Below are 288358 nucleotides of genomic sequence, written 5' to 3' on the forward strand. Positions count from 1 at the left end.
TGCTACCCCTAGGTGCATGCAATGTGCCCACACCTAGCAGCTAATTGCCAGCTGAGTATGTCTGTGCTGGATAAGTAAAATCAGATTTCTGCACTGCATATTTCCTGGCCATTACTAACACAGTCCTGCTAGACATATTTAGAGGTAATGTGTCTGGAGGATCTTGTAGACACATTGCAAGTGAGGAACAGTGGGTGCTTTTCCTCATAGAATTTTGTCATGGATTCTCTGACACCCAGAGGGAAACCACACTAACACACAAGCGGTGCACAGAATGGATACTGTGTGACTGCTAAGTATAAACACAAGACAAATATGCATTAAAAAAAAAAAAGTCTTAAAAGATGTGCATTTTCAGCACAGTAAATAACTAATGTGAACAGATTAAGTCCCAGTATGGCATACACTTGTAGTAGTTCTGCTTCATACCACTGAGTCAGTGAGCATGGTAAAATAGGAGTATTTCACACCAGTGAAAACCCAGAAGAAAACATGGGCAAAATGCATACATGCAACACACACACGCTCGCGCGAAATAAAGGATTAGAAAAGTGGATACAGAAAAGATTAATGGTCTATTGGCATCTGTTCTTTTGCAGCTTTTGTAAACCATGTTTTCTAACACATCATGATCCCAACAGATGCACCTGACCACTACTTCAGGTTATAGGTCTCCTTAGTACATAGCATCCTGAAAAAGCCTACAAGGGAAGATGCGAGGTTGTGAAACACTTGGCTGACAGTAATTCATTTTGGCCGACATCTAAGTGATGAAAACTCCACCTTTTCCCACTCACTGCATATAATTGCTTTTTGAGAGGTAAAAAGGGATCTTATCAATTTCTCAGATTGAATGTGGGTAAACAGCATGGACATACTCATCTATGTAATAGCTATCATCAGTAAGTTCCTTTCTTTCTCCTCACTTCCTCCTTCCCCCCTTTCCCTCTCCCTCTGCGTCTCTAAGAGGAACTGTTAGGAAATTGGAGATGCAGTATACTCAAATAAGAACACGTCACTTTAGAAACCCCCTTCTCTGGATGAACAAAAAAAAACCAAAAACACTTTCAGACAACTGAACACAAAAGTAAAATCCCTTCAATTTCCAAAGCTGGTAATCCATGAAACTATGCACCTGTGAGTGAATATATTTGCTTTTTCAGCTACTCACTCCACTATTACTACTGGAATTCAATAACTAAAATTTTAGCTATTATTTTTATATTCCCACAGCATATCTATGTTTGTTTTAATTTGGGAGGCAGACAAAGTTATGAAATAAAAGCACAGCAGTATCATTTTCATATTTCTAGTAGACTTCCTCCAACCTGATCAGAAAATCTTTTTGGAATGATTTTAAGACTTAATTAGTACTCATGAAGAGATCTTTTGTACAGCTTAGGAACGCAACTGCTGGTCAACATATTTCAATAATTCAGGAATTTTACAGGAGTACGCTTGGATGCATATATTATTATTTACATTTCTAAGTTAGATTACTTATTTTTGTTCACAGATCACAAAACACTTCAGAAGAAAATTACTTCCATCATTAACTGGAATTGGAGAACTAAGCTCCTCAGGATTATCAGTCACCACTGTCAGGCAAGGTTAGAGACAGAAAAAGTCATTTGCTCTTTTCTTGAGCAGGAGAGATGTTCTTGTGTGGGCAGCATAAAGAGAATGCCAGTAAGAATTGCTGATTTCAATTCCTTATGACAATTTATTTTTGTCTACGTCTTAAGGGTTGTATCTTTTGCTAGTAATGTGAAGTCAGGTAAAAATTGCATCACTGATATAACCTTGAAGTATATTATTCAGCTCTTTAGGTTTTAAGCATGAAAATGAGCCTAACAAGTAAAGCAGTTAACTACAGTGGTTTATAATGATGTCTATAAATTGACTTATTCTGTTCTCTCGATTATATTTATTGCATTTGCCAAATAATGGTATTCCACAAGCAGAATTTTACAGGTGAAGGGGCTCAGTCAACTACACCTAGTCTTGGTCCAGTTTGTTCCCAACAAGGCTCCATTACAATAGCAGATGTCCAAGTTCTGCTCAATTCCTCCTTAGCACAATCAGAAGTAAAGTCTAGCAAGGGTATTGATGCATGCTGTCCGTGTTGTACTTATAGAAAACATATTTGCCAACAAAATCTTTTGGCACTATTCACTTACTGATGTTTATAATTCTAGTATATGTTGAGCTTTACTGATACACAAGAATTTTACTGACAATCATGTAGTATTTCTGGCTTTCTTATGAATGCCTTTCACTTAATGATTACAAGTCTTTGTAGGAACAAGCCTTGGTAAAAAATCAGAAAATCTTTACTAGTGTTAAGATAAATATAGTCAATCTGAACTTCACGTAAATAGACATAGATAACTCCGAAAGTAATGCCTCCTATTTATTTTCATGGAAACTACAACAGACATAAAGAGCACAATAACAATATTTGATAGAGCATACTCTCAGACAAAAACGCTGTACTTCACAGTCACCACATACATTCCATAGCCAGCAATGAACAAGAGCCAGTATGCTGTGTTCATAAAAATCAGTGTGGCCATACAAACGACATCTGCCTTTGATGTCGAGAGCCAGCATAATAAAATATTTATTTTCAGAGCAGCCCTCGTGTATCAAAAGGCAAGGCAAGACAAGTATGATCTTTAAATTCTAGTCATGGGATGCTTTGTGACAGTATTATGCCAGCACCAGACTCTTTTGGAGATGTAAGACATCAGACAGTAGCTATGGCTTCCTTGCGATGTCTGAGCAGGGCCTTCCCAAGCCCACAAAAACTTGAAGACTCAAGGCTAAGAGCTCTGCCCAGGACCCAAAAGGAGCAACATCCCTGTGGGTGGGCAATGGACGGGACCTTATCCATAAGATCCCCTGTTCTTACTCTTCTTTTTTCTGATTTTCAGTTTTAGGCAGGTTTGGAAAAGTAAAGTATTGTAAATGGATGTTGATTATATAAATGTTTCAGGGAACACAAAGTGTTTGAATTAGCCAATACTAGGTTGACCTCAGTTCCCATCTTTAATACTGCACATATCTGGGAGCAGATGTTTGTCATGCTTCGCTTCTTTCTTTTTCTGAACAGCTTTAAGTATTTGTTGCACACTCAGCACTTTAATTTTTGGAGAAAAATCAGTCAGTAGCAGAAAAATCAATTATATTTTGTTTTGAGATTGACTTAGTTGCTATGTTACAAATTATACACGGGGTACATTTTGACAATTTGTGAAAGGGAAAACTGTTTTTCTTTTTGTCTCAAAGCTTGCTTCGTGAGGCCTTTCTGGTGATTAGACTCTAAGTGACAACTGCAAATTATCTAGGGGGATGAGTGGTGGGTGTCACTGTGCCACAGAACCTCTGCTCATGCTTAAAGATAAACAGAAGCAGGACAAGCAGTCTTTTTTCAAGGGCACGTCTTGAAGGAACTGACCACTGCAAAAGGTGATAATGCTTGTGCGTGGCAATGAAGACACCACTCCCTGCTGGTTTTTCTGTTGGGCCACGTATGTCACACTAATGGAGAAAAAAGAAGAAAAAAACCCAGAGAAATGGGGGAAAAGGGCCCTCACTAAGCTAAGGACTTTGGAGAACTCCCAAAGAAACGTTTGGAGGAGAATTCCCAGAGGAGAAAACCTCTTTGGAAGAACCGCCCCCCGGGGGCCTGCTTGCTGCAAAGCTTCCTGACTTCCTCCCATCCCCAACCAGACGAGTTCCTGAGAACAGACCTGCTATGAACCTCGCTGGACCCACGGTAGTGACTATCTCTCTCTTGCTTTCTATAAAGACTCCTTGCTTTTTATTTCCTATCTCTTTTCTATCGCCCATCACCCCTTCTCCATATCCATAAGCAACTAGGATTTGTAATAAACTGGTTGGGCTAATATTTGACCCATTTGCGTCTTAATCTCGCCATCAGGTGTACATATATTAAAAGAACCTCTTCTCCCTCCTATAAATTGGAGTGAGACATAATCACATGAAATAAGAACGAGCGCACCAGAACAATAATTATTATGTCCTTAATGCTCACGCTTTGCAAGCACTTATTGCAGTGGAGTCCTGAAAACAGAAGCTTTTGTTTGGTGACATGTACCCAATTAACTATTTTCTGAAAGCAGAAAGAAAAACAAATTTCATTTGCTCACATTTCTCAGATATTTAGGATCATTTTATGAGCCCCGAAACTTTGAAACAAGCTGCTGAAATCTAGCTTTGCACAGTTCACTAAGTGAAACAAAAGTTCAGAAAGTGTAAATGTTAATGGCAATAAAGATTTTAATCCAGTTGAAATAGGTATTTGTGCTCCTAGGTGAACAGTGACTGAATATCTTACACTTTCTCAGCTTCAGGACTCAGATGAATTTCCAAAGTTGGCTGTAAGACAACAATTCAAAAGACAAAGAGCATCTGAGAAGGTTCTGAATTGTGAGACAGATAATTTTAACAGCACTAGATCAAAGTACAGTGATTATGTTCTTTAACATGAATATGTTAAACCAGGCGTGATGATTTCAAACAGCTTTTAAAGCTAAGCTTTATTTTAAAATGCTTCTTAAGCAAAGTATTTCATAATTTTTAGACAGTTAAGTGTTCTCTCTCTAACTAGTCCTTAACTAGTTCACAAAATAAATGAAGATCTTATAGCTTGATTAGTAAGTAAGCATCACACCACAGCACTCAGCTTCTGCCCAGCAGGTAGTGCCTAGCCTAGTATATCCCACTGAAACCAAACACACTTCAGTGCAGTCCTCTAACAGCATCTTGGAAGGATGGCTCACTGTTCAATGGCTGGCCAAGTCTTCAGTCTTCCACCTGCCCTCATAAGTGTCTTGTAGGCTTTCTCACACTACAGCTGAAAAAAGCAGAAAAGCCCAGTACTTCTTTTAACAGCAAAATTATGTAAATTCATAGGATTTAGAACTGCTTATGTCAATAAATCTTTTGTTATTGCCTTTTCTCCCTAAATATACAAAAGGAACAAAATGTTTCCTGATATCCTCTCCTCATTAACTGTAGGTCGGATTAAATCTCTCTGAAGCTGCTTTGTGTACCCTTTGTGTCATGTACCTGGAAGTAACCCCTGAGATATTGAACAGGAAACCATAGCTGAAGCAGTCTCATACTCAGGAACAGCACACATCCCCATCAGAGGCAAGTGAGGGCTTCCCAGGAGCACTGAGTTCAGCTGAGTATTGCTTTGGACAGCAGCATGCCCATGTCTGCCAGCCTGAGAGCTCAGGTTGTGGAGCCAAAATCCATATACAGCTCAATGCAGGTCAAATAAAGCACATGAGTACCAAGGGCAGCATAAGGAGAGCGTGCAGCTTGGCCTCAATCAGCCTTTGGCAAACAGGGCAAGCTGCTGCCACAAAAAAAGGCAGGTTGTATCAAGCAGGGCCATTGCTGGTAAAAGTTTTCACTCACCTCTGCGGGGCTCAGTCTCTGTTCAACCCATTTCTCAGCTCTTCTCTCTTTACCTTTTGGCATTCAGTGGCAAGAACAAACTACTGCTCACTTATTTTCCTTCGTAAAACAAAAGGCAATTTTTTCCACTTGGGGGCTCAGGTTGGAACACAGACAGCTTCAGCTGCAGCCTTAATTGATCTAGGAGTTATCTTCCAGAGAAACATCTTTGCAAGAGAGCTTTTGCAAGTTCTAATTTAAAAGAGTTCTCGTGTTTTTCCTTTTTTTCTTTTCCATTTATTACTCCACTGCTAAAGGAAGCATGAAGTATTATAGTCTTGAAAGCAAACAGAATTGCATGAAAGATTATCATGCCAATTTCCTTTGCAAACTACATTAACTAGTTTTGTTTTGCAAGCTTATCAGGTCAAAGAGCTTAGAAATACAGTGAAAAGCTGCCTTGTGTCTTAACAATCCCTTTTCTCTCATTGACATCTTCTTTAAATGCAAGATCTCTCACAATAAATTAACAATGTCAGAATGTAAGTCCATTTTATTTAGGACAGTCCTTATGGCTTGCTGACAGTGAAGTCAAGGTATGATCTTCATCTGGCTTCAGTATACTCACGTGGTTTTAAACTTGCTTAATGGTAGCCTAAAATATTCTTGCTCAAAAGAAGGCAAGATAAACGCTGGTGATGTGCCCACAGCAGATTAAAATTAAATTAATCCTATGCTTTCCCACTGTGGCTTTTTATCCTTCCACCATTGATCTGGAAAGCTTGCAGAAAAGATAACCTCTGCTGCGAGTTTGTACATTGTCAGCACAGAAAAAAGGGTAAAGGTCTTTAATGGCAAACTTAGCATTGCAGCTTTGACATGAGTTGTGCCTGGGTGCCAAGTTCATTCATCATCTGGATGCCTGATGGAGCAGGGTGGCTTCTGACAGGAGTTCAGAGAATGCTCATTGCCTTAACCCTGCATGCAACACCCTGGCCCCATGAAGCCTTATTCTAGTATTCTCACTAGCGATCCTCTTAGCAAATAGCATTATAGAATCATAGCACTGAGGGAGGGGAAGGGACCCTTAAAGACCATCTAGTCCAACTACCCTGCAACAACCAGGGACACCTACAGTTCAATCGGTTCCCTCAGAGCATTATTCAGCCTGACCTTCAAACTCCAGAGACAGGGCAGCCACCACATCTCTGAACAGTCTGTTCCAGTGCTTCACCATACTTATTCTGAAAAACGTTCTCTTTATATCCAATTTAAATCTTCCCTCTTTTAGTTTGACATAAACATAAACATATGTATTGTTTTTCAACTTAGGTTATGGTCCTGAAAGTGCTGTTCTCTGGGTTCACAACATTGACTCACCTCTGCCTTTTGCTTCTCCGCAGCCTTTTTCACACATCCAGAAGGCCACCTCCATTGAACAAGGCAGTTGGCTGCTGCTTGGCAGCTCAGGTGCCTGGGCTGGCATCTATTTCCTGCTCCTGTACCTACCAACAACCAGCGCAGGAGCTGAGGACAGAAGGTACAATCAGTGACAGATTTATCTTTGATAACTGAGTACAGAATGAAGCGGTAAACGCCATTTAGTGATACACAAGGTATATATCTAACGATTGTCGCAGTTAAAATCAGGTCAATTCCTTCGAAAACGTCCAACAGAAAGCGCCCCGGGCTCATTGCAACAGGTGCCAACTGGACCGTGAGCCGCTGCTGAAATTTCGGGAAGCGACCGCCGCCTCGCCCGCACTCTAAGGCGGCGGGGTCGGACGCAGCTTCGGCGCGGGGCGGAGGCCGCCGAAACCCCTCCCCGCGGGGCAAGTCACCAGGGGGTGGGGAGATGGTGACATCCAGGAAGCCGCGCTCGGCAGCGGCAGACCGTGGGCAGCACCTGGCCGGAGTGGCAGTGGTACCAGCGTAGCCGTCCCCGCTATGGGCTCCCCGCAGCGCCCGCCGCTCGCCCATGTCTTCAGGGGCACTTTCGTGCACTCCCGCCTCGACGCGCCCATGGAGATCCTGCACAGCCGCCTGCTGGGGGTGGACGACGGCGGCACGGTGAGAGGCGCGGGGCCGCGGGGCAGTGCGGGCACCTGGCCGTCCGGGAGCGGTCAGCAAACGGGAACCGGTCCGATCGAGGCGCGGGGGCGGGGGGACCTCGGGGAAAGGAACGGAGTCTGGTGGGAGCCGGAGGGGACGGGGACGGAGCAGTGTGCCCGCGAGGAGCCCCAACCTGCTGCGGGGCGCCGTGTGTTCCCAGAGCACCTGGAGCGGGGCTGTGCTCGGCTGGTCTCCGTTTTCCTTCAGTCTTACAGGTGAGTTTGTCATTCTCTGTGTCAGAACAGTAAGAGTGGTTGTAGATAATTGCCGAGTCCCTCCTGTACAGAGAGGTCTTTTTCTTCTTGTCACAAGAAAAAAAACATGGAACGTGCCCGTAGAAAGTTAGGAGAACGCTACCGCTGGGCACGTTAATGGCACAAACCGCGTCTAAAACGAGTGAAACACTTACTGATAGCGCAGGGCCGGTCCCGGCAGGAAACTGTGCTGCTCTCAGCCGTGTCACTGGTGAGACTCACGTTGGCTAGGCAGAGCAGCAATTTCGCCTAGACTTAGCAGTGCCTCTAGCAACCCTAGGTATAAGGAAAAAAAGTCATTTTCTTTCTTTCTGATGACTGTAGAATTGCATCAGGCTTCGGTAACATTTGAAATATATTGAAAATACACAGCTCCTGCAGTTTTCCTTCACCATCCACAGAGGTCCATGAAGACCTCTTTCAAGACAGTTCCCCTGCAGCTATTCCAAATCTGGCACAGGGTATAACAAAGTCTCTGAGAAGCTGGATAGGAGGTGAATAAAAACGCAGAAAACTAAGTATTGGGCGATGTCAACTAAAACCAATAGAATTGAATGAATAAAGGTTTTGGTTTGTGTAAACTGGGTGCAGGAACCAGAAACTTGCTCTGTTAGTGCCAATTCTTGATAAAAGGTCACTATATTGTGTTCTTAGCAAATTAATGCTTTTAAAGGATTTTCTTGAAAAACACACATGGTATCAGTGTAGCAGGCTCTATCAATTTCTGCCTTACGAGAGTTGTTCTCCTTCTCTGAGATACTCAAGACCTGCCTGGACGTCTACCTGTGCAGCTTGCTGTAGGAGTCTGCTTTGTAGGGGGGTTGGAGTTGATGATTTCTGGAGTTCCTTTCCAACTCCCACAGTTCTGTTCTGTACAGTTCTGTGATTCTGAGTCTCCCCTTCTCTTGGTGAACAAGAATGCACTGAATGTGTTTGCCATGCATAAGTTGATGCATTCCCACACCGTTGTTTAAGAAAAAGTCTGGTGAAACGCTATTGTCCAAAAGGAAAACTTTCATCAGAATAGATTGATAAGGACTTTCATAGTCTTCTCTTTTTCAGAACTCGTAACATTTTACTATTCCAGGATCTGACACCGTGTGATTTGTTACCCTTCAGCCTGTTATCATAATTTTGCCACATGCAGAACTTCCACTGTAATCACTGAAGATGTGCTTTATGAGAAGGACATGGTGGTTCAAAGATTTTTACCTCTATTGTTAAGATATATACCAATACTATTTTGCTTCCAAAGAATTAAGTTTAACTAGGTTTAAATAAGCTTAACTTTTGCCTCATGTTGCTGATTCCATCATGCAAAAACTTTGCATGACCTCAGAAGAGGTGAACAGCTTTTGTGAACAGCCAGATGCTGTTCTCACAGCAGCAGGAGTGCATAACCAGTGCACGGAGTGCTGCCTGGTCCCCTGCTGCACTCAGGGACACTGCTGTAGAGCCACAGATGGGGTGTCGGCTCTCTTTGCTTTGCCTGCAGATGAAAAGGGAGTTTTAGCTGAGAAAGAATGCACACCCAATTTATCATAAGTTAACAAAATAAGCCTGTGTTTAGTTAAGTGGTTTGCAGAGCAGCACAATAGAAAGAGTAACATTCGTCAAGGTAAGGAAAATAAAGCAGACTGAGTTATCATTGAAATGTTGGTATGAATAACATAGCTGAGTAAAATATTGAGAAAGTAGAACAAGTATCAAGATGAAAGTTCTCTTTGAATGCCTAGAAGGAGCAAATGTTATGGAATAAGTGTGGAATAAGTGTTGCTATTGTCAAGTAATTATAATTTGGCTTACTGCATAACAAGTGTTGTGTGTTGGCTGCCGGGGGAGGAAGGTATCAAGTCAAAAACAGACGTGGAGTTCATTGCTTCATCCTTCTCAGCATTTTGGGCTGTTGAGTTTTTGAGTAGCAGGGTCTGATATGTGGTCCTGTCTCTTATCTACCCTTATATTTCAGTCTTGAGAACTAGATAAGCAATAGGCATCATGTCTGATGCTGAAGATGGTAGCCTCATTAAACAGTGCTGGCAGCAGCTCAGTGAGGCCAAGGATAGGTCAACAGGATAGTTGTAGGCAGGAAACAGCCATGTGTTAGTGCTAGCAGCTGACCACAAAGAGAGAGGTGAAGGATGTGGGAGGGAGATATGAAGGGACCAGTTGCCTGTTGCTTGTGTTCAACTCAGTGTCATAGCCAAAACAAATACAGATACTGCTGGATTAAAAAAAAAAAAAAAAAAAAAAAAAAGTTTCCTAGGGCAGTTTAACTCACTTTCCACTCTCTTGGTAGCAAACTTACACTGTGACACTTGGAGGCACTCATGGTTTACTATATCAGGGTTAATGCATAATTAACTGGGCCATCTATGTGCTGATTTTGTGTGGGGCTTTGAACATCTCCTGAAATTAAGAGAACGGGCTGAACTGGTTGCCAGGATGAGGACCACTCAGCTCATTATCTTCTGATCCTTTAGATACATCACATGGATGGCACATCACAATTGATTAGCAGCTGTTGGCAGCTGTTAGCAGCTGTTGATCTACCTGATCTACCTGATTTTTTTTTGTGATAATACCTTTCCAAATTGCTGGTAACTGTCCTTGTCTTCCTTATTCACAAAAAGAAATTTATAGTCTTACCAGTGCACTATTCTGAATCTCTAGTGATTTTGGCACAGAATTTCTTCTTGACTTTACAATGATAGGGTGTAGAACTAGTTAAAAGATTTGGTTCCCAGTGAATCATAGCAGCTGTATTGAATGTACAAGCAAATACTCAGGAGAATGTGCAAGTCTGGGATCTCAAAGACTTTAAGCAACTCACTGTTAGAAAGATGGCCAAAACAAAGGCCTCATAAAGCAGTGGAGAATGTCTCATGAAAAAACTGAGCAGTTCTATTGGGATGTTTGTTTGAAAAGAGTACAGATGTTCTGGTTATTCATCCGCAGGTGTATTTGGCAGTAATGGACTGACTGCTAGGATTAGTGCTGGTTTCACTTGTCCAGTCCCTTGAAATTTTTTTTTTTATTTCTTTCACAATTTGTATGTTTTATTTATTTGCACTTTAAGAGTATGTAATAGTCACTTTTCCATGGCAACACCCATTTCCAGCATTTGCCATTTCTTTTCTTTTCTTTTTTTTTTTTTGGTTTAGCAGCTCTAACATTAGTCATTCTGAATCCATTTTTACTTCGGCATCTGAGTGACATTTTCTTTATTGCTCATCGGAAATTTCGGTAGGTCTGTATTCTGATCCCTCAGCAGTTGAACTAGCTGAAGGGTCTGAACATCCTTCTTGAGAAGGAAAGAGACACTGCTTCTTGTGAACCTGTAAGGTCTATAGCCTTGCAATTATTTCTGGTGTGATATTTATTGATATGATATGATATTAATAGCTTCTTTTCTGACTAAAAGAGTAAAACGTGCTCTTTAGACAAGGTAAAAAAAAACACAAAAAACTTATATCTGTCCTAGATCAGTCTTGAGTTTCAAGAAAAAAGCTCTTACTTACACCATGGGACCTAGAAGACTGTGTGTTATTTTTAGGCAGAAATTGTGGTTTGGCAAGAATTTATAGGCTCTGAAAGCCCAGAATATACTGTCTTCGGTTGGAGGAGGCAGTGGGTCCTCTGCTCAGCCAGCGTCATGGAAACCTGGATCCTGCCTGGAGTTTGTTGCAACAATCTCAGTGCCTGGGCTCCTGATCCTTGTTTCTTGCAAAGTTGTTGAGCCTAGCGTTGTCAGAGGAGAGAACTGAAAAGCTGAGAATTCAGTCTGCAAGAATCATGTCTTAGATTAAAACGCCATGGAATCTGAAAATAGAACTAAAGTGTGCTAAATCTCTTAGTTGGCAGCAGAAATGCATCAGCAGTGGAGCTAATGTCCTCTGGGAACAAAATGGGAATGAGTAATCTGAGGGTTGTTTTTTGGTGTGTTTGTTTGTTTGTTTTAAGGAATAAAGACCTTAGGCATGTTTTTAATCTGTTCTGTAAAATTAAAAGATTATCTGATTTTTTTTCCCTCTAGCTTCCCATGCTCTTAAAAAATAAATAACATTGAAGGTATGAGCAGAAATTAGGAAATACTTAGCTCAGTGCTAGGCAGTCGTGGACAAGGTAATTAAATACTACTGGCATCATGGTAGGCTGTAATACATGGAATATTACATGGGAGTAATACAGATTGCAGGTATAGGTGCAGTTCATGTATTACTTCATTCTTATCTTAAACTTAGAAACAATTGGAGAGGATTATTCATTAGGCTGTTAGTAAGTAGCTAAAAATCATAGCTGGCAGGCAAATATTGCAACACAAACATCACTTTGTATTAAGTGTGTAAAATCCATTGTAAGATATGACTTCCTTTACCATAGTTTAAAGATAATGTGGGATTTCTAGTTATATGACTATTTTTGCCTTTCTTTCAGATTGTGTTTCTGGAGCAAGCAGATCAGCAGGAGCGACTGTCCAAGAAGTGGGGATTCAAAATGTCTGACATAAGAGAACTGACTCATCAGTATGTGTTTTCTTCAGATCAACTGCGCCAAATACATTTCACTCTCTGAGCATAGTGTGGGTTCATGTGAATAACTTTAGGCAAGGAACATGTTAAATCCTGTCTCAAGGGCAAAACTGCCTTTCAGTTCTGTTGAACTTTGTAGTTGAAGTCTGCATCCTGCATGAGACCTGGAGTGCGAGCCTCTGCTTGTGTATTTTTTGCATTCCCCAGTTGACTACAGCCATGACTGAATTCTGCTGGCAGATTCGTACAGCACAGACCAAAATGCCATATTTAGTTCTGATGCATGATCTTTTTGGCTCATACCGCAGTATCAGACGATGATCATCCTTCAACTGGTTGTCTTTTTTTTTCACATCCATTTTCTGAGCAGGGTGCTGTGCCTCGCTGGTCAGCTTGAAACTCTAAACTTAATAAATGTAGATAGCAGTGACATTTCAGATACAAAACTAAATTGCTTGAGCTTTGACACACTTCCTTATAAAAACTAATAAAATTAGAGGATTAAAACCTTGTAAAAAGAGATCTTCATGTTTCTCACTGTATTGCAGCATGAATTTTTTTGTTGTTGTTCATCCAATGAAGTTTCTCTCCTTCCTACTAAGTTTTGGATTGTAACCACAGTAGCATAGCTGTAAACAAGGCATGGCTTAGGGACTAGAACTGCAGGGCAGCTTTAGAATTCAGTTGTTTAAAAATCTGTATGCTTTGTTGGAACACTAATCATACAGAATATATGAGTCATCAGATGATTTCTTCACTTGAAGTAGCCTGGGGAAAATGGAAGGTGCTGGGAATATGGATCAGACTGAGAAAGATCTTTCAGCATTTCTAGCATACAGGGAAACAGAAAGAAGGAAAATTATGAAGAAATGAAATCACTGATCATTCAGTAGCCAGGGAGAAGGAGGGAAGGCTGGGAGAAATTTTATCCTCTATGGAGTTCCAGCACAAAGCAAATAATTATAGCAACCTCCTAATGATATTGCTATACTCATCCCTCTTATCGTGTGAGTATTGCATGGCAACAAACTTTTTACACTTTCATTGTAAAGACGCCTTTCCTGTCAAGATACTGAAGAGTGATTTTTTTCAGATACATCTGCATCTGTGTTTGTAGATACACTGTCTGTTCTTCAATTTAACCTTGACATTTCTTGGCTGAGTACATATATGGATTCATAGATACAGATACGTGTAGTGGAGGAAAACTGGGATGCATGCAGTTAACATTTTAGTAAATGAGTCTTTATATCCATACTAGGAAGCAAGAGTGAATCTTTTTTAAGTGGAGTAATGTTAGTTATCATGAAGCCAGTTAGCCTTTACTTCTTAGCATTCAGTCTGGATAAATATTAAACACAAATGGATTTGTCATGCTCTTATGCTAATATCTAACCCCAGATTGCTTTCTTGTCAGGTAGCTGTCTGTTATTCCGTATAAAAGTTAGTCAGCTACTTTGTATAGAAAAAGGAGCTTGGGTAAGGCTGTAGCAGGAGTGGATATGCTGATGCTGAAAGAGTAAGGTTAATTTCTACTTGTCTTGCTTTTGTGGCTTTTGATTAAACATGCTGCTTAAAGCAGAACTACTTACCTTGAAAAAACTGAACCTTTTTTTTACTATTAGAGTTTTCTTTTCTATCCACAGTGAATTCTTCATGCCGGGATTGGTTGATACCCATATTCATGCCCCTCAGTACTTATTTGCTGGTACAAGAGTAGACCTACCTCTTTTGCAGTGGTTGACTACTTATACATTCCCAACAGAGGCAAAATACAAAGACAGTGATTTTGCAGAAGAAGTGTACACCAGAGTTGTTGTAAGTACTGCAAATTGTTGTACGTATTGACCACATTCATATTTTAAAATACATGTAAGTGTCAGAAGGTCAACAGAGATAGGATAGCACTTTTTAATGTCATGAAAATGAGTTAAAACTGACAACACACACACTGTTCTGATTGCCAGCCAAGATTGTTTCCTACTACTTCCAGTCTTGTTCTGACAGTTCATTTAATCACGCGATGGATTAACAAACATCTTTTCTCATATCTGAGTATAGTGACCTATACTGATGAGTACTTTCAGTGTACTTTCAGAAATAGTCAGACATAGTAAAAGCAAAGAAACAAACAAAAATTCAGAGATTATCTTTTTTTATACATAAATCCTCTTTTTTATGAACATATGTTGTGCAAAATCTTGGTGAAGGAGGAGACAATTTTCTCTGACAGCAATACTGGGTGTTTTGGAACAACTGAGGAAGAAAGTTCTAGCTTAAATCACTGCAACAGGAATACCTTTCACTGCTGATGAAGTCTGTTGACAGTTTTGTGGCACAAAGAAATAGACTGTGTTTGAGCTGTGCTGGTTCTGAGCAGTAAAGAAGCTGTCAGGTCAAATTCCACTCACTGAACAATAAGCGGAGATGTCATATCGCAGAGTACTGATTCTCTGATATAACTGAAAAGTGTCCTTTAATGTGTAGGCTGAAATATCTTCACAAGATTAAATGACTTGACCAATATAAGCTGCCTTGCCTTTGTCTAATCCTATGAAACCGTGTTGTCAAAATGATAACAGAATGAATCTGAAATACACAAATCTCTAAAAAATGAGTTTGTATTGTCTTACCCTATTAAAAGCAGCTAAGAGAAGCTTGATCATAAAATCTAGAAGCAATCACAAATGCCTTCAGCTACATAAAATAGAGGTGATCTCACCTTCCAGCTGTGTATATCAACATAGTGTTACAGTCTGCATCAGTTCAGATGGAATGATGTCAGCATAGATCAAGTGCTCACTGTGTAGCATATTTAATAACCTTTTTTTTTCCATCTGGAAGAGAATTGCCAGTGAGTGCTCAAAGTTAGCTGAAGAGGTATTAGCACAATGGTTAGGCTTGTCTTTTTTGTATCAAGTAGGTAGGGCAATGTCAGAAAAGAGATTTTTGCCCAAATTCTGCAGAATACTTGCAGGTCTGCAGAGCGTCATGGCCAAGTGCGTCAGAAAGATATCCAGCTATATATATAGCTAATATTCTCAGAATTGTCTTTAGTGTTCCTTTGTTGCTGAAACAATCTCTTATGGAACCAATAGTTTTCTGTCCAAACTGGAGAGTATAAAAAGGCTTAAGGAATAAGGGTACTCTGAGAGCCATCTTCTCAGAGATTCTCCGCAGTCTTATCAAGTTGGAAGAACAGAATGAATATACTACTTTGCATGTAACTTTGACGTAATTGCCACAGGTTAGTAAAACACCCTCAGCTGTGGTCCTGGAAAAGACATATGAATGAGTGAAGTTCTATTATAAATCTGTGGCACGGCATTATTTTGAGTTTTTCATGCAGAGCTTAAAGCGGCAGGAGGAGGGCAGAATGCAGTGAAGGTGGAAAAGCATGAAGGTCAAAGACAGGGGAAAATAGGAAGAGAGGCTAAAAATAGTTGGTCTGTTTAGCTTATGAAGGCAGCAAATAAAGAGTAAGAAAAAAGTACATAAAAAGAAACTGGCCTCAATAAGATATACCAGAAGTTACACTGCCTGAGTGCTAAATTTAAAAATGTAATTTTTTTTACAATTTGTAATGTTGTGGAACTTCCTCATGAGTTGAGATCAAAAGTTAACAAGAGTTAAAGGTGACTAAACTAATGAATAGGTCTGAAAATTATCCCTGCTTGTTATAATGTAAAGATTGTGATATTTTTCTTACGGACTCTAATCATGCTTTGGGGATTAGGGTGATATTCAATTGCTAGAAATAGCCCTAAATCTGCAGGAATCAGATATGAGTCTTTGTACCTTTGGAGTTGTAATTAAAACATAGTGAAAATTTAAAAAAACAATATTCTGTTTATACTACTCTGAAAAGCACATGAACCAAGTGAAGTTTGGTGGATTATAGCTGGAACATCCTCTGATGCCTCAAATTTGGGAAAAGCCAATTATTCCTACTGATATTTTCAGGAAAAAAAAAAAAAAAAAGGTTTTAGTCTTTACTTGACAATGATTTTAGGAATCCACAAACACAGGACTTTGGATTTCAAAAGCCGAGAAAGTAACTAATTAACTATAGCATATTCTTAAAATATGCATTACATTGAGTGTGCCACCTTCTATCCTGTTAAAGAAAGAATTCTTAAATTACATTCTAGCCAGAATCCAATTTAATCCTTTATTGTGGATATGAAGTCAATATACCATGCATTAGTCCCCAAATCAAAAGAAGTTATAAATGACCTCATGACTTAACGTAACTTTAAATGAGTCTTCATCTGCTTTATGTCTTCCAAAAGCAATATGAGCAGGAATACCTTCTACTTTCAAATCGTATGATTACCCTAGAGTGCTGAGGGAGTTAGCAGATGTGATTGCCAAGCCACTGTCCATCATTTTTCGGCAGTCCTGGCTCCGGTGGATTGGAAACTGGCAAATGTGACGCCCATCTTCAAAAAGAGCCGGAAAGATAATCCTGGTAGCTACAGGCCTATCAGTCTCACCTCAGTGCCCGGGAAGGTTATGGAACAAATAATCTTGGGAACCACCACGGACCAACTAAGGGTCAACCAGGGGATCAGGCCCAGTCAGCATGGGTTTACGAATGGTAGATCCTGTCTGACAAACCTGATTTCATTCTATGACGAGGTGACCTGCTTAGTGGATGAGGGTCAGGCTGTCGATGTGGTCTACCTGGACTTCAGTAAAGCCTTTGACACTGTCCCCCCTAACATTCTCGTGGAGAAGCTGTCTGTCCATTTTCTGAATGGGTGTACGCTCCGCTGGGTGAAGCACTGGCTGGATGGCCAGGCCCAAAGGGTCGTGGTCAGTGGAGTTGGATCTAGTTGGCAGCTGGTCAGGAGCGGTGTCTCCCAAGGCTCAGTACTGGGGGTACGCTTCTGTTGAACATCTTCATTGATGATCTTGATAAGGGGATTGAGTGCACCCTCAGTAAGTTTGCAGACGACACCAAGCTGGGAGGGAGTGTTGATCTGCCAGAGGGGAGAAGGGCACTGCAGAAGGACCTGGATAGACTGGATCGATGTGCCAGGGTTAACAGCATGAGTTTCAATAGGGCCAAGTGTTGGGTCCTGCATTTTGGTCACAGCAACCCCAGGCAACCCTACAGACTTGGGGAAGAGTGGCTGGAAAGCTGCCTGATGGAAAGGGACCTTGGTGTTCTGATGGACAGTCGGCTGAACATGAGCCAGCAGTGTGTCCTGGTGGCCAAGAAGGCCAATGGCATCCTGCCTTGTATCAGGAATGGTGTGGTAAGCAGCACGAGGAAAGTCATCCTGCCCCTGTATTCAGCATTGGTGAGGCCTCACCTTGAGTACTGTGTTCAGTTTTGGGCACCTCAGTACAGAAAGGACATAGAGGTACTGGAGCAGGTCTAGAGAAGGACAACGAGGCTAGTGAAGGGCTTGGAAAATCAGCCTTATGAGGAGAGGCTGAGGGAGCTCGGGCTGTTTAGTCTGGGGAAGAGGCGGCTGAGGGGAGACCTTATTTCTCTCTTCCAGTACCTGAAATGTGCTTACAGTGAGAGCGGAGTAGGTCTCTTCTCACTGGTGACAGGTGACAAGACGAGGGGAAATGGCCTCAAGTTGTGCCAAGGTAAGTTTAGGTTGGACGTTAGGAAACACTTCTTTATAGAAAGGGTGGTTAAACACTGGAATAGGCTCCCCAGGGAGGTGGTTGAGTCACCGTCCCCGGACGTGTTTAAGAGCCGTTTGGATGTGGTGCTCGGAGATATGATTTAGCAGAGGGTTGTTAGAGTTAGGGTACTATGGTTAGGCTGCATAAACCTGTAAAGCTGGACTTGATGATCCTTCAGGTCCGTTCCAACCTGAGTAATTCTATTATTCTATGATAAATAATTAAATTCCTCTCTGAGCAGTTCTCAGCTTACCTGGAGTTTGTTACTTTGGGTTCAGGGTTAATGAGGGATTTGTGTAATTGACTATTTTTTCAAGTCACACAAGGTGCCAAAATAAAAACTACTACTTTCTTCCCAGAATCTTGCTTTGCTAACATTGGAAATTTTTTCCTTCACTTTAAGAAATGGAGAGCCTTTCCAAATGAGGAAATAGCATAGATAACTGGCTGTTTGTGTTACTACATACAGTTCAAGCTAGACATAAATCAGAATTCAATTTTCAGTTTGAATGAAGAAGGACTGGTTTCTATGGGTTTAGCAATTGTTGAAGGCCTACATCACTTTGGAAGAAGAGTTTTTGTATTTCTTAACATTCATACTCTAAAAAAGTGACTATGGAATTAAAAAGCTATATTTTACCTTCTCTTTTTTACTTGACTGTAATTTCTGTGGAATTTCACAATAACCAAATGTTCTTGCAGTTTGAAATCAGACTGGCAGTTCTGCATTTTGACAGCTAGACTATTTTTTTCCAAATTGTTGAAACTGATTTCTTTTTATAGAGACGAACTCTGAAGAATGGCACCACTACAGCTTGCTACTTTGCAACAATTTACACAGATACTTCTCTTCTTCTGGCTGACATCATAGGTAAGACCGCAGGAATGAGTTTGGAAGGATGTGCTGAATGCTAAAGGAAACAGAACTTGGCAGTTTCAAACTAGCAAGGGATATGTCCTTCAACAAAATTGATTTTTTTCATTTTTTTTCTGTCATCCTATGTCCCCAAATCCAGCCCAGTTACCTTTCACTTAATAATCTCTCTCCTACTCTTTGTTCCCTCTCTCTGCTTTTCATTCTGTTCATTCCTAAATCAGCAGCTGATTGAGCATGAGTAATGTATGCTGGAGTTTTTCTTCAGCTGCAGTCCTCTGCTGTTTCCAGCCTTTTTGCTGTTTGAGGATTAAAGAACTGAATGACAACAGGTGCAGTCAGTGTTTTAATTTTCTGATACGCGGAAGTTTCATTTAGAAATCAGCATTAAAAATCCCTATACACCCTTCATCTCTTCCCTCTTTCTGTTCACAGTCACAGATGGCTGCTGTTTCTGTGGAAGTTTTATGTCTGTTGCAGGATTTCTCAAAGGACATCTCCTGTAGGAAAGTGATTTAATCAGAATCTCACCAAATATTTCCCAGTCTTCCTGATTTTGTAGGAAACTTAGGAATTTGAAGCCAGTGCATTCTACAATTCAGACATTAAAGATAGGCAAAAGAAATCCAATTTAGAAATGTGTTTACAAGCTTACGCATTTTGGTTGTGTTACACCTGACTTCTCAATCCTGGTATTGATGAATACCAATAAAGAGGCTAGAAGTAGCTTCAGCTGCTAGTGGGAGGTGTGTTAGTACCCTCATTTCTTTTTTTTATGGAGAGAAGACTTGTTGAGCTCGTTGTGGCCTTTTCAGCTCAAAGTGCTCATCTGCTGGAGCAGGTGATCCATGAGTACCTTGATGCATGAGTGTCTTTGCTTCGCAGCAGTAATCTTCTCTTACTGCTGTGAGGAATTCTGGTTGTGATCCTCAATTATAACTCAAAGTTGGATATTAACATGAAAAGGGAGAGCTCCTACTTATCTCATTTTGTGTTTAAAGTTTACAAGTATAGACCCACCTTGAAGATAAGAAAATACCATGGATTCTCTTCATTTCAAATGAAATTCTCAGGGGTGGAATTTACTATTTTGATTTCAATGTGGATTTTGGTAGCAGTTTTTGTAGAGAAGCAGTAGTTTTGAATTTTATTTTCTTATGCATCTCGACAGATAAATTTGGGCAAAGAGCATTTGTTGGCAAGGTCTGTATGGATATGAATGACGCTGTACCACATTACAAAGAGACTACAGCTGATTCTGTCCAAGAGATGGAAAGGTAAGATGATTAAATGGATGGCACAGCCTTTAGAAATAAGACTTTTTAATGCATCTGAGAAGTGAGTATGGAGCTGATCGAGGATTTACAGATGTAGGAACTGATCTTCCTGCAGTATTGTTTTCTACAGTTCTGGTGATTCAATATTTACCCAGCTGCTGCACTGCACATGCAGTTTCTCTGTGACTCTTCCAAAGGGAGAAGCTGCAGCAGCATGGTTTGGAAAGGACATATCTATATTGTGGCTTGCCTTCTGCATCCTCTTCACAGCTCTGTGGGGAGAGGTTATGTGACCTGACAGGAGTGCTGTGTTAGGGAATTGGTTCCTTTGCCCCCGTTAACTTCTGATATATCTACTTCTTCCATTTAGAACAAAGTTTGATTCCTAAAGTGGTAGGAATCAGCTTTAGTATACCAAATTTTAGATATTCTGTGTTCCCCTTTTCTTATAGTGTGACACCATTGAAACCACCTTAACTTGCAGCTGAGTGAATGCAGGAGAATCAAGTCAAAACAGTATGCATGGTGGATTTACTGTAGCTCAGAGGGGAATACAGGACTGAAACATGGGTGCCTGCTGACTCAGGCTTCCCCTGCATTCTGTGTCTACCCTGTGAAAATGCTTAAATGTCTTTGCTGGACCTAGATTCACAACAGTGAAATATGTCTTTGCTTATGTTACTGTTTATGCATCCTTGTAAATGTTTCAAATACCATGCTGTAAGAGAAAATACCAAATATTATTTTAAATCTCTTATAGTGCTTCAGTAAAATTGCTAGCTTGTTTTTGCAAATCATGCTAGAACAGTGTTATTAAAAGTTAGAAACAGTAATAGGTTTCTAATGGTGTTTATATTTGAAGACATTTTAAAATTTATAATATTAGTCATGTTTGCTATTGTTTACCTAAATCTTTTTTTTTTTTTTTTTTTTTAATGCTGTGAGTATTGATGAGTGGGCCTGAGAGTGGCAGAACTAGTTGTGCCATTTTTAAAGCTTCAGAATGAGCAGTACAGCTCTCCTTTAAGTACATGTCTCATGTCTCTGCTCCATTCTCGTGTGGTGTTGTTAATAACTGATGTCCTTCAGCGTTGGGTGAGAGTGTGCCAAAGATACTCCACAGAGGTACTCTGGAGAAGAAGTCTGCCTGTTGGCATATGTCAGTACTCACCTAATCAGGCCTGAAACCAATACAAGTTTAGAAGGAGGAGAAAGCTTTTTCCTGAAGAGGGAGAAATGTGATCTATCACACTGTCAGAAAACTTTCAATTCTTTGCAGTTAACCTATGGAAATATTTGTGTTATATGCATGGAGGCAATGTGCAATTCCAAATGTTTCATTTCAATCTGCCCTTCTGCTTTGAAGAGTTTGAATAAAAAGTTGATGAAATGAAAGCTAGAATACTGCATGTGCCACTGGTAATGGTTTACTTCGAAGAGGAAGACTCATGTCCATACCCGTTTTACAGTAGATGTTTGAACTTCAGCTTATTTCTTTATAGAGTAGTGTGTATACCAACAAAGTATAAGTTACTTATGGCTAGGATTTTCATTTTCAAAATAATGCTGCTGGCATTTAATGGATGTGAAAAAGAATGAAAATAACCATCCTGAGGTGTTGAATGATGCTTGTATTGCAGTTTCTGATACAGGGAATATCTAGTTAACATATCAGTTGAATCAATAAGAAGAAGGACAGACAAACATCCGTTCACGTGGTGAAGTCTGGCGATAGTGTGAAAGTTCCTTTGCTCGTTACAGAAATTGAGCATAGGTCTCTCACTTCCAGCTGGTGATATGGCATCAGTATCAGTGTTGTGAATCTAGCCTCCTACATCATTTTCTTTTCTACCTGAAGAGAAATGTGATCCAACGTTTGTTGTGACTAAATCATTGGGGTTTTTAGACTAAAATCTGTGATGTAAAAATTCACAGAGACCCTGTCCAGTTTGAGGATTTTTTTCTCTTCAAAACCAGAGAAGATTTCATTTGCCTCATGTTGCTCCATGAACAGCCTTAACTATCCATATTGGCAGTTCGTAGCTTTCTGTAGATGTCCTTGAAGTAGCTTCTTTTATGTAATGAAGTAAATCTACAGTGTATTTTCTGATGTACAAGCATTTCCATAAAATCAAGGGTCCTGTAAGTGAATGAGGATATTTATAATTACTGTAAGCAGCATATGAAATATGTCAGTGTCTATTAAAAATGGTATTTAAAATCAGACCGTATTTAATTCTGGGATTGAAATTTGTGGGTAGATAAGATTTCTTTTTCTTCAAATTTGCAGCAATACAGATATGTTTTCAATGCATGTATTGTAATGTATTTTGTTTCCAGTGAGAACTCAAAGTAATTACCACTTGTCTAATATTATTGTGAATGAAGAAGATTTTGCATATTCTGGATCAAATTCCCAACTAGAATAATGTCTTGTGACTGTCCTAACTTGGTTGTGCTGCACCTTTTTATGTCATCTGAGATTCTGGTCCAAATGTTAATCTATGTCTGAAGTGTTCAAAAGAACACTTAAGTAAATATATTCTGTATTTTTTATAAATTATAATACAGATTACAGGTGATATTTATAACAGTTTTTTCTTTTTTTTCCAATCCTTTTTCAGGTTTGTTAGAGAACTACTGGAAAGGCAAGTAAGTATAGCTCTCCTTCCTATTCATTTCTGTATTCAGAAAATGTTGTGTGAAAACAGGAAATAGTTAATCTATTGACAAATTCTGCTGACTTCATGACAAATTAATAAATATGCAGCCATTTCTGTATAGCAGAGAAATCATCACTCTGCAAAGTGTTCTGCTAGTTGCGATGCTATGAAATTGACTTATAGCAAGCACAGATTCAGATTTGTGTGGTCAGAGCACAAAAAAGCAATGTTCTCTGAATGTTCTTTATTCACTTTAAAGTGTTAAGCATCTGCAAGAAAACAGTTTTCTGTTAAAGAAGGGTGAAAGTCAGTCCCCAAGGCACATAACTAGATGAGTAATAGAAGTTTTCGGTTACAGAAAGCAGTGTCTTTTCAGCATAGTTACTAATCCATTATTAATTTAGTATTTTGTGTCACCACATGTCTTCCAGCATGTGAATAGAAGATAGACGCAGGCTGATACTCCAGTATTACAAGCATGAATACTACTTTTTTATGAGTTTTTTTGGTTTTGATGGTTTAATTTGTTGTCATTTATATCTACACGTTTGAGGATAGATGTCTTAGGCTTAATGTCTAGATCATTTGTATTGATGAGTAGATTAATGTTCAGATGCCTTGAGCTTCTTGTGTTTGAGAGATGTTATAAGAAACTGCAAGCCAAGTTGCCACATGCTTTCCTCTGCTGGTTCCATGTACACAAGAAGGGGAGGTACTGACAGTTTCTGAAGGTAGAATTATAAAACTCTTTGTGAAAATTTTAATCCAGGAGAGCAAAGTAGTCCAGGTACCCACTATTTCCTACTGTACAGTGTATCTTGTGGTGCTACTAATCATCCTGTCTGTTCAGTATAGGGACTTTAGGGGCAGTTTGGTCCACTGCAAGGTGAGAGGAGAGGACCAAGCAAGAAAAGGCTTTAGCTTTACATAATTGCAGTTTTGCTTTACTACCTCTTTGGGGCTCACAAATGAAGGATGCAAAAACAGGTCTGGTTATTCATCTGGCTCATTTCTCATAATGAATACTGGACTGTGGACTGTGAGCAAATATGAAGAAACATCCAGTGATTCTGCTGAAGTCTGGTAAAATCACATGAGGAGAACATTCTAATAAGAAGAACTTCAATTCATTAAAACTGTTTTCAGAGAAACCTTGTTTCTCTTCCTGTGCTGAAGTTTCTGATAAAAATAAGAAAATGACTATAGTTTCATATTGGCAAGGATAAAGTAAGGAATGAGCAGCAGAGATTGTTTTAATTATGGTTGCTGATATGTATGTAGGATCACAATCATGTCTTTTTAATATTTTCAGTATCCAAGGGTACTGCCCATAGTAACTCCCCGCTTTGGCCCTTCCTGCACAGAAGATTTGCTGCGTGCGCTTGGTGATTTAGCACAAACTCATGATCTCCATGTGCAGGTAAGTCGTCAACTCTGCTTACAGTATAAACATTGTGGGTAGAAACCATAAAGACCAGTCAGTTTTAAAAGTTTCCACAAGACAGTTGAATTACATCCTTAACTTAAAGTCCATCTTTTAAATTCTTCTTAAATTAAAACTGTAATAGTACTGTACAAGAGTACTACGACCTTCACAACAAGTTAGAACCTCATAGCTTGAAGGATGCTTGAAGGACCCATCCCTCACAATGTATTAACTGGCAGACTGACACAAAGTATTGTGAATTAAAGCAACCCTTGTGTTGGTAAAGGTCACTGACTCTTGCCCAAGGTTGCAATGTCTGCTTCTCTGCCATCTACTGTTTCTATACAGGGCAGATGTATAGGAGAGAACTGCTGATCTTTCTGTCTCAATTACTCATCTTTTTTACCTTAAGTTGTTAATGTTCTAGGATATCCTTTGTTAGCCTGATCCCAAGATCCACTCCGTGGTACACTGCTATTCTTCTTTTACTTCATTGTCATAACTATCATTTTATTTACTACTTTAACATCTGCCAAACACTTGATGGTTTGCTATGTTACCGCACTACTGGGATGGATTATTCAGGCATATGTTCTCAAATAAGTTTTAAAGGAACAAATGGAACTTGCGTCTCTTCAATGAAAATAGAAACCCAAGGGCTATATCTAGCAATAGGCTTTACAAAGATTATTTTCTATCATAATGCGCTTAGCAGCAGCAGGTTTCTCAGAAATTTGAAATGTCAGGCTTAATGCTATTTAAAGAACTCACTGTTATTTATTTTCTTATTGCAGAGTCACATAAGTGAAACTGAAGAAGAACTCAAAGTTGTGGAGAACATGTTTCCTGCCTATCAGAGTTACACTGATTTGTATGATAAAAACAAGCTGCTTACCAGCAAGGTAGCTGCATATAAGCTTCCACAACATAGATTAGACTTATCCACGTACAATATATATGCAGGTTAATTGTGGTTACCTGGAAGGTTTATATTGTTCTGTCAAGATCAGTGGCATCTGGGAGAAAGTAAGCTGTTTCTGTTTTCTGGGTTGCACAAGTGTTAATGAAGTTACTGAAATCTTAAATTAGGGGAGAGAAGCATCGATGTATATTTATGCAAATTTCATGACTGTGAAGAGGAAAGGGACCTGGGAGTGTTGGTTGATGCTCGGCTGAACATGAGCTGACAGTGTGCCCAGGTGGCCAAGAGGGCCAACGGTATCCTGGCCTGCATTAGAAATAGTGTGGCCAGCAGGAGCAGGGAGATGATCATTCCCCTGTACTCACCACTGGTGAGGCCACACCTTGAGTATTGTGTTCAGTTTTGGGCCTCTCACTGCAAGAAAGACATTGAGGCTCTGGAACATGTGTAAAGAAGGGCAGTGAAACTGGTGAGGGGTGTGGAGCACGGGCTTTATGAGGAGTGACTGAAGGAGCTGGGATTATTTAGTCTGGACAAGAAGAGGCTCAGAGGAGACCTCATTGCACTCTACAACTTCCTGAAGGGAGGTTGTGATGAGGAGGGGTTTGGCCTCTTTTCCCAGGCAACAAACACGCCCCGAGGAAATGGCCACAAGTTGTACCAGAGGAGGTTTAGATTAGACATGAGGAAAAACTTTTTCTCTCAGAGTGGTCAGGCACTGGAATGGCTGCCTAGGGAGGTGGTGGAGTTGCCGTCCTTGGCAGTGTTCAAGAAGCATCTGGATGAGGAGCTACGAGATATGGTTTAGTAGCTTGTGGTAGCAATGGTAATGGGAGGACAGTTGGACTAGATGATCTTGTAGGTCCTTTCCAACCTTGTGTTTCTATGATTCTATGCTCCCTGAGCCTGTTTTCAAGGATCTTAAGAGGACTGACAGCAGTAGGATTGGAAGAAGACTAGGCAGTACTGATACTATAGGACTGGTAATTCTTTGGCAGTACTCCATTTTACTCATATTTAAAATTTAAAATTTTCAAAGGTACAAAGGAAAGCTGGAAACTTGATAGGGATTAATTATTGAACTTCCCTTTTCTGTCTTTGAAAATTTCCACAAGTAAATTAGGTATTTACTGTCTTTTTTATCTGAGAAATCAATACAAGCTACTTAAATACTAAACCAGTATTAATTTTGTTCTGTTGCAATGCACTGTCCACGGTTTTTTTTTTTTTTTTTTTTTGCATCAGTGTAGTAGAGCCAATACTTGTGCCAGAAAAAAGCCAGTCTAAATTCTGTCAAATGTTTATATCTACAGCACTGACAGTGCTTATTGAAATTTGGGGTTACCAGTGCTTTTTGATGCTAGGCTCCTTGTTCTTTGAGGAAGCATCCTATTAAATACAAGCATAAAAAACAGCACTCACCTCTCCCCAGACATCAGTACTAAGATAGCAAATTATTATTATTATTTTACTTATCTTTTTCAGGACTGTGGCTCAAATATTTTGTAGAATCATAGCATCATTTAGTTTAAAAAAGACCTTCAGGGTCATTAAGTCCAGCCGTCAACCTGATCTACCAATTCCCATCACTGAAGTGTTTTTGCGTTATTGTCATGTCCACATGTCTCTTAAACACTAGGGATGGGGCCTCACAACTTCCCTGAGCAGCTTGTTCTAGTGCTTGACCATGCCCTCTGTGAAGAAATTCTTCTAAATGTTCAATCAAAACCTCCCCTGCTGCAACGTGTGGCTGTTTCCTCGCATCCTGTCATTTGTTACCAGGGGAAAGAGACCAGCAGCCTCTTCAGCCGCTTCACTGCAGCCTCCTTTCAGATAGTCACAGAGGATGATGAGGTCTCCCTCCCACTCCTTTTCTCCAGACTATATATATATGTATATTTAAATAATCTCAATTAAAACAAAATGACAGCATTTTGACATAGCTACCAAATCTTTGTCCTTAAGTTAAGATGTGACTGTTCTCCCTGCTAGCTGAGTTTCATTTGAGTTTAATGAGTAAAGAAGGAAAAGATACAGTGCCATCAGGAGATGCTCAGTGAAAATAGCCCCAGTGCACTTGTCATTTGTATCATTAGATTGGAAGGCCCAACAGCTCTTGCCATATCTTATTCTTTTCTTTGAGTGGGTATTTGGCATTTGAGGTAATCTGAAGTAGGCTGATCAAATAATTGTTTTATGTCCTGTTAAATGATACTATCTCATATTTCTCTGTTCTATGTATACAAAATATACTTATTTCTAAAATCAGAGGGCAAGAAAACAAACGTAGACACATAGCAAATGAGCTAGTTTGATTAAAAGAATATTTCAGATATAGTCTACTTCATTCGAAACTTTGAGACAATGGGACACGCGTTAAGAGTTCAACATACACACTCTTCCACTTCTGTCATTTGCAATTCTGGTCTCAATACTTCATCTCTGTGGTAGCTATGAATACAAATAATAAAGTTGCAACAGTGTTATGCTGAGTATGGTGTTCTTGTTTTTGTTTCATGCAGCTATGTGTGACAATCACAGCTACCACAAAAGACCGTGGCGTCTTATTTTTTTGTATAAGTAAATGAATAAAAGCTGAGGAAGCAATATGTCAATCCTACTAGTGAAAGTTCCTCCCCTCTTGAATTCGAGAGCTTCATACAAAATGTGCATTTATTTCCCTTGCTGGTAACAGATGGCCTATTAGCTACTGAAAGCAGTGCAGCAAAAACTTGCAGGCACTGAAGTAAGTGCTTTTTTGAGTAAAATTGGTGATTCTCTTTCTCTTTAGACAGTGATGGCTCATGCCTGTCATCTTTCTGAAGAAGAGCTGGGACTTTTTAATCTTCGTGGAGCTGCAGTTGCACATTGCCCCAGTTCTAACTTTTCGTAAGTTAATAAAAGAAGATAATGGGACATTGGGATAGAGCTGTTTTTCACATAGTACCCTCAATCAACAGTAAGAAGTTTACTCTGGACTGACTTGTGATCTTTGAGTATAATCACATACATATGAATATTTCTTGTTTAAAACTTTTTATTAATGGCAGATTCAGGCCAGCTCTCCTCTCTCTAAAAAATATTTACATATTTTTGCAAAATGGGAAGGGGCTGCATAGTCTTAGTTATTTTAACAGAAATTAGATAGTATATGACTGAATAGTATATGACTGGGGAATGGTACTAATTGTTAAAATGTCATTTTGCTTTTAATATAATCATTATTATCTTGTTTGCCATGATTTACTGGCACTTGTGAAATGACCTCCCATCTTCTTGGAGTATATTTTACACCATATTTGGACTTTCCACACAGATGTGCTGTGAGCTCGTTTTCAGCAGATAACACTAAAACTATTTTATTAGGAAACTAAAACTTTCTGTTAGGAAAATTTGCTTTTACTTTTAGTGTCATCCAGATTTATGAATGTAAATGCTCTATCCCCATATAGAAGACTTGATCTGTAATGTGTGCTCTGAGAACCCTTTTCATGAAATTGACCTAAATCTTACCCCTTCCTAAATTGCAGAAACCAACTTTCCACTGTATGTATCTCACAGAAAACATTTCTTGTTCCAACCTAGGTTGCACAGTGGCATCTTAAATGTAAAAAATGTTTTGAAGCACAATGTGAAGGTTGGCCTTGGCACAGGTTGGTAGTTTGCTTTAAGAAGGATCTCTTGTAGAAATCATTGTAAAACACAAAAACAGAATCACAGAATGGCCCAGGTTAGAAGGGACCTCAAAGATCATGAATCTCCAACTCCTGCCACATGCAGGGCCACTAACCTCCACATTTAATACCAGACCAGGCTGCCCAGGGCCACATCCAATCTGGACTTGGACACTTCCAGGGACATCAACAACCTTTCTGGGCAGTCTGTTGCAGCACCTCACCACTCTCTCTGTAATGAACTTCCCCCTGACATCCAACCTAGACTTCCCTCCCTCAACTTAAAACCATTTTCCCTTGTCCTGCTAAAACACACAAAAACATAAAAACATACCCTCATATTTATATTGAAAGCCAACCTCCAACTTGTAAACCTACTTTTTTATCACTATCTGGAGGTGGTTAAAAAAAAAAAAAAAGAGAGAGAGAAGTTTTGTTCCCTTCACAAGAGTGAGCAATGCCTGAGTAACAGCTTTTCTGATTTTGGTTTCTGTTCTGCAGCGTGCATTATTTACCTGACCTTGTATGTAAGAGCACGTGTTAGGAATCACACAGTTAAAGACAGTGCATAGCATCACACTTTTTGCATGTAACATCTCCTACATTTTGTAACACTTAAGTAAAGCTCACAATTATTTACCAAAGTTATTCCTAGAGCTTGTTTCTAAGTTTCTAATCCTTTCTAGATGTTGCTGGTGGATATTCAGCTTCTATGCTTGATGCTATCAGAAAAACAGTGATAGCATCTAACACCCTTAAAATTAATAAAGTGAGTGAAGCAGGACTAACTCTTAAAGAAGCTTTTCGACTGGCAACTCTAGGAGGAAGCCAAGGTAAGAATAAATTTCTTTATAATATACATAGAAAACCACCCCTGTTTTTGATACGATGTCTCTGTGTATAAAAGATGGCTGAAACTCACAAATTTCCTAATTCCAGAGTGAAGTTCAAAACTATATTTGCCTTGAGATATTCTTCTGTCTCATAACAATACCACAATTGTGATAGTAACGTGTTTCTGTAACTATTGACAGTTTAATAAAAGCATCTTAATGATTTTCAGTGGCAGTATATTTTCTTTGAAAGCCCTTAACTTTGCTCATAACTTTGTCATACCAATTAGAAAGACTGATGAATGGCTTCCACTCCTATTTACTCTCATGCTTTTTTTGTCTGGGTTCTTCAGATTACAAGAAAAATTGTTTTATGTATTGGTTTTGAACTGTTCTATCACCTGCAAGGGTAGAGTATAAATTATTCATACAACCTTCCAGTAGCATGGATAAGTACAATTTGGGGAAACTTAAACGAGATTTTTTTCTTGCCATAATTTGATTACTGAAAGTCTAAATGCTTGTCACCCTCTTGTGTTTATTCAAAAAATTGCATTCTCCTCACAAACTTAAAGAGAATACGTCACTGTAGTGGAAACTACAGAATATTTCACCATTTTGAGGAGTTCAAACATTTTTAATGCATTGTGAAGCTCTTGCATGCACTACTTATAACTGAATTTCCTCTCTCAGACAGGAGCTATCTGAAAACAAGCAAATTCTTTGCAGATATTACCTTTTTGATAACTTGGTTTAACTCCTGAATATTGGAAATGCAGATTGAATATGCAGATGACTTAACATCTTCAGGCTATCCTGAATTATTTCCAAGAAGCCTCAAATGTCTATATTTAGGTATTCTGTACCCCCTTTCACTTTGGGTGAAACTGTAGATTTTCAGTGCTTGTGCACCCAAGAAGCAGAGGCTGCAGTGATGCTGGGATTAACAAAGTTGGATAACAGAACATAAGACAAGCCTGACAGCTGGGCATGGGACCAGCATATCTGGATGCGATATTTCTTTCACCATATTGTTCTTAGTTACTAATTACCCCTAGTCATCCTCTCAACACAACTTGTTTTTATCTACCATTGTAATACGTCTGTACAACCTGCCAAAGATACTTAAGCTGTTTTATAAAGATAAACAATTAGATCTTAGGCTTCTTTAGCAAGTGAATGTTATTATGTATATCATTATTTCTCTTACTTCCTCTCACAGCCTCTTTTAGAACTTTGGTATTTTTGCATAGTTAGTAATTATTATTCCGCTTTTAACAGCTAGTGGTCTATATGTAGGATCTGCAATGACACAAAATCAGAGGAGAATATTCAAAAAACAAAAATTAAAAGAAAGGTTTCAATTGTTTCCCAGATCTCTTTTACAGATACAAGTTCACCAAAATACATGTGATTTTTAAGGAAAACTTGCTTAAAAATATTGCTGACCTACTTATTTACTTACTTCCATGTTTTTCCACATATTCATCTAAATTCTTATATTCTTTTTTTAATCAAAAACACCTGAGGTAAGTTCTCAGATGCTTCCATGTAATAGAAAGAAACTTGCACTGAGGATCTGTGTATAAGCTTGCTTTCCCTTTCAGCTCTAGGACTGGATGATGTGATTGGGAACTTTGAGGTCGGCAAAGAATTTGATGCACTGCTGATCAACACTAAGGCCTCAGACAGCCCTTTCGACTTGTTCTCTGCTGATACTTTCGAGGTAATCTGATCACGATTAATGATCCAGAAAATAACTGTAAATAATGTGGCAAAGGTCTGTGATACAGCCAGTATGAAAGTCTCTTTGTGGCTGTTCCAGTAACAAGAATTGTGCAAACTGCCCTGCTGCTGTCTGTAGCTCAGCCCAAGAGGTGCAGAGGTGTTTTTAGAAGGTTGCTGTCCTCAGTGGCAGGCATAGGTATGTCAGTATGAGAGGAAATGCATGTGGCATGTTAATGCACAGATTATTAGAGCTGTCTGATCATTAGAGCTCACTATTTGCAGTGCCAAAGCACTGCCATCAAGAAAAAGCAGCTTAGTTAACGTTTTGAATTCACACTCAAGAATGGCAATCTGTTCCCAGATAAAGGCTGAAATACCATGGCTTCACTAGGACTGTATAATTAAGGAAGAGCTAAAGATAGCTAATTTGAGTTCAAAGCACAGTTTTTAAGCAACATATGAAAGCCTTTTGTGTTATGCAATGGGGACACTTTCTCAAACAAATTTTTGTACAATTAAAAAAAATTCAGTGAACAGCAGAAACTTGAATTTACTGAGGAGGCCAGAACGCTATCACTGTCTCTGTTTACTTAGAAACGTGTGCATAACTGGATGAGGTAATTTTTTTTCTTACCTTGTTTCAGCTACAAGAATTCAGATTAAATTCTGTAATTTGAAATCTTGTTCCTAATTCAAATAGTTCTAGAATGAGTGTTTTTTAATATCAGCCTAAACCTTTTTAGCTAAGTTATCAGTTCCTAGGACTATAAAAATACTTAGAATTTTGCCATATTTTTCAATAAATAAATGCATCGGAGAGCTCTAAAATATTGTTTTATTTATATTTTTGTTCATATTGTCAGACTTGTACAGTGTTTTCTTCTTGACACATATGGCTTCTTTAATGAAAATTATTTATGAGAAAACATGTAGACTAAGTTTAACTTTTAATTTCATTAGCATATTTAGGAAAACTATTGTTATCAGTTGTTTCCAGTTGCAAATAATTTTGATCTGAGACTTTAAATATGGTTTGCTGAATGTTTTTCTCCTGTTTCTCACAGGACTATCTCCAGAAGTTCCTCTATCTAGGTATGTTCAAAATACTCCTGTGTTACTTGCATGTGTCTCTGATCTTCTGACACAATGTGGAGGTTGCTTTACATTCATTTATAACAGCTTAGTAAAAATTAAATAGTATAATTTTTATTCTCTCTGACATGGTAAAGTATGCAATTTGGCATGAGCAGATACACAAGCTTAGCTGCCAGACTTGTAGTCACAGTTATTTTTATCTGTGGCATGAGTTAAATTGTGATTCACAGTAAAGTAGCATTGCTTTTCTTTATGCATTGCCAGTTGAGAACAAATGATCACTTGTTCTTGTAGTATGTGACTGGTACTGCCACCTGATACCTGTGTTAGTTGAGACAATCTGCAACAACTGTCTCTGTATAGATGTGTAATTGCAGATTTTGTGTCTACTAAATTGCAGTAGAAAGGCCTGAACAGTAGACTTTGAATCAAAGGTTACCTCTGGATGAATCTCATAACACAGTGTTATATTACATCCTTGTCTGATCATTAGCAAGATGTTTATGATGTTTATGCTTTAAACTTAAGAACAGATAAAGGCATTTCTTTAACTTGTCTGTGATCTTTGTGCTGACCTTGTCCACTGGCAAAACATAAACAAATACAAAATACACGACAAAACTGCAGCAGCTGGATGCTGTATTTATGTCTTAAAAGAAACAATGGTAGTCCACTAATCTTTAGGTGTTTATGGTGAAATATCGTTAGGGAAATATGCTTTCTCAGTTTTAAGAAATGAATTTAGGTAACTGAAAATTATATATTCCAAAACTTATCCTGGGGATTGCAGCATTTTAATTAATTAAATCAGTGCAGAGATTTATGTGCAAATATCTCTTCTGTTATTTCAGGTGATGACCGGAATATTTCTGAAGTGTACGTGGCTGGGAAGCAAGTGGTTCCTTTTTCAAGTTCAGTATAAATCCATTTCCCTTCTGCAAAATGTTCTGCTGATTACTCTGTATCTGATTTGGAAAACATTTGTTTAAAACAGTGCCTGATCATTTGGAATGACACCTCACTTCTGTTTTAAATCTTGCAAATTTGAAAAATTCTGTTAGGCCTTTCAGGAATTATGTGACCAACATTGTCACAGTTCTAAGAGGAAACAAACTTCTAAATTTGCTTGCAAAGATAACATGTGCATTGACAAAGAATTTGGTAAGTTTTTTACTTAAATAAACGATTGGTGTTTCTTTCAGTAATACCAGAGAAAATATTAAGAAGAGTAAGGAAGTTCTTACTGTTGTATGTTATTTTAGTTGAAAAAAAAAATGGCCAGTAAATCATTTTTGCAAATAATGAATGTCACAGAAGAATGTAATTTCCTTTATATTATCACTAAGTATGGAAAAAAATAGTGGCATTTGGGGGCATTTAATGATGTTTTTCATTTTTGTTTTTGTGGTTAATTTTAAAATACCCATTTATTTTAAAACATAATAAGTATCTATCTATACATAATGAAGAGTTCTAATTATCATTAGGCTCAGATTTGTCGCTAGTAGTCAGATACAATAGAACTGGTGGAAGGAGCAAGTAAAAAATACACAACTGGTCGAAGAGCTGCGAGTGCAGAAAGACTGTACAATTCTGTGACGCTGTAAGCTGAAGTAGCATTTCCTAAATGTTGCTCTAGCATCTGGAAGCAGTCAGTCCAATCTTTCACCACTTCTCTATTCACTTGACTGAATGAAACTTGTAATAACCCAAAAGCAGGTACAGAGATGCCTGAGTGGGCTTCTCTGTGGCAGAAAATGAATGGGTTCTTCAGGATTAGAGGGAGTGCTTTCTCTGGTTCAGCCTCTTGTAGAACCTTACCAAATTCATTTCTTCCAAACTGTTTAGATTGTGGGTGATAACAATTTCCCTTCTCCTTTCTGTAGCAGAAATGGGCATCTTTAAAGCAAAACCCGCCAGAAACAGGCTGTCTCTGGCTGTTACCGCCTTTCACTTGAGGTGTAATTCCTTACTGGAAAAAGCTATTCAGCTTTAATGTGCTCTTTTTCTTTCAACACTGGAACAGTAACTACAGCCCTGTACAATGCTAGGTAAAAAATGTGTCCTTTTAATTTTGGTAGTCTGCGTTCTTAAAAAGTCTATTTTCCTACTTGTTATTACAGCCTTTTTTTTAATGCAAGATTAGTTTGAGAATGGGGATACTTCTTGTTTCTTTATTATGGTTGTTGTTTTTTTTTGTTTGTTTTGTTTGTTTTGCAGTACAAAGGATAAAAGCTTTAATTTTAGTGTTAGTGGATACAATATTGCACTACCTGCTATACATATTTGTTGAGTATGGCCGGCTTCAAACACCTTTGATTTTGCTGAGCTTTATTTCACACCTTTATCTGGCTTCTAATTATATAAAGGCACAGCCCTTCCCTGTGCTCTTAAAACAAGAGAGGTATCTGCATGAACATCTAAATTTCTGTCTGTATAAGGGAATGTTTGGTCTGATATCCTTAACAACTTGCTCTGACTTGAAGCTTTGTCGGAGCTTACGCGTTGTTCAGATTATGACTACATGAGACAGTATAGTGGAACCATAACTAGATTAGGCACTTAAAGTACCTGGAATCTTTTTCAGTGTTTTGTGTTATTTGTTTTTTTTTTGTTGTTGTTGTTGTTTGGTTGTTTGTTTTATTCTGTCATGGAGTAGCCCTACTGCACAGCATGGTATTTTGGCTTGCATATGCCACCCTAAAGCAGCTGCACTGCTTGCTCATTTAGAGCTAGCTCAGGTAACCTCACACGGCATCACTCTGTGCCATATGTGTGCCGAGTTACACTCTTTGTTTCCATTATGTTCAATCATTGCTAAGGCTTTTGGATTAGAGATTTAAGGATTGAGATTTCATATTCCATCAGGATGTCACAAAAGTTTTGTTTTTCACATGTCCCTATAACCTACATAGTAGCACACTTTCTTTGCAAATACAGCCTGCAGTTCTTTAACTCAGATTCCTGATTCAGGGAACATTTTTCCTCGTGAATTTTGACATGAATTTAATTAATTGACCAAAATTTGCAATCCAAAACCAAAGATCTATGAGAGACATGTTTTAATCCTCCAGTTACTGTCTGAAACTACTCCTAAGGAGTTGCATGGTTTGCAGCTTTGGCTTTCCTGCAGGAATGTATTCTGGGACAGAGAAAGATGATGCAGACTGATGTATGTTCATGCTATAGTACTTTACTTCCAGAGCTATGAATTATATCAACTTTTATTTTAGGGATAGTCTAAGCTGTGCCTGACTTTATTGCTATTTTGTGGTAGTGTTAAGAATGTGATTCAGTGTTTGTTTCAAAGACTTGAAGAGAGGGAGAGGATGAATATTTGCAAACTGGGAGTACAGAAAGAAGCTTTAAAGTCTCACCAAACACTGCTGGTGGCCCAATTACAAAGGGACTCTCTAGAATATCTGCTGGGAATAACTTTTGCATTTGAATATTGGCATGTCTTGAGAGTTTGGCTCTTGCTAAATTCCTGCACGAGGCAGGAATCTGGTAGCCAGACCCCACACTTAAAGAATTGATGTTCCAGAATTGCAGCTCGGGGAGGTGCTCTGCCCACAAGTAGTAGTGCCACGGGCTTTCTGCAGCTCCATACATTGCTGGTGACAAATCTGAATTTGGTTAGAGGGACCAGTGGAAGAACTGATACAGCCATGTAACAAACAAACTGGTAGCATCTAAATAGAATTGAATGTAAAAATTCTGTAATACCAGAAAAAAGTTCCTTTGAGGTAGACCTAGAACTTTCCATGGAAGGTAGCTTAGGAAGGAGTCTGGTTTTAGAAGATACAGAGGATGTAGTAGTCAGACTTCTCTGAAGCAATTTTGGGGAAGTATCCTGCTGTGAAGTATTTATTAGCCCCAAGGATTCTTTGACTATTTGAAGATTGTAGAGATGCTTGGTGCAGTAGGAGAATATTGGTAGGTGGCAGCAGTTACTGTTGAGACTTATAGCTCTGCACCAATGCCTGCATATAGTCTGATTCCTTGTACTCTGCTGCATACATGGTCTGCAGCAGGTCAGATCATTGGTTCAGATTCTTACAGTCTCTGTTAGAGACTGTATTTGGTGTCTGTGACTGCACCTCCAGCGTAGTTTCCACCAAAGAAGAGAAACTTCCTTATATACCAAAACCACACTGGAAGCAGAAGCAATGTTCAATTAATGGTATGTAAACATCATTAGTGTCTCAAAAAAAAAAAAAAGAAAAAAAGACTTAAACTATTCCCCCTCCATGCTCACTGGCATAGAAGACAAATCAGAGCAACTTCTTTCAAAATAAAATAAAATAAAATAATTAAAAAAATAAAAATAAAAATAAGGAACCACACTGGGGACAAGACTAAGTAGAAGAAAACATCAGGATAATTTTCAGTCAGCATAAATTGATGTTGTGCTACTGACATAAGATAGAGCCTCTGGAAAAATGTACACACAACTGTTTCCAGATGTCAGACCCCATTAGTTCTCTTGATTGTGGATGGGATCTGTATTTTTGATGTGTCTTTGTGTTCAGTGTCAGCACACTATTCAGACAGAAAAAAAAAATAAGGGTAATTTGTGAAAAGCTTGCTTGTTGGGGCAATATGCTTAATGTGTTCTATGTTCAGATGAGCAATTACTAACTATAAATGGAGTGTATTTGAATTACTTTTATATGTTGATCTCATTGTGTCACTTTAGGTTTTGATTATTAATGAAATGCGAGTAACTATCGCTTATGCATTATGCAGTGTTATTTGAATTATTCATGTGTGGCAAGTGGAGTTCTGCACTTTAAAATGTTGGCTTGACCTAGTGTTTGTATTTATTCTGTGTTTTTATGCAATCAGAAAGCTTTATGGGGAAAAAAGTATATTTGTTCTTTGTACTGAGCATTTTCATTATTGTAAGTGGAATTTATTTCAAAAAGAAATGTTAAAATGACCCTGTTTATAAGTCTGTACCTGATTATACATTCATGAATGAAACAACTATAATGGTTTTATAAAATCAGACATGAACAGTAATGTTATGCTTAAAAAAATATTTACAGAGAAATAATTTTTATTCTAATTATGATTATGCAGTGCAGATTAGCAAAAATTAATCAGTCTTGCTATATATCTGCAAGTCTACTGAGCAAAAACTATAACTCTTCCTGATTATACATTTAAGAAGAGTTGCATGCTTTGAAAAACAAAATGCCTAAATTCTTTCTGAGAATATCTGTTTTAATATGAAATTATATTAGCAGTTGTTCTCAGAGGAATCTTTAAAATTTTTTTCCAGAATTACCATATACAATCTGTAACAGATAATAAGTTGGGTAGCTTTTAAAATAATACTAGATTGATATAAATAAGTAGTCTGGCATTACGAGCAGTCCTATGTTTAGCATTGAGCAACTTATCTCTAAGGAGAATGTGCACAAGTGGAAGGAATTCAGGAAAACTCAAGGCACATGGGAAATTTGAGAAATGACTGCAAAAAAATATAACTTGAAAAGGCAGCAGAATGCAAAATAATGCAAAATAGAAAGAAGCTAGATCAGAGAAGGTTGTGCAGACACAATGACATGTTAATGAAGTTTTAGGTGGGAAATGCTAAGGAAAGAAGAAAATTTTTCAGGCACAGTTCTGTTAAATCACAGAGTTGATTTATTTAAAAAGTCATCAAGGCCCAGGAACAGATCAAATTTCCAAAGGGAGCCAGTTATTTATATGCTAAAATATTAAGAGCCCAAATTACCATGGCTAATTGTAATGCTGTTCCTCTCTACTTCAAGATTCAAATTAAAGCTACTCGCAACAACTCCAGAAGAAACCTAATACAATATTGTGTTTTATCTTCATGTTTCCTATGAAACATGAAGGCATTTGGCATTCAGCAAGTCAGTTACTAAAGTAGTCTGACCTTAGGGGGAGCACCAGTACTGCCTCATGCAACATCCCCTGTCACATGCCTCATGGTGCAATGATGATAAGAGTTCAGCAGCATAGGAATACAAGCCTCTGGTATGACTAGAGTCCCTGCAAGTAAGCTGATTCAGTTTTCTGGCTGTTTTGAACATCAGAACACACAGAGAGTGCAGCACATTTTAAATTGCACAATCAGCTTGGAGTGTTAGTTCACTACCTAACAGTGATCTCACATGCACTAGGAACTTTGTCCTATAGTTTATTTTTGAGCCCAGTTAATATGTGTAAAACAACTCCTGCTTATTTCAGCAGAGAAGCCAGCAAATGACATCTGCTGGGCTCTCTTTACAAAATAAAAATGGGTATCAGCAACAATCTGTTGTGTAAGGTTAATTAAACAGTTACTTTTCCTGAAAAGTCTGAGAAGTGTTTTTGGAGGATATTTTCCAGGAAATTTCAATAAAAAAACTTTTTTTCTTGGAAAGTGTCCTAAGCTGGAGTGATGTGTTTCAACCCCTGTGACTTCTGTTGTGACAGTGATCTGTACAGAAGTGAATGCAGCAGTTATGCTTAGAGTCATCCTTTTTCCCTGCTCAAGACTTAGACTTGTTTATTTGATTTGTGATTTCTCACAGACTTCAATTTAATTGGAAAATAGCTAGGATGAATGAGTGCAGTTGGGCTTGAAAGGCAATCTCATAGCCACTCACCTAATACTTAACTTAAAAGATCTGTCCCATAAGAAAAGTATTATTTATTACACTTACGCAGTTTGTGGGCTCAGTGTTTTGGCTTAATGATTTGAGTCAGCTGGTAACAAACACAGCCAAGATCAGAATGTAAACTATGAGCAGCTGACATAAACAGAAATATATTTTACCTTGGTCTGCACTTGAGCCACTGTAAGCCTTGCTTAGCCACAAGCCACTAGGCGCCTTCGAATACAAAACTGAGCCTTCAGTAAAAGGGACCAATGTTTCTGTTAACTAAGCTTTTCATTTCTGTGTCTGGCTGATCTCTGGCTTTGGAGCTGGGCTGTGTCCATTAAAAGCTTTTGCTGATGGAGGTTTTAAAAAGTGGTTACATGTTCTCCTTAGCTGTTGAAGATAGCAGCACAGAGACTGTCAACCATTGTTCAATATGACTGTCACTGTTCAATGACTGTCAATATGAGCCTTCTTTCCTCAGAGGAGAGATGACATCTCAGCAAAGTAAGCTTTTCTGATTCTGGTCCTTGGTTTTGTCAGCTTGTGACCTGTTTGTAGGTTCTAGTTGGTTCTTTTGTGAAAAATGCCTATTTGGAGTTATGCTGTTGAATTCCTCCTACCTGTTGTGCTCACGCGTAATTTCAAGAGCAGTGTATTTGGAAAAATGGTATACGTTATTTCCTTTGTTCTGCTTGTTTTTGATCGTGCTAAATGGGAATTTATGTACTGTTGAAACAAAATAAAGTGGCCTTGTGTTTACACCAGCCTTCATCTGTTTCTGTGTTTGACTTTGGAGGACAGAAAGAGAAGGTGAAAAGGTAAAAATTTACAATGAAGACAGTAATACATGGCACAGTGTAAAAGAAGCACAGAATGTGCCTGCTTCCTGGCAAACTCAGAAACACTCATTGTAGAGGTTTGTAAACACGTTTCGTATATATGACATAATTTTAAGGGACTTTTTTCAGACTCAGAACTCTTCGAGCATTTATTGTAGTTTTATTACCAGATTTTCTGGTTTGATAAATCAAAGCAAGTGCTTCTGCAACATTTTTATTCTTTTGTGTACAAGCAAACTATACTGGAATACTTTCTTCTTGTGCTTAGCAGCAAGCACAAGGTCACATCTCCTTTCATGTGTTTTTCCTCACTCTCCTATTTCTCAAGCCATAAAAATGTCTACAATAGAATAGTGTGTCTGAAACGTACCAGGAGCATATTTCCTTAAAACAAAAATTCCCATAGGAAAACTACTAATTACACACTGAGGAATTGTATGCTACAGTTTTGAAAATTATGTGCAAGTTATTATCATCAAAATGCAACATAATGTGCAAAAGAAATGAAGTTGTTTTCTATTTTCTTCAACCAACTTACCAGCACAAGTCATGCAAACTGTAGAGGAAAGGCAAAATGAAACTGTTTTGTAAATTAATGTTCTTAATAGAAGAGCCCATTTAGGCTTTCAGCGTAGGAATTCTGGTTCTTAACATTTCAGTTTGGACAATAGCAGTTTTTGTTAGAATACTCTGTTATGATTTTAGCTGACACATCTATTTAAAGCAGTGTAAACTTCAGATGTGAGCACAGCACATGTAAACCTGCTTGAAAATGTGAGAGGTTTTGGGTATGTTGACAGTAAATCTTAGGCTGTAATTACCTGTTTCACTGTAGTGATTGTGATGCAGACACAGTGTGTATTTGTGAACACAATTTGCAAGCTTAAAGAAATGGTCATTGAATAGTCATGAACACATTACTAGTGTAATTTTCATGCCTGCTCCCGTGGCTATCCTGGTTTGGGATCTGGTAATAAATCATTTATAACTGAGCTCAGTAGGTTTATAGTTCATGAGCTAAGAGAATAGTTAAAATGCAAAAAGAAGGTTGCTTTCCATATGCTAATATTCTGCAATTGGCTGTCATCCTTCCAAACTAATCAGCTTGTGACTGTATTCTTTCATTGGTTCTGATTAAAACTGTTCATTAGGAATTAGCCTAAAAATATGTCCAGAAATGCCATGAAATGCAGATTAGAATTGAGAAATGCTTCTTCCCAATTTTGTTTTCAAGGTACAATTGTAAAATAGCTATCTTGCTTCTGAGAACTTGGAAGTACTACTACAATGTTCTAATCTCAGGCCAGAGTTAAATCACAACTTCCCACCACTGTATGGCTCTGTTACTTCTTAAAGAACATCAATTCACAGAATCACAGAATTGTAGGGGTTGGAAGGGACCTCTAGAGATCATCGAGACCAACCCCCCTGCCAAAGCAGGTTCCCTACACCAGGTCGCACAGGTAGGCGTCCAGGTGAGACTTGAATATCTCCAGAGGAGGAGACTCCACAACCTCCCTGGGCAGCCTGTTCCAGTGCTCCGTCACCCTCACCGTGAAGAAGTTCTTACGCACATTCGTGCGAAACTTCCTATGCTGCAGCTTATGTCCGTTTCCCCTCGTCCTGTCTCCACGTACCACTGAAAACAGACTGGCCTCACCACTATGGCCGCCACACCTCAGATATTTATAAACCTGGATCAGGTCCCCTCTCAGTCATCTTTTCTCAAGGCTAAAGAGACCCAGTTCACTTAGCCTTTCTTCATAGGGGAGATGCTCCAGGCCCTTCACCATCTTTCTGGCCCTCCGCTGGACACTTTCCAAGAGATCCCTGTCTTTTTTGTACTGGGGAGCCCAGAACTGGACACAGTACTCCAGATGAGGCCTTACCAGGACAGAGTAGACTCTCTCGACCTGCTGGACACGCTCTTCTTAATGCACCCCAGAATGCCATTGGCCTTTTTGGCCACGAGGGCACACTGCTGGCTCATGGCCAACCTGTCGTCCACCAGGACGCCCAGGTCCCTCTCTGCAGAGCTCCTCTCCAGCAGCTCATCCCCCAGCCTGTATTGGTGCATGCAATTATTCCTCCATAGGTGTAAGACCCTACACTTGCTTTTGTTGAACCTCATCCAGTTTCTTACTGCCCAGCTCTCCAGCCTGTCCAGGTCTCGCTGAATGGCAGCACAGCCTTCAGGCATGTCAGCCAATCCTCCCAACTTCGTATCATCAGCAAATTTGCTGAGGGTGGCCACTATCCCCTCATCAAGGTCATTGATGAAGATGTTGAACAAGACCGGACCCAGCACAGACCCCTGGGGGACACTATTGGTTACAGGTCTCCAGCCAGACTCTGCACCACCAATGACGACCCTCTGCGCTCTGCCAGCCAGCCAGTTCTCAACCCACCTCACTGTCCACTCGTCTATCCCACACTTCCTCAGCTTTGTTATAAGGATGTCATGGGAGACAGTATCAAATGCCTTTCTAAAATCAAGGTAGATTACATCTACCGCTCTTCCCCCATCCACCCAGCATGTGACAGCATCATAGAAGGCCACCAAGTTGGTCGAGCACGACCTCCCCTTGGTGAACCCATGCTGACTACTCCTGATAATCTCCTTTTCTCCCAGTTGTCTGGAGATGGTATCCATCACAAGCTGTTCCATCACCTTTCCAGGGACGGAGGTGAGGCTGCCAGGCCTATAATTACCCGGATCTTCCTTCTTGCCCTTTTTGAAGACCGGAGTGACATTGGCTATCCTCCAGTCTTCAGGGACCTCCACTGTTATCCAAGACCTCTCCAAAATGATGGAGAGCGGTTCGGCAATGACCTCCGCCAGCTCCCTCAGCACACGTGGATGCACCCCATCAGGTCCCATGGACTTGTGGACCTTAGTACTGCCTAGGCGCTCACGCACGTCCTCTTTCCTGACTAAAGGGAAGTCTCCCATTCCCCAGACCCTCTCCCTAACCTCCAGGGTGTGGGATTCCTGCGGGAGAGCCTTTTCACTGAAGGCGGAAGTAAAGAAGGCATTCAGTATCTCTGCCTTCTCAGCATCCACCGTTATGAGAACCCCCCCCTCACTTAGTAAGGGGCATTCTCTCTAGTTTTCCTTTTGCTGTTAACATACTTGAAGAAGCCTTTTTTATTATCCTTTATCACTTTAGCTAGATTCAATTCCAGACGGGCTTTAGCCTTCCTCGTTGCATCCCTGCAGGCCCTGACTACATTCCTATATTCTTCCCAAGTGGTCAGACCCTTTTTCCACATTTCATGGACCTTCTTCTTTCCTTTGAGCTTGCGCATGAGCTCCTTGCTCATCCACAAAGGTCTCCTGCCACCTTTTCCCGATTTCTTGCTCACAGGGACGCACTGATCCTGAGCTTGGAAGAAGAGCTGTTTAAATGCTGACCAGCTCTCAGAGGCCCCCTTACCTTCTAACACCTGAACCCACGGGATAGCTCCAAGTAGGTCCTGGAAGAGATCGAAGTTGGCTCTCCTAAAGTCCAGGGTAGCAATCCTACTTATTGCTTTGCTTCTTCCACTAATTCCAGCTAGCTGTGGGCAGTATTAACACTTATTATTTATGGTTCTGGATAAAGTGTTTCCTAAACTCCTATTTTTAAGGAGAAGAGATCAAAGTAACTCGGAACAAAGGAGGATTATAAGGACAGAACTTTGCCAAGTTTTGACTATTAGACATGCTGTTTACTACACATTCCACTTAGTAATATTGTTCTTCTGATCAGCATATGTGAACACATGCATTCAAGTTTTGGCTAAATACACTTCAACTTTATGCTGTACAATACCTTTAGATAAATGCCTATGTAAAAATGTAATGAGTTGCTTAGGTCCTCAAGTTTATCACTTATTAAAAAAACACAGGTATTTGCATGAACAAGCCTGTGATGTACTGTGACATTATTCATGACTTTTCCTGTTGTTCACAAAAAGATTAATACAGAATGATTCTCTAAACAGGTCCACCTGTTTACATGTGGAACTGTCTTTCAAAGTCAGTGGGTGCACCTACACTAGCATTTTAGTTCAGAGAAGGAGTGAGCATTCAGAGTCTTTGAGCCATCTATATTTCTGCATTTAAACTAAATAGAAAATGTATCTGGAAAAAGAGAAACATCACCCCCATTTTTTAAAAAAGTAGAAAGGAAGATCTAGGAAACTATGGACTGTTGGGGCAATCATGAAGCAGATCATCCTGGAAGACATGTTAAGGCACGTATAAGATGAGGAGGTGATCTGAAACAACCATCATGGCTTCACCAAGGGCAGATCATGCCTGACTAATTTGGTGGTGATCTTCTGTGCTGGAGGTGCACAAGGTCTGCTTCAGGCTTTGTCTCTCCCTGGCTAGTGAATCCCATTTTCTCCTATAGTTAAACAATTTCTGTACTACTTCCTCCCATGTAATAATAGGGGATCCTTCCCATCTCCATGGCTAGGCTGTCCTCATATGATCTTGTAATTGCACTGGGAAAGATTTTAAAGTACTGAGTAATTCCCTTGTACAAAGATGCATCATCTACTACGTGTTGCATGGGAGAGGGCTACTGAGGAAACACCAGACAATCACACATTAATTGGAGGCATGGAATTTTATGCTTACTCTCTAAAATATAACCAGCAGAAGGTGTTTTAATTGTGAATGGACCTCCTCTTTCCACCAGGTCAAGGCCACCTGCTCAATATGCTGTTCTTTGAATCAGAAATCAGGGCTGTCTATTATCGTTAGTGGTTAGGAAACCTTCAATTCCATATACTCTCTAGCTTTGTCTTTTCTCATCAGGATACAATATCCTCTGCTAAGAAATACTCTCCATACAAACTCAGTTTCTGAAGAATAAGGGAAGAGGTTCATCACTTTTAATCGGGAGCTGTAGGGAGCCTCTCCCTTATCATGTTGGTCACATAGGCATCTCTTGCAATATGGGAACTTCCCCAGATTTGCACAGGAGGTTAGGGCAGCTCATTCTCAAACATACTCCACATCCTTTTCAGAAGCACTTGTGGATCCCTGTTTTTATCACAGACTAAGGACAAAATTTCTGTTCATTCTTCACTAAGCAAGGCCCAGTGGTTGAGACATTGAAATAGTTTTGGACATTTTTCACTTTACAGAACTTTACAGTGTCCCTCAGGGATCTGTCTTGGGACTAGTGCTTTTCAATGTCTGTATCAATGATATGAACAGTGAGAGTAAGAACATTCTCAGCAAGTTTGAAGATGACACTAAGCTTCTTGGAGCATTTGGTAAGACAGGAAGAAGGGATGCCATCCAAAGTTACCTGAACAGGCTTGAGAAGTGAGGCCACATAAACATAATGAGGTTCAACAAGGCTAAGTGCAAGGCGCTCCAGTTGAGCTGGGGCAATCCCAGATGTGTACGGACTCAGAAAAGAACACACTGAGAGCAGCCCTGCAGAGAATGAGTTGGGGGTCATTTAAAGTTGGACATAAGCCAAAAGTGTGTATTTACAGCCTGGAAGACCAACTGTAAATGAAAAGAGGGAGCAGAGAGAGGGAGGTGATTGTTCCCTTCTGCTCTGCCCTTTTAAGGCCCCATCTGGAGTACTGTATTCAGACCTGGGGCCCTCAACACAGGTAGGATGTGGAGTTGTTGCAGGTCCAGAGGAACCCTCCACAAAGAGGGCTGGAGTGCCTCTCCTATAATCAAAGGCTGAGGGAGCTGAGCTTGTGCAGCCTGAAGAAGAGAAGGCTCCAGAGAGATCTCATTGTAGACTTCCAGTATTTGAAGGGAGACTATAAGCAAGATGGAGACCATCTTTTTACATAAGCAGTTAGTGATAGGAGAAGAGGTAATGATTTGACACTAAAAGAGGATAGATTAAGATTAGATATTACAAAGAAAATTTTCACTCTAAGGGCTGATAAGCACTGGAGGAGGTTGCCCAGAAAGGCTGTGGATGCCTCATCCCTGGGGTTGGATGAGGCCTTGGGCAGTCCAGTCTAGTGGTTGGCAACCCTGCCCATGGCAGAGGGTAGAACTGGGTGATTTTCCAAGTCCCTTCCAACCCAAGTCATTCTATGATGCTATGTTAGAATTGCACCTATTATACTCAACAGACATTGAATACACGGGGCTGAACCAAAGCTAGTCAATAGTAAAATGCTCAAAATGCATAGTGCAGAAGTCAGCTCCCCAGCAATATCTGCTCTACAGTACAGAGCTGCTGAAATAGCATAGTATTTCTTGCTAGTGTCAACATAGCTAATATTGACTTGAAGCAGACTGCAAAATACATTTATGTTGCAAAATTTTAAAATAGCATAAATGCTCAGGTATAAAGCTCATCTCTTGAAACAATTCTGTTGTTAATTTATTGATATGTATCAATTTATGTTATTTTGTACCTTAAAGATATGTTTGTTCTTCCCTCACATTATTCTAACCAGAATGTTCTTCACGATCTTAACAAGTGAGAAAATACTGGTAGAACATTATGAAAGACTGGAGTAAAATCATAACATAAATGGAAAGAAAAGGAATAGTAATGAGAATATATTTCCCATCATCATAGACTAAATATCTGAGCCCAGAATATATCATCATCCCATAAAAAGAAGCCAGTGTTGTTTCCTAGTCTTTAGCACAGCACAGTTGTGCAAGACTCACAGACTCTTCACCTCATATGCTAATTACACCAGATGTCCCAGTAAATCTGAAATTAACTAATGCAAAAAATGTTTAAAAAGATGATTTGTTCTCCTAAAAAGACATCTCCTATGGCTGTGCCTGCTCTTACTTCAGGATTAGTTCATATAGGAGATAGTGTTTTGCTTTCACATTCAGATTCATGCAACTATCACACTGGTGATGAAGTTACATAGCAGAAATCACACAGTTTGAGATTATTAAATTTACCTTAACAGACATTTAGTTTGAATAGTCTTTTTTTTTTTTTTCTTTTTTTTTTTCTTTTTTTTTCTCATTGGCTGCTTTTCTGTCTCTTTCCAAACACTAGTAGTGCAATTACAGAAATGTACAGGCTTGGTCTTTCCAATGAGCCTGCTGACTGTGTACAACCCTCTTGCCCCTCCAGTCCTGTCAGGTGGACCTTTGGCACTCCCATCACCACATTCCTATGTCATTGCCTATAACTTTTTACCATTCAATACACTAAGATTATGAAAGCAAACTTACATTTTCATGGCTTTTCTTTGAAAGGGTGGAGAACCAGGAATAACTTTTTTTTTTTTTTTTTTTTAAATTTAGCTTAGACAGATTGGCTTCTCTTACACATTTTCCTCTAGTGATGTTAGCAATTCTTGATTATATGGGGAAAACAAGCAGAGAAGTGGGAGCACTTCCTCTCAGGAAAATTTCCTGTTTAAGTCATAATCTAAGACAGAGTAGAAAGTTTAGACAGTACTGACTTTTCGTGTTTCATTACTACAAAATGTTTAAGATGTAGCTTGTAAGGGCACACATATCATGAGTATTTCATATGTTAAATGTATGTTAACGGAGATTTTTAGAGAGCAAAAAAAATATAAACTTTTCCATTAGCTCTCATACAAGATCTATAGTTTTGTAAGGTCAGCACTAAGTCCTTCTTCAGTGTCATGTGAGGTTTCAGATCGTTTTCCCACATGAGCCAGGTACAGAGCTGCTGAATAAGTCTGAGTTTTGCGCTTGAGTAAAAACTAGCAAACGGATGAAAATTTAATTTCATTATTTCAGGTTTGCTCTGACATTTTGGGTGTTGTTTTTTTTTTTTTTTCCCCGCCCCCCTCCGGGTGTTTTTTTTTTTTTTTTTTTTTTTTTTTTTTTTTTTTTTTTTTGTGCAGAGTAAACAGCGAGAAGTCCCTCCCTTTCAGAGCGCAAGAAGGAAAGCGACGGTGGAGGCGACCTGAGCGAGATGCGCAGCAGACGACGCTGACCGGCAGAGGGCGAGGCAGCTCTGCGCCGGCAGCAGCGGGGTGCGGGAGGAGAGCAGGCGGGAGGTGGGGCGAGGGAAGAAGGGGAAAGGGAAGGGGGATGCGTGGTGCAGTGCCGTGTGTTGTGGCCAAGCTGCCCCTCAGGACACTGCGCAGCAGAGTCAGGTGCAGGTTTGCTTGGCACTGGTGCTCATCGTGATTTCTTGTGTCTTTCATTCAAATAGATGATGTAATTTAGGTACCTGGAATTGGTTTGGCAATCCAAATGAAAGGAAACGAGATGTTACTTTATGGTGGTGGTCAGAGGGTCAAGCAGAAAGGAGCGGGAGAAGGGGTGGTAAAGCCCTTCTGCCTTTCTGCCCCATCCTTTCCTCATTGGCACGCATCACAGGCACAGAATCAAGAAGTCTCATTCTGTATTATTTTTGCGTTGAAAGACTCCTTAATCACAGCCTGTGAATGCAGGGAAGTTCTTTGCAGAGTCACAGCTGAGATAACTCACTCCCAAATTAGTCTCTGTCAGAAGAATTAATGCTGTGTATTTCTAAGAGGAAATACTCTGACTTGAGCTACTAATACTGTGGAAATATGATGAGGTAAAAATCTCCTTTGAAGTGTTCTGTGGATTAACGACTGCTCTAAAAGAAGTCAAGCAGTGGCTGGTGGCACCAGATAATAAATCACAAACGAGTGGTGCCCACCAACAGGCAGGAGCTGTGCATGCAGTGCCGTGGCCGTGGGGCCTGGGGAAGCCCATGTCCTCTCCCACTTCACCTCTGGGTGCAGTGCCATTAGGAGCTGGTCGTATCCTTCCACCTCTGGCTTAGGGAGCATGGTGGAGACCTTCTGCCACTGGAGTGACAGCAGCATGTCCCTTGCTATATATGGACATCTACCTCTGTGGTAGGGAAGCATAAAAACCAAAACCTAATCCAGTAAAAGCATGAGTTTTCCACCAGGGAAAGTCAGCTGTTGTATCTGGTGAGATTGTGTTCTTCAAGGAGGGATTTTTTTGATACTAATATTCTGCACTTAGATCTCAAAGAAGAAAGATGAAGTCCAACAGGAAGGAAGAATGGATTACAATGGAATTTATTCTAAATATGCTTTTAGAAGCATTATTAATCCCTGTTTAACTAAAGAGCATCTGCTGTTAAAGCTGGCAGGGGCAGTCTTTGTTTCTGCCCACGATAATAAACAGCAATGGGAGATGCATGCATCCAGGCACAGCTGAGGGAAAAAGATCATGGATCCAGTAAAAACTAAAACTTTGCAAAATTCAGGAGTAAGAAAAGAAATGACACTGCCTCATTGTCGTGTCTCCTCATTAGGCTGATGGGTTATTTCAGGCACAGGGGCTGTAAAGGCAGTGTGCAAACTGTGGGGTGTGGAGCAGCCTGGCCCTTCAGGGTAATGGACTGGTGAAGGGGATTTGCAGAGGGAGAGGATACCAAGGAAAGGCATAGATAGAATTGCTCATCTCTCCCTCACCACACAGTGCCCATCTCTGGCTGCTGCAAGTACAAATAGTGTAAGTGGGAAGTGATGCTGCCACACAGCCAATATCAACTGCACTTTTCTTTGAAGAGGGAGACAACTGATTGCCCTGCTTGTGATATGTTGCTTAGAGCTGGTTGTAGGCTTCAAATATGAAGCATTTGCTGGTGGAAAAATGCCTTTTGATGGAAGTGCTTTTTTCCAGCATTTCCTCCTCCCCGTTCTAGAAAGACAGGGAACTACTGGAAAGAGTTCAGCAGAGGTCTACAAAAATGGAGCATTTTCCTTATGAGGAAAGGCCAAGAGACCTGGGACTGTTTAGCCCACCCACTCTATCACATGACACCTACCCAGTGTTTCACAGCATCACTTACAGTTGGCCCTGGTGGTGCCTGGAATGTGGCAGCCCTCGGCATGCACCAGAGCTCCTGCCAAAGCCCACCCCACACTGCTGCTGCTGCTGAGCTCTACTTGTGGTGATGTATCAACACAGCAAGTGAGGAAAAGACAGAACAAGCTGTTAATGTACTCTATCCCAGTTTGATTCAAAATATGTTTTATGCAATGTATTCAGTTCCCATAATTGGCACATGAATAGTCACTTCTGGGTATCCTATAAATCCAGTTTATGTGCCAGCAGTGGGAGGTTACTACATGCATGGTTGTGTAGTGGCCTCTGCTGACAAAAATCATAGAATCATCATAGAATCATTAGATTGGAAAAGACCTCTAAGATATCTAGACCAACCATCAACCCATCCCCGTGCCTACTGTGTCCTCTGGTGCCACTTCTTGAACACTTCCAGGGACGGTGACTCCACCACTTCCCTGGGCAGCCTGTTCCAATGCTTGACCACTCTTTCTGAGAAGAAGTATTTCATAATATACAATACAAATCTCTGCTAGCACAACTTAAGGCCACTAACTCTCATCCTGAGTGCTCTGAGTGCTTCTCAGAGCGCTCTGCTCTGCATAGTGCCAGTGGCAGGCCTGGGATCCTCAGGCCTGCTCTCTCCCCCTTCAGGCCCGCTCTCTCCCCACTCAGAATCACTCTGCATCCCCATACTCTCCCACTCCTGCTTGAGATTTCCATCTCTCCCAACACCACACCCCAGACATCGCTCCCCAGTGACACAATGTGAACTGAGCCTTCCTGGTAGCCCCTCCTGCTTCTGGCCAGGAACTCAAAGAATTTTAAAGACAACATTGCAGCAGGAAAGTTTGATTTAGCTTCTCAGTTGGTTTAATTCCTTCCTGAAACCATTTCTATTTTCATTTTCTGTCATATCCAGTGACTGTGAGTCACACCAATTGATTATATGCTGAGTGACAAAGTCATTTCTTCTCTTTATCTTAAATCAGCTGCCTATAGATGACCCTGAGTGCTTCCCTGGTACCTGGATTGCATTCTGTAGTGAATAATTGTTACCTTTACCTTGAGCATCACTGTTCTTGAAATTCGTTTCAAGAAAAATTAGGAATGTTTGATACTTTTTATCATTTTGTCTTGGATTTATCAAAACAGTATTTTCATTTATTAGTTTTACACTTTGGTTTGACAGAGAAAGCTTGAGCTGGACTGTGAACATGAAATGGACTGGAACGGTTTCACAGAATGGATGCAGTAATGGGCAGTTCTGCCTGCCCCAAACAGGACACAACATTCATAGACCTGAGAACAGCAGAACGTTTTGTACATATTGTGAAAGGGCCAAACAGCCTCTGGTTTGCCTGCTACCATGGAGATATTGGCTGTCAGCCAGCCATGGCTTGTAGACAGCCTAATTAGACATCACTGAAGGACGGCATCAGATGCAGAGCTGGCCAGACTTTAGAAAAAATAGTATGCAGCTAATGTCCTTATCCTTGTACAAGAAAAGATTAACAGAATCAGCTGTCCATAGTTTCATCCTCCACATGTGATGTCTGGGGAAAAAGCTGCTATGTGCATGGCAGATAAGGAGAAGGGAGAGGCAAGATGATGATGTTTTCTCCTTCATCTCCACTGGCCTTTATGTATGTAAAATCAAATTCTCAAAAGAGATCCTTTCCAATAGAACAGGAATACAGGAAGAGCATGGTTATTTTATCCTGCAGGTGAAAACCTAAGACAAAAAGATGACATAGTTGGCAGTGGTGTCATCATACGCACATCCTTCAGATTTGTTTTGCTTGTAGACACTATGCAGGTTCTGTTTCTGGGTCAAGTTTCAAACCTTGCATCAAACCACAATAAGTTTTGAGTTTTGACCTCAGCAAACTCACAGTTAGAGCATCCTGATTACAAGTAGAAACACGTAGTGCAGAGTATTCCTCTAGATCATTATTCAGAATCGCTGTAATTGCTTGTACAGGCATTCAGAACAATAACATTTTGTTTTCTAAATTGCCTTCCCAAGTACAGTTAAACATTTGTATACCGGAGTAAGGAATGTGGAATGAATGGATGAACAGCATGATGTAGTATATAAGGATAAGAGTTTGTAATATTTTCTAAATCTAAGACTACCCTGCAACCCTGACTTTCTCATGCACACAAAGATCATGAAAATTTCAATTGATCTTGTGGAAAAAGATTGCAGAACCCAAATCCAATAATTTATTTGCAACGTTATGACAGTTTTTAAATAAGACTTACTCTTCATTTTATACTGGAAGGCAAGAAAATGAGAATCATCCCATTGCTTCTCCTCACTTCATCACAGGTGAGATGTGCTGGATGGGGCAGCAGCTCCCCTGGGAGAGGAGATAGTGATGTGCACCTCAAGGTCTCACCTGCCACCTCTGTCTCTCTTTGTAACAGCTGCCATTGTCTGCTATCACAAGTCTAAAAAACCTGCACGGATAGGCAGTGAAACTCCGCATTTCTTGCTCCCAAAACAAGGTTCGTGCTGTGTTGCATGGGTTAAACATTTCTGCAAGCATATGTTCACCAACTACTTTCAGACTCAGCAGCATGAGAAGATGTTTATAAAGAGGACTCCCATTCAGCAAAGAAAACCGCACTCTGCTTTCTAATATCTTAGTGGCTGCGTGGATATTTCTGATATTTCTTCAGGCTTCTGAAGTGCTGATTGTATAGCGATACCAGTGGTAAATGCACTGAGTTGGCTTCTGTGTTTGCTGAGATCATGACTCACTGAGTCCACTGTGTCTCTACATATGCTTAACTTTAAAATATGGGGGCTGAGCTAATGGATTTCAAAAAGGTTTTTGATAAGCAGATTCCTCCACTGCCCACACATGCACAGGCATCTCAATGGCATAAACAGCTCCTGCATTCACCTTTGCATTCCTCCATGCCCATTTACTTCACAAGGGATTGTCACCTTTAGGGAATCGTGGTCTTTTCAATATTACAGTAGCAACTGAATGTGGCACCAGAGACTTGCTTGCTGAACTTTGAGATTTTTATTAACAGTATATCCTGTCATCATAAAGATAGAACAAATGCTATTATTAATTGCTGTTGCATATCAGATCACCTAAACATGACATATAAATCCTGGCTGCAAACTTCTATAAAATCATAAAACAGACAATAAAAAGAAATTACCTCCCCTATTCTGCCAAGAAATCCCTTCCTCCTTAGCACTTTTGTTTATTTTCTTGCTGTCCCCCTTGCATTTTGCTTCAACCTCTCACAATTCACTAAATTTGAGGTTCTACAAGGAATAATTGTACAATACAGAAGTTCTGTCTTCATTGTTTTGAAAAGCAGAAAACTACCTTGGAAATCAAACAAAGAGATGTTAGCTCACTGGAATGAGCCTTATGGCAGTGTGTGCAGCTTTGTGGAGACCTTATTGGCACATTTTTGCACAGTTAGGAGTGAGGTTACATCCCCTGGGTATTTTCAGTCTTCCCTGGCACTTGTGGTGAGCAGGGGGTGTGAAAGGGCTGGAGATGTACAGGCAGAGATGATGCCCTCCTGCTCCCATACTGGCCGAGCCAACTTCCAGCTTTTGGTTATTTATCGGAGTGTGGCAGGGCTGGCTGAGGCAGCGCAATGGGAATAAAGGCTCAGCCCCTTCACAGAGCACCTGGCAGCTGCCGTTCTCACACACTGCCAGATCTCTGCCTGGCCTCAGTGCAGCAGAAGGCACGGAGCGCAGACCTTGGTGCTCTGCCAGGAGTGCAGCTCTCGCTGCGGCTGGAGAGGCCCTCTGGATGGGACAGGGGTATGGGCAGGGAGCACAGCCTGAGACATGGGGCTCCTGCAGCCAGTCCTTGTTCTGCAGAAACTGGGGATGTGCTATGACCGACTGTAGGCAATCATCTTCAGATGTATCTATGGGGAGGCCATGGCACAACCAAGGCTTTGGTTAGCCACAGGTTATTTTAAGCTGAATCAGACTCCTGAGATCTTTTTCACTGTGTTTGTGGGTTGCAAAGGGTTTTTTCCTTGTAGTAGAAAAAAAAAACCAACAAACTTTATACACTATGCTTGTGGCTGTAACTCTGTGTACATGAAAGGTTTTTAAAAGGCAAAAATGTGCATTTGATCTCTGAAAAACATAGAGCTTTGATTCTCTACTCTTAGCACTCAGATGAGATGGAAAAGCAAGGAGGGGCAAGGGCGCTCAGACGCAGCTCTCATCCAGAACAGAGCCACACACAGAAAAGGGCTGCTTGATTAGCAGGCATTAAAATGTGAGCACTAATTTTGGGAAAACGTGGGGAATTTCACATTGTCCTTTTGCCCTTGCTGCACCTAGAAAAATGTTATTTGGTTAAAAATACAAAGTGACAGCTGAAATGATGATCATATAATCATAGAATCATAGAATGGCTTAGGTTGGAGGGGACCTTAAAGATCATCCTTGCTCCAACCCCCTGCCATGGACAGGGTTGCCACTCCCACATAAATCATGGGATGGGACATCAACAGCTTCCCTGGGCAAGCTGTGTTCCAGTTCCTTACCCTCTAGATGAGTTTCTTCCTACCATTTAAACTAAATCTCCCATCTTTTAGTTTAAAGTTATTCCTCCTTGTCCTACAACTTTCAAACCTCATAAAAAGTCAGTTTCTCTTCTGCCTAGAAGCTCCACTCAATTACTGGAAGGCTGCAATGAGTTCTCCCCAGAGCCTTTTCTTCTGCCTTCTCTTCTCCAAGCTGAACAAGCCCGGCTCCCTCAGCCTTTGCTAGTAGGAGGGGTGCTTCCTTCCTCTGATCATCTCTGTGACTCTTCTCTGGACCTGCTATCCTTTTTTTTTTGCATCTTTCCTGTGCGGGGGCCCCAGGCCTGGACACAGTATTCCAGATGGGGCCTTAAAAAGGCAGAGTAGAGGGGGACAATCACCTTCCTCTCTCTGTTGGCCACCCCTCTTCTGATTACAGTTGGCCATCCAGGCTGCAAGCACAGTGTTGGCTCATCATCAGGATGAATGAATTCATCCTGTTCTTCTCTGCAGGGCTGCTCTCGGTGTGTTCTACTCCCAGTCTGTACACATATCTGGGACTGCCTCAACCCAAGTGCAACACCTTGTACTTGGCCTTGTTGAACCTCGTTAGGTTCATGTGGGCCCACTTTTCAAGCTTGTCTTTGGCCTCTTCTCCCAGGCACAAACAGGACTTGAGGAAATGACTACAAGTTGTACCAGAGCAGATTTAGATTTCACATAAGGAAAAACTTTTTCTCTCAGAGAGTGATCAGGCACTGGAATGGCCTGCCCAGGGAGGTGGTGGAGTCACCATCCCTGGCTGTGTTCAAGAGGCATCTGGATGAGGAACAAGATATGGTTTAGTAGCTTGTGGTAGCAATGGTAGTGGCAGGACAGTTGGACTAAATGATCTTTCTAGGTCCTTTCCAACCTTGTGATTCTATGATTCTGTGATTCCAGGTCCCTTTGGATGGGATCCTTTCCTTCTATTGTACCAACTGCACCACTCAGGTTGGTGTCATCTGCAAACTTGCTGAGAGTACACTCAATCTCTCTGTCTATGTAATAGATAAAAATGTTGAAGAGTACTAGTCCCAAGACATGTTCTTGGAGAGCACGACTTATGACCAGACTCCACCTGATTGTGGAGCCACGACCCTCTGACTGTGATAGTCCTACCTATTCTTTAAACGCTGGATAGTCAGCCTTCAAATCCATTTCTCCAATTTAGAGATAAAGGTGTGGTGTTAGGGCCATGTCAAAGGCCTTGCAGAAGTCCAGGTAAATTACATCAGTTGCCTTCCCCTTGTCTGCTGATGCTGTCACTCCATTATAGAAGACCACCAGCTTGATCAGGCATGATCTGCCCTTGGTGAAGCCGTGATGGCTGTCTTGGATCATATGTACTGTAATATGTCTCCCAGGAGTATATGCTTTACAATCTTCCCAGGCACAAATGTAAGGCTGGTCAGTCTGTAGTTTCCCTAACCCTAATGGGTCTTCCTTTCCCCTTTTTGAAAATTAAGTGATGTTTCCCTTTCTCCAATCACAGGGAACTTAACCTGATAGCCATGACTTTTCAAATATGATGAAGAGTGGCTTGGCAGTGACATCAGTCATTTTCTTCAGGATGCTGGGATACACATTGGTTAGCTCCACAGACTCATAAGCATTCAGCCTCATGAGGCATTCTCAGACTTACTCCAGTCTTTCAGAGGGAGGGATTGTGCTCCCCTGATACCCATCTAAAGGTTCAGGCACATGAGAGATGTGGGAAGCACAAGTGCAGGTAAGTTGCTGAGTGCCTCAGCCTTCTCCATCTTTGTTGAAGCCAGTTCTCCTGTCTCATTTATCAGAGGGAGTACACTCTCATTTGCCTGTCTCTTCTGACTGATGTACCTAAAGAATCTGTTCTTGTTATTTTTAACATCCCTCACCAAGTTTAGTTCCATCCATATCTTGGTTTTTCCGATCCCATCTCTCCATGTCTAGACAACATTCCTATTCCTATTCCCAGGCCACCCATCCCTGCTTCTGCTGCTTGTAGTTTTCCTTCTCTTCCCTCAGCAAGTCCTTGCTCAGCCATGCCCATTTCCTGCATTTTCTGCTTGATTTCTTATGTGGAGGGGTGGAGAGCTCTTGTGCTTGCAGAAAAGTGTCCTTAAAGTACTGAAGCTCTGCTTAGTTTCTTGGTCTCTTAGGACAGCTTCTGAAGGGATCCCATCCAATAATTCCTTAAACAGATGGAACTTCGTTCTCATGAGGTTCGGGGATCTGACTGCACTTTGCCAGGCTTATATTCCTTGAGATCACAAAACTCAACCATGGAATGGTCACTACAATCCAGAGTGCCTCCAGTCTTAACCTCTTTAGTGTTCTTCTCTGGGTTGGTGAGCTCTGGGTCTAGTGACGTTTCACTCTGGTTGGTGTTAGTGAAACACGTCCTATAAAAAAATATAGTTAGCAGAAAAAAGTAGAAGTTACCCTGACTGCTTAGGCCTTGCAGTCAACAGTGATATTCTTGTGTCAGCTTTTTTAAAAAGTAGCCTTCTATTTCCAACCCCAAACAGCACACTACTTATACTTGAAGCTGGGCTGTCGTATATTTGCTTTCTTTCGCCAGTACCTATCATCTCCGTGAAGACACATTCTTGGTATGATCATCAACCTCTGCTGTTTAAAAACCATCCCACTCAGCGGCTTCACAAATCATATGCACTGCTTTTTGGACATTGCAAGCAAGTTGGCTCTGGTAGGCGCTGCTCAAGTGCTGTGGGAAGATGGGAGTGGCGGCAGAGGGGAACACGTGCCAGCAAGCTTATGTGCTGCTGAACACGCCAAGGCACAGGACAGGGGGGATTCTGGCCTTCACAGAAGTGCCCTGCAGATATCTTGGTGAGGAGAGGGAGGGAGGCTGGGGCTGTGGATGAGTCTGGCTGCTGGGGCAGCACATAGTGACAGGGCTTGGAGGGAATCAGGATGAGGTGCTGCATCCAGGCTTACCCTGGAACTGTACCTCAGCCCTGCACTCCTGCAAGCGTCATCCAGTGACATGCTGTGGGAATCAAGGAAGGGGCTATATAAGTGCTAGTGTTGCTATTCACCAGTGTAACCTTTGCTCTCCAGCAGTTATTTGTATAGGAAAGTTAAATACCTCTGCTTACTGAGGGCTGGTGACTGTGCTGATCTGTGATTCACCCCCACCAGATGACAAATCGTTAAACACAACAGCCTCTGCTTACATTAAATGCTGAGTAAATTAACACGGACCTTGAGGCTGTTTCCTCACATCACATAATTTCCAAACTCAAGTATCTTTCTGAGGAGTTAGTGAACTGTTCCCACTGCTGATCACTTATTTATTGTCCAGTACTTACATATAAGAGACTGAAAAACTATCACCAGGAATCCCACCTTAAATCAAAGTAAACTCATTTCTGCAGCCTGCATGTTAAGAACTAGTCTCTCCTAGCAAACCCTGAAGTCATGTTGGCAAACAGCAACCTTCTCATCACTGCTATATACTAGAAGCTACCAGCCAATTCATCTTGGCATTGAAATGGAAACTGCAGTTCCACTGCAGCTTGTTGTGGTGGCCTCAGCTATTGTCTGTCCCTTCCTCCTCCTCACACTAAATCCACTTTTCTTCTCTAAGAGCTGTACTGGTGATGTCCACCTAGAAAATGATCCAAGTCCTGGGTCTTACAGGGTCAGTTAGAAGATGGGTCTCTTGTTGAAAAGCGCAATCTATACAGATGTTGTCCATCAAACAAATCCATCACAGCAATCACAGGAACTAACTCAGTCTCCTTCAGACAGTGAAGCTTATAATTAAACTGAAAGGGATCAAGATTTTTCCAGGGCCATAAACCTACTTTCTCTTTATGTGAATTCCATGGTACTTAAAATACAACTCAGGAAAATCTACTTTAGTATAATCCTGTTTAAACTTAGTCTGACCCGGTGTCCCAGAAGCATTACCAAAATCAAATGATATGGTGCACAAACAACTTCACAGGCTCCTTTGGGAACCTCTGTTGTATTCCTCACATGTCCAAATTCCTGTTGATCTACTAAAGTAAACTTCAAATCTACTGTAAAAATGCTGTCTATTCAAGGAAAATGATTTTCCTTGTTACTCAGAAAAGTATCAAGTGTATTCAGAAGAGTCAGTTCTAGAAAGTGGAGGCAGGATGGTTAAATTTAGCAGTTTTTTAATCAGTGTAAATATAACTGCTCACTGTGGTAAAGAACAGATAAACAGGAACAATGAACAGTGAATTAATTTGCTTCTCATTTTCTCAGGTCTGTATTCCAATCTCAGTGACACTGCAAGTGAAGATTCACAGTAGGTCTTCATCCTGTCTCTCTATACTATAAAATCAGCAATGAGGCAAAAACATTGGCATAGCATGTCTCCAAAGATGAAATGTCTGACCTGTAGCAAGCATCTTTCCACCTGTGTTTTTGCCATGCAGTGGGTAGGCTTTAGCTGCTAATACCACTTTTGCAAAAGAGGTAACTCACTTTCACCAGGAAACTCATGAATGCCATCACTAGAATGCTCAGAGGAAATAAATTGTACAGGCCATTGTCAATTAAATCTGAAATCAACCATTAAAGAGGAGTCCAAATACCTAAATACATCTGGCTGGCATTTTTATGGCTTTCAGAGTCTGGATGTACCTTAGATAAAAGGCTTGAGAATCATTAGGGTTACAGGGGAATAATGAAGCTGAAAGAAAAGGTCTGCTCTGAGAAGGGTCTCGTCCTGAATCATGACTTCAGTTTATCCTATGGTTTATGTTCTGTCTACTTATATTGACTTCATTATTGTACCATCAGAAAGAATCTGAAAGTACCTGAACCATGAATAGCACGTTGAAAGTGCAAGAGTAAGAACTTTCTCTACAGGAATATAACTGTGAAATGCTCTCAGCTGTGTACCAGCATCCAACACCAGTACTAGCTGTTTAGCATCAAAGATATCCTGACTAGAGCCTGTGGATTCTGCAGGAGGTGCACAGAATAGCCAGGCTATGGAAATGTTTTCTTTTGCCATTGGCTACAGGTAACCTCAATGTGAAACGTTTGCAGAGGGGAGGAGATTGACCCCACAGAATCCTTCTAGGTGCCTGTAGAATCAGTTAAATACAAGACTTAACCTGGCTTCGGTCAGGATTAGTTACATAAGATATTCTATTCTGCATGCTTGCACTTAGATGCAAGAGTTGATATAATCATCATAATTACTTTTGATTTTCTTTCTAAGCTAAATAAACATCAGATTGTGATAACAGGTGTTCTTCCCACTTGGGAATATATACACTGCAAACTGATTTTAAAGACAAGAAGGAAAAAAAAAAAAAAAAAGCTATGGCTTTGAGTTTAATAAAGATACAGTTATCTTATTTAGGAGGCTTAAACCAAAATACCATCAATATGGGGAATGTAACTTTAAACAGTACTACGCACTGAAATGTCTCTTGTAGAGGAAATGCTAAGTCACTGCCTGGAACAGCGATTGAGCATCTGGTGGTAAGGAAAGACCAACCCAGGGGAGCTCAGGTGTTACATCTTTGAGATGTAACAGCAGGACCTTGTGGAACACACTACCACAGCCGCAATGCCAACTAGACAGATGTTCAATAAACTGAAGATTACCAACTCTCTTCCAGCTACCAAAGGCTTTATGAATTTGTATGTTTCTCTTTATTCCCTAACAAAAAAACATTCCAATCAACTGGTACACAAGTTGGTGATGTCAGGAGATTCTTCCAAGAACGGCATGCTTACGCGTAAGTTAGAAGCATGTCAGACTAACAGCCATATGTGAAAGGAGAACTAATTTCATGTGAAGTGATGGTATTACACTATTCATACAAATTGTTGTTTTAAACCAAAAGAGCAAGCGATAGCAGCTTGGTGGATGGCTTGTGTTTAAACATCATAGAAGACACTCTTTTCCTCAAAGTATTTTAATCCCACTGCATTAAAACTAAACAACAGTGCAGTAGGAATCAGCTATTTAAGAATATATAAACTAGTCTCCATGGTTATAGATAGAGAGATGAGAACAATCTGCAAGTCTGTGCTTATATGCATACTTCTTTAGCCAGCTTGGTTTGAGGTTTATGGTCTCAAGTTGTGCCAGAGGAGATTCAGGTTAGAAAAATTTATTGTCTGGAAGAGTGGTTTTGGAGGGAAATATTGGTGATAGCTGGATAGCTGGACTATATGAACTTGGAGGTCTTTTTCAATGTTGGTGATTCTATACCAATATTTGTTTAGAAGCATTTTAATTTAGGTGCAAACAAACCAGTTAGTTAGCAGTACATATTCTTTTAAAACAACTTGCTCCACCTTTGGGTATTTAGTGTGCCTCAACAGAATTAGGACTCCTAAGTAACTGTAAATCACAGAATCATAGGGGTTGGAACTGACCTCTGGAGATCAAATAGTCCAACCCCACCTGCTGAAGCTGGTTTCCTACAATAGGTTGCACAGGAAAGCATAGAGGCAGATTTGAATTTCTTCGAAGAGGGAGACTCCACCACCTCTCTGGGCAGCTTGTTCCAGGTCTCTGTCACCCTGACAGTGAAGTTTTTCCTCATGTTTGCATGGAATTCCTGTATTCCAGTTAGTGCCTGTTGCTCCTTGTTCTGTTGCTGGGCTTTGCTGAAAAAAGCCTGACCTCATTTGCTTGACTTCCGCAGTTTATATAAGTATTAATAAAATCCTCTCTCAGCCATCTTCTCCAGATGGAACAGCTTCAGGTCTCTCAGCCCCTCCTAATAAGGAAGATGCCCAGGGCTGAGATCATCTTTGTGGCCCTCTGCTGGACTCTCGCAAGCAGTTCGTGTCTTTCCTGAACAGGAGAGCCCAGAACCAGATACTGTTCCAGATGTGGCCCCACCAGGGCAGAGTGGAGTGGGAGCACCACCTCCCTTGACCTACTAGCCAAGCTCTTCTTAAAGCATCCCAGGATATCATTGACAACAAGAGCACACTGCTGGCTCATGGCCAACTTGTTGGCTACCAGTACACCCGCGTCCTTCTCAGAGCTCCTCTCCAGAAGGCCAGAATGGTATATTTTATTAGCACAGGACAAAGCTCAGTGGATCTTACACTTTTGAGTAGATGTTCATACTCCACTTGTGGGCCATTTACATATAATTCATGCAATATGCCTACAAGGCATATTTCATTGCATACTTTCATTCACAGATCTACTGAGATCAGTTATTTCAAAAAGCTTTCCCAAAATAAAGCCTTTGTTCAGATGATAAAGCAGATAGCAAAGCTGAGACTAACAGAATAATTTCCTAGTGGTACTAGCATGGCTAATCTTTGGCCAGCTTTCTTAAAATACTCAAGACATAACTATGATAGTACAGACATTATTTTCAAATACCCAGTTATAAGGTACTTTGTAGCTTTAAATATATATGTACACACACGAAGCTGCATCTGGAGTATGTAATTTCCTACCGAAGGTAGAACAATGAATAATGCTTTAAAGCAATTCCCTGATTAAGTTGTAAAATTCTTCCCAGGAAATGGAGTCCCAGAACATGTTCCAGCTCACATATTGATGGCATATACTGTAGTATTAAGTTCCCATGAGCATTAACATAACTGATTTTTAGGAGGCGCATTCTTCAATTTTAACATAAGCAACTTTTATACATCATATACATCTGCGAATACTTCTTTCAAGTTAACACATGCTCTGTGTTCTGCACTTTCTAACGAAGAAGGATAAATCTGGCTTATATAACAACTCCATTCAGATGCCAGCCCTGAAAGTAATCCTGCCTGGATCTGCTGAAGATATTGTCATTACTGTGGTTCTATTACCTACCACAGATCCACTAGAAATACAATTCGTAGGAGAAAAAAAAAAAAAAAAAGAGCTTACAATTTTTGGAGATCATCATTAACACTTCCCTCTCTCTAAGCACACCGGTTTGCTGGCATCTGTCCATCAAGTAGTTCATGACTTGCTGAAGTGAGAGAAGCGTGTTAAAAAAAACTTCTATCCAAATTAAAGTGAGATACAATCAGGCTTAAGCAAAAAGAGGACATCCAAGCAAACCTGTTATTAATTCAGCATCCAATCTCAGCAAGATCACCTTTAGATTACAGCAGTAACTAAAACCAATGAACAATCACAAAAGAAATTTCCTTCTGTACATTTTTTTATTATTTACATAATACAACAAAGCATAGCTGTTGGCTAGTGTGATTATATGCAATACATAAATATGAACTATCTGTACATGTCTGCATATCTAATAACTGAACAAACAATGTTAAAGCAAAAATAGACATTTTAATAGTGAAATATAAACTAAGACTGAACATTGCATTGAAAAATCAGAAGTTCAAAAGTAGTATCTTGTGTACATATGTAACTATTTACAGATGAGAACAGGCATTACCACAACACTAGTCTAAACTGTTCTTATTTATATAAAAAACAATTTCATACATCACAAAAAAACCTTCCATTATAACACAGAAGTGATATTACCAGACAAGCATCAGTGAAGTATACTGCCTTTTCTAGAGTTGTTATTGTACAATGCTGTAGATAATGCAGCCCATGCAATACACCCAAGAACACTACAGTCCTACACCCAAGTACAATTAAAAATGATAAAGCAGCCCTTCGAGAGTGGTTCCAGCTACCACAAAGGTCTACAGTAGCTATGTCAGGTATGGTTTTCCATGCAAAGTGGTGCAACCGTTACATTAAAACTAGAAAAAAAAGTGGTAATATTACTGTGAACTCAGAAGACACTGAATGTAAGTCGTATGTGATAAACCACTCTAATACTTCAGCAAATTACTCAGATACATGTTACTCGATAGAGCCGTTCTGGTATGTCTAAAAATATATGTAACCTGTGTTTTGTAAACTAATCTTACAACATTGTTTTACACAACAGTTTTTGCTAAGCAAGAAAAAGCAGACAGTTCTGTTGCAGACTGTTTTGTAAGACCCCAACAGGACACTTCCTTTCCTTTCACGGTTCCAAACTTAATATAATTGATTCTAAAACAGTGTTCTCACAAGTGTCTTCTTTTTCTCAATGCAACTGCTAAGTTACATTCTTAAACATGGCACCAACACTCATCTTACTGGAAAGGCAGACCTCTCTACATAGCTTAAATTCTGGTAGAAAACAATGGAGTGTTGCAACTAAAACCAGAATGACATATTTAATGACAGAAGTAGACTGCCAGCCTTTTTGATGTATCCTTCTCCAAAACAGGCACATAACACTAGCCAAAGATTATATACCTCAGATGTTTCAAAAGGCAGATCTGCTGCAAACATGCAGATAGCATACATCTGTTTGGCACACGTGAACTAAAGAGTCTGTCCTCTGTGCATGTGTATTCCTGTGCAGGTTTCTGATCATTCAGCTATATTCTAAGGAGGGCATACATATTTTCAAGGGCTGTACCTATCCAATCCTGCCTGTAACAAACACCCAAACATTCTGAAATAACATTAAGACAGACAAGACTGAAAAAAAACAAAAACAAAACAACTTTGGAGAACATCAAAGGAAAATGGCCATGCACCTGCTCTTCAATATTTTCTTAGGGTATATTATAAACAAAACCAAAAAGTCAGTCTTTCCATAAGCAGTCCCATTTATATTCTCTGGATTTTTTCAGCCACTACCACAGGGTTCTCTTTCCTGATTTTTGCTGCAGCTTCTGCTTTGTAGTCATAGGGGCAGTTATGCTTGTCAGAATAACGGTGAAGTCCACAAAATAAGTTTCCACAGCGGCAGTCAAATCCTGTACAAAGAAAAATATGCATCATCATTAGGAAGCTTTGTATTTAAGTAAGGTGTAAGTTAATGGCTTAGTTGCTACAGAAGAAAGTCATATATGTGTGACTCTTCTGACATACAACAGCTTAACAAAAAACAACACATTTCCAAAACATGTCATTTGTAAGTAATTTGGATTTTGTGATCAACTTCATTGTTAAATCTTTTAAGAGACAACTATATTATTACAGATCTGTTCAGCATCTAAGTATTCTCCTACCTGTAAGGCCAACCTTCTTTCTGCACATGAAACATCTGTTTTTCTTTGGTTTGGGAAGTTCAGGAGCTTTCTCTTCATTTTGTGAAGTACTAGGCTGAGAAACTGACGGGGTTGGTTGAGTAACAACTGTTAAAGCAAGTGAAGAATAGAAAGGTTAAATTTTTTACTTTTTATGACCATATCTAACTATACAGTAGCAACCATGCATTTCTGAAAGATTACTTCCCACTACTAAGACTCTAAACAGGCTGTTTGAAGTACTGCACAGACTAGACTATGAAAAAGTAAATCTCAAAGATTTTTTAAGTACACTGCAAGTTCCCCTTTTGGGTCAGATTTTCTCTACAGTTTTACTAGTCAGAAAATCTAAAGGTATTTTTAATGTATACCCAAAGTTGCACGTACATTCAATACTAAGAACAACCACACAATCACGTAAAATTTCTTATAATATTTTTACTATTTTAACACGTGCAAAATAGTTGAACAGAGATGATACCTACAGAGGAAGTCATCAACTGGAACATACTTTAGATAGAAAATGAATTTGCCAGTAGTATGTCACTGTCACAATACTGGTTACTCTGCCACTATATACTCTGAAATCAAGAGAACCAAAACCCGAAACAATTCACTAAGCTCACAGCAAACTACTGATTTTGGGACAGATCCAGAATACTGCTGTAAAACATATCATACAAAAGAATCTTATTAAGACGCTTTCAGTAATTTGAAGAATGAAGTATGGATTTTTCACACTAAGTATCTGCATTCTTGTGCTGTATTTGGCTTTAAAATGCAAGCAGGTGTAGCAAAAATTGACTTGTGTTCATGACAGAAGCAAGTGAAAAAATGAATCAGTGACATTTTACTCAAGTTATCAAAAAAAACGTTTTCATTCACAGAACTTGCATGAATCTATTTATTTTCCTTTAAAAATTATTCTCATCAAATTAAAGGGTATTTTTGTTGTTGCTTTAACATCCTCTTTACTTATATACAATCCTCATGGAAGAAAGCTCAGGATGTATATTTTAATGCTATCTCTGACACATATAACCAATGAACCCCATTCCTAGCACAGTTTTCCTGAGAACTCCCAGCTATCTCATGATATGCATTATTTTAAAATACAAGGAGCAAATTACAAAATACTTTGCTTACAGAATAAGCAAAGTACACAAGCCTTAAAAACGTATTTGTAATGAAATTTATGCATACAAATGAGGTTTGAGTTCAGATTTTTTTTTTTTAGTTCCTGTGAGAATTTAGAATTTTCAGACACAAATGCTATTTTCCTATCTTCACAATAAAAAAAATTATTAATTTCTTTATATTATCATGTTTGTATGTGTTATGAAAAATAAAAGATCATTACTATCCCCAACACCTTGAAAGCTTCACAATTCACTATGGAAGACAGGCTGTGAATTCCTGTCTGGGGTCTAAGTAAGATTTAGAAGTGACAAGTTCTAATTCTCAGAGATAACAAGAAGTATTCACCATTCAAACCTCCAAAATTTTATACAGTAAGACTGTAATATGCTGCTAATATTTTCTTAAACATTTGTTTAATAGTTCTAATAGATTATAAAGGTCCTTTATTATATTTTTTGTCTTGTAGAGATCTTTTTCTAAAAAAAATGGTGAAGTGTTTGGTATATTGCTTAATCCAAGAGTAACAAAATATTACAGGACTTGCACTACAATCATTACTGTTGTCAGTACTTTTTTGGAGTAACCTCTGCTATGTTTTTTGAGGGAACTTATTTGTATTTATGATTTATTAACATTTTCTAGGTTTCCAGTTATGATGCTTTGAGCTTATTTTTCAATTCCAAAGAAAGCAGTAGTTGGTATCAGTCAATCCATGTAAGAGCTCTGACCAAAACAAGCCAAAGCACATTGATATGACAAACAGCATACAACTCTTGGGTGCTATCAAGCACCAGTTATGGCATTAAAGAAAACAGGCAACATCCAAAAAACAGTCAAACTCCTTTTAGATTTGCTATACTGTTAATTTGTTTAAAAATGCAAGGATAAACGTAAGCCATGACAGAAAAAAACAGAAATATTTCTACATACTGCAATTTGCTGTGCAACTAGCCAGAGGGAAGCTTCATCTGCATAAGAACCAATTCACAGTATGAGCCCTCAGAGGCTACATGCAGTTTCAGTCAGATGCAAGAGAAAATGGATAAAAGGGGCAAATCAAGAATGACCTAAATAATTGAAGTCACTCACAGCATGCACTAAGAGCAAGAAAAAAACAACCTTTATCACTGCCTAACATGCTCACAAGTAAGCAAATGAGAACAAATCCATCTCAGTGAGAACATTACAGTTACTGCAGGTACCCTTTCTCCTCTGTTCAAGGAACCTGCACCAAGTGTTCACAGCCACACGTAGCAGCACAGGAACCAGGAAGAGAAGAAAACAGTCCTAAGAAACTGCAGAGGCCCATTTCCCAAGTAAGTTGCTGAACAGTATCTTTCCTGCACAACTAAAATGTGTTCAGTAAAGAAGGAAAAGTAGAACATGCAGAGCAAAGGCAGTAAAGATTTAATAAATAAGATGGGGCAGAGCTCCCTGAATTCAAATTGAAACATACAGTTTATTTCTTTAAAAGTAAGTACTTTCCTTCTGAAAAGAAGGAATCTCCCCATCAGGCAAGTGCTGTAGTATTATTTATCCAAAAATAATTAGTGCTTCAAATAATTGCAATATGATCATCAGGGATTAAATCACTGGACAAGAACTGCAAGTACAAAAAAAAAATGGTTACTTTTACCTGCAGACCAGCTTCCTCAGTAACAATATCCCTGTTTGGATGAATTAAGCTCCATACTACTAAAAGATGTTCTATCATTTTAGCTGAGTTTCTGCTGGCACAAAACCATCTCTATCACTGTGGTCATTTCCCTTACCAAGCTTTGGCTAAAAAAGCTAACTGATCAGGTTTACTCCACTTGAATTTTACCAGACTAATTCTTCTGTTACAAGGCTGAAAAAACTTAGGAATAACATCAGAAGATCTTCAGAACTGGGTGAACGTTATTAATCATTTCAGACCAAAGTTATAGTTATCTATAGCTGTTATAAGCTGCATTACCATCACACAGAGAAGTCTACCACACATCTGCTAGGTAATAAAGAGTAACATAATCCCAATATTAGAGGTGTCCAAAAAAGCCCACCAATGTAGGTATTGCATCATGACTCTGGGAAAGCTTCTTTCATGTATAATCTGAAGATAAGTCACAAAAGGCATGTGGGAATACTGATGCTGCTGATGAATGAAGTCAGCCACATGCCACACCATGACACTCAACCAAACATGGACAGATCCTAAAGAGAACAATGCTCTTATCTGACCAAACTATTAAGCCTTAGTGACTTTTTCAAAAACACTGTGGAAACTGCATTTTCAAAATGGACAGTAGTTTTGCTTATGCAAACATAGCTGCTGCAGAAGATCATGCCTACTATCATTATTTTTCAGATTTTTCACATGAAAAGGTATTCATTTGATTATTTTCAGTTGAAAAACAAATCTATTTTTCTTTGACCCTCCCTATACTAAAAGCAATCAGAAAAAGGCCACTCAACTAACACCAACATTTTAGAAACTTATTTTCTGACTACGTGTAAGTTAACCACAGCACAGGATTCCAGCAGCTAAAACTGCACAACTATCATACAATTACTAAGTAGATAACCATGCTGGAATAGCAAAGTCAGTCATGAAAGCATAAAAATATAGATGTCTTAACTTCATGAAACCAATTCCGTTGGCCAACACAGAACTGGCAAAAACAAAATAGACAAGAGTGGAGATAAAGTCTGGAGTAATCAGAAAAACAGTAGACTAAAATCTGCAGTACCAGAGCAGAAACTGCAGATTACCAAATCCTCTTATTTTGTTTTAAACATAATGGACTAGTATATAAAATTGGAATTTGAAAAGATGAACAGTCCTTGTTATGCTTTGTCAAGCTTCTTGAAAGTAAATGCTTTTATTTTTCAGAAAGCAGAACTGCTATGGCAATCTAGGAGCCAAAAATGAAAAGGCTGAAAAATAAACTTCACTTCTAATTTCACAGGCAAGAGAATGAATATATTCTGCAGTATGTAACTTATTTCCCACATGCCCAACTAACAAGCATATAAATATTTTAAATATTTTATTAATGTAAAGACATCCTGGTTTACACATCACACAAAGTTTAATTTGGTCACCATGAAGACATGATCTACCATAAACATTTCAGTTAAGAAGTTAAAACAGTATTCTATCAGCAACAAGCACAGGACCACTGGTTGGGCCCTCAGTTCTATTTTCCAAGACTTCAAGCCAATTTCAGAATTATATAAAGCAGGGCTATCTACACATATTACAGTAGACATGGGTAATATGAAGATAAACTGACTATTTTAAATGCAAAATGCAAAAAGTTGTTGTATCAGGTGACTTTATTAATGACTACAAACAAACGATCGTGAAAAACATGGTAAAATATTAACATGCAAAACCAAATCAGAATTAACAAAGCAATTATTACAGCATAAAAATCCAATGAGTACCACAGTTATCATCTCAAGCCTACCATATTTCATCAGCAGTCTGTTCAGCATCTTACACTATTACCTGCAACACACACTGACAAGATCTACAATTAAGTTAGAGCAACCCTCATAACATGATCTGAACCTGAATGCAAGATAACACTAAAAAATCATTTTGGCTTTGTTGAGTCAGAGGATAAGTGAGTCAAACACCATCTTCCACTACCTTCTGAAGCTCATTAAATATTACTTCAAAAACAGAAACAACCTGCAACATGGATGGAATTAGGCCGTAGTTTAGCAGTTATCTGAGTATTTTTAAAATACTTTTCATGAGAACACAGACATTTCAATTCCGCATTCACTTTCATTACATGCCATACTACTCCATAGCTGTGACATCATACTCTGCTCTCTAAAATTAGGGTACTAATGCATTAAAAACAAAACAAAAGTCACTAACATACATGCTGATACCAATCATGTCTGGTAACAGACACTTGACAGGAGACTCATAATTGAACCATGGAAAGACACAAAACCACAAAAAGTGCTAAAAACATACCGTAACTTGAAATAACATGTTTAAATGCACGTGTTTTCAAAACGGTTTTTTTTAATGCCTAATATACAACTCATTTTTCTCTTTTTTAAGTAACTTTTACTAGTACTTGCATGCCTGCTAGAACAAATCAGGTTTCATAAGGAAGAGCTACGCTATGCCTCACCAACTTGCTGAATTCCTGTATATTGCTCTGATAGTATAATACAAAGAAGGGAAAGAAGTCAAACTAGGTTTGGCACTGAATTCCTGTAATCCACAAAAGGAAAAAAAACCCACAAAATGAAAAAACAAATAGCTATGAATAATTTCTAGAATGCTTTGGATAAATTCTGTACTATAATCCTTAATAATAGTAAGTGTAAAAGCAGGTCAAAAGCCTATGAATATTACGTAAATAGTGCCCACTTAGAAAGTGGAGTTTACACACAGAGGCCTTTAGATTTCTGACTTGAGTAGTTCATCATATAGGGAACTAGACAACATACGCCACTGTTCAAATATGAAATAATACAGTTGAACTACAAAATTACAGGTCAGAAGAAAATACAGTGCGCTAGACATGACAATTACAACCAACTGGGTCAGTTACATCTGACATGCATCTTTTCCTTCAACTGTTAAGATATGACTATTTTAAGCCTTGATTTATCTGAATAAGAATCCAGTTTGCAACCTCAACCTGGGAAAAAAATAAAAACAAAAATAAAGCAGGATAAGCCTGGAAAGCTTTACTGTTCCCTACTTCAGCAGCTTCTTAATTTAAATTACACATTGTTAAAAATTAGATCAGTTGCCAAACGTAATTATTTATAGCTTTCTGGCTTGCAAAGGAAACACTGAAAATTTCTCTTCCTAATGAAGTTCTGGCAGAAAAAAAACACAACGTTACGTCACTGAAGATGTTAAAAGGAGAGACGTACTTTACTTGAAGGTTATGTTGTTCATGCTCTATACTACTACCTGTAAACAGTTATAAATTCAGTTCCTAGGGTCAGACTGTGCTCAGAACTAGACTTCAAGACTGTGGTATTATCTCAGACAGTTACTTTCTATGAGTTGTATCAGCTTTGTTGTTATGAATTATTGTGTACTTCTGTCTCACCTCCGCCTCAGAAAGAGAGAACATCACACACTGAATGTTACTGAAAAAAGGAAGAGAAGAAAAGTGCAACCAGTTCAGACCCAACAGGGATTCTGAAACCTAGGCCATATTTTCTTGCATGCAAGATAGAAGGTCTTATGGGTATCATAAACACACAGAGAAGGTTGAAGGGGACCCCAAAGCCCACCATTTCCAATAACCGTATCAAGGGTAGGGTTGCCCGTTCAGGCTGCCCAGGGCCCATCCAACCTGGCCCTGAATGCCTATGAGGCATGAGAAATCCACATCTTCTCTAGGCAGCCTGTGCCAGAGCCTTATCACACTAAATTGAAGAATTCTTCCTACTGTCTAATCTCAACCTACTCTTTTTTAGTTTAAAATAATAATACCCAACTTTTTACAATGTCTCTTTCTATCTTTATAATAATCTTCTTAAAGCACTGAAAGGCTGCAAAACATACTAAGGTAGGCAGTTTTGTTCCAGAAGTTTCCCCAGAAACATTTAAGTTCTGTGGCAGTTCTCTCACCAATCCCTACATCAACTTGCAACAATTGTTACTGCTTTCAACCTGCAAGATTACTTAGAAAAAATACAACAGTATCTTGAGCTGCTTTTGGATTTTTCCCCCTTTTTTCTAAACAGAGAAGCAGGTGACACCAGCTATCATACAGCTCACTTGTTAAGGGGAAAAAAAAAACGCAGGTATTGGGTCTGAAACTGAAGGTTGTTTGTTACACACAGCAAAATGACAGGCTACTATAGGCAGTTTCAGTAAGAGTAAATTCACTTAGTACTTCACCGTTGCTACCATTTTATGCATTTCTTTGGCTTGCTTGACACCAGTTCAGGCAGGGAATCTTAAAGCACTAGCGGTTCATAAATATCATAGTCGAGCTTTGACATTAGTTATAATAAATTAAAATTAGTAAAGAAATCTACTCTGTACAGAACAAGAAATACATTTTTGAAATGGACTTTAGCTCTTGTCACAGAATCTCAACTCAGCAAGACTAGTTGCAAACGATAAAACCCTCTGTAGAAAAAATGAGCAATTAAATATCAGTTGTTAGGGCAAAACCAGAATTAGTTAAAAATCATTTATATCCAGTGCTGAGTAGTAGTGTCTTTTGCATTTTATACGTGACTTTGTAAGTGAAAAACATTAATTCTATCTTCAGTTTAAATTTACCAAGTATCAGCTTCTGTTTTAAGAATACTTCATAACTGTTACATAAAAAAAGGAGATACATATAAGTACAGAATGAATGCATTAAGGTATTCATTCAAGTAGATTAATAAATGAATTCAATCTCTCAGTTGCAGTCCCTTTCCTGCCTCCCTCCAAGCAGTCTGCACTTTTAAGTTTAATCACGACAGCTACAACCTTCCAACGCAAGAACAAAACATCTAAATTGAAGATTAATTCCCAGCTTTAAGTATCCTACATCCACATAACAATGCTTTAATTATATCTACTGATTTCTCAACTATTTAAAGAACCTGGAACCATTTTTGTCAGCATTTTTAAGTACTTCCCCCACTCTCATTTCTCTGTAGAACAGAATTCGTAAGAACTCCATTCCTTAAACCCAACAAGCCATTTTGACTGCCATGAGTCACCAGGAGTTGTACTGCCAGATTATGCATAGAAATCTTTGACTTTAAAATTGAAAACTCTACCTTAAATGCAATTGTTGAGTGCCAAAACAGAAAAAAAAAAAAGGATTAGGAGTCAGAACTATCTTTAGAGGTGTCAGTTTGTTTTTAACTAACACTGAATGTGCAACTTAAAGCTATATTCTAGCACTAGTCATTTTTTCTTGATTCAAAGGGAAAACAATTTAAAACATTATTAACTTTCTTAAATAATTTTAAATTATTTAAAACACATCATTAACTTTCTTAACAATTCCTGAAGACACCACCATCACAATGGGACGTCTCCTCTGTCAACTTCTGTTAAGTCACCAGCACACCCCACATTACTCCGCAAACATACCTGGCTCAGTCTCTGTTTTCGGTGTTACTTTCTCCTCTCTTGAAATGCTCATTTCTGTCATTTGCTGCATTACAGGCAAAGTGGCAACAGGCACATTTCTGTTCATGTACAGTGAAACATGTAATTTTACATCAGTTTTAAGTACATAATAAAAGCTCAAGATGTCCAAACCCATCAATAGACTACTTGTTTCATTAGTCCTGATGCACGTTCCGAATTCCTGCTTCTACTATCTTCAAAATACGTTTTGATTCTATTTTAGTTCCCCACAGAAGAAAATAGTCAGATCTGCAGCAAATACTTCTCCAGATAAACTGGAAATGCAGAAGTACAACACCAAACATTTTCATCACTAGTCATTTACAAATATTTATAAAGAAAAGCACTGTCAGGTGTGCCTTCTGCTCCTAAGAAATTCAGTGAAGTGGGTTAAAGTTACTGCCAATCATTAACTTGCTACATACTCACAGCTCATCTGAAACTCAAAGTAATACTTTCATCTTACCTTGATTTTTCAGATGTGCTGCCAGCAACACCATCACAGTTGTTTAAGTTAGTAGTATCTGCTCTCTGAACAGATGTAGAGTCTGAGGTAGGACTGTTTGAACCACTGGCTGGTCCTACAAAACAAGAATTTAAGAAGTCATTATAAACAAGTTGTAGAATACATTAGACAAATATTCTTGCATACATTATTCATTATATTGCACACTACTTCTTACTTAAAAGACAGACTATATTACTAATAACTGTAATACCATGTAAGAGATCATGCAAGAACATACTGACAATAGAAATAAGTGGAGAAGAAAATTAAGGGAGGATCACAACATATTACACAGAAACACGTTCCTATTTTTACTGTGTTTTGAAGAAGTATACTCTTGAAATTCATTGTTTCAGTATATGGTATTCAGAAGTTCTCCCAAAACGTGTTATGGGATTCCTCTTCATCACTTGTATGTTTTAATTCAAAATAAAGTAAAACAAAACCAAGAAAACAGGGATATTGTAAACTCTTACCCATTGGACTGATTCTGCCACTGTTCTGCTGTCGTTGAAGATGTTCTTTGTAGCAAACAGAACACATCCCATTTGTCCTAGGATTTCCGTAAAATCCACATCCTGTACTACACAGCATAGGCCCTGGGGTCTGGTTTGTCTCCTGAGTCATCTTGATGCTGTAAATAAAAGCAAGAACTGCATTAGGAGCGGACATGTCACCAAAATCAATTACAGGGTTACAGAATTAAAGCACGTCTGCTCACCCTGCTCCCATAAAATGATATCAGCATTCTTAAAAAGAGATTCATGGACATTAATGAGTCATTCAATACTACAGTTGTATTGCTAAGTAATATCATTACATATCTTTAAGACAAGAAAAAAATTATCATGCTGATACTGAGAAGCAGCATGCTTGTCAGACATTGAGCTGTGCGTACAGGTTATGACCAAATTCAATTGATGGCCAAAAAGCCCTTCATTATCAACCTGTGAGCATTAGCATGGATATTCAGAATAAGCAAGATCAACCTTGTATCTGCTGTACCGTTTTGGCAACCAACAGCTCATTTTTACCAAATCCCATTCAGAACCACCCACTTTTTCAATAACGTTGATCTTGCAACATTTTGACATTTATTTCATTACTAGCAGGATTGACTTCCACAGTCCATTTGTTAAAAAGAACAATAAGGATCCCTGAAGTATTGGCAACAGCCATTTAAAACTGTATTCATATCTTTAAAAGAAGTTTCCAAAACAAGGCATCAAATACTCCTCAGGCTGTGTATGAAAGTTGATACTGAGTATTAACTGGCAACAACAAGTGCACAACAGCCTCTTCAACAGAATCTAAACAGTATTTCTGTAATAAGATTAGACCTGACTTTGCTTTCCCAAGTACATCCCATCATGCTGCTGACACTTTTCAAAAGAGCCATGTAAATTATTTGTAATAAAGTTATTGCAAGACTTCTGAACCCTCCAATAGACAATACCTAATTCCATAATGCAAACTGCAGTAGTTACAATAACAATACTTCCCCTTCACTGTTTGTGAACCTCAGCAAAGCAAGGTGAGCAGAAAAACTGATACAGAAACAAAACCCTTGATTTACAAAACTACAGTGCTCAAAACTTGAGCACTGAAATCAAGCAATGTAATACAAATTGAGGACATGTAAGAATATTGCACTTCACAAGATTTAGAAGCACTATACTTAGCATGTGGAGATATTTTCATGTCTTCTCTAGATGACAGCCTTCCTACTCAGGAAAAGTCAAATAAGAGATATTTCACAGCTGATGCTTGTGAGAACTCAAGAACACTGAAAGCACATTTTTTTATGCTGCACAGAAAAACACTTTTTACAATTAATAAATGCCACACAGCAATTAGTAAACTCAGATTTCAATAGCTGCAACTGACAGCAGCCTTTGTCCAATTAAACTAAGTTTCTAGGAGAAAAGTAATTCAGAAACAGGAGGCAATTTATTTATTTTTTTTCCTGCAGGTGATTACGGAACCTGATTTTTTCCCCAGCTATAAATATAGCTGTGTTGGTACAGGTAGTCATTTCAGGACTACGTAACTTCACACTTTGATAAAACATTCAACAACACTGCATTTCTACAGCCCTACATGTCAGACACGGAAGTCAGCAGAAATCGTGATTAAACTACGCAGAAATCTAAAACCTCTCATCTACATTCTAGGTTTACGCTTAGAGAAAAACAAAGAGCCCATTTCTACCCTCTTGTTAAGTAGGTGAGCTCAAAACACTATCATATATGCTGCCACCATCACTCTCAACTGGCATGCTCCAGTTCAGATTAGATTCAAGCTGTGAATCAGATTCATCTTGTGAATCATTTTACTACCTGAAGTATCCAGCTTTAGGTGCTAACATCGTTTTTAAAATACTACAAACAGCAAGCCTTGATAGCTACTTGATTAGTAGCTTCTTCCATTATTTGAAATATAGACCCCTAACAGAAAAGACAAGCTGTTGCCCAGCCCTTCAGAAAAGGTGTTTTTCAGGCTTCTGAAGAAGGTCCAGCTCTAACCATTTCTTTTTTATTTATCGCACACACAGGTAAACAGTTACAAAACACTTACCAAGCGGAATCCACTATCCAGTACGTTAAGTTTTGCTGTATCAGGTTCTGAACCAGCAACAGCAGAAACAAGGTCTTCAGACCAGACAAATTACACACTTTCCCAATTCCTCCCTACTGGAACACCTAGCTAAAGTGTTCCTACAGATATAGCTCCACTCCTTTGAAAAGCCAACTCCCAGTGCCATCACATGTGCACTGCTTTCCTCAATATTTCTCAGAAGCGCAGATCACATGGGCGAGCGAATTAGCTTCCGCCTGTCACAAGGCTGCAATGTGACAGGCTGAGCTGGAGGCTCAGACACAAAACCCTGTCAACAGGGGCCTCTGAAATCAGCTTCTATTTATATCTCCAAGGGCTGACAGCTCCATACAGTCCGCAAGGCCGAGGCAGCCACACATACACCCACCGCAAGAGCAAGATATGAAATCTGATTAACAGGACCGCAGCTTCCTTTCTAAAGGAAGAGAGAACGAGAAGACTGAAATTCAATCAGGGAAGTGCAGCATCACCGGCTCGTCATCCCCAACAGCCATCTTCAGTCCCAGACACTGCGAGTGTTACAACGGGCCTCACGGCTCACCGTAAGGCCCCCGACCTCCCGCGGCAGGAGGCTAACAACGGCCGGACCGGCTTCCCTTTTGCGGGGGGGAAAATAAAATTCGCTCTGCCTCCCGGAGGGGTTAGCCGTGCCCCAAGGGACGCCGCTGCTTTGCCCCGCGCCCTAGCAGCACGGAAGCAGCGCTATCCACCCCGCGCGTCGCCCCGGGCGGTCCCTCAGGGCCGGGCAGCGGGGCGGGGAGTCTCGGCCCAGCTCTGAGGTCACGCTGCGAGTCCCGACACCGCCCTTCGTCGGTTCGAATTTTAACGTTAGTGACCGGATGGCGGTCCAAAGCGATGGCTTACAAACCGATCGCAAAACCTGGGGCCCGCTAGCCTACGTACCCCGCCGCCCGAAGGACCGCCGTTACAAAGAAAAAGCCAAGTCCTGGCAGCGCGGCGCCGCGGAGGAGCGCGGCACAGGCCCAGCGCAGCGCCAGACAAAGAGGCCGGCGCTGCCAAGCGCCCGGAGTGCGCCGCGCTCTTCCTGCCCGCTCTGCCCCCTCCCCAAGGGTACCGGCGCACAGGAGCCCTGCGGCCGCCAGACCCGGAGGCCAACCCCGGGGGCGGGCCCTTGCCCGAGCCGCACGCAAAGCCCTGAGTCACGGCCCGGACGCCGCCGGCCCCGCGCCCCCCATTGTGCCGCTGCGGGCGGTCCCGAACCTCCCCGACCCCGGCGAGATGCCCTCGGAGCGGACCTCGCTGCCTTCCCCGCGCCCACCCACCTGGTGCCGGCGGCCGGAAGCTCCGCGTCGGGTGTCGGAGAGGGCTGCGGGCCGCTGCCGGGATAGCGAGTGTCCGGGGATTCCAGGGAGTACAGCCGCCGCCGCTTCTCTCCTCCTTTGTTTCCGCGGCTGCCGTGGCAGCGGCGCCGGCGGGAGGCGAGCCGCACGCTGTACGCGGGGAGGGCGGAGAGCAACGGCAGGCGGGAGTCGCAGATCGGCGAGGAGGAGGAGGAAGAAGAAGGAGAGGAGGCGGAGCCCACTCCCTCGCCCCGGCTCCGGCTCCGACTCCGGCTCCTCCTTCTTCCTCTAGCCGTCCTCCTCCCCCTCGACTCCGCCTCACTCTGTCGGGGCATGCGTATTCCTGCGAGAAAGAGCGGATTGAAGAGAGCGGCGGGCAGGAAAGCAGTAGGGCGCCTGCGTTGGGTTTTGTGTGTCCGACGCGTGCGTTGGGCGCGCGGTGCCACTGCGCGCGGAGCCCGGCCCCCCGGCGGGTGGCGGTGACGTCACAGGTTGAGGGCCGCCGCCGCGAGCGGGAGGAAGGGCGGCCGTTGGGGACCCTGCTTGGGCTTGCCCCCTCGGAAAGAAGTAGTGCTGGGCGCAGCCGTGTTACCTCCTGGCAGGGAGGGATTGAATTTTAGGTTATGGCTGGTGAATTTGTGCGTGATCGGACCTCGAGTTAACGCGTTTTTGTGCTGGCTTGCGCCCAGCGTGTGTTTCCAGGGAGACGAGAGCAGAGCCACGCCTGCTGGGTGCTGCTGCGCCTTCGTGCGCAGAGAAGAGGGCACCCAGCTGGGTGGGAGGGTGGCGTCGCTGTGGGCACCGTGGGACTGGGACAAAAGTCAAAGGAAAGAGAATAAAAAGTCTGTGTGAGCAGAAGAGATGCTTGCTTACTGTGGGCGAGGAAGCTCTGGCGCAGGCTGCCCCGGGGCTGTGGAGCCTTCTGGAGGTCTCCAGAAGCCTGGGCAGTCTGCTCTGTGTGTCTCTGCTGGAGCAGGGGTAGGACCAGGTGGTCCCAAGGGTCCTGCCAACCTCAGCAATGCTGTGTTTCTGAGAATCTTATTTCTTTAGGCTTCCTGCTCTTATAGAGAGCAGCACAGGGTAGTTGTGCCTTAAAAACTCATATGGGAGGATGAGTACTATCGTTGTTTGCTCTATCATTGTAAACTAAGGCCAAAATTATTTTTAAGGAAGTCTGTGAAAGGGACAGTACTTCTGTTCATCCAGGCGTTACATACTTGAAGATAGATCTTCAGCTGTAAAACACGAAGTAGCTTTTGATAAATATTCTGAGCAGTTCAGCTTTAAATGCAGCTTCTACCTGTATTGAGGATACTTGGAGATCATTATATTGGATATTTATGAGCCTTTGCTTAACTACTTAACCCCAAAATGGTTAGGTTTGAAATGCACAGCACTGTGGAAAACGCATTACTGAAATTTTTTTTTTTTTTTTGGCCTGACATGCCTTTGGGAGCTGATCTTCCTTGCTTGTGGGAAAGATGTCTCCTGAGGACCAGAATTCTCTGAGGTACGTATTGCTTTCAGTTAGGTGAAATTGTGCTGTGCTGCAATATAGCACTCTGCAGAAGTAGCACTGGCTGCTGTCACTGTGTTTGCTGCAGAAGTCTTATTGCTACAGAACAGTGATGAGTATTTGGAGCATCTCCTCTGTTATCTGAAACATTTGGGCTGGCCTCGATGTCAGCACAAAATAATTCCATCTGTTATGAGGAAAAAAATGTAAGTGCTATTTGACTTACAGTGCAGAAGAGAACTCTTTTGAAAGCAGCGCTCTCAAGGGGTGAGTAACTTCGTCACTTCGAGGGGAAAAGTGGAAAAGAAGTTGAAGCATGTGTTACTTGTCCTTTGCAGAGAGTTTGTGACCAAAACTGAAGATTTTAGAGTCTCAATGTCAAAGTAAAAGCTGATCTACTAATAGCACTGGAGAGCAATCACCACCTCTCATAGTATAGCAGGGCAGAGGATGAAAACTATCAACTTCTCTGGCTTCTTCCAGGAAAGGCTTCTTCTTAAATAACAGAGCGGTTTTTTAGTAGATTTATCAGCAAAGTTTGTCTCAAGGGCAAGGAGTCTCAGAAGAATGGGAGAATTTGTTACTAAGGACCTTTGCAAGTGTGCTTGTCTTCCAGTTACTAACTTCGGTATATAAGTTGATTTAGAAACATAGTAGGCATAGAAAACAGGAGATAGCATGGGCATTTGAGAGTATGACATCTCTAGATATGGAGTTCTGCTGAAGCTGCAGAGCTGGGAGGCTGTCTGCTTTTACAAACTATGGAACAATTGCCTCTGTGACTCTAAGCATTTTTATTTACTAGAGATTTTCTTCCTTCAAGGCTTAAACTTTCTAGGTCCATCTGTTTCCTTTAATTGTCCAGGTCCGATTACCCTGTGCAAGGTATGAAAGGAAATAGGTAGCCCTAATAATGTAATTTTTTTTCTTTATTATTATTATTATTATTTAATCTACCAACAGGATCTGGGTGTCTTATGAAACTGAATGCAAACATTCTGCAGCATTTCCCCAATATGGAAAAGAACTTTGTATTTAAATTGCTGATTATATTAAGTGACTGAATCATACTCTCATTCTTCAAAGCAAACCACAGCATAACTGAAAAGAAGAAGAAAAAAAAAAAAGGAATAATGAAATAGTAATGCATTTTACTTAACTCAAAGAGCCTAGCACATTAAGAGAGCTGTAAGCTACTTCCTAACTCGTCTGGAATGTTGGGGACCTTAAAAGGAGACCAGAGTAATTCCAGTACATTATGCAACAAAGAGCTGAGATGGCAAAAGAGTATTTCCATCTTTAGAAGCCACAACTTAAGAAGGGAGTAGTTTTGGATTTCATGTTTGTCTACTCAGAGGCATTGCAGGTAAGCTACGCATCTGAGAAAGCAGGTGGATTTGCCTAGAGAGAGTATTTTAAACAAGTCCACTTGGCCAAACATTCTCATTGTACATTAGTAGTTAAAACAGTATGCTGTTTTCAACTGGGACGGAGTTGATTTTCATTGTAGTGTCTGATATGATACTATGTTTTGGTTTTGGGAGAAAAATCAGTGTTGATAACAGGTGGGCATTTTAGTTGCTGCAGAGCAGTGCTGCACAAAACCAAGGGTGTTTCACATTTTCAGCTTCTTGTACTGTCTTGCCAGTATAGAGGGCTGGGGAGCACAAGGAGCTGAAGAGGATAGAACCACGAGAGCTTACCCAAAATGGCATGCTGCCAGACAGTAAGACCAACAGGAGTTGGGTGGGGGAGAGCCACTGCTGGGGGACTGGGTGGGCATCAGTAAGCAGGTAGTGAGCATTGTGCGTCACTTTGTAAACATGTTAGTATTTATATTATTACCATTATTTCTGTCTTCCTCTTCTGTCTTAGTAAGTAGTTTTTCTCTCTACTTATGAGTTCTATTTATGTCTTTTTTTTCCAGTTCTCTCCTCTAGCTGGGGGGAGAGTGAGTGAAAGACTGTGTCATGCTTAGTTGCTTGCTGATGTAAACCACAAAAAAAAAAAACCACACACCTTCTTCTGTCTTGTAGCTCTTATTCCTTTTTCTATCTTCTTTTTCCTCCCTTGCTCCTCTCAGGAACCTGACTCTAGTATTCATTCCATGGTCACTACAGCATCACTGACTGTGTGTCCTTTCTGGCTGGCACACCTACTGCCTATATGACAAGAAGTTACCTGTGACACCCTTCAGACATCTCCTGGATGGGCTGTGTTGGGACATGTTAAAAGTTGGGATGAGGATGTGGGTGTGTGACAGACTTCCAAAAATCATTAATGATAGCTGCATCTGCTCTCTTACCTATGGAGTGATCTCTAGCACACTTTGTGACCTTCCTCTGGCCTAACTTGAGAGCTCTTACTTTGGCCAGAGCCCCACACATCTAAGCTACTTTTTCCCACATGGGATGATCTGCATCTCCTCTGCCATTTTCTCAGGAAGGGCTCATCTCACTCCGTCCATCCATCACAGCACTCCCACTACAGAGTGCTTTTGTGAAAATAGCTTGTTGCATGCACTCTTGTTTGAGCATGTAAGTCTCCTGTCTTCATTAAACTCTGATCTGCATGGCAAAAGCCATCACCTCTCAGCCGATCAGATCCCAGGTTTCTTTCAGGCTTTAATTATTAAATTGAACATCTATTATCTGCTGCTTGATCACATGCTTCTTTGAGCTATACAGCAGTGGTAATGGGCTTCCAGGAAAATCCTGCTCTCTGTTTTATATTAATCTGAAATCCCGGGCAGTTCTAACATGGACATTGTTATTTTAATACAAATAAAATGAAGAAAGTTTGTCATTTGGTATACCTTGATGTGACAAAAATGTCTCAGCCCTTTATTTTGAGTCCTAGAGGAGGCCTTGATTCTTCTTTGGATTCATTTAAACTTTCAGAACCTTACGAGCTCCCAGAGATGTATCAGTTCATGGGCTATTCTGTGCCTGCTTTTTGGACGAGTTCTCATATCATGCCGTTGTCTCTCATTTTTTCTCCTTAAGAAGTCTTGTGAGTCATTTGATACTTTAATAACCTTTTGAACTGCTTTCTGATGGTGCTTTAGGTAGCTTTGTTTCACTGGATTGCTCAGTGGCTACTAATTTAATTTCCTTTAAAATCAAAATCATAAGGTGAAATCTAATCAGTAGAGCTTGATAGATTGGCAAACTGAATCCAAGGACAGGTATTAAAGAATTCTACACTGAAATGATTTCTACAGCACAGCACTGAAGGAGCCTAGGTGTCATTTAGAGCACCTCTAGTGTTTTTGTCACTCATATAATCTAAAAATAAGTGGTCTCCAAATTGTGTTGTTATGGTGCAAGAGGAAAATGCTAGAACTTCAGAAATATGTCTTTATAAATATACATATATTGGATGTGTGTGCTCAAAAATCTTTTGCTAATAGGGACACATGACCAAAAATGTTTGGACACCACTGATTTGAACTATGTCAGTCAGTCACATCAAGTCTTGTCCGCTGCAAAAAAAAGAATTTCATGGTGATCATAGACTAAACTCTTATGTGCTGAGAAGCAACTCAGATCTCATATGTATCTAGCTATCTGAAAGAATATATTATTTCATAAAGTAAACACTAGAGCTTTTTAAGCAAGACTCACATGTGTTACAAACAGTGATACTAATTGTTCAGCTTTAAGCAGATCAGAATGGACACTTGTCTGTGTCTTCTGAACCTTTTCTTGATTCTTCTTTTGCTGGTCTATGTGGTTAAGGTGTGCAGAAATATAAGTATGCAGTATAAGCTGGGGATATGCTGTTTGTATTTCAGTCTGTTTAAAACCTACATGTTTTACATATAGAAAGTATGCAATTTTTAGAATGTAATATGAGTAGATATAATTTTGCATTTTCATTAAAAATATAACTTTCCAGAAGTGTCCATCAGAAGCTATCGCCTTACAAAAAAAAAAAAACAGAGGTTATATAGTAATTTTTCTATTGCAGTTTCCAGTCATTTGTCCTGAAGTGCATATGTGAGTTGCTGGGAAAGGCTCTCCAAATCCTTGCTGCAAGTGGGGCTCCCCAGCAACTGCGGATCTGAATGATGGTAAGGTATTATGGCAATTGGTGATGTATCTTTCTTAATGACTGTTACTATCCTCATGTAGTAATGGTTAGGTGCATCGCCTTGTTCTGTGTTATTCTTGCTGTATTATTATCTCATTGTTTTTAACTTCAGTAAAGATAAAGGTACTGTTTAACTAGTTGTCTGTGACTTTTGTGCTGATCTTGTCCTAGTTCTCCTAGTTGTTTCTTGTTTTGTATCCCATTCATATTTTGTGTTTCAATTTTGGCTGTCTATAACTTCTATGAAAAAGGAGCATGTTACATTTTAAAACGTTCATCAACATAGATGATGAACCTTTATCTCAATTGGCTTGATAGATATAGAACCATTAAGTATTTCTTTTTCCATTTTTCATAGTCTTGGACATAATTCTGGTCTTAGTTACTTCTGTAGAGATTTGGAATAGCTGCATGATGACTGGTAAAAAGTGATTAAAAACCAGTAGCATTTGAAATGTAGTAAATCTCTCATTTTAATTCATATTACATCACAGTTTAAGGTACTTTTATGTACTATTGCTATGAGCTGGACTGAGAGGAGAATTATGGCAATGCTGACTCTCTTAGAGATATCATGCTGCACTAGAAAATTATAGCCAAAATTTTAGCTGCTGTTTTTTTGTTTGTTTACTTGTTTCTTAGTAAGACAGAAAGACAAACTGTTCATACTGTTCAGTCATGTCTTCCTTACAATGATTTTCCTGGAAAAAAAAAAAAACCTACATTGCCTGTTGTGTACATCCATTTCTCTTGGTAATTTTAATTTTCTAGATTTTTTTTTTTTCTTTGGATTTCTGGTGTTGTATAACCACACATCTTGACACAGAAAGCCATAAACGTGACCAAGTCTCAGCTGTAGTGAATCAGCACAAGTTTTCATTTATCACAAAGGAGGATAGTGACCGATAATGAGATAGGAGGCTTTCATTGTGCAGAGAAACTACATTATGAAACCAGGTTTATTTTCAGATTTGTTTAATACAGCATAATTCGTGTCCTAGTTCTCATAATGATACCTTCTTTCAGCTGTGCCTGTGCAGTTATATAGAATTTGCTAGTCTATCCAGCTTTGCTTGTGGAGAGTTTGTCTTGTAATACATTTCATTTAGTCTGATGTAGCAAAGTAGCTCTTCTTGATCAATATGAGAATATATCTAATATGAAGTATCATTTCTTCAGGGCACAGAAATTACTCATTTCTGTATGAGATAATAAGATCCTTTTTATAAGGCAAGGACTTCATTTGGGACAGGACACCTTTCTATCTTTTCAGAAATTGATTTTTTTTTTTAAGCTAGTTTCTAAAAAGGGGCTATAAGAAAGAAGGGAACAGACTCTTCAGCAGCTTCTGTTGTGATAGGACAAAGGGACCATGGAAGCGTTCAAGGCCAGGCTGGATGGGGCTTTGAGCAGCCTGATCCATTGTGCGGTGTGCCTGCCTATAACAAGGGTTTGGAACTAGATCACCTTGAATATACTTTCCAACCCTAATTGTTGTAGGATTCTAGGATTCTATGAATGGTTTCAAATTAAAAGAGGGGAGATTTAATCTAGGTTTAAGAAAGATGTTCTTTTTTTACAATAAGGATAGTGAAGGACTGGAACAGGTTGCCCAGAGTTGTGGTAGAAGTCTATTCCTGGAAATGCTCAAGGCCAGGCTGGACCAGGCTCGGATCAAACTGGTTTAGATGTGGGTGTCCTTGTTTATTGAAGGGGAGTTGGACTGGATGACCTTTAAAGCTCCCTTCCAACTCAAATGATTCTGATTCTGTGAGTTTGGATATGGGTTATAATTTGCTCACTTCTGAGATATTTGGTAGAGATACCACTCGTAATGATCTATGAGTAGAATCAAAGAATCATAGGACCTTCAAAAACTCTAAAAAACTTTGAATCTCTCCTCATAGGACTTTTCAGGAACTTGCTATTTTTGGTTTTTTTTTGGTGCTGGAAAGAATTCCGGGATAATTTTGAGTTTGCTCAGAACATACTTTCTGATCTCATGTGATGTTCTGTGGGAACTTTATGAGTAACATAGTATTGGATCAAATTCAGCTATGGTGCATTTCCACAGAGAAAGGAAGAGTATGGATTGGTAGAGGCATAAATAAATGTATCCTTTTAAGCTTCTTAGATCCTTTACACAAAAAAGCCCTCAGACTTCTTATGCCTTGAAGCTATTACTGGATCAATGAATGGGAAAGGAAAAAGTTTATACTGCCATATGGAGACTTGTGCAAGCTAGCAAAGTTGTAGTTAATGTATTTCCAAGGTGCTGTATGTATAGAAACCAAATTTATTTTATGACTAAGATGGAGCATTTAAAAGTCTGTAATACATAACTCTTACATGTAAGGAGAAATATGGTCTATGATAACTGAAAAGAGTCCTGATAACTTCGGAAGGCTAAACATCATACAGTGCATTATTCAGAATTACTGGTCTTTGAAAATGTACTTCTTACTGAAGTTTTCAAAGGATTTGAGTTATGCTTTCTGCTGAAATTTATCTTCTGTGGTATGAGCTAATAATAGAACCCAGTTCTAAGAGTTAGTTGCATTATTATAATCTTTTATAGCATTATTTGCATTATATATTATTTATAATATTTTGACTTCAAAACTAGGTATGGGTGAACAAAAATAAATGTAATTTACAGACCAAAGTAAATAATAATTGTTAAATGTGGTAAAGCAAGAAAAGGTCCACTACTTTAAAAATTGACTACAAAGGAGAATGAATTGTTTAAAAGCAGTATTTGTGTGCTCTCAAAATAAACTAAATAAACACAACAAATTTTGAGATGCTTTAGAAGGGTATATGTTTAAATAGAAACAGTATGTTTTTGTTAGAGCTGGACTTCTCTTATGGTATTCCTATAGTCTTTTGCAGTGAAGGTGGACTATTTGAATATTGGGAATTTAAAAGCCCTTTATTTGAGCTTTGGCTCAAATCTCAGATGCCTAAAGATGACAACCATAAATATCTGCCTGAAAAACTGGATGAAAAGTGGTCAGTATACATATAATTTCTCTCTGCAAACCTAATTTTCCATATTATGTGTGCTCTTCTGAGAGAGCTAAGATCAAATTAAGATTTGGCCTGTATTATTTCAAGATTGTTCCCTTTGGAAAATGCTACAAGAAGAGTTTCTCAGTGTTAATGAAAGTACATATACTCTTTAAAATGAAAATATAAATACTGTCATAAGATTGTGGAATTATTCTGGATCTTTAAAATCTTTTTGTGGCATGGGTAAGATGCAGTGTGTGAAATTGCATGGTAGTACCTTGTATAGTTCTACAGATGACTTAAAAGGTATTACCCTGTAACCACATAATTATTCATTAATAGCATTTAATTAATTGATAACATAAGATTTAAATGTAATGCCTACATTTGCTTTCACTTCATTTTTTTTTTTTTTTTTCTCCTGGTATATGTGCTAAAACTCTCACTGAGGTTAAAACACAGCTTTCAAGAGAAGCTACCTGGTTGATGTGTACCTTAACTGCGATAAGTAAATGGATAATGTGGCAGAGGTATTCTAAGCTACACCTTGAATATGAGTGTAATGTTTCCTTCAAGGCATCATGGATATGACGCCTCGCAGGCAATCTAGACAAAATTCATAAAAGCCTTAGAAATCTTTACTTAAGTGTTTCTAGTTAGCTACGCAGCAGATAATTGAAATCAGAATGTGAATTAATCTGTCTTCATGGCTTCTGGTTTTTTGCAGTAGCTAGTTTGGACTTCTGCAAACAAATTCTTTGCATGCCTTTTCTATGCACGTAGCATTCTTCTTGCTAAAAAGCCTTAGAGGTTGTTTACTTAAGTTGTGAATTTAAAACCATGCCTGATGATCTTTCTGTCACGAGCTGTTTGCCTCAAACTCCTTCCAGAAGTGTCAGTTTGCTTGTTTTGGCAAATCTTTTAACTCCTTGCAACTTACTCTCTTTGACAGTACTGGAAGTGCAGACAAATGCAAGTAATTTTCATTAAGATATAGGTTTGTCACTCACATTTCATTTCCAGAGGTAAGATATTTTTGGGGAAGACATGCAGCTGCTGCTGCCGATGCAGATTGAAACACAGTGAATATACGCAATTGGCAAATCAGAGAAGGCATTTCTGTCATTACACTTCAAAGTACCATGACCTTACAGACTTCATTTATCTATCATCTTAGCATCATTAAATTTATTTGTCAAGTGTTCCTGGCCATTCTGAGGTCTTTGACAGCATGAGTTTCTATTTATGCTTTTCCCTTCAGTAGTCTTTGATACAGATATAAACAAATATTCTAATATTCTAAAAGAATAAGAATACTATTTAACTGGGTTTGTATGTATGGCAATGATGATGTAGAGGGGAACGCACACTACAGACAGAGCTGGGTACCCAGATTCATTTGCCAGATTATCCTTCCATTTTGGATAATGCTGCATGCTCTCTCACATTCTGATCTGGAACAATAAAAAAAGAAAAGGAAATGGAGTTTAAAAGCAGCAGAGGTAGAGACAATTTTTGCTGAGGGATGGTATTCAGTCTGGGCATACTAATAGACATTTATAGGCTTGTACTGAGCATTGTGGTTACCTTCCCAAGTACTTCTGTTTAGTTCACCTATCAGTAATCTTGCATACTCTGTCACCTTGGGTCTGAAAATACCTGTGGATTTTTTTTGTAAAATAAAATTTTCAACAAAAAATAAAACTAATAAAACTAATAAAGCTGTGTCATACAGATTTTTCCATCTAATGAAAATATTTTACTGTTTACCGGAACTTCAAGGAAATATTCATTCTTCAAGCTATAATTTTCTCTTGCTTCTTTTTGCACAAAATGTAAGCATCCTGAATATGGTACTTATATTTCCATTGTCTTAGATTTTAAGTTCCTGGGCACAACTTACTTCTTTCAAGCACTTATGATTTTAAATTTTTCATTCTGTGAGGTTTCTACTGTTGATAACTTTCCTGTTATCGCTTTGTTTTAACATGACTTTTTTTTTTTTTTTTTTAAGACTTAAAGTTTCTAGATAAAAGTTTTGAAGCTAGATGGAGGAATTGAATTTACTAGTGATTTCACAGAACTTTCAGGACTGAAATTCTCAGCCCTGTGAGAACTGAGGTCCTTAATTGTTCATCCTCTTCTGTGTCCACTAGATCACAATGACAGCGTTTTTAGTACATTTGCAGTGCTCTTTCACAAGGCCTTCACTCTACCATAAGTATCTCATCTATAAGTTGTGCAAGATTTTTTTTTTACACATTGAAGAAAGCTCTCTTTTCCATGTATTCCAATAGAACGCGTATGAGATAAACTAATTTTTTTTTTTTTCCTAGGAAGAGATCAAGTGATCAGTTTCTTACATGTGGCTTTCAGAAAGTAATTGACTATCATCTCAGCCCTGTTCCTTCTCTGTTATTCAAGCAGTTTGTGGAAGAAAGTGGGTTATCTCACTAAGATCTTTCCACTTGATTTGATTTATCACTTAAACATTGGAAATGTACGGTAGAATGTAACACCAAATAGTGTGTTTTAATATTTAAAACATTTCTTTCTGTTTTTATGACTGGAACTTAAAGACAGGCAGTACACCTATGAGCTGTGTCCTGAATAAAATAATTACTACAGCTCATAAAATCTGAAACAAAGATCAGGATAAATGAGTTCCATGAAATCTGATTTTGTTAGCTTAAAAAGAAACTGTATATATATACATTTATTATTTATTATTATATAAACATACATATTATATATATATATAATTTTTTGCAAGTAGCAGCTTTATACTTGGGATTTTTTTCAAATTTTTCACTGCTGCAGTTTGCAGAAAGTGATACAAACAATAGGGGGGAATATTTAAGTACAACTGCTAGTGCTAAGACCCTGCTTTTCAGTTCTCTCCTACCAAATTTGGGATTTTTTATCTGTGGGGCAAATTTATGCTACAGATATGTCTTGGTGCTACTATCTGAGATGAGACTGTCTGTGCTACACACCCTCCAAGTGCCAGAACATTTATAATGACAATAATCATGTTTTCATCAGCTTAGCTTCTTTCACTTGTAAGAGAAAAAGGGTAGATTTTATTATACTAGTGCCGGAGATACTTTTCTGGAATAAAAGAGATTTGGCAGTATAATATAGTGTGCTTTATGTAAGGGGAATCTTGCTGTTAGACGGAGGTGTTTTCACTGTAACGAGTTTGCCAATGTTAACATTAGTACTGACATTCTGCAATTTCTTTAGGTTCATTTTGCAGTCTTAATCTTCTTCGAATACCCTGTGAGAATTGAGATACTATTTGAGATCAAAAGTACTTTCCTAATGTTTGTGGAACAGCACAGTCTTTCACTGAAACCAAAATTAAAAGTTGAAGTTCTGACATTTGGGATGGGAACACAAGGGACACAAGAAATCAGACAGAAGATCCAGGGCCATGTGTGCTGCTAAGGCAGGGCACTGCATGGTGGCATACTGGGACTCTTACCAGTAAACCCACTAATTAAACATTTGCATTTGCCACCTAACAGATCATATTTGGCTTGTTGTTTCTTCTCTGGGGCAACTTATCAGGTACAAATGGGGGCTATATGCCGATATCCAGAATTTAGTCTGAAGACGCACTTCACTGGAGACTCAGAAGCGCATAGCTCAGTTATCTGACCAGCATACTTATTAATATCAAAGCCATAATGATGAAAGCAGTATTGAAGCCAATTATTGATGAAATTGCAGCCAAGGAGGGCAATAGGAGAGCAAGAGGAGTGTGGGCACGAAATTGGCTGAATCATTAAAAGAATCAAAAGAAGCATACATGTGGTTGTTAGTCTTAAAAAGATCATAGAATCACTAAGGTTGGAAAAGACCTCCAAGATCAGCTAGTCCAACCATCCACCTACCACCAATACTTCCTGACTAAACCATGTCCCTTAGTACAGCATGTAAACATTTATTGAATGCCTCCAGAGGCGATGACTGCAGGACCTGCACTTGGTCTTGTTGTACTTCATCCCATTGGCTTCAGCCCATTCATCCTGCCTGTCCAGATCTCTCTGTAGGGTCCTCCTATTTTCAGGCAGATCAGCACTTCCTCCCAAATTGGTGTCGCCTGCAAACTTACTGAGGATGGACTCAATCCTCTCATCCAGATAATCAGTAACAATATTAAACAGGATGGGCCCCAATACAGACCTCTGTGGAAAACCTCTCACGATTGGATGCCAGTTGGATATAACTCCATTCAGCACCACTCAGTGTGCCTGGCCCTCCAACCATTTCCTGTACCCAGTAGAGAGTGTACCCATCCAAGCCATGAGTCTTGAAGAGTGCTGGGGAAGACAGTGTCAAAGGTTTTGCTGAAGTCTAGATAGACAACATCAACACCTTTCCCTATTCATCATATGGGTCACTTGATCTTTGAAAGAGATCAAGTTGGTTAAGCAGGACTTGCCTTTCATGAACTGTACTGACTGGGCCTGAGCCCTTTGCTGTGTGATCTCATTTAAGATTATTGTATGATGGCCCCAAAGCAGTTTGCATTTGTATAACTGATGTTAGGTAATAAACATGACGCCAGTAGAGGCATACAGTTGCGCTTGGTATATTATCACATATATAAACAGGGATAGAAGTAAATAGGGAAAAGATTCAATTATCATACTATATATAACTCTGTTAAGAAAATGTCTCAGGTCAAATGAAACCTCTGTATTCAGGATTGCATCAGAGGCTTTGTATTGATGCTATATGGAAGTTTCCTAAGATGGCTCTCCTGTATATCCTTACTGAAAATAGAAACATGGGAAGGCAGAGATGTGGCTCTCGCATCTGCCTCCTCTCATGGACCATGGTCTGCGAGGGAGTTTGCTTCCCTTGTGTATGGTACTGGAGCATTTTTTACTCATCTTTTATCATTTTCTCTCTGTAGTGCAGTTGGGAGTAGGAGGTCTTGATGAATCCAGTCTGGTTCCCCTCCTACAGTACAGATATCTCAAGTCTGCCACTTTATCCAGATATTTAATATGTCTGCTTTCATTTATGTTAGTATGAAGGATCTCTACTTGAACTTGACAGTGACTTTGCAGCCTCTAGCAGAAATACAGTGAAATTAAATATCAGCCATATCGCATGAAAATGTTACAGCTTGTGGCCTGAAAACTTTTATGGAAAATCAACTACTGATTTATTTTACCATTCCCTCTATGAAGACAGAGCCAGCCCACACTTAAGTCTATCACTGGTTTTCAGCTTTCTCTGACAGCCTCAATGCTGCACTTAAATGTCCAGGAATTAGCATTTTATGCCTGATGCCTGGTGGAGTAGTCTTAATGTGCAAGTCCTTCTCCAGCTCCCAGATAGTAATGGTGTGTGCTGTCGGAACAAAAGCAGGCAAGGGCTGTGTATGTCTCTATGCCACTGCCTTTTCTCATGTTTGTATTTGGGCAGAAATGTGGTGGAAGGCTTTCTATGCTTCAGGCTCCTATCACCCCTTTGTGCAAAGATTGTTTGTTTCAACTCTAAAATTAGTCATGCTTATAAGCTGGGTGCCAAGTCAGTAGGCTGGTGACTTTGGAGAGGCTGTAGTCACAAATGGTGGCTTTTGTTAAATGAGACTAAAAGTCTGCTGGCTGCTTGTAGGCTCAAAGCTGCTGAGAAGGGATATGCAGAGGGCAGTTGGCTGTGTTTCTTTGACTTTGGGCAACTTCTGATCTGGTGCCACTGTCTGAACACTGTCCCTCCCCTAATATTCAAATGAATTTTCACAGTGTGGACAGCAGACTTTGTATGATATGTTGCTTGATTTTGTCTCCCTTTTACCTGCTGTAGTATTTTGGAAAAAAAGATACAACTTAGTTCTCTCACATCTGTAATTCTTTTTGGGAACTTTTGTCATGCTAAACTCTTTCCCTGCTTTCGGGTCTGGACATCAAGCTCCACTCCTGTATCTAACTATTTCTTCTATTCACTACAGAGTGTAAAATGCCTCTCTTCTATTTTGAGCTCAGAAGTGTTCTGAATTATATCACATTAGCAAGGAATGTATGTGTGGGTAGGTGGAAAACAGGAGAAGCCAGTGTATTTCATGGTGATACAAGGATGACAAAAGGGCCGTTTGAGTTTTTGGTCACACCCTGCGTATGGAAGGAGTTATCTGGCACCTCACAGGAGCTGGTGCAGAAATAATCCTGTAGACCATCTTTCTAGAAATCATGATATGATTAAAATATGCATTTATCAAAGTCTGTAAAATGCTAAGAACAAATCAGCTGCAAAATTCATCTTTGATGTGCAGCCTATTTGCAAATAGTGTCTGTTTCTAAGTACATCAGTAATTACTGTGAGTCAGTGTGTTCAATGTGCAATGCAAATTACTAACCCAGATTAAATTTTGGAGTATCTAAGACTGCAGATTTTAATGTTGTTGCTTTTCATCTGTATCTCCAAAAAGGCCAACCCTTATTTTTAAAAGTATATTAATATGCATATATACTTATTTCAGCAAGCACTGCTATTTATATTATTGAAATGAAAAACTGTGATAAAATCTTACAGTTTATTCTAACTCTGGGGTCATGACATGATTAATCCACACGTAAATTCACTCTTACTGGTTGGGGAAATGGACAGGAACTGTGTATTTGCTAGTGCTTATCACTCACTCAAGAACATTAGCATCCTTTCTTAACAAATTTTTATTTTTCTAGAAATGATCTGTGCACCATCTTCATCAGGGTTTCTCTTGGCTCAGCAATGCTGCTTCAGCAGTATTTCCTTGTTTCATGATCACTTTCTCATTTTTGTGCTGTATGTTTTCAGTTCCCAGCATCTCTGATATTTTTACTATTGTGGGGATCTGCTAAATAAGTACCAGAGTACCAGCAACTAGATTACATTTTCAGTGTAAGAGCTGAGAGTTCAGACACACGTTTCTAGGAAGAAGGTGGTGTTGTTTTATGAAATTCCAAACCAAGTGCTAATGCATGTGCCTTCTCATGGTCATTGTGATCACAGTATTTTGCCTGATTCTAGGAACAGGCAGACTTCATTAAATTTGAAGCTTTTCAAATTAATGCATGTTTTTCAAATTGTCTTTTAAAACAGGCTTTTAAAGAAATGATGCTGTCTGTTCAGCCACAAGCAAACTCTAGAAACCTCTGAGAAAGAAACCTGAATGTAGTGAACATAGCATTTAAAAGTCAGGGTTGCTGGGGCAAACTTAGTTCAGGCTCCTTGAGGTTGTGCATTACACTACAGGCTTTAATTACTTGTTGTATGCATTTCTTCTCAAAATCTTGCATTCCTTAACAATGACATTTGTGAAGTTTTCAGCATCACACTTTGCATTGTTAACTTTTATCTAGCATCTGGCTTTTCTTGTGGTGTGAAGGGAATGTGGGGATGTAATTTCCTGAAATTTTTAAAACTTAATGAAGTCACCTTTTTAGCTGAAGAAGTCATACTTTTATGAGCTCTGCCGACCATCTTTCATATCAGTTCTAGAGAAAGATAAGGAGTTATAACACTCTTCACACATATTTGAGCTAAGAGAGTAACTGATAGGTAGAGCAGCTCAGGTGACTTAAGTTTTCTAAAATGCTAAACAGTAAAACAAATGTGTAAATCAGCCTGGGCCATAGACCTCTCTTCCTGCATAATATACAGTATAAGGCTCTCTCCTATCGTATCCTCTTCCAGCTGGAGAGGTTGAATACAAATGTGAAGATGCTCCAAGTGAAGTCCAAGTTCCAGGCTCATAATACTGGATTAGCGTCAGTTCACTCTGTCTGCTAATACAGCGTTTGTTCTGTGGGCAGCTATTCATCTGCTTTTCAGTTGAATGGAAATTGCATTCAGTCTTTTCCCAGTTCCCTGTCAGTGCTCCCCAAGGGATGCTTCCCCTATGAGAAGCTAAGCACTCCCACTTTTCAGGAGCTGCTGAATCTCACGGAGGAAGAGACCATGCAGTAAATGACAAAGTATTTTTCTAATGAAAAGAATATGTTGGAGGAGAAAATAATATTTAAACAAAGCCCTGGAGACAGCCTAAGACTCTCTTCTTAAAGAAGGGCAGGCATATTAAAAGACTCAGAGGAACAATAAGAACATTTTTTTAAAATCAAAATTTCATGAAAGAAAGATCTTTGGGGTTTAGCGGATGGAATACAGATTTCAGTTCTACCAGCTTTAATTAATACCATAAAGTTCTGTTGGGATCCTATTAAAAAAAATCCAGGAACCCTATGGAAATTATTATTTGACCTCTTGCTGCACCACTGAAAGAAAAAAAGACAGCCCCAGTGTCACAAATTGCTCCATGTGAGCAGATTCTTTTACCAGTCACAAGCTCCATTGATTTTACTAATTAGTAGGGTAGCTTCCTAAAGGGTGAGACTTGGCATGTTGGGGAAGTTCAGTACTTGGCTAGGTCTCTTAATGGTTTTACCTAGTTTGACTGGGGATTATTTATGACACCAACATCACTAGTATAGTTCCAGCTGTGCAGGCCAGCAGGCAGCTCTGAGGTTAGAGGAGGAGTTCTGCCCAGCCTGATGCCATGTAAGGTGCTGTGGTGTTGTGTCTGGTCAGTGCATCCATCCACCTAACAACACATGTTGCACATGTAGTGGGGCCGTGTTGGCTTTCTTATTTGTGTGTGGAAGTGAGGAGCGGGCCTGAAGCAGGAGTCGAAGCCCAGAGGTGACGATGTGGCCGGAAGGACAGGCTCTGGGAATCATACTGGCTTTACCCGACGTTCCAGGCTAGTGGAGTTCTGGAGCTGTGTGAGCATGGCCAACATCAGTAGTGTGGCTCAGGAGCCTGGACAACTGTCCTGTGCAGAGACTTGCAGTGTGAAGGCCTGTTACCATGCATGAAGAGATGGAGTCAAATCTCTGAATTTACCTGCAGAAATTCTCTGGCACTTATAAATGAGTACCAGCCTACAACTGACCTAGGTCTAGCTCTTTTAATATTGAAATTGTATAGATAAGAATTTCTGTATGAAAAGAATATCCTCTTTGATCATGACAACTTTAATAATCACTGCTACAGCTTTCTCTGAAAATGCCTAGGCAGCCATCGTCTTAGGAAAAGAAACCAAGAGCAAAAGGCTTTCAGTGAAAGGCACTTCATTTTCTTCTCTTTCTTTCCATTAAAAAGTTCACTGTTTCACCTCCGCAGTTTGTTGCTGGCTGTGGAGAAAGGAGTAAATTATTGCCCGCAAACAGAAGAGAAGAATGCTGTTGAACTGTGATGAACAGGAGTTATCATCGCAATGAGAACTAGACAGATAAGAAATCAATTGATTCATGTCAGAGAGTTGATGTTATAGTTTAATATCCCAGTAGTGACTGTGTTATCTCTGATGCCTTTTGGAACTGCTTGTATTTTGATTTAATCTTGAATAAGATTAAATGCTTTCAAACAGATTCGGTAAGCCCCTCAGGGGAACAGTTACTTGTCAGCTGTGATTATATTTAATTAGTATGAGTGGGAAATTTGCCATTTTCCCCCTTAGTTGTAGCTCACTGATTTCTGTCAAGCCTTTTGAGGGGTTAAAAAACAACAACAAACTCTGTATTGAATTTTGATTTTCTGGCTTCAGAGATACATTGTGCTACCATATGATTGATATGAAGTTTTATAGCAATTACTATTGACGCAGAAAGATATACTACACCAGACAATGTAAAAAAATGTCTCTTTTGCACTATCCAGAGAATACACACATTTTCCTTTTCCTGTATACAAAAATGGAAGTGAAGGAATGTGGCAAAACAAATCAAGGTGAATAAGTATTGTTTCTTTTGATAGGACTTTCTAGATTAGAATTTATACCAGTAGGACTATATTGATCTAATTATTGTGCAATAGTTATGCTATGTAAAGATCTATGCAGTTTTAATTCTCTGGAGATAATTATACCTGCGTTGGTTGACCTATAAATTTCTAGATAAAATCCTTAGTACAAATGCCTAATTCAGTCACCCACAGCCGATACATGACAAGCCTTTGAACTATCTACACTGAGGTGCTTGAGAGCACCTCAACTACTCACCCTTTTGTTTCACTTGTGTGTCTGTTCTTCTGCAGAGCTTTAAACATTAAATCATCTTAGCATCATCCTGGAAAGCTCTTCCTCAGTGAAGCATTAGAGATACTTCATGATGTTTAGTCAAATACTGTGTGTTTTTTCCTCCTTATATTTGGCATTCAATGAGCAAAAGCACATTGGGAGGCATGTGCAGCTAATTTTGGTCTGGAGGAGAGGGGTTGAATTTTCAGGGATGTTTGTAGGCCAGGGACATTCACAGTGACATGACAATATGTATCTGATGTAAACTGGTTGAAAATCTGTGGGTGATGCTACTGTAAGAAATATAGTTACTATGACAGTAGGCAAAAATAACCTGCTGACTGATTTATGTGCAGTGTCATGATTAGTTTTAATTGGATTTGTAAGCTCACACTTACACTTGACTTCCTATTCACTTCTCAATACACTTTTCAAATTTCACCCGAAGTGTTTTGTGACAGAATTTGGTCCTCATGAACTCTTAGTAAATGCCTTTTGTTCATTTCAGTGTTATGTGATCAGATCTCCACAGCATGAACAACACAAGGAGAGATTATTTTTTTTTATTAATATTGATTATACCTGGAGACTTCTGTATATGTTGTATTTATTTGTTAGTAACTCAAGCTGCATTGGTATAAAAGGGTCATAGAATCATACAATCCTAGAATGGGTTGGAAGGGATCTTTAAGCTCCAACCCCCCTGCAATAGGCAATGACACCTCCCACTAGACCAGGTTGCTCAAAGCCCCATCCAGCCTGGCTTTGAATGCTTCCAGGGAGAGGGCATCCACAGCCTCTCTGGGTGATCTGTTCCATTGTCTCACCACTCTCACAGTAAAGAATTTCTTCCTAGTATCTAGTCTAAACCTACATTTTTCCATTTTGAAGCCATTTCCCCTTGTTCCATTGCTACATGCCCATATAAAAAGTCGCTCCCCAGCTTTCTTGTAGGCCCCTGTAGGTCTAGGAGGCTTGTATAAGGTCCCATCAGGACCTTGTATTCTCCAGGCTGAAAAGCCCCAACTCTGTGAGCCTGTCCTAATTGTGGAGGTGCTCCAGCGCTCTTATTATTAGTCTTGTGGCCTTCTTCTGGACGACTCCAACAGCTCCATATCCTTTTTGTGTTGAGGGCCCCAGAATGGGACGCAGTACTCCAGGTGGAATCTCAACAGAGAAGAATAGAGGGGCAGAATCACCTCTCTCGACCTGCCAGTCACGCTTCTCTTGATGTGCACACAATCAGAATAGAATCTACATGAATGTACATTCTCTTAGTTTAACCTAACTAGCAGTTACTGGGTTTTGTGTTTAGTTTTGCTGTCATTATTATGATGTTATTATTATCTGTTTGTAGAAAATCTACATTAAAAGGACATTAAAACTTTCTAGGAAAACTACTGCTAAACACTGCACAACATCTGCTAACAAATTTTTGGTAACCTGTGTGAACACAGTGAAAAAAGGAGAGAGGATTAGGCTAAGGGGACAATCTAAGAGCAGCAGGGCAACAAGGCAAAACCAAAGAATTGCTGAAGAAGAAAAATTGCTGTAATCACAGAACTGGAAAGTAGTTACAGAAGAAGGTATAAACAAACAAAGTCTGTAAACAAACAAAGTGTGCTTTCTTGTTGCTTTTTTTCTACCTCTTTATCTTCGGTGTCTGACTGTCTATACTAGGTACAGTATGGGACTGCCTGAAATTCCATCAGCAACAAACTCTGAAAAGCCCATGTTTGAGGAACAGCTGACCATAACAATCTATTACAAATAAGTTCCAGTAATAGTTGGGAAAAAGAAGGAAGGTGTTTTTTCTGTCACTGTTTTGGTGGCTTTCTTTTTCTTCTTTTTTTTTTTCAAAGTGTATATTTTTCTTATGTATTACATGTGACCCCTGAAGGGAACTGGTACTACATCAGTACACACAAACTCATGTGTGTACATATAATGCACAATATTTATGAAAAGTGTCTTGGATATCTCATCTAAATACATACAGGGCGTACAGCCTGTGTGGACAGTGTACCATTCTGAGTTGAGTGTACAACACAGGAAGCAAGTGTAACTCAGATCATGTATTTATTGCAGAGCAAATGTCCTTGGGGTTTTATCTTCCAAATCCTGATTCTGTGATCTAGATGTTAGACTACTGCAGTGGGGTTGGAACTGGATGGTCTTTAAGGTCCCTTCCATCCCACAGTTCTATGATTCGACAACTCTACAGTTCTATGAATGATTTTGTCTTCTCCAAGGAACATACCTTGAAGTATCTTAACTGTTCAACTTGTGCTGGTGATTTCTTCCACAGTGAAATCAATGACCCACAGAAGCTGAGTTGCTTTGTTCCCTCAGAACATAAAGCAGAACTGACCTACTTCAGCCTCTGGGTTTCTCAAGAGGTCTGGAAGAGGCAATGAATGACTATGAGTCTAACTTAAGATTTCCAGGCTGTGATGTCTGTGGTTCTGGAGGTCAATCCCCCATTGTTTGCACAGCATGTTGCAATTTAGGCAAGAGAGAAATACTGTTTAAATGGAGTCCGATTTTCTCCTTTTGACCACTGAACAAAATGCTGCCAGCAAAAGACACATCTCTCCTTCCATTAAAAAACAAACAAACAAACACATTTTTACAAAATATATGAGATGGTACTCTTTACAAAAACAGCCAACATTTATTTAAGCTGATGGGCCACAGTAGTGGTATGCTTACCACCTTCTCGTCAGTAAGTGCATTTTTATACCACAGCACCCTCAATAAGGCACAGTGCAGCTGCAGCAAAGAAGTGATCCCAGGAGTGCATGGGTCTTGGCTAATGCTAACACATTCCATTACTTAGGACAGGTGGTTGAATACATTAATCAAAACCTGCGTACTACAGACAGGCCTCTTTCATGAAGGAGACATGCCTGATACTGTATCCTAGGCAATTCTCCTGTAGGTGGTGGCATCTCTTAGTACTCTCAGACTGCCTGGAAAATTGATAGCTTTGTCTCTCTGCTGTGGTTCATATGCTGCTGTGGACGATACTGCAGCAAACACATCAGAATTGGATTCTGAAGTTGATATTGAACACCAGGTATCACTGTTTCCTAAAGCTGTGTTTTGCTTTTACTGTGCAACAGCTTTGGTGACTGTTCCTGGTGTATGCAAAAGTCTTTGCCAACTATGGTAAAAGAGAAAAGAGGAAGACTCAGAAGATAAAAAAAAAAAAAGATTAAAAAACAAACAAACAGAAAAACCAGACTGTGATGTCCACACATCCAAGTAGTCAGTGAAGACTGTGAAGGGTGAGTCACTGTCAATATCTGTATTTAGGAGTTGTGCCAACATTCATCACAGCAGCTCTGCTTGTGGGGCTGTCAGCACTGTGTTGGTTTGTGTCTGCAGGCAACAACTCAGCATCATGAACTTCCAGGTACTTTGGGTACTTGAAGGAGGTCTCCTGTGTGTATGTTTCTGTTGCTGAAGTACATGGGTCTCCATTTTACACAGCCATGACTTACTCTGATTCTGCAGCACCAAGTGCTTCTCACTGACAGTGCCTCTTTATCACTCCCATGACAACAGTACACTAAAGAAAGCTATTCTAAGCACTGTTCTTGCTTCTCCTCTTTCTTGGCCTTTTTCTTGTTCTCCTTCCTGAGCAGCTGCATATGAGACAGAGGAATGTGACTGGCCACTAAAACCACTATCATAGATGTTGATTAGCACAGTGCTTGGCCTGCAGCCAGCTCGCAGGGATCAGCGTCATATATAAATACACAAATACACATGCCTTGTGTGTTGTGTGTCTGACTGAGTATCAGACTGAAACGCAAGTTGTCTCTGTAGTGGTCATGGCTATTCATTGATGCTGGCTGTTCCAAATAGTAGGATTATAAGATGTCAAGAGAGCTGAGGATTTCTCAGTGTGATGCATGATGGTGGTGAACTGCAGTCCTTGGTTGCTTCCTTGCCCACTTCCATGATCTGCCGGAAGAATGCCTCAGTGAATGGAGATCAGCAGCATTACAAACAAGTGAAGCCATCAGAGAAAACCTTCCCTGTCTGAAAGCATTAACTCACTGTAAAATGAAAGCCATTCGGATTTTTGCTTGCTTAGGTGGTACACCTAAACAATTCACACAACCCAAAGACCGCAGACAAGCTCCAAATTTTTTTGTACATTGATCTGACTTCAGTGATCAGTCACTGAAATATGAGCACTTGCTGATTAGAAAACTTTCCTTCTTGCTCCACAACTCTTCCCAGCTTTTTAACTGATGCACAGCATCTCTTCCTCTCTCAAGTAAAATTTATTTTAAGGAGATATGCACAAGAGGCTTATGCATGTGCTGAATCTTCTAGGATGCAATTGGAAAATACTGATATTTAGAATATGATGGAGTTTCCTCAGGAAACTCCACTGTAGATATATGGTGTACTTCTTTACAAATTAAAGGAAAAAAATATGAAGATACTTGCTGTGCTTCTGGGCTGACATTTACTGAGACTGACTGAAACAGAAATAAATGTGCAAGATTATTTTTTTCTGGCAAGACTTATGTTTGAAAATGCACAGCAAAAGTATATCAAAATACTGTAGAAATGAAGCCTGTTTTACTGAATGGAACTTCTTTAAAAATGCAACAGAAAGTATTTGAATCATATACACACTTGCCACTTGCTATTTATGCTGAAAATCTACTGTTTAAAAGATTGAAATAAGTTTTCATTCCAATTATTAGCTATGTCTAATAATAAGTCTTCAATGTAGTGCAATATAACAGCTGTACATTTTACATTAATAAGAGATTATTTTAAGATATTTGCACTGTTCCAAGATTTCCCTTTTCTTCACAAGTGTTAGAATTTCCTTCCTGGAAAAAAAAGAAAAAAAAAAAATATTTTAAATTACTGACTATTGAGGTGTAAGAAGTGAAAACCCTTCATGAAACCTAATTTCTTGACACTGATCAGTATCGGTGATGACTGCTGTATTGACAAACTTTGGCAGGGATGATAGATTGCATATATGTCAAAGACAGTAGAAGAAACTGATTCAAGAAAATCACAGTCAGGAGGAACAGAATCCGAGGAAGTATATTTTATGGAACAAGTAAGCACAAGACTAGGTGAACTAAAATGACCCTTCTTCGAAGCAAAACAAGAGGTGTTACTCATGCTCAGACTGCTGCCTGGCACTAGTGGGTGGGCTGTGATCTGGCACTATCAGAAGATGAAGAATAACATTCTGAGGCTCTCCTTAGGTTACCATGTAATCTAGGAAATAGCTCCTGGATAATTAGGCTTGGTTTGTTTTTTCTTATTTTCCTATGTGTCAGGACAGTTATTGTCAAGATGGAGACATCTTAACATGGCAGTTAAATCAAAGCTGAATCACCACAAAGCAAATGATAACTGTCACAAATATAATTTTCTCTGGTAGTCACCTTTGTAGTGGAGGAAATGGAGTGAAGGAAGGAAGGTAGTGAATACAAGCACACAACCTCTAAGTTCTAGTCATGTAACCCAGGCTTTTAGCATTTAAGCAACTGTCATGCTCTGAAATGATGTATTAATGCAGGATCTTCAATTTCACTCTGAAGAGTAAGTAGAAATAATAATAGAATGTGCTTTATACAGAAAGGCTATGTTTGGAAGCTACTTAAGATCTTGTAACCAGCATATACAAATGCCTAGTGATGAATATGACATGTTAAGAACTCATTAGAATTGCCCAGTCAGAGAAGTCTTTCAGTTTGTATTACAGTTGGCTGCTGCTTCGCATTTCATGAACAGACTGCATGAGAGGTAGCTACATGCAGGAAGGCCTGTTGTTCCTCATTAACGGTTCAGTTGTGCCTCCACTAGCAGGTCTGCTCCTATACTTTAGTGTAATTCTGCCTTTCTTTCTAATAGCTGTTCTCCATTCACATTAGCAGCCAGAATATTGTTCAGAGCTGCTTTGAAAATTGTTGATGCTAAAAACTGCCAGTTTTGCAAATATGGTTCTTTGCTGTGGCACTTGACACAAGAATGATGTGGCAGGACTGAAAACGAGTGGAAAAAGATAAAACATGCTGAGAAGTTGCCAGGTGTGCAGTGGAAGCAATGCCATGAAATTAGGCAAAAGTTATATACTAGCAAATATTTTCTAATTTTATATCCATTATGTATGTTGAATGCCAAAGATATGGTGGGAGGCTGTGTGAAGACTTTATAAAAGAACTTGAAAGCACTGCCAAATATATTACAGAGAATTACAGAGAATAAGTCTCTCCTGGAAGACAGACAGACTGTCCTGGAGAAGAACAGATGAGCTAATAAATCTTTTCTGTCTTTAACTTTTATGATTCATATTCTATCAGTCAGCACTCAGTACAGGGAGAGGAAACTCCTTGCCAGCCAGTTTGGTGCAGTTTTACAAATGGATTGTTTTCAGTAAATAGTTTGCAACTGCTAAGAACCACTTGCATGATGCTGTTAACTCATTAGATCACTGGCACCTTTCAGCATGCAGGGCCTAATTAATATCAGGGAGAAAACAACTCACCTTTTTAAGAAGTTGTTCTCCCTCCTGGAGGATGGTGATGGACTTTGTAAGCCAAGTGGCTGTACCAGCTCTGTTGTGTTATTCCCATGAATTCAGAAATCTCTAAGCAGTTACAAAATTCCTTGGATTCTTTGAAGAGCTGTAAAATCTGTAAGAAATACCAAAGGTTATCATACTAAATGCATACACCAGGAATTACAGATTTATTGTAAAATGAGGCATGATTCTGGATGTACATCTTGGGTACCTGCATGCACAAACTGTTACATAGAGGCCAAACTTGGCACAGACGTAGGCACTTACATGGTTCAGAAATTCAGAATAAAAGCTGTAATTTGGAGCATGGATTGCTCTATCAGTCCATGTATTTTAACACGTAATGAAAGCAAGGAACAGCAATCTTTTGGATCACTGAAGCTGATCTGGGAATAAGGAAGAAAGGATTAAGTGATATGATGGGATAAGAGTCTGTGAGAGTGTGCAGAGTTACTTGCCATTTGTACAGAAGGCACCTACAGTTCAAAGAAGAGAAGCCATTGCCACCTCCATGTTCATCTACAAGATGCCTCGTGGGTCTGCAAGTCCAACCACAGCTCCCTAACCACCTGTTAGAAAAGCCCCTAAGGCTCAGAGTGGGATGTGATGCAATAGGTACTGTGCAGCATAACTCCAGTCATGTCTCCCTGAGTGGATACACTCAATCTATATCAACAGTATACTTCTTTATCTGTTAACATGAGATACCAGATAGACGGATAGTGTTGCATCATGTGAAACAAAAGAAGACAAGGATAAGTTTGATATAGTAATAATTCAGTATCTCTCATGTGGTGCTTCTCTTCCAGAAATTCTGGTCTGCTGATATTAAGAAAATGTGTATGTTTGAAGAGTGTTTTCTTTGTAGTTCCAGGGTTTCTCTGCTGCTCATACAATCCTGCCGTGATGTGGTGTTTGAGTAGATAAAAAGCAGGTAAGGAAGTAAAAGAAGCTAGCTGGGTCACTAAGGTGGAGGTGACTCCTGTCCTACCCTTCCATCAAGCCACCAGCTTTTCTGGTTAGGAATGAAATTAGTTTAATGAGTCTTCTGTAAGCCCTAATATCCATAGATTACCTCTTCTATTCATTTCACAACAGATACAAATGTCAAATTTCATGGGTTTTCTATGCTTACTGATTCCAAGCCTGATGGAGATACTAACTGTAAATGCCTGGAAGGTAATAGTAGATATTACTATTACCTTCTATTATCTACTATTACCTTCCAGGCATTTACAGTTATTATCTCCATCAAATTCATCTAGGAAAAGGGAATGATGAGAAATAACCTGGCAAAGAAACCTCCTGTACAAGGGACAAAACATCAATAAATATTTAGCTAAGATCTGTGCTAAAAAAGTTAAACATGATATCTCCCTTATTTTTGCAAGGAAGTATTTATTTTTCCTCTCTGAGTATCTTCCTTTGTGGATCTATGAGTGTGCCTCTACATACTACAGACTTGGAAATAATTTACCCCATAAGCAAAGTGGAAGGCTACATATTAAAACTAAGGTCATCTTGTGGAATACTGAAGGCATATTGAGGCTTTTTATTTACTTATAATTTACTTCTGCCTTGATATTTTAGCACAATCTCTCCAAAACATTTTCAAACATAGATCATTGTCAGAAATGAGTTCTGGTGATTTTAATGGAATAACTTGTGAGAATAAATAGGCTCATGATACAGACGTTTACAGACTGTTCTCCAGGGCACCATTTTTGCAGATGTTCTGACTTAAATCCTGCTCTGAAGAAGGTCTGGTTAGAATGCAGCAAAAGCCAATGCAATCTTGATAAAACTACAGTTATATTCTTTTGAGGTTTGAACAGAGTTTTATTAGTTTTGTTTTAATTTTTACTGGTCTTTAGTAGTCCCAAATGCAATAGAGTACATGAGAACCAAAACATTAGGTAAGCAGACATTTTTGGCAGCATCTTGCTTGTACTGAAAAGCATTATGAAATTTACAAGAAAACCTCTTCAGTCATATCTTAACACTTCTATAATTGGAACACTTCTTTTGCAATTCATCCACAACAAAATCATGATTTATGAGGTCATTTTCAGCCAGGGTAAGTAGTCCTTAAGTCCTAAATATTTTGGAAGTCTGTCGAAATCCAGAGCTTTTCTGCTAACTATAAAAGCAAGGTCGTACTCTTTAAAACGCCCTTATGAACCATCAACAGAGCTCGCCCTTTGATAGAAATTATTCGCCATCTTCAATTAGCTATGGTAGCAGTTTTCCTATTTAAAAAGATTTAGTGAAAGTGATGCTCTAGACTGCAATGTAAAGCTGTCCAGCTGTGAACACTAAGCAGTCCTGATCCTTCATGCTTAGGAAAAATACAAGGTAAAATAGGCCCAAGCAGAGAAACTGAACAGCAAGAAAATACTGAGATAAAATTTAAAAATGCCTTTATCTAAGTCTTCAATTAACCCTCATCTCTGCAGATAGGCAGGAAAATGCCTGAGAATATGAGCTTTATTTAAAAAAAAAAAAAGAAGAAAAAGCTCATCTTACTGAAACTCAAAACTGTTTCAGAAAACCATATGAATCACAGGTGAAATCTCATCAAAATCCATTGCAAAAATATCTGATAAATTTCAAACTAACAGGAGAGACTGCTGATAAACCTATGTGCAGGTGGTGCTGGGGCCCAGGACTTGACGGTGTTGAAATGCCTTTCCCTGGAATGCTGCTCCTGAACAGGGACATCTCAGCTTCTAGCCTTAGCTTGCTTCAGCAAAAAGAAGGGAAGTGCTTTTCCTGAAGCCTAACTAATTTGTAGGAGCTCTCTGCAGAAGAGGTGGAAGAATAGCATTTCTGGCTGATGCCTCAAATTTTTTATCTGCAGGGATGATTTTGAGGGTTTCAAAATTTCAAGACTACTAATTCGCCCTTAGCTACCAGTCTTCAGTAAGGACCTGACTTTTTTTTATTCACATATGGCTGTTAGGAAAAAAAACATCTCTTAGGATCCATAGGGTCCTTCACTTTGTGTAGAATTATTCTTTACAAAATTTTTCTGTAGTTTTGAAACAGTATTATAGAAATGTGGGTGTTTTCCCTGCCACAGGAAATAGAAACAAACATTCTACTAATCTGATTCTGTGATGTTTCTCTATACTGTTAATGGAAGTGAAAAGTATTCTTAAAATTGTGAGCATTGTGATTTGACTCTGGTTGTAGAATAAGACTGACGATGATGTGAGGCAAGAGCTGTAGTTCTTGCCTTCTACTCTTCCAAGGGCAGTATGTAGCAAAGGGTTGCCAGCACTTCAGTTCAGTTCAGTGACTGTAGACTGATGCATAAAGAGCAGCATCCAGATGACAGTGATTGACTTTTGTGAGATAAAAAACAGAAAATACTAATGAATGTGATGTTGTGGGCTCAGATTGCTGTCAAATCCATTTATTCTGTGAATTTCATACAAAAAGCATTGGAGAGAAACTCAGAACTCCTGTGGTTTAGAGCAGGGCTAATACTAGCTAGCCACATCGTGCGAACAGTTTTCCAGCTCATGCGCCAGTTTCTTGAGAAGTTGAAGTTACTGTAACACAAGGGAACAGAAGATGACTAATAAATAAATAAATCAGAATCCATTCACTGAACTGCAATATTTGAGTCACCAGCGTGCTGTATGACAATGTTTTCCTCTTACTCCATTAGGGTGTGCTGACTGAATCGATACATACACTTAACAGCAAGTACTTTCAGACTGTCTGCAAGCAGAGATGAGTAATTGCTACTGCAGGTATGACACATTCATAATACCTCATAAAGAGTAATATCCCCATCCAACGTGCACACACAATATGTCATGTTAACTTAGTTAATCAGTAGTCAAAACCTGTTTGTGCCTTATCATATTCCTTCTCGAGCAGCCCATTGAATTTAACCTGCTTTATGCAAATTAACCTGATATTTTTCTAATACTGATACCATCCTTTGAAATTGCAATAACAAAGTTCCAGTCTTGTGATGAATGTTAATTTGTAATTGATGTTGTTGAAGACCCTGTTCGCTGTCCAAAACAGCATCTTTTTTTCCAGAGATGTCTTCATTGCTTTTGCTATGCTGGAACTCCTGTAGGTTACTGTTCAGAAATGCTCAAATGAGATTTCATGACAAAACAGTAGTTCAAACAGAAAAATGTCATTTTATAATTTCTTATGGAAAAAAGTCAGACATTGATACTTTCATTTGAAAAAAATGCCATTGTAAATGATTACTTGGAGAATTTTTCAGCAGGAAATGTGGATCAGCTGTAAAAATATCAAATTTTGTATTCTTCTCTTTCTCTTCCAATAAGAAATGGGCATTAGTGAGCATTTACTTCTTTATAATGATATGTGTAATTACAAGAGTCAAGGAAAGAAGTCACTACTGAAGTGATAAGAGAGTTTGTGTGAAAAAGAGGTTTTGCATTGATCCTGCTGTGCACTGAACTCAGAGTATTCTCACTTCAGCAGGCAGTTATGTACAACCTTCATTCCCTTCCCATTAAAATTATGTCTTCCAAGTCATGATTTTTCCTTCATGAATAAATATGTATCCTCTGTAGCAGAGGAACGTATCTTGAGATGTTCTGGTCTTAGGAAGCAGAGATGTGTCCTAGGTAGCTGGAATGAAATTCATTCAGCATTTAACTTGAATTCATTCTTAGTTCAATTGTGAATTGAGGCAGAAATCAGTAGACTGGTCCTAGGTAACCTGTGCTACAGCAGAAGACAAAACTTATAACAGGAGTTTTGAATAATTTGGTGCATCAATTAGAGTTCACCCTTAGTACCAGGAAGTGAGAGATGTATTAATCTATGAAATATTTCTGGCTAGTGCCCAGTTCTAATGTTTATCTCCTTATTGTTCATAATAGAAAAAAGTTAAAAGAAAGATAGTATCTGCAGAAGAATGAATTGCAGTGATGAGACATTTAAACCCCCACCACCCAGAGGTATACTGGTAAAAATACTGGTAAAGTAATTAGATAGTATGCTTTTAAAAACTGCTTAAAACATTCCTTCTAAGAAGTTTTAGAATGTGATTTTTCACATTTTACACAAGGCAGTACTTATTTGCATCAGTGAAGAAAATAGTGACGAGGTGATACAGAAATGAGAGGGAAGAAAAAAAATAGGAGTGCCACCTATGTGTTGAAGTGAAGGGACAGGTCACTTTACTTGGCCATTGCTACACCAGCCCTGGTGGAAAATTGCAGGAGGGTGTGTGGTAACTGGGGGATAACTGCTGTCACTTATATCTTCCTCCATCACCAAGACATTTGACCAGGAAAAACTCATACAGGGTTCTCAGTTTCAAACAAACAGGGAAGTTTCAACTTATGCACCATATATTAGTCAGCTGTCTTCAGGGAAGTTATTTATAGCTAGATCTGACTACCTCTTGGCCTCTCCATGTTCCTGTCCCGTTCTCCCCAAATTCTTGATGCATTTCCAAGAATATGACTAATCCGTTTCTCTAACTGGATCATGCTTCACACCCAGGTTCTTTCACTTTGATGATTCGTTTCATCATGTTCCTGTTTACTAATATTTCAGTCAACAAGAGTTGTTTGCTGCCTGAGGGGAATGCAAGAGTAACAATGGCTTAAATTATTCCTAATCAAGTTCTAACTTCTACCTGATGGGAAAGATGAGAAATTTATTATTGTTAATTTAATCCTTGTGAGACATCAGATGCTTTGGTGTTGGGCATCAAGATAAAAACTCAACTACATAAACAGTGAACAAGATTAAAGAATGGCGGTGGTAAGGTTTAAAATGAAAGAACATACGTTTATTTTTGCCAATGAATGCAAAAAGTAGTCAGAAGAGTTACACTTTCTCTTGTTTCATTAACACTTGTCTGGGCCAGTGTGTATCAAGAGATCTATCCCTGCTTCATTTCAGTGAGATTGTAATTTTAGAATGTAGGTGAAATAATGTTATTTAATCAAATGTAGTACTGGTTGAAATCCTGTTGGGCAAATTGAGCAGTAGAAAGCACGGGAAAGCTATCATAAAGACACACAAACAGGAGGCTGCAGATGCTGGAGAGTGATCATTCGTATCATCTGCTCCCAATAGAAAGATCGTGTTGGGATCTGGCAGGGTTCATGAGCTGACGGGAGATAGATGGGGAAGTGAAGAATAGCCCCAAAGCCTTCTGTACTACTTGGAGAAGTTCCCATGGTTATGGAGTGACGGGTATAACTCTGAGCATGATCCACAGTGGAGTTCAGGGACTGGAAAGGTCACTGGGACAATCTTCCTATCTTTTACTGATTAAAGTGAGAATAATTCCCCAGTGCATCAGTATTTCTTTTCTTTATGCATCCTGTCACGCCAAAAGTCTTTGAGACCTTACTGAACTTTTTATAAAGACATTGCATGGCTGTCCAGAAGAACACGATCAAGATATTGCTGACAGTGTGGTCAGATAAGAAATCTGTGGAAAAAAATGCAATAGATTAGTAATGTTCTGATAGTTATTTAACCAGTTGAAAAAGCAGGTAGGTACTCTAACTGGATTGCACCTCGCTTCTCTTTAATACAGGGAGATACAGTATCATGCAAAAGCACTTTTTATAGCCTCATAATTTTTAATTTTTTGAAGACTAATCTAATGTGCTAAGCAAAAAGCACATTTTCCCTCCTGCTGAGATCCAAAAGTCAGAAGACAATTACACGACTATTTATCATTCTATCTGCCCTATTGCAGCTGCTATTTTATCAGTTGTCATTTCCAGATATAAGCAGGTAAATTAATTCCATTTTTTACATTGTCATTGACAAGTACTTATAAGCTAAACATTGAAGTTGTCACTTAGCACAGAATTGATAAGTAAAAAATGCTGGTAATGGCAAGAATCAGCTACTTTTTCAAAAAGAAACCATCATTTGAAAACCAAATATTGTTCACAAAAAAAGGAATTATAGTGAAGTCTTTTGCCACACCTAACCTAGCTTGTACCTCAGGTGACAATAGCAGTGTTATACCACTTTTATCAAAAACAAAGCTAAACTAAGTTCTTTGCTTGGTATCAATTAAGTGACATTTTGTAATTCAAAGCCACTTCCCAGATATTTTCAAAGTTGTCTACTGCTTTTGATGCTCTTCTATTTCGATTTGGATGTAGTTTTTTCCTACTCTTTCCCTTGTCAGAGGAAAGACTTCTGCTGCCTGTTTGTGTGTTTCAACATTTGTTAAAATATTTCATTTTTTTCCCTAAGACTTCCTAAATTTATATATTCCAATATTCATATATATTTTTCCTTTACAACATATTATATATATATATAAAATACAACGTATTTATATATTATATATCTTATGTATTTTTAAAAGTCTTAATTATTTGTGCTGGCTTATTACATTTCTGACAATAAGATCTGCCCACAGTAGATTGCATTTTTCATCTGCTAGAGTACGCATCCTTTTCAGAACAATCTTCCCCTGATTAGCATACCACTTCCATTAGCACATGGAAAAAATGAACTTTTCTTCTTGCATTTAGTTCCTAAATAGCACTAAATATGATTATGGACAAGTCACAATGTGTGAGATGAGCTGTTGGCATTTGGAAGGAGCACCACATTTGAACTGAAGGCACACAGTGGAGTTACAGTGGAGTATCATTACAATTCTTGTGTGGTTACTTGATTATTAGAGTGTTTGCTGTGTGACTATATTGGGTTAACGGTGGTGTCAGGAAAACAGGAAACAGCAGTTTGCCATGAGTGGTAACCACTCTTGGTAACCACTTGAGAGTTGTTACATGTTAGTGGGGGAGTTATTGGCTGTCAGGAGCAAAACTTGACCTCCTGGTGAGTCCGTGTGACTTTTTCAGTCCAGTGGGCAATAGCTAGCATGAATGGAGGAACTGAAATAGTAAATGAGCTTTTTTTCTTGCTAGGAGTAAGGCTGTCTGAAGTTGATCTGCTGGTGAGAAGTACTTGTTGGATTTCTTAAGAAGCTTGAATGGGTTTTAGAGAGTGTCAATATGGTGAAATAATGGTAAACTCTGGCAAGGGTATCTGGATTTGAACCAAAGATCTCTCAAATTACAGTCAAATCCAGTGACCTTTCCTTGACCTTCCGCTCCTGCTCATGCAAGGCCACTGTTAGGGTTTTAGATGAAAAAAGACAAATGCAGTATTTTTATTATTTGGGGATTCACTTTCTCAAAATTATTTTGTCTCTCCTCATTAAACTACTTAAGTTTTGACAAATCTGAGAGAATTCATGTCTGGTTGCATTCCCCAAAGGAAAAGTTTATTTCACAGGTGTGCCAGCTAAGCAGACATGATAATTAGCTAGAAATCCAAATTTAGAAAGTGGAAAAGGCTTTCCTAATCTTTCACATTCTCTCTTGTAAGATTGAGAAGCTTGGACTTGGGACAATTTACTCAGGCACACAAAACAGAAAAACAGTTGATTTTTGTAATGATATTTTTCTTTAAAGAGCATCCATGTAAAAGACTGTTGAGGACTGAGGGAGTAGGGAGTGGGGATGTTACTGTTGGTAACAGTAGGGGCTGTCCATACCAGATGTGATACACGACTATGACTGACAGGCACGTAACCCTGTTTCCGGTGAAGAAACAGTCACTCTTTCTTGAATCTTATTTGGAAATAGAACTTTATTACATTAAAAATGAAAGATTAAGACACAACCCTGTAGAACTGTTGGTGTTTCTTTGTAGTCTTTCTATTAGACTTGGTAGGGTTGGTAGCGTTAGTTCAAAAGTACTTCAGAAAAAGATGCCTGGATTAACAGATTTCATTTTATGATTCATGTTGTGATTTTTTGTCATGGATTCTGGTAGGAGAGTCAAGATATTCTCTCAAATGTGTGCTAAATAGAACAATTCTTTTTGGACAAATAATTGTGCAGTTACTGGAGACAGCAAAATGGAAAGAATAAAAAAAAAGACTAACCAACGCAACCCTAATAAGTCTCATACTTGAGTTAAATACTTAGTAGTCCCTTTTGTGCATTCCATTATATCACTGAACTCTATATACTCATGACCAGCCACATGCTTTCATGTCAGGAAAGGATTCCCAGTCAGCTCTTTATTGGTTATGGTTACCAGGATATGCATACTTTAAGCTGTGTAAATCACAGTAGTGTTTTCCAGAATTAAGGAGTCTGCAGCCTCCTCAAGTTAGGGATTTTGTAACTTGTGCTATATGCTTGCCTAGAGAAGCTTTAAGAGAGGATCTAGTTCACCTGTAGTGTTAAAATGATTATAAATTATCATATCTTGTTAACTGAATTAGCTTATAAAAATATTCTATTCTGCGGAGGGTTGTTTTTTTTCTTGTAGTGGAATCAATCCTCAGGACTCACAGCCTTCATGATTGCATGAAGGCTCTTCTCTCGTGATAATGAGAGATACTCCAAAGGTACTTGATGTGCTTGATATATAATGTTCAATTTATTTCAAGAATCTAAGGAATAGAATGTGAAGGGTTGTCTCTAAAGAATAGTCACGAGCAAGTTGAAAGCTATGGGTGATGAAGACTGATGCAGCAAAGGGAGCCTTGCGATCGGTGTCAACTACAGGTCACCCAACCAAGCAGAGCCTGTTAATGAGGCCTTCTACCTCCAGCCACAGCAGGCGTTGTGATCACAAGCTCTTGTCCTCCTGGGGGACTTTAACTACCTGGACTTGAGCAAGGCCTTTGACATGGTCCCCCACCACATCCTTATCTCCAAATTGGAGGGATGTGGATTTGATGGGTGGACCACTCGATGGATAAGAAAAAGGCCGCAGACAGAGAGTGGTCATCAATGGCTCTATGTCCAGGTGGAAGCCGGTAACGAGCGGCGTCCCTCAGGTTCTGTCTTGGGACCGGTGCTCTTTAACATCTTTATCAATGATATCGATGATGGAATCAAGGGCACCCTCAGCAAATTTGCTGACGACACCAAGCTGAGTGGTGTGGTTGACATGGTGGAAGGAAGGGATGCCATGCAGAGGGACCTCTACAGGCTTGAAAAGTGGGCCTGGGTGACCCTGATGAGGTTCAACATGGTAAAGTGCAAGGTTTTGCACTTGGACTGGAGGAATCCCAGGCATCCATACAGACTGGAAGGAGTGGTCCTTGAGAGCAGCCCAGCAGAGAAGGACCTGGGGGTCTTGATTGATGAAAAACTTAACATGAGCCAGCAGTGTGCTCTTGCAGCTCAGAAAGCAAATGGTATCCTGGGCTCCATCAGCAGAGAGGTGACCAGCAGGGACAGGGAAGTGATTTTCCCCCTCTACTCTGCTCTTGTGTGGCCCCATCTGGAGTATTATGTCCAGGTCTGGAGCCCCCAGTACAAGAAAGACAGGGAGCTGTTGGAGAGGGTCCAGAGGAGAGCCACGAAGATGATTAGGGGACTGGAGCACCTCCCCTATGAAGACAGGCTGAGGGAACTAAGCTTGTTCAGCCTGGAGAAAAGAAGGCTGCGGACTGACCTCATTGCAGCCTTTCAATACCTAAAGGGAGCCTACAAACAGGAGGGGAATCAACTCTTTGAAAGGGTTGATAAAAGCAGGACAAGGGGAAATGGTTGAAGTTGAGGGAGGGAAGATTTAAGTTGGATGTCAGGGGGAAATTCTTTACAGAGAGAGTGGTGAAGTGCTGGAACAGGCAGCCCAGAGAGGTTGTGGATGCCTCATCTCTGGAAGTGTTCAAGGCCAGATTGGATGGGCAGCCTGGTCTAGTATTAAATGGGGAGGATGGTGGCCCTGCATGTGGGAGGGGGGTTGGAGATATATTATCCTTGAGGTCCCTTCCAACCTTGGCCATTCTGTGATTCTGTGGTTCTGTGAAGGTGAAGCTGGACCAGGTGCTGGGCTACCTGATCTAGCTGTGGATGTCCCAGTTCATTGCAGGGGAGGTTTAGGTTGTGTATCAGGAAAAACCTCTTTACAGAAAGGGTTGTTAAGCACTGGAATAGGCTGCCCAAGGAGGCAATTGAGTCATCATCCCTGAATGTGTTTAAAAACTGTTTGGATGTGGTGCTCAGGGACATGATTTAGCAGTGGATTGTTGGAGTTAGGGTAGTATGGTTCGGTTGCAGTTGGACTTGATGATCTTTAAGGTCTTTTCCAACCAAGCAATTCTATGATTCTGTGATTCAGAGAAGTGGGAATAGATGACCTTAAAAGGTCCATTCCAACTCTAAGAATTCTATGATTCTATGATTCTATGATCTAGTTTAAAGATGTGGCTAATCTATAAGCGTCTAAAGGAAATGAGTTTATATGATTAGGGAGACTGTTTTTTCTTAAGACATTCACATCCAGCAGCTTCAGGCTTCATCATTCTTTAGAAGACCTGAATAGAATAGTTCAGTTGGAATGGACCTTCAAAGATCATGAAGTCCAACTGCCTGACCACTTCAGGACTAACTAAAAGAGCAAGCATAATAATGAAGGTGTTGTTCAAATGCCTTGTAAACACTGAACTATGGGTCAGCTATAATGGGGATTGACGACTTCTGAATGATAATCTGATGAGATTATCATTAGCAAGCAGCTTTTTTTTTTGCTATCATCTGCCTAGCAAAGGAGGTTACCACCCCAGGGCTTGTTCCAACAGAAGAGATCACATGAGCTGTGAAGTATCTATATCAGGAAAAGTTAGGTCACTCTGCTGGCTAAGCCAATTTTGAAATGAACAAGGGAATGCTCTTCAGGTAAGTCTCTTCAAAGAGAATATCAGTATTCTAGCTGAGAAGTCCACTGAACTCCAGAATATTTAATTTATTTTGGTTTTTATCTTTCTGTGAATCTGTGAGTCAGATAATCAAATAAGAACCTTCCATACATATGTATTTATTTCCATATCATATAGAACCCTCCTTCTAGTGGGTAGCAACCCTGTGTCAGCAACCCTGCCCATGGCAGAGGAGCTGGAACTAGATGACCTTTAAGGTCCCTTCTATCTATGATTCTGTAATTTATAAATCATCTGCTTATGATGTGAATTTCCTGCAGTCCTCATGCCATATTTAATTGTACTTGCTATAGTCAGCCAAGCTGAGAATGAAATCTGAGTGACTCAAATGGCTCATGCTAACACAATGGCCTATAAATTAAATGCAGGGTAATAACCAGGAGTCAATCTTGGGCCTCTTTCTATTAATATAGATTCTCTTGTCAGTATTTATAAGGAGATGCATTGTTCAGCAGACATGGTAAGCCATCTGCAATCAAAAGGAGGTTATATTTGAAAGTTTTTATAAAGACAAGGTGGATATAAATGATTCATCTCAAATAGGAAGCATAATGTGGTTGGTGATTGTTATAGCCATGGGCAGTGCACGGACTTTTGTTGCTAGTATTAGCCTTTTTCATTCTGTGTCAGCTTGATACTTTGTTTTGTTTTGCTGCACACTTTTGTTATTTGTTGTTTAAAATATTTCTTAAAACAAAACAAAACAAGACAAAACAGCCCTGCAGTTATGTCTGTTGCAATTCAGAACCACATCAAGATGTGTTAACTGGTGTTATTGCTTCATGGAGGATGAAGAAGGGATAGCTTTTACACACCTGTTGTTCAATGCTAGCTTTCTCTCAAAAGTTGTTTTTTTTTTTTTTTTTTTTTTTTTTTTTTAACTTTCAAAGGTGCTACTTTGCTTTCCTAATGTGATCATGGCCATTTTTCTTAAACATTTCTCTTTCCTGCAGAGAAAATAAATAACATCCTATCAGGAGATTATGCTTCTCTCCCTGTCCTGTGTATATATTAAAAAGAGACCTAAACTGCAAATAACTTAACACTTTAACTTAAAATATGTATATAAGACATTTCAGACAATCACTTACTTGAAATTATTGAGGACAATCAGCTTTACCAATTGGAGAAACGTACACATTTTCAGCAAATGTGCTGACTAATTAGGAGGGTCAGATTAGGAGATCAGAGCTCATTGTTACTTCAGCTGTCTTGTATATACTCATATTACATTTCAAGTGTTGTATTGATTTTATATCACTCATTATAAAACTCAAGTAAGCAATGTAAAAAATAAAGTAGTCCTTTAGCCAGTTGATCATGAATACATTTGCATACCAAATTTTTTTCATGAATAGATCTAGAGAATGAAGAAAGACGTATCAGTTAGTGAAAGCCATATTTCTAAGGAAACTTACACTGCAACCTGATGAGCATTTATTTTAGCACCAGTATTGTTGTTAGAGGCTCTTACTTATTGCATATATTCTTATCCCAGTATGCCTGAATGACTGTAACTGCCCATCACTGTTAACTGAGAGTATCCAACTCAAATGTTTTGACATACATGGTTGTGTCATTTCCTTGCATGCTTTTTGTCTGTCTGTATGGTGAAGGTAGTAGATAATACAGACTTCACAAGACTGCAGCAGACATATTCCAGTGTGAGCAGGAGTGAACAGGATTTTTCCAAACACAGTGGTTGTGTGCCCCACTGTCTCTGTGCTATCTTTGGAAGACAGGTGTCTTCACAGGGCCAGAGCACTCCATTGTCTATGTGAGCAGAAAGAGAAAGGACAGAGTTCCACCTGCCTGGGAAGTAATCTCTCTTCCCTCTCCTCAAGGGAGGCCTAGAAAAATGGTATTACACGCCACTGACACAAGCATGGGCAAATGCTAAATTAACATGATGCAATTCAATAAATATAACTACATGTATCAATACATTCAATTTATTATGTTTTGTGATAACTGAAATGGAAGATCCTCAAGAAATAAGAGAAAATTTAGTAATCGTGAAGACTGTGTAAAACTTAACAATCTGTAATTCATCTCTGTAACTTCTTCTTTTAAAGGAAAAATAAAGACAAAAAAAAAAAAAAGTTGCCATCTCTGCAATATATTCATAGCAAACTATAAAATGAGAGCTGATCTACTAGCAGTCATGTAGCATATTAATTTTACCCACTCTTCTTTACCATTTATTTCCACCACATTTCCACCACATAGTATACTAAAGGAATGATTAACACAGCTGAGCAGTGCTGCTATTGTCTCTGACTTTTTCTCCCTTTCATGACTCAACACTGAATTCTAACAACTTCTGAAGTAGCTTTGAAACCCTGCCAAGAATTCTTCTATTTCATGATTAATATGTCTGTTTTGTCAGACATATGATGTCATAAAATATTGCATTTAGACTAGTTTTATTCAGATCTGATTGTGTGATTGTTGCACATCACAAGACGCAAGTCTTAGAGTAACAGAAGTAGTTCAAGTCCTAGAGAAAAGCTTTTACTCATTTTGCTGCATATGGAGAGAGGCACCAATCTGTGCCTGTGCTTTTAATAAACGAGATTGCTATTATAGTCAGAAATCATTCTGACTTCCAGAGAATATCTGGAAGGAGTATGACAAGCTGTTCTGAACTGCTATCTGAGGGTCACACTCATTTTGTCAGATGGTGACAAGTTGCTTGTATGAATATTTTTGAACACCAGAAATTTTCATGATTTCCAACATAAATAGCTTTAATACTAGCTTACATTTCTGGGGTAATTTCACCTGCATAACTGAGACTTGATAAAAACTATAACAGGAGGATACGGAATTGTGTGGTTCAATTTTTTTTATAGGTAGAATATTGGTAGGACATTAAACAGAAAAATGCAAACTATTTTGGACTATAGTTGGAAGATCTTCGCAGGAGAATGATGTGAGTGAGTAAAAGGAAAGCAGAAACCTAACTCTACTTACTACTGGAAACTCTACTTATTTGAAATTGCAGAGTAGTATGGTTTGCTAATTTGCACATTTTCTTGCATTTATTGAAAGGGAGGGTAGAAGACATTGTGAGATAAACCTCCTGATGTTCTTTTTCTGCACACTCAGGAATGCCAGCTACTTTACTCACCGTCAACTTTCTTGCATTGCTGATGAGAGACAGCTGGAACTGTCTGAAGGATAAGATGGACTCTGAACTACAGAGTACTGTGGTACATATCTGTAAGCCCCTTACGTCTGTGCCTGAGCACCTTATACCATTTTGCTGTGTTTGTCAGCTTTATCTCAATGAAAGCAGGAAGTATTTTAAGAACATTATGAGAAGGCTTCTTCAGGCACATTTTTTTTGCTGAGATTTTCTGTTTTTCTTTATGGATCTTTCCAAGCTACAGAGTTGCTTTTCATGCTGTAACCGAGAATCCTACTGTTACCTTGACTAAAGTCAGTGGAATGACAGGTGTAAAGCTGGTGTGGTGGAAAGGGGGCCCATTTTGTACAGCTGCTCTACTAAGGAGCACTAGCATATTGCTTTTGCAGTCATCAGCTTTGGCTGAAATATGAAATTAACACAGTCATAGCAGACTGGAAAGCAGAAACTTTTTACTTCCTCAACCACTCCCTCCACACACACACACCTCACCCTCCACCCCCGCCTTGTTTACTTAATATACAGCTAACTGGGAGCATCATGTGATATCAGCAATGGGGAAAGACACTTTCCTTGCTCAAAAATAGATCAGGAGGAAACCTGGCATTTCCTTGCCTACTTGCCTGCTATGTTCACTAGTCCAGGCAGCCTTACTCAGAATACCTGCTGAGAATGAGAAATGAAATTCTGGCAAAGCAGCTGGGAGTCCCAAGTCTGCTAAAGTCATTTACAAGTTTCTCCTCAGAATAAATGACTTTCAGGCTTTGCTGCTGGTGTGCTGTAAATGTCTGATTAATTTCTCTAGTAATAGGGAGCAGTGTGGGGAAGCGTCTGGTGAGAGAGGGCTACTTGGTGCAAGCTGGGAGATACTGCAAAGTGACTCAGCAGAAACTCCTGTTGTCACCAGGTTGAAGAAGTCATGCAAAAGCAGCGTGTGCTGTTTTTTCTATTTTCATTCTTTACACCCATCTGTGCCAGTGAAAAAAAAACCCTGCAATAACATGAATGAGTCACGTCTCACATTGCTCACTATTTGTTTTGAAATTCTGAGGCAGACCTGAGAACTGGGCTACTCCTTCCACAATGACTTAGCTGTAAAAACAAATACAGATTGATTGAACACTTGGCTTGAGAAGTTTCACCAGGTAAATGGGTCTCTATATTTGAGCATAGACTTGATCTCTGTAACAGCTTGAAGATTTATGTGCTGGAGAGGGGCTCAGGCTAGACTCTCAGAACTGTGAGGCCTTGATGCATGCAGAACTGCAAGATCAGTGCACACAAACAAATAGGCAGAAGACTTGTTTTTGTGCATTTGAGCTGTTGCAACAAATGCTTTCTTAAAATAGTTAGACATCACCAAGTGATTTTGGAAGCCTTGCAAAGTTTCAAATTCCAAATCCTCAGGGTAACCCACCTCCTTTTTGCATAGCAGGAAAGGAGCAGGCTTCAACCAATTCTGCACAGAGACTGTGATAAAGATGGAGCTGTGCTTAGCAAGAGGTGGTGTGGAGGTCTACAGATCAGGATAGCTTCTTTCTACATCTCCTGGGCTTTCTCTGTGCTCTATATTGGATTACCTCCCTTCACTCTCCCCTGCTTGCACTATAAGCAGGTGACACTAGATGACAGATTCAAAATCACAGGAGGTTGGCAGCTGACTTGTCCCACTCTGATCCTGCAGCTGCCAGGCACCTGACACGTGCTTCCATGTGCACCCAAAGAGGGGTCCAGCTGCCACCCTCGTGCTTTCAGTGCTCAGCAGCAAGTACCAGCAGCCCAGGGAAGGGGATTAAAGCAAAGACAGGTGTTTGTGACAGCTAAGACCACAACAGCGCTTTGCTCTGTTGCTAAACTTGCTGGGCTTACTTTGTCCTGCTGGACTGATGCTGCTCCGGATGGATGAAGGAAACTGTGATTTACAAAAGAGGATCCCTGAACGGGATGAGGCTCATGCCATAAGGCAGCCATGATCTACCCACAGCCACATGCAGCCCAGCACTGCTCACAGTGCGGCCTGTGTCCTTACTACTGCATCATCATGGCAGCAACTCTGCACACCAAGTGGCGCACCCTGGCCCTGGGACATGGGGAAGGCGCAATAGAGTGCTGATGAATAATAAGGCACTTTGCTTACTTTGCAAGGAAATTGTGTCAATTTTCAAAGATTACAATTTGAAAAGACATTAAATACAGAAACATGCTGCCAAATTCGATGCATAAAAAGGAACGCTTTCTAAAGATAAAATAACAGTACTGTAAAATAATCTGTCATTTCAACAAAACATTAAAAAAAAAAAAAAACTTAAATGGAGTTTGTTATAAGGGCTAGTTAGGTGATCTGATCATAGAATCATAGAATCACAGAATGGCCTGGATTGAAAAGGACCACAATGATCATCTAGTTTCAACCTCCCTGCTATGTGCAGGGTCACCAATCACTAGACCAGGCTGCCCAGAGCCACATCCGGCCTGGCCTTGGATGCCTCCAGGGATGGGGCATCCACAACCTCCTTGGTCAACCTGTTCCAGTGCGTCACCACCCTCTGTGTGAAAAACTTCCTCCTAATATCTGACCTAAGCCTCCCCTGTCTCAGTTTAAAACCATTCCCCCTTGTCCTATCACTATCCACCCTCGTAAACAGCCATTCCTTCTCCTGTTTATATGCTCCCTTCAAGTACTGGAAGGCCACAATGAGGTCTCCCTGGAGCCTTCTCTTCTCCAAGCTAAACAAGCCCAGTTCCCTCAACCTTTGCTCATAGGAGAGGTGCTCCAGCCCTCTGATCATCTTAGTGGCCCTCCTCTGGACTCAGTCCAAGAGCTCTGTGCCTTTCTTGTGCTAGAGACCCAAGGTCCAGGTGGGACTGCAGGAGAGCTGAGTAGAAAGGGTCAATAACCTCCCTCTGCCTGCTGGCCACTCCTCTTTTAAGGCAGTCTGTATCAAGTCTTTTTACCAGACCTCTCTTACTAGGGGAAAATATCCTTCACTTCACAGTCACACCTTATTCATGTGACCACTTTTTGGAAGTACGTACATTTGTAAACAATTATTGTCAAGGATGAAACACAGGAATAGTAATATTTCATCAGAAATCTCTGACGAGCATCTTGAGAACTCATTAGGAATGATAACCACTGCCATTGAACCAGCCTGATGCAGTAGTTTCTCAAGGTCAAGCATCCCACTAATTATGTTTTTGTTGCTCTCTGGCTTTTATATTTTAATTAAGAAAAAAAAATTAAAACATAAGTTTTGTTACTTTATACATTAAATTTGTTATATATTTTATGTGTGGCCCAAAGCCCTGTTTGGTAAGCATGGCCCAGGCAAGCCAAAAGGTTAGTACAGCCATGCCCTAAGGCAAAACCTGATCTATCCACAGAATGTGTCTTACTTCACAAGAAAAAAGAAGCCACTGGTCTGGTTTTGTCTTTGTCTTGCAGGAAATTAGTGCCTTCTAATTACCTCACTCAGCAGCTGCATCTTCTGCTAGAAAGATATTCATAGATAGAATCATAGAATCATAGACTGGCCTAGGTTGGAAGGGTCTTTAAAGTCCAGTTCCGACTTCCCTGCCATGGGCAGGGCTGCCCCCCACCAGCTCAGGCCCCATCCAACCTGGCCTTCAGTGCCTCCAGGAATGGGGCACCCACAGCTTCTCTGGGCAGCTGTGCCAGCACCTCACTATTGGAACCAGTCTGGTTAAACACGCAGTTTTGGAACTGTGGACTATGCTTATTTATCATGTATGGTGAAAGCCCCTCAAAGGGAGAGGGGCCTTTTTTAAAGCTTCATGTTTTTGCATTTTGCTGGCTGGAATGTGTCATGAGAGGTTTTGTGATCTACAGAGAGTGTGTACATTTTTTGGAGCATTGCCCTTAGCTGCAGAGTTAGCTGGCATCTAGGGAGCTAGGGGCTGCCTAAAGTATATGACTAGAAACATTTCCTGAGTGCAGAGATAATTCCAGTGTCTCCTGCCTCTTTCCTGACCGTTAACACAAACCAGTGTCCAGGTGAACACAGGAAAACTGGATGGATTTGGGGGTGAGCAGGCCAGAGACTGCTAAAGGAGAGATCACTTACTGCAATACATCTGCCATCTCTCTGAATACATCTTTCACCCCAAGAAGGCCCAACAAGCTGTCCGCTGAATAGAGCCACAGTGGTGCATTGCCACTATGCAGCACTGTGGTGGGAGGGAGCAGGGTTGGCAGCAGGAGCCCCCTGAGAAGCAGACAGCATTTCCACTCAGCATGCTCCAGCATGGGGCTTCAGAAGGGAACTTGAAGAAAACCACAGTGCCAGCACAGATAAAAGTCGCAGATTGCTTTAGTTATTTTTTTTGCATGCAGAAAGTCAAACTCCCCCTCGTCCCTTACGAAAAAACACTGTTCATTGCGCGCAGTAGATGGTATTTTTTTTCTTTCCTTTTTAGTAATCAGTGAAAGAAAAAGTAGAGTATTAGTGAATAAATAAGCAATCAAATAAGATACTACTTTTCCACTCATGGTGGAAGTATGTGGCTTTTGCTTTGGAAATTGCTCGTACCTCTGTGCAGAAATCATAGAATCATAGAATGCTTTGGAAGGGACCTCTAAGATCATGTAGTTCCAACCTCCTGCTAGAGGCAGGGACACCTCCCTCCAGATTAGGTTGCTCAAAGCCACATCCTGTCTGGCCTTGAATGCTTTCAGGCAGGGGGCATCCACAACCTCTCTGGGCAACCTGTTCCAGTGTCTCACTGCCCTCACAGTAAATAATTTCTTCCTAACATCTAGTTTAAATCTACCGTCTTCCAGTTTAAAGCCATATCCCCTTGTCCTGTCGCTACATGCCAGCATAGAAAGTCTCTCCCCAGCCTTCCTGTAAGTACTGAGAGGCATGTAAAAATCTTTCACACCTATGCTGACAGCTATTCTCTAGACCTTATCAACTCTACATGCAAATTAAATGAACTGCTTAAAAAATTAAAGACTTTCAGGAAGCTACTGTTTGTGAAGAGAGTAGAGGTACGCCCTATGTCTATGTTGCCACTGTGTTGCTCTACAGCAGCTCCACATCAAGCTATCAGCAAGCAAATAAGTATGGTCCTCAATTCTGTTAGAACTTTGTGCGGTTGAAGTAAACCAGGCCTGAGCGCTCAAGCTCAGGGGGATGTGCAGTGGAGTCTATAAAAACATAAATGTAGTAAGTCAGCCAGGATCACCTGTTTGTCCTCCCTCCCAAAATGAGAGAGGAAACCAGCTGGAATCAGCACAAGCAAAAGAGCTGAGCTTTGTCTAGCAGCAGGCAGTCAGGGTGCGGCCAAGATAATTCATGGGCTGAAGGATTGGTTCAATTAGTAAAAATCTCCTGACGATTGGTTAATACACCAAAACCACGCCAAGATTAGGAATTCTATTAAAAGAAGAGAGTTAGAAGCAGCAAGGAAAGTTAAAGGGGCAAGAGCCAGAAATGTTTGCCTTCCCTAATGATGCTGAGAGCTGCATTGCTGGCAGGATTTTAGGCTTGACAGACCTCTCTAGTTCATGTTTATATAGATGCAAAAGTACTAACGTATTTTGAAATAGGCTGCAGAGTGTTATTTCAAAAATGACTTAGGAATGCTTTTGAAGATTACAAACATTTTAGAGGACCTTGATTTTTCTGCACCCTTTGTAAATTTTGATTTTTTAATAAAATATTTCTCTTTTGGTAACTCTCCTCCTCTCCTCTAAGATGACTTACTGGTCATCTGTTGGAACATCTACAAAGTAATAGTCTGTTGAGCTGTCCAGCTATGCTGGTTGCAGCTACAGATGTAGAACAAGCATGGCTCTGTCCAGTGTTATATAGTTGCAGTCCAGTTCTTGCTAACTCTTGGAACAATGAAGACTATCACAAAGGGAACAAAAAACTGAGGAGGAAAGTGGAGCAGACTTTCCAAAGTGTTAGCCTGTAAACAATGAATAATAGCATTGCTGATGGGACTATTGTCAGTTTGGTACTGGCCTTTGTAATGTAAAATTATTTTAACTCAGAAATTCTGTATGGACCTTTAGCATAGAGTTTCAAGTGGTTAGCAGTTTATATTTTTGGGGAATTCTGTGGAATCAGAGGAAATTAAAATAAAAAAATATAGGTGGAATGGTTTCCAGGGGCAGTCTCTGCCTTTGCAGCAAGCTTTTCCACATACACTTCAGTAGCTGTGACTCATTGTGGAGGCTGATATTAATTGTTGGTGCCAATGCTTTCATAAGTACACACTGATTTAACGTGGCTCAGTGTTTGGGTGCTCAAAGAAAGATGTCATCAGAAACTGCCTCTAACTGACTTAGATCCACTAACTTCAGTGAGGATTAAGTGCCTACACACATAAACATCCTTTCTGAAACTCACCAGCTATTCTTCCCCATTTTAGCAAATATCTTCATTTATGCTGTATGCCCTCTCCGAAGGACTAAAAACGGTGTCTAGAGGACTTTTTTTTGCCCTTATATATGCTGTTTCTCTGGAAACTCTTCTTACATGCCCATTGGTCACCAAAAATGGATTTATCTAAGGTGTTTGGGAGGGCACTGATGGTCTGTTGTAATCTTTTCTTTGATCATGAGGCAGTGAATAACCTAGGTAGACTGGGCTTTGTCTACAAGAATAGCACAACTCTCATACGACAGAGCAGTGAGGTTAAAAACAGGAAGGAAACCTCAATTTTTAAATCACTGGGTGTTGTGTAAACAATAGCACATGTTAATTTTTATAACTAGCACTGATCAATGCAGTTAATTACTGTAACTGGCATATTGTCCCAAGTTGATAATTAGTACATTTTACAGTGGTAGTGCTCTTTATGTTGGCTCATGATAAAAGAGCACATAATGGGAGAACTATGATGTAAACTTTTAATTTTTTTAATTTTTTTTAATTTTTTTTTTTTTTCCACAAAACAAACCTCACATATTAGATTGTCACTCCATAAGAAACTGGAGGCATAGCACAGTGTAAATCCTGGTTATAATTTTATTCTAGACCTTTCTGCTAATTAGCAAGACATTACTTTTTTTTTTTTTTTTTTTTTTTTTTTGAGTGTGCTCTCCATAGAAATAATTGAGGATTCATATGATTTCATAGAATCATAGAATCACAGAATGATATGGGCTGAAAGGGAGCTGTAAAGGTCATCTGATCCAACCACTCTGCCATAGGGAGGGACATCTTTCACTGGGTCAGGTTGTTCAAAGCCCCATTAAACCTGGACTTGAACACTTCCAGAGAGGAGACATACACTGCTTCTCTGTGCAACCTGTTCCAGTGCCTCACCATCCTCATTATAAAACATTTATTCCTTAGATTCAAACTAAATCTATATTCTTTCTGTTTAAAACTGTTACATCTTCTCCCATCACTACAAATCCCAGTAAAAACACTTTCTCCATCTTTCTTACAAACTCCCTTTTGTATACTGAAAAACATCAATAAAATCTCCCCAGAGCATTCTCTTCTCCAAGAGCCCAGGTCCATCAGCCTGTCTTTGTAGAGAGGTGCTCCAGCCATCTTTTTGGCCTCGTGGACTCACTCCAACAGTTCCAAGTCTGTCTTGTGCTGGATGTTGTCTTGCAAGAATAGAGTAGAGGGGAGAATCAGAATCCAGCTCATCACATTTCAGATACATCACATTTCAGATACATCTGCTGGCTCACGCTGAGCTTTTAATCCACAGATACACGGAAGTGTTTCTCTACAGTCAATCAGTCTTTCTCTGTTGTCAATCAGTCTATGGCCCATATAATACTGATACTGGGGATTGCTCCAGGTCAGGTGCAGCGTTTTGCTCTTGGCCTTGTTGAACCTCATTAGGTGATCATCAGCCCACTTCTTACTTCTTCAGCTTGTCCAGATCCCTCTGGATGACATCTCTTCCAGGTTTTGTCACCTGCACCACTCAGTTTGGTGTCATCTGCATCACTCATCTTGGAGTCACCTGCAAATTTGTTAAGAGTGCACTTGGCCCATCATCATTAACAAAACGCTCCTGATGGGCTCACCACTCACTACTAGTTTCCATTTGGACAATAAGCCATTGACTGAAATTCTTTGTATATGGATAACTTCAGATATATCCACCCATTTCTTTATCCACTGAATAGTCCATCCATCAAATCCATGGATCTCCAATCTATAGGCAAGAATGTTGTGTGGGAAGGTATTAAAGGCCTTACAGAAGTCCATCACTGGTAATATTACACTGTCTGTGTACCTTGCACCCATCTGACTTTACTGACAATAGCAATTTAATTACCCTGGGAGCCTTGCACATGGTATTTGTATAAGAATGAGTTGCCTTTTAATGGTTAGCACAAAACAAACTAACATAATTCCCAATAATAATATTAAATCTGACCAAGTCAAAATACACTGATTAATATTCTGTTTATAGAGAACCATTTCATTCATAAAAAAACTAGAGAGATTACTGATTATGTAACATAATATAGCTAGTAAAAATTTAATCAGAAATATACTTAGAGCAGATAGTAGGTGATTTTGCATATATTTTTCTCTTTTGTATTACATAAGTATGTTAATGACATTTGACTTTACAAATCAAATCAAAAGAAAAAGCAGATTAGTACAAAAGTAACTTTTCAGAAGAGAACAAGTCTACCTTAGTTTAAAATTCTAGCTGTAAAAATCAGCTGATATACTTTTTTCTTTGTTATTTGTCTGTTCAAACCCATCATTCTGCCTGAGCAACTGCACTAGGCCTTACATGTAAAATATAACAATTAAAATTTGCAAGGTTCCTTTGAAGGTGGAATTTATGATTGAACAGGTCCTATTAATTAAGCAACTTCTTCATATCTTTCAATAACGAAATCTGTTAATATTCAATCTTATCAAAATATATTGTGTTGAGAACATATAATCCATTTGTTTTATTTTGTTTTTAATTAGATTATCAGAGCAAGAAATAGGAGGGAAAACAAAAGGAGAAAAACAGAGAATGCTATTACAAGAGAATAAGCTGAAAAGAAGAGAGAAATTTATATTAGGTTTATCATTGATTTTAACCAAGTACAATGTTAAGATAAGAAAAAAATCACAAAAGAGATGAAATTTGCTCAATGCTGCATTACTTTTATAGGTGTGAAAACAGTTTTCAGGGGAGCTACATATATGAAACCAGAGTAGTGAAATAGTGAATTGCAACAACTGTACCTATCATCTGTGGGAAGGCTCTCATGAATCTCCACTGTCTGAACTGGGGACTCTGGAGCATTTGGTTGGGCTTGACATGATCTGTTCTTCATGAGAGCTTTAGCATTGCCTTTGCTGAAAATGAAACACCTCATGTTTATGCTGTTTGTTCAGGAGGAGGAAGATTAGTCATTTAAGCATCTAATGGCTAAGTGTTTTGATGGATGAGGCTGCTCCCGTGCTTAAGGGAGGGCAAGCATGTGTTTTGATAATGACCTGATCTAGGGCTTCTGTTGGTCATCTGGGCAGACTGCTGCAATTTTCTGGCTCTGTTCATCAGTGTCTCTTTGTAGCCCACAGGAAGTGACTATAATTTCTGAAGGCTTAATTCAGCACACAAAGAAGCTCATGGAAAAGAAAACAACACATAAAACTGCCAACAATAAGTAACCCCTCCAATATTACTGTACTGGATGCTTCTATTAATTCCTAAAACCCAATAGGAGGTAGCAATAATATTCACAAGTAGAAATAGAGGAAACAAAAGGACTATAAAATTCTCATGCTTAGTCTGCACCAGCATAACAAAACTGCTAATTTTTTGAAGGAGAAATGCTTGCTGTAGCACGTGCTACAACCTGGCTTGCATCTATGTAGTTTCCTATCAGTAGGTCTCAAGGCAGTGGTAATTCCATGTAACTAGTGAGGAAGCAAGAGCACAAAGAGTTGAGATGTACAACCTAAAATCACCCAGTACACTGATAGTAGTCTCAAGTCTCATATGCAGTAGCAGTTCCTTCTCCGTGAAGAAGTCCAGAATACTCTCAGATCATTCAGGGGACTGTGAAGATCAGTAGATTAAAACTAGCAGGATTTCTCAAAGACTGAAGCACTTGAGGTCACTTCAGTTTTTCTGTCTATCCCTATGAATAGACAGAATCTAACTATGAATCTAACTTCTTCTTTGTGATTTTTCACTTCAGCTTGTCTTTGAACTTCTTTTTCTGACTGAAGGTGAAGGCAACACACATTAATTGCAGCCATTTCCTAGGCATAGCCCAATCTTGCCATGCTAATTCTGAATTAAGAAAAGTAAGAAAGAGTAATTTGTGTTTAGAATTTGGTCTAAATTAAAACAAAACAAAACAAAAACAAGAACAACAAAAAAAAAGCCCTTCATTATTTCATTAAAATGTGCCAGCCACAATTGTTCAGAAATGCTAAGTCTAAATTCCAAAATACAAAATGCTTTTATATGTTTTTTAGCATTTAAAGTTTAAAGAATGTATTTGTAAGTACTGATGAGAACTATCTAAGGTAATGTTTGAATGATTGTAGATGATCTATTTTAAAAGTATGAATATGGTAAAACTTCAAAGTAAATTTCTAGAGTAACAGTGTTATTGTTGGCTACTAATAAAAAGTGGGGATGGAAGAAATATGAACAAAGCAAAATTTTTTGTTGTGTCTATATCCAAATTGAACAAAGCTTGTATACTGAGTTCCAAAATACATCACTGCTATTTGATTTTATTTGCATTCCTTACCTGGTCTGATCAGAATACTAGTATAGTAGAAGTAAGACCACAGTTTTTCTGCCCTGGCTTGTAGAACTGGAGATCCTATAAACTAATCTGCTCTCAGTTTCTTTGCTGATGTCAGGGTTTTGTATAGCTCAAAAAAATGCTCTATTTGAAGTTTTTTGTCCTATATTTTACTGCTGAATTTGACTAGAGAGTTTGAATACTGTTAAGGCAGAGCCTCAGTTTTTAGCTCTGCTCAGTTTCCTGTTCTGTTCTACAAAAGAAACAAGTGAAACTCATATCTTTCATAAGTTTCATAACAACTTTTAAAAAAACTGACAATGATCTATCAGAAATAGAGATGTGCTGAAATCCTGCAATGGAAAGATCATTTGTGACTTACCAGGAAAATCTGCTGACATAGTAAGCACTAAGTGAGTTTGAAATGCCTAAAATGAATAGCTGGCAGAAGTTGCGAGACCACCACTCCTTGTTCTCACGGGGAACTTCAACTTTCCTGTTGGAAAAACAATGCAGCACAAAAGTAGTCTAGGAGGTTCCTAGAGTGTATGCCTGACTCAGCTGGTAAGAGAGCCTACCAGGCGAGGTACCTCGCTAGACCTGCAGTTCACAGACACAGAAGGGCTGGTGGGAGATGTGGTTGTCAGGAGCTGTCTTGGACAGAGTGATCCCAAAATGGTAGAGTTCTCAATTCTTGATGAAGTCAGTAGGGGAGGCAGCAAAACCACTGCCTTGGACTTCCAGAGGGTGGATTAGAACTGTTCAGGACTCTGGTAGGGAGAGTCCCTTAGGATTTAGTCCTGAAGGGAAAAGTGGTCCAGGAAGGCTGGATGCTTTTCAAGAAGGAAGTCATAAAGGCAAGGAGCAGGCTGTAAACCTGTGCTGTAAGATGAGCCAGCGAGGAAGAAGACTGGTATAGATGAACACAGAGCTTTTCCTGAGGTTCCAGGAGAAAAAGAGAATTTACCTCTAGTGGAAGAAGGGAAGGACAAGTTGAGTACAAGGAATTTGTTAGGATGTGCAGGGAGAGAATTAGAAAGGCAAAAGCCCATCTTGAACTCAACTTGGCCATTGGGGTAAAAAAGAATAAAAAGCATTTTTGCGTATATATTGACAGTAAGAGCAGGACTAAGGAGAATCTTTATGGGATGCATAGGGGACCATGAACACTGAGGAAAAGACTGAGGTTCTCAATGCCTTCTTTATGACTGTCTTTAAAAGTCAGACCAGTTATCCTCAGGTACTCGAGCCTCTAACTTGGAAGTCTCAGATGGGGAGCAGAATAAACCCCCCAAAGTTCAGCTGGAAACACACAGAGACCTACTATTCCACCTGAACTGTTGTAAATCCATGGGACCAGATGGGATGAGGATGCTGAAGGAGCTGCCAGAGGTGGTAGCCCAGCCACTTTCCATCATCCATCAGGATTCCTGGTCAACTGGAGAGGTCCCAGAGGATTGGAAACTTGCCAGTGTGACACCCATCTATAAGAAGGGTCATAAGGAGGATCTGGGATGACAGTCAGCCTGACCTCGATGCCAGGAAGGTTATGGAGCAGATCATCTTGAGGGATGATCCCCTGGTTTGTGAGATAACCAGGGGATCAGGCCTAGCCAGCGTGGGTTCATGAAAGGCAGGACCTGCTTATCATCCTGATCTTCTTCTATAGGTAAGTGACCCACCTAGTGGATGAGAAAAAGGCTGTTGATGTAGTCTACCTAGACTTCAGCAAAGCCTTTGACACTGTCTCCCACAGTATTCTCCTGGAGAAGCTGGCAGCCTGTGGCTTGGACAGTTACACTCTTTGCTGGGTAAAGAACTGCTGGAAGGCTGGACCCAGAGAGTGGTAGTGAATGGAGCTAAATCCAGCTGGCGACTGGTCACGAGTGGTATTCCCCAGGGGTCAGTGCTGGGGCCTGTCCTGTTCATCATTTTCATTGATGACCCAGATAAGGGGATTGAGTTCATAAATATGAATACAAGGCACACTTAATTCAAAGTTCTGAATATCATAAAAATGTTACTGAGGCTTGGAGGCTTTTGAACTTCATGTCTTTCCTTCTCATGACTGGAGTCTGATCTCATTTGCTCAGTTAGGTGGAATATGTTCTTTAAGGCACTTATAGTTTACACCAGTGAAAATGCAGTTAAATTCCCTTCATCAAATACCTTGTGTCTCTGAAAGATTTAAACCATGTTTCAAATAGTGACTAATGTAAACAACTTTTATTAAATTCTGTGCTAGAAGAAAGAATAGTTTAATCATACCTTATTTGCAGAAATTTTCGGAAAGGCTCCAGAAAAATGCTTTGTCTCCATACCTCCGCTATGCTTCTTAAATTCATGTACTGTATTTACCTACATTGAAGACAATGAAAACTATTCTTCATAATTGGAGGAACATGAAAATTAAAATTTAAAGTTCTAAAAAAAACCTCATCATTACAAAACAAATGCCCGTCCCCTCAAACAAAACAAAACAAACACAAAAAACAAAAACCAACCCCAAAACCCCACCAAAAAATCCCCACCAAAACAAAAAGAGGCTGAAATGTGAAATAATTTTATAAAATAGTCTATGGCCAAACATGATTGAAAAAGTGATCCTTCAAGTTTAGGATTTAGCTACTATGTGAATCGTAACATTAAGGAAATATCTGGATTTCATGAGATTTTCAGTGCTCATTTCTTCAGTGAAGAAGTTCACTGGTTCACTGGAAAATTTTACTGCATCGTCTGGCTTTTCCAGTGCTGTCTCCCTACCTCCAGGTTTGTAAATGGCCAAGCACTGCAAGTTGCATCCTTATTGCATCACTTCTACCCCTTGAACCATTTTGATACATCTCAACCCATGGGAAACAAAATTAAAACACGGTCAGCTGCAGTTTTAAATCTATTAATGTTGGTAAAATAACTCTTTAATGAAGAAGTCTTAGAAAAGTTGAATCCTCTCGGAAGACCAGTAAGGTCTCTGTATTCAGACAAGAGCTATCATCTGCTGATTGTTTGTGTAAACCACTTTCCTGTATTAGCACCTAAATGGCCTGCATGACTTCCCTGTTGACTGACTGACTTTTGCAGCTTGTCCAGGGCATAAAGGATAAAGGCAGCAAGGTCCTTCCTGTGCCTTCTGAGAATGGTAAGTCGTGAGGGCTACCTCTGCAGATTAGACATCTTTGGGCTCCTGATATATACTGGTATGGAGATGCTCAGTTCCTTCACTTGCATTTGCAACATCCCTAAAGAGTCAGACTTTGCCAGTGTGTAAAGAGCAGTGCACAGCTGTCCATTGGTATGTACAGTTGCAAGTTTTAGCTGTCCTTGAAAACTTCAGGAAGATGTATTGATGCTATGTACTCTGGAGTGCCACTTATTGCCACTTTACATATATCATATTTACAGCTGTACCACATAATTAATTAATTAATTAATTTTCTCACAGGTACTTTCAGCTTCTTCATAACAACTTTCAGTTTGGTGGTACAGATCCCTTTATCCAAGACTGCAGGGTAGATTCTTCACTGTGCTCTCCATGGAGGATCCCCTTATCTCCCAGTACACCTAGGACAGAAGTCCGCACCCTCTTTGCTCTGCAAAGCCATCAAACCAGGCTTCAAACACCAAACCTATCTCTTCATCCCTCTTCCTTGCTTGTCATAATAATGATATATCTCTGCTTTTCTGCTGCCTTTTGCAGGTATCTTGGGATAGAAGCTCAAATGTCTGTACTGAAGCATATAAACAATGTACACATAGTTACTGGAAAACAGCTAATATCTCTATATACTCAAATAGAAATTTTCAAAGGTGATGGTGATGATTAGAGTAATAGTCATGGATGTGTTAAGTAACTTAATGTGACTGATTCCAGAGGAAAACTGGACCTTATTTGTCATTCAAAATCTGCTTTTTTTCTTTGATGGCAGAATAGCTGGTCTCACGTGCATGCATCTTTCTTGCTTGTGTTTCTAGTTTACATCTGCAAGTAGTGTATTTTCTACTCATTGTTGTCCATTTAGTCTTAGAAACACCTACCAAAGAAACGTGATTTGCAAGTAACACCAGAATTTGACTATCTTCAGAGTCTTTATCTCCTGCAGTTTACTGCAGTCTGGGTGTTGTTCTGATATTTGTTTCATTTTAAGCATACAAACATTCTGAAAATGGTGAGGATGTTATTTATATCACTGTTATATCAGCTAAGAATCACATTTAATCTCTGCCTTCCAAGTGACAGATCAGTTAAAATCTGAACAAGTCATGAAAAGACATGGCACAAGACTAACATTGTTTAATTTCATGCTGTCTCTTTTCACAGAATTGTGGAATGTTTTTTCCTCTCTGCAACCTATGCCAATGCTCAGTCACTTGCCCACTAAACAAATGCTTCTGGATGCTTAGACTTGTCCTCCTGTGTTCAGTTTATGTCCGTTACATCTTATCATGTCAGTGGGCACCACTGGAAGCAGTCCAGCCTCATTGTTCCTTCAAGTATTTATGGACATTTGGTGAAATCCTCTCTGAGACTTCTCTTTTCCAGGCTAAGGAGTCCCAGACTTTCAGCCTTTTCCCATGCAGAAATGTTTTAGTTTTTCATCATCTTAGTGGCCCTGTATCAGACTCTCTCTGGTACTGCAATATCTGTCTTCTACTAGAGACCTCAGAACTGAACACAGAACTCCAAGTATGGCCTGACTAATACTGATTAGGGTGGAATCCTCTCTTGATCTGCCTGCAATAGTTTGCCTCCTGCAGCCTAGGATACATTAGCCTTCCTAGTGGTAAGGTCGCATTGCTGACTCATGCTCAACTTGATATCTCTCAGGACCACCAGGTACCCTTCTGTGGAGCTGCCACTGAATTGGGTGGCCCCAAGCATGGCTGGAGTTGTTCTTCAAAAGCAGGACTCTGTGCTACTTGTTGAAGTTCTTGTCAACCCATCTCTCCAGCCAGCAGAGGTCGCTCGTGCTAATGTGAACTTCTGATGAATCTACCACTCTCCCTGGTTTTTACTGCTTGAGTAATCAGCTTTCTAAAGTAGTGAGACCATAATATTTCGCAGGTTTCGTGGTGAATGGGTCTCTTGTGTTAACATATGACTAAATCAAATGTATTGCCATCTGCTGGTAGGAGTTAAAACTGCAGTTTTTCAAGGGACGACTGGGCTTTCTGGACTTACTGACAGAAAATTATAATAGAAATAATTTAGCAAAGGCTCAATCTGTGCATAGGGTAGCAGATCTAGAAGCTATTTATATTACATAATTCATCAACACTGCCTGTGTTTCTAGCTTTTCACATTGTTACAGATTGATATCCTAGTTGTATGAAGACACTTTTCATTACAATGATAGTCAAAGAATCACACTAATAATCTTTCCCTATTTCTCCAGAAATCAGGAATATTAAGCAAGTCAATTAATACAGTTTGACAGATACATATATCTGTATATGGAGGTCTGGAATTTATGGGTGAATTTTGCATCAAATAGAAAAGTACACATATTCTTTCTCTGTGTTTAACATAGTGGCCTTAGTAAAAAAATGTGACAAAGCACATTAAACACAGAAAGAAGCAGTGAAGCCTCCAAAACATTGAGAAGTATTAAGAAACATTGGGAGGGAAAAAAAAGAAAGCCCTCTCTGTGCCTCGTATTCAATTGCCTTGGCTCCTCTGAGGAATGGTTGGAAAGTCCAACACAGAATTTAGAACATGAGCATCACCACTGATATTAAAACTTAGGTTGTGGCATCATATCATGGCAGTGCTAGAATTGTGTCTGCTTAGGTACATGAAGCTGTTTTCCAAGGATCTTGCCTTGATAAATGATGACACAATGCTGCAGTTTTTAGAAAAAAGAATGTAATCTGAAAAAATCTCCCAAACTTGTCTTAATCTTTCAACATCTATGTAAACTTATACAATGGAAAGCTCACTGACAGCTCATAGTTAGGTAGTTTTCTATAATTTATTCTGTAGCTGGCGATTTGCGTTTTGCCAGAATCACGGTAGTTTTAAGACAAACTTTAGTTTCTGCTACCTTTGATGTTTTTCTTTTTCTTTCATAAATATATTTGATATTGCAAATCATTCTCTTTATGAGCTTAGCTTTACAACTTTGGTTTTAATGAGGTAAATGGTTATGGTTATAAGCATTTATTTCAAGCCACAAGTTTGTGTATTTAGGGTTGGAGCGTACTGGTATTTTTCCAGCCATTTTTGCTTTCTACATATTTGTGTTTCATAGGCATTCAAGTTTTGCTTTCAAACCACTTTATCTTATTTTATGCTAAGCTAGCTATCTTCCCTTAATATGGTACATTTATTTCCCTTATAAGTTGAAAGATTGGATTGTGTCTCAAGAGATTGGCAATAATGGAGGAATCTCCTAGCTTGCAGTTAAACTGTTAGAAAATTGTGTTGTATGTTTGGGTTTGCTGAATTATTAATCTTATCGCTGTTCAGCAGCTATTCAAGAAGTCAATAGAAGTGAGTTAATAGTTTCAAAGGTTTTGCCAATGAAGGGATGTCCACATATCAAAAACTGAAATTATCATTGACACTGACCTCCATTCTGGCCTATCAGTTCACAAAACTAACGCTGAATGTGTATGAAAGTTAAAATAGCTTTTCACTCATATGTTTCAGTTAACATAATGGGTCTTAACAGGAAGTTTGCCTTACCGGTAGTTGAAATGACTCTACAGTGCTATGCTTTTGGTTTTTTTTTTTCCTTCACGAAAACAATTTTTTGGCCCCAAAATTACTTTTTTTATTTCTTTTTTTTTTTTTTTTTTCCCTAGTCTTATGGGAAAATTCTGTTCTTCTAGTGCTAAACTTTTCCCAGAACTTAGATAAAGACTGTTGGTATACTTTTCTTATTTAACCTTGTCCTCTCAGTATACCTTCTCCTAGGAGAAGGTTCTGACTGAGTGTGTTGGAAGACCATGGGCAATATTATCAATAATCTTTCACTCGGTAGCTGCAGAATTTGTCACTGGGTAAACTACTAGTTGTACTATACTTTCCTAGTCTCCTGCATTTCATTTGCATGATATCCACTTGATTTTCTAAGCACTGTGAAGCAAAGAGGTGTGAATAGACTACTTCATTTTGCTGAAGACAGCATACTCTCAATCATTCTGCAGAATTTGCTTTTGTACCTCAGAATTGTATTCTTTGCTGGAGCTTCATATTTAAGGTTTTACCTTCTTTCTCCTAATCATGGTAACCATAGAACCTGGTTTTAGTGCTTCTTGCTCTATGCTTTTCCTTGCAAAATAAAATGGATCATTGTTACTTTTACAGCAGTTGTCATTTGCTGTGTCAGCAGAAGAATCGGAATAGGGTACAGATTTTAGCTAGGGAATGCTAAGGGTGCTTAATACCATCACGAGTTGTAGACTAGTCTGCTCCAAGAACATGCTGTGGTCAAAGTCCAAGGGAAGAATGCTTAAAGCTGATTACAACCTTTCAATTCTTCTAGTATGCACAGGTGTGAGGAGAGTTTTGAGCTGCGCCACTTGTGCCTGCTAAGTGCTTAGCAAACAGGCTGCCTGAAAAATGCAATGAAATTTGTGGTGGGAAACAGACACTGTGAACGGGACTTTCTCTGAGTAAATTTTGTCTGTTATAGGATGCTTGTTGTAGTTTGAGTGGGTATAAGATTTAGCAGGTCTTAATCTATCATTTGCACATGGCATTGAGGATTGCAGAGTCATGAAGTCTGAGGATTTTAATGCCCCGAACACATCCTGTCTAAAGCAATCTGTGCAGGTTAAAAGTTCTGTTCTCCCCTTTTGGTCTGCTCCAGCTGTGCTTAGGTTACTAATAATAAGTACTTCAAGGCATGTAACGATTAGGTAAGAAGCAGTGGTTCCAAATCTCATAACAAATAAGCAGTAAAGAGTTGCACCAAGGTGTAAATCTACAGTGAATTATTCCATCCTCCTCTTACTGAAGCCACAGCTAAGCAGCAAAAACAATTATCTGAGCAGTGTGCCTTTTCATCAGTGTAGCAGGTGCTATTAGCAGAGTAGCGGTGCGTCATATCAGATGTTATTATTGAAGAAAGCAGCTGTATTCATGACCATGCAGCCAGACATTCATTTTGGTTAGGATAAGAACAAGAATAGAATTTGAAGTAGAAAAAAGCATTATCACTGAAGGAAACTTACGTACACATTTTCATAGAAAATACTAAAAAACAGAATATAGATATGTAGAAACTTTAATAAATATTTTTCTTTATAAAAACAAATTCATTTGGCATTTTTTTCCCCTGAATTTTAAGCTGTTTTCGATTCTAATTAACTTACGGAATTGACATAGATTTAGTCGTCAATAGCAGTTTGGATAAATTCTTTTAAACCATGCATACCACCCTGATTTCTTGTGATCCACGTTAGAAAATCTTAAAAATGTGTTGTTTCTTTTTTTTTCATAAGACTTCTAGAGCTTGGAGAATATGCCCTATGAGGAAAGATGAAGGAACTGGGGCAGTTCAGTCTTGGGAAAAGGAGGCTGAGGAGAGACTTATTGCTCTCTTCCAGTATCTGAAAGGTGCTTACAGCGAGAGCGGGGTTGGTCTCTTCTCACTGGTGACATGTGATAAGACGAGGGGAAATGGCCTCAAGTTGTGCCAGGGTAAGTTTAGGTTGGATATCAGGAAACACTTCTTTACAGAAAGGGTGGTTAAACATTGGAATAGGCTCCCCAGGGAGGTGGTTGAGTCACCGTCCCTGGATGTGTTTAAAAACTGTTTGAATGTAGTACTCAGGGACATGATTTAGTGGAAGGTTGTTAGAGTTAGGGTAGCATGGCTAGATCGTGGTTGGACTCGATGATCTTTAAGATCTTTTCCAACCTGAGTGATTCTGTGATTCTAATGCTTTTCCCTTGAACCCAATTATTATGTCTACAAGTAGAACGTAGGGTACCTAAATACATTTAAAAATATAGCTGCTTTTCTTTTTGTTCAGCTTCCAGATTTTCAAAGATATTTGTAATACATTATTTCAGAAATCTTAGAAAAGCCTCAATTGGCTCCAGTAACAAAATATACTAAGCTTGATTTAAATTTCATATAGATGACTGGCTTAGGTGTTAGATTTGCCTTTTCATTTAATGTTCAGAGACGTCTACCCACACAAATCTTGTCTGCATGTCAATTTATGAAGTAGCTGTGTTTTTTTCTTTTTCTATGAATAACAGTGTGGCGTCAGAGCAAGGTTACTTGTGCTTCTGTTACACAATATTGCCTGATCAGTGTTCAGGAGCTGAAAAGCTAATTTGGGTGTCAGTATTGATGCAAGCCAGCTTTTATGTTTCTTCCATGAAATTAATTAATGGGATTTGTAATTAATGGGATTTGTCACCTGACATGGTGCCTGCTCAGCCTCCTGGTGCATCCACTACTACCCTGCTTTTGACATATGGCAGGGTTGTGCCCCTTGAGGATGTTTTGACCCTCCTGGGGTCACCAGCATCCTGCCCTGGCCCTCCCATTGCAGTCTCCTTTTGCTCCCAGACATGATCTGTGTAACCATCCACTGAGCTGTGAAACAATGTGGGATAATGAGGATGTTAGGTGCAGACTTACCATTAATGCTGTTCAGGCTTGTCTGACTCATTTGGATGCAGTAGGTTAGGGAAGGATCAATGCACGTATTACCTTACATAGTGAAAAAAGGCCTTTTCAGTAGCAGTGCAGTGACTTCTGCTTGCTTTCATATCCACATCTAGAACTGCCTGAATTTACCATCCGAGTCAACAGATCAGGACATGCATTTTGTGCACCCCAAGCAAAACAGCATTTTAAAATTCCATCCTGAAAAGTAATCTCAGTAGAAAAGGTCTCCTAGAAAATTATTTATTGTCTTAGGTTTTACAGTGTATATGGAAACCAATGGAAAATGCATCTTGAACCTCAGAAAGTCAACAAGCAGAACATTTCATCTTACTAGAATGACACCATGACAGTGCACAGAAGTGGACAGATGGGCAGAAGCAGCAGGAAAGCTATTTTACCGTTAGTAGGTTATGTCACTATAACTTAAATGCTGACTACAAGCAAAATTGAGCCTGAGAAATTCACTGGAACTCAAATATTTGTACGAACCACAGTTATGTTGTCATTGTTTGATGTCAATTTTATCTCCTTTGGCTATCAAACAAGTTATCATTTTAATGATATGAGGAAGAATATGTGAACCAATAGTTTACTCTTCTTTCATTGCAGGGTGTTTTATCAGTTTTGGCTATGGTAAAGCGATAATTATTTGTTTTGATCTTCAGCCTTTATGTACTGTGAATGCTTCTGCATTTTTATTGTGTAGAAATAGACCCTAGAAATTGTACCCTGAGGAGGTACAGATTTGAACAAATAAAAGTGTGGCATATTTGCAAACAAACAAACAAACAAACAAACAAATAAATATGTTGTTCAATGAAGTCGTTAAGGAATGAGCCCAAGTTCCCTTGAACTATCTCCATGGGGTTTTTTTGTTATGGAATTCAATAACTCCATGTTCTGATTGCTGTCACTTAGAGATAAATTAAATTTAGGGTCTTTATTTATTTATTTTTCTGCACGACTACTGTGCTGCAAAGAGGATGAAAACTGATCATGCCTGCTAAACCATGTCCCTAATTATAACATCTGCACCTTTCTTGAACACCTCCAGTCAAGGAGTTAAAGGTGATAAGGTCTCCCCTGAGCCTCGTCTTCTCAAGACTAGACAATCCCAGTTCTCTCAACTGCTCCTTGTAAGACCTGTGCTCCAGACTGCTCACCAGCTTCATTGCCTTCCTCTGAACATGCTCCAGGGCCTCACTGTCTTTCCTGTAGTAAGGGGCCTGAAAACTGAACACAGTACTTGAGGTGTGGTCTCAAATGCTGAGTACAGGGGGAGAATCACTTCCCTGGTACTGTTGACTGTGCTGTTTCTGATGTAAGCCAGGATGCTTGGCCTTCTTGGCTACCTAGACACACTGGTTCAGCTGGCTACTTACCCACATCCTGAGATCCTTTCTTCTGCTCAGCTTTCCAACCACTCTGCCCTAAGCTTGTAGCATTTCCTGGGGTTGTTGTGGCCAAAGTGCAGGATCTGGGGCTTGGTCTTATTTAACTTCATCCCCCTGGCCTCAGCCCAGCTATCCAGCCTGTCCAGATTGTTCTGTAGGGCCTTCCTTCTCCCAAGCAGATCGACACTTCCTCCCAGCTTGACATCATTTACATTCTTACTGAGGATGCACTCAATACCCTCATCCAGATCAATAAGGATATTGAGCAGGACAGGCTCCAGTACTGACCTCTACAGAATATATGACTATGATTCTGTGATTCTGTGATTCTTTGATTATTCCCCAGCTGGATTTAACTCCATTTACCACCACTTTCTGGGCCCAGCTCTTCAGCCATTTTTTTACCCAGAAAAGACTATACCTGTCTAAGCCATGAGCTGCCAGCTTCTCCAGGAGAATACTGTGGGAGACAGAGCCAAAAGCTTTGCTGAGGTTGAGGCAGAATATGTCTACAGCCTTTCCCTTATCTGCCAGGCAGGTCTCATGGTCATAGAAGGAGAGGAGGTTGGTCAAGCAGGACATACCTTTCATGAACCAATGACTAGGCCTGATCCTCTGATTGTCCCACACATGCTATGTGATTGCACTCAAAATGATCTACTCCATAACATTCCCTAATACTGAGGTCAGGTTGATGGGCCTGTCATTTCCTGCATCGTCCTTGTACACAGGTGTCACACTAGCAAGTCTCCAGTCCTCCGGGATCTTCTCAGTTGACAAAGACTTCTGATAAATGATGGAAAATGACTTGGCGAGCACTTATGCCTACTCCATCTGTACTCCTGAGTAGATTTAATCAAGTTCTAAATGCTTGTGATAGTCTAGGTGGAGTAGCAGGTCACTGTTTCCTCCTGAATTATGGAGGTTTATTCTGCTCCCCATGTCTGTCTTCCATATCAGGGATCTGAGTACTCTGAGGGTAACTGATCTGACTGTTAAAAACAGAAGCAAAAAAAGGCATTGAGTACCTCAGCCTTTTCGTCATCCTTGGTGGTAATGTTCTCTGCCACATGCAATAAAGAATGGAGATTCTCCTTGGCCTTCTTTTGTTGTTTATGTATGTAGGTTGCTCCAAAAGTAATTCCTCCCATTTATTTCTGTGGAAACTACACAGCAACAAAATGAAAGAAAATATTGGTCAGAAGGTTCAGCCTCTACTGCCATACCACCAACATTCACCTCTGACATTGTTGATCAACATAATAGAATAGGAGGTATTACTTTCAGAGCAGCCTTCATATATGTGAGAACATTTTTTGTTATTTTTCACAACAGTAGCCAGAATATGTTCTAGCTGGGCTTTTACCTTTCTAATTTTCTCTTTGCAACAGCCTTGTACTATCTCGAAGTTGCCTGCCCCTTCTACAAGATGATACTTGTAACATGTTATTTCTAATCTTTTATTTCCAAGCCTGACTTGTGTCTCATTAATAGATTTTTGCTTTGTTTAATCATAAAGGCTGTCTAGTGTTGTAAGTCCATGGTGAGTCAGGGTAAATCTGTTACTGCATACGTAGTATGGTATTTGCATACTGGGAGAAGCAAAGAATCTTAAGGGAATTTCTACATCCATTGATGCAGACATAAACCAACAGATATATCAGTGTCAAATTCCATTTGTTCTATTTTAACTGTATTTTAGGATGCTTTTATTTTCTTTTTTTTTCTTTCCTTTTTTTTTGGTGAAGATATGCCATCTAAATATGTATCTACGGCAAAGGTTGTTTTTCATAAGAAAAAAACATTCGTATGCAGTCTTCCATATGCAATGCTGTTGAAGTGTAGACCTGCGTACAGTGTCAAAGTTTTCTCATGTGAACACCATGCAACATCTGTGCCTAACAATGCACTTAAACATTTAAACATTACTGTTAGTCACAGATAAGTACATTACAGGATTTTTTAAATTTTTTTTTCATTAATAAGAAGATGAACAACTTCTTCCATTCCTTTGACCCTAGCATGCAAAACCTAAGTAGTAAACTAAACATTCATGAAAGATTAATTACTTAGGAAATTAGTATCTTCTTATATTTCAGCCAGTGAAACTTCACCAGCACCAACCGTGCAGTGAGAGATAGGACAAAATTGATGTGGATAACACTTCATCGCAGACCACTCAACCTTCAGACAATTGCCTATACTGGTGGCATCCGGAGCAGCCCTGTGAAATACAGTCACAATGCCTAAAAATGAAAAGCCAGCCACCAATGAAGGAAATGGTAATTACAACTATAATTATATATATGAAGTGTATGCTGTTTTTCTGCATGTAGTTCAACAATGTGGAAGTTTTGTTTTCTTCTTGTTTCTTTGGATGCAAATTTGCTTTTATCATAATTCTTCATCTTTTGTTCAAATGTGTGCTTTACTTCCCCTTTGAAGACAACTTTGCTGTAGGTTGGTTAGCTGTGGGATGGCAGTGTGGCTCTCCACTAGTTAGTAAATCAACTTATTATACATTTATATGCAGTTGGATGGAAAGAATGAGGAAATTAGAATATTGTGTGGCTTCTGTAAGATACAGAAGTGCAATGGCTCTTTTGCTCATTCTTTTCAACATATAGTGTTAAAATCAAGCACATACTTTGTAGTAAGATAAAACATTAACAATAATTCTGTACTGATACTCGAATGATCTGGATACAAGAAACATTTTTGTAGGATTATAATGATGTGATTTTTTTCTGACAAAGTGCAAAGCATCTTGTTAATGTGGGAAGTGGTTCAGTTCTCATGGACATCATCATTCATTCAAAGGAAGGATCAAGAATATTGATCTTTTTTAAATATAAGACTGGCGTGACATTCAGAATGGTACAACATGAATGAATTCATTCTTGCTAGGTCTTGCTAAATACAAGGGCTGATGCCATGCAAAAGTGCTTTTTTTTTTTTCTTTTTTTCTTTTTAATCCACACTTATAATATGAAACAGTGGTAAAAAAAGATATGCTTCTGTAGAAAAATTCAGAAGGGACTTAGAATTATATCAGAATATAACCCACAGTACAGTTAGTGGTGATAATATTTTTTTTCCTACTATATGTGCATCTTCATTTTTTTTCCCATATTTTTTTCACAAATACTGATACTGACATTTTCCAAGCAGTACTTGCTAACTGAGTTCCTTTTAACAAGGAAGAAAAACAGAATTTAGTGTAGCATAGGCAAAATATTTATCAGTGTAAGTAAAATTTTTCTTCTTGCCTGAATGTAGGCTGTTTTTTTTCATATAAAATCATGTTTTATATAGACTCATGATTACAGTGCAATGAATGAATAAATTAAGTAAATCACATTTCACAACCTAAAGAGGTCAGATCAGTATCATTTACTGTCATTTCACATGTGCGAGGCATTGTACATTTAATGTTCTTATCCTAGTACTTGAAGTAAAAACTTCAGTGAAAACAATGAAAACTTGCCCATAGTCAAGCCAGGGAGGGAAATGGAAATGCATCCACAGAGATAGTGGCCTGGAAAATTTTATCTATGCTCTCATGAAAGGGGTGATTTTCTAAGGGGTTCTTCTTTGAATTATCTACTTAAGTGAGAAACAATTCTAACACTTTGTAGCATTTAAGTACAGCGCAAAAGGAAAATGGAAAATCAGACCGTAGTCTGATTATCTACTGCCAGCCTTCCATACCCATTTAATCTATCTTCGTCATTCTGTTGTTTTAGCAGAACATTTAGAAGGCGTTCATCATTTTTCCTTACCAGTGGAAAATCAATGAGCAATTCGTAGATGTAAATCAAAATAAAATGATTTGTTCCCTATAGTTCCCATCTGTAATTTTCAAATGTTAACTGGGCTAAAACTAGTTGTAGTTAGCTTTACCAGACTACTGGTGTCTTCCTCTCTTGGTACTACAGATATTCTGTCTACTTTAGTATCTACATCATTGGCAGTTTAGATGCAGAAAAATAAGCAATATATTTGCTTGTGTGACTGAATATGAATTATTGTTTTACTTAATAAATTCAGAGCTACTGCTGGACAGGATATTTTTTCAGACAGTAACTTTTATTTTAAAGAAAATACACAACTCTATCTGTGAAAAGCACAATAATACAGGCATGGTGTCAAATATTAAGTGTTCTAGTAATTCTAGAATTGCAATTCTTATTCATAATGTCTGTGTTTCACTTCATATTTTAGTTTAAAAAAAATTCTGGGATACCTTCAAGGGCAGTATTCTATGAAGGTTTGCTTTTCACTGCTATGACTATGAAATTATCTTTCCTTCTTAAAGTTGCTGGAAAGCTAAGAGATGAATTCTGAAACACTGAAGGTCAGAAAAAATTTCAGCAATAGGTTTTGGCTTCTACTTATATAGGACACTTCATACAAGATGTAAATCTGGCTTGCTATTAGTGGAGTTCAGAATAGGATTCTCTCTCCTGTGTTTCTGAAGCCATTCTCAGATTTTAATTTAGCACTTAGCAATATGTGGCATATAACTATTATCTCTTTTGCCTCCAAGAATTAAAATATAAATGGAAGGCTTTGAGCTTTGGCAAAGATGTTTGAATCTCTAAATAATTTTACATCTTGTAGTAGCAACTCTGTTGATTCTGTTATTTAATGAAATGTAATGAAGAAGAGAAGGGGAACGTGAACATATGTAACCTATCAAGTTCCAAACAGATTCTTTATATTTGCTTTTCGTAATTTGTTTAGCTAATGAGAATTCCTCATAATAGCATTCTGAATCTAAACAATACAAAGATGCTTTTAGTTATAAAACATGGAAGTTATTTTGTTGGGGATAGAGATTGGAGAGAGGAACAATGTTTCACCTAGTTGTCAGAATCTAATTGCAGGAAATAGACAGTCATTAAAAAGGCCTAAGGTTAAGCCATTTTGGAAGGATGCAAACAACTAACTTGGCTGTCTCTACAGCGTGTTTATTTGCTGTATAAGTGAGCAGAGAGCAATTTTGAACTATCAATCAGGTTCAAAAAAGCCACAAGTCTAGAAATAAAACTGCAATGTTAACACTTCATCAGATTCCTGGTACAAATCTGAAAATGAAGTAGAAGAAGCATGATATTTATTATACAAGAAATAAATAATCTGATGTATAGTTTTGGGCTTTGACATGTACTCCTCTTTTTTTTCTTTTTTTTTTCTTTTTGTTTTGTTCTGTTTTGCTTTTTTTTTGTACACGATAAAATGCTGTGCTTCCACATCTGTGATGCGGACAATGACAGGTATAAATTATATGTAATTGAATTTGGAATACGTTGATTGATACTTATAAAACTCTTCTGTTTCTCCCAGTCTTTCTAGATTCCTCCAGAGAAAAATTTCACATGCTAGCTATTAGGTTTTCAGTACTGGTGCTGTTGTAATTTGTTAAAATTCATCATTTTTGGCCGAAGTTTATAGTATTTAGCCATGAGTATTCTACAGTTCACTGATGGGGACATCCTTTACTGGGACAAGGAATAAGACTTTATGTCAGGATTTATACTGCCTTGTACTTCAACCAGACTCTGTTTCTTGCATTTTGGAATTACACTGAGAGCAGGAGCTCTCTAATATGAATGCCTCAAATCTGAGATGTGTTCACCAGTTCACTCTTCTGTAGACTATCCTTAAGTTCTTGATTTATTATTTTTGGTGTTTTACAGCTGTTATTTCTAGTGATATTTTTCCTCGCAGAAGTATTGTGAGGAACTGCATTTTTTACAATAAATATTATTATGGAAATTATATAAATTCCAAGAATTGAATTTTATATAGATGTGCCTATTCTTTTTGTCTGAAGTTTCACAAGAGTTTGTTGTCCTTCATGGCTTTTATTTCTGCTTTTTTGTCACACAGTTTATTAACTGTCTATCTTTCTGTCACTGGAAAAAATCCAGCTTGGTTGAGCTGAGAGGAAGAAACAATAATAATTGCTTGCAAGACACTATCTGCATACGATCCATTTAATTGGCTTAACAATTAATAAATTAGTAAATATACAATTAACAATTTATTAAACAATTAATAAATATACAGCTATTTTGTGACTTAAAAAATACGCAAAGAATCTGATAGCATTTTTAGATTCATATATAGATCTCCATTGATGTTTTTTCAAGGCACGGATACTCAGAATTGCTTAGCAGCAGTCGGTTTTACACAGTAGCATTTTAAGCAGTAATATTACAATAGCAGGCAATGTTTTATGGAGTAGTTCCAAGAATCATTATCACTCTCATAATGAGAAATTAAGGCAACCTTGTGGAATAAAAAAAAATGTTAATAGAAAAGCATGAAATGTGGCAGATGTCCTCTGGTAATGAAATGCAAAGGACTTGAGAAGATAAGAATAAAACATTTCCTCGCTATGCTAGTTGGCCACTTCACAACAAAGACTCCTATGGTTTTACAGATTGTATTCTGCCCTTAATTTCCTTGCCAGCCAGCACTCTATGCTCTCTCCTAAACTGTCTTCTGAGATTAACATTCAATCTCTGACCTGTGTATTATTTTGAACTGAGATTCAGTACACTCTCTAGCTGTCTCATATTCGGATATAGTTCAAAACATAAATAAGACTTCAAGAGATATGATAACATACTCAAATCAGACTTCCGTCTAGAATAATGACAAACTTTCCCTCAGACTACTACGTAAAAGAAATCCGTAAGCAATTGGCTTTCCTTGAGCATAGGAAGCTATGGAATATAGATTCAAATATGCCCGATAATATACATTTAATCAGGGTTGGATGCAGTGTCCTAGAAAATGTGACAGCTGAGCAATAGTTTGCTCTGATTTCTTATAAATTCAAGTTATCTGACTTAAACCACAGTTACCTGAAATGAGCTCTATGAGAGCTACTACTGTGAAGAAATGAGATCTGATAAACAGTTTTTTGGAACCTCGAGTAATTCTAGATTTATGTATGCAGCTTGCTATCAGTCAACGCTTTGATGAACTTTTGATAAGTAAGATACCATGTGGATACATTTAAAAAAGTATAAGAGAAGCTGTACACCTAGAAGGATCCTACACAGTGATGATTTTGTTTCTGCATCAAAGACTCTACATTCCTACTCTAATTAGAGCATTTTTGATGCTCTTTGTTTTTCCTGTAGAGTGGTAATACAATACTGAATTGCAGGTTTTCAGAGCTTGCTGGAATATGAGCACGGGGTTGGATAGCTAAGTAGCCTATATGAATGTGTGCATACATGCTATTCAAGATAGACTTGATGGATAGCAAAGAACATTTGCCCCCTTTCTTAATAAGTTTTGTTCTCTTGAACTTCTAGTTCTACCCTGAGCTTCAGCTTTTCTTGTCACACAGTTCATGACGTACAGCGCAACACAGAGTTTTGTCTGAATTCCGCCTTTTAAAAATAAATTCTGTGCAATGCTTCCGGCATCACACCCCACAACCTGGAAGAGAGCTCTCATTCTGTATATACAGCAGAAAGAGAGTGATAAAACCCAGACTAGCTGAGTGCAGCACAAGGAACTTTTAAGTGCTTTTTGTGTGAATTATACAAATGTGCATACCATTGTGTCTTAGGAGAGCTGACAATCGTTGTCTACTTATCATAAAAGGAATAGGAGGCTCTTCTGTTATGTTTTGTTTTGTTTTCAGTGTAAGCTCAGAAACAAATTGAGTATGTTTTGTATCTGTAAGTGAGCATGGGTCTGTGGTGACAGGAATGTTCTGAAGTTTGGAAATAAAATAATTTTTTGCAGAAATCATTTTTTAAGATGGACTTTGATATTTCTATGGATACCTGTAGTACTCTCTACTCTTTTAGCCACATGACTCTTATTATCACTGGTTGTTTTTTCCAGACTCATTTTGTGGAAACAACCACTCTCATTTGATTTCATGTTTTTTTTTTTTTTCTTTTCTTAATTCTGTGAAAACTTGTTATTATTTTTGTGTCTGTGAACCTTTATGAAAAAAAGATTTAAACACACAGGCCTCACTATTCAGATACACTCCCAACAGCATGCCTCGTACTTTCTTCAAGAATCAATTAGTTTTCCATTTAATTTTTCCTGAAATATTTGATTCAGACTATCACGTTTTTTACCCTTATGATAAAATTAATTGAAGAAAATTAATTAAAAATTTAAAAATTAATTAAAGTTCAACATCTATACTAGACTGTATTTAATCCTGTATTACACAGTTCATAGTTAATTTCAATATAATGTTAGTTCCAGCCTGACATACTTTCACCAGTAATGCACGTTTCAGTGTGCATGATAAACCTCCATCTGATTGCTTGTTGTATATACTCTGGGGAATGTGCAGTGAGGCCAATCTTGTATCTTTAAGTGCTTCCCTGGGAATCTCTTTTTGGCTAGATAAGATCAGCAAAAGCATTAGCTGCAAATAAAAAACTATGCCCCATTGTGGCATGCAGAGTTTATCTTTAGAAGTGCCTGTTGTCATCTTTGCAGACTTTCAATAGCAACGTAATGATCTTTGTCTAATGGAGATCTAGTTACTGTCAGCAACAGAAGGCATATGTCCAGAGAGAACAAAGAAACACTTATTTTCACATTTCACTGATGATATTATGATAACATTTTCTGCATTGTCTTAAAAAAATATTGTGCAGGTGCTGTTGACTTGATAGTAATTGTAATTACAATAAAATGTTTTGTGAAGGGAACTTAAGCTCTCTTCATCAGTCCTAGTTTTAAAATGCCAGTCAAATTCTGTGTACTAATACTTTGCATGTTACTGTACACAGTAAAACAATACCCTAGATTCTCTCTTGTTTTCAGTCTTGCATATTTTAATATTTTCTTTTATACTAGATAGAACTAAGAAGTTGATCCTGACAGTTAGCTGTAACAATTCCTAGATAAATGTTTGTTCATAATTGTTCAGTTACTCTCTGTGGCTTCATGAATCTATGAAAGTAAGTAGAGAATGGGTGGAGAAAGACAGAATGTAAAGAAGAGTCCAAAAGACTTATGCATGAGTGAAGAAGGAAAATAATTGTATTTTGCTCTTGTCTGAAAATTGTAGCACAGAGATCACAACACGCCACATATCCTGTCTGTAGAGGGATGGCATACTTATATCTATCAAGCGTATACATCTGAACACACGTGCTATATTGGTGCCTAATGACAGCTGTCTACTTCTATTCATGGCTCTATTTCTTAGTCATTGATCTTTTACTGCCATGTATCTCTACATATTCCACTGGCATGCTGTTCCACATCTACAAACTCAAACAAGAATACCTGAAGAAAACCTTTCAGCTCCTGGTTTTTCAGATATTAGTTGGACCATTTCTGAAGGTACATTGCTGGTGAACTATCAGTTTTAGTAGTGACTTGTAATGTAATATGTAGTATTATGATATGAATATACAGTATAATGATGGATATAATGGACATGATAGAGAAGAGTGTTTTATGATCCTGGTCTCAGAATGTAGAAGAAAGATGAACTGGATACTGTCTTGGATACTGATTATCAGCAGAAACAACCTCTCTTGTTGAACTTATTGAGACCAACAAACATAAACAATGGATCCACTCCAAAACAAGGACGTCTCTATGCAGAAATAGTACTGGCTTCTGTAAATAGGCTCTCCCTCCAAGGTTTCTGTCATTTCCCAAGGGACATAAGAGGACCATTGTAGAGAATACAAGAGAGCTGTGTCAACTTTTATGATATGCTCAGAGATGTGGTTGCTGAAACTGAAGATCCGAGAGCAACTTTCTTCTTTCCTCTGGGATTGTGCTCTTCAGCAGTGCTACAGCTGTAAAATTTCATGCTCTCCTGTCTGTCAAATCATTAGAGTCATTAGACTCTTTTAATCTCAGCCAGTGCTTATTTTTCACACCTCTAAGAAAATCTGAGAATTGCTTGAGAATCATCTTCATCTTCCTTCATTTATTCCTTCAGATACAGGGTGCTGCTGCTTACAGTGTTCCTTTTTTAGGGTTCTTCTGTCCTACATATTTGCTCTGTAAGATTAAGTTCTCTGTGCCATCACTTTCAGTTTTATTTTAGTGCTGAAAGAAGATAAAACTTTTTTTATTTCTGTTTTCATCTGGTTTCTTGAAAAGCTGTTCTTGTTCAAAAAGCTGGATTTGTGGAATGATGTAAGGGAGCACAATGTGGTAATTTCTTTAACACCCTGCGTTCCTATTGGCTAATCCACACTTCACATGCACTGGCTTTTGTTTTCTAATTATAGATGTCAGTGAGGTCGACAATGAAGAAGACAGTGCAGCTGAGAATCAAGAAAATGACAGAGGAGCAGGTCAGTGAGTGTGGATAACTTTGAGACTACGTTCAGTTACCTAAATCAAACAAGGAGGGAAGGTCTCTCTCTAACATACTACCTTCTCTCATATTTTCATTTCTGTCACAGATAAAGAGAGGAAGAGAGCAAAACCAAGAACCAGAAGGGGACATGGAAGAGGAAGAGCCAGGCAAGGTGGTGAGGAGGATGGAGATGATGAAGATGGAATAAGGAGAGCTGGGCAACGCAGGCAAAGAAACCGGAGAGGACGGGGCCGAGCAGGTGGAAATGAGGGCAGTGATTCTGAGGGGGATCCTACAAAAGCCAGGAAGAACCAGGCAAATCAAAAATCAAAGGAAGGTGATGAACAAGAGGAAGATGAAAAAGGGGGTAAGAGTGGGAAAGGCAAAAATGAGAAGAAACAGGACAAAAAGGCTGATAAGAAAGGGAAGAAAGAAAAGGCCAACAAGAAGAAAAAGGACAAAAAGAAATCAGGATCTGGGTAATTCTATATATAGATATATATATATTAATATAAAACAATTGTTGCCTTATGTAAAACCTGTTTTCATTTGTAGCTGTGAAATACCAAGAGTTGGTATGACTCCTTGCCAAAGCTGAATAGGAGGTTTTATTTTCTTTTATTTTTTTTCTGGAGTGAGGAAATTCTGACTGAGTGAACTAGAAATTGTCCATAGAGCCAAATCCACCACAGTGAATGTGGTCCAGGGCTGTCATGGTTCCAGGGTGGAACTTTTGAAAATGACCATACAGACACTTCTGACATCACTGATATCCTGACATTAGAGACAAATCTCATAAAGCAGAATAGAAACCTCAGCTGGGATCCCCCTTACTGTAGTTAAATGTCCCACATTCTTGAGCTGTTCTCTGGAGTGACAGAGGAAGGAATAAGTGACAGAGTGACAGTGAGTGAGATCTCCTACTTTTTTCCTAAGCAACCAAGCAACCAAAACCAAATAAAAAGCCAGAACCAATCACTCTTCAGAATCCCAGGATCTAGTTCTGTTTCCAGTGCAGAATCAAATTCTTGACACTTTCCAAAAGATCAAGTTCTTATTTCCTATCCAGGCTTGAACCAGCTTTTTTTGTAACAGATGAAAACTTTAACAGTTCGGAACCAAGAACGGAGACAAAATTTTCCAAAATTCGTCTACCACTTAACTCCCACTGAAAATTTCCCTATCACTTTTCCAAAGCATTTAGTGCAACCTGGGGTCTTTGGAAAATTGCTCTGACGCAGAATATTTCTGAAAACTCTTTTTATTCTTTTTCTGTCATCCTGGTGTTCTCTGGCAACATACTCCTTCTCATGATATTTTGAGGAAACAGTCCCTAAGAACAGCGTACAGAAGAGCTAGTGGAGCTCAGCATGCTTATCTCGGTGGAGAGGAACAGAAATCTTTCCTCCATTCAGCGCTTGCTACAGCTGTTTATGTTCCCAAAGGCAGCACTAGAGAGCACAGCAGGAGTCAGAAGGAAAAAAAAATACAATGAGATATGCTGTTGCATTAATCTGTTCATGATCCCATTTCAGTACATTTCCAGTTCACTTCCTTTCCCTACAAGAATATCTAAAATCTTCCCTTGTGTTGGCTTGCTTTTGTGGTGCCTATTGTTCCCCACTGTTCAATTTCCTGTACTCATATAAGCAACAGGCCTAATCTGCCAGCCCTTGTTCCTTTGCTTATTGCTGTTGTCATGTCTTGCAAGCATTTACTGAGTGTTAATTTTTTAAAAAAGCCACTTAAAATGTAAATTTAAATGAAGGCATAATGTTTTTAATTGTATTCCAAAACTCGAACATTAAAATATACATGTTTAGTCTGTAGAACTTCAGTTTCTATCCAGATCAGCATGTTGTTTCTGAAAGTAGACAACACGTTTGAAGAAAATCTGATGATGCTCTGGAAGATACTTGATGAACATTATATTCTTAGACATTTAGAGCACCATCTGACAAGTTTATGTGATAGTAAATAGAAGAATATTTAAAAGGATTTTCAACAGGAAAAAAAAAAACAACAAAGGGAAAAATGATGGTAATCCATTCAACTATTCATGTGAATGATTTGCAGATCTTAAAACAGAAGAGAATGATGTGAGCACAGAAGTGTAGCCCATCTAACAAGTGAGCTCCTACCATAGTGAAAGCTAATTTCTTTGAAAGTATCTCACAGACTCATATAAATTTGATTTGGAAGGGACCTTTAAAGTCAGCTAGTCCAACTACCTTGCAATGAACAAAATCTGAAGCTAGATCAGAGTGCTCAGAGCCCTGTCCAGCCTGACCTTGAATTTCTCCAGGATGTGGCAACCACCACCGCTCTGGGCAAACTATTACAGTGCCTCATCACTCTTACTGATGTACTTTTTTAACAGCCAAAAGTAGAGACAAAACAAAACAAAGTAAAATTAATATAGAGAATACAGAAGATGTGGTATAATCCCACAGGGGAATATTGTATTTGTTAATGTTTCTGTGGATTTTGTTGTCCACAAACAATGAACAGTTACTTTTTGGCTAGGTATCAGAAGTCAGTAGATTCTGCTTTGCTTACCATTTTCCTGCATCCTGCTTTTCACCCTAACTAGAAATAACTCTTTACAAACTAATCTTTCTGCTTAAAGAAATCCTAGATGAACTTTGTGGTTATACATATTCTAAATCTTTTTTTCTTTTTTTTTCCAACCTGTTTGAAGTTCTAATTGTCCTACAGTGAGTTTCATAGGGCAATTCTATGGCAATTCTATGGAAGCTGTTTCTTGATCACTTTAGTGATTGGTGTCTCTTAGTAGGGTGTGAGAAGAACCTCTCTATTATCATCCCCAAAATATTTTGACAAATTACTCCATATAGTCTCCTTGTGAGGATCTGTGATATTTCTTGATTTCTGTGAAAAGGAATATTATATTCTTCTTAATCTATGCATTTCTGTTTTTACTCTGAGCAAATCAATCAGAGGTTAGTTAAATTATTGGAAGATACAGAGCTTTTGCAGGAGTCCAGAGGTACATAGAATTACAAGGCAGTACTGGCACGGCATCTTTTTGGTGCTAGGAAGTGCCAGAGGGTGTTATGGGGATTATCACTGAGCAGTAGAATTTTCTCACACACACAGAAAGGAAAAAAGTAGTCAAATTCATTCAGTTACCACTCCAGAGTCCTACTGCTCTTTTCCCTGAGAATATCCAAGCTCCTAGAAAAGATCTTCACTTCTATAAAATAGCTTTTACAGAAAGTGTAATAAATATAATTTAAATCTGTATAAAAGAGATAAGACTAAAACCAGAACACAGATGAATATTACAGACAGGTTCATCAAGTGTATAATTTAAGGCAGGGTCATTGATTTCAAGAGCTTTACAGACTTAAGAAAAGATGCACTGTGTATATTGAATTGGAGTCAAGGATTATTTTGGAATTATTGAGCAATCCCTTCTGCTCGTGTTAGTCTGAAGGTCATGGTGATCTCTTCTACCCTTTAAATGTGTGAAACACTGTCTTTCTTGAAAGGCTGAGACTTTTGCTTGCGGAAGGCAGAATTCTGATTTCCTGGATTGAATCTCATAGTGTTCAACCACTGAATGAGTTGCAATTGCACAAAGTTTGGTCGTGTTTTGTAAAGACTCTTGAAAAACCCAAGTAAATAAAATCAATTAGATTTCTTAAAGATGGGTAAAAAAATTTGAATTTTGAATGTTTTTCTGGCTCTAAAGGAAAGTTAAAAATGGAAAATAAACAAAGCAGTAGTGAGCAATGTGCAAAAGAACCATTAATATCTATGCTTGTGTTCTGCACGGCTTCCGCTCCTCAGTAAGGTAACAGTATTAACACCTGGCCACCATATTTCCCTCTACTCTCACTGCAGCCTTGTACATCTGTATATTTCAATTTTGCATAACTCTGCTATCATCTTCTCTTCTTCTGTCAAAGGAAGTTCTCAGTACTGAGCTTTGTATAATGCTAAACAGCTGACTGTAAAAAATAAGGATTTAAAGCTTTTCCTAAAGGAGTCTTTTTTTCTTTTTTATTTTTTTTCTTTTTGTCAAATCACTTGTTTTTACATTTTTTTTTTTTTTCTTTTTATGATGCATTAGAATTGTATAATTGTATGTATGTATATTTTTCTGACTTTATCCATTTGGCCTATTCACTTTTTCATCACAACATTAGAACAACCATATATATATGTCTGTCTCAAAATTCTTCAGAAACATCTTGATATCTCTAGATTTATATTTTCCGTGGAGCTGTTTTTCATAACATGAATCCTGAAATTTGAAGGCCAATTAATTCAACTTCTTAATGTTCAGTAAAAAACATTTGAGTCATTAATGTTGCTTCATCTGATTATTTTGAAAGTCTCTCACCTCCATTGATTTACTTTTGTATGCCCGCAGTTTTTAAATTATCCTCCTGCAGTTTTTGATGTAATGTTGTCTATTTCATAAAACACTAAGGTAGATGAATAATGAGAAATTCACGTATCCACATTACCAAATATTTTTGCTTTTCATAAATATCGCTGCCAAACACTTCTGATGATAGAGAATGCATTCAGATACTTTCTTTAAATCACATAAAGTTTGACTATGTCTTTGTCATTAGTGTGAGCAGAAGAAAAAGTTCTTTAGGTCTCCAGAGGACTTAAAACTATATTGTTATTTGGCTTACATAGTGAATCAGCTCTGACACTGGATTTTGAATGTCACAGAAGACTGATTCTGAGACTTGATAAACTTTGAATTACTGCTAACTAAACAAAACAGAAAACTTTTTTTTTTTTAAGTAGTATATTTCAAAATTTTCAAAACATTAAAGAAAAGCAAAGACAACAGAAAATAGAAACGCATCAAATTTTTTTCTAAGAGCTCAGTTTGTGGTAGTCATCACTGTCAGCTTTTTAAGACAGGAAATCAAATTCTGGTGATTTCTTACTTATTATTTGCCTGTTTGATGCCATAAGAAGTCACACATGTTGCTAAAGATGTGCTGTATGCCACTGCATGTGATAAGATTGCTCACAGAAAAGCAGACCCATGTGGGTTTCTGCTGTCAACTGGTGTTTAAACCTGTCTCCTCTTTTCTGAGGCACACAGAAGTATGGTGAGGAAGTTCATTTTTTATGGCTTCAGTTATAGTCCTCATTTGCAGTTGGATTGGACTCCCAGAGGGCTGGTTACTCCTGCAGGACATGTCCCCAGAATGACTGCTGCTTTTCATCTGTAGTGTGACTGCTTGTGGTGTAATACTGGTGAAGCACGGTGCAACCTTTGCGTTGATACTAAACAGTGAGTCTGTTTTCCCTTCAGTGCAACAGAGAAGGCATTGTTCTAGGTCTCAGAATTTCTATGAATTTATACCATTTTATGTGCTCCATGAAAACTTATGTCCATCCTAATTTTTGTGATGTTTTTTTGTTCCCATTTTTGTCTGAAGCTCTGATTCTGACTCTGAGGAGGAGCCAATTACTGAGGAGGAATTGGCCAAACTGAAAGAAGAGGTAGAAGAAAAAAAGAAGCTAATTGCCACATTACGAAACAAGCCATGGAAGATGAAAAAGAAGTTGTCAGTTCTAAAGTATGGTTTGAATTTCATGATATCTATCTGTCATCCTTTGTACTGTGTTGTATTTTTCTGAAGTTTCACTTTATTTCTACACCTATAGACACAATTAACCTCAAAACCTATAGTATTTTTTTTCTCTACATTTGCTAAGTTTATGTTGGCAATTGCTTGAAATGGTAAGTTTAGGCTCTTCTTAAGGAAAAATGATGAAACTTAAGAAATAACACAGGGTAATTGTAGTGAGGAGAGAGGAATTCCCTTTTTATTCTAACTTTTCTAGAGAAGAATAGATTTTTTTGGAGTTACAGAAAAGGAAACATGAATGAAAATTGAGCTTGATTCCTCATGCATTTTCAAGTTTGCCACTTATAAGGATGCCAGCAAATCTATCATTACATTTTCATTAGTGCAAAAATGTCAGTTAAATTTGAGTTAAATTATCAGTTGTATTTTCACCAAACACAAGAAATTGAGTTAACAAATAGAACTTTATTTTCTTGCCAAAGCTGCTGCACTCCTCTGTTTTCAGTAACTCATTCACTGCAGTACCGTCCAAACATCAGCAAAATGTATGGTTGTGTTGAATTAGGCAGAAGTTACAGAATACCAGAATACTCTCCTCCAGATAGTTTTTGATATGGTGAGAAAACATGAATGGGATGAGAGATCATTTGAAATGTGGTGCGGAAGGTCTATGACTTTTTCTTTCTGTAAAGTAAAATTATTCTGGGGAGGAGATGTTTACAAATGAACATAATGAAGGCATATTGTGAAAAAAGGATACATGGAACAAAGCAAAAGAGAACCGAGTGCCTAGGAGATGTAAAGTAGAAGTATTATGAAAGTCAGGGAAATTTAAGGAGAATTAGGCAACCAGATTATATAATCAGACAACAGTTACTATATTTTGCATAGTCTGTAAGTAAAGAATCGACATGTGTATAAAATTAAAATCTTACAATTGTATTGTGCCAATGTAGAGGGCCTATGTTTTTATAGCTATCCTATTCCAACATTGCCATCAGCTATTTCTGTCAGTTTGTTTATATGACATAAAAACAGAAGATAACTAGTAAATGTATTTATGGTGAGAGTAAGTAGTGATTAACTAGAGACAGAAGTCTTAAACATTTTTGTGTGTTTTATGTTTTAGCATGGCTGCTATTTGTAAACTACTGCAATTTATGTCATTCCTGGCTCAGAGGGAGTGGGAATATTAGTCCTTTCCTACCTTAAAAATCTACCTTACTACAAAATGTTTGTAGTTGGACGAGTACTTCTAGTCATCCTCAGTGACTGAAAAATGGCATAGCTTTAGAGTTATGAGGTGGACTTTCCCAGTTACACCCAAAGCAAGTTTTCAAAATCTTATTCTTGTTTTCTGCCCAAGTAATGAGAATTATTTCTTTATTAATATTCACTGTGACTTTGGCTTTGTACATTTAACATGGGCAGTAATTCTATCCAAATGTCAATCAGTTTAATAAACTTTTATATTGTTATATTCATGAATTCTAGACTGGGAAACAAGGCCTGCATTCAGTTTTATTTGTCACCATCAGAAGGATTATTTTAATAAAAATTATTCATCAACAAACTTCTACAGGAGCTGTAAAGCAATGTTTTTATTCTTCTGGATTTTGCTATAGCTCTCTTTGGAATAGGCTTAGAAACTATTGGCACTTTATTTGCCCCAAAAGGGAATGTTTTCCAAGAGAAAATGTCAGTTCTTCAGATCAGCTTCTTTGAGTCTACTCTTATTATTTTATTAATTATAAGCACATGTATTAACATATTTTAGTATATTGATACATTTGCTTCAGATTTGTAGTCCGATAATCAATAGTCTGATATATTGACATTATTCTTATATATATGGAAAATGGACAAAAACTGACTCTCTAAGTACCTTAAATGAGTTTTGTATACTCCTATACTATCAATACAAACTTTTGGTAAAGAAATATTTTTAGCTAGCATTAGGAGCTTCATCTTGTTCTTTCCCTGTGTAGATTTTTGAGTACTATGGGATGCACAGAAAAAAAAGAAAGTCCTATCTACTTAATGGTAGAAGAACAGAATTCCTGATTCTTTGTCTTTCAGCTTCCATAGTAAAGAAACTCAGGTTTCTTCTCAACATTAAGGGAAAAGTCCTTGTTGTCAGCCAAATAATATTTCCTGCTTGCATTTTTTTAGTAGCTGTTGTTTTCAAAGAATGAAAAAACAATGCTTGCTTGGAATGATATTTATGACAATATAAAACAAGAAAATACTTTTCAAAGTATTTTGAAAGAGAATTATGAAGGTTATGTATGAATTTTTGTTCTTTATATATGTATATATTTAAGAAAAGTTAATTTAGAAAAAAAAAAAACACTTTTTGGAGAATTATTCAATTTCTACTAATTTGCCTGCTTTTAAAAAATGATAAAAAATAAAAATTGTCGAAACATTTTGTTTAAGTATTTCCAAGACTGAACAACTTGCTCACTTTTCTGATTCAAACCCAGCTTATTTTTCAAATGTAAAAAAAATGTTATTTGTTTTTTTAAAGAATTGGAATTAATTGGAATTCCAAAGCACTGAAGTTAAATGTTCAGTGTTTTCCATAGGGGTGACACACATAAAGGCTACATTAATTTTTTTCTTCACTCTTTTTGCTAGAATTGTGTGAATGGGGAATTAATTTTAGAACATAGAAGCAAAACTGGTTGCTTTGTTGCCTTCAGTCAAAACCTGACTGTTAAACTTACTGTTGAAATAGCATTCTTAATTGGGATGCAGTACACAATTAGACCAGCTCTAATTTCTAATTTGTATCCCCGAGCCTGGAAAGACAAATTTCAATAGCCCCTACCTGTTCTTTGAAGAAATGTGACTGATGATAGCCCTTACAGCAGTGTCCCCCTGTGATTTGGAGTTGAATTGTACCAGCACATTCTAACTCTAGCTGGATATTCAGATATCATGTTTAAGTCTCAGTAAGTCTGATGACGAGAAAAGGAGAGAGAAGACATGGAGAGGAATGAAAGGATGCTATGTGGCAAATAGCATTGCTTCTCTCACCTAACCAGTAGGCATGGCTGTGAGCAGATGATGTATAGTCCTTGCTGTTGACAGCCTTCATGCAGCTGGAGTCCAAACTTTTTTCTTATTTTATAGACAAATTTCCTCTTTCAAAAGAGTCTTTCTCATCTTCCGTTGTTTAGATTGACTGAGCATTGGTGTTGAGCCTTTTCTATAGGAGATCCATTAATCCATACATCTTTCCTCTCAACACTGGCTACTCAGAACAGAAGAAAATTAGCTGAAAAGTCATTAGATTTTAACAACCATCAGCTGTTACTTATGATGCTGAGATTTACGCAGAGGGTGTTAAACTTTTGAAGATTTTTGAATTAGAAAAAGGTACAAAAGATAAAACCAATGGGCTGTAGTTTCTAGTGTTGCAAGGAGTAAGAACTCCAGGAAAGGCTATCCCAATTTACAGCTAAGGATTTGATTTTGGGAACTTAATAATCTATCTGTGCATTCTCCCTGTTGGGTTTTGCATGGGTATGAAGGAAAGGGAAGGTTCAAAAGCTGAGCTACTGTGTTAGGGGCTGAGTACTCACTCCCTTCATTAGAGCACATTGCACTTTGTATAGACAAATGTATGTGCTGTAAAATAGTAAACATTATTAATAGTTACGCAGTTTATGTATAGAAGAGACGTTTATTAAGATGCTTATAATATGGACAGAGAACTGTACACAAGAATCCAGAAATATGCCGTCAGTGACACTTTACCAAAAAACAATTAACAAAATATCAAAATAAGAAAAATTACGACCGGTTTTTGAAAGGTTTTGGCCTCTCAAAGAAATTCCAGTTAAATACAGACTATACAGAGAACTATGAGAACCTAGTTTTTAAAAATAATCCAAGGACAAAAACATTCTTATTTTCATATGCTGGGGACAGGTTATACTATGATGATAATCCTTCCTTCCTTCCTTCCTTCCTTCCTTCCTTCCTTCCTTCCTTCCTTCCTTCCTTCCTTCCTTCCTTCCTTCCTTCCTTCCTTCCTTCCTTCCTTCCTTCCTTCCTTCCTTCCTTCCTCCCTCCCTCCCTCCCTCCCTCCCTCCTTCCCTCCCTTCCTGTCTCCCTTCATGTCTCCCTTCCTCCCTTCCTCCCTCCCTCCCTCCCTTCCTCCCTTTCTCCCTCCCTGCCTCCCTTCCTCCCTTCCTCTCTTCTTCCCTTCCTCCCTTCCTCCCTTTCCTTCCTTTCCTTCCTTTCCTTCCTTTCCTTCCTCTCCTTCCTTTCCTTCCTTTCCTCTTTCCTTCTGTCTTTCTGTCTTTCTTTCTTAAGAGTTGTTCATTTTATCACAGAACACATCAACACAGATCAAGTGAAAATATAGTATTTTTTAAGCATAGAAAACCCAAGGATACACATATATATATACTTGCACCTCCTTATATGTGAGTATCTATATATACAAACTTATAAATAAAGTTGCACTATATGTATCTTTGGATGTGCTATTTGCAGTCCAATGAATCCGTATTTCATGTCTCTTACTACGGACATATTGGCAGTCTTGGAGGACAGCCTGGCTGTCCTGAAGGCCAGCTGGGTATTGAATAACACTATAATTTCCTCATTATTATTGCTGAACTGTTTTCAAGTGAGATGGACCCGGCAACAGCTGTTTGGCATTCAATTTTAAGCCAGTCTTTTTAAATTTGGAAAAGTCCTGTGTGATCAATATTTATACAACATTTGTTTTTAATGAGTTTTTAGAGCTTCCTGAACTGTTACTGAAAAATGTGAGCAATCTGCTTGAATCCTGTTCATTAGCAGCAACCTCTGAGTGCTGTAATTTATCCTCTCTTTGCAACACTGAAGTGCTTGAAGTACTGTACACCTAGCACTTTGGGAGCTGTAACTCCACACCTCTTATTAATAATTAGCTCAGGCTTCTCTGGGACAATAATGCTGGACTCCATGCAACATTTATAAGTTCCTTGTGTCTGTAATTCAATTAATAAGGTTACTCTGAAGCTTCTTTAAATTCACAGTTAGCTAACAGGGCACACTTTGGCCTATCTTGTGATATAGATAATTTACCTATAACACATGATACCAGCGATTACAAAGCTCAGTTTTGTTGCCCTGTGTTGCTTTTGACACGTCCTCATGTTAGTAAAGTTGCACTACTACTAAGGGAGTGTGCATGTGTAAGTGTGTGTTTTTGGTAATTGTTGAGGTTTCTAAAAGAATCCTATGGGATTAAGACTAATTTATACTGCTTGATTATTCCATGTTTCTTCACATTCTACTTTTAGAATAAAAGAAAAAGAGAAAAGGACAAAGTGTGGCAAAAGTCTACTAGGATGTATAAATGGAGGCCTTTTAAGTGAGGAGGATTAAATATCAAGGTAGAAAGCTGAATTAAATAACACATTGGTTTATACTTAACAAAAAAGAACGTGTAGCACAGACATGGAAAATACAGTGAAAGTCTGTTCCCTGACTGAACGTTGTGTTGTTGCTGAGCTTTCAAAGCTAGGAAGATTTTTACAGAAGAATTTCATTTATTTCAATTGCATGACAGAATCACAGAAGGCATCTCCAGAAGTCAAGTCCAACCCCCTTCTAAAGCAGGTTCCCTTCAGCAGGCAGCACAGGTAGGCATCCAGAGGGTCTTGATCTGTGGTATCACCACAGAATGAGATTCTGAACCTATCTTGGCAACTTGTTCCAGCGCTCTGCTAGTCCAACAGTAAATACATTTTTCCTTGTGTTTTATGGAACTTCCAGTGTTTCAGTTTGTTACTTTTGCCCCTTGTTCTGTCTTTGCACACAACTGAAAAGAACCTGGCCCCACCCACTTGGCTCCTGCACTTCAGCTATTTATAAAAAGTGATGAGATACCGTCTCAGTCTTCTCCAGGCTGAAGAGTTCCAGGTGTTCCCCTGAAGAACACTAGTTACAGGCCTTCAACAGACTCTGTACTACTGATGCCAACCCTCTGAGCTCTGCCAGTCAGCTAGTTCTTAACCCACCTCACCGTCCATTCATCTATCTCAACTTCATTATAGAAAGATGTAGTGGGACATGTTAAACATATCATCCACTGCTCTCTCTCCATCTACCCAGCCAGTGATGACATCATAGAAGATACTAGATTGGTCAAGCATGATTTTCCCTTGGTGAATCCATATTGATTACTCCTGATAACCATCTTCTTTTCCAATTGTTTGGAGATGACATCCAGAAAAAGTTATTCCAACCATCTTTCGTAGAATCATAGAATGGCCTGGGTTGAAAAGGGCCTCAAAGATCATCGAGTTTCAACCCTCCTGCTATGTGCAGGGTCACCAATCACTAGACCAGGCTGCCCAGAGCCACGTCCAGCCTGGCCTCAAATGGCTCCAGGAATGGAGCATCCACAACCTCCTTGGGCAACCTGTTCCAGTGTGTCACCACCCTCTATGTGAAAAACTTCCTCCTAATATCTAACCTAAACCTCCTCTATCTCAGTTTAAAGCCATTTCCCCTCATCCTATCACTATCCACCATCATAAACGGCTGCTCCCCTCCTGTTTATACACTCCCCTCAAGTACTGGGAGGCCACAATGAGGTCTCCTTGGAGCCTTCTCTTCTCCAAGCTAAACAATCCCAGTTCCCTCAACCTTTCTTCAAAAGAGAAGTGCTCCAGCCCTCTGATCATCTTAGTGGCTGTCCTCTGGACCTGCTTCCAGAGCTCTATGTCTTTCCTGTGCTGGAGGCCCCAAGCCTGGATGTAGTACTTCAGATGGGGCCTCACAAGAGTTGAGTAGAGGGGGACAATCACCTCCCTCTGCCTGCTGTCCACTCCTCTTTTAATGCAGCCCAGAACACAGTTGGCCTTCCAGGCTGCAAGGACACTCTGCTGGCTCATGTCCAGCTTCTCTTCCACCAGGACCCCCAAGTCCTTCTCTGCAGGGCTGCTCTCAAGCGATTCTTCACCCAGCCTGTATAAACACCTGGAATTACCCCAGCCCAAGTGCAGCACCTTCCACTTGACCTTGTTGAACCTCAATAGGTTCAAATGGCCATAGGGCAGTGTTAGAGAAGGGAGAAAATAAATCTCAGCCACCAGCTAAGTGAAACCAAAGGATATGCTCAGGAACGTCAGCAACATCCGCCCTGGAGATTTGGATCATCACGTCAAAAATTAGTTTTGGTTTGTTGTAGAAAGTCAGAAATGGAGTAAAAGCTTAAATAACACTAAAACGTTTGAAAAATTCCTCAATAGAGTCCAGGGAGCAGAGAGACATAAGGTTTTTTTTTTTTTTTTTTTTTTTTTTAATTTTAAAGAAAAATTTCAATGAGACATATCAATCAAGCAAACACAAGGCTTAGATTGAGATTAAAGTAAATCTTTCTATGATTTACATTGTGTAAAATTCATTCTTGTTCTGGCTTAATTTCATTGTAGAATTTTTTTTGTGGAGTACCTTTTTCAGCTACAGATGCAAACTGTCCAATACGGAGGATTTTTAAAGTGTTAGTGGTTGTTTTCCCTTTAAGTTTCTAAATTAATGCTTCATTAAAAAGACCAATTACAACAAGGACACAAAACAAACAAATAAAATGCTCCCTTATATTTTGAAATCTTTTTGTTCTGCATCATAACTCTGTGTAGTTTTTGACCAAAAGCATAGGCTTTCTACAGTTCTGTAGGCTTCAATTTCAGCAATTTTTCATGAAATAGCCCACTGTTTGGGTTATTTGATGACAGAAGTGATGGTAAAAGATATTTCTCCTAAGTGAGAAATATGATATGGTGACTTAGGGGATCGGTAGGTATGTGTCCAAATTCATTTGGCAAGTGTGACATTTGTGAAGATGCTGCCACCTGTCGTTAACAGTGCCTTGTATCTTTCCAGACAGTGCAATAAGATTTTAAATCCTGAGCATGTGTGTTTAAATGGGACTCTTGGCCACTTTTCCTGAAGATTTCTCTCACTTGTTTGAGATAGGTCATAGTAGTAAGGGCATACCTCTTTTGAGAGTCAAAAGGAAAGAATGAGATGTGAGCCAGAATATCTGAAAAGAACTTGGGTGATTTGGAAAATGCAAAGGGCTCAATTTGATGTCAAAATCAGCTAAAGTAAAAAAAAAGTCAGATGCCAAGATCTAGAATATAAATGTGATGCAGCAGCACAGAGTAAGAGACCTCTAGAGTCTTAAAAGGATCCTGAGGAACACTTTGAAGTGGTGAAGAGATGGTATGTGTGGCTGTGTATCTGAGGTGGCGGTTGGCTATTTTAGCTTTTTTTTCCCTGAGTCTGTCTATGCATTTTGCCACAGGGAAAAAAAAAGGGGGGGTAGGGAGGAAAAGTTACTGTCTTGGGACTCATGTCTAAATGTATAACAGTTTTTCCTTCTACCAAACCAAATCTTTGAAGGAAAAAAAAATAATGGAAAACTGCTAGGAAAAAGCCTGCTGTAATCCTGAGGATATCAGGAGAATTGGCACTAGTCCTGATACCTCACCAGCTGGATTTAGGTGTGAGCATTTGGAAAAAGAGTGCTCAGATGGGACTCAAAGAGTGAAAACTCAATTCAGTAGTTCGCATAATCTTGGGAAGCACTGAAACAAAAGAACGTAATCATCTATACCTCTCTTTTGCCCTTATTTTCCAGGGAAGCACAGCTTTTTGTTGAAAAATTTGAAGGTGCTCTTGGAAAAGGAAAGGGAAAAAAGTTCTATGCATACAAAGTGATGATGACCAAGGTAAGTATATTATTTCACTAACTTCATGTAACAAAAAAATTGGAGCCTTGGGCTGCTATATGTATTCTTTTTCCAAAACAAATTTTCTTGTCTTTATCTGGTTATTAATGCTTTTGTTTCCTCTGCTTGCACATGAAACAATTTCTAATTAAGCTCACAGTTTGATTGGGACTTATCATCTGCTTATCACGTGTTTGATTGAGACTCTATCAATAGAAAAATTAACTGTTTTGCTGGAGTTATAAAGACTCATATCTGAACACATCTCTTGAAAAAAATTCTATTGGTGTAGATGTTTCTCTATAGTCTGGATCTTAAGCCTAGTCTTTCCCTTGATCCTGAGAATCAGAAAGTACCTTTTTGCCCACTGTAAAGATACCAGAGGCACCTCTTTTCAGTCAAAACATAAACAATATCTCAGATATATTCTAGAAAGCTATGTGGTACTGTAGGAGTGTGATCGAGAGGCTGAAAAGTTGTTGTTGAGGACTCCACGTCCAAATTATATGTGTTCTGGTCACTTTAACTTTGATCCAAGTCCTGTGTGCTTCCATGAACTAAATACACGGTAGCAGTGGATATGGATTAGTACATTTCTAAAGTATGTTTTTTATATGAGTTTTATACTGTGATAGATCTTTAAAGTGAATGTATAAATTGGCTGGTTTGGGAGATTCACTTCAAAATCACACTCCTACTCAAAATAAAATGCTGTTGCGGAATGATACTACAAATGTTTGGCAGGACTACTTATTCTATCCAGGTTTACCCTTAGGTAGATTGTCTTTTCTGCAGGCAGCTGTGTAGTCACTTATTAACATTAATATTCACAAAAAAGGGATTAGGCTTTAAAACTCAGCTGTGCACAAGAAGCTCAGTTATGGAAGTTCCACTTATCCAATAGATAAAGTAGTAAGTAGAGTAATTGCAATTAAATGACACAGCTTGAGCTCCAAATCTGAATTATGTATAGCAAAGGAAAGAACAAATTAAATTCTCAGAAACAATTCCAAAAGCTGAATGTCATGAAAGGAAGGGATTATTTAATGATTCTTCTTGTGGAAGAAATAGGAACTTCACATAAAGGCAGTGGGAGACATATTCAGAACAAACAAAAAAGAGATGACTTCATAAGCTAGTGCTTCTGCTGCAGTGTGTTCTGCCAAAGAATTGTGTGTATGACTAAGTGGTTATATTAGTTAGCTCAAAGAGAAATTGAACATTGGGTGTCAGAAATGATTTTTTTAACTCTATAAATGTTTCAGAAATGGATGAAATTCCAAAGAGATTTTGAGAATTTTAAGACAGCCTGCATACCCTGGGAAATGAAAATTAAAGAGATTGAAAGTAAGTACTTGTGAATGATAATAAAGAGTACTATTGTATTGTATCTCTAGTGCATGCCAAAATTCTAAATTACTTTACAGTACTTTAGAAATATCTCCTTGTTCATATATACAGGCATAAAACACATGAATATTTCTTCTTTCATTAATAATTATTAAATTTGATTTTGTAACCTGTTCAAAATGTCCTTGAGAGAATGTTAGGCACCTTACAGATAATAAGACCCAGTATCTAAGTTAAATTTGGAAAAGAGATATTGGGATTTAGTTGTTGTCTGCCTCCACTTTATTTTGTCTGTATATCATAATTATTTCTATGATGTTTTTTTCATAATCTTTAGACTTATTTAAGAGGTGTTGCAAAGTTATTTATTTGATTTGCTACCATATAAAAGAGCGAAAACTATTGGTCTTGGACATCACTATATGTTAGGCATAAATATAAATAAATCAGTGTTTGTACTACTGTTATGTTTGAGAGTTCGAGTGATGAATTTAAACTGCATCCCTTTCTGTGAAGGAAATCTGACTTCATGAGTACCTGAGTGAGGATCTGCTGCAGATCAAATAATAAAGTACCAAATAGAGCTGAGAATTTGCAATAGTGCCTGACTTTAGAGAAGCTGCCTTTTGAAGGAACTCTGAGTTGCATCTAAAAGTAATTGCCAGAACAGCAGAAGAGTAGGGAATAAGAAATTGTGAATTTTGTGGAGTTTTGGACAGCAAAATAATTCTTGAGAATTATTTCGTAATATCCTTAAACATCTATTGCACAGACTACTGAATAGATTACATACTCAATTTGAGTGAAGTTTAGAAGAAGCTGCTATAGTTAAAATCAAACTCAGCAGCAAGATACTCATTGTAATTTACTGATCTGGACACGTACTAGACATTTTGAGATTTTGTGTGAACAGTGTTTCTACTAGTTTCCATAAAGGAGTCCTGGTATAAGCTCTTCTGCTAATAATGCTTTTTGCATTTCTTCTTCCTTATAAATGATGAATACAAAAGTAGAAAGGGGTGATCTCTCCATTCTTGCTCTTGTATCAAGGTACTGTTTTCATTGCAATGAGTAGAATTTTTGCTGTCATCTGGAAGCTCTCAAAATCATGGTGGGATAATACTTTTTCATAATTTCAGGAGGTAAGACTGTAAAGTTTACTTTTTTTGTTACATTTTTTTTTTTTTAATAAATTCATTTATCTCATTGTCAAAGCAACTTGCTTTTACTTTCAGAAACAATCCTCTGTCTGAATATTAGTAATTGAAGAAGTACAATTAGACTACAGTTGGGTCCAAAACTATGTAGCCTGGAAAAAGGCTCAAGTGTACCAGTCTGATATATTTAATAAGAAAATAGTTAAAATAATTTTAAATCACAGTTTGCTTGATTCTGATAATTCTACTACTAGTTCTCATCATGCTGAATCAAGGATTACTTTAGTCTAAATTTCGGGTTAGCAGGGCTAGTATGAGATCACTTTTAAAAACCCTTATTTTATTATCAAACTCTGGTCAAAACCTCCAGATTTAATTAGAAATCAAATTCAGAATATATTCCACACAGCTTCGAGCTGGTGTGTGTGAACTCCACGAAATTAAATTTTCTTAATTGTTGCTGTCTGCAGCAGTGCAATTGTGTTAAAGACGCAGTAGAAGCAACTTTGCAGAGGGAAATGTGTGAAACCAGCACATCAGTCTGGTTCAGTGGAAGTGACTGCAATTCTTAGTGAGCTCTTAAGGTTTTCACTGGAGGCTTTAAATAAAATTTTACTCCTCCTTAAAAATATTTTTTCATAAATGTGTGTACTGCCAAAAAGCAATGACATGAATAAGCTGCAATTCTGAAGAGAGGGATTTCTTTCTCTGTAAAGATAAATCCTTCATCTTAAGGTAAAGGATCATATAAAGACTAACTGATATTCCCTTTGTTTACATCTTACATTTTCATAGGTCACTTTGGCTCATCGGTAGCATCTTATTTCATATTCTTACGCTGGATGTATGGAATAAACATGATTCTCTTTGGGCTGACGTTTGGACTTGTAATGGTGCCTGAGGTATGATTTTTTTAAATTTTCGTTGAAGATTGGTGTGTGAATTTCTGTCTTTGCTGTGACATTTCATAGGACCTGACCTTCAAATATTTGTAATTAAATTTGTAATCTCTTTATGTGCCATTAAAAACTACTAAGATGTACAAAAGTTATAAAGGCATACTTTCTTCATAGAAGGCTGTCTTTAGAGAGTTATCTTGAATTAGTCTTAACTAGAAAAGAAAAATGTATGTTAAGATTCTGTCCCAAAAGTGGTCTTGCATGGCCTGCAATGGTGCTAAACTTTTCAAAAAAGAGGGCTTGTATGAAATTGAAATTGTTCTGTCATCTACTCGCTTTCAGTCTTTCACAATCTCTCACTTTATTTTCTAGTGACCAAATCGGAAATTGTAAATTGGGAATTTCCAGTTGTTCCTTAGTATAACATTTCAGTTGTGTGATCCATTTTCCACTGAAGCCAAAACAGAGAATATGCCCAGCTATTCAGAGGGGAAGGCCTGGAAAGTACCCCATGAGGATGTATAGTCATGGCATCTTGCCAGAACACTGGGACTCAGAATCCAAAAATGGTATCCCTTGCATCTTCCCACATATTTCAATTAAGTAACCAATGAAATCCCATTTTACAAGAAAAACTAATCTTTTGATCTTGTCTTTAAAACAAGCTCTGCTGATGAATTTGAACTTTATTGCCTTTGACTGTGACATATCTTAATAACACATTGATGCTAGTGAAATGTCACTTTAAATGCAGAAAATATCATTAATGCATACTTTAGGCATAGTTTCAAATGTTAATGTGAGAAGGTGGGGAAGTAGGTCATTCTCATTAAGGCGCTAAGGAGCACAAGAAGAGTCTTCCTAAGAACTGACAGATCATTACCCCTTTCCTTTGTTGGTATTTTGCTTTAAAATGTAAATTGCTATAATTTCTTGCTTCTAGGCTTTGATGGGAAAGCCATATGGCTCTTTACCTAGAAAAACTGTTCCAAGAGCTGAAGAAGCTACAGCTATGAACTTTGCTACCCTTTGGGATTTTAGTGTAAGTGCATAATCTTACAATGATGCATATTCACATGACTTTTTGATTATTAAGAACTTTGGATTCATTATGTAATATTTGAAGATTTAATGTGGAACATTTCAGGAAAAAAAATGAAGTAATTTATTTCATTTTTTACCCAAATTCTGAGCATAGATTTTTCACAGAGGTAAAATTTATGACAAATCTCAGAGTCCACATATACATTTCAGTATTTTAAGCAATACAAGACTCACTGGAAAAATTTTCTGGATCCACATCTCTATATATTGAGGGTCTATTAAGGATGAATTTGATCATCTTTATTTAGCAGGCTAGCAGTTTATTCCGAAAGGTATAATTCTCCTTTTTCATCCTGAAAGCTAGTCTAATTTTGCATTGGACATATTTCTGCACTTCTCCTCTTTGTATAAAGATGATCCAACTTGGTATAAAGTCAGCTGATGATAAATTTTGTATTGCAGCACATTAGTTAGAAGGATATTAGAGTTCTTTATAGGTCAACAAAAGGTACCTTTCACCTGTGAAATGGTGTGAGTCTAGTTAAGATTTTCCTGCATATTGGTGGAAGCAGTATCTATTGAGACAATAGTGAATAATCTACCTCTCAATCTGCTGTACTCTTTTGCTCTAAGGAGCACCAATACTGTAAAGATGTATCTTCTTGCACTTGAGTTTTAGCAGCAGTAGAAAACACAAATATGTTTGTTGCAACCAAACTAATTTCTTGGGGAAAAAAACTCAAGTGCAAATTCCTCCAATTTACAGTTCAGTGCATCCAATTATTAGAATACTGACTTACGTTTCGAAACAGCCTCTCTGTGGTTTTGGTGTCTTTGAGATCCTGTCCCACCTGTGCTGGTGGCATGGAACAGTGCTGGATGCTAAGCTCCTCATGAACATTTTCATCAGGGCACAGGAAAATTTTTGTATGTATCCAGCATTAAAACATCTCTGATCCTCCCTAAAAAAGACATAGAAATGTAGAGTGATTATGCCTCTCCATAACATTACCATTTTTGACTCTGGTTTGGGTGTATAGAGATCCTTAATCTTATAATGTCTAGATTTCAGGGTTCTTTATAGCTCAGTACTCTTGTGTAGTGCCTCAAATGCCTTCACATTTTGGCTCTTTTTTTGGCTTTATTTTAAATATTCAGCAACAGTGCAAGAAGAATCTGGTAATAAGACCACTGAACATAGGAAAATACTTAACTTGATAAACACATTTTCTCATTTATGAGCAAAGTCTTTCAGGCTTGTTAATTGCAAAACACTGTATGTTAAACTAATGTAATAATATGTAGAAAATGCACTGATTAACTCTTTTTTGACTCTATATATTAAGTGATCAGATGACTTCTGCTTTACTAATTCCACATTTTATGGTCCCTCCTTGTATACATATGGATAGAAGTGAACATTTCTTTTCTAAGAAAACATCTGTATAATATTTTCCAAAGACTGCTGCACAAAATGACATTATGCTTAGTTCATCAGGAGTTACATACTTAAATGACAGGAAGAATATGTCTAGACATGTAGCTGGGAATTTAGATAATGATGACATTTTAAACAGATATTAAAACATCAGGGAGTATTGGAGAAATATGAATTGTGTAGTGAGTTGAAACCGTTATAAAGAGAATACAGACATAAAGCAAATAGGAATAAAGTTTTTAAAATAAATAGAGCTGAGAAATGATGAATGTAAACAGATGGTGGAAGGAGGAGGAAGTTACAACAGCAGAGAGAAACGGGATTTGACAACTATGTGGAAAGTTTAGTAAATAAAAGCAGCAGTTAACACAAGGAGCAAGTGCAATGGAAATTAAAATAGAAGAGGGCAGTGAAAGGAATTAATCCTCTAAAATATTGAGGGTAAAAAAGAATTTTCTTGAGGAATGTCAGATTGAAAAATATTGCCTGAAGACAATGATATCTTCAATTAAGCAGTCTTTTATTTGGTAGCAGTTATGGAATGCTACAAAGTAAGTTATGAACATTTATTTATTTATTTTATATAATTTATTTATTTAATAATATTTATGGCATATACTTCATTTTCAGCTAATAATTGCTAAATCTATTTTCTTTTAGTTTATACTATGATTCATTTCAGTTGCAGTGAGAACTACTATAGACAAAGTGCATGTTACACTGTGTAAGGGAGAGATGTCTTAAATAATATGAAATACTGAATACCAGAAGGGAAGTAAATGGCTCTTTTCAACTAACAGAAACCTCAGATTACTGTATCAGTGTCAGAATGATCTATCCACCAATTGCATTTTGACAGAATTCATTGCATTCAACTGGAGCTGTAGCCATTGTGAGCTGCTGTCAGAAAGTTTCTGCATACAGTCTTCTAGGAAGAGATTTCTGCTATAACTTGAGGATTATGAAAAAGCATCACTTATTTGGATCTTTTTAGACTCCAGCAATTGTTTATAGTTAACCATGTACCAGTAAATTACCAGTAAATTACATGTACAGTAAATCAGCAAACTGATCTATAGAAGAGAAGGGGATTCTCATTGCTTTTAAAAAATAAAAAAATCTCCAAACTGCTGAAAAGAAACATATGCTTACCTCACACTCTGTATAGCCTTGGAGTCTAAGTGTTTTTAAAAAACCTACATAGTGAATAATCATCCAAAAAATGTAGTTATGTAATGACTAACATATCAAATGATCACCCTGTGAACAGAAAAGAGTGTTACTAGACAAAGAAGTTACATGAGAATTTTATGTCAAATAAGTTACGCAAGAATGTGGAAATGAAGCAAAAAATATTTCATTTCTGTTGCAAGTAATTTATAAAACAAAATATGAATTCTTTTTTTTTTTTTATTGTAGATAGAGTTGCCATGAAAAGTTTTAAATGTAAAAGATTTGAAAAGTTACATTAAATATCCTATGTTTTTAATATTACAAAAATGGTTTTCTTCCTTCCTGTGAGCTTTATTTCCATGATGCTTATGACCATTTTGAACACACTTGAAAGTAACGTTTCATCATGTTGATACTGGTAGGATTCTGATTATGTGCATATCTAACAGATTTGTGATGTTACATCTTTTTGTTGAATTTTCAGGGATTTGCACAGTATTCTGTGCTTTTTTATGGTTATTACAATAACCAGAGGACAATTGGATGGCTCAAGTTCAGGATGCCTCTTTCCTATTTCCTTGTTGGTGTTGGGACTATTGGCTACAGCTTTATGATTGTCATTCGAACGTAAGTTCACATTTATAAAAACAAGTAATATCAATCTTAATCAGTCAGACTTTCTTTCAGAAAATACACTTTGGAATGTAGTCATCTTAAGAGTTGGACAAATGCAACATCAATGGAGCAAAAATGCAAGGAAAAGCTGAATTCTGTTAAAGTCGTATATAATTCCTTGGACCTATTATTTATTTTTGCAGCCACTCTCTTTCAGTGTTGTGTCACTGGGAAAAATCCTTACTGAAATACCAGTACTTCCCTCTTGCAACTTCAAAGTGCACAATGAATGCATAATGTAAGGAACAGAACCATGAGACCATATTTTCATAATGCTCTGCATCCAGCATAATGGCAGTTACCATTCAGGAAATTCAACTGTTCTTCTTTCAGTGATACCTTATGTGAATTAAATTATTTTAAGAAGAAAGAAGGCAAAAAAGAAAGAAACATTCCAAATAATTCTCTGTGTAATTCACAGCCAGCAGTAAATGTCTGTTCACAAGTCTATAGTGGTTAAGTCATGTTTACACAGTACTATCAAAGAGTAATATTGATCATAGTAAAGATTTAATGTCCCCCAAAAAATTATCTCCAGCAGTGTTTTCTCCAGGAAAACTATGCTTAATAAAATGCAGTAAGCATAAAGTTAAATCAAAAGGAAACATACATGTAAGTGAAACTGGGCCTAGGCAGTACAATTAGCGAGGCATTAGACTTTTGGCTCTCAAATTCTGGACTTGAATTTTGTCTTATGAGCAGATTTAGATGAATATTAATTCACTATTATTTTATATTATTTATATAAACAATGATTGTAATAGTTTCAGAGGAGATACACTGCTAGTAGATATAGTGTTTAATAACCTTGATTCAAGTACAATGATCACCTACCTCAATAAATGCTGTTAGCATTTATTTAGAAGTTTCTTAGGTTGGAATAATTGGAGCATTGTAGGTCAGATTTCAAAGACATTTGTGAATTTAAAGAAAATCACAGTTAAAATATTCCAGTGTTTTGTGATGTAGCCAACATTTTCCACTTTCAAAAGCACTAGATTAAATCAATTCAGTCAATATTCAGTTTTTCAACATGGTTTCCTGCATAGGGCAAAAGCAAAAGCATTCCAGAAGGGAAAAAAAAAAAAGCTTCAATTACACATTTGTATTTTGGAGGACAAAAAACTTGTTCAATAATAAAAGTCATTAATTTAGGTTGAAAACATCTTTTAAAATATTTATTTGATTATGTATTTGTGAAGATTAGAAAAGCGTAAATTTCAGAGAGTAATATTTGATAGTCACGCAGACAAATAAAAAATAAAACTAAAAATTATTCTAGCAGAAAATTCCTGAGTGCAAAACAGAGGGAAATCATGCTGTATGTAGTATCTTCCTTCCCATCTGGCCATGTGACAATTCTGTTGGTCTGTTACTAGGTGATCTTAAGAGTAATCTTAAGATCTTCTTGCAGTCTACTGATTATTGCTGTTTTTCAGAAAGTAGTGCAACATGTGTGCTATCCTGTTAATTGACATCTGGGAAAGAGAATGCATGCATGCGTGAAAGAGTTGGTGAGGAGTATAAGTTATATTATTATATTTAGGGGAAATATCTAGAATTACAGCTTCACTCTACAACTCATCCTATGGAAACATTTCTGGTCTCAGATAAATGACATTCTGAGCACAGGATTGTTCGCTATTTTGTTAGGACCTCTTTAGAAGTAATTACCTTAGACTAAAATTACCATGGTCTAAAATCAGCATCAGGGCAGATCCTACCAAGAGTGTTTCATAATATGTCCTTCTGTAAATAAACAATAACAACAACAACAAACTGGCATTAGATTATGTCAGCTCCGAAGCATTTGCTGTGTCCCTGACTTATAATTCTATTTCTCTATTTGAGAGTATGCATTTCACTGGACAGTTAAAAATATGTTATATACTATGTATTGATATTAATAAAATGAATCCACTACATTAGTCAGCTTTAAAAAAGGGATTGTATTCCCCTGACCAAAAAATCAATGCAATGTCCAAGATTAAATGAGTAAATTTAGTAGTCAAGATGAGATCAAATAAAGAAGGAATTTGATGTTTGTGGGTACTGTTACAAATCTCATTTAAAAATACATGTGTGATGAGAGGCAAGCCTGAGAGCTTTATTAGTTATTTCTTTATTTTGTTTTGGCTAGTGATTTTAGAATTCTTCTCTTCCTCTTAATGAAGTCTCTAATCAAATCTACTGCAACTTCTTAGAGAGATCTACCTAACATTGTGTTTGAGTTTCTTATTCAGCAGAATTCTTCTGAGATGTTCACGAGATACACTGATTTTTTTCTCATGAAAATGAGTATTATTATGTGATAAATTCTCTAAAAATATCAAAATCTCCATTGTTTTCCCTTGTTTTAAGCAGATTTTTTCATTACTGATCGTAATAATAATATATATGTATTTCAGAATAAAGTTAGACCTTTAGGTAGAATTTAAAAAACAAACAGAGCGAAACTACCTCTAATAGAGCCTTTCTGCATCTTTTCGATTTTTGTAGAATGGCAAGGAATGCAAATGAAGAAGGTGGTGGGGATGATACTAGCTTTAATTTCAGCTGGAAAATGTTCACAAGCTGGGACTACCTGATTGGCAATCCTGAGACAGCAGATAATAAGTTTGCTTCTATCACTACCAGCTTTAAGGTAAAACAAAGATCACTAGAGAGATGTAATTTGATTTAACTTTCACAGTATTGTGAATCAGGTGGAATGAAAACCAAGTGTAAAGAGAGTGTTAGAGGGAATGAGTTAGAGAGAATGTGGGCCCCTTACTAAGTGAGGGGGGGGTTCTGGTAACGGGGGATGCTGAGAAGGCAGAGATACTGAATGCCTTCTTTACTTCCGTCTTCAGTGAAAAGGCTCTCCCGCAGGAATCCCACACCCTGGAGGTTAGGGAGAGGGTCTGGGGAATGGGAGACTTCCCTTTAGTCAGGAAAGAGGACGTGCGTGAGCGCCTAGGCAGTACTAAGGTCCACAAGTCCATGGGACCTGATGGGGTGCATCCACGTGTGCTGAGAGAGCTGGCGGAGGTCATTGCCGAACCGCTCTCCATCATTTTTGAGAGGTCTTGGATAACAGGGGAGGTCCCTGAAGACTGGAGGATAGCCAATGTCACTCCGGTCTTCAAAAAGGGCAAGAAGGAAGATCCGGGTAATTATAGGCCTGGCAGCCTCACCTCCGTCCCTGGAAAGGTGATGGAACAGCTTGTGATGGATACCATCTCCAGACAACTGGGAGAAAAGGAGGTTATCAGGAGTAGTCAGCATGGGTTCACCAAGGGGAGGTCATGCTCGACCAACCTGGTGGCCTTCTATGATGCTGTCACATGCTGGGTGGATGGGGGAAGAACGGTAGATGTAGTCTACCTTGATTTTAGAAAGGCATTTGATACTGTCTCCCATGACATCCTTATAACAAAGCTGAGGAAGCGTGGGATAGACGAGTGGACAGTGAGGTGGGTTGAGAACTGGCTGACTGGCAGAGCGCAGAGGGTCGTCGTTGGTGGTGCAGAGTCTGGCTGGAGACCTGTGACCAGTGGTGTCCCCCAGGGGTCTGTGCTGGGTCCGGTCTTGTTCAACATCTTCATCAATGACCTTGATGAGGGGATAGTGGCCACCCTCCGCAAGTTTGCTGATGATACGAAGTTGGGAGGATTGGCTGACACGCCTGAAGACTGTGCTGCCATTCAGCGAGACTTGGACAGGCTGGAGAGCTGGGCAGTAAGAAACCGGATGAGGTTCAACACAAGCAAGTGTAGGGTCTTACACCTAGGGAGGAAGAATTGCATGCACCAATACAGGCTGGGGGATGAGCTGCTGCAGAGGAGCTCTGCAGAGAGGGACCTGGGCCTCCTGGTGGACGACAGGTTGGCCATGAGCCAGCAGTGTGCCCTCGTGGCCAAAAAGGCCAATGGCATTCTGGGGTGCATTAAGAAGAGCGTGTCCAGCAGGTCGAGGGAGGTGATCCTCCCCCTCTACTCTGCCCTGGTAAGGCCTCATCTGGAGTACTGTGTCCAGTTCTGGGCTCCCCAGTACAAAAAAGACAGGGATCTCTTGGAAAGAGTCCAGCGGAGGGCCACAAAGATGGTGAAGGGCCTGGAGCATCTCCCCTATGAAGAAAGGCTAAGTGAACTGGGTCTGTTTAGCCTTGAGAAAAGACGACTGAGAGGGGACCTGATCCAGGTTTATAAATATCTGAGGTGTGGCGGCCATAGTGGTGAGGCCAGTCTGTTTTCAGTGGTACGTGGAGACAGGACGAGGGGAAACGGACATAAGCTGCAGCATAGGAAGTTTCGCACGAATGTGCGTAAGAACTTCTTCACGGTGAGGGTGACGGAGCACTGGAACAGGCTGCCCAGGGAGGTTGTGGAGTCTCCTTGTCTGGAGATATTTAAGTCTCGCCTGGACACCTACCTGTGCGACCTGGTGTAAGGAACCTGCTTTGGCAGGGGGGTTGGTCTCGATGATCTCTAGAGGTCCCTTCCAACCCCTACAATTCTGTGATTCTGTGATCTAGGCCTGGAACCTAGATGCTTAACCAAACTAGATTTGCAGTCATGATGTTAAACAGTAATAGGAACTGGAGTACCAAGCATTAACTCTACTGTCCTATCATACACAACGCTGTTCCTTTCTGCACTAGTGTTGTTTCTCCATACTTCCCAACTGTAGGCATAAAATTTATCTGCATGTAAGATAAGTGGTCTTCGGAAAACAGACACAAAATACTAAGCATTGAATGTCTGTGAGACTCCCATGCCTGCCTGTGAAAGTCAACTATTGAATGGCATTTAGAAAAGAACATAAATCAGTTGAGATGGAGACTTATTTTTGAGAAATACACTCATGAACATTTACTGTAATTTTTGCCAACAAGGAAAGTGTGAAGCCTTAGCTTGGCTGATGTTCTCGAGGTTTCGCTTAAGAGCTGCTGCAGTCTCCTTTCCTTTACATAATGAACACATGCAGTAGGAAAAGTGAAACCAAGATTAAAAAAAAAAAATAAAAAATTACAATTCAGAAATCCAGCTTCCTTTCTGCACAACTGATGTCTATACCAAAATAAGAGGCTGTAACCAAACTTCCTTTTCATGAAGACATTACAGAGAGAAAAGTCTTTTTGTTGGCAAAAGCAGGAAGCTGGAGATTTCATTTACAGGCGAGTTATGGCCAAGGGTAAATACTAGGCAGACATTTCATATTACAGTCTGAAGCTGTGTAATGTTTGTTTGTTTGTTTGCTTTCCTGCAATTCTAAGTGTAAACAGTTTTTTCATCGCTCCTCAATTTCTGATTCTCAATATGTATTGCTGTTTTATCACAAATGCGCATTTCTTTTTAGTGTGACAGTTCCTTTTCCGGCAGCTAACCATGTTTGTATTGCTGGTGACTCAATCTCACAGCACCTTGTAAGCAGACAGTGCTGATTTCATACTAAAACATGAGTAAAGGTGTAATGAGAATTAGCGGGACACACTAAACCAAAGCAAAGTGAGTTCTGGGGATCCCAAACCCCAGAGTCCATAAAGGTACAAAACGAATTTTCTGATACAATATGTGTTTGCCTGAAAACATGATGCCCAGCTGTGCATTTGCTTTGTCACAGCTTATTTAACTGAATTCTAACTGGATAAGCAATATAGAGTCTTGACCATTAAAGTGCTGATAATATTCTTTTGTTTCTAACAAGCGCAGGAAGCCATTGTGGAGGAGCAGGAGAGCCGAAAGGAGGAAAATATTCACTTGACTCGGTTCCTGAGGGTGCTTGCTAACTTCTTAGCCCTGTGCACACTTGCTGGGAGTGGCTACCTCATATTTTTTGTTGTGAGAAGATCCCAGAAATTTGCCCTGGAAGGTTTGGAGAACTACGGGTGGTGGGAAAGAAATGAAGTTCGTGCTAGCACATTTCTGAAATAGATGTGGTTTGAAACTGTTCCTTTACTCTGCATGTTGCTTTTCTTTTTTTTTTTTTCCCCTTGAGAACTTAAGTACTTGTAATAGGGGTGGTAAATATATAACAAAAGAACTCTTCTAGTCTCTCTGCTTCCCGATTCATTAAAAGGAATATTCTTTGGTTTACTCTTTCAGATGCTCCTTCATGTTCAGTTTTCCTTTATGGACTTAACCTTTATTTTTGGGGGGCTCTAAAATATATTTTTTCTTGCCATTCTATGGTCTCACAATAGCTCTACAGGAAGGGTGCTTTCCTGGTGCTTTTCTCTTGAGACTGGTTCAAGGAAAGTGACTTGTATGTGATCATGTCCAAAGTTAACTGAGGCTTCAAAGATACAAGTCTGCAGTGTAACAAAACGTGCCTTCTAGCTTCACCTGTCAGTCTAGGAGCCCACTGTCTTTCTTCTGTTCAATCTGCTTTCTTCTAGAGCAAATGGAACTTTGCTTGTTAGAGAAATAGTGAAAATGATTGTGTTTGCTGTAACAGAACACAGTAAGCACCTAAAATCAGCAATGCTGTATAAAAACTTGGGTAGGCTTTGCTTTCTTAACAAACACATTGTTCTGTATGTTGTAAAACTAGCTGTTTATTATTTAAAGCTCTGAGCAAGAGTGTGAAGTTGATTTCTGATTTACAGCAAAGCAAAAAAAAATATGCCAGCCTCACAAAGCAGATGGCAATGGATGATGATGTTATGAATAAAGTCATTCCCTAACTTAGAGCACCAAAACTTCACACAGAAATTGACATACAAACTTCAGCAGTCTGCCATTAGAATGCAGAGAAATGGGCCTGTTTAAATTGGATTTAATCAGTTGACAAAAAAATTACTTTATTTTACTCTTTTTGGAAAAGTCATGTACAAAACTATGTTCCTTAAAGAAACATGCCACATCCGAGTCTCTAATGAGTAAGTTAAAGAATACTGGATCCTGTATTGACCCCTGGTGGACACAGCCAGCTACTTGACATTGTGTCACTGATCACAGCCCTCTGAGTCCTGCAGGTCGTCCAGTTCTCAATTCACCTCACCATTCACTCATCCAGCTTGTGGTTTCCAGATCACAGAAAACATCATTCACAGTGGAACTGTCAGTGATATAAACAATGGAAGAAAATCTGCTCCAGCACTTCATTTTGAAGTTGACAAGAAGTTCAGAACATAAATCCATTCCCTTCTGAAATCAAACTAAACTGATAAAATTCAATGAATGACATGTTTCCTTCTACAGAGTAAAATTCTATAAGTAACTAAAAAATATAATGATAATACCATGTGAAACTAGGAATTAGGAATTTTTAAACTTTTGCAATGTGGAATCTTTTTTTTTTTTTTTTAATTTTGAAAGCTTGCATGTTTGGCTGTAATCATTTCATTTCCCACTTCTTAGGTTTACAAGTTTCAGTGCATTGTTTCACCTCTTATCTTAATGTCTTTCTCCCAGAACTAGAAATGTTTTTGAGATGGGGAGCATAGGCAAGGCATGGGAAAATGCAGATAAAAAGAAATGAGAAATAATATTCTTACTTCTTATAAATAAGAAGAAAGGCAGAACATAATAAAAATATACAAAATATTGAATGAGAAATAAAACCAGTGATTTGTGTCCTGCCTTTCCAACAGTGCAGCAACAAGGAAACTTCTTAATTTTCAATTAAGTTAACAAGTACTATATTTAAAACTACTTGAAGACCATACATTTTCTTCTATCACCCAAAATCAAGGAAGTAGGGGGTAACAAATGAATCAAGTAGGAACAAGGTTCAAAAAAAATCAAAAGAAAAGGAATGCATGGGTGATGGATGCCCATACTGTGAATATTGAAATTTATGTTTGTCTGAAGGAAGACTGTTCTAACATAAGACAGATTGTCTGGGAGCTACTAAAGATAAAAAAAGCAAACCTGACTAAAGCAATACTTTAAGTGAAAATAGTTGGAGTCTGGGACTCATAGACATTTTTCTTGTTCTTCCTCATTCACAACTGGGCTAGTCCCACGGTCTAGGCTAGGTCAAGTGTGACCAAGTGCATCTCTTCATATGCTTACATTTCCACTGTCCAGCAAGAGGAATCTGATTTAAAATTAACAGCATTACAAGAGGACGTAATGTGTCTAATAATAACTTAGATACTCAGCCAGTTATGATGATTTTGTGTCTTAATAATTCATGATTTGGAGCGTTGGATGTAGTTGTCTCCAGCAGCTTTGCCGTTTCCAGCCATACTGTTTATGAAGTCTTTTGCTTAATGATGATTGAGAGTGTATGTATTAGAAACAGATACTTCATGAAATTTTAGTTTTAAAAACATAAATAAAATAAACGCCACCATCCCAAACCAAGTATCAGAAATAGCACTAAATACACATGAAAGAGTAGATTACTGTAATAAAAAAATCTACTCCTCCTGTGGTGCCACAAGAAGTGTGCGGAGTATGCTACCGATTTCCTATGAATATGAAATAGAAATATAAAAATCCAGAAATTAGCTCTTGAACATTAAAAACCAACAAAAACAGAAAGGAAATATAGCAAATCATTTACTTATTTTAATTAAGAATCTCAGTTCAGCAGATTAGAATTTGTAAGAGTGTGAATGTACAAAAAGACAGTGAATTCATTTGTTAAATAGTGCTTTTCTGTTGCCATATTATTTATCAGAACAAAAACCAATCTTATCTCTCTTGATATCAGGAAAGTAAGAACAAACTAAAAATTACAATTGTTCTAGAAAAATAGATTCCAGGATATTTAAGAGATGTTATTTTCAGAGCAACTGGAAGACATTTAAGTATTTAAGTTTGTTTTTGTGACTAAATAAATTTCTTTTTACTCACATCCTTTAATATGAGTCATCTATCCTGAGAATCTTTGTGTTTTCCACAGAGGTTTGTGATTGAACTTGAGATAATGTTTTCAGTTACTTGATTGTTTATAGTCCCTTAAGGAAGAAATTTTGGTAAGGAAATGTTATTTGAAATTGAAATTTAAAAATGAACTTTTAAACTTCTTCAATTTTCATTTTTGACTGAAACAGTTAATTAAATTTTGTGTTATTTCACCAAAAGACTCAAGCACATTTGCAGTACATTTTATCAATCACTTCAGAATGTTAGATCCTTGGAATGCCTTCCTTGTCAGTAGAATACACAATCTTTGCTGAATTTCAAACTTTTATGAAAGCTTATTTTTCTCAGTTTGCTTTCAGTGAACTTGTTCAATATATGATGATGAATTAACCTTGTTAGAGGCATAAAAAAATATATGCAGAAAGCATCAGGACTAATTTGTGTTTGCTTATTCAGTGAGGATATGGGTGATGTTTCAGACATTTAATTTAACATTGTATTTTTAGAGAAATGTTTCACATAACTAATATTTTTTTGCTAAATTCTCTGATAGAATTTTGCTTAAAATGTAGATGGTAGCTAAAAATCTAGGATTTGATTTTTTTCTGAGATTGAAGAAAAATATAAAATTTAAAAGAAAGCCTCCATATATCTGTCTATAGTAGATCATAAGTAAGTTTTCACTTTGTTCTTTGCAAAAGCATCTTGTAACTCTCAGTGTGTATTCTGCTCTTCACTCATTTCAACTATATACCAAATAAAAAGTAGCACTGAAAATACACTCACCACTACAATTAATAATAATAAAAGATCCTGCCTCTAACATTTCACTGTAAACTTTTTCTCTTTTCTTCTCCCACCTCCCTAGGTAAACATGGTCATGTCACTTTTGGGAATGTTCTGTCCAACCTTATTTGATGTAATCAGTTCTCTGGAAAACTACCATCCTCGAATAGCTCTAAGATGGCAGCTTGGACGAATATTTGCTCTTTTTCTTGGCAATCTCTACACTTTCATTATTGCCCTAATGGATGAAATCAATCTCAAGGCAAGCTATTTAGTTCTCTTCACTATTTTTAATATACACCAGGTCAAAGATATCTATTCATGACTGTGTCACGGATGTATCAGTGAAAGATAAGGGAGTCTTGAATTAGAAAGGATTAAAAGTTGGTAGTATAACCTCATAATCTTTTTTTTTTTTTCCCTTATTAATTTAAATATTTAGTTGGAAGAAGAAAAAATAGTCAAGTATAACATGACAATATGGGAAGCCAGTCTGTACAATGGCACTATTTCAGAAAATTCAACTGCTCCTCCAATACAGGTGGACCCTGCAGATGTTCCCAGAGGACCATGTTGGGAAACAATGGTAGGCCAGGTAATGTAACTTATCTGAGTTCATATTTGAAAATAAAACATAATCTGTTACAAGAAATCATATCAAACTTCTATTTATTCCTGTTGACAAGTTAAATTAAGTTGCGAAAACATGAGGAAATGAAGATGTAAGACTTTATTTTTTTTCCCAGCTGCAAAGCTCAGAAGCAGCTATTTTAATTTATTTGAATTTTATCTGGCAGGGAGATTCCTCTGAATAGTTAATAGCACAAAAGGATTTCTCTTTTTTTCTTCTTCTTTTTTTTTTTTTTTTTGTCTTCTTCATCTCATCTGTTTTGCAAAACCTGCAACTATGAAAAGTTGGATCAGTGGTAACAATCTAGTAATTCGAATTAAAGTTTGTATCAAACAAAATCCGTTTCTGAGGACCGCAGACTTAGAACAGACTGATAAATATCTCAACAAGGAAATATCTGAGATCAGCTCTTGTTAGCAGTGTATATTTGAGAAGGCATTTTTATCTTTAGCCAAGTAATAGCATGTAAAATAAAGAACACCGGTTTAGTAAATCTACTTACTTTATTTGATTCAGTTAAGCATTCATAATTATTTGTATTCATACAATATGATACTTACAAAGAATTTCCCAACATCTTTCTTTTCTCTGATTGATCATCTCTCTCTCTCTTTTTTTTTTTTTTCCCCCCTGTCCATGAGACTGAATTCACCACTGAATCACAACTTCTGCAATTGCAGAAGTGGCAGTCTGCACTGTGGCAGTCTCCTCACTTATTATTTACACTCTCGAGTGGCAGCAGGGAGCAGAAAGGCAGAAAGAAAACAAACACTGAACTCTTTTCACTGATGTGGAATGATTAGCTAAGAACACCCAGGTCTCATTACTGTGCAGATTTTCTCTGTATTTTGAGATCAGAGAGAATAATAATAGTTTTTTTGGCAATTAGGGTAAGGCTTGATACAGTAGAATTTAGTGGAACTTACTGAAATAAAATAAGAGGAATAAGTATTGTAGGGTTTTCTTCTTTTTTTTTGAATCTCCCCAAAGCTATAGTAATCAAAAGAGGTTTTAGAGTTCTTCTACAGCAGCAGTATTGTCTGGAAACATTTTTCAGACTAATTATACTCTGGGATCCTGGAAATGCCGTTTGTTATGAGCATAAGAAGAAACAGAGGATATCTGTAACAAATGTAGGACAGTCTTTCTCCTGGATTCCTCAGTTGTTGAATTGGGAGAAAAGAGTCTGCCAAATTGTAGCAGAGGAAGCACATTTAGTCACACACTAGTCAGGTGTTTTATTATTATTGTAACTATTATTGCATACATGTATTCTTAAAAGAAAATACTGCTTTAACAGGAATTTGTACGGCTGACAGTCTCTGACACGATGACAACATATATCACAATTCTAATTGGTGATTTCTTGAGAGCTGTATTCGTTAGGTTTTTCAATTACTGCTGGTGCTGGGACTTGGAATATGGATTTGTAAGTATCCGATTTGCTATTTTAAATGTCCTTGTCAGATCATCACTCACATGCATACATACTGATAAGTGTGTACTCAATTTGTTGTTCGTATTCAGTATACTCAGTGCTTGCAGCTAGAAAATGTTCCTGAATTAAAGAGAGAATGGTAAACAGGGTGAGTGAAGACATGGAAATGTCACTGAAATCCATGATATGTATGCATGTATGATATGAATAACAGATTAGGAAGCCAACATTACATTTTTGCTGTACTGGGTGTATGGTGGATCACTGCTCCTAGTATGTACACCCAGGTACTAAAGCACATAGATTTTATACATTTTAACGTATGAATATTCACACTATTTCTGTGAAGTACCCTCCTATTTCTAGAATTGCTATGCATATTAAAATCTAATACTATGCGCGTTTTGAGTTCTCACAAGGCACTTAATTAATTAATTAATTTGTCAACAGTGCAATTTCTAAATTTAAAATATAAACATAGTTTTATCATTTGAATAGGAATTAAATCTGAGCAGCCTCTTTTTGGGGGAGGGGGGGGGGAGAAGCAGCGGATGGATAGGGGACCATCAAATCTTGACTTCACTCCAGTGGATAAAATATGGATTATTGTTTTAAAATTTATCCAGTACCCAGAGATCTAATATTCTATTAGAATCTTCTTCTAAGCAAAGAGCCAAAAACGATCATCAATAAAATTCTGCAGCCAGTATTAAAATCTGTCTGTTTGCCTTCAGCCGTCCTCATTTGTCTCATTATTCACTGATAATATGCAATGAACATCTTTACAACACAATGCAAGTATTACACTGCTGTTGGAAGTGACAGTTTTAATCTAGATAAATCATCTCAGAACAAAAGCAATTTAACAAAAGCAATTGTTTTGTTATTTTTTCAGCCATCATATTCAGAATTTGATATAAGTGGGAATGTGCTGGGACTGATATTTAATCAAGGCATGATCTGGTAAGTAGGGCAATGTGTGCTATGTCCGTAATGTGCCTCTGTGCATCAGCACTCGCTACAGTACTGCAGGACTTAGCAGCATCTCTGAAATGTCAATCTTGTCTCATTGATTTAATTTGATGCCAGTGTAATGCAGTACTCCAGTACAGGGAAATAAGTGGGAGTATTTCTAAACTAGTTCTGTGCTGATATTCTGGGACTAGACGCATCAGACTTTTGTAGAGTTTTGCAGTAAAAGGCTGGGTGAAATCCTGTCTTACTGTTGATTGTTTTCCAGTTATTTGAATGCTTTGAAACTGAAATATCTTCTAGTTTATTCCAATACATCATGTGCAAAAGTGCCTTAAAGAAACATAGTCCTATATGAATGTGAATGTGCATCAAATGTTCCTGCTACAGTAGTAGTGAGTAGCCCTCAAGGAGGAAAGATCCAAATTTCATCCCATTTTTGGAATGTAGCTGAGGGGTAAAGAACATCTATCCTCATATTAGATGCTGTGCCTTCTTCAGAACTGTCCTCCTCAAGCATGGCTGACTTCTCAATTCTTGCAAGGGCCTAGCTTTTTGCCTTTAACAGTACTCTGTGGATTACAGTTTTTGCTTGAGTAAAAATTCTCACTTCTGTAATTCCCAGGGGGTTGTTTTATTTATTTATTTTTGGCCTGTGCAGCATGAACAGAGCTGTACATACCCTCCTTCCTGTGCATGCACAGGCTTAGTCCTGCCTTGGACACTGCTAGAAATGAGGGGAGTGCTCAGTTTCCAGCTCCTGAGGAAGTGAGTTTTCACTGGCACCATGCACTCCACTGCACCTCTCCTGCTCAGGCTCCTCATCCCAGTGTCTAGCCACAGCATCACAGGAGCTTATCACTCTTGAGCAACCTGAATACATCCTTGGTGGTTCACATGGTCCCTGGGTTCAGGCCAGGTCCCAGCATGGATGCGGTGGCAGAGGAAGGATTGAGTACGGGTATGCATCTGAAAGCAGCTCTCTGGGCTGAGCTGGACCTGGACACACCTCACAAAGCTTTACAATGGCTCTGTCCTTATTCTCAGTAGAATAGGGGCTTCACAGAATCTGTGACTTGTGTGTTTCTCATGTCATTTTGATATAGAATCTTTCTTCCTGCTTACTGCTTCTTGCAGGCTGACGAATTGAATACATCTAAACGGCAAAAAAATTTGACCAAACAGTAATGAACATTCACTGCCAAAATCATATTTACCATTAATATGTATATAGGATACATTCATTTCTGTTTTGTCCTAGTGTCACAAATTCAATTTTCACGAATTCATGCTCATCTGAAACATAATAAAAAGAGCCTCAGGTGCAGCTATAACTGCCAGTTAAATAGAAGGGATGAGAGATGTATGTGTGCATTATTTCTGTAGATGAGAGAGACCATGAAAAGCTCCTTTATTCTCTTTCTCTGTGTATTCACAAAATGATTGGGATGCAAATCATTTGCAAGTCTTCTCTATATCAAAAAGCTATCGGCAAATTTTTGTCTACCTATAAGAAGTGTTATACCTAAAAACTAAAAGTATACATTACTAAAAATATAGATTACTGAGAATCTTGAAATTGAAGAGTATATTCCAACTGACTTCCATGTGGGTAGGAGTAGGGCCATAAGGTACTCTCTGTTTTCAATCATAGCTGAAAAGCCTTTATCTTTCCTTTTCACTGAATATACAAGAAAAGAAGAGGGAAATGTTAATATCATGGATTCTGAAGCGGCATCTCTGTACTCTAGATGTAGCAAAAATAATTGCATCCTATAATGGTGCTAGTATATTAAGAAATATATAAAGAATAAGCTAGATTATTATGGCTATACTTAGCTTTTGTGCTGTCCATGTTTATTTAATATAATCTAAACTAACCTAATACTACCTAAACTAACCGTACAAGGTAAGAATGAGTAACGTTTCATTAAGTGATCTCATTTGCAGAGAAAGATGATTTTGGAATTTTGAAGCAAAAACTACATATGGAGAATTCTGTCCGTGTGCCTCCAGTATTTCTTAAAGCAAGGAGAGACAAGACCATTAAAAAAAAAAAAAAAAGTGTCAACAAGGTTTTATGAATTAATATACAGTGTACATGAATGCAAAGCAGAATGAAGTAGGGAACACGGGGTATATCCTGGCAGAAGTTCTACCAGAAAATGTGAGATTGTGGGTTTTTTGCTTTTTTTTCTAGGATGGGATCTTTTTATGCTCCATGTCTCCCAGCAATCAATGTGTTCCGACTCCATACTTCAATGTACCTGCAATGCTGGGCAGTGATGTGCTGCAATGTTCCCCAGGAGAGAGTCTTCAAAGCCTCCAGATCAAACAACTTCTACATGGCCATGTTGCTTTTCATTCTCTTTCTTTCTACACTGCCTGCTGTGTACACCATTGTCTCCATTCCACCATCTTTTGATTGTGGCCCTTTCAGGTCTTTTGCATTTTATATCTTTTGCTAATGATATGATGTACTGCCTCATTAGTGAATGATCCAGTAATGAAAATAAGCTTCCTTAATAAGTTTTAGCACCTGATATGCTGAATTTTTATTGTGTGATATTTCTTACTGTAATGATTCTTGAAGCTGGAATCCAAGAAAACTGGTTAATGATTTAAAAGAATTTTTTTTTTTGACTGTAGAACAGAAAATCTTTTCTTCTAGTTAGCTGTAGTGTAAACATTTTTTGTTCTTGCTCTAATTAAGCCAGAAATTATTCTTGAGGAGTATAGCAGTGGCCAGTTATGCCACTGTGGTCTTCTGGCTTGAGAGTGGTGATTTTCAGTAAATGTCTATGTATCCCTTGTAATAGTGGCATGATAGAATGTATACTGGTGCTGCAGCTCAAGGTGGTGGTACAGTCTTTGACTGCTACGACATCTCTACCTGACACTATATTTCATGCTCCTTTATATTTCATGATCCACTGCGATCCTGAATAAGCTCCTTGAGTTCTCAAGACCTTCGTATTCACTAGTCTTTTCAAAATACTTAGGCCTGCCTCATGAGTGCAAACGTGTGCTTTCTATTTAAGCTAGTTTAAATATAGCCGTACTTTCAGTTGGAAAGTTCAGGACCATTTTCAGCATCTTTAATTGGTAGTTAGCATGACATATGATTTTAATGAGCACACAACGGTCAATATGTGAAATTCTGATTTTGGTTTATTTTGGTATATTCGTCTAGCCACTTGCATTCGCCACAGTGACCTAAAGGGATAATAGCGTGACAAAGTTTACTGAGGCATAATCTTGCTTAAATTTTACAGAAGTGATGATAACAAAGCAAATGGTGCAAAGTAAGATTTCTTATTATTTGAGTCACAGCGTAGAGTCTGACAGCATTCATCCAAGTACTGAAGCAGTTAGTGATGTTTTTATCAATGATTTAGCAATGGTCTTGGAAGATTGGAGAGATGCCTGCCTGCTGGAAGCTAAACAGTTATACACATGAAGTATATGAGAGAAGACCCAGGAAAATGTGGACCTGCTACTTTAACTACATTATATGGCAAAGTTATGGAGAAGGTTATTATGGGTTCAAGTGTGAAAGATGCTTACAGAATTTTAAGTTTTAAATAATGCCAAAATACAGTTTTTTTGTTCTTTTACCCAAATTTGATGTGATATGTTTAATTTATATGTGCGTGCTAATGTATTAACATTGCCAAAATATTTTTATTTTTCACATATTTTCACATTTTCTGTTTAATAGTGGGAAAACAAGAATGTTTGAAGTCATATCAGAAACTCTGGAGCATGACTTCCCTTCTTGGTTTGGGAAGGTATTTGGTTATGCCTCTAACCCTGGACTCATCCTACCTTTTATATTATTGATGGTGTACGTATAGAATATTAACTGTCATCTTACTTAATACTTAATGAAAAGTCTGTTCATTTTCTTTTACTCTGAGTTTTTATTGGTTAAGTATATAATTAGAGTACTGATTCTTTTGTGATGAAGAATTCAAGTCTTCTATTTGGTCATAATTAATGTACTTTTCCACAGACGATGATCTCTTTTTTTCGTTCCGCAGCTTTCTTTCTTTTTTTTTTTCTTTTACTACTGTAACAGAGAAACCTTAATCAAAATGCAAAGGGTTATGGGATTTGAAGTGCTGCGACCTTGATCAGCTTGTCCAGGAGGTAGAACTTCATCTCATAAATCCTTAACAAGTTCAGTAGAGTTTATTAGAAGAACAAGTTTATTAGAATGATGGCTACCAAGAAGCTGAACTATTTCTCAATAAGATTCAGTGTGTCTGATCTTGAGTGCCAGAGCCCTTCCTTGATAAAAATTGTACCCTTTGAGATGAAATTGAAGGGAGAGAGAGTTAGGGAGATATACTATGGAGATGTTCCAGTCCCAAGTATATTTCTAAAATTCTCTTATGTTCAATTTCTTGTTATGGATTTTTAATAGGCCTGTAGCAAATAAAGAATAATGAACCTGTATAGTGTTTCTCAAAGACTGTATTGAGCCCTTGATAAAGGGATTTTAAACTAATGTACATATATGTAACATTTTTAGCATACTGAACTAAAAGCAAATTCTAGGTAGAAATGGACAGGGGCTTACCCCTACACTGTGGAACTGCCAGAAACACAGAGAAGACTACAGAATGGAACAGAAATTGCAGAAGGCTTTTACATGAAGCAAATGAGATTCTGAGATGAAAGTTTAAGAAGATTCACTTAGTATTTCATCCTGTTTAACTCAGCTAGAGAAGCAAAGAGACTAAATTGTCCTCTGAACTATACAGTTTGTTCCCACTGAATTATTCTGAGCACAATGCCAAGGCAAAAATAAAAATAAAATTTAGGGAGAAGAGGGGAAGAAGGGTGTGGATAAAGCAAAAACAGTGAAAATAGGACATGAAGATTGTTTACTGCTTACTTCAGTAAATGATTTCATATCAGAATTCCACTAATTAAGAGAGTAAAAAATAATAATCTCATAGAGTTATTATGAAATAAATACAATTCATTAAAAAGTGAAAATTCACCATGCAGTGATATTATTGTTTAATAGAATGGGATTGTGATTTAGAACAAAAATTAAAATTTATGATTTTGGCTATTTTTCTGCCAGCACTTGAGCTTGTCTGTTGTATTAGTTTAAAGGCTCTTCTAAATATGGTTTATTCATTTTTAGAGTATGTCATGTAAGGTAATTAAATTTCATTGAATAACTTATTTAACTTTTGTCACTGGAACATGCCTCATAGTGAGGCATAGTTTGATGCAGAATTTTCCGTAGCTGCCATATTTATTTCTGTTTTTTAAGCATTATTATTATTATTTCCCTTGAGATAAGTATAAGTATATAAGTATTTTCATATTCCATTCTTCACTGTCAAAATATCTCTTCTGATTGGGCCTAATAAATGAGGAAAAATACAGTTTTGGTATTAGCACAACTATAGTTATTGGTATAGGAATTTTGCAAGAATCTTTGCATTTAAATTATTATCTAACAATATATATTCTTTTTCTTTAAATTTAGCCTGAGTATTTATTATCTCAATGCTACATCCAAGTCGTACAAGGAAGCTAACCTGGAACTTAAAAAGAAACTACAAAGTGTAAGGAGTGGGGAATTGTTATTTCTGTTTATTACAATTGTCAGAGAATACATTCAGGTTACTGAAAGATGCCCTCTCTATCTCTCCATCATTAGCAAGCAGAAGAAAATAAAAGAAGAAATAAACAAAAGGCGCAAAAATCAAATGAACAAGAGGAAAATCCATTTGAGACAGAGCCACCACAGTCAAAGCAAAAAGGAAGCAAGCAAGATGAATCTACTGCAAATCAAGGTAAATAGAGATTTGAATTTCTCAAGATGAGGAATACTTGCACACTGGATCATAGGCTTCTTCTCTCCCTTAACTATCTCCTTTGCAATAATATCTATAAAAATGTTCAGCATACTGAATGAAAAGTGTTAGCCAATCCATTTTTCTTTCTTTGGCTCATTTAAGAAATACCATAACATCAGGTTCACTTGCAGTGGGAGGGATTCTGCTTTTTCAGTCCCCTCCTGCCAAACCAAAAGTTTGAGGGCTGTGAGGCAAGCAGTTATCAGAGAAGAGTGAGGCAGAAAAAAAATTGTTAAGAGAAGCTCAGCCTTCTCTTTGTCTGTTGCTACCAGCTTGCTTGTATCACTCATGAGGGGGGATACACACTCCTGGACTTTCCTTTTCTGGTTGAGGTAGAGACTGTCCTGTTTCTACTCTTTCCCCATCTCATGTTCCTCCAGAGCATGAACTCAGCCATAGGCTGTACACTACAGCTCAAGCAACCTCCAATCCTGATGTCATCAGTCAGTTCATTTGCATGGGTGAGCAACAGGTGCAGTATTGCATTACCCCTGGTTCAATTACTTGACTTAGGAAGTTATCCTCAGTGTATTCCAGGAGACTCCTGGATTTGCCTGCAGCTCACCATGATATTTTTCCAGATGTCGGGGTAGTTAAAGTTCCCCAGGAGGACAAGAGCTTGTGATCACAATGCCTGCTGTGGCTGGAGGTAAAAGGCCTCAACAGGCTCTGCTTGGTTGGGTGGCCTGTAGCAGACACCGATTGCAAGGCTCCCTTTGCTGCATCAGTCTTCGTCACCCATAGCTTTCAACTTGCTCGTGACTATTCTTTAGAGACAGCCCTTCACATTCTATTCCTTAGATTCTTGAAATAAATTGAACATTATATATCAAGCACATCAAGTATCTCAGACCTGTTGTAAAGAGGCACCCATGGGGGTGGAGCAGGCAAGCAGGGTTTTAATTTGCAGCTTTGAGAGCAGATTTGCTTCAATCCTCTCCTTTCATTTGTATTCTCGCCCCTAGCCTTTCATTTTTTTCCCACAGCCTGATGTGATACAGGCTGCCTTGGCTTTTGTGTTTTTTCCTTCAAATAACCCGTCTGTGCATGGGTGAATTGTGGTTTCCCTGTTCCTTCTGTTTGTTCCCCAAACAGAATCTATAGACTTCATCCTGCAGCCTGGCCACAAGGCAGAGCAGGTCTCATAGCTCACACAGCTGTTGGTGCTTTGGGCTCTAGACTTCCCATCATATTCTGTAATAGATAATGTGCTGCAGATTTTCCCTCAGAGAGATTTTCTGCTCTATATTTTCATTCCTTAACTCTGTTCTCCTAACATATTTCAGATAACAAGAAAGAACAGAGTGGCAATGAAGCAAAAACAACAGGTCAGCCACAGGAAGCAAGTTCCTCTCAGGCACCACAGCATCCAAGCGCTGTCCCGAATGGTCACTATCCACCACAGGGCAGAGGAGGAAACCTTCCTCCCCCATCCATTGCTGTGACTCGGCCACCAGGGCCACGAGGGTATGCAGCACCAGGCTATCCACCCGGTCACCCACGCTTTCCAGGGGTACAGTCAGGAATGCCTAGAGGCCCTACCCACTACAGATAAGGAAGCTGTCTGTTCTTTTCTGCTATGTTATAAGATGCAGGACACCAAAGGAGACCGGAATGATCTTGACTCGCAAAAAAAATTCCTTGAAGTACAGAACCCTCTTCTGTTTATTATAAATCTTCATCTGCATATTCATGTGCTTCAGTTTTTGTGGGATGGAACTTTGCAGAGGAAAAAAAATGGATCTGTCTACTTGCTTTTAAGGATATTGCAAAAAATGTGTTAGCTGTGTCAAAATGTAACGAAACTTAAGATATGTATTGGAAAATATTACTAGGAAATTAAAAAATATTTTGTATTTTGTTGGTTGTTTTCTTAAAAGCTTGCAAAAGTGTCTCTGATACGTTTTTCTTTTTCTCAAACATGTTTGCTGAAAACATAGGTTCTTAATGTATTGGAGTCAGCTATATTTAAAAACTGTATATAGCTTAACCTCTGCAATTGAGTTATGCTTACTCAAAGAGTTTTGATTTTGCATGATGAAACTCTGATCATTTCAGAAGTTGGGTTATTATCTCTAAAGACTTTGAGAAATTATTCCAGAGGTAAAAGAAAAGCAATATTCTGCTATGAAGAAAATTTAATTCCTATAGCAGTACCACTTTTAGCTAATACAGCAATAATGAGTTTTATCATATTCTGAAAGATTAAATATGAATTAAAATAATAAAGTGTTGAAGAAATATTTCCTATGCACATATATGCAAATATGAATTTGAGGAATATAGGTAAGACTGTTACTCTGTATTTTTCTCCAGATACTCACCAGGATTTTGTTATTGCACAGAGACATTTATTACTATATAAGAATATATGCTATCAGTCTGATCAGTGAATTTATTAGTGTAAATTTGTATTGACATCTAGAGAGTCCAGGCTGGAACAGATCTTTAGTGTGACAGGGTAGTAGAAACACTGGATAGATGCATGTTCATTTGTAAACTGTTGTTACTTATTCCAATGAGACAGTCATATTTTAATGTTCTGATTTTATTAAGCTGTCCAGACTTTGGGCTTTGATATTATTTTAATACTCAGAAGATAAATAACAACTCTACAGTCAATAGACTGTCTTCTGAAAAATAAATGCAATTCCACAGGGGATTTTCTGTATAAAAAGGGGCCATTTTGTACCACAGAAAAAAGTTTACCAGTATTCTGCAAATCTGTAGTATCACCAAAAAAAAAAAAAAAAAAAAAAAAAAGTCCATTCAATCAGATTGTGGAACCTATCAAAAAAAGATTTACATAAAACTATAGGGTCTGCATATCCCCATAAAACACAGTTAGTCAAATGCAAATTCCCGCTCAAGCATTCTAGAAATCAATTGCAAGATGCTAGAAGGATAAACTAAAGAAAAGTTCATTTTATACTTGATTCTTGCACTAATTCTGTAAGCATCTGTTATCAGGTAGTAATAGGACACTAGATCAATCAGATCTTTAGCCAGCATCAGCATGGCTGCCCTGTGTACAAACACAAAACAGTGCTGATTGAATCAAGAGATAACTGCATTGCAATAAGCACATGAGAAGGTCTTTCCTAGAAGACAAACTGGAATTGCATTGCTACTAACTGAGTGGACAAATGGGTTAAGAGTGGATCCCAAGGAAGGTATGCATCTGGGGTACAGTGATTCTTATAATTTAAATTACATAAAGTACAGCATTTCATTTCATCATTTAATCTTTGGAAGACAAGATTTTTAATCTATTTTCAGGAAGTATAGAAATTCAAACTTTTAAAAATGTAAAATATTCAAATATTAAATCTGAACACACTTTCAGTCCAGAAATAATGTAAGCTAAAAGTAAGCCTCAGTACTCTAGGGTTTTGCCTCATCCATGGGTTTGAACAAGCTTTTTCAAAAAACAAGAAAATGTTTGTCATGAGATATTAGTTTGAGAATTTTACACCTGCCACAGACATTCATATAAGAAAACACTGAATTTTCCCTAGAAAAAAGAAGATGCTATCTGCAATCAAGGCCATGCATTACATCCTTGTTTTAGAAAAGGTGAAGAAACTAATTTTAAATATTCTTTGTGACATGGTGATCCATACAAAGGAGAAAAGATGGAATAGTTTTTCAAGGTTGCTGAAATAAGTTAAAGTAACAAACTGGTTATGAAGCAGTCTAGTTCCATGAAAAATAGAGGCCTTAATAAGGATATCTAGTTCCTTCAGGAGAGAAAAATTTCTGCATGTCTTTTGGTTAGTCTTTATGTCTGCAGAATTGTTTTGCATTATGAATGGGATAGAGAGAGTCCACATGCTAAAATTATTCTGTTACAAGTGTTTTTCAACAATATTTTCAACAACAAATGTCTTCTCAGTATGCATCAGAAAAGGCAGGGACGAGCATGTAATAGCTAACATGAATAACAATAACAAGGATGGATGTTTCTTATGTCCTGTGATCAGCATCAAGGTGCAGTGACTGTAAATAAATTATTTATTCTTATTCCTTAATGTACCTAAGTGAAGACCTTTACTCACTGTTTTATGAAGCTTTGCTTTCAGTGCTTTCTAGCTTAGTTCTGTTTAGTTGATTGACATCTTATTAATAAAATAACATGGATTTAACAGACAAGATCTGATATTATGCCTTTCAGTGTTCAATATTAAATCCACATTTAGGAAGAGATGTTGGTTACTTGTTAAAAGTAACCTGAAAGTGTTTTAAAGTTCATTTCCTTTCTGTAAATCCTTTCTCCAAACCTTCTGTATTTTAAGTCTTTGATTCAATTACTTTACCTCCATTTTTTTTTTTTTTAAAGCTGAGCATGTTCAGCTTGGAGATGATAAAGTTTCAGGAAAGCTTTGTTGCAGCCTTTCAGTATCTAAGGGGGACTTATAAACAAGATGGAGACCAACTTATTACATGTCCTAATAATAATAGAACAAGGGATAATGATTGTAAATTAAAATAGGAGAGACATCTCCCTAAATCGCAATGTTACACAGGAAAATTGAAAATCATGCATCTTTTTTAACAAAACTATGAAAAAGATATTTTTTGTATGACAGTAAATTTTTTTTTTCTTATTACCTAATGGCTGACTGATAAGACTGTGTCATATATTACAGATTCTGATGGCAATTTGTATCATATTTGAATAAAAGCATTCGCTGTTGAGTATTTACTTGTATTTACATTATTAGAAGATTTTAAGTGTAGAGAGCAAAAAGATGTCTGGCTTTAACAGTAGTAATTCACGGAAAAAATAAACATCAGATCCCTAAATGCCCAGGGAGCATCTGAACATCTCTGTTTTGTACTGATCTGAATAATTTATCGTGTTTAGCATTAGATTTTTTTTTCTTTTGAAAAAGAATATTTTAGCTGCAATGCATAGTCACAGAACGCTGTGAGTCACATCTTGCTGAACAACAACAGCAAGAGCAAAAAAGAAATTGTACATTGAACATAACAGTTTATCTGAAGCTTTTTTGTTGTTCTTGGCTGTTGGAAGATATTTGACGTCTTTATGTGGATAATATCACAAGTACGCACACAAAAAAAATATTGGCTATTTTATTTGGAAGTTGCACAGGCAAGAAGAATTTCCAAACCTTGTGGTTAATTTTAATAAATAAAAGACCTTAAGGTCTTTATTATCATGAGTACATTTACATCATGCAGTAACTAATGATATTTGCAATAAATTGTATTTATCATTTGTCTTTTTTGTCTGCCCCTTTCCAGCTCTTCATGGCTGCAGGCAGAGCTTTCATACTTCAAAATCTAAAATCGTTGTGAGTAACTATAGCATTCTCTCCCTCTCTTGCCTGGAATTAGATTAGAAAAAATAATCCAATATGCAATCTGTAGTCAATAATTGCTCTAAGCCATTATCTCATATCACTAGACCAGGAATCAAAATATTTTAATTGGACAAATTTAAATTACTAAATCTTAGACCAAACAGTTTGCAGTCAATGTAAACTCTCTTCACTAAAACTGTTAATCAAATTTTTATTTTTCTAACTACAAAATTTCACCTGTGCTCATTAGAAGTGACTGTCTCTGCAAACATAAGGCTATTCTTATGCAATGAGTTTACCAAAAGAGTTAGATGTGTAACAAAACACCAAACTGTATCTCAAATAAGGAATGTCTTTTTTTTTTATTTAACTAGATAAAGCCTTTTTAAAGATCCAGATAAATCTTGGCTTTATAAACTCTTTAAAAGAAGTAAATGTTAACAAAAAAAAGAGAGAAAATTTAGTAAGCTTAAGGAAACACTTTTAAAGTCCTTTCAGAGATTCTCAAGGCATGGGGGCTAAATCTTCAACAAAACAGCGTAACCCACTGTTAGGATGCTATCAAGCCAATATCACAGAATCATGGAATTGTAGGGATTGGAAGGGACATCTAGAGATTATTGAGCCCAACTCCCCTGCAAAGTAGGCTCCCTTCAGCAGGCTGCACAGGTAGGCAGGGTCTTGAACATCTCAGAGAAGGAGAATTCACAACCTCTCTGGACAGCCTGCTCCAGTGCTCCATCACATTCACTGTGAAGAAGATCTCCTATGCTTCAGTTTGTGGCTGTTTCCCCTTGTCCTATTGCCACACAACGATGAAAAGAGTCTGGCCATGTCTCTTTGCCTCCTGCACCTTATAATCATTAATCAGATCCCTTCTCAGTTTTCTTATCTGAAGGGTGAACAGACACAGGTCGTTCAGCCTTTCCTCACATGGGAAATGCTCCAGTCCCTTGATCACCTTCGTGGCTTTTCATTGGACTCTTTCCAGGAGATCCCTATCTTTTTTGTACTGAAGAGTCCAGCACTGGAAACAATACTCCAGGTGAAGCATGGTGAGGGCAGAGTAGAGGGGGAGAATCTCCTCCCTTGACCTGTTGACCACACTCCTTTAATGCACCCATTGACCTCCTTGGCAACCATTGGCTCATGGCCAATCTGTTGTCCAGCAGGACCGCTAGGTCCACCTCCACAGAGCTCATCTCCAGCAGATCGTCCCTCAACCCATACTGGTGCATGCAGTTATTCCTCCCCAGGTGCAAGACTCTACTTGCTCTTGTTAAACCTCATCTGGTTCCTCTCTGTCCAACTCTCCAGCCTATTCAGAACTCACTGAATGGCCACACAGCCTTCTGATTTGTTGGCCATTCCCTTCAGCTTTGTATCATGTCTCACTCCAATTTAAAGAAGAGAGAGGAGGTTCTTTTAATATAACATACCTGGTGTGAGATTAAGAAACAACAGTTCAAATATTCGTCCAACCAGTTTATTATAAATCCTAATCAGAGAGACGGAGAAAGAAAGGAGAGTGATAGAAAAGATTGGAAAGAAGTAAGAATCCCGTAAATCGGGGATAGTCACCGTCAGGATCCAGCAACCATCCCATTGCACACCATTTCAAAGGTCTGAGGCAAAAGCAGCAGGGGGAGAGTAGCAGCAGTGTGGCTGGCCTTGGGCAGCAAGTCTTCTATTCATGAGGAATCTGTTGCCAGAAAACCTAACCTCATGGTTGTAGGTCCCTTTTATCCTTCTTCTTCTGCCAACGTGGCATTCCTGGGTGCTTGGGTAAGAGTCATGTGCAGCACCTCCTGAGATGGCCATCTTCCTCGAGATAAGCCCACACAAAAGACTGCTTCCTGGCCATTAATCTGTATCTTATCTCTCTCTTTCTCTCTCTCTCTCTCTCTCTCTCATTGCCCCTAGCCTAGTCCATCTGTGTCCCTCAAAGGATTTCGCAACCTTTGCCCAGGACTCACTTGGACTTGTTCATCTGTGTCTCCAGCAAGCTTTGAGACAATGATGTAAAAGAATAATCTCTTACATATCATCAACTTGTTGAGGATGGACACATCAAGGTCACTGATGAAGATATTGAACAAGACTGGAGCCAGCACAAACCCCTGAGGAACACAACTAAATACAGGCCTCAAACATCTGCGTTATAAAACTTAGCACTTCAGTGCTTATTTTCTTAGAATACGAAGAGTAGTTTTGTCATAATCAGCAAGAAATTATTTTCCTATCAGCTGAAAGTAAATGAGGTATTTCAAAACCTTTACCTTTCCTTCTGCCTTCCTTTTTGCCAAATGGATGAAGCAAATATATTTTCAGTGTTCTCTTTTTGTGAAAAACATTCATTTCTGGTTTCTTTAAAAAACAAATCACTGAACAAGTGTTCCACAGACTCTGAATTCAGATACATTCAGTAAATTATGTGTTTAGAAAATCTGCATCTACATTTGTTTAAAGGAATCATATTTAAAATATTCAGGAAAATTTTTAAAACACCTTGTAAGTCTTGTTTTTCTTTGTAGACAGCTAGTGAAAAAAACTATACAACTTCTTAAATGATCTTAAGCTTCAGCTGTAATTAGATTAAAACTATGTAAAGGAGTGAGGTTTTTTTTTTTTGTTGTTTGCTTTTTTTTTTTTTTAAATAAGAAGTGTGCTTTTTTTCAAGCACACTTTTCAAGATAAGGCTCAGCCCAGGCTAGAACAGCAAAGGAGACTGAAAGCTTTGTCTGGGCTGCTGCTGCTCTCATGTGCTGGATTAATCTCATGTGAATATGTGAATAGATATCCTCAGATCATAAGCTGTGCTCTCAATAATTTTGCCTTCTAAGTGCTCCTTAGTACTTACTGTTTACTGTCCCCAAGGGACATCTGCTGCACAGTGGAAAGCAAATATTCTCTTTCATACACATGGGAAAGTGATGTAACATATAGGAAGTGAGATACTCTGGGCTTGTAAATCACAGTTTTCAGAGAAAATGAATGTTTGAATAGGGTTACTATAAGCAAAAGACAATATAAAGGATAAAATTCCCTCTCTCTCTCTCTCTCTCTCTCAACAATCTTATAGAGTTCTGTGATGGCTTAGAAAATGGAAATCTTCAAAACTTTTGTTATGGTTCCACACCACATTTTCATCTCTAAATTGAAGAGATGTGAATAAAATGAGTTGACTATTTGTCAGATAAAAACTTGGCTGGACAATAAGTTGTTGTCTATCCTCAGCAAGCCTTTTGACACTGTCTACCATAGCATATTCATAGGTAAAATTAGATAATGTGCGACAGATAAACGGACTGTGAGTTGGACTGAGAATTCTGACTGGCTGAGCTCAGAGGGTTATGATCAGTGGTGTAGAGTCTGTTTAGAGGCCTATAACTAGTGGTGTTCCCCAGAGGTTGATACTGGGTCCAATCTTGTTCAGCATCTTCATTGATGATCTGGATGAAGGGATAGAACGCACATGCAGCAAATTTGCTGATGATACAAAGCTGGGAGAAGTGGCTGACACACCAGAAGGTGGTGCTGCCATTCAGTAAGATCTGGACAGGCTGAAAAGCTGAGTGAGAGAAACAGTATGAGATTCAACAAGATCAGTTGTAGAGTTCCACTTCTGGAAAGGGATAACCACACATCACTACAGGTTAGGATTTGACCTGCTGGAAAGGAGCTCTGCAGACAGAGACCTGGGTGTCCTGGTGGGCAACAGGTTGGCCATGAGCCAGCAGTATGCCCTTGTGTCCAAGAAGGACAATGATATCCTGGGATGCGTTGAAGAGAGCAGAGAGGTCCTCCTCCTCTACTCTGCCCTGGTCAGGCCACATCTGGAATGCTGAGTCCAGTGCTGGGTTCCCTACTTCAAGAAAGACAGGGAACTTCTAGAGAGAACCTATCAGAGGACTAAAAGGTGATTAGAGGCCTGGAGCATCTTCTTTTTGAAGAAAGGCTGAGAGACCTGAATCTGTTAAGCTTGGAGGAAAAAATAGTCATAGGGATCTTGCCAGTGGTTATAAATATCTAAAGGATGGATATCAAGTGGAGGGGGTCAGACTCTTCTTGGTGGTACTTAGGGACAGAACAAGAGACAATAGGCACAAACGAACTGGAACACAGGAAGTGTGTGGGTGACAGAGCACTGGAACTCAGAGAAGTCATGCAGTCTTTTTCATTAAAGCTACCTGGCTGCTTTCCTTTGCAAACTGCTCTAGAGAACCTGCCTTAGCAAGGGTAGTTGAACTAAATGTACTCCAGAAGTCAACACCTAAAATTCTGTAATTACATGATTCTGTGTGATTCTGTCACAACCAGAAGATTGTGATCAATGGTTCTGTGTTCAGCTGGAGGCTGCAGGCAGATTGTATCCTTCAGGGCTTGAGAAAGGTATTGTTTAATATCTTTATCAATGACATAGAAAGTGGGATCAAGTGCACCCTTAGCAAATTTGCACATGACTCTCAGCTGATACAGTGAGAGAAGGAAGAGACTCCATCTGAAGAGACCTGAACAGGCTTGAGAAGTGGTTCTGTGTGAGCTCAGTGAAGTTCCACAAGTCAAGTGCTAAACATTGCACATATTTTGGAACACTTCCCAATATAGATGACAAATTGATTGACAGCAGTTCTGCAGAGAAGGACTTGGGAGTCCTTATGGAAAAATCTGGGCATGAACCAACAGTGTGTTCTTGTAGCCCAGGAGGTCAACTGTATCCTGGACTGCATGAAAAGAGATGTGGCCAGTATGATGAGGAAACATTAACTTCTAAAAATATCTTATTTTTAAGATTCAGATAGTGTTTTCTTTTTCTGCAATTGCCTCCAAATCATTCCCAGAAGATACAGCATTTAGTTCCTGTTCTGATGAACAGGAGAGAATAGCAACAGTGGTCTTGTTACTGCTCCCTTTCTACAGTCAAAATGAACTGAGCCAAGGTCTAGAATTATATATTTTTTTATTTTATGTATGAGTTTACATTACTTCCCATATTTCATGGTGCAATTTCACAGTACTACTTGTATACATATAAAGTTGCTGGCTATAAGTAAAGTTATCCAGGCTAAATAGATTTATTTTTATGGTCTAAAAACAGTATTCAGAATGATTGTAATGTTTACTGAAAATCATTAACTCTTCATATGTCATCTTTAGGTATTATTTTTATTAGAAGAAACTTCAGAGTCAAACTAAATTATGCTAGTAAAATACATTCTTTGTTTTTGTTTCTGTATTCCAAAGTGTTTTAATATGAGATAATTTATCTCAGTAGTTCACCAGCTGTCACTAGATAAATATGTCACATTTTTATTGTCAGTGTCTGAACTTACTGAATTTGTAACATGGATTCCCTGTCTTACTTTCAAACCTCTCCTGAAATCTTGTTCTTTCCCATTCCTTCTTGCTAGCTGTGGACTCACTTGAAGTTTAGTTTTTGTACTATTCTCTCTGTTGCTACAGTGTGTAGCTACATAAATCATAATCTATCCCATAGGTATGAATTTATTAAATACTTTCAATAACTGCAGAAAGATGTCTTAGCATTTTTTATTAACTTAAATAATTGCAGAATTGAAGTTAATGTTAACTCATGAAAAAAAAAAAACCACGAGAATTTAATTTCTATTGATTGTATTTGCCTCTCCACTTCCTTCTGAGCTATTTGTACATCTCCCACAGGAGAGATACTGCAAAGTTTACTGGGATATTTGAATCCTATTAAGGCAAACATCTAGTGTGGAAGTATGTAGCCACTGGTTCTGCTTATAAAACTTTCTGTAAGATCCTTTAACTTACCCTTTAATTTATAGTTGCCTAAAAATGAAACAAAATCTTATGTAACTTGATCTTTCTCCAGCAGAGGTCAGAACAGCATAACATATTGCTCTACATCCATGTGAGCTCCTGTTTTAGGTAAAGATTCATCTACCATTTGCACCTGTAGAACTGACAGAAATAAGGATGCTGGTGGAATTTCAGGTCAATTGTGAATTCTCGGGAAGGCCAGAAATTTGCTGATGAAATATTTGGACTAATGTCAATAGCATAATCTTTTCTGTGCTGGACTTTGTTTGAAAGAAACTGAAATAAATTATTGGCAATCTGAAATAGGTCAAAATATCCAATATTTGCAGATATTTCAGATATAACAACTGGTTGTATTATTGCTTGCAAATAATTTAATCAATTTGTGGTTTTAAAAACATGCTGTTGAATTGTATACTCTAAACTATACGTAGTTTGCAGGCCAAAATATTCTGTGATGGCAACATGTAATGCTCATTTAAGGGAACAGCTATAAGCACTGTTTATAAGTATGTATAGCAGTCAAACTGCAACTTCATCTGATCTTTCAAGTCAGAAAGCTCTTAGTGGAAAAGAAAAATAATACTCTCTGACTTACATGTTATATGAAAAATGACTGACCAGCAATTTCGTATTTTGATTATAGAATGTATAAATATATGGCAATTTTCAGTTAACAATTTCTTATCCCAAATCATTTTCAAAATACTTCTTCAAAGCAAAGATTCAAACTGCAAACTGTTGTTACTCCCCCAGTGAAGATAGCAAATGCGAAGAGTTCAGCATTATTCTGTCTTTGGACCAGCTGTAATAGACAAAACATCACAATAAAGTGAGATCACAGGCAGATATATAACAGAAGAGAAAGTCATAGTTTTTTAAACTATAAAAAGAATGCAGTGGAGGAAAGGGTGATTGAGCTTCACACAAGCTGTCCATGAAGGCAAGTCAAACACAGTTCTGGGGCTGAGAAATCTGTTGCAGGAGATTACAGGTATCTACTCCTTTTCCATATCATGAGTGAACAGGAGTCAGGAATACATTTCTGTTCTCCAGTATCCTTCCCTCTTCAAACACAAAATGTGAGAGGAAATGTCTTACTTCCAGTACCTAGCAAGGCAGAAGTGCAGCCAAGTTTCATGCAGAGTAGTTACATATCTAATCCTTACTTGTATTTCACTTAACCACAAAAAAATACAAACGCATTGACAAATAATATTCCACATACACAGCGTTTATCTTTGCACTAGGAAATGATCTGATGGCTGAAGCACCCCGTGTATGAAGAAAGCTTAAGACATTTGGGGTTGTTAAGCTTGGAGCAGAGAAGGCTCCAAGAAACCTTACTGTGGCCTTTCGATATATAAAAGCAGCTTATAAGAAAAATTGAAGAAGACTTTTTACTAGGACATGTAAAAGGGCAAAAGGCAACAATTCTAAACTGCAAGAGAGTGAAGTTAGAATGGATATAAGGAAGAAATTCTTTGCCATGATAAATCTCTGGCATAGGCTGCCAAAAAAGCAGTGGATGCCCTATTCCTAGAGGCATTCAAGGCCAGGTAGGATAGGACTCTGGGCAACAGGACCTAGTGGCCATGGCAGATGGATTGAACTAGATCATGTACGTCACAACTTTTGGCTTCTCTGGGCTATACTTAGTGAATAGAAATTGTCCTGCTCTGCATATATGTAGGTCACTCCAAAAGTAATGCCTGCTAAATATTCCCATGGAAATGGCAATAGTTACATAGGTCACAATAAAACTATTTGATAGAGCAAATTCTCAGGTACAAAACACTATTTTTCAACCTAGTCACCACCTCTACCTTTGTATTTTCACCAGTGATGAACAAAAACATGCATGCCACACTCATAACAATCTTACCCACTAGCATCACTGCTGAAACACACCAACCGTCACCTCACTGTGCTTTTATTCACTACTTCGTCTCAATAACAATTAAGAAAGCATCAGTGAATGTCAATGGGTGCAGCTTTTTCCACAAGGAGGAATTCAACATCACACCTTTGCTTCATATGCACTTCATGTCAGATGCCATTTTGTCAGAGTGGCCCTCTGCTGCCATTTGTTACACAGCAACAAAACGTAAACATAAGCATTGGCAGAAAGGTTCAACCTCTACTGCTGTGCCATCATCTGACTCTGATGCTATGGGCCAGCACAATAAAATAGAAGGAATTACTTCCAGAACAGCCCTCTCAAAGTGCACAATATCATTATTATATAAGTAACAAAACATTTTAATTTTAAATATTTTTCTCTAAACATTAAACAGAAAAAAAAGGGACAGAAATGAAAACATAAAACTAGTGGGATATTTGTTCTTGCTTTTGTGAAACTGACAAACCAGTTTTGATGGCAGTGACTGTAGTTCTTAGTGAGGTCTCAAGATGTTCATCAGAGACTTTTTTGATGAAATTTAACTCTTCCTGTATTTCATCCTTGACAATAATTATTCAAAATTCATATACTGCCAAGAAGTGATGACATGAATAAAGTGTAATTGTGAAGCTATGGATATTTTTCTCTGGGAAGCTAGAGATTACGAAAGTCTGGCAAAGAGACATGATCAGATTTTTAAGTTAAATATTTTATCTGTATATTCTATTTGAAAATTTGCAGGTCATGTATTTATATCAACTGAAAATAGTCTCACAAATGTAAACTGTTGATTTTTTGGGAGGGCAATCTCAAACCCCCAAGCTGAGGGGTGCAGTTAACAAACCCAAGAGACAGGATGCTACCCAGAAGGACCTAGACTTGAGTAGTGAGCTCAGGAGAATGTCACAAGGTTCAACAAATTGAAGTGCAAGGTCTTGCACCTGGCTCGAGGCAGCTCCCACTACCAACACAAGCTGGGGAATGAAAGGATTGAACGCAGCTCTGCTTGTGGATACTAGTGGATGGCAGATGGATATGAGCCAGCAATGTGCCCTCAAGAGACCAGAAAGCCAACTGTATCCAGCACTGCATCCAAAACAGTGCAGCTGGCAGGTCAAGGAAGATGATCCTGCCCATTAACTGCATTGGTGAGGCCATGTCTGTCCAGATGTAGAATCCTCAGTACAGAAGAGACACAGACCTGTTGGAGCTCATCTAGAGGAGGATCACAAAAATGATCCAAAGGATGGAACACCTCTTCTATGAGGACAGACTTAGGGAGCTGGGGCTATTCAGTCTGGAGAAGAGAAGATTCTGAGGTGACCTGATAGTGGCCTTTCAGTATCTAAAGGGGGTCTATAAGAAAGAACTAGACAGACTCTTGTTCAGGGTTTGTTGTGAAAGGACAAGGAGAAATGGTTTCAAACTTAAAGTTGGGCTCTGAGCAGTCTGATCTAGCTGTACGTGTCCCTGTTCACTGCAGGAGAGTTGGACTAACTCTTCTTTAAAGGTCCCTTTCAACTCTGGTTGGATTCTGTGATTCTGTTTTGAAATTCCTACCTCGAAATGGGAAACAGGACTATGTATTCTTAGCTGGTCAAAACCCTGTGTTTAGCCAGCGTATCAGAATGCATACAATATTTGCCAGCACCTCAGTCAGCACTGCCCAGCACTGCCCTCCCTGTGCCCTGCTTTCAGTTGACACAGCATTAATAGCGCATTGACGGTTCGATTGTTGCTGAGCTGTGGGCACATGCCCGGGGAGAGAGTGGGCTGCATTGCCTGAACTAGTTAATCTTTACTGTCCCTTCTAACTCAAAGATTTCTGTGGTTTTGTGATTCTATAAAAGACAAATATCACCTTAATTCTAGCTACCACAGCACAATGTGGAATAAATTCTCTGGTCTTCTAAGAATCACAGAAAACTGAAATAGTGCGGGAATCCAACAATCCAAAAGCAGGGAAAAAAAGTAAAGCCAACTCCAGGGAAATATGAAATATGAAAGAGCATTTTCAGAGTAATTTTCTTCACTGTATCCATTGCTGCAAATATTTATTTTATTCATGTGGGGCTATTTCTCTGTGGTGTTTTATGGTATGCTGAAGAGGTATACTAGCATCCTCCATTTTACATGTGAAGTGATGGTACTGTCCCTGCACATGAGGGGAACTTTACTTATACGCCAACCAAAATTCAGAAGACTGCTGTGTGAAACTGTGAAACTGTCATTGTAGTCTGGTTTCTTTTTTTTGGGTTCACAAGTAAATGAATATATGACCAATCAAAATGCTTCAGTTGAGATCTCTCTGCAGCACCGCCAAGGAGTAAGTGGTACTTCTATATCACACCTAGAGGAGAGATACAAGTTAGGGATCTGTATTCACAAAGACAGATATTTCACTTCTACTTTTACTGACTGTAGAAAGAATCTCAGAATAATAAAAAAAAATCTTTTTCTTCTTGCCTCCTCAGAAGTTATCTGAAGTTTCTGTGAAAGCATCTTTCCACTAGGAAATTACTCAGCTATGTGCAGACCTGACTAAGATATGATTGAGATGAGTGACAAATATCTAGTACCAGATTCTTCCCAGTGCTTTCCTCTCTGCAAGAAATGCTGATAAAGCAGTTTGCTCAGTAGATGGCACTTTTGCCATTTCTCCAGTTCTTCTGTTGTAATAGAACTGTCCTTATATCATGTGTAAGTGAGACAGGATGACTCCGGACCCCAGTGGCTATAGGGCCTTCTCCGTGTAACTGTAGGAAGCTGATCCCAAGTTTGTGCCAGGTTTAGTGGCAATACTGCTCCTGACTAGTCTGTAATTGTTGGCCTAGGTGCTTGATTTTTATTAATTTTTCATGTCTAGATTTATTTTCAATGTTTTTATGCCTTTTTGGAAAGTGTTCACAGGCAGCATTATACCTTTCAGTTAAGAACACCAGCTCTGATTAGGATGACTTCTATGCTATTTTGCCAGTCTCCTGGGGTTTCACAGTTGTGTTTGTGTAGAGATTATAGTGAAGAGTAAATTAAAAAAATATATTGTTTACTTTTTAAACTCAATTTTACACATAATATCTATGATATTGTAGCATAAAAATACTGTTTTTCTGTCAGGCAAATGAGTGAATTAAAAGAAGTCCTGTATTAAAACAAACAAACAAACAAACAAACAAACAAACACGATTCTTCACAGTTCTAGAATAAAAATATCATTGTTCAATCATATGTTTCTTATTTCTGTAACAGGCGAGGCAAGTTAAAGCAAAATTTTGCCATCACCTCCTTAAGGCTATGAAAATTTCCCTTACATAAATCCTTCTGCAGATATCCTTTTGACATATGATTTTTCTTCATATATGTATACATATATATTTGTTGAGGAAGTGTTTGTATTGCATTATAGCAATGGAAATATATCTTTTTACTGTGAAAAAAAGATCCATGACAAATGTCATAACAATAGAGTCGGATTCCATATGTAAGCAATTGTTCAATGCTTTCTTGAAATCCTCATTAATATCTACATCAAAGATTCAGCTAAATGACATTTTACTGATAAGCACGGTATCTGTGAATGACTGCTTTTCTACACAACTGTTTCTTAATTAACAAAAAGGAAGAAAATACAAGATTCTGAAAAATAATTTAAATGTCAATAAATTAACAACTCTAGCCAGGCTACAGAAGTTCTCAAATACTTCATTCTTTGTTTAGTAGAGAACAATGCTGTAAATATTACAGAAGTTTAAGAATCATACTCTGTCTTTTCTGCATTATGTACTTGCATTTCTTTTAAATCAAGGGTTAACTATGAATTATCTGTCCATTTTACTGAGTTTGTTCTAAGCAATTTTTGTCCTGAATTTTAAATTACTGTGTATGCAGGTCTCTAGCATTTTGGTACATATATTCCTTAAGTAAACATATAAAGAAGAGCTATAGAATTTTGGAACTGGGCATAATATTCTAAATTAATTTATTTCCCAGTATTTTACACAATTTTGGTTATTTTTTTCTACCTCTTTAAAAAGTTCAGTGTATTTTCCTTGCCCCAATTTATTACCTTTCATGTAATTTCTGCTAACATATATTTTCCTTTTCATAAAATATATTTTATATCATTGCTCCTTTTTTTTCCCCTCAAATTCACCTCTTAGACCCATAAATATTTTGGGAAATAAAATCTTTACCACCTTACTTACTCACAAAATCCCTTTGTTTGATTACTATGAACAAGATTTGACCTTGATGTGTATTTGCTAGGTAATTGTAATCTACGTGCAAATATGCACTGACATACACACTTGCAGATTTGTGCATCAGTACTTCAGAGAAGCAAGCTTTCTCATAGAGAGCACAATGACTAAAAAGTAAACAGATATTTTCTGTTTAATCATGTAATGTCTTATTTATACAATAAGAATTTCAGTTTTAAATATTTAACTTGTTTCTGGATTCCCTCAACTGGTGTGCTCTTTTTTCTGTCCTCACATTTGTTATACATTTCCCTGGCTGAATGTCATTATTAAAACTCTCACCTTCAAAATAATTTATTCTATGCAGCATTCAAGAGAAAGATTATTATTGAAGTTGTCCATTTGATTTGCTTAAAAATTAAAGAGCTAAAATGCACCTTACAGATAGAACATACTTTTGGAAGTCAAAGCAGTAATGTCATGCAAACAATCCTGGGGCAGTAAAGCTATAGACTACAGGGAATAACTCATTCTTCTGTTCTGAGCATAGTGATACTCACAGAAGATGTTTACCTGAATTATAGGGATATCCGGAGCTGCCAAAAGTCATGTTAGTGATAGATGACACCCACAGAAATCTTCCATTTTAAAAGTCCCAAATGGATGGCACTGAAAGTTTTATTAAGACAACAGAGTGTTTAGGGTGCTCCTCACTAGTCATGAGGACGGAGCAGAATACTCAATTTAAGCAATCAAAAAATGCAATTCTGCTAGACTTGATGGTTATAGAATATTTCAGTCTGTTAGGAAACATTCATTTGAAACAATATGCAGCTAACTTCTCCCATACCGATCTTCATATGTCATGTGAATCTTTTCTTTCCACTTGTGATAGCGACATAAAATCACTTAAAAATCTGAGTCAAGCTGACTGAGTCTATTCACCTCCTGGATAGATATATGAAAGACAGAGTAGGTATAGAAAAGGATACTGAATTTATTATGATCTTGACTTGGATGGGTATGGTTGGTGTGAGGGACAAGGCATTTGTAAGACAGATTTTTCATCTTTTTCTGTCCAGTATGTTAAGGTTTTTAATTTTCCTCAAATCCTATTATGAAATAAATTTCTGTTGTGCTCCATACATGTAAATGTACCTTATAACATAATGAGTTCATTTTTGGATTAATACTTGAATACAGGGTTTTTTATTATTATTATTATTATTATTATTATTATTATTATTATTATTATTATTACTTTGAAAACAAAATATTTATGTGGAAAACAAGAAGGAAACAAAGTGAGACAGGTAGTAAGAATGTCAATAAATTCACCTTATAAAAAGATATAATTTGACTAAATAAGGTTAAAAAATTGAACTCAATGAATTTACATATGTAAGTGAATAAAACTTGCCATGAATAAACCAATAGAAGTTAACAATTCATACTATACAGACATAAAGGTGGATAAAAGTGACAGATAATATACTAAAGATTTTGCAAGATCTCTTTCTTTAGTGATGGCTTGTATGTCACATATAGTAAAGAAAGCACTAACAAGTGATTCCTGAGACAGAGGCTTATACTCTGTGATCTATTTTGTAACAGTGAATAGAGTAATGTATAGGCATTTTATCTTTTGTTAAAAGTAATTGAGAATTCTCTGAAGAGGAGTACAATGACACAATGCAAACTGAGGGAACATATTGTGAGTATAACACACAACCTGAGGACACCTTACTTTATTGATCATAAGGTTTAGATTTCTAGGATACTTCCTCTCTTTATGGTTAACGTCACCAGTTGTTTGCTTATGATTGTTTGCTGAGGTCCAGAGAAAAGCATAAGATACCCTAACCTTACCATCTATATATTAGCAGAATGCAAGATATAAATGCTGTATATTACACTTTGAAGTTTCTTTATGTCTATAGAGAGCACTGGTTGTTTTGCTTATTTGTATAATACCACACAAATTTTCCACATAAATAACACTAGTACTGCATTTCTCAATCTTTTTAAAGTTATTTCTCATGACATTTGATTTGGAAAGCTAATTTCATAGTAAACATCTCCTTTACAATGGTGTTAACAGAGAAAGTAGTCATGCTGCATGGGAGAAGAGTTGCATCAAGAAAAGGAGGTTGAAGTAGGAGAAATCTAACTGCTTTTGCCTTTGCGCATTTGGTGAGAGACTAATGAAGAAACTACATGTGTTTTTCTGAAGGGATAGAATTTAAGTATGAGAGCTCGCAGTGTTTCTCTCTCTACCCTCCTACTGCTTGAACTTTAATGGCTCTCCTGATTTGTAGTCATCTGAGAACAGGCAGCAGAAGCTGACATATAGAAGAGACTTTGCACTTAAAAGTTCTTTGTAGTTCTTTGTTGTTCTGTTATTTAACTTGGTCTTGTGAAACATTTTATCTCTTCCTACGCTTTTTTTTTTCTTTTTTTTCCCCCCCTGTAGATACCTACAAACACATCAGCATTAATAGTGAGTGACTGTGTCTTCTTTCTCTTTCAAGCTGAATCCCAACCGCAAAACACAAAATGTTTATTGGTCAGGACATTCAGAAATAAGTACTTCATTTTATTTTAGAAAATTTTGACTTAATACATAGAAAGAAATATTTACCCTTGAAATCCCCCACATAGAGAATACACCAGGTAAAGAATGTTGAATAATGAGTATATCAATACTGAGTAATTTGTATTGAGTGTTTATTCATCATTATCCTCTGATAAAGAAATCTCTGTAGACACATTCTAGTTTTCTTGTGTTCCTTCAATATCCAAATGCAAACACTGGCAATTTTTCCTGGTAGTTAAGCCTTGACCAGGGCACTAAGTGAAAGCCCAAAAATTGTGCAAAAAAATAAGTGCTCTCTTGATTACCAGTGAAGATTTATGAGAACTTCTGGAGACAGTGGAGTTCATAAGATCTTATTTGTTTTAAAAAGCATTGAGACAGCAGATAAGCAGCATTGATGATTCTTTGTGTTACAAACTTCTCTCTACTAGGGATGTGTTTTAGTACTATGAATTGTCTGTTCATAGTCAGTGTCTGATAATTTTTGTCTATCTACACCAGATCTAATTATAATCCAAAGACAATATTCACTAACACATTTCTTCTTTCACATTCTTATGAAGACTTTCTTGGTTTTTTAATAGAGGTGATTGTGGATAACATTGTTCTTACTTGGTTCACTTACCTGCCTGTCAGACATTCTTACTTTCCAATGGCAATAAATCTCTAATCTTGTTCAAATTTTGCCAGTCTCATTCTCACTGTCACCACATGGCGTGCAGCTCAGTCCTCAGCACGTGCACTATGTCTAATAATGAGCTTTATTCAGAAAGAGCGTAGCATCTGGAGTCACCAGCAATCTTCTAGGAGCTAATACTTAAATCCTTGATATTTTGCACTGTTTGGCAGGTATGATAATATCAACATGCCATCTAGGTTGCTACAGCTAGATTTCAGCTATATGGTTCATACTATGTTATCAAAATTTCTTAATATTCTATGACAGAATAACTTACGGTTTAGACAGAAGTACTTATGGTTAAGGAATTTTTCTGCAGTGACAGTGAGAGTATGGTGCTCTGTTACAGTGGTTTAATTGAAAAGTTAGCCAGAAGTTGTCAAATAGACAAGGAGCATATTAAGCTTGACATTACTCAGTCATAATGTTATACTCCACATAGAACAATAAGAAATGTGATGTATTCAAAAACAAAGAACCATCTTTTCCAGTTGCTCTCCCTTCTTCTCCCTTCTCCATTATTTGATTCTCAATACCTCCTATACTAATAATTTTTTTCTTGAAAGAATTTGCTACTTCCATTCTGCTCCCATCCAGGGTAGCCATCATGTATTTTGGTGAATACTTACTTACCAAACACCTTGGCTAACTCAAATCTTTCTTCATTTTCTACTAGCAATATGTAGAAGTGGCTGTGGCCACTTTATTATACTGTTTATTAATCATCATTGTTACTGCCCTTGGACCAAATTTCTGACCCAAAGTCAGAGTTTCAACAGTTAAATCACTTGATACACAATTATGTTTACTGGGTCCTTATATCCATCCAATTTTTTTCATGCAACAGTTGATTTATGTCCTTCCTACAAGACTACAGAGCATTTTATTTGACTGAGTCAGTTTATGTTGTGCTTCCAGATCTTTAACTTCTGTTTCCAGAGCAGTATATTTGTCAAGCCACTGTTTTTCTCTCAGCGTAGCAGAGGTTATAATTCAGCCCTTGAGAAGAGTCTAAAATCTCAGGGAGGCCTCCCACCAAGTTAACAAGGAACCATTATTCCCAAATTTTCAGAGACTTTTCTTTGCTTCTTTATTTTAAACGGAACCTTTCCTAATAAGGATTTTTTTTAATATGAGTTTTCAGTAGAAGGATACATGAAAGGCAATTTTAACACCAAGAAAACTCGGATGAGGAGAACAGAAGAATCAGGCAGTGAAAACATGATCTGACAGTAAACATGGTGGCAGTGGGAGAAAGATGAGTGGGGGCTCTTATTCTGTTAAAGACCTTCACATGAAATCTGACAGAATTATAGGGAGATCTTACAGAACCTCAAGGTGACCCTCAGGTTTGCTCTCTTTCTTGCACTCCTAATTCTGCTATTGTTTCATTCCTTTCTTCCTACTTTTCTTGCACTTGACTTTTCTGCACTCGTTTTTTGTGTTCCAGACAGAATATCCTACTCTTTTCCCCTCAAATCCTTTTGCTTGCCAAGATCTCACATCTTTCAAATTCCTCCCTAAAACCTCCTTCATCAGGGAATTTTCACTCCTTATCCAAGCCAGATGCCTTTCTTGCTCTAAATATTTTTTCCATATCTGCACTTGTCTGTCTTACGGCATGGATATCTGGCAGTCAGGGATTATCAATAATTTTCTTCCTTGAGACAGAACGAGAATTTCTTACTGTTTCATTGTTTTGACTGATTGACCTAAGAGTCCTTCTATCTCATGGTTGCCATTCAGTAGTTTTCCTCTTTAAAAATTACTGCAAAGATGGGGATGCTTCTGCCATGGCAAGAATTTAAGGACCTCAGATTTCTAGGACTTGTTTTTTCATACTGTGTAAAGTAGTAAGAATGAGACAACTTACTAATAAGTTTGCAAAAGCCAGTCCCTTGTCAGCCTTTCAGGCTGAAGGACTCCTTGCTGAAGGAGTGCATTCAATAGTGTTAAAAGTTAGAAATTTTTATCCATTAATGAAATCATCCATTCAATTCAATTGGGATTTTATTGTAGATTTTTTTTTATTATTATTATTATTATTATTTTTTTGCTTAGGCATCCACTGGTATATTAAAAAAAAATCACTGTTTCAATCCAAATAAAAACTGTATATTTACTAACTGCTACTGACTATGAAAGTCAGCTTTCAGGATATTTAAAATGAAGTGCAGCAAGTTCACTTCTCTTTTTAAATTTCATTCTCTGTGAAATGCTGAGCAGAACTTTATTAGCATTATGAGCAGTGTCTGAATAGAGATTAACTATTGCTTTTCTCATGTTTCATCCTAGTAAATTTCAGTGGTGTAATGTAATAGTAATTTAAGCCCAGAAAAAAAGGGCCTCAATGATTACTATGTAATATTTGCAGAGTTTTAGTCATTTATCCCTGCCCAGACTGGGTGATCATTATTTACTGTACGCATATGCATATATAATGCAAAGACAGCAAAGAATGGAGTATTTAATTATGCAAGCACAGTTATGAATACTCTTAGTTGTGAAAGAACTCACTGGTAAAACAAATTTATACTTTGTGTGTGTGTATGTTCATTCACAGACAGATTGTACTAGTACTAACAGTGCATACATTACAGAGAGAAATCCACTCCTGACCTTGATTCTGCATTAGAAACGAAGTGGTTGTGAAACAAACGGGATTGTATTTCTGAAATTCCAGGTACATTTTTGTGATGCACCATGAACTGATTTTTTCCTATTGGGTAAACTGGCCTTAGTGTGTCTTTCTCAATCATATCCCAAGTACTTTAGACAAACACAGATATTCTGAATTCTTCGAGCTTATCAGATGCCAAAACGTGTACCTCTTTACATTGGCAACTCTTTGGAACAACTTCAATGTATCATCAGATTAACCAAAAGATACACTTGGTTCTGATAAAAATGTTGGGTGTTTCACCTCAGCTGAATAGCAGCCTTTGGTTTTGTTTGCTCTCTCTCCTCTCTCTCTCTCTCTCTCTCACACACACACATGCAATACACACATTGACACACTTCTCTGACACAGGATTTTTACAAAAATACCAATTAACGTTATTACTGAATGTTACATTTTGATCACATTGGATTATTTCAGTTGGTGAAACAAAGGAAACTCTCATCTTCCCTTCTCTCGTTATTTCCTGTTTGTCATCTCTTAAGAATTTTTGATGTATTTATCACTTCAGAGCCAAATGCTGTCTCTTAGCAAAGGGCCACTGTTCCATGTTCATATCTTTCCATTTAATTAGGGAGTTTAGTCTCTATAAGGACAAGATGATGCACTTCCAATGACTTCAACATATCACTGAAACAGTAGTGTACCTTAAAGGATGTAAAATATGTCCTATATAATGCCCAGTAGTAAGCCAGTGCAATATAAAAGACTAAAGAAAAAGTAGGTTTCATTTTTGAAGTAGGATTTTATCATTCTTTAATAGTATCCAGATTACATTTGTGTAGTACTCAGTATGATGAAAGAATTTAGCAGTTGTAGAAAGCTATCTAGAAGAAGTCTATTATTTTTGAAAGAAACAAAATAGTATTCACCTGCTAGTTACTCATAAGTGCTTTTTTTAAGGTCACAAAGAAAAGACAGCTTGCCATCTAACATTTACAAGACCACACAAATTCTAACAGTACTTGCAAAATATAAAGTAAAAGGACCATTTCCATAACACTATGAAGAGCTTCCACTGAAAATAAAAATAATCCTTAACAAACATTTCAAAGAAGTTAGTCATTTTCCAAACATGAAATTTTCCCTTTCTTAGTTAATTACATTAAATTTTCTACTTTATTATATTGTTAATGTAAGCAAGCTTTTCTTTTACAATCAGAAAGCAAAAAGGTTAATGAATAATGCAGGACATAAAGCATTTCAGAATTCAAATAGCTTCTTCAGTTTCATCTGAAGAAACTAAATTCTGCACATCAAGAAGAGTTATGAGTTCTTTTGTGGAATCTTGATTGTGACAGTCTTAACTTCAGTGTATTCATGAAGGCCGTATTCTCCCCTAGACAAAAGAAAACCATGAGCAATACAAGAGTTAATAGGTTAATACTTTTAATACAAATTATGTCCTTGATTATATTTTTAGTGGTGCTGTTCAATTGGGCAGATGGGTAACAGGGTTAATAGATATATCTGTAAGACATCTGTGCAGTTAAACTGCTTTTGGATGCCTTTCGAAAAGCTGTAATAATTGTTTCCTGGGAAAAGTGGGAAAGAGAGTGATTTCATTTCTGTGCAAACGAATGGCATTCAATCAGTGTAGTGCATTTCTAAACTGAGTTTCTGTGCAACAAATCAGGCATGCGTTAGGTCTTTACAGGCATACACAACATGTCTTTTGACGAAGCCTTCCTCTGCTGTCAAGAGTCTTTTCTAGAGTCTATGAAATAGAAGCTTAATCTCAAGTAAATTGGAGCAATAATTAACCCTCTGTGAAATCTCTGAGACAGTGAAAAATACTTAATCTTAGTGTGATGTTCTTAACATGATTCCACCTTAAAGTTTTACATGACAAGATGAAGCTTACTTATGGGTCTAGCTGGTTGGCATTTGATGCAGAAAAAGTATTTAGACATAACTTGACTGTTTTCTGGAACAAAAAGTTTCTGTGATGCAACACTATTCAGTTCCCAAAAAAATCTAGATACTTATGTACGCAAAACAGAAATCTGTACTCCAGACTCTGCTGTGGGAAAACGAATCCCAACTTTTTTACTGTTTTGGTGATGTATTTTGTTAATATGAGACAGTTGTAGTCTACTTCCTAATGGTGTTAAAATTCCAAGAACTATATAGGGATTCCAGGAAACTGATGGTTTGACACACTGACTTCATTCAATGCAATTTTTTCACACATATTTCTGCTACTTCTACAACTGATTCCCAGCTGCTTACAAAGCTTTTTTTTTTTTTTTTTTTTTTTTCCCCATGGCAGACCTTTATCTGGTGCTTATTCCTTCTATCACTATTCCTTGCTCTTCAGTGGAAATTTTTTTTTTTTATTAGAGTACTAGTTGCGATTTTGGGCCAAGCATTAGGAAAAACTTCATTTGTGAAGATTTCCCAATTTTTGGCAATCAAGTGCAAAACAGTCTGTGTTAGCAATGGTCCAGATGTGGTGCTTTTTTTTTTTTATAATTTATTTTGTTGTTTTCATTTTGACATTTCCTGATGCTCTCAGCATATATATATATCTTCCCTTCGAAGCCATTGGCACATTATTTGCTATCAGGAGCATATTGAATCCAATAATAAGCAAGTATTAAAATCCTAGCTTTTATCTCTTTAAAATAATAAAAAAAATCTGATGCCCTTCTCTTGCATTTCTTAACAAAAAATTGCTGTGATTTATGTTCCAAGAAGCCCAAAAGCAAAATGCTATAATGTAGGAAAAGTGCAGGATATCGTATCTTTAATAGTATAGCACATGATATGAATCTAATGCTAGTATGAATATCAGAATGGATGCGGATCAAAGAAGACATGATTCAAACTGAAACTGGATTAAATCTTAAGTCTGAAACAATTAGATTAGCTTTTCATTTCTATAAACTGTTCCACTTCTTTTCCCACTTCTCGGGGAAAAGACGAGAGTATTGCAACTATACTGTTTTATTTTACAATATGTTTGATCAAGTTGGATAGTAAATTCAAGGATTTTAAAATGTCTGGCATTGTTAAAAAAGGGACACTTGCAGGGGATTCCACAACCATGCATGATTTCTGTGTACATATATGCATGTCAATGACACTTTCTATGTATATGCAAAAACTGTACACCATAAACACAATGAACAGTTTTTCATATTAATAGACTCCAAACTACTTCAAGCAGTTATTGTGAAAATTTGCTTTGTAAAAGAATTCTTTGCTTGACATTGTGCCTGACATGAGATTTCTGAATATTAGATAGAGTAGTTTGACAAAATCTCAAGATGGTCATCCTAGCTGTGAATGTTAATAGTTGGAATTTGGAATTTCATTTTCTATTTCCTATGATTCTACAGTATTAAAGTTGTTTACTTACAGTTCTCTTCCATTTCCTGACATCTTAAATCCTCCAAAAGGACACTGAGCGGACAATGCACTATAACAGTTAACCCTGGAAGAATAATTAAAAAAGATTTTAGAAATATGAAACAACCTTTCTCACTTCTGACAAGTAAGTGTTGTGCCATCAACTACAATATGTCTGTGGTGATATTCATAAAATACATATGAGTAATGCATTTGCAAGAAATATGCTACTGTGACGAAGTAGCATATTGATCAAAGGTCTTCAAGCTGAGTGAAAGTCACATCTTTCTTCTGATACTAACAATGAATCTCCTTCCTGATTAATGATTCAGCTCTCAACCCAAATACTAAGCACAGATAATTCTTCTGCATGTATACTTCCAATAGGTAAATTCAGGTCACTTAAAAATTTGTTCAGAAACTTTTTTTGGTTCTTCTCAGTGTTAAGCCATTCCATACTGTGGCTGAAAACAAACAAGTATACAATGCATAAGAATAGAATGGGAATTTGTACTAAAAAGAGTTTGGGCAGAATACGCAGCCAATAAGCAATATCTATTTTTCAACATTGTCAAATCAGATGTTCTCTATTTTCACATCTTATATTTTTTTCACTACCAGTCTAGTGGTTTATTAGGAAAAGAACTGGGTATAAGGAAAAGGTTCTTTACCAAAAGGGTGGTTGGGCACTGGAGCAGACTCATGGGGGCAGTAGCCAAACCTGCTAGAGTTCAAGTGGTATTTGGATAATGCCCTCAGACACATAGAGTTTAATTTTGAGTAGTCCTGTGTAAAGCCCAGATTTGGGCTCTATGATCCTGGTGGGTTCCTTCCCACTCAGCATATTTTGTAACTCAATAAAAAGATTCTTTTCATTGTTAAGGATTCCTAGACAGATCAACAATTGCAGAAGAGTGAATAACAAAGATTTTACTTTTGCTTTAATCTTTCATCCTTTTGAAGGAGTATTATCTCTTAGGTCAAACTTGTTAACTTTTATAAAATATATGTTTTTAGGTCACAGGACATCAGCAGAAATTTGTACTCATGACAAGTCCTTTAAGATAAAAAATAGTAAGCACACATTTTTGAGTTCAAGTGAAATTAATTGTTCACTTTCTGATAGGAAAATGTGGGACTCTTTGTAAGTCATTGTATAGTCTGATGTTCCTTCAGGTTTCCACTTTTTTTTCTCCCAGTCTTTGTCTTTTTAGTTTCGTGTAGGCTGCCTTTTACTTTTCCATTTCTACATGACAGTTTTTTTGGATGCTTTTTCTGCCTTACGGTTCCCCTTAGCATCTTTTCCTCCCTACTTATAACAGTTTTTAGAATTATAGAATCATAGGATACATAGAGTTGGAAGGGATTTTTAAAGACCATCTAGTCCAGCTGCCCTGCAATAAACAGGGACATCCACAGCTAGATCAGATTGCCTTTGAAGCTTGTCTTCGAAAGTCTTCAGGGACAGGGCATCAGCCTGATCTCTAGGCAAGCTGTTCCAGTTCCTCACCACCCTTTCTATAAAAGACTTTTTCCTTCTGTCCAACATAAATCTACCCTCTTTAAGCTTGAAGCCATTTCCCCTTGTTCTATCACCACAGACATTGCTTCTTCCATCCCTTCTGATCCTTATACTTTTTGAATCATGTTATATCAGTCTTTTCCTTCACAGGAAGTTTTTCTGCACAGATTAATGGTCAAGCAACTTCAAATAATGGATTTATTTGCACATTACAGAAAATGATCCTGCAAATTGAGTATGTATTGGATTACCCCCAAATCCTGAATAGAAAAGAAACTAGTGTCTTTACTTTCTTTCCTTTTGTTTTCTTTCACTTTTAGTAAGTACATTTAATTTTTTCAGACTAAGTTTACAGGGCAATTGTGTGAAGAACAAGAAGTATTTATGTAATATCTCAGTAGGTACGGACAAGTAAAGGGTGAAATACAATAGTGTACCAGCAAAAGCAGTTTTTTGGTTTTCTGCATTTCTGAGGGAAGATTTAAATGAGGCATGACTTACCACACTGTCCCAGCCTGAAGAGCAGCTGCAAATGTCAGTGCTTTATCAATGTCTTTGGTAAAAACTGCTGCTGCTAAGCCATAGGTAGTGTTATTTGCCCTCTTGATAACTTCATCTATAGTTTTAAACTTCATGATTTGTTGAACAGGTCCAAATATCTGTTTTAGGCACATACAAATACATGAAGTGGACTAGCGTATCTCATTTTCACAAACAACTTATACATAATAAAAAATGTTTCTTTCAGACAGTCTTGTTCCTAAATTCAGTCAGCCAAGGTTATACATGTTAGAGTTCTAAAATGGATTATAAATTAACATGGAGGTAATATTTTTATAGTATGGAGAAAATCAAGTTGGCCTCTTGTAAAAAAAAAAAATGAATAAAGCAGTAAATAAGAGAAAATACACAATGAAAAAATAAATAAATAAATTAGATGAAGAGATGCCTAGCATAACAGGTATGTAGCATGGAATTATGGTATGTTACAGATCTATACTTGTGACTAGCCAACTGGTATTTGTTCAGGAAACCCTAAGCTCAAAAAGATATTCAACGTATCTCTCTCCTAAACTATTAATTAGTTTTTCATTTCTGCAGATACTGGCACAATTAAACATGCATACCAAGAATATATCTTCTGCTCTCTTTCTGGGTTCTATATGAGAAAATATTCTATTAGACTTCTCTTTCTCACTGCTATCTCTCTGTGTTTGCAGCTATATATGAACATTACCTACTACTTCATGCTAACACTATGTAGGGCGGGGGGGCATTATTGCATCTAATTACTTCAGTTCTCATCACTTATGAGACTTCCACTTGATTTTATTGGAAAATATTTACTCCTAGTTTCTAATTGGTGTTCCAAGAATTATTTACACTGATTACAAAAACAGTGAATGTTTCTTCAGCCTGAGATTAAAAATCCAAGCATTCTTTAAATTGTGTTTGCTCTCTGAGGTTTTGTTACTCAATAGATTCAAATATTGTGAGAAAATCAGTTCTTACTGTTGTACTGAACTAAAGGAAAGAAATAAACCTGTGAGGAAACATATCTGTGATGGCTCCTACCTGTTTTACAGATCAGAAGAAGCACTTCAAATTACTTTTTGGGCAACTTTATCTGTTTTTTCTTCTCTTTGCAATTAGCACTCAGTGCTCTGGTGTTCATTTTAACTGAGCCTTTTTAATTTTGCTAAACATTCTAGGTATGAGCAGCAGAATGCACTAGCAGTCTTGCTGGAAGAAAAAAAGTAACTCCTAGATGTCTTACAATTTTGAAGGAGCTTTCTAGCATGAAGAAATATAACAGACAGTAATTGCATCAGTTATTAACCCAGACAAATGAAAACAAAACAAAACAATACAACACAGAGAATGAAGAGGTCATAACTTTACTTTGAGATTGTGCTCACAGAACAGCTCTGTGCTCATAACCCTTTTCCTTCCAGCTCATCACTGCTGACCTAGCACTGCCCCCTTCGTTGGTTCAGTACAACACTGTACTTCAACACTGCGTGGGTACTTCTGCAAAGGAATTTAGGTTAAGCAACCCTGCAGAGGCAAAACTTTTCTGTAATTGTCACCAAGCAAAACTCCCGTGGGAAGCACAACTCATTGCAAAATAGCTGTTTGGTGCCTATTGTGTCAAAACTACAACTTGAGCTGCTCCTTAGGGAGTGCAGAGTTCACAAGTTATGTTTTCAAAGTTTGTTTCTTTGTAGCTGATAGGTGAGACATGGGCAGTATGAGGTGATGTAATTAACAGACCCAGCCTTAACATTTCTTATCTCTTATCTGCTTAAGGTGGTGCCTTTGCTGGCAGGCCAGCCTCATACTCCTCTCATTGACCTCTAATGGACTGGTGAAAGGGGCACAAGAAACCAAGAGAAGGACTTTAAACACCAGGCTGGAACAACAGATTAACTTGGAACATTTTTATATAGTCTCTTGACCTTCTGAATGGATATTTTGTACACACATTTAAACAGAAAAACTGCACTATCGACTGCCAAGAATTTATTTACCTCTTCTTTGGCGATGCGCATATCATCCGTAACATTAGAAAAAACTGTGGGCTGGATGAAGTAACCCTTGTTTCCCCATGGACCTCCTCCACATTCCAGTTTGGCTCCTTCTTTTTTCCCACTCTCAATTAGATCCAGGATTTTTTGAAACTGCTCCTTATCAATCTAAATGAAAAGATACACAGGGATTAGAACAGTGTCTAACTCACAACTTAACAATGTTCCAGCTTTGTTCAACTGCATGTGTTGAAGAAGAACATCTGGAGAGCCTGGCAAACATTCTTGTCAATAACTTATAAAAGCCATTCAGATAAATCAGTAATGAGAAATTTTCACTCAGAAGAATCAGCTGTATAAGGACTGATAGTGCGCGTATCTTCAATATAAATGAAAGAAAATCTATAAAATAAACGTATCTGGTACTTTTTCCAGAACTGTTCTCAGCTGCAAATGATTCATAGAAATGAGAATTGATGAGCTTCTGAAGTTTCTGAAGTTATAATAGAGGGATTGATCTAGCCTGCAAGATTCTTCTGTACTTCACTGGGGTTGGTAGATTGGCCCTGCTGTTTTTCTAAAACATTAAAGAATGTCAAAAAGAAATGGTACAATATAACTGAAATTCACTGCTATTTTTAAGTTCTTCTGAGTTGTTAGTAGAATAAAGACTCAGCATTTGTGGTTTGGGAAACATAGATTGCAGATTTTATTATTTTTTTTACTGGATGAAGCCAACTTCTGTCCTTCTTCCCCAAGTTCACCAAGAAAGACAGCATATGCCAAACACATTACAGTTTGGCTTCATGGTACAGCAGATTGCAGTGACTTCAGCTGGAAAGGGAATGGCAGTATGGCAGTACAATAAAAGTTTATATTTCTCTAACCTCTTCCAGTTTTTTAGCTACAAAAGATAAAAACAAATATTGTGAACAGGACAAGAAAGAGCTCAGATTTGCTTTTATCTTCTTCCCTCTTCAAATCTACTAATCAGCACTTCATGCATTAGAGAAATTATCCACAAAGTAACATTTATTTCAAGAAAAATTCAATGGTAAGGCCTGTTTGGTGGAGGCACCGTTGTTTTTTTTTTTTTTTTTTTAAACTTAAATTTTTAGAGTCATAGAATCCTTAAGAGTTTGAAGGGACTTTTAAGCGCCATACTGTGTAGCTCCCCTGCAATGAGCAGGGACATCCACAGTAAGATCAGGTTGCTCAGAGCCTGGTCCAGCCTGGCCTTGAGTGTCTCCAGGGACAGGAGACACTCTCTGGGCAACCAGAGAAAAAGATTCTTTTTAACAATTTCATGACTCTTCAATCTGTCAGAGTTCAACTTTTCAATCACTAGCTAACGAAGACACTAAAATTACTTCTAGGGGGGGCTTTTGCACAGAAATTCTTTTCTGTGTTCACACTCATCACTCAGTGAAGTAGACATTTTATTCTCTTACTCATGCAATAAAAAAGGTGTCATTTCACTTAAACAACAAATATTACTATTTCAGTCATAGAACAACACAGCATTTTAAAAGGTTTGGGAGATTCCTGGATGTATATTAGACTAAACAGTTATTCAACTAAAGCTGTGATAAAAGCTTATAATTTTAGGGGTATTTATTTCTGGGGATATTTATAAGGAGGTGATTTTTAGTTCCATGTGCTCCGCTTGTCATTATACTTTCAAACAATTGCCTTAGTGCACACTGAAGACATAAAGTTTCTGCTATCCTGGTGGCCAAATATCTCTTGTGCATAAACATCATGAAGAAAAAATGTTTAGATGATACAGCTGAAGTTTTTTTCAGTCATTTCTTTGTTATTGTTATCATCATAATTTTTCTTAATAATCTGAGAATTATCATATATATGTTATTTTACATTTCAGCAGGGCTTTTGTATTTTCTTTCATGCCTGCTGTGCAAAGCACTACCTAAACTTGTGGCCTAAGGGAGGTGCTCTCCCAGATTGCCTATGAACTGGTGGAAAAATTTGGCTTTCAATGAAGCTACATGACACAGGAACACTGTGAATCAGTTTACATTTTGAAAGAGAATTAGGCAAAGAACACTGTGGAATGTAAGGCAAACGAATATTCAAAGCAACTACCACAAAATAAATTCATTTAAACAGCTTTGCTGTATTTTTTTCCATTAATGTGGGACTATAGGAACAACATAGACAAAACAAGAATCTACAATTTTAGCAGGAGAAACTTTGCTAACTTGTGAAAATCTTATATTTCTATTAAAGCTTGCTAAGAGAAAAAAGGAGATCAAGAAAGGCAAATGTATTCACTAATTCCTTTTTTTCAAATATTTAACTGTCTGCTTTTAAGTAAAAATTTACTTTTCTTTCACATTTAAATTGATACTATGAATTTCAAACTCAGTAAACTCACAAAAACTCACAATCATAACTCCCTATTAACTCTGTTAGCTGTACAACAGATGCACATTTGAATTCCTGAAGTTTCCCTGTTAGAAACTTCCTGTCTTCTGACATTTAGATTAAGCTTAATATATTAGTTCATTAGCTAGACACATTGCAGAATAAGAAAATACTGTTTTTTACAATTTTTGCATTCTCCAAAACTTTTACATCTTAGAACGCAATTTTCCAATTTATTTCATTTTCTGATTACATAAAGTGACTGTGAAAATTAATGAATAATATATAACCTTATCAAATGTGTGAGACTTCCTTTGTTTCAATCTTTTGCTTTGTTTCTGTTACAACTCCTTTGTTTTGCGATGATCAAACTTATTTACAGTTGCACTGTCAAGAAAGTGAATATCCTATAGTACAAACTAATATGGCTATAAGTCAATTAATTTAGCAGTGACCAATAGAATCCACAGAATCCAAAGTACTATGATAACAATGGTTAACAATTTCCGCCTTCATTTAATGGGGAATCTGTTGGCATAATTTTTTAACACCAAAAGGAAAAATACAAAATGTTGATTTTTAATTGTGTGGCATTCTAAAACTGAGATCAGTATAACGAAGACCTAGCATCTTGGAAAAGAGTAGGAAATGCTCTCAGCTTTAATTTCCTCAAGTTACTCATTTACTGAGGTACCAATTGAATATAATGCTAGCACTATAATATGGGAGGTCAACTTGCACTTTTACAGCTGTTGCACTGGAACTTTCTCAAAGCATTGAAGTTCTGTATAATGGTCCCCTTTTCCATACCAAATGGATCTGGAAAATAGAATGAAATCATACTCCTGTCTTACTAATTCTCTGATGGTAATGCAAACAATTCTCATTCCAGTTTTTCTTCCTGATTCTCAGTCTAGTCACTAGTCAGTGGTTCTCAGTGTTAACACTAAAACAAGAGCAGGTTTAGGAGTACATTAAAGTGGGATGTTCTGCCAAAATTAAATGAGAGACATATATTACTCACTTGAGGACCTTGCTGTACGCCAGGCGACAGAGGATCCCCAAGAATGTACTTCTTTGCTCGTTCAATGCTCCGGCGAACAAACTCATCATAAATAGGCTCCTCCACAAATATTCTGGATCCTGCTATACAACACTGTCCTTGGTGGTAGAACAGACCAACGTGTGCAAATTCCACAGCTTCATCCACTGCAAAGAAATGCAGAGTTCATCAGTCATGAATTTGAGTGGTAACCTCGTGAATTATTTGTAGACTTGTCATGTCATCTCATTTCTCTTTTTACCACTTTTTATTTCCATGATCATTTAAAATATAAGAATTCATTCATTTTATCAATGTCCAAAGCTACTCTTATACGTCGCAGCACCGTATTCTGACAAAAAAACACATTCAACCATTTTATGTCAAATATTGATTCAGCATTATCATGAGAAGTCCACTAGGAAGATAATAAACCATCTATCAGGTTTTGATTCTGAATTCTTCTTGCATTAGAATCATAATTATAACAAGTAAGCGTTGGCAGACTATCAGATATCTCAGTCCAGCCAAACGGCCAGCAACTGCTAGTGACAATCTACTTTGAAACATACAAACAAACAAAAGCACACCAAAATTCTTCTTTAAGCAGATATGAATCATTTTTTTTACAAAATGAGAACAGACCAGGTTAAGTAATGAAAATTCTACTAACAGTCTGCATCTGCAAATATAATGTTAGGACTTTTTCCTCCAAGTTCCAGTGTAACTCTCTTCAGATTGGTCTTCCCTGCTGCTTCCTTGATCAATTTGCCAACCTAAAAGTTAGAAAAAGGATGTCACTTTAAAATAATATGATCCAGCAACATTCAGAAATCATAATCACAGTTCATAATTGTACACTCAGTAGCTGCATACATAATTAATTGCAGAAATAAAAGTAAGAAGAAAAAATGAGAAACTAGTATTGGAAGTGGAGAGTCAATACGTAGATGACTTTCAGTCTAGAAACCAATAATAGGCCAGTTTTGTAGAACCTATTTTCCTAGGAAATGTTAATGTTAGCTGTCAAAGATAAATGGCAATTTTTTGGTACCAACACCCTAATGGCTTGCACCTGTAATCTGAAGTAGGTTCTATTTTGTACTTTGCCAGGCTCTCAATAAAATGATTTTCCCCTTTTTCATTTATGGGAAAGCCTTTTGATGGATAACTTGTATGAGAGAAGTTGTAGATATCCACAGTGCCAAATCTTACTCATAGTCGTTTCTCCTTTATCAATAATAATGAGACCAGAAAGAAGAGGAAATGAGCATGGCTAGACAGAGACTGTGCTGTTTCTTTCAACTAAAGGCATAAATAAAGGAAATTTTGTAATATGAAAAAATAGCAGGGAAAATTGAGAGGTAAAATGCATTTGTAGAACTTGCAGCTTTGGCCTATAACTGCTAGTGTGTAGCAGCCACCAGATAACATCCTGGCTGTGACATTCTTCCTGACTTTGGGAACAGAATTTCTTCCTGCTGAATTACACTGTCAGAAGTAAAATACAGGAATGAAAATCTGGAAACACGTTCCACTGTCCACTTTACTTTGGAGGTATACTGGGCACTAGGAATTGTAGCTGTTACAATTGGGAACATTTATGGAACATTTCTCAAATCTCTTTGCTTGGGGTTCTTCTTGTTTCCCATAGCTTTTGTGGTCAAGGTTTCTGAGTTTTCTCAGTGTGTACTGACTGCTGATATGAGGCAGTGATATTTATCTTTGGAATGTACATCCAAGAAGTTAAAAGACCAATTGGCAATACTTCCATGAAGTATGTATACAGATAAATAACGTAAAATACTCAAGTAAGGATAAAGTTTTATAGTGACAGCAAGGACAAATCTTCAGTCATATCAATAACTATTCTTGGAGTAAAGGGAAGGGAAACTTAACAGTGACTTACTTATCAACTGTTGAACTGATACATATTCAAATAAACTTCTAAGACCACCCCAGTGATCATCCGTACAAACACAAAAATGTCATTAGCTCATCAAAGTGTGTGTAGGACTGGAGATGACATTTCTGAAGTAAATACATACCACCATATTGTTATTAGAGACAGTACAGGACAGTGTCTTTCAGTTTTTTGCATTTTTTGAACTTATTTTTTATTAAGAACTAAACAAGAAAAAAACTATAAAAGTGTTTTGTCTTTAAAGGACAAGCCTTAAAATAGCATTAATGTACTAGAACCTACTGTATGTCATGAGGTGCCTTTGTTTGAATGGTTTTCCTGCCATACATTGTTTAAATACGTTTAAAGTTAATAGTAACCAACAAATCATTAAACAGACTTTGTTTAACAAACCAACAGCCAAAAGAAAGAAAAAAAAACTTAAAACAGTTACATAGAAAAAAGTTAGACATTAAATCATTACTTGGAATCAGTGGGGCACAGTTCCTGCTTATATTTTCTTGCATTCATTATAATACCTCAGTAGAGCCTGTGAAGGACACTTTGTCTATGTCCATGTGGTGAGAAATTGCTGCTCCAGCAGTGGGTCCAAAGCCGGGCACAATATTCACAACTCCAGGTGGAAATCCTGCCTGAATTGGAAGAGAGAACCCCATAAAATCAGGGAAGTGATAATGACCTGGAGACTGTCTCCTATAGTCTGACATCAATTTTCAGTTCTCAAGCCAACTTTTCCTAGTTGTACAGCTGTTTTCAGTCTCAGTGCCCCAGATACATTTATTCCTTGCATAACTTACCCACCCAAACCACAGCAACTTGAGGCCATTTCCCCTTGTCCTGTCACCTGTCACCAGTGAGAAGAGACCAACTCTGCTTGCTGTAAGCACCTTTCAGATATGGGAAAAGAACAATAAGGTCTCCCCTCAGCCTCCTTTTCCCCAGACTGAACAGCCCCAGTTCCTTCAGTCTGTGCTCGTAGGGCATATTCTCCAAGCCCTTCACAAGACTTGTTGCCCTTCTTTGGACCTGCTCCAGTATATAAATATATACTTAATTAGGCTCAGGACAGACCTGAGTTACATTCTGTGTAGAGTTGCTTTTCCACACAAATGAACTTTCTAATATTTATTGTTAAACAATAATAGAAAGGGTATTTTAGATTTTTTTTTTTTTAAGTTATCCCCCTGCCCCACTATAAGAGCATTTTCTACGAGATACAATAACGGCAGGATTTAGTTTACTCTTAATACTCATTTAGTTTGCATGAAATAGCAAACCACAGCCCATGTGCTTTGCTGAGTCATAGTTTTGAAGCAGAGTAATAAAATGTGCTAAGTCACTGCCAACACGCTGCAAGGTCACTGAGTTAGCAATTATTGAAGTCCATGCCAATTCTTCAAACATTTTAGATTACATTTGTTGATCTTATTGGGAAACAAGATAGCTGAACTATTTAACTGTTCTTCATTGGGTGTTTACTGGGCTGAGTACAATAGCCAATGTTACTTTGGAGCTATTGGATAAACTATAACACTCCTTGTGTTCAGGAGCACAAAGTGTATTCTGCCATTTTCAATGTGAAGAGAGTTCACAAGTTTGGCATCAGTCAAGCAATGCAGGTTTACAGCTCTCTGTTAATTATAAACCCAGGTGGGTGAAAGGTTTGTTCAGTTAGAAAATAATAATAATTAGGCTCTTTTCTGTGATAACTATGCTAATAAAGTCCTTGCCATTCACTTCTAAATATCCTGCTCCTGACTTAATATTTACTTTTGACTTTGAAAGGCACTGCGCAAATATGTTTGCCAAAGAATGGAATGCAGTTTAGTAAATTAGTATTGTATTGTTTTTTTTTTTTTTTTTTTTTTTTTTTAACTCTGTTTGTAGGTGTGTATGAAGCTGTGTATATGCATGCTTTTGCGCTGGATTTACTTAACTGGTTCACAGTAGGATAGGTTCCATAGTACAAGGCTAGACATGTAATGAGAAGTACTTGCAAAGGACAGCCTAGCTTACATTACCTCTGTGGCATTTCAGCTGCAGTGTTCTATTACATTTCTGAGAAGGGCAAAAAGCAATGCTGTTACCAACTTACCTCTTTAATTAAGGATCCCATGTAAAGGGCACTCAGAGGTGTTTGTTCTGCTGGTTTGACAACCACCGTGTTTCCACAACAAAGTGCAGGGGCGATCTTCCAGATAAACATAACCAATGGGAAGTTCCACTAACATACAGATGAGAATGTGTATCAGATTACTAATACATAACCAAAACCTCTTTGCTTTTTTCTATGATTATAGTGCGAATTGTCAAGTGAATAGTTGAACTTTTTATTGAACTCTTTTCAGTGTGAAGATATTTTGAGAAAGCAACTAGCAAATCATGTTGTACAAAGATCAGTGATTTTGGTATATATGAATCCAGGGGACGGGAAACAACAAGACTACACCTCCAACAAAGCCTGACAGAAAGCTGCTGGATTAGTGGTAAGTTGGCAGTTCTGTTATCTTGTTTCTTGAATGATCTGTCATCAATTCAGTTTTCAAAGAGAGACAAAGTAATAAAGCATAATACTGCCCCTACACTCCTTCATGGTGGTTTTACTGTCATCTCCCTATTGTTCTTAGTTCAGCTGCAGTGCACTGACTCCTCTGGACCCCATATTCAGCAGTGTGAGGGACAAAAAAGAAGGTGAAAGGGCTCTGCCCCTTTGAAAATAATTCTAGTGGCTTAGGAAGCATTGAGCCTGTGAGACTCAGCAGAAAAGACACAGGAGAAAGTGGAGGAAAAGGCAGTTAACAGTTACCTATTATCTTGGAAATGCTTGGAGAAGTATAAATACATCTGTTCTTTATCTCTTCGGTTATCTCCTTTAATCTCACCCCACCCCCAGAAATAACAGGAGCACAAATAACTCAAAGTAAGAGATCACAAAGCTTTATGAATCTTCCTTACTGAAGCAGAACAGTGAGTGGAAGGGAAATGCTGAGCAGACAAAAGTATTTTGCAGTGTTCACATAATCCTCAAAGGTTGGTTTACGTACAGACCTTGAACTTGGCTTTAAATTTCAATTCAGAGAAAACAAAGATATGCTTAGAAGTCCTTGAACATTTTGCATAGGAAGCTAGCATATGTACAAAGTGTCCATAGTTCTAGACTGCAATTTGACATAGAAATTTGTCTAGTTCTTTAGCATATTTTGACTTTGCTTTACATGAAATATCTCGTGCCTGACCTACAAAACAAGCTAGAACAATAGTTCTTCAAGCTCTGCAAGAAGCTGGATCCAAATGGTGTTTTCCACCAATATAGTGGTCCAAAGGTACAGCAAATCTGCCAGGTCAACAGAAAGATATCAGGAATAAGAATGGACTCACATGTCCGAACAAGCCTGGCAGACAACCCGACTATTTTAGAATCTAGTAAGCTGTCAAGCAGGTCAGAGCAGACTTCCAAACCTAGCATGTGTGAAAAGAGATGGGTGGATCAGGAATGCCTAGTGCATGTAATCACTGTCACAGCTACCTATCTAAATTAGGTAAAGCTCAACAAAGAGTTTGATTTTCTCAGTATTTTGGATGCTCAGACTCAGGTAGGTCTTCTGAAATTTCACTTGGATTAAAAAATAAATCCGAAAAACACTGAACAAGAGCTTGGGAACTTCTGGCTTGGCACTCATTAAACATACTCTTTGCACTGCTGCTTGTACTGTCATGAAGGTAACTAAGTCATAACTAAAGATTGCAGTAGTCCAGATGCTATACTAAACAGAATAGATATTCCAGGTACCAAAGAGCTTATTTCTTTTAGGCTATAAATGTTACCCTCTCCACCTAGTTTATTTTCAATTCTTTCTGTTCCAACAGAACACAATTCTGTTTTTCAAACAAATTCAATCTTTTGAGATTGATCTGTGCTCCATCATACAGGGAGGAGAGAGGTAAGGCTTAACTAGACTGACTCTTCAAAACTCCACCTTAAAGAGTCTGATGAATACTCAAGATAGTCTCTACTTTTGGGAACAGAAAGTTTCTCACTGGTAATGTATCCACAACCTACAAAAGTTCAAAAACATGTTCATCTGCAACAGGAACATCTATGTTTTTTTTTAATAAATGACTCCAACTTACAGGAATAATTTGTCCACACACACCAACAGGCTCATGTCTTGTAAATGTGAAAAAGTTTCCATCTGAAGGAAGAAGCAATAAATTAAACACTCAGTAAAAGCATTTGTGAGAAACAGTTAAATCAAAAGAAGATAAAGTTACATGAAATCTTACTTATAAGTGATATTTTCAAAACCTTAACTGTGCAACAACAACCATGAAGTACATCTGGATTCAATCGCTGCTTTCTTCATAGCTCCAACATTTGACGCTGTCATTATGACTGAATTTTTGCAGTGATAACTCTTCTTCTCAAAGTGGTATGCACAGCATACCAATGGATATTCTTTGTTTCTCTTTTCTCTTTTCACCTTTTTCTTTTTCTGGAAAATACTTTTCTAAAAGCTACTTGCAATCCTAGGTACATATCAGACTTTTTATTTTTTAATATTAGATCTTATCTTAAATGAAATCCATTAAGTAAAATAAATTCTCTTTGATTCAAATAATCATGTGTTCCATTAAGCCTGGTATAGGGATCTACGTTATGCCAAAATTTGGTAGTATTTATCACTACTGTTTTCCTTAATTCTTTCTTTATTACCATTCCTTGTCCTTCTAAGAGAAGTCAGTTAGAAACAATGTTATTGTAGAGCTGCTCAGTGGGAGAGGAAACAGAAGGAAAATTCAGGAAAACAAAGGAAAGTTTCCTCATTCTTATCTCTTAGTACTGTTCCTAATAAACTATCTGATAACTGAAACAAGTATTATTGCTTTTGCTAATCTTAGCTTTAATAAGGAAATACTTGACTTTCATTACAGTACCATTGCATAAACAACCCATTGCTACACAAAAGTACCCAGTGAGGCTTTCTAGATGGCTAAAATATAGGCTAAAATATTCCTAGACATTAAAATGTACTTTGCAGTTGTATATAGAAAAAGAATACAACAATGCCAGTAACTACAATGAATGCTTATAATTAGCATTATGATAGATGTTAAATAAGGCATATTAAGAACAGTCTAAAATATATTCCATTAATAATTTTTATTGGTACTGCACAGCTTCTAGAAAAATATAGATTTTTACAGGTTACATTGCTTCAATTCTGTGCTTTTGTTATCTCAAAACTACTCACCCATTGGAACAGTTCGACCATGGATTTTATCAGCCCAGCCTGCACAGTAGCGTATTGTTTTAATACAGGCACCTAAATCCATTAAGTAGGCAGTAGAAAAGAGTTTGCCACCATCAATAGCTTCCATTGTCTGTAGACAACAGCAATTATGAAGTTAATATCAAACAAGAATTTAATCTACAAACAAGGAAATTTAATGGTATTTTATTCTCGGTGATCTATTCAGTTAGTAGGATCATTTTACATTTGAAATTCTGAAAAAGTTAACATTTTTTCCTATCTAAAATCACATAAAACATTATAGCTCATACTAAGTATTCTCAAAGTATAGATGGAAAAATCTACAGCTTGGAGTCTGTGGGTTAACTAATGCAAACAACGTGAGTGACCAGCACCTTTCAGTCTACGGATATTGACAACCAAGTTAGACAGTACTTTCCTGGCAATATCTGTCACATTAACTTAGAATTCTCTGGTTTTTAATTGCTAAGGGATATGTTCATGCTTAATGGATGCATGACTGGCAACTTATGTAGGTTACCTCCAGTTTATTTCCATGGAAAGTTCAACAGATATGAAGAGCACAGTAACACTGTTTGATAGAGCAAATTGTCAGCTATGATACACTGTTCTTCAGCATAGTCACCACCATTAGCTGTACATTTTCACTAGAAAAGGAAAACAGCCTGCATTCCACCAGTAAATGTGACCCCACTGTCACTGTCACCACTGATGAAATGCACCATGTTCAGCCTCACTGTGCTCGCATCCACTATTTGGTCTCCATAAATGTTTAGCAAATGTCAACAAAACTCAACAGATGCAATTTTTTTGCTGCATGGAGGAATTCATTTCCACACCTTTGCTTCACACACACTTCCATTTCAGATGTCAATCTGCCAAACTGCCCCTCAGCCATCCATTGCAAGGCAACAAAATTGCCAGAATATTGTTGGAAGATTAATCTTTACTGCCGTGCCACCAAAATTCACTTCTAATGTGGGATATAGTAAAATAGGAGGCATTACTTTCAGAGTAGGCCTTGTTTATGAAAAATTGTACTCAAAGCATGGAATCCAACCCACAAATAAAAACTTATCCTCCTCATGTGCAGAAGAAAGTTTTGAGACATTAGGAACCCAAGGGAGAACATTTCAATATGAAAAATAAATACAGAGAAGGCACTATTTTTTGTTTCTAGCTAACAATTGTGTGAAAAAACTTGCCTTATTTCAAGGCTGGCCTACTGTCCATCCCATGGCTCTCCATGCTAGGAAAATATACGTTCTAAACCTTTAAAATAATAGTCATTCAACATCTATTATTTTTAGTTGATTAATTTTGTGATTTGATGATCTCTTGGGGACACTAACATTAAATATGGCTGATATCAAATCTAGGGAGTATGCCATTTTAATGGACCCTAAATTTTACGATATTTTACTAAAGACCATGTGAAGTCCTTAAATAATGATAACATGCTGATCCTGATATTTTTTTATCAAGTTTCCTAGTACAAATATGGAGGGAACTTTCAGCTTTATGAACAATCTTATTAGGATGCTCAGGATAAAATATTCAAACAATAGTTTCAAGAACTAATCATATCTTAGAAATATTATTTTATTTCTAAATTTATTATTAGCACAGAGTTCCTTAGCTCCTTTACTCTTCATTTTGATGGTCTGGAAAGCACTTCACTCCAGCACACATTATCTAAGATGGAAAAGTATCTCATTAATGTGAGAACTATGTGGAAAATAAAAACTAAATCAGCAAAATAGAAGCTGAGGGAGGGAAAAAAGTTATGCATTCATATTACAAAAATGGCTGACGGGAACAAAAACTAAGTGCTCTGGCTTTCCTGTGGAAAAAAGATTATTTCTCTATCCTCTTTGCATGTGTAATGCCTTAGGCTATACAACAAAGAAGTAAATGCCACTTTATCTGGTATTGAACTGACAAAGGGCCATACCATTCCTTTTAAAAAATGTAGCTCTCTTAAAATTTACTCTTTCTCAGCTTCAAGAAACTTAGCACTATCAAGGACACAAATTTTAGTTACCCAACTTTTCTCAAGGTTATCACTCCATATCAAGATGACAGGATTAGTTTAAAGAAAGAGCGTTGCTGAAGAGAAGTGTAAATCTGAGAGTTGTAATCTTTAGAGTTCAAGGAAATAGCCACAGCTCTTATGAATTTTTCATTTGTCTTTTAAAAATCTGCTTGGGACACATGCAAGTGTCTTCCTACAAAAGAACAATAAGATGCTACAATGGCCAATAGATATTATTATATTTTGGAGGTTTGAATTTTATTAATTTGTTCTGGTTTGTAGCTAATGCTTAAATACTTAAAATTGTGATTAGATCAGTCTGAGTAATGATCCTGAGTGCTGGTATTATCTTCAGGATAATACAAACACTTAACGTGCTTAGTCGTTCAGCCCAGACTGTGTTTAAACTTGGAGAAAGCATCTTGATGGTAACATCAAACATGAGGTTTAAAACAAGTGTAGGATACCACCACACTTACCAAATAATTGGTACACCTCTATTTTGAAAGATCTTTCTTGCATTAGTACAGAGCTAGTAAACAGTGATAATGCTTAAGTGTCTGCAGATGAGCAGAAATATGGCCAACAAGCAGAAGTTACTAAACACAGGAAATCAACATCCACCACCCATGTTCTTCCTAATATCACACAACTTATTGTTTTCTTTGGTTCTGCTTAAGGTTTTTCACTGATTGCTAGTTGCAAACTGGAGTTAATGATATCAAAATACATACACATAAAATTTAAAATTTCTTCAAGTTCTAACCTGCTCTACTTATAAACTTTAAGCCTGTCTTTGAGGTTAGGCCTTGGTTCAGGCTTTGGTTTAGAAAAGTGTTGAGCATGGAGTCTATGTAAATTCCTTAAGACTCAACTACTGAAACTGCATGGATTGTAGGCTTAAGTATTACCTTGAAGCTAATTAAATACTGAAGAACTTTGTGGATTTGGGGTACCGGTAGACCTGAATACAACCCAATTTACATGGGCCATTCAGAACAGGTAAAAAATTATTGGGACAGCCCAAATTCCCAAAGGTTTAATGTGTTACTTCTGTTGGTATCTTCCTTTAAAATTTCGAACATTGGCTTTTTTACCCTCTTTGTTCACATATTATACTCACAGCTAATGTCAGTCGATCTCTTTCAACTAAATCAGCCAGTTTATTCAAGAGCCTTCCTCGTTCTGAAGCATCCATGGTACGCCAGGGTGATCCGAGCTCAAAAGCTTTTCTAGCTGCTTTAACAGCCTTGTCTATATCTGCCTGTGAGAAAAACAGAAAAACTTTTTAAATGTGTCATTCATGCTGGTTTTAAACATGCAAGGTGCTTCGCATCTCAATCTTATCAGAGTTAGTACATTAATTTTAGATAAGTTATTTCCTTTTAAACACTTTTATTATTGTTTCAGCAATGTGAAGTTCGATGAGATACAGATGAATTTTCAAAGCTTCTAAATTAAAAAAAAAAAACCAACCATACTAAGGAACTTATTTACAAACATTCATACTTTAAGAATCTCTGATTAGGGATTCATACACAAATTACAATACCAGTGAAATTTTATCTTTTTATGTAGAAAGAGACGCCAAAATCTGTAAGTTAAATTTTTAGATACTCAAAACTATCTAAAAATATCCGGCAGTGTAATGAATACCAGGTTAGAAAAATCTGTTCCTTAAAATGTTTTGTAAGATGAACACAGATTTACTATAGAGAAAAGTAAATAAATGCATTTGTTTATGAAAGTTTTAAGGGACATTTTTACTTAATATTATAATAGCAAAGGACTAATTCACCAGGTTTAGAATGCTAAGCTTAAGCACTCTGTATTCTAGGCAGTGTCTCTGCATTAAGCAAGCTAATTTGTCAATTCATTAATGTTTTTTATAAGGTAATGTATTATTTATCACTTGTCTTTCATTGATGTGAGAAAATACACCACAAATTTTATGAAACTCTTTTGTGTGCAAATGTGGTTCAGAATATACATGTACATAAAATAATAAAAAAGAAATATAAGGAAGAATATAAGGAAGAGCTGGGGAAAGAAGAAAAAAATAACAGTAATTACATATCTCTATTCAAAGACAGTAAAAAGAATTAGCATTGTTAACAAGAAAATTACCAAAAAACATTTCTATAGATCTTTCTTCTTATCAATAAATTCATAAGGGTGAAGCAGAAGAAAGTATATAGGATAAATCTTTGAGGTACTATTTTACCTCAACAGAGATGGATGTTCATCTTCTTACTTTTAATATAAAAGTGAATTTAAAGCTAAGGATAAAAGAATGAAAGTAAACCCTACCTTGTCACCTTCTGCAACCTCACAGATTTTTTCTTCATTCGCAGGGTTAAAGACATCAAATTTTTTACCGCTGACTGAATCATGCCATTCATTGTTTATAAATATCTGAAAATGAAAAAAAGTGCAGTAGTATTAATAATATTTATACCTATTGACTCTCCTCTATGTTTAAGAATAAATCTAGAGCTCTCTGATTAATTGCAGTTGGACTTGACCTCCTTAAGGTCTTTCCAAACCCAAGCAATTCTATGATTCTACAATTCTATGATAAGTACCGAAAAAAAAGTAGAGTAGGTATTACCACAAAACTTAGATGAGAACAGTGATGAAGTTAACCACCTTTTAAAAATTATCTTCCTTTATTTTTCTTTCTTTATGTGATAATTTTTTTGCAGTGTTTCATATTATAAGAGATATCATTACATAGAAGTCTCTCCTCCTTTAAACCAAACTCTGTGATGAACAGCAGAAGTACATTCCTAAACAATCTGCCCCAAACTGCTTTTCTTTCTTGATCTCACAGGATTGGTAAATATATATTATATAAAATAAATATATATATGTATTAAGTAGTCCATGAAGTTTATTGGGGAGCACCATTTCATTTTCTCCTGCCACAAAAGGCAATCCCACCAAAAAAAAAAAAAAAAAAAAATCCAATAACACTTTTGTCTGAAAATCAAGACTAAAATAGTTCCACTGTCAACTGAATGAAAAACAGAAATAACCTCTTAAGCAGATTAAAAAGTAAGCATGCATATTTATCTATTTCCATGCTACAGGAGAAAAATAATCAGACATAAAATTTCTCTTATTATTCATAAAAAATGTGGCTTTGTGGATTGGTTCCTACTGAATGTGTTTCTAAACAAGACTTGAATGTAGAGATGTAATTTTCTCAATATTCTACAGAAACTCAGCATTTATTCCATTAAACAGAGGCAGAAAACAAAAATCAAGAGGAATTAATTGTAATGAATAATTGTACTCACCATAAGTTTACTGCTAGCAGCCATAGAAGAAACCTAGACTATTCTTTTAGCAGTTAGTACATTTCACAGTGACAGTCTCTTAAAAAACACTTAGCAGTACATACTGGAAGAAGAGCTCCGATCCTGTGAGCATAATGTTGCATTCAGTACATTAATATAATCATATTATATTAATATAATAATATTAATAAACACTTAGCAAGTTTCCTGCTGACAGTGCAGGTGACCACACTGATTGACAGGATTACATCTGAAGGTTGTGAATGTAAGGGGTTCTTCTGTCTTTCCTTCCTACCTGTATGCCATTCAAGCTTTTCTGGTTTTGGTTTTCAGCGTGTGTTGCAATTCCTACTTTTGAATAGAAAAGCTACTTTGTACAACTTCAGGCTTTGATGAGATGGTCCTTTAGTAAAATTTAGTCATCATTGCTTTACAATCAGTATGACTCTCTTCTGTTTAAAATGATCCTAATTACTTGGTGCCATTCATTATTTATTCAGCAATTTCTATCAATATCCTGAAATTTGCAATTTAAAGTTTTCAGCCTCCCAGTCTTTTGTTATCCTAATGGTAATACCAGTTCTCCTTTTCTTTAAGTAATAGACATAAAATGCAAATGCTCCAGTTACTCTGACTATTGTCAGCAATATGTCTATCTTTATTTGAACTGTGAGCGGTATTACAGCAAATTAATTCTTGTCCAACCTTCATTCCAACCCAAAGGAGCTCTGTAATGCCTCTATACTATTGCCCCTTAGCAGACACCACCTCTCTTGATTTTCCACCAGGAAAAACAAGTAAACAAGCTTTGCTTGCTTAGATATTTTTACCCTGACAGTGATTTGAATATGTCTAATAACCAATAAAATAATTTTTCCTTATTCTATGTTATTCTGCCTTTGTATTTAATATCTATTTCACCCTCTTTATAAAAGTACAAATCATACAAGCTAGCAGCTAGGAATCAGTAAGAGTGAAAACTGCATAACAGCTACATCAAAGTTAATCACAACAGATTACTCAACAGCAGTGAAAATGATATCCAAAGTTCATTTAACAAATGACAGTAACTGTGTCCCTACACAGTTAAGCTTTTACAAAGGCTGAATGAAAGTAATACACAAAATTCATGCAATAAATAACTTAGTTTCTACTGAAAGATTAAGCATTTATGCAGACTGAAAAACACGGTGTGTACTAAATTTACTTTCTTTGTCTGGAACAAACACCATCACATTTGATTGTAATATTTCTGACACATGCAGAACAACAAGTAAACAAGGCAAGATGGGTGTTGATTTTTATCCAACTGAACTTTTATGAACTTTTGTGATATAGCACTAGCAATTCAAAATTAGACACCTTTATATCTAAAAAAATAATTAGCAAATACATCATTACAACTGAAGGAAAAATTAAGTAATTCTGAGTTTTCTGTTATGTTAAAAATGATACCAAAATTATCACAGAATCTCAGGAGAGTTAAGTATGGAAGAGACCTCTGGAGGCCATCTTGTCCTGCTCAAAGGGCATCAAGCAAGTTGTCCAGGACAATGTCAAAGTGACTTTTGAATATCTCTGGGGAGGAGACTCTAGATCTCTGGGCAACCTTTGCCAGTGCTCTTTCTCCCAAGAAATAAAGAAGTGTTGCCTGATATTTAGACAGAGCCTTGTTCCAGTTTATGCCCACTGTTTTATGTTCTGAGCTCATTCAGTAATTGCTGAATGGCAGAGAATAAAATGATCTACTAAAAATGTATACTAATATGCAGTCATTGAGAAGTCATATAATATTACACAGCGGTGAAAATTTATCAGACAGATGAATGAAGATCCATGGAAGGAATGTGAGGTATTCATGTCCATTTGTATACGCAAAATAGAACCTGCGTCTGATCTATAGGCCAGTTGGTGCTGCCCCGGAGCCAGACATCTTTGAATATACACAGGTGAAATTGTCAAAGGGAGTTATCTTTTACTTTCTGATTCTGTAAGCTGGTCTTTGAAGAGAAAGAAAATGTCACTAGGAAGGCTTTATATACCACACAGAGTATGAAAAGGGAAAGATATGTTGCTGCTCAGTATGTCATGGAATTATCTCTAGATCTATATGAGTCTGCGAAGGGGGACAGCAGGCTCACAGGCCCACAGGCCCAGAAAAGAGAGGTGGGGAGAGAGAGAGGGTGCCAATGGTTTATGGGTCAGTTCGGCCCTGTTCTGTGACTAATGAGGCAGGGGGACTCATGAGTCCACACCCTAGGAAAGGGGAATGGGGAAAGGGAATATGAGTAATACTCTCAATGCCATGTTGCCACAGGACTTGTTTCTTGAGACCTGATATGGTGTTTTAGGCCATAGACCAAAGGCACAAAAGAGATCCTGCTCATACTCATAATTAAAAACGTTGCAGATTCTGATTATACTGGGAATTTTATGTTCAGTCTCTGCCAATTTTGAGGATCCTGGCTGACAGAAGCACCTTGCCCCACATCTACTCACTGATTATAACCATGCAGGCAGAAGCTTGAGGACCTGAGTTTAAATCGACTATCTAATGATCTAGTGGAAAATACGTGATTTCTATTTTCTTTCAATCACTGCAAAGCACCCCTACTGCTTCTCAGAAGAAGAACTTCTTCATCAGAAGTTTCTACATTTAAATAGAAAACCAGGATATAATTTGGGGCAGGCAAATCAAAGCAGATGATGGTTGATGCAGGGCAGGACAGAGGTAAGGTGCCATAAATGCTGGATAAATGCTTTTTGTCTCACAGAACTGATATAAATCCTATAAGCTATAAACACATATGCTATCAATACATGACAGATTTCAAGTAATGTATTTTTGGCATACTATTGACATTCCTTGCATTTATTTTCTGGGCAGTTCTTAATAATTTATGAGCAGTATGGTAATATTTTCATGATCAATTAAAAGATTATCTTTAAACATATATGGTAACAATTACCTATTACTATATTCTGATTACTATATTCTTGAATGTTTCTGATTGATTATACATTGGCATCTTATATGCAGTGTCATCATTTCCTCTAGCCATCGGGGCAGATCAGCAAACTCCTGATTTAACAAAATCTGTCATGGAAATAAAAATGCAAGTTCCAGGAAATTTCAAGTACGTGATGAAGCTGACCAGAAGAAGGTCAGAAGAGGATCTGCACAAAATGCTATCTATTATGAAAGGGCAAAGACAGCAGTTAAGTAGTTAATATGAACAAGACATCTTTAGTTACATTGCCAAGAAAAGAGACAAAGTAAAAGGTAAATATTAACATAACACTGCTATGATGTTACAGCATGCCAAATTCATATCTGTCTGTGAAAGGAATAATAGTAAAACATACCATTTTTGGAAGTTCTGAAAGTATTTGTTTAAAAATTGTATTTATTGCACCAACTAATATCATCCATGATATTACCTTAGAATATTTTTCTTATTAATGTCCCTAATACCATTCCCATTTCAAACATAACTTCATTACTTTAGATATGTACACAACATTGTATCAGGATTGTTTAAATAGAATATTCAGATGTCTTTTTCAAATCAGACAACAGTCTTATGCAAGTATGACAGACAGAACAGAAGAGGAAAAAGTCAAAACTCTCCACATATGCTATGTTACATACATTGCAAGCAACTGTGCTGAAATGTGCATGCAGATTTTTCCATATGGTCGGAAAAAACCCAACCAACCAAGTTCAGCAGAAACCAACCACCACAAGCAGGCTGAGGCTCCCTAAATGCAGAGAACACTCATGTACCATCCAATAGTATTCTGTCAACTCTCCCATCTTACTAAAAAATGAATCCCTCCCCAAATTGGGATAATCTTGCAACCAGTCACACTGTTTTTTCTTTCAGGTAGAACTTTTTTCTTGTTTATCAGGTGAAAACATGAAAGAGCTAATATTTTACTGCACATGCAATGTAAAGAGAGTTGTTTGTAGTGACTGAACACTGACATGGGGTTAAGGGCTAGAAAACTGTTTTGCAAAGATTGATGTCATAGAGGTATTGTTGTTGTCAATTTGTTATTTCACTGGTATTTTTAAGAGGGAAAAGAACTTTTATTTCAACAACCTGAGAAACTAATGACTTCCACACATTGCATTAGACCTGGAAATACACATTACACAATAGACGCTATAATACACCTTTTCATTTAAACTAAGGCTATTGCAGTCAAAAGCCTTCGATTGGCTTTATTTCCCAGTATCAGAGTGCAATAAAACCTTGATTCTCTGAAAGGACTGATTTCAGTTTAGAGAATCAGATGCTGCTCTAATAGCAAGAGTGGAAGTCACGTAGGAAGCTACAGATTTTGTATTTTGCTTTATACAGTTGATTTGACCACTCAAGTGATCTGAGCAGAGAACTGGGAAAAAGGACCTGTTCTTTGCCTTTTTTTTTTTTTTTTTTCTTTCTTTCTTCTGGTCATCACTTCGTGTTGTATTGGAGTATTTTGAAATGACCGTGAGTTCATCTTATAACATAACTGCTAAAAAAGGAAGTGCCATATTAATGTCTGTCTTCCATGAAAAATAAACTTGATTCAGGACTTTGCCTTAAATGGACTAACCATACAATGGCTCTATTAAGGCTCTATTCTAGATGCCAATACCTTATATTTATAAATACAGCTTCGCATGCATCTTCCTTGGAATGAGCATCACCTTTTAATAGGCTCTTTACTGTAGAGCCTGCAGCCCTTCCTATCATCAAACTTTTCTTGACATTGCTCTACAAATGAGCACAGTTACCTGGTATACAGTGCTAACATTGCTGACAGCAATCATCCTGTTTTGATAACTGTTCAGCTGACAACTCACTGCCTCTCTAGTGCAGACAGTAAACCATTAAGTGACACTACTAGTATTTTGCGGTGGCCAGCAATAGTGAAGAGCTGTTGCTAGGTTCCTGCTGCTTGCTGGAGGATGAAATTCAGCATCACTCAGGTGAGTGAAGTAGTGCTGAAAAACTGTTGTCCCCTGCTCACACATGCTCTTGTAGAATTCAGATGAATTCAACATTGGCAATCTGTCTTATGGTCCAATCCCAGCCTGGCAGAAATCTGTGGTCTGAGAGCTTTTAATATAAATTTTTTTTCTCATTAGAATTTTGTGTTAAAAAATGTATGCATAAAGGAATTTTATCTTACTGCTGTAATGAACTAATGATTAAAGAACATACCCATTCTATTCATTGTTTATTTAAACTTTTGGGATGCATCAGTTAGTGCCTTGGTATTTACAAAGTCATTCAAGCTTAAACAAAGTAGGTTTCTATAGTTGCTTTATTGCCAGTGGCCTCTCCCCAGGTATTCTGATTCAATTTTTGTATTTTTATCCCTCAACTTTGTGAAAGCAGTAATTATACCATACAGGATACATAGCTATAATTTTTTCTTCAGTCAGGGTGGTTTAGTCTTCCACATCATTTCACACACAGTTTAGCAAAATAATCTGTTGCAGTTTTCTTCCCCTCTTGTAATTCAACAATTTAACAATCAACTAATCTGAATTTCTCTGATTAAAGCAACATCACTAGTATATTTGAAAATATTTGAAAAAATTCATGGCAGAAATCATTTTTTCAAAGTGTCTAAATCCCCAATGTTGACTAAGTAAAATATTTACCAGTACATTTATAGCCATTTACCAATACTCATTCAGCACAATTTAGTGCTAAAGTGAACAGTATAATCTGAAATGCCAACATATATATCCACAGAATAGAATAGAACAGAGCAAAATAGTATAAGCAAATTCTTGAGGGCATTATCCAGATGCTTTTTGAACACAAAGCATCAACCAACTTTGCAGGCAGCCTATTCCAGTATTTGACCACGCCCATGCAAATGCTTTCTAGTTAAACAATCTGTATAAAAATCCTAAACTGAACCTTCTTGTAGAAAACAAAACAGTGTGTATTAAGTTTAGAGCAAAGCCCTTGGAATAACTCCTGTGCACTTTTCTCCAGAAGCTTGTGTGATGGCAGTTTTTATTTTGTCATTACAGATAAAGAGAACCAAGAATTTTTTGAAGAGAGGAATCTTCTGATGTCCATAGTATGTCAGGCAGAAAGTTAAATACTACAGTTGTAATTAATGCTTCTCTCATTCTGACTCCTTCAAGGTACATAATCACAGCAGTCTCACACTACATGTGCTAATTTGCATAGGTGAGGATGGATAGGAGAGGATGGGTAAGAGGACAAGAATACATTGCATTAAATTGTAAGAGGACAGCTGGATATGGGATAAATTTATATTATGCCAGTTCCCTATCCCTTAGTTCACTCTTATGGTTTTCAGACAGTCTTTTGTGATATTTCTAGAGAGGAGGAATGTATAACAAAAAGAAAGCATGTTTTTGACTTCATCACTTGTATGCACACAGTTTTGCACAGTTTTATACTTATTGTATATTGAATATTGAATTTCTGCAGAGATACATTGTATACTGTTTTTAAGAAAATAAAATCTGTATTCTGGGCAAAAAAAAATAAAAAAAAATCAAAAAACAGGAAAACCCAAACACATTAATTTACTATGTGCACTGTACTTAAATAGATATTCTAGACACTTTAAACATACTGACTATCTTGTTATTTCATTTTGTGTTATTAGAATAGGTTTTTGATCATTGATAGAAAACTTTTTTTTTTTCCCCACAGAAATTTCTTGATATTCATTTACATAGGATTTCTGAGCTGGCATTTTGGTGGCATTTTGATCATATTAATTTTTTTTTGTTTTCCATTGGAGAAAAAAAACAACAAACAAAGAAAAAGAAGATATTATAGTGGTTTCTGAAACATCTCTGCTCTCTATGTACTGATATATTATCCCTATATTAAGATTTCTTTCTTTTTTTTTTTTTTCCTTTGGGACAGGAAGAGCTATCACATGGCAAAGCTAGCTACATAGCTTTCCTAGCCTGTTAAATATTTACAAAGTAAGGTCCTGCATGATTTATTCAAGAAAGATATTCATTGAAATCTGGGTAGGTTTTCCTTGAAAAAACAAGATAGAATAGAATTCAAAAGGACTAATCTAGATAATTGCAGAACATCCTACTGTAAGAAAATAAGTAGCATTTCTAGGAAAGTAAAAATTATTTATATCGCAGTGGTAATGGGAAAAAAAAACATCGTATGAGGGAAGTCTCCTAAGAGAAGAAGTCCTTTCTGCTCAATTGCTCTACCTGAACATTTCAGGGGGCAGAGTTTCAGTATACTTCTGTGAATGGCGTTTGCAAAATTCTTGCAGATATCTGTGTACTTTGACAAAAAACAGCCAAAGGGTCCTTCTAGCTGTGAACACAAATCTGGATTCAGACCTCCTTTGCTGGTTGTTCCTAGCTGCATACACAAATAATTTGCTACTACAAAAATGTTTCTAAAAGTATGTTCTTTAAGAGTATGATAGGCTATATCTCTTCTATGATAGTTGCTTAATCTGAACAACTGATTCTTTATATCTAATAAAAATTGGTGGTGAGCAGAGTGAACTTTAGTTTCATTTTTTACATGTCCATTTCCACAAAAACATATTTGTCATAATCATGTAAATCTGCTTATAATAATAGAATGTGACACTAACACATTAACTTGTTCTCCTTGTTCTGAAAAATACTGGAGCAACAGAAACCTTTCCTTCTTTGTTATATTTACAATTTTTTTTAGAAACTTATCACTGCAAAATCTTGGTTTTAGGAGGAAAACAACACCCACCTCACATGAAATATGAAGTGAGTCTCTGACTCTTGAACACTTCCTGAAATACTTATGGTAAAAAGGTAACTGAACATTAATTTCAAATACATACAATATCAGAAAAGGGACAGGATAAACATTTTAAGTACTGATTTCAAGTTTCTTCCACAGTACAAATAAGTTGAAATGAGCAGTCTGAGTTGAATGCATAAGAAAAGTTAACAAACACAAACACTACTAACCTTAGTGTAGTTAATTTTCAGATCTTTGAGTGGTTCCGGCAATGATGGCAAAACCGGAGCAGGATTGCTGTGCGAGCCTTGCTTCTTCATCTTCTCAGGTGAGGAGCTTGAGCACGTTCCTGAAACACAGGTGAAATGAGGTATCAGGGAAGCACAGCGATTCTAGTCCTGCCTGTGCCCTTAGCTTTATTTGTGCCTTTTTTTTATCTGTACCAGCTACGGTATATTTGCATACGAGAATATGATTGGATGAAAGAATTCCTTGCAAAGGGAAAACGACACTACTTATTTTTAAGACCAAAAGTCACAATCTTTTCGTTCAGCTTGATATATTATTTCTGCTGAAACAATCTGCATAGCCAGGCGCTCCGTGTTTCGCACTGAAGAATATTTTGAAAGCCTTCTCTTCTTACCTGTAAAATTACTTTCGGAAGGCAGGTCCCCAGATTTTAATTGAGGTTCACTTCACTTACTGGAAGGCAGCTGAAGTGAAGATAAACACACAATTATTAACTCTGGAAACAAATTGAGCACTTCTCTCTGGACAGCTAATAAGAATAATTGCCAGACCGGGACAGCGTTCATTAGGAAACAAGCTACTCCAGGTTGTGCTTTAATATGTTTAGTGTAAATTCTTGTAATACCTGCTTATCACGTAGGTAAGGGATGACTATTTTGGTAGACTGTCTTTAATATACTTTTCAAAAAATGTGAAAGTAGGAAAAAAAGTCTTATCCAGAAAAATGAACAAAAAAACTACACCTCTCTGGGTACAACCAATCAAAATAACATTATTTTTCCAGGTAGTGGCACAAATTGTAAGGACAAAATTTTTATAGCAATGCCTATCAGAAAATTAAATTTGGGTTTTTGCTTTTCTAAAATAATTATTTAATAGTCAGAAAATTCTTACCAAGGATGGAAAATACCAATGTACATATGTTTCATTCTGATTATTCAATGAGAGTCATATCTCTGGTACAAAGACACAAAACAAGAGTCCAAGGAATATGTAGATAATTGACATTTCTCAGGAAAGTCTTCTCCCGAGAAAGACTAGCATGGACCTGAAAAGGTCTCAGCCATCCACTCTCTCTTATGATTAAGGTAGTCTAGATTAACAGTTAGGTTACTTCGTATTGGATGCATCATTCATCTTTTTGGTCTCAGCAGGCAGACTCAAAACCAGTGTAGAATACTATATTTGAAAGCACTTTGTGACTCTAATAGTTTGAATTACGTCTTCTTACATTAGAGAATGTCACTGAGTCTCCTGAATAAAGAAAATATCTAAGTAAGTTTTAGTCTTTTCATTTTCATAATTTGATTCTATCTGCTTAGAATATAACATCTTGAGAGCAACATTCAACATGCTCCTTTCTCTTTTTTTCTTTATTCTTTTTCTTTTTTCCCTTTTCCTTTTTTTCTTTATTCTTTTTCCCTTTATTTTTATTTCTTTTATCTTTTTCGCTTTTTGTTTTTTCTTCTCTTTTTATTTCTTTATTCCTTTTTCTTTTTTTCTTTCCTCTTTTTTCTTTTTCTTTTTTTTTTTCACTTTTCCTTCTTTCCTTCTTTCCCTTTCATTTATTTTCATGTTTTTAGTTTTAATGAAAATTAACAATTTGTAATCTGCTCTAGTAATCACTTTTTCCCCACTACCAACTCAATTCACCTCATAATTGTTCAGATTTAAATACCTTAAACAGAATTTAGCTGCACTTCTAACATAAGCCTGCTTTAGGCCAAAAACATCTTTTCTCCCCAGTGGGAATGTCCTGAATGTGTTTTTCTATTTAGATACCATTGTATTCCTGATTTGTTTATTTTGATCAGTTTACAAATCAATTATCATAAATTCTTTGAAAGAGTGTTTTTTTCCTCTTCCCAAATCTCTCCACTGCCTGAAATCTGCTTAAATAGACACTGCCCTATCTGAAAAGTTTTGACTTTTCCAAACATGTAGGTCAAAATTGCTATATATTTTCAACACCACTCATTCATTTAACACAAATTTTACCATTTTTTCATCCTTTATGTTTCCCTCTTTTACTCTTGGATTGCATGAATCATCTTCACTACCACAGCTCCTGAGATTCCTTTCTCTTCTCTTAAAACTTTGTGTGCTGTTGAAAATATCTCATCTCTTAAAAAGATTATTTGCTATCTTGAGTTCTTTGCTTGTCCTATCATCTGGTTTTATCTACTGAATGACATTTTCTCCAAGCACTAACATTAATATCATTACTTCCTTTAAATACTCTGTGTTCCCATATCTGTAAATGGCAGACTCTTCTCCCCCCTTTCAGGAAATTCCAACTACTGTTAAGACTAGCTGATCACCCCAATGGTTTCCTTTCTTCCCACAAATTTCCAACCTAAGATTCCTACTGAGATAGTGAAGAAATTATTTCCTTTTCTTCACTTTACATGTTCTTGTTTATTACAGTTTCTTACTCTACATGGTCTCACTTTTTATTTTCCTACATACTACATCATTATTCTGACACATTTCACCTAAATAAAGATAATAAAAATGTATACTTCAAGTACTCTATCTTTAGTGAACTGCTTTATTATTTAAAAAAAAAAAAAAGGTTAAACAACACTCGGATACATAACATTTTTTTTACTATTTTCCTTCTAACAAGGTAAAAAGATTTTATCTGGTTTTTTTTTGTCTTTTCTTTTAGTCACTGTCTTGATTGTCACTTACTGTCATCATCTTTACATCTTTGCCCCTATAGATATTGAAGAAATAAATGGTGCACCAAATTACTATGTGATAGTGAGTTCTACACTTCAATGTATAACGTTTCTATTAAGTAAAAACTACTGAGTTTCCCTACTCAATAAAAGATCAAAGAGGATAAAAAGTAAGTTAGTGGTTTATCATATAAGTTGTAATTAAGCTATGAGATACTTTTCTGAATGATATCCCTAGTAATAAAGCACAGGACTCAGGGTGACATGAACTTTAGCTCAGTCTTAAGTGATAACGTCATGTCATTATGTATGCTGTTTAGCTGAAACAAGCTGTAAATCATTTGTACATGTGTTTCAAAAGTCATGAAGTTTTAAAAAATGAGTAACTAACCAAAGTGTTCCACAGTAAGAATTATCTTTCTCCTCAGATGCAGTCATATAGTGGGATATCACCAACATTGTTCTTTCAATTAGGCTCATTGCAACTTAGGTGGGCAAACTACTTGTTCTATACTGTTAAGATTCTTTATACTAGTGTATTTTTTATGGAGCTGGAGATTTTAGTTGGGTTAGTTGTCAATCTGACCAGTGAAATCAGTGTATGACAAGAAGCAGCTAAGTAACCTGTGACTGGATTTAGTAAACACAATACTAGTATAATCTGAAATGCTCTGGAGTGTACTAGCTTCCCTGAGATGACAGTCCAGAAGAGTGCTCTAGATTTTATGTTACCTTAACAATTTGTATCATTGTCATCTATATCCTCATACAGATCAAATGACACTAGATATCTATTTTCAAGGAAATGGCTTCACAAGAAGTGGTGACTTAAGACTTATGATTGTAGTTATTACTTGTATATTAGCTCATGCCATGGCTACTACAGTCTGTAAACTGTATGTTTGCTAGAGAAATTCCCCTCTCAGTTTTTTTTTTTCTTTGTGTTTTTATTGTAATTATAGCATAGAATATTATTCTGAGAGTAGAGGTATCTGTTGGCTAGAAATTACTTTGATTTTTAAAAGGCCACAAACTGTTATGCTAGTTTTTCTGTCTCCCCCTATCTCTCACTGTCGTAGATGATCTTCATTAAGAAAGTATTATGGGGAAAAAAAAAAAGTATTATTTCTTTTTTTGAATCATTGCCAAACTGTCTTCCCAGTTCCCACAGTTTCAGAGTCCCCTATCTCAAGAAATAGGGGAGAGGTGAGGAATTCACATGAAGGTACTACTGGTATTGGTACAGAATCTGCTATTAATTTAGGAGTGGAAAGTGAGTTTCAAGAACACCAAAATAGGCTAAGGAAGGGTGAAGTCACCGAGATTCTTAAAGTGACTGGACCTTCGGTCAGAAATTGATTCTGATTTATTCTGATTTATTCACTTTGTTAATCTTTCTTATGACATCCCATTAATGGCTTCACAGAAGAAACAGAGGTTGTCATTTAGTGTGATATGGAAAGATAGCCATCAGAAATAACTGATCCGAATTTTGTACAATCTTCCTACTCTGAACTAGGAGTCTAGAGATGGGTAATACGGATATCTGAAAATTCTAATCATGAAAAATGAATTATTCAAGTCAAAATGACATGATGTTCAAGACTACTGAGAAAATTCTTTTGATTTTAGACTATCACAGATTTCTGAAAATAAAAACATCCTTTTTATTTAAATTGAAGTATTTCTGAGTACAATTAAATATTCTCAAGTATACAGCATTTCTGGGAGGTATAAACTCATGGAGTGAGGCAGCTGACAGATGCATATATATTTAATTGAGTTTGAAATTTGAATACAGAGAAAAATATTTCACTTTTGCTATATGGACAATAACAGTGTATGAAGAAAAGTCCCAGAAGATATTTCTCTATAATGACTCCACAAACAAGTCTGAACACGTAGCTTAATAGTGGTTGGCTGATTCATGCAAACGTCTTTCTCCACTAATGGCCAGGTTTAACTAGTTTTAGTTCAGCACAATAAGTACAAGGGCAGAGCAAGAAGTAGAAAAACAAGTGCTACCCATTTTGTCATCATGTTTTAAACAGATTTTGAATAATTTCTTTTTATATGTATGTGGGTTGCTCACGTGGATGCTGGCATGGGGTCTATTTTCTGTTAAAATCCATAATGACACTTTTGTCCCAAGATGCTTTCTGCAGGAAGAGATTAAGTGTGTGCTCTGCTCTTACACAAAAGCAACAGCTGTAGATTATCTTTTGTTGTTGTTATTATTTTTTTTCTTTTTCATTCAAATAAAGCCCCACTTAATACTGGAGCATTACCATTTCTTCTGATTTCATGCACAGATCAGAAACTCTGCTGAACTGTATGCAAAAAGAGCTTTGAACAAATTTAATGAATTTTTTACCTCTTCATATTAAGTACTTTCACAACAGGCAACAAAGTATGAGAAGAGAGCATGACAGAGTGGAGTATCTAGAAAGCAAAGTTGAAACTTGGAAATAAAAATCCACAACCAGTACACAAAGCATAAGCAGCAGTGAGATATCCCATAAATCCTGAGCAGGTGGGGATCAAGGCTACCTTGTAGAGTAGAGACTCTGCAAATCATCCAATTTGCTGTTGAAAACCAGTAAAAATCTACATTTAGGAAAACAAACAGTTTTATTTCCACTCTTTCAGGCTTTACTGGGTGAAGATGATATGATTTATCTTGATTAGCCCAATGATATGGGACATTTTTCAACAAATTTATATCACTCCTGTACGGCTATTTGCTTGTGAGCTAATTGTAGAACAACTATTTATAATCAGTGGGGAGAGACAGGATATTTTACAACACAAATCCTCTCACATCAAAGCAGGAACATAATATATGTCAAGTGAGTAGCATCCCACAGGTGAATAGCTATTATTGGTGATTGTATAGAAGGTACCTCTCATACAGAAACTTTACTTGCCTATAGCCAGGTAAGATAGGTTTCCTTTAATTTCTTTTTTCTATTTTTTAAATCTGGGTTCTAGTCTATCATTTATGAAAAATTGTATTTTTTTTTTTCCGACAGCAAATAAAGCTTAACTGTATCCGTCCTTGAATAGCAGGCCCTCAGGACAAGATAAACATATCCTCTCTGTTGAAGAGTCTTCGCTCTTTGAGAGATTGACTGGGAGCCCAGGAATATTTATTTAAAATTTTGTTGGGTTTATCCAGAGCCAAATGTTTTATTAGAAGCATGTACATCAGTCTAAACACATTTTCAGAATCCTCATCCCTCTTCCCTTGACATCTCTTCTTGGTCTCTAGTTACTATACAACCTATTTCTCACTGTGCATTGCTTTTATGGGCAGATGGTCTATCTTTTGTAAATGACAATTTGATTATGAAACAATAAGTTCAATACAATCATAAAAACAATGTCAAAGAAATAAAGAAAACATAGCTAGGGAAATAGGTATGTTTTGGCACAATGAGAGCAAGTAGTGCTTTGTAATTTATTAACACATTTTAAAAAGTTTAGCTACAGAATCTGTTCCAGACAGAGGAATCAATTTTCTCTGCTGTGAATAGTAAAGGTTTGTGCGTGTTTTTCCTAAAATTCAGGACATCAACAATTATATTTTATTTACATTTGGATTTTTTTTTTCCCAATGATTCTAATTATTCCTTAGTATTCAATAATGTCATCAAATATGAGCAAAATTAAGGTCAGAGAATAAGTCTACTCATAAATTAACAACTGCCAAAAATTCCTTTTTTTTCACTCGGGCTAAATAAATTTTCACATCAAGGGGACATTATTTAATTAAAACATTAATAATGGGCTATTGCTTTTTTAACTATTCTTTGGGAAAAGAATATTGTATCTGAGCTGTAACAAATGAGAACTGAGATAATAATAGTATTATCACAACATATTATCAAGCAAATAAATGTGAATAGAGCAACAAACTTCAGAAGTTTGTAACAGGATTGAAAAAAAAATTAAATATTCAGAATTTTTTTGTGATTTTTTTTGTATTTATTCCTAACTAGACTGAAGAAATCTAAAAGAGGTCATTTTGCAGGTGTCAGAATGACAAAACAACTCCCATTGAAAATTAAACACTTTTTTCCTTTCAGTTTTGTTTTTTCTTTTTTTTCTTTTTCTTTTTTTCCTTTTTCTTTTCCTTTTCCTTTTCCTTTACCTTTTCCTTTTTCTTCTTCTTTTTCTGTTTATTTCTTTTCCTTTTCCTTTTCCTTTTCCTTTTCCTTTTCCTTTTCCTTTTCCTTTTCTTTCTCTTTTTTCTCTTTCTCTTTCTCTTTCTCTTTCTCTTTCTCTTTCTCTTTCTCTTTCTCTTTCTCTTTCTCTTTCTCTTTCTCTTTCTCTTTCTCTTTCTCTTTCTCTTTCTCTTTCTTCTTCTTTTCTATATCCAGGTCAGATTAAAGTGAGAAATAAATCATTAAATAACTTAAAGTTTCCTCAAGTAATTGTTTATGAATAACGAGGCAGATTTTATGGAATAGGTCACAGGTAAAAGTATTTATCAGTGAACAGAATGAATGTGATGCAAATCAATGGCATTCATGCAAGTGCAAAACTAGTTACATCAGAATCAAGCCCAACACTTGTTATTAACCTGCATTGTTAGCAACAATTGCTGCCGAGCAGTTTTCAGTATTTTCTTCATGAATCTTTGTTTTGAGGCCAAGATTTAGCCAGCTTCAATTGGTTTTGCATAATTGCTATGTGGGCTTTATAAGCCTGGGTATAGTGAATGTGTTCTTCAGTTATGAAAGTCTTATATGTGGAAATAACTCTTTCTACTTTTGAAGAGGCTTCTTAAAAACAGCTATTGTACAGCTAAAAAAGAAGAAAATGAGATGGTTGTATCTAAAATAACCTTTGCATTTCGTTAAAGATAATTTTTCAAATATATACCCCCTTATTTCCTTGAATTCTTTTATTTTTCCTAATGTTCTATATTCATTACCAGTGTGACTATAATTTGCAGTGTTTCTGAAAGATTTGCTGTTTCAAATATGTTTATGTAGAATATAGTGGGCTTTGGGGTTTGTTTAGTGGAAATGAGAAAATCCTTCTCACTCATAACTAGTGCATATTTTCCATACAAGTCACAGTAAACAGGTAGGTTGTGACATGAAAATTTCTATTTGCAGATGAAATCAAAAGGAAGTATATTGATGCTTCAACTAAACTGATGTTAAATTGATACAGGATCAGTAATGACCCGTTTGTGTAACACTTCCCTCAGCCCAAAATTACTATTATTGTGATTGTTCCCAGAGAAGTCCTTCAGATTTGTCTCCAAACCACCTGTGTCTGTAAGAAATCTTGGGATCTGAACTCAGGTTTAATAATGTTTGAATTAGAAAGAGGAATGCCAGGAGATGCCATTGTGTTAGGAATATGAGTTATAAGAAATAAAAGTTAACTTAATATAGCAACTAATCATACAGTGTTTATGAATTAACTATGACACTATTTTTGCTGTATCATAACACCAATGGAGGATTTCCAGTTCATCTGTTTCCCAACTGCTTAGTTTAGCTTAAACAAACAAACAACTAAATGAAGCAAGACCTCTCCTTGTTTACAGAGTTCAGGGAGGTTTCTGTGGATGTTGTCAGAGGGCAGTGTTTCTACTGAAAACGGGACTTTAACCAGATTGCAGATCTGTGCATGCATGTGCTCTGGGTGACTTACAATCCAAATCCCATTGTAGAATAAAACTTTTGCAGCACTTCATAGTTGCCTTTGTTTTCCTGTTATGGCCTACTCTCTTTTTAAGGTAACTAGTAAGATTGATTACCCCAATTACCCCTTGTCCTGTAGTGTACATCTTAATTTCCAGTTTAGGTATAATGAGTTGACTGCATTAGATTGGCATTTGTAATTCCCATTTTTCCACACTTTGTCATGGTTATGATCCAGGTTTAATGTATTTTTTTTTTAGAAAGACTTCTCAAATGTACATATGCTACTTATTACCATCACTAGTAAGTGAGTTAAAATCATTAAGACTATGATTTTTGGAAAGATGATGTGATTAGTCTTGTTCACTCTGAATGCTGTGGCGCACTTTCTCATTTCCCTTCCAAGTAATGTTGTTAAATCTTGCATACAGTTTAATTAATAGTAAATATTTAATAAAAAGTGTTGCAAGGTACTTGAAAGTGTCCACAGGAAGTCAACAAAGCTGTTAAAAGGACTGGAATGCATGTACTATGAGGAGACACTGAGGATGCTTGGGTTGCCTAGTCTGGAGGAGGAAGAGAGCAATTATCACTGATCCTTACAATTTTCTGAACAGGGAAAGCATGAAAAGAAGTGATGTCTTCTCCTTGTCACTGTGGACAGGACACGTGGGAGTAGCACAGAGCTGTATCAGTGGAGGTTCAGACTGGATATTAAGAAAATTTATTTACCATGAGGGTAATCAAACACCAAAATAGGCTTTCTAGAGAAGTGGTTGATGCCTCAGGCCTGTCAGTGCTTAAGAAAAATTTGGATCATGTTCTCAGTAATATACTCCAATTTTTGGTTAGTTCTTAAGTGGACAGGCAGTAGAACTCAGTGATCTAACTGAACAATTCCATTCTAAATTGTTGCACTTAGAGAAGAATTTTATTTTGTGGCAAATTTGAACTATGTCATTATGCAAGATTCCTTCAATTCACGAATAAAAATGATGATAATAATCTTTGGCAAGAATCAGATGACATATTGTTTGGGAGCTAATTTCCTGGTTTGTTATAGAAAACGTTGTTACACAAACGCTTTAGCCAGCTGATTTGTAAGTGCAAGTTCAATTACATTGTATTTTGGGAGGAGTTAAGCTTACACTGATAACCACGTAACTGCTTGTGACATTATCCTCTTTGCATCTAAAATCAGAAATATATATATATATATTTTAATATACATGCAGGATATTGCAGATACAAGAAAAAAAAAATCCACTTTTTCTAACTGATTCAATAAATGCATCATGTTCCTTATGAGAAAATAACAGGAGAAAGAAAACTAAAAACAAATACAAATGATAAGATTTGACCCAGGAACAGTGTGGTCCAACAAAATGTACTGGTACATAGTTATTTTACTGTAACTATGAGAAAAAAAAAAAAAAAATACAGCTGTTGAATATATTCAAATCATTAAGTGGTTTATAAGCAAACTAGGAGGAAAAAAGAAACAGTATCTCTTTTTAGCTTTTTTTTTTTTATTCCTTTCTGTTTTTCTTTCCATATTCACATTTAATAGTGAACCATACCTTTTAATCTCACAGTGTGCATTTTATCCTGTTTGATTTCATGCAGTTTAGGCTACTGTCCCAAAGCTGGCTTGGATCATCTGTGAATCCAGGACACTAGGAATCTCTATAATTAAGGATGTAAATAAGTTATTTTTTTAACACAATTTGTGTGTAACATCTGGCTGATGATGCCAAAGTGTCCTAAGAAAAGAAGCAAACTCAAACAAATCTCTGAGAAACATAGTATCTTAAAAAAAATTTTAAATAAAATGAAGTCTGTTGTGGTTTGACTGCATCTTTTTATAGCAGGGAACCTGCTTTGGCAGGGGAGTTGGACTCCATGGTCTCTGGAGGTCCCTTCCAACCCCTATGATTCTATGATTCTGTGTTTCTGTGATGATTCTGTGATTTTTATAGCTTAATAGAATGGTTTGAAAAAATTTCTGGTTCTTTCACTTTGGGTAAAAAAGATTATGAATGCTGAGAACACTGAGGCTTCTTGCTCTCGAGTAAAATCCATATATTTATAGCATTTCAGTGCACTTTTCAACATGCTGTTGAGGCTTCTCAAACACATGTACTTTGACTTACTGCTTTGTAAAACAGTGTGAATATTAAGCATTATGCACAATAATTGTGCTTATATTCAGCAAAAAGTTCTAAGAACTGTGCATTACCTGGATGATAACTCAAAGTTTTATTCTGGGTTTGTGATAATCTTAGTAATAAACTGCAATTTACCTTAGCAATCAGCAGATTCTGGAGAGGCAAAAATGTGTTAAAGATCTTAGACTGTGACCAAAAACCGAGTCACTAGTTAGTCCTTACAGTTTTTCCTTGAAAAACAAATTGCTTACAGCTAAATCTGTAAACTGGGCTTAAAATTCAAATATTGTTATCCTTTCCTGATAATTTGCCAGACTGCATAATACAGAAGTTTTACAGTCTGTCAGAGACTGTTTCACAACTAACATAAATTCACAGCATAAGGTTTGCATGAAAAGACTCCTTTCTCATCATTGCCAAGAAAGACTTGTAATTTCTGCTCAAAACTAAACAAAATTCTGTTACTTTGAAATTTCACCTTGACTTCTGTATTAGTTCAGTATATTGAACTATAAAAAAATTTACCAAACCAGAAGTTAAAAAGGAAACAGACAGACATGGGAGAAAAAGATAAAAAACGAGAGATTATCAAGCTGCATGCAAGCTAAAATGTAGAACACTGAAAGAGATAGTTTGATAAGGTAAAGGCTGAGCTACTGTGAACTGAGATATTCATTGGAATAAAAAGAATGGTATATATAAAAATTTTAAAGTAAACTAAAGAAATATAAGCAAAATTGGTTAGAAAAGAATAATGGGGTAGTTTAGTTTCACTTACTCTGATATTTTCCGTTTATAGTTTAAGGATGCAAGAGCAGTGAGAACACACAGAGATAATTAACTTTCTCTTTTAGCATGTGTCAGTACCTTCGCGAAAGGTGTAAAACTGGTCAGTTGCTGGGAGCTGAGGCACAAACTGTAGCAAGCAATGTTCTTCCAGTTTCTTCTTAACTGTTAAGAGCCATGATGGTACAGTCTGCTTTTTAACAGTGAAATTTCTCACTATCTCTTTAATGAACCTTTAATAAATCTCCTTTTGCCTCTGGTTTGTTTTTCAAGACTTCTTTGACCACGATTCAAATGCAATAAAGATGGCCGACAGAATATGCCTTTTACTGGACTATGTTCCAATTTATTCTTCTCTCTCAAGTCATTCCATGTACCAGTGTAAGTAAACAATCAGGCTGAAGTTAGCTGTCTGTGCATCTTTACACTCTGTAGTTCATTTTTCACAAGGCACTCTTCCCTTTTTCACTCTTGCATCACTACCAGCTATTTTGGACTTCAGTTCACCAACAAAACAGTAGTGATAATCGAAAGAAAAAGTAGAAAAAAAGGGTATTGGTAAACATTGTGTGGCATCTGTTCAGTACCTATTTAATAGCTCGCTAACATTTCGAGTTCTCAGAAGCCTCTTTGCCCATTCATTTCTTTGTAAATTGTTCTTTGCCAAGAATACTTAACAAACAGTGAAACAGAATAATGTTTTTTCTGGGGAAAAAAAAAAAAAAGAAAACCCACAACCTCCTCCACCCTCCCAGAAACAGACAAAAGAGATATCTGCTGCTCGGGGTCATTCTTAGAAAAACTGCAGAATATCTGTTCTCAGAGAAAATTAGATAAGATTCAAGTGTGGTAATTTGCAGTGAAGAGAAAAATGAGAGCAGGGTTATGTAATACAAGTTCATATTAAGTCAAGCAGGACTATTAGGTCATCACTTAGTAAATTTATCTTATGGAAGGATAAGCAATGTAAGAAGCTCTGAAAGGCAAAGTACATGAGTTATTTTGACTATATTAGGCTTAAGATTTGTTTTCCTATTTCTCCTCTTTGTGATGGCACATAAAATAACATCATAAGAACATGTTATTACATTGTGCTATAGTGCAATCTCTCTGTTTTTAATGTAAGTACAGCTGTAAAACTAACATATTTACATTAAGTATACAACAAATCTATTAACTTTTTAATGTTTGTTTATAAGGATAGAGGAATAATTGCCTCACCATGCTACCTCTGTGGAAACTGCAACACTGAACTCAAAAGCAGTGATGTTTTGATAAAACATTTCAAAACCATTCTATTTGCATGATATCCATTCCATAAATTTTCCTTGAATTGAAGTGTAGACATAGTCAAATAATACATACTGAAAGCACATTCTTAGGGCTATGTATTTTTTGCATGACATTTCTCTGTTTGGTTTATAGAAACACCACAAAGAATGTATCTTTTGAATAAGCCAAAGCAATTTGTTTTGGAAACAGCTTTAAAATTCCAAAGATGTAAGAATGCCATTACGTCACAAAAAGCTCCAAATAAGTTCTTGGAGTTCTTTTCTATTTTTCCCCAGATCTGATCACAAAATAAGAAAAGTTACTTGTTTGATTTGGTCAAAGGTCTCTTCTAAACTTTCTTTACTAGTTTTAGAATAATGATTAATGCTTGCATAATTTAGGAAAAACAAACAAACAAACAAACATAAGTTATTTACTCAAATTCAGGCTTACGTTATATGCTAGCAATCAAAAAATAAGATACTAACCTGAGTATTACGCATAGACATTTTGTCAAATAGGTTTGTGCCTACAGCCAATACAGAAAAATCGGTATGAATATTCACAGCAGAAAGTGCCTTATCTGAAAGGGAGCACTTGTTCTACCAGACACTCTATGTAACGACATGCAGTGGATTAAAAGGGAGTGTTTGCATAAAGGGATGTTTGGGTTATAAAAAAGGAATGGATATTTCAGAGGGACCATTCCATTACAGGAGTAATCTTTCTCCATTTTGTCCTAATGATTTCAGATATCTCTCTGCATGATTGAAATTTAAAAGTAATCACATTTCTATTGATAAAAGATGAAGATATTTTCTTAGAAGATTTTTCTGCTGCTCTATCAAGAAGGAAAAGACAATACTGTCAGCTGAGACACAGACAACATCCAAAACATAATGATTTAACTACATCTAGAAACGCGTGTTTTTTTTTTTCTGTCGAAACATGAGGAAAAACAGACCAAAAAAAAAAAAAAAAAAAAGCCACAAAAAAGAAATTTCATTTAACAGTAAAAATAAAAAATAAAAAATGGCATAATGTATCATTAGACTTAAAACTACAGATAGTTTGTGGTTTTTGTTTGTTTGTTTGTTTTTGCTTTAATTAGCCACATTGCTTCTTGAAAAAAGTGTTTACTTTACAGAAGCAAAACACCATTTAGGGGACAGGACCATGCCTCGGGTCACTGAGAGTAATGTGAAAGTTACAGTGGCAGTCACTGTAGATGAGTGTAGATGAGTGTAACTTCCTTATCTAAGGGTGTGGATGGTTACCTTGCCTGTTGGGACTTCACAATTCTTGGTGTTTTCTGTTTTTCTCTCAGAGATTCTGAAAATGATCTGCTCAGATTTAAATCCTGAGAAAGGTAATAATAAGAGAGCTGGAATAACCACTACTGTAGGAGTATACCCCACAACTGTTGCGTATTTCTGCATACAACAAACTATCCTGAATTCTATATCCTTAGCGAGTGCCCCTGTTAATATCTTACCATCAAAGTTTTCTGCTGTATCTCTGGCCTCTGAGGAAATTAACATCCAGATTAACATTCTGCATATTCCTCAGCACATTAGAAGTCTCTGATCATAGTTAAAATTCTGTGGTTAACCTAAGCAAATTCATTGAGATCATTAATTACAACACTAAGCTTGAACTCCATGAGCTTTTATGCTTTCAGCAGCTTTTTCTTCTTCTGTTTTTTTTTTCTTTTTTCTTTTTTCTTTTTTTCTGGTTTTCTTTACCTAGGTAGAAGTGTTAGGTTTTTAAATACTTATTAGTAAATAAAAGTTATATGCAATGTATCTCTAAATATTTCTTAATCTGAATTTTGATTCTGGGGCGAATTTGAGTGTATTATCATCTGCAAAAAAAACATTGTATCAACTATTGAAATACCGCTGTTTTCACCCTATCTGTGCAGTTTGCTTTCTAAATCTATCTAGATATCTCCATAAATAGGTAAAATCAACTGCAGTACAAGCATAAACATTGATGCCAGCATGTCAGAATATAAAAATAATCTGCAGTTTTCAGTACCAAAGTTATTAATCTGCTTGAAGCAATATATCCTAAAGGGCAATTTCTAAAATTGTTGCCTTTATGCATTTGTAATGTTTTCAGTTAGATAAACGTGCATTAATTGCTATGCGCCTGACTGCCACAGGACACAGGAAGACATGAGCTACTTTGCATATTCTTGATTTACTTTGCATGATCTTGAATTTTTTTCTTGATTCTGCAGCTGTTTATTTGATGCTTATTGTCAGTTCCTGCATTCTACCTTTGGCAAAATTTCATACCCTGCACATATGGAGCTCAATTTGATGTGAAATCTCTATCCAGATTAAGTGTCACAACTGACAATGAATAAAAAGCATTCAGCAAAATGGATTCTTCTTTATATCACATAATCTTCTAGCATAATTCCATTTATGTCATTACAGTATTCCTTCCCTAGTTTGTTACATACTGAAGTGGTTCATCCATGACTGTAGCACTTTCTTCTACCCTTGCCTTCCCACATAGGTTGCTGGAAGCCAAGGGTTTTGCGTGCAATACGCTGAAATGTGCACTGTTATAGGCCTCGCCCAGTTTTACAAGGGAAAAGCAATGAGGAACGACAGAAAATATGGTTCTGCTCTGCTGTTTTCAGGCAGATAAGTGTGTTTATTTTATAAACTACCAGTATACCAATCATTCATACAGTAAAATGGTAATTATTTTCTACCTTTCTAATGGCATTTACTACTAGATACCTGTTAGAAAGACGGTAGATCAACTGATTTTTATTATTTTTTCTACTATTTTGATTTCTGACTGGTTTTATGTGTGAGTGTATACTTTTCTAATGACTTCTTAATGACGCATGTTTATGTGCCTCCATATTTGCATAATTAGTACTGATATAACCTCAAATGTCACAAATTAAATTATTAATATCACCTACACATAAATAGCATCCTGAATTTTGGTTAAATCATGAATCTATAGCTTTGTTTTAACAAACTCTCACATGTGATCACATTGTAGTTGTGGTTATATAAAAATAAACAGTCTTAATTATTCACATAAAATTGGGGGTGTTACAGTAAATTCTTTTAACTCCATGGAGATAGAAAGGCATTCTTTATTTGTGGTGTAAAATAGACTGATGTCCTCCACTGCAATTTTGTGTTCTTTTATAAAGCAAAAATTCCAACTGAGGATCATTATAAGGATCATTTTTTTTTCCTTACTGAATCTAATATATTTTGCTCATAATTGCTGCATTATTTTGCGAACTGTATAGCAAACGTATCAGTAACAGTAAAAAGCGTAAATTTAATGCAGCATCTCCTTATTTGGTTTTATGTGGATTTTGCTCAGCTAGAAACTCCTTCACAAATCCTGAAAAGAAACTGTAAGGATGTCTTTCCGAACAGATATCTTCTATAACACTCAAATATTCTTGTATCTTCTGTTAATCAAGCATTTACTTCATCCTTCATTGCATGTTCTTTTCATGCCCCCTCAGTCTTCAGTAGTTTTCTCCAAAATAAAGAGATGTCTTTGTAGACAGGCAATTTATTTTTTTTTTAAACATATAACAATATTTTGTTTGAAGTACTTTCAAACTGTCCCTTTCTTTGCTTTTTTAAAAACAGAATTTTATTCTGTTTCCTGGATATCAGAATTCAAAAAAACAACTGGAATTCTTTTATTTCAAAGTGTATTTGCATTAACATAGCTAATCAGTGGTTAGATTTTTAACAATAATCACTATCACATATCTTCATGTGTATGCAGAAACTTGGATACAAAATTAGCAACATAATTTTATCACTGCCCTATATTTGTCTTTTCCTTGTTCATCAGTGCTGTATCAGTGTCTTTGAAAACAAATTTTATGCATTTATGTCTTACATAGATGTGAATATATACAAGCACACTTGGACAGATATATGTTTTACACAAGCATGTATATTTGTATTAGGTGCACAATTCTAACTCTTTTCTGAGAATGCATTTATCAGAAATGCCAAACCAAACAGTACCATTTGTAGTCAATCAAAAAGGCCTTACCTTTACAATCAGGGCTGGATTTCCTAGGTCTGTAATATTTCACTTCCACTGCACCCTCTGCCCTAAGGTCTGCAATCAGCACTACAGTCAGAGTACCAGTCATGACCTCTATATATACACGATTCAGGAGCAGCAACAAATGAATATTTGGATTCTTACTTCAGATCCATGTTTATCAAGTGATATTACTCACAGAAAGAGATCCTTCAGGCAAACACTTAATCGGTATTGAATTGAGAGTGATCTTGATGATATACTTGGAAAAAAAAGAGCTTATTGTACAACACAGCAGATGAAAATACCCACAGCCATTGCACGTACCACTCATTCTGTTAACCATGTAATATACATTGTCATTTTGACGTGTAGACTGTTTCTCTTCCTCTATCACCTCCATGTCAATCCAATTCATTCATTCTTGCCAATGAAGAAATGAAAAAAAAAAAAAAAAGAGAAAAAAAAGAAAAGAAAAAGAAAAGGAAACATGACAGAAAGATTGTTATCCTAGATCTGCATTTGTGGAACATTTTAAAGACAGTTAGATTAACCATTGGGGAGATGTTAGCCTTGATAAGGGAATCCCCACTGGTTTTCTGTCTCCTTTAGACAATGAAATCACATAGTTGTGTCTGTGTCTCTCTGTTTTGGATTGTTCTATTTTAACACATAACAGATTGAGGGCTGCCTACTATTCCTAATTAACTCAAGTTAAACTAATGAGAGAGAGAGAGGGTGGAGGGAGTGCCAAAAAGAGAAAAGCGATCATGAATTGGAAGAGATTGAATTACGACTTAAAGGGGATGGAGAAAGGAAAAGAAAAATGGGGGAGGGAGAGGAAGTGCGGATACTGGTAGGCTACAAAGTGGGTGAGGAGAGCCCTGTGAATGAATTTGCCTTTAATTTCCAAGAAAAGACAAATATTCCCTGCAGAAAACTTCAGAGAAATATGTTAAATCCAACGTTGTACTGAATTCAGACTTTTGCTTTTTGTTAGGAAATACTTCAGCACCCAGTGGAGAACAGCTCAGATTGCAAAATCTAACTATTGCAATGCTATCAACAGCTTTTTCCAAAATTTATTGATGTAGTTATTTCTGTCAGCAAAATACCAAATGAACTACTCATGGAAGAAAGTGATTTGTTTTTTTTTATTTCTTCCTTAGCTTAAAAAAAAATTATAAAATAAATAAAAATTAGGGAAACATCAGGTTTTGTTAGACTGCATTAAACAAAATTAAACGCAATTTTCCTTGTGCTAGGAATTAGAAACACACAAAGTAGGTAGAAGAGAATGATCCTAGTGTAAAAGCAATCTATACTTTCTGAATCTTGAATAATCTCTAGATTTTATGCTTGTGCAGAAAGATTCTTACATCTGAATTTTCTTGTTATAATTTATTTTGTGCATAGACTTGTTTATCTTAAATGTATTATAACAACTTTTTAATAATTTTTGACAGAGCTTCTTTGGAAGACTCCTATGCAAAAACATGAACTAGAAACTAGTGATCTTAAATACATTCAGGGCTGAGCTTACTCTCATTTCAAAACTATCTTTAGATTATTCGTTGGGATTGGTAATACAGTGCTTAATAAAACAGCAGCAACCAAATCTAACTGACCAAGGATGAAGTAAAAGCCAGGTTTCAGGTATGTGAACAGTGCAGGTAATGTAGAGTTTAGCCTCTAGTGCCAGGAGAAAACCTAGGTAACAATCCCACATTTCTAAATCTTGGGGTCTCCCCTCTCCACCCAGAGATGAGAAGCACATGAAGATGGGTGTGTGGCTAAGGCTGTAGGACAGGACCCACCACAAGCAAGACCTCAGCTCTTCCATACAGGTTCCCCACTCCATACTCAGGCTGGGGGGTAGAGGGTGGCAATAAGTGCTGGGGAAGTGATGGGAGAAGTGGTGGCAGAACTTCCTTTGACTAAAGCAGGAAGAAGAGAAGGCTGGGTGTCATAGGGAGTTGGGCCAGGGAAGGAGCGTGGTAAAGAAAATGTACTGTCAGATGGGGTAAGGGCAGGAGGAGGAAGGAACCAGACTGAGTCAGACCTCCACATTGTGGAAATGTGGAAGTAACATGTGGAGAGATGGGAGAGGCTGAACACAGAGCAGGGCTGAATGAGGAGGAGCAAGCAGGGATAACAGAGGCTGAGGCAGGGATGCAGCCTGGCCCCAGCCACCTGTGCTTTCCGGCTCAGCTCTTGTAGGGTACTCTGCCCACTTGCCTGTATGCACGGGCTTGTGCATGCCTATGTCTATACTGAGGCCTGGCTTCAGGTTAATGAAGGCAGTGGCTGGTTTAAGAAAAGCCAAGGGGATGTGACAGGTAAGCAATAAGGAAATTGCTGTCTCCTTTTGGCTGGCTGAAGTTTCCATCTAACAAGGCCGGCTTGTCGCCAGGCTCTGTGTGAATGAAATGAAGCAATGGGTTGCAGCAGGGCAAAGGAGGCACCGCGTCCTGACAGGGCGAGGTGTGACCTGACGAATCCTAACCATTGGAGACGTCTTTGGAAGCATGAGGGGAGGGCTGGTGGGAACGTGGGGTGCAAAGGAAAGCAGGCCTGGGAGGGAAGGCGGGAAAGGGGAGCTCTGCAGCACCTCATTCCAGAGTAGGGCAGAAAAGGGGGCTTTAATTAGGAACCCAACTGCCAGGATGCGTATTTTCCTAAGGAGAAGGTTTGCTTTGTTCGATTTCCGAAGGACATTTTCCAGGCCATAAAGCTTTTAAAATTCTCACATCGTCATATTGTTATCAACTGTTTTTTTTTTTTTCCTTTTTTTTTTTTTTTTTTTTCGGACAGGGGGCATGCTGTATGAGGAGGTGGAAACAATTTCCTTTGAGATGTATTTAGAGACATGGCCAAGTGCTAACAACCTGACTGCTAGGCCCTAAGCATACGAGCACTTATATGTTGGTACTTACTTTCTAATGTTGAGCATCCAAATTATTAACATACAGCACTAACAGGCAAGGCTACTATAAGATAGTTGTATTTTGCTTCTCTCTGTATTGTAATTTCCCCCCAAAATCAAACAATAAAAAGATGTCTTAAAATAGATATATATATATACTACACTTACTATTCCTGGTAATGCAAAATCAATAGAATATATTTTTGTTCTGAATAGGCTTAATTTTACATTCACATCATGGTGATGTTTCAAAAATAAAAGGCTACATAGCAACATTGGGTAGGTTTAAGGTACTGTATTTTACTGTTCAAACTTGGATTAGGAATTAGTATGTTACAGAAGCCATATTATGATTAGTATATAGTGCCGCTTGGAGGAAAAGACAGCTGGGTGCAGGATGCCAGAAAGCCATTTTACCATTTTTATACTTGATTATTGAGAACATTACACATCTTTGTTCTTGCCAACATTCTGTTTCTGCACTAGAAAACACAAAAATTATAGAGCATTCTTTGCCAACAAATATTAGGAGAACACTGAACTTTTAAAACACATACATATGAAAAAATCAGCCTTTCTTTTTATTGGTTTCAATTGAAGGACCCTATTATTCTGCAACTGTTAGTACACAGAGCTAAATGAGAAAGATCAAATTTGAAAAGTTGGAAATTAGCTTTTCTCCAAATTCTGCAGAATATATTCACATTTTTTTCCTGTTATACATGGAGACCTTTGCATGTTGCATATGACATGAAATTTTTTTTCCAGGGAGGACAGAAGGAAAATGGAAAAGTGATAACAATTTGGGTTCAGTCCCAGCAGAAAAAGGCAAAACACTTAAGACCTGACTTATATCTGTTATATACATGCATTGCATTACATATTTACATATTTGCAAAAGCAGTGCAGACAATCTTTTCTCACATAAAGGTAGGCTGAGTATCACTCCTCTTTGATACAAAGAGGCTGTGACGCAGTTCTCAGATCGCAAATATCACAGCACAATAAGCTGCCAGAAATATAGGTATTTAAGTCCTGTGAGACTTTGAAACATTGAGTGCAATGGGATTAGGCACTGAATGTTTGATCTCTCCAGTTCTAAGGCAGTCTGTAGGTCTGGCAGCATTTGTGTCAAGGACAGAGAGGAAAGAAGGCTGAGAACTTGTAAAGAAGGGAAGAAGGGAAAAAAACCTCAGGTTGCCATTTTCCTTTCTAGGATAGCCTGATGGATTAAATTTGCCTGTGCCTTCCCAAAATGGCAAAATAACAAGAATGACTGCAGAAAAAAAAAATCATCTTGGAGAACGAAATATTTTCCAAAATACGTAGAAGCAATAGTCCAAATATCAATTCAAACAAATCAATGTCACTTCAAACAAAACAAAAGAAAAAGATCTGCACTTCTGAAAACTAGTCCACATGAAAAAGTAAAAATAAAAATGCAGTGTAAATAACATGAAACTATATTCACATACTGGTATATGTGGGAATCAACGAAGTTATGCTAGCTAAACCTTCCTGTCACAGTTAATATCATCACATCTACTTCTAGCAGTCTTTCACTGCAGCTTGAATTAGAATCATAGTTTAATTTGGAATGGGCCCGAGAGACTGTCTTGTTCCAACCCCCTGCGGTGGGCAGGGCTGCTCCCCACCAGCTCAGGCTGCCCTGAGCCTCATCCAACCTGGCCTGGTGCGCCTTCAGGGATGGGGTGCCATAGCTTCTCTGGGCAGCTGTGCCAGTGCCTCACTGCCCTCCAAGTAAACGTTTCTTCCAAACATTCAATCTAAACCTACTTTATTTAGTTCATAGTTTTAATTCCATTGGATAATATAGAATTCCTTATCTCTCTATGTTAAATCAAGATGATTTTTAAAAAACAGTGTAATTATCTTCACATTATTCAAAGACTATGTTTTGAGAAAGGTGCAGAAACATTAGTATTATTTTCTGAATAATACTTGTCACAAACTTCTTGTGAAAATCATTAAAGAGTTAGATTTTGCATTCAAAAGACAATACATATTCTTACAGTAAGTTTTTCTGGAAAAATATTATTTAAAAAAAAAAATCCCACAAACATCACAGCATCACCAAAATTCACTTTCAATTTGTACACTAAAGCTGGGTAAGCAAAGTGCCACAGATTCTGTCATCACTCAGCAAATAAATCTATATTTTATTTAACATTTTACCCTTTGCTTAAAAAAACTTTGTTTGGAAAACCCTGGATCAGGAATCCTAATCAGTCTCCGTGAATGTGTCATTGCAAGCAACTTCAGAGAGCATGAAAACAAATCACTTTAAGAATTGTCTACTATCTAATTTGGTGTTTTTGATTGAGATTATGTGAATAACAAATCTAATATTTTTAAAATGAAGATGGTACAGAATTAAATGCCTCTAATTTGAATTATTTATTGGATTGCAAAGAATTCCATTTTATAGCAGCAGGTCATATTGTTTTCTACTACTATGTGCTAGCAAGAATTTTCTAAAGCTGTTGCTTTAAGAAGTGTAGGGATTCCCAAAGATTTTCATGTGAGAAGAACTGAATTGCCATACTCACAGAAAAAAGGCTTTGAAACCATTAATCCATGCAGCTCTATAGCAGCCAGCACACTGGGAGCAGACTCAAGGTAATGGGTATATGTGACTTGCATGAACATGAAAACACTCTATTCTGACTATCTTGATGAATGTTTATGGCCAGAGTGACCAGCCATCCTAGCTGGGCACTTCTAGTTATTGTTAAACCCTATCCTACAAATTATGTTCCAACTGTCCTATAAATTATGCCTGTAGTTGCCTGCACACTGCTACAAACACTGCTATGCTTCTGTATGTCCCTTGATTACCTGCATGATACTGCTTTGCAATGCAGAACATTTGGCAACCCAGCACCATGCTTTAAATATATTTGTTGCCCATAAGCCCTTTCTTTATCTTTGTTTTCTTTCTCGCCTTGGAGCATGGAAAGCACTAAAATAATTAGCACTTAATGTAGATTGATGCCTGAAGCTAATATCACACCGGCTTTATATAATTCAATGCATTTAGTCAAGTTACTTTTAAATTGCTCCAGCAGTGGAACAAGGTCAGATCTTCATAACAAGAGATGATTTACATTTTAGGCATGCTTTTTTAATTTGGTTTGCACATTCTTTCATAGTATGCAAATATTTTAACACCTTTTGTGTTTTCATTTGTTCTACTATGGATTCCTGAGAAACATAAATGTGGTGTAATATTATGCTCACAAATGCTGAATATCCGCCTGCAGACAGTAATACATTCTGAAGAAGGGAAGCAGGAAGTTACATATAGAGGAATTGCCATATTACTCATCACCTTTTGACTCAATCACTTGGAGATCAGTGGAGGATGGAGGACTGTTGAGTACTTGTCCATCAATTTTGATTTTCATTCTGATGTGAAATGTGCTATCAGTCAAAAAATCAAGCTAGCAGGAACTTAAGGAACTCAGACAAGTCCATCTGCTAAATGATGTCAGGCATGGCTGAAGCAACTTTTGTGTCATTTGTCATGGTTTCATGTCAGGCACAATTATGCCCATGTCAGTGAAGCACTTTATTTTATTTTGGAGGGGATGAAACAATGGTGCTATATAGTATAATATTGCTATTACACTTTTATAGGGCTAAGCAACCTCTTGAACTGAGCTCTGTTTTTGTTGCACATTTTAGTCTCACATTTCATGAGATGAAACATACATTTTATCATGCAACATAAAAATTAATGTTTATTTTTAATTTATATTTCCTGGTAGTTATGGAAATAGCAAACATTGCTCAGTTATTTCTGTTTGTTTCTGTGCCACTGTGAAGGATGCATTTGGCATGCTTGCTAAGCATCAGGTAATATTTGTTTAACACGTCCCTTTTTGTAATGTGTGCCATTGAAGATGAAAAGAACAGTGCAAGATCAGTAAAAAAAAAAAACAAATTCTTTGAATGTCAGATATTGAAGAAATTCAGGGTGAAACTCCTAGAATGCAGCAGTGTTTAGACTATAGCTGTATTTGAGCAGAAAAGTAGGCTCTGGAGTGCTTTTTTTCTAAGATGCACAGATTTGCTTAGGACAGATGAAATCTGTTAACTTTTCTGTGGAAGAATTCCTGGCTTAAAGATGTTTTGAAGTTTGTTGGTTTTTGGGGTTTTCTTTTTCTTTCTTTTTTTTCCAGTTATTTATTGTTAAGGAAACATGAGTTAATTGTGAAGATTGCTTTCCACAGTATGCCTGGTTGAACTGGAGCTAAGTGAGCTTTAAAGAACCTGTCATTTAAAGATTTATTTTCTCTTTTTTTCACATGAATGAACTCTTGATTTTTTGAAGGGCTACCTTTTTACTATCTGCTATCTTTAAAGACAGTAGTGTATCCAATCTAAAAAGAGAACAACAGCAATCAAAAAAGCAAACAAAAAATCAGCCCTCTTCCTCTGCTTGTCCATTCCCCCCCCCTACACCACGTGGAAAGTCATAAAATCATAGAATCATATACCAAAGCTAAAAAAGAGCTTTTACTGAGCAAAGGATTTCCTCTAATTAGCTGTTTAGTTACTCTTTAGTGTGTGTTTTTATTACCTTTTACTTTCAAGTTTGACTGGGTTTGAGACTTTTCTGAAGATAGCTGCTTTACTAGAAAAGCATTGTTTGCTTTTGATCATTCAAATCAGCTGATTTCTATATTAAAACAACTTCCACACTGACAGTTTTGCTGTGCCAAGGGGACATCTGAACTAAGTCAACAAAGACTAAATAGAAATAATTTATTAAAACTGTGTACTCAGCAAACATGCGTTGCTACCTGATTTAAACAGATTTTGTAATTAAATGCCTTTGAAAGTACAATAGAGATTCTATAATATCATGTCATTGGCAACTGATATATCAACTACAGCAACGTTCTTGCAAGATTTTCAATATCTACATCATTGATTCTACATATTACTTTTATTATGTTTTCTTTCAAAATGCATTCACAAATTCATTTAAAACTAGTTTTACAAATTGTTAATATTAATTATTTTGCAGCATGTTTTTAATGTCAATGCATTTATTCACCAACATCTGGAAAAGGAACATAGAATTTATTATAAATTTTACGTAACAGACTATTAAAATATTTAGTAAACATTCAAGTCTTTTGCTTATCTACTTAGTATTTCCACTGACAAAAACAAAACAAAACAAAAACAAAACAAAACAAAACAGCCCTTGCATTCAAGATTTAACATTATGACAGCTCATACAAATCTACTAATGTTACTCGAATGAGTTCATTGGTAAATAGTTGTACAATGTCATTTAATTACTGTTCATACAGTTTGCTTGAAACATTATGCAGATGCCTGGCAGTATTCATAAACAACCTCTCTTAATATAATGGAAAACAAAGTGTGAGGGCTGTGCTGCAAGTACTATATTCTATTCTGTTATGCTGGTCCACAACATCAAAGGCAGATATTGGTGGTATGATAGTAGAGAATGAACCAATATTCTATTAGTTTTTTTGGTACTGAAAACATTTGTTGGAATTCTGTGCTACATTATCTGAAGTGTTTTGATTGGATTCCCAACTTTTAACAATCAACTATGTTTTTTTCTTTTATATAAGAAACCTCTTGCAGTTTAACATTGTATTAGTAGTTATTGGTTTGTCTTTTCAAATGATATCTGAAAAGCTATCTCAATCCCATGGATATAGACACAGTTTATTTTATAAATATTTTTTAATCAATGTTTTATAAATACTTGGTCAATAGTTGCAATTGATCTTCTGATATTACATCTGTCATAAAATTTGTCTGTTTTCCTCCTCCAGGTATTGTTGCTCTCATTAATGATCTATATGTTCCAACAGCAACTCAAGCAAAGAAAACTCAGCAATTATTCCTCTTGTTTTCTTTTGCTTTCTATATCAGGAAAAAGCACAGTGGCAGACATGACAGAAAAGAAAGCACCCTTACAACCTCTACTACCATTACATTGTTCAATTTCAATGTTGTAAACAGGGAGACAAATAAGCTGCAAATAACCCATGGGTTCATGTTAAAATGAGAGAAACTTGCAGTTTCTCTGTAAGTTATTTCTTGCAGTTGAGAAAGAATTTATATTTACCAAATTAAAGATTAGAATTAAATTCTAGTTTTGCTTTTGATGCCCATAGAAAATACAGTAAAGACCTGTTAGCCTGTGACCACTTTTGGTGGTGGTCAGAAAATTTAAGCTTGTCTGTAGGCATTAAAAAAAAAGAAAATTAGAATTGCAAGGGAATAAGCTTTGTTTTAGAATTGTAAATGTGAAATAAAAACATGATGAAATATTAAATCATAATTCAGCAAGTAAGTAAGCATTTACAAATGAATACAGACAAGTTTTTCTTTAAATCCAATATCAGGAATGAGAGATCAGTTAAAGATTTTGCGGGATATAGTTTTGAATGAAGATTTATTGCAGAAAAATTAGAAATGCTTGATATGCTGTGGGGATTAATACTATTTTCAATTAATTTACAGTGAATATTGCTTAAGCAAGAGTCACACATGCCTACTTTTACTTGGAAGAGACTGGTGAAGGCTTGGTAAGAATTGACCAATGTTTAATTACAAAAAATAACCCTTCTTCATTTGGATTTTTATTTTTTAATCATAGCTAAGGCCTTAACAAAAACATGTGCCTTAGGTTATTTTGCTTGCTTGTTTTCTATGCACAATGAATCAGGAGCAGTTGAAATTAGTTTTTAGAAAGAACATATTTCTCAAACTTTTTATATAACCTGAAATTATTTATTACTTTACTATGGAGCTTATACCACTGGAGTATTGTTGTTTACTTTCTCCCCACTGTAACACTCTCATCTGGTAAGCAATTTCAGAATTTTACTGCTTCGGCTGAAAGATTTCCTTTATTTTTTTCATATGCTATTACAAAACCTTGTGCCTTTTTTTCCATCATTATTTCTTTTTGCACACATTTGGGACTATTTTTATATACATAATAGAAATATTTATTATAATTTTTCTTTCATTCTATCAAATTCATACATGCAAATGCGGTTTTAAGCTATGATGTTTTCTACTGAAATTAATGAGTTTTGTGTATATTGATATTTTTGTCCGTTGTTTCCTTGAGACCTGCTGTTTAAATAGAGAATTCATTTTAAAAGTGCTCTTCCTCCTTCTTACAGAAATGTTCTACATCCTTACAAAAAACATTTAAAAAGTGGAAGATTTAGAATAAAAATATGTTCTCTGCACTGTTAAATCTTCAAAAAAACTGTGAATTTACTTTCTGTACATATCTATCTCTATTTCAAACTATTTTGAACTCTTTGCAAGAATGAATTAAAATAGTTTTCTTATTTTTTTTTTAACAGTAAATCTGAATACTGTTTAGTTGTTGTTGATGAGTTGTGGAATACTGGAGATAAAATTTGATTTATTATGTACAACTTAACTTACTTCAGCTGTAATGTATATTAAAACTGATCAGCTATGTTTTGCTTTAAAGACTCTCTTTATCTCATTGTTTTTTTTTGTCAGTTTGTCCATTCCTCTTACTTAGTTTTCTGAATCTTGCCACTCTCAATTTATAAAACAAGCAAATAAACAAGCAAAAATGCAACAAAACCCTCTTGAACTCTGAGCCAAAACAACTGAAATTTGCTGAATGTATGTAATGTAAACAGAAAGCTGACTGGCTTATCTGACCGAAGGACTGCAATAAATATTGATATAGAGAATAAGATACTTCTTCCTTTTTGCAATTCAACTCAAACACCCCCTCCTATAATTTGGAAAATAAAACATTCTCAGTTCTAACTCCATGATTCTTGGCCCCAGAGGAAATAGGTTTGAATGGATCTCCTATTCTTTCCCAATCTTGACTATTTCTACTGAAGCCCTTCATTCCAGGGTACTAAATCTTCTCTGCTGTGTGTAAATACTTCTCTTTCCCTGTCTCAGTTTCCCAAACTGAGGAATGCATGCAATTTAAGGAAGATACTTCTTAGGGGCTTAAAGGTCATTTGAATTCAGGCTACCCAGTACTGATTTACTTAGCAAAGAGCAAACCTTGCAAAGTGTAGTATGGATAATCTGTTGCATTTTCTCTATGGTTTTGAGCTTTAAGACTTCAGGTAGTGCAATTTTTTGTAACCTTAATACTTCATTCATTATGATGTGTAATAGTGTTGAACTGCAGTCAGACCCCTAGGGAATATTGCAGATATCAAGGAAAAAAAAGAAGTGCAGATAATTACTTTATTACATGAGAATTACATTACACAGTAGCAACATTTTTGATTTTTTTTTCCCCCAAATAATTCTTCCTTCAGGAACAATAAATAAATAAATAAATGATTTCCTTTGAAAATACTTCTACATGAATATTTTCAACCAAATGTAAAAGCCTTTTCCTTACAGTTTTCATTGTGGCTTATCCCCTAACTTCATTCACTATTCAACATGTAAGATCATATTTAAATGAGCAAGCTTTTACTTGTCAACAGATCTGATGAAAAATAAATGACAAGGTGCGGATGACAAGTTATATTTTCAAATGGTTTTACAGTCGTTCCAGTGTTCCTACTGTTTTACTTTATGGCTTGCGGCCATGTTTCCAAATGCTTTTAACCCCTAGAATTCACTAGCATGAAGGGAGGAAGGGAGGACTGTCCTATGGTGAACAAAGGCACTAGCACCGCCTAAGGAGTTTCCACCAGCTGCATTTTGCTTTGCCTTTTTAGGACCTTATTTTATTCCCGGTGTCCCAGAAAAATATTTCTTAGAAATTCAGAATGAAAAATGGGCAAGGTAGCAGCTATTCAAAATGCTTTTTATCTTTTTGCTATCTGCAGAAGTGTCCATTTTACTCTATATGTTTTCAGATTTCTTGTGAGTATTGTCATTTACTGTGGTTGTTCTTATCATGTTTCAGAAATGTCTAGAATCCTATTTGTAAGAGACAGCAGAACTGTGAAGCTATCTGTCTGCTAATACGTAGCTTAAACACTGCTTATAATTATTAGCAATATCTGAAAATCACGCTCTTAGCCAAATCATTACATAAATGGTACACAGTTGGAGTGATACTGATAAAGTAGTGGTATGATGAGTTTAGTTGCAGTTTAAGCTCTGGTGCCAGTGTAAATAAAACTGAACTTTGTTCTGCACAGAGTTAAATGGTATTGCTGCTTTATTTGAACAACATCTGGGAGTTCCTTAATCTTCTTGCAGAGTAATTTATTGTTCACAGGCCGTTAATGATTTACTTGCCTCGCTGGACTGTCTTCTGCATCTGCTTTTTGCTATATCACTAAAGGCTATAATGTTTTGTTCTTATTCCAGTTTACAGTGTGGTACATTTCTAAACTTTAAGTAAATGTTATTTGTATGGTTTTGTTCTATGTCTGTTAAATAAGTAGGTAATTCTACTATTCAACAGTTTTAAATTTAAAAATCAATTTAAAAGTTGAGAACAATGCTCTATTATTCTAATTTTCCAAGCAGAGTTATGCATTCAGTATAAAAATAGTGTAATGTTGTAGTGAGTCAGAAACCTTAGTGGAAATTTGTGGCAGGCCAAAGTAAATAAGAAACTAGATTACGAGATACATACAAGTCAATAGAAACTAGCACTAGTGCAACTACAGCTTTTTGAAGGAATTGCCAGAGATTTAAAGTGATCTGTGATTAATCGTTGAAGTTAAAAATCCACTACTGCTTAACTTGCAGCCATGTAACCTGGGGCTCTGCTCTATGAAGATCCCAAAATCAAAGCTCCTCAGGGGTAGTAAGACTTCGTGTGAATGATTTCAAAGGAGAAAAGATGACTGTTGCAGTATTTCTTCTTTGAGGACTCTGAGGGTAGAGGATTTCTCCAGGAATTATGCAAAAAAAGGTATAAGGAATCTTTTATACTTTCTCTCTCACATAGTTGTGAACAGAATGTAAGGGTAAGAAGAATTTCATTTCAGCAATTCGAATTGCACTGAGATAAAGAATAATTACAGTATGACTACGCAGATTTGAACTGTATAGAGAATAAAACACCTTGGATTACATCCAATGAGGGTGTGGCACAGTGTATTTCAGTTAAGGCTGAGTAATGCAATGCACTGTGTCTCTTTTACCAGAATGACTGCAGAACTAGTTTGAAATTGACCATTAGTTTGCATTTCCAGCATGTATTCAGCATTTTAAGGAGTACCACAAAAATTCCTACAGTCAAAGTTGAAAAGGGACTATTAGAATACACAAGAACAATGCCACACTTTTGGAAGCACTAGACTTGCATTTTTAGTTTATGGGGATATATTATCTTGAGGCAAAATTCTTCCTGGGAAGTTCTCTCTCTATCCCTTTGTCAGATGAAAAAGGTCAATCAAAATGTTGTTATACCAAGGCAAAAGGAAGAAAAAATTCTGCCCAGACTGCTGGTGACTGGCTTGCTAGGGTGCTTACTCTTCCATAGTCCCTGTAGAATGAGGATTCAGGTTTATGAACCTGAAAGCCCTGTTCACTGAAACTTCAGTCCAACACTTTGGTTAGTATGTCTATATTTCTATTTAAATAACCTACTGTGTAGAAAATAAGATTTTCACTCCTTCCTCTATTTTTCCCATCATCTATCATTCATATTCCACAACTCATTCTGACTGAACATAGAATGGAGTTATTCATATTAATTTTTTGGATAATATCATCTTCCAACCTCATTTTCCTCATCATCAACCTATGTTATGACATTTTAAGCAATCTATTCCAGAGAAACCTTGACCCTTAAGTGCAGTTTTTGACCATGCTACTAATCTTTGAGGTCCAGAGGGGCTGCAAGCATTCTGAGAACAGGTCACCCACAAACTTTAGCTGCTGTTTTCCATGTATAAAGAATCCAACTTTCTTGAAATAACGTGAGCTTGTCTTTCACTTCTCCAACAGTATTTATGGCACAAGTAGATGACAAGAAAGAATTAAACCTTTCAGTATTGTGCTGATGTGTAGTTTCTTCAGATTTGTTCACAAGGGTTTTTCTTATAAAAGTGTATTCTAGACCACATCTGGATTTTGTGCCAGAAGAAGCTCAGGATTTTGCTTCAGAAGGGAGGCAGAAAGCAAACTAACAAGAGCAGTAACTGAGGATCAATCAGTGCATCAGAGAGGTCTTTGGTAGTACAATTGTACCCAAAGACATTGCTTCTGATATTCCCAAACTGAATTTACTGTAATATCTACTTCCTATCTTTTCTTCCTCAATACACCTGTATTTTTCAATACAGATTTTTTCATATGATAAAGAAGAACTTATTTCCAAATATTAAACCCTTGCCTCAGATTTATGTAACTTTGAGGACAGAACTGTTCATGAAATAGTACATCCGTCTGATTTCTTATTGTGCATAATCTTTTAATTAATGGAATGTCATTCATTCATTAAAAAGCAAAAAGTATCACTTATTTAAATGTGCTGAAAAGTGATCATGTTATAACTGCAATGCCACCACTGAAAAGGTAAAAATTCTGCTTGGTCCTCCATCTTTGTTCAATGAATATATGAGCACAGGCAATAGTGGGAGCCACTGACAAAGGCAGAAATACCTCCCCTGGTAATTGCAGCACCTAGATCCACATAGGCAGAAGTGTTACCGGAGTGATATCCAACAAGCATCAGCTTTTAGCTGTGTTAGCATGCTGTTTCTGCCATATGTCTGACTTAGAGTGGTGCTTTTGTTTGTTTTAGAGTGAGAGCAGGGCAAGCAGGTACTTGTAAGAAAATACTAAGGGTTTTGATTTGCTTTCTTTATTCAGTTGTTCCAGTGTTCAGATGTGGAGAGCACACACAAGTTCATCTTCAGCTTCCAGCAGACATGCTATTTTCTTTTAGAGTAGCAAGTAGATATTGGCACTGAACTGTAGAGATGGCTTTTCTCTACTAGCAAAATGTTCAGTTTAGCAATTAATGGTTGTCACTGTCAGGGAGAATTTATGATTTGCACTAACTTTTGAAATAAATTAGTCAACTTCAAGTTGTGTTATAGCAAGAGTAGGTAATGAAGATGGATCCAGCATTACCACACTAGTATGGAATACATAGATGGTAATGATAATGAATGCCTCTGGAGCAGTGCATCAGCAAAGGGTTAGAAGTTCTGGTCTTCACCAGATAAAAGCTTTTTTTTTTTTTTTTTTTTTTTTTTGTCCAGGCTAATTACATTCTTCCCTGAAAATACGAATAAGAACACATATTTCTTCTAAGCATAATTTTCTTTTTCAGTACAGGTAAAGGAAAAATGCAATGAATTTTATTTAGTTTTGATTGTGAGTTTCAGTGGTTTTTTTTCTTGTTTGTTTAGTTTGGAGAATTTTATTGATTTTTATATGAAAAGTTTTCAGTGAACACCTGGAGAAGGAAGGATGGAAAAACACATTTTGAAAGTGAAATCAGGGGGAAAACAAAAGTAAGTTAAAGCATTTTCTATGTGAGTTTGATCTCATTTTTCTATCAGAGAGAGATGAAAAAGTACATTTATATACTCAGATATTTAGAACTAAGTTTTTAAATCAACCAAGTAATTTGAAAACGATAGAAACCATAAATTTGTTTCTGTCAGGAAAGTGTGAGTGCATTAATGTCAAGAAGTTTAGAAATAAGCAAATTTGTGACATGCAAAGAACAAAAGGATATACAGCTTTATTGGACAGAGAAGCTAAGTGAAAAGTCACTGAGCAAGGTAATCGTGTTTTCACAGAGTAAATAGAAAAAGCAATAAAGCTCTCTTTTGAGAACAGATAGCTGAAACAATGAAAACCAACACGTACCAAATATGTGGAGAGGTATGACAGGAAAGTGAGTAATGTGGTCTAAGTACTGATTGAAAAATGTAGTAGCTAAGGCACTATTTAATAGAGCTTTGGGACAAAGATATCCCTATCTCAGACAGATTAGTCTTGTTAGTGTTTCTTTCAAAGGAAGAGCAAAGAGCGAAGTACTGACTGAAAGAAGCATGAAGTTGAGAACAAAAGTAAAATTACTCAAATCCTAAGGAAAATGGCACATACTTGAAAGTTTTGTAGATATGCTAAATGGTTTTGTTGAAGTCCTTCCTTCTCTCTTCAGTTTTCTACCCTCTGTAAAAGATGAACAAGATAAAAGATAAAGTTGCTGAATCTTGAAGATTGGTTAACTTTTCAGATCTGAAGAGGAAAGAAGTATAGTGGGAGAAAAGAAATAGAAAGTGATCTGAACAATGAAGATTCTTGGAAGTCAGCAGATGGAACTTGAAAAATAGCAACTGTGTATATGAAAAATCTTCTGTCCTGTTCTGCAACAGGACTATATGTTTTGTGTGCTCCTTGTCTTTAGTTCTATTAGTGTTTCACTCAACAGCAGATATTTCAGTATATCATGTTTTCACCTTGTGTCTTCTGTAAAATCAATGACATTTGATTGCTCTTATATAAAGTTTACATTAATTGTGACTAAGATGGAATGGTAAATACTCTTTCTGTACAAAATCAAAAAGCAAGATGAATGACAACTGATAGAAAATTAATGCATATTTTTATTGATAAATTCAACAGAATGACAACAATAAATGTTCTTTGCACTTCCCTTACGATGTTGAATTGTCTCATGGCCGTCATTCTTTACCATAATTATTTTGACTTAATGTGATTTCCACACTTTCTACAACCCAAAATTTTCAATACAGAGATTTGGAGGTTTCCTCCTCATCCATTCTTTCTTTATGCATGTATACCAGCAGAGAGTGGGATGTGAGATTAGCAAGAATACTGAAACACTGATGAGAAAAAAAAAAAAAAATTACACAAAGAGGTTACAAAGTTATGCAGCTAAGATCAAAAGAAAAGGAACTCCTATTACTTTCAGTCTGAGGCAAAAAAGAAAATACCAAAGAAAAGTATCAACATTTGTGAAATATTAATAAGCATTAAAAGTATGGAAAGACTACTGCCTCCTCACCCCCTTCTGAAAAACAAAACATAAAATAAAACAAAAAATAACAAGCCAAGAACAAACAAAACCAAAATCACGAGAATAAGGCAAATATTTATTAGAGAAGAGCAATTGCACCTCCTCGTGGTGTACAAAGGAACAAATCAGCCTTTGACTTTTTTTCCACACTGAACAAAGAAAGCAATTCTTTCAGGATAGAGATTTCACACACATACACAAAGTGTGAATACATCTATTTTTTATTCTTATTTCATGTATGTACCTCAAATCCTCATGCAGATTATTGCAAAAATGACATTAAATGGAGATAGATGATTTCTTGGCTTTATTCACAGATGTGTTGCTGCAGGAGGGCACTGCTGGTCAGTGCCAATGTATCAAAATCAACAATCAAATGTTGCCACTATTGAATAACATTATGTCCCAAAAGTTGTTCACAACCTTAATCTTCTTGTGAAAGACCTTTTGCTGGTGGGCATTCCTACTATGCTGACAGCCACAGTGGAATATGTAACATTACAGGTTATATGTGGGAAGCACACCACATCCACAAATGTTCAAGGATCCAATCCTAATTATACCTTTCCTTTCATTAGATAGTATGGTCAAGGTTTTATTACTAACTTGCCTTCCAGGCTGTGGACAAAACCAAGATGTAGAAGATGTCTCTAGACAAACTATTTTCTTCCTATGCTGTACAAATCCTGAACAATGTTTGACAAAACAAGTATGTGTTTCTCTGGAATTATATAGGAATATATTTTAAATGTAGCTCACTTTAGAAGCTAAACATCAAAACTCCATAAACTTAACAAAAATAACCCCTGATAGGATTCCATCAATTAATAAAAAAGCAAATAATAATAATAAAAAAAATCAAAGCAAACCAACACAGCGAAAAGCAAGAACAAAAGCTACAAAATACTTTACTTGGTCTAAAGAGAGACTGATATATTAAAAAAAAATAATAAAAATAAAAATGGAAGCCAATGAGCTTTGAGTCTCAACACAAATATCGTTAGTAGTGGACTCCTTTTAAGATTATCTCTAGTAGAGTTCACATGTATACATAAGTAGAAATTTTACTCTAATGTTTGTAACAATGCTTTAGGGTGTTGCATTAACTTGGAATTCATTGACACAGAGGAAAAAAAGAGGTTATCAACAAAAGGTCCAGCACAGCTTGTTCATCAGAGCAGTACACCTCTTAAAGATGTGCATATATTTATTATTTTGTTCACCAGTATTTCATCTTGAGGAGATCTTCACCTTTGTAAGTAGACATGGTGGAAGAGCCCTTGGAAGAGGGAACAAAATCTCACCACTTTTAAGGAAAAGTTCAGCCTGTGTTTTGAATTCATAGTTGTTGGATCCAGATGCTTTACAAAAACACGCCTGCCTAAGGAGTTTCCACCAGTTTCATTTTGCTCTGCCTTTTAAGGACCTTATTTTATTCCCGGTGTCCCAGAAAAATATTTCTTAGAAATTCAGAATGAAAAATGGGCAAGGTAGCAGCTATTCAAAATGCTTTTTATCTTTTTGCTATCTGCAGAAGTGTCCATTTTACTCTATATGTTTTCAGATTTCTTGTGAGTATTGTCATTTACTGTGGTTGTTCTTATCATGTTTCAGAAATGTCTAGAATCCTATTTGTAAGAGACAGCAGAACTGTGAAGCTATCTGTCTGCTAATACGTAGCTTAAACACTGCTTATAATTATTAGCAATATCTGGAAATCACGCTCTTAGCCAAATCATTACATAAATGGTACACAGTTGGAGTGATACTGATAAAGTAGTGGTGTGATGAGTAAACTGAACTTTGTTCTGCACAGAGTTAAATGGTATTGCTGCTTTATTTGAACAACATCTGGAAGTTCCTTAATCTTCTTGCAGAGTAATTTATTGTTCACAGGCCGTTAATGATTTACTTGCCTCGCTGGACTGTCTTCTGCATCTGCTTTTTTTTGCTATATCACTAAATGTTTTGTTCTGATATCAGTTTTCAGTATGGTACATTTCAAGACTTAAAATAAGATTCCTTATTCTATTATTATATATGGCTGATTAATGTAGAAGCTTTTCCAAGACTTGCTTAAGACAGTCCTCTGAGGATTTATTATTATATTATTATTGTTTTATTTATTATTATATATTATTATTAATGTAAAACATTGTGTTAAGCTGTTTACAATAATTTTCCTGTGCTTGCTTTTAGTGAATATTTGCAGGCTAAAGAATAATTGAATATCAGACAACTGTTTCAAAATCTATCTTGAAATTAAATTTCTGTGTTGACTAAGTACTGTATCACTGGTGCTGAATATGATAATGATTTTGAAAGATAAGTATTTTATTCACTAAATTACCGGTTAGTGTGTGGTCTTGGATGCAGACTGTAGAGTCTTTATTGTTGGAAATATTCTAAATCCAGCTGCACACAGTACTGTGAAACCTGCTTAAGCTAATCCTGCCTTGGTTGGGCTAGATGATCTCAGAGGTCCCTTCAACCCTGAACAGCTCTCTGATTCTTTCTATGAAATAGACTAAAATGTGAAATGCAGAAAGTAGTTACTGTTGTTTTGTTCTCTGTAAATATTGTCATTTCTAAAAGTAACTAAAAAAATGCTTTAAAACACTACAAACCATGGAGAAATAACAGTTTAGATGCACTGATATGAGATGAAAGGTTTCAAGGGGCTTTGGACTAGATCTCCAATAAGCACTTCCTTGCTCCTGACAATTTTCTTGTTATGCGGACAAGTGCAGTTCATTGCAGGCTTTTCTTGAAGAGTGAACTCACGATGACACAGTGACAATAAATTTCAAAGGCAGAAACTGTTAGGTCAAAATTCCAGTTTCTCAGGTTTGAAGTTAAATAACATTGTAGATATACAATAGTCCTAATGATGATTTCTATTTGTTTTTCATAACTCTCATCATTAAAGACATGCTGGAACATATATCCACACTGAAGCCCATAGAAGATTCACATATCAGCAAATAGATATGATCTGAAGGAAGCTGTACTGTGTGGAACTAACACACAGGATCTACACTCAGGAGCTGCAACCTGTGGAAAAATACCACAGTGACACAGTTTAACTTATAAGGAGCTGCAGTGAGGAATCCACAGAAAACCCACGCTGGAGTATTTTCTTCTTAAAGAACTGTGCACAGACCCAGTCTTGAAGAACTGCAGCCCATGTTTTCTCCCCATGTCCCACTGAGGAGCAGAAGAGAGTTGAGTGGGCATTTGGCAGCAAGGCCAGGTCAACCGATCACATTTGGTACTCAACCCTGGAGTACCAAAGCCCCTGAACTGAAAAAGAAAGACAAAGATCTATTATAGTGAGTCCAAAAGATGGCCATGATAATTAGAGGGCTGGAGCACTTCTCATGCGAAAACAGACTGAGATATTTGAGGCTATTCAACCTAGAGAAGAGAAAGCTTAGAGCTGGCTTTATTGTGGCCTTCCAGTATCTAAAATGGGCCTACAAAAAGATGGGGAGGGACTCTTTAACAGAAATTCTGGTATTTCTCACGTCCCTGAGCCCCACATCCCTAAACCTCTAGGTGGGGACTGGGGCAGTAAATCCCCTCCATTGTAAGGGCAGGGTGATTCCAAGACTGCTTAAAGAGACTGAATATGTACAAGTCTGTGTGGTGGATGGGGTGCATCCCAGGATTCTGAAAGAGATGGCTGAGGTGGTTACTTAGCTGCTCTCCATCATACTCGAAAAGTCGTGACTGTCAGATGAGGTCCTGGATGACTGGAGGAAGGGTCATGTCACTCCTATTTACAAGCAAGGAGGACTCATCCCACGAGGCTGGTGAGTCTCACCTCTGTACCTGGGAAGATCATGGAACAGATCATCCTGGATGATATGCTTGATCACATGAGGAATGAGCGTGTGATCTGAGACCGCCAGCACAGCTTCACTAGGGGAAGATCATGCTTAACCAATCTGGTGGCCTTCTATGATGGAGTGACAGCATTGGTGGACAAGGGAAAGGCAACCAATGTCATTTACCTGGACTTGAGCAAGGCCTTTGACATGGTCCCCCACCACATCCTTATCTCCAAATTGGAGGGATGTGGATTTGATGGGTGGACCACTCGATGGATAAGAAAAAGGATGCAGACAGAGGGTGGCCATCAATGGCTCTATGTCCAGACGGAGGCCGGGAACGAGTGGTGTCCCCCAGTATCTGTCTTGGGACCGGTGCTCTTTAACATCTTTATCAGTGACATCAGTGATGGAATCAAGTGCACCCTCAGCAAGTTTGCTGATGACACCAAGTTGAGAGGTGCGGTTGACATGGTGGAAGAAAGGGATGCCATTCAGAGGGATCTCAGCAGACTTGAAAGTTGGGCCCAGGTGAACCTGATGAGGTTCAACATAGCAAAGTGCAAGGTTTTGCACTTGGGCCAGAGGAATTCCAGGCATCCATACAGACTGGAAGGAGTGGTCCTTGAGAGCAGCCCTGCAGAGAAGGACCTGGGAGTCCTGATGGATGAAAAACTTCACATGAGCCAGCAGTGTGCTCCTGCACCTCAGAAATCAAATGGTATCCTGGGCTCCATCAGAAGAGGGATGGCCAGCAGGGACAGGGAGGTGATTGTCCCCCTCTACTCTGCTCTTGTGTGGCCCCATCTGAAGTACTGTGTCCAGGTCTGGAGCCCCCAGTACAAGAAAGACAGGGAGCTGTTGGAGAAGGTCCAGAGGAGAGCCACAAGAATGATCAGGGGACTGGAACAGCTCCCCTATGAAGACAGGCTGAGGGAACTAAGCTTGTTCAGCCTAGAGAAAAGAAGGCTGCGGGCTGACCTCATTGCAGCCTTTCAATACCTAAAGGGAGCCTACAAACAGGAGGGGATCAACCCTTTGAAAGTGGAAATGGTTTGAAGTTGAGGGAGGGAAGATTTAAGTTGGATGTCAGGGGGAAGTACTTTACAGAAAGAGTAGTGAGGTGCTGGAACAGGCTGCCCAGAGAGGTTGTGGATACCCCGTCCCTAAAGGTGTTCAAGGCCAGATTGGATGGGACCCTGGGCAGCCTGGTCTAGTATTAAATGAAAAGGTTGGTTGGCCTGTCTGTGGCGGGGGGGTTGGATATTCATGATCCTTGAGATCCCTTCCAATCTGGCCTATTCTGTGTTTCTGTCTTTCTGTGTGTGTGTATCAACTGCACTGCTCAACTTGGTGTCATCTGCAAACTTGCTGAGGGTGCACTCGATGCCATCATCTATGTCATTTATGAAGATATTGAAGAGCACTGATCCCAAGACTGACCCCTGAGGGACACTGCTTGTGACCAGCCACCACCCTGACACAGAACCATTGATCACAAGCCTTTGGCTGCATCCAGCCAGCCAATTCCTAGTCCAACGAACTGTCCATCCTTCAAGTCCACATCTTCTCCAATGGAGAAGGATGTGGTGAGGGATCATGTCAAAAACAGAAGTCCGGGTAGATGTCATCCACCGCCCTTCCCCCATCCAATGAAGTTGTCACTCCATCGTAGAAGGCCATCATATTGGTCAGGCACGATCAGCCCTTGGTGAAACCATGCTGTCTGTCTCAAATCACCTATTTATCTTGTATGTGCCTTAACATAGCTTCTAAGAGGATCTGCTCCATGATCTTCCCAGGCACAGAGGTGAGGCTCACCGGTCTGTAGTTCACCAAGGTCTTCTTTTCTCTCTTAAAAATGGGAGTAACGTTTCTCTTTTTCCAGTCACAGAGTACTTCACCAGATAGCCATGATTTTTCAAATACTGTGGAGAATGGCTCGGCAACCACCTCAGCCATCTCCATCAGAACCCTAGGATGGATATCATCCTGCCCCACGAACCTATACACGTTCAGTTTCATGAGGACTCAGACTTCTTCCACTGTTACAGTGGGACAGAAACCACTCCCCACACCCTCACCTAGAAGCTCACGGTCCTGGCAGACATGGGAAGCCTGACCTCTCGTGAAGACTGAGGCAAAGCAGTTACTGGGTACCTCAGCTTTTTCTATGTCTGAGGAAGCCAGCACCCCGATTTTCAGTGAGAATATAAATTTCAATACATTTTGACCCAGTTGCTACCCAGACACATGCACTTTTGCAGAACTGACTCTGTGAGAAACAGAAGGTATTTAAACTTTGTGACATTTTTTTTTTTTCCCTGAGCAAAAGAGCTTTATTTGGAATTTTAGTTTTGTTGTACAGTTCAAGAAGGATTTGAGAAATGTAGTACCATAGATCATGTTAAATTTTGTCCTAACGTTTTTTTTTCAGTTCAACTTTTGCATGGCAGAAGAGCGTGTTTTCTTTCACTATGACATAAATTGCAGTCCATAAGCAGAAACGTGGAAAAAAATCTTTATTCTAAACTCACTATTTAAATTAACACATAACAGATGCTAGGCAGATCTTAAAATTTGTCTGTGGCTCAGATATCTTGTTAAAATGAGACCATGAAAACAGAGGAAAAATGAGGTATGAAATACATATTCTGCACATGGTATTGTGGACTTAGTCAAATTATATCTATCAGTATATTAGAATTTAAGTACTAACTGATGCAGCAAAGGGGAAAGAGAAAGTCCTTTAGAGAAATAATGTGTAAAAAAGAGGCAATGAAATTAGCAAAAAGACAGCAAAAATGTAACTTTTAAAGAGAAAAAAGAAAGTAGCTTATTTTTACGAAGAAACATTATGTCATCATTCCTAGGGCTAAACAAACAAGTTCATGTGCTGTCATTTGCTCACGGGTTCACTCAGCTTGAAGTACCTGCTTGCGAGTGAATCATTTACTTTTCATACTGAGAGATGAACAAAATGCAAGCAATTTGCATTGAATTAATTCAAATTTTAAGAATAGGTTTCAAACTTTAAACAAATTCAGTTTAATATTATTAACAGACGTATCACATTTGTGTAGAGGAATTGTATCTTGCATGCAGCATAGGTATGAATGAAAATATCTTTAGCAGAGGGTAACTTCAGTTTGACTGGAATAAAATTTTGGAATTTGAGTCTGAATGTTAGATGAGTACATACATTAGATATTGCATCTTCTGGCTTACTAGAGAACAAAACATATACAACAAGATGGGAATCCCACTAAGGTTTTTAAAGAATAATAATTTCTGGCTTTTTTTTGTCTCCAAATTATTTGTCAATATAACATTGCATTTTGCTGTCATGGAAAACAGAAATATTTTTAACCTTCTTTTTTGCATTCTGTTTGGAACAGTTCTCTGTGATCACACCTTTTACAAAGCAACAGTATTTGGGAAAATACAACAGTTGTCCTGTCTCAGCATTAATTGAAAGTAGCTTTATTCAGACTCCTAGCCTCCCCAGAAATGCTGGGTGTGATCATTGAAACAAATCTATCACAACCTCTCCAGTAAAAGAACTTGTCACAGCAAGAGGCCCCTAATTTCTCTGGCATTGCAAACGCATTATAGGCATGAGGTATGCTTTCCCTTGGAGTACCCAAACAGTTTCACAAAGAGTGCTCTGTTTGTCATATGGTGCAGCTTGTTTGCCTTGCAGAGCATGCCATTAATGTCCTGAAATGTTTATAAGACCACGGACAGAGTTTAATTGCCTTCTGCCTGTAGCCAACTTTAAATAATCTAGTGAAGTTTTGTGTGTTTCAAATTGTGTGAGCTAAAAATGATTCCTTGTGTTAAACGTGCAGTTGTGACTTTTCCCAAAGGATGCTGAAATGTAGGAACAAAAGAATTCTATGAGTAGTGGAAATGAAATGCAGTTGATAGAGGGAACTTGGTGAGTAGAGAAGGCAAAGTAATGAGCCACTGATATAATGAGACAGAGATAGAGAAAGTAATAGTAGAGAAGCGACCTCCAACAAATCTAATTTTGTGCATTTCAGTGGTGAAGGCTAGGAGAACACACCTCTGGTATTGCTCCTGAGCACACCACAAGTACAAACAGTGAGACTACAGAGACTTAAGACTGCTTTATTACTTTGTTTGTAAGGGGAACAAGACTGAGCCCATGGCCATGTCACAGTCTGCTTCTGAAGGGGAGGGAGGCAGCCCAGGTAAACCTCATCTCTGCCTCAAGTATAGAGGAATTGCAGCAAGAGACTTTGTTTGATAAGGCTGATCCAGATACCAGAGGTGCTGTAGAAGCAGCTGGAGTACACATCTACAGGACCATCACTCCTTGAGACCACAAAATGAAGAAAAAATTCCCACTCACTTCAGATTTATACTTGTATTAAGGGAAACAATGCATTTAGTATTTGGAAAAGAGTCTGATGCTCATTTTCAACTATAAGCAGCTGTAGCATTTATTAGGATGGAAATGTGTATGTACTATGTCATATATATATGTGTGTGTGTGCTTCTGTAACCGAAATTTTCAAGAAAATCTGACTGGAGGATATCTTAAAAGTTTTGAGTTACCTGAGTCCCACATATTTGGATCTCTTTGCCTCTGAAATTGCATTGTGCTAAACTGGGATGTCAGGCTATGTAAAAATTATATTAAATTGAGGAAAATGCTTAAGTAGTTATCAAGTGCCTCTTATGAAGAACCTAGTTCACCAAAGGATAAGTCCACTCTCACTGTATAGACTCAAAACAAAAATGTACCTGATTTTTTATCAAGTGCAAACTTTGCAGATTGCTATCTTCTTTTCACTGTGCATTTGGTGGCTATGTATAATCTCTGAACTCCTTTTCTGTGACTTATTGCAGCTCACTCTTATTGATAGAAATATTTTTCTTTCTTTTTCCTCCTTTCTCTTCATTTTTCCTCCTTTCTCTTCTCCTTTCTCTTCTCCTTTTTCTTTTTCTTTTCTTTTTCTTTTTCTTTTCTTTTTCTTTTTCTTTTTCTTTTTCTTTTTCTTTTTCTTTTTCTTTTTCTTTTTCTTTTTCTTTTTCTTTTTCTTTTTCTTTTTCTTTTTTCTTTTTCTTTTTCTTTTTCTTTTTCTTTTTCTTTTTCTTTTTCTTTTCTTTCTTTTTCTTTTTCTTTTTCTTTTTCTTTTTCTTTTTCTTTTTCTTTTTCTTTTTTCTTTTTCTTTTTCTTTTTCTCTTTCTTTTTCTCTTTCTTTTTTTCCTTCTCCTTTTTCTTTTCCTTTCATATGTAATGAATGATTTGTGTCTGTAATTGTCAGAACTGTTTCTTATGCCCTTCATACTTGTTTTATCTGGGGTTCTGCTTTGTGAAAGTTTATGAAACACTATATATTAAAATGGAATATGACTTTTAGTCATATTGGAAGACTTACCCATTATTTTCTGGAGAACAACTTGAATTTTTCTCCTTTCTGTGATGTTGTCTATGGAAATACTGTTCCAGGATAATATGACACTATTTTGATATAGACACATTTTTCTTCTTACTCATCACACAGTAAGTACACATTTGTTCCCAGATCTCCTGTGTACATTCTGTCTTTTAGTTATACCTCTTCATGATTCCATACGTTAAGCAAGATATACATGCACAGGAAATGCACAGGTTTTCTTTCATGATTTCTAATCTAGAAATGTTCAAAATAATGTAAAACCAATCAAAGTCTCTTTTATTCTTTAAATATTCAGAAGACAATAAGCTAGTTTTCATTTGTGTTTCTGCAGATCTGTCCTCTGTTAAAAAGGTCACATCCACCTTGAACAAGTAAGACCATTTTTATGTAAATGAAGTCATAGAAAGTCTGACAAAGTAAACCTAGAAAAAAATTTGGGTGTGACTTCTTTTCATTTAAACAAATGCTTTGTAGTCTTGTACAACGAAATCTACATGAAACAAACTACTAAAAAATGTCCAGGCAGATTAAATTGCCTATGACTTTCAGCTCTGACCAAATGTTATTACTATTCTGTTTATATTAAGAAAAAGCATTTCAAAGAGTGATTAGCATAAGGATACTTAGATCTGATCCATAATATAATATTGTAAAAATTCATGTATATAATAATTTTTTGTTTCCACACATTCTATGAGTTTATATTCATTTGTATGCTGTAGTAATTACTATGAGTCAGGGCAAATTCTAAGAAAATATTAATTGATCTTGCAGTAATAACTTCAGCAGATAAGTAGAGGATATATGTAGTTTCAGATCTCATTTTCTCAGATTGCTGTAAGGGCTATTATTGGTGACAGAATTTCATGCAGAGGCTTTTGGATTCTTTTTTTTTCCATTGCTTGTTTCATTTTGAAATGATCTCAGAAGCATTTTTATATGCATAAAAGTACAAAAAAGAACTGATGGAAAAAGTTATCAAATCATAATAAAAGAAGTATACAAGGTCAACGTTGAGGCATCCTTTAAAGTAAGATATCAGGAGAGCTGCATGAATGATCAAGGAGCTCATGAAAAAACTCAAATGGAAAAAAAATTATG

At 37.5% G+C, this 288358-nt stretch overlaps 4 protein-coding genes and 1 long non-coding RNA gene across 11 annotated transcripts; 3 read left to right on the plus strand and 2 right to left on the minus strand.

Annotated features, from left to right (window-relative positions):
- The first annotated feature begins 7259 nt into the window (after nt 1–7259).
- GDA (guanine deaminase) lies at nt 7260–39861 on the plus strand. The gene is made up of 14 exons (XM_085213146.1): nt 7260–7503; nt 12237–12325; nt 13978–14149; nt 18764–18851; nt 20026–20131; nt 22756–22783; nt 24107–24214; nt 25015–25122; nt 27934–28031; nt 28728–28795; nt 29503–29649; nt 31257–31375; nt 32442–32469; nt 33324–39861. Exons 1-14 carry the CDS (start codon nt 7381–7383, stop codon nt 33392–33394), a joined length of 1353 nt encoding a protein of 450 aa, XP_085069272.1. The 5' UTR covers nt 7260–7380; the 3' UTR covers nt 33395–39861.
- A 22561-nt stretch (nt 39862–62422) lies between these two features.
- Nucleotides 62423–77226, minus strand: ZFAND5 (zinc finger AN1-type containing 5). Of its 3 annotated transcripts, none has more exons than XM_085212724.1 (6): nt 76999–77226; nt 73573–73730; nt 73055–73169; nt 72550–72647; nt 64314–64439; nt 62423–64058 (listed from the first exon to the last, which is right to left on the minus strand). In XM_085212724.1, exons 2-6 carry the CDS (start codon nt 73721–73723, stop codon nt 63910–63912), a joined length of 639 nt encoding a protein of 212 aa, XP_085068850.1. In that variant the 5' UTR covers nt 73724–73730; nt 76999–77226; the 3' UTR covers nt 62423–63909. The 3 variants fall into 3 exon arrangements, with proteins under 3 accessions (XP_085068850.1, XP_085068852.1, XP_085068851.1); XM_085212726.1 differs by lacking the exon at nt 76999–77226 and adding an exon at nt 75674–75844; XM_085212725.1 differs by lacking the exon at nt 76999–77226 and having other exon boundaries at nt 73573–73783.
- A 115-nt stretch (nt 77227–77341) lies between these two features.
- TMC1 (transmembrane channel like 1) lies at nt 77342–194552 on the plus strand. 5 transcript variants are annotated; one of them, XM_085212718.1, is made up of 24 exons: nt 77342–78526; nt 82505–82607; nt 103157–103222; nt 105965–106049; nt 141031–141213; nt 149191–149256; nt 149368–149740; nt 154703–154843; nt 163512–163602; nt 164868–164949; nt 166905–167011; nt 167952–168050; nt 171148–171290; nt 173838–173982; nt 177032–177226; nt 181008–181187; nt 181368–181520; nt 182857–182985; nt 183890–183957; nt 186167–186406; nt 187688–187813; nt 189479–189557; nt 189653–189788; nt 191138–194552. In XM_085212718.1, exons 5-24 carry the CDS (start codon nt 141174–141176, stop codon nt 191404–191406), a joined length of 2862 nt encoding a protein of 953 aa, XP_085068844.1. In that variant the 5' UTR covers nt 77342–78526; nt 82505–82607; nt 103157–103222; nt 105965–106049; nt 141031–141173; the 3' UTR covers nt 191407–194552. The 5 variants fall into 5 exon arrangements, with proteins under 5 accessions (XP_085068844.1, XP_085068849.1, XP_085068845.1 ...); XM_085212723.1 differs by having other exon boundaries at nt 181467–181520; XM_085212719.1 differs by lacking the exon at nt 103157–103222.
- A 19216-nt stretch (nt 194553–213768) lies between these two features.
- ALDH1A1 (aldehyde dehydrogenase 1 family member A1) lies at nt 213769–244536 on the minus strand. Its single transcript, XM_085214481.1, has 13 exons — nt 244396–244536; nt 235420–235524; nt 234233–234373; nt 231054–231183; nt 229933–229994; nt 227897–228025; nt 226320–226433; nt 224551–224653; nt 223860–224044; nt 220451–220615; nt 218421–218578; nt 216408–216482; nt 213769–214382 (listed from the first exon to the last, which is right to left on the minus strand). The coding sequence occupies exons 1-13, from the start codon at nt 244483–244485 to the stop codon at nt 214310–214312; spliced, it is 1530 nt and encodes a 509-aa protein (XP_085070607.1). The 5' UTR covers nt 244486–244536; the 3' UTR covers nt 213769–214309.
- LOC146542208 (uncharacterized) lies at nt 228020–267939 on the plus strand. Its single transcript, XR_014880695.1, has 2 exons — nt 228020–228287; nt 244154–267939. It is a non-coding gene; the product is annotated as an uncharacterized LOC146542208 (long non-coding RNA).
- Nucleotides 267940–288358: the final 20419 nt, after the last annotated feature.

This window comes from Meleagris gallopavo, chromosome Z, assembly GCF_905368555.1.
Source record: "Meleagris gallopavo chromosome Z, MGAL_WU_HG_1.1, whole genome shotgun sequence".
NCBI lineage: Eukaryota > Metazoa > Chordata > Aves > Galliformes > Phasianidae > Meleagris > Meleagris gallopavo.

What these genes read in the sequence shown, in the direction of transcription:
- ZFAND5 (XM_085212725.1), bottom strand. Translation starts at nt 73,768, where the DNA reads ATGTCCGCTCCTAATGCAGTTCTTGCTTTTATTTACAGCATCAAGATG. An exon ending in AGCACATCTGAAAAATCAAG is followed by an intron (nt 72,648 to 73,054) that starts GTAAGATGAAAG and finishes GTACATGAACAG; the next exon opens with AAATGTGCCTGTTGCCACTT. An exon ending in GAAAACAGAGACTGAGCCAG is followed by an intron (nt 64,440 to 72,549) that starts GTATGTTTGCGG and finishes TTGCTTTAACAG; the next exon opens with TTGTTACTCAACCAACCCCG.
- GDA (XM_085213146.1), top strand. Translation starts at nt 7,381, where the DNA reads ATGGGCTCCCCGCAGCGCCCGCCGCTCGCCCATGTCTTCAGGGGCACT. An exon ending in ATAAGAGAACTGACTCATCA is followed by an intron (nt 12,326 to 13,977) that starts GTATGTGTTTTC and finishes TTCTATCCACAG; the next exon opens with TGAATTCTTCATGCCGGGAT. An exon ending in GAGAACTACTGGAAAGGCAA is followed by an intron (nt 22,784 to 24,106) that starts GTAAGTATAGCT and finishes TAATATTTTCAG; the next exon opens with TATCCAAGGGTACTGCCCAT.
- ALDH1A1 (XM_085214481.1), bottom strand. Translation starts at nt 244,485, where the DNA reads ATGAAGAAGCAAGGCTCGCACAGCAATCCTGCTCCGGTTTTGCCATCA. An exon ending in TGAAAATTAACTACACTAAG is followed by an intron (nt 235,525 to 244,395) that starts GTTAGTAGTGTT and finishes TTTCATTTTCAG; the next exon opens with ATATTTATAAACAATGAATG. An exon ending in TATATTTGCAGATGCAGACT is followed by an intron (nt 224,045 to 224,550) that starts GTTAGTAGAATT and finishes ATTTCTTTGCAG; the next exon opens with TGGATGAAGCTGTGGAATTT.
- TMC1 (XM_085212718.1), top strand. Translation starts at nt 141,174, where the DNA reads ATGCCTAAAAATGAAAAGCCAGCCACCAATGAAGGAAATG. An exon ending in AAGAAGTTGTCAGTTCTAAA is followed by an intron (nt 154,844 to 163,511) that starts GTATGGTTTGAA and finishes CTTATTTTCCAG; the next exon opens with GGAAGCACAGCTTTTTGTTG. An exon ending in GAAAATTAAAGAGATTGAAA is followed by an intron (nt 164,950 to 166,904) that starts GTAAGTACTTGT and finishes ACATTTTCATAG; the next exon opens with GTCACTTTGGCTCATCGGTA.